This window comes from Strigops habroptila, chromosome 8 (assembly GCF_004027225.2).
Source record: "Strigops habroptila isolate Jane chromosome 8, bStrHab1.2.pri, whole genome shotgun sequence".
NCBI classification, from domain to species: Eukaryota; Metazoa; Chordata; class Aves; order Psittaciformes; family Psittacidae; genus Strigops; species Strigops habroptila.
Genome location: NC_044284.2, coordinates 5,944,718 through 6,233,075, shown reverse-complemented (window position 1 = coordinate 6,233,075; position 288,358 = coordinate 5,944,718). Strand labels below are relative to the sequence as shown.

Below are 288,358 nucleotides of genomic sequence, written 5' to 3'. Positions count from 1 at the left end.
TGTCACTGAATGTTTAAGAGCTGCTTACAGATGTGAATGTATTCAACAGAAGAATGGAGAATAGCATGTCCCAGGTGACTTTACTGCACAGTGGTTATGGTACTTGATACAATGGTTAGATTTATGTTTGGAGCAGATGTGGCAGCTGTGAGGGAAAGCTGAATGTGATTTTTGCATCTTGACTATCCTAAATGTAGGTTCAGCAAAACTGACTTCCAGTTCTGCAAATTTAGTGCTTTGTTACTGTACTTTATTGTGAGTTCCTTTAGGGTATCTCAAGAGATGTCACACCACTGTGTTTTGACTTTTCTGATATTCTCTATCACGCTTCTTATTGTTCAGCTACATAGAAAATTCATCTTGTAACATGTAAGTAGCTCCAACTGCTTCAAAACTTACTTTTTTCTAGTGAATTCACTAATTTTCAGAAATGTTTTTGCCCAGCTTAAGCCATAATGGCACATGTGGAAATCAGAAATGAAGACAACTTATCTTTTGCGTTACAGTTACCTTGTCATGCTTATGATAGCTAATGCTTAAAAGCACTTGTTGACATCCCTGTGGGAAGTCAGCGTATTTTGGATTAGAATCACTGGCACCTCCTGGTACCAGACTGTCTTGGAAGCAGGGGACAACTTGGTTGTAGTATCTAGCACGCCTCAACTGTGTTTATTTTTCTTGCCAATAAAGTCTGTTACATCTAAACAAAATCCTATTACTGAAATATCATCAAAGATCAAAAATAATAGGGAGGATTATGAGAAGGTTGTGCTTGTTTTGATGTCATGAGGAATCTTTCTTTCTGTTTGTTCTTTTTACCACCTTGGAGCTTTATCCTCTGCTCCTTACCTGCAGCATAAATCTTAACCATCAAATCCTTGAGGCTATTCAAACCTATAACTTGTTGAGTCTCATTTTAGTTATCTTCTCTCAATCCTGCTTAAAAAGGCAGTGAACAGAGCAGAACACTGGAGAAAGCAGTATGTTGACAAAGGCAGCTCTTCACAGTGTGCACTTGTCACATCATAGAAGTGGGTGATGCTAGGCATTTGTTCAGAGGACTCACTGACGCTTGTTGGATGGTTTAGCTACAAAGGAAAGCACATCTTGACAAATGTTCCATGTGAGCTATGGACAGTCATCTGTTTGTTACACTGATGGGTTCTGGAGCTTTATATTAGTGAAAAATGTAATCAAAACAACTTACCAAGGTTCATTTGGATTTGTACAAAGTTAAAAGATTGGAGAGCTGGAGCCACAGAACAGGTTCTTGTCTGTCTCTTTCTTGTATAGTTTATATTTAGTTAAGACTTGTAGGGAAAAACCAGATATGCTTCAGGATATGTATGTCTAGGTCTTCTGTTTTCTTACTCTTGATTGCAAGTTAGACTTTGTTTTCCCAGTGTCTTCTAAAATATTTTCTCAGGCTTTTACCTTTACTATACTCACAGTCAGTGTGAAACTCTTACTTCCTCGATGTTACTAGTGTTTGTAGCTTCTCATGATGTGTCTAGCTGATAGTGATTGTCCTTTTGATTGAATGGTCTGCTGGTTCAGCATTGTCCACAGCTTGCTAGTCTTGCTGTTGAGGCAGTGATAGGTAAAATTGATGGACTAGTTAGATGCTCTTATTTCATTTCTCTTGACATAACCAGGCCAGGTTGCCCTGTAGAACAGACTGTTTTAAACTGTTTCCTCATCCAGCGTGAGAGCTGAGGAGGTGTCAAAAATGATCTTAAAGGGACTTTCTACTTCCATCTGTAGAATCCAATAGATCGTACAGAATTTATTTTTTAGCTGGTAAAATGGTTGGTTCCATCTTGATGTCTTTTAGGAAACAGAAAGGTAAAATTATGTAGTATAGTGTATGATTCTTAGTACTATCACAGATAGTTATTAAAAATGTTGAAAGCTATGAAAAACTAAGTCCATTTTTGGAGCTGCTTGAGGAATTGATTCCTCATAAATTAAGCTGTCAGAAGAAGCAAAGCCTGATAACAGAATTTTAAGGTATGTAAGCTTTTAATCAAGAGTGAACTCCTTTTCCTTATTCTCCAATTGATGCTAGAATCTGTTAATATCCTCAGTGGAATCAGCTGAGAAAGGAGGAAGAGCCCTCATCTTAAAAACCAGAAGCAAAGTGTTAGCAATATGTGAGATGATGGTGATGACTTGGTGACTTTTCAGCCAATTATAATTTTTTATTTCTTATCTTAGCAAATGTTTTATAGAAGGGCAGTAGTGAACAGATCTGCTTTTTATTCCAGACAAGCCAGAAGTATAGTCTTGCTGTCCTCTTGTTCATGAAAGAACCTCCAATACTTCATTATGCTTCCTCGTAAATTTATCTAGAATGCCGTCTATTTGTAAGAATAAAAACTCTATCATGTGCTGTTATCTTGCTGCTTGGTCAGTCTCTGGAACATATTACATATTGTGTCTTCCTTGACTATCTTTGTTGCTATGAGAAGTTATTCTGCTGTCACTTCAGCCATGTGTATCATAAATGAAATGTGTAGATATTAAATGAAATCCTCTCCAACCTTTCTGCCTGTAACACTGTTTCCAGTTGTTTTTCTTATGTACCACCTTGTTTTTATAGATTGGATGCTGTGATTTTCGTAGGCCTCTTTCTCTGCCTTCTCACTTGTACTTTTCCCCCCATAAATGCAACAATCCTGATCCAGTTCTGTCTTAAGATTTTCCTCTGTTTTTTGCTAATGAGAAATTTAATGCAAGACTCTTGTGACTTCCTGCTACCATTGTTATTTTATTCTTTTATACAGCTTTTGTGGTCTGGTTTTACTAAGCTTATATCAACAGTTACTCAATTTAAGATGATTGTGATGCTAATCTGGCCAAGGTGGTTCTGCACTGAGACAAGTTCATAACATTAACAAAATGGAACTTTGGGTTCTGTGTCCTCATAGTAAGGCATGTGTATAGAATCACAGGATGGTTTGGGTTGGAAGGGACCTTAAAGCTCACCTAGTTCCAACCCCTGCCACAGGCAGGGACATCTTCTACTGCACCAGGTTGCTCCAAGCCCCGTCCAGCCTGGCCTTGAACACTGTCTTTGTAACTAGCATAACAGCATAATTTCAACCGTGCCATGTGCATGTGGAGCTAGGCATTCAAATTCTGTAGGCAGTTGATGCAAATGACCAGTGCACTTGTGGTGAAGAGAAGAATTCTCACAAAGGCATTGAAATAAATTTTCATCTTAAGGAAACCTGTAGAGGCTTTGCTGAAACTATTCCAGTATTTTTCCTCATAGTATTTCATGCACTTAACCAAAAGAATCCATGTTCAAAGAAAAACATAAGTTTAATTGGTTTTAAATTGTTACGCAGAGGGACTAAAGGCTTCCTCTTTATGCTGTTATTCCATGTTATCCATGAAAGGATCTCTCCAAGAAAGAGGGATCTTCAGTGTAGAGAGAATGTGTATGAAATCTTAGATACAGAAACATAACAGTCGGCAAAATGCAGACAGCATAAGAAGATAGAGACAAGAAAAGGGAAATTATTAACACTGAATTGTCTGTTCCCCTCCTATGATGCAAGGGCATATGCAAGTCAGACAGGAATCAGGTGAAGAAGATCCCATGATCTTAGTTATGCTAGCCTTGTCTTATCAAACTATCTTCATATGACTGTTCCCAGGCACCTCTTGAGTTATGTTTAAAATTCCCCCACTCTCATCGTCAGTTTAACCGTTGCTACATTCTGTTTCACCACTAAAATATATAGAAAAGACTTAGTTATACAGCTAGTCCCTTCTGAAAGGTCTCACCCTTCAAATGTGTATTAGGCAGTAAGTCCTACTGCATTAGTTCACAGAAGTACAGAACATAATACCGAGTGTACCTATTGCCTCTTCCTTCTTAGTGAGTTCCTGGTAGGCAGATGTCAAATACTGTTTCCACCTCTTCTGTTGTACAGACAGATCACAGTAGTTGCACCAAATGTAGACGATGAACAGCTCATAGTAAACCCAACCTAAATACTTGATATATTTAACAAGAATAATATATTATAATTCAAATGAAGAAGAATATCAGCTAAGGAAAACACTTGGTTTTATTGCCTACAGTCTCTTCTTGAAAGAAACAAAAATGCTGCATCCTTAATCAAACTGCTTATAACTGTATTTTGCTATTAGATTTATTTGTTTTTCTTCTCATGCACATAAAATTATTGTAGAATTTAACAAACCAACAGGTCATGTAACTGAGATTGCTTCGGTCACACATAAATTAGATTTTGTTAAAGAATATGAGATGGTAAATATGAGTATTTGATGTACATATGATTGTGCTCAATACAATTGTAAAGTCTTGCTTCATTTGGGAGATGACAGGATTGCAAGCAACTGCTGAGTACAACAGCAGTAGGCTTTCTCTTTGCTTTCTGTGCCTAGTTAAGTGCAGTGGAATGATGGTGTAGGTTGTGCCAGCCAGTTTGAGTTTTCACCCCCCCATCCCCTTCCCGCTTTGTCTCTTGTGGTTTTTGGTATTTTTTCAGTGACAACAGTTGCTGATTCCATTCAGATCACTTGGTCCTTGGCAGTAGCACGGTGAGCATCCTGAACAGCTTGCCTTTGGCTGTGCCAGGAGAAATATGCAGGCTCTGCAGTAGCTTCTGGAGTCAAGTGGGACAAGCAGCTCCATAGCTCACTCCCAGTGGAGAGAACAGGATGACATACTAAGAAATGAAATCTGTTACTCTTCAATTCCCCCTCCCCCCCGTGATTTTTCATCATTTGCTATGACTAGAATTTTAGAATTTTCCAGATTTTTTAGGGTTTCTAGAGCCTTGTTTCCTAATCATATCTCAAAAGTAGGTGCCTGTTAAGAACTAGGGTTAAGATCAGGCTTTATGCTGTACTAAGTCACTCAAAATCCAATTGATTTATTGCTGCCACCTTAATTTGCTCACCACAGTTATCCCCATCCTGCCCTATGGAAAGTGCCTAAGCATACGTTGCGAAATTTTGACACTGGGCAGCTTTTACTTGTCACAATCCATAGTGACGGGTAAGAAGGTATCATAAGAAACGATAAGCTGCTAAAACATGTTTTACAATGATGGTTTTGTTTATAGTTTTGGTTTCTTCGTGGAAGTTGGAATAAGAACCTTCTAGTTATGATCTTAGTGTAGGAAAAAAGGTCACATGAAACTTTCCCACCCAAATCTCCTTTTTTAAGAGCGTGTGGAGCTGTGATGGGGTTAGTTCTGAGAAGCACAGCCAGAGCTGGCAGCCTGTCTGCAGTGCGTTGGAAGAGCATGCTTAAGGCTGCTCTGATTTGGCAACAGCTTCTTTTCTATCTTCCTGGAAAAGCCATGTGTGGCCTCACATACATAGAGGAGATTGAGGCTTTGTCGCCTTTGTATTCTGACTACTTATCCAATATTATGAACACCCGTGGAATTGATAGCTTGGTCTAATTGCTCCCTGATCTTCTGTAATATATACACACACTTGGAACGTTTTCAAGGCTGAATCTCTTGGCATGTCTGCCTCCAGCTGCCTGCTCTTCAAGCCCTTTACTATGTCAAGATATCAGATGAATTTCTGCAGTTGTGACTAATGTGTGAGGGGGAGAAGGTTCCAGTAATATTTAGAGGAGTAATTCAGTCCGTGGATAGGATGTAATTTTTTTTGAACAAGCTCCAAGAAGTCACTTTGTCCTCTGAACCTAATGCTTCGTGTTGCGGTGGGCAATCGGCAGCCGCCTTCACTAGGGAGGGGCACACATGCTCGACTGCTTTTATGTATTTTGTGCTTGTGTCCCTGTTCCTACAGGAGGATTCTTTGCCTTGAAAGTACAGCAGATCTGCTCAAAGGCAGGAAACTACTCAGAGTGATGTTCTCTGCTGTAGATAAACCTAATTTTTAAGAGAAGCATGAAACAACATGTTAAAAAAATCAACAAAACCAGATGTCAAGTAATTTCCTAGTTGTATTATCGTAAGACTGAAATGTTTTGCACTATCTCTTCTCTCCTACTTCTCCCATGTCTTGGGGATATAGGTTTTATTGTTTCATAGTTTTGCCACTCAGCAGTGATGTTGGGAATGTTTGTGTTCACAGCTGGAGTTGTGCTGCGTGTCTAACCTAGTACTGTATGTATTCATGTAGCATGTTTCACATCTTCACCCTTCATCCAGCTGCTTCTGCCTGAAGCAGTTAAAACAGTTCACACAATCAATAAAAGGCACCTGCAAAAGAGGGCAAACAGTAAGAAAATATTTTGCCAGAAATACTGTTCAAATTATGCATTTTTTTTCTCTATTTCTATTGTGTCAGAAGCTATTTCAGTGTAGGTCGGTTTCAATGACAGATAAAGAAGTGATGAGGTAGTCTGTAATCTTGTCCTGGTCTCCAGAGAACTTTAATCAAAACTATTTTGATGACGCTATTTAAAGGACTCTAGAAATTATAGCAAACTTCAGGTGAATGTAGAAACAAGTCTGACATTCCCACTCTAAGGAGGCAGTATTCCAGCAACAGTTACCCAGACGAATATAGACATATAGATTAAGGTCATGTTTTTTTCCCAAACACTAGAATGAAAATTTAGTAACTCCAAAGAAACAGGATGTTAATTCCAGAGAATCTTGGTTCATTGCTGTCATTTGTTGACCATTTTGATTTTAAATCCCCAGGAGTAATTGCAGAAGGGGAGTTTATTTCTCAGAAGAAGAAAAAAATTGCACTTGGGATTTCTATACCTGCACCTTTCTCTGGTTGAAGTCTCAGTGCATCTATCAGCTGCTTAAGAAAAGACACATTACAGAGCCTTGACTTAGTCTCCTTTCCAATTTGTTTTTGTGGAAAGTGTTCATTCTCTCTTTTCTTTCTCACATACAAATGCTATTGGTCCTATCTCTTGTGTAGTGAGAGCGAAATGCTTTTCTTTACTGGAAGGGGCCTCGTGTTCTTCTGCTCCGGCTGAAGAGCTGGATAAATGATGCTGCTGCCTTCCATATCCAAGCTCACAGTAGAGACATCCCTGTACTAAAGTTGCACATTTCAGTGATACATTGTCTGCATAATATTTTCACATGTTAATGAGCACTTTACTCATATTTCGATTTCTGTTTTAATTGGACATTTGGAGGAAAAATTATTTTATAGTTCTTGTGTGTAACAGTTTTTACTTTCAGCTACTTACCAATGAGCATGGTCTTGGTCAGTACATGTTGAAAGTACCCTGTATTCTTAAATAAGCTGTGCAGGGATAATGAAGTACCTAATTATCATTGCAGTTACAAAGGAATTCTCAAATACAAAATATACCTCCCATGTAATTACTGTGATTAAACTATTTTTAAATCCTTAACCCTGTTTAACTGGAATGCCTTCTGAAAGTAACCTGTGTTTTGGCATTATAGGAGGCAACACGTGTTCTTCTTATATTGTTTTTTTGGCTTTACTATGCACTGAGAATACTATTTTTTTTTTTGTACTTGGTTCATGAGTATTGGTCTAACCTGAAAATCAGCGTTTAGCTAGGAGTTTGTGCAAACATTCTACTAAATTTGTCTTACATGGGAACACAGAGAGAAATAAAAAGACACAGTGAAGTAATTTCTTCAGGATCCATTAAAAATAGCTAGATAGTAATAGCTGTGTATTTTGACTCTTGTTAGATGAGGGTGGTGATTGCTCAAGATGTACTGATTTATCTTAAAAATGTGGACATCAGACCTGTCTTGGTTTTCCCTTATTCCTCCCTTCTTCCCCCCTTTCCCTGGTTGCATATTAGCTCTTTCTTCAAGTGCCTGAATATTTTTGAGCCACTATATTTATTTACATTTATGTATATTTATTTTTATATTTATTCTTACCTCCTGTTTGTAGGTATAATTTCTGCTGCAGTGATGGTTGAGGTCAGGGAGTAACGCTATCAGTAGCCAAAGTAATGGGCTCCAGACTCCTGCGGATACTTTAAAGTTGTTCTGCAGTGTAATAATGTTCCATTCCTTCTCCCTCATAATCTGTCTTGAGTCTGTCCTTGGCTTGCTTGCCATTTCTTTTTTGACATCTTGGAGGAAGCTATTTGACACAGAAAGGCTTCTGCATTATTATTCCTCTCCTCTATTTCTTGTCTTCTCCTTCAAGCAGTTAGTCTGTGAAATGTGGCAAGTAAACATAGCCAATAATATTCTTGCCAGCTAAGGTCAACCAGTTCCTCCTTCTCTTTGTACAGTATGTAAATAAATCATGACTTCAGAAGTAGTCTTTAAAATGAGTCAGGAATAGTTTGATACCAATGGCTCAACTCCATCTCCAAGATGAAGGGGAGAAATAGATATCTAACCTTGATATCATTATTTCTTTAAAATGAAGAATTATGCAAGTGTACTATGAAAGCGCTAGTGGTAAGAAAAGTGTTTGAAGTACTTAGCAGGTTCTGAATTACATGCTTAATATAGAATCACAGAATGGTTTGGGTTGGAAAGGACCTTAAGATCATCAACCTTAGTTCCAACCCCCTGCCGTGGGCAGGAATGCCTGTATGTGTGGGTTTTTTCTTTAGTTCTTCCTAGAATTTATGATTTTGTTCCTTGGGGATTATAACTCTGCCCATTTTGAGATTAAGTTCTATGTCTGAAAATCTCAATAGTTATTGTAATCTGTGCTCTACCTTCTGAAATTTGCAAATAGCAATCCTTTCAATAATTCATATGCCCAGAATATTCCATGTGAGAAAGAAATTTTCCATCAAGATGAAGAGGAGTTTCTCAACTATAAATGCAAATTTACTGTTATGAATTAAAAGTTTCATCACAGTAGGAAAGTTAATGCAAAAGATGAGTTGTGGGAGAGGTCATCCTCCAGGAGTAGAATCTACCAAATACTTGTGGAAGTTACTGTCACATAAAGAGATGACTTTGTGTTAAAGACAGTATAAACCTGAAATTACTTCTGGTGTTGTCAAGTTAAAAGCCATTTGGCTCTTTGATCTGAAGAGTGGGTTTGGCTCTTGGATTTACTAAGAAAGATAACAGCATCTGTGTTAGCAGTGAATTACTGATTCGTTCTGTGGAGGAGTAAGGTAGCTAGTTCAGTGTAGTTATTAACTTCCATTTTCTTTTGCTCCCAAGACTACTGGGACGAAGGACTTTGCTGTACCATGGGAAAGAAAAAAGATGTGATAGAGATGATGTACTTGTGGGATGTCGGGGAGAAAAACCTTTCTTCCTACCCCTGTCTTTAAGAAGAAGGTGTAGGGTTGCAGAAGAGCAGGCTGTCTTCAAGACTTTATCTTTCTCTTACTTTAACAAAATCACTTTCTAGAAAGTGAGAATGTACTAGTGTTGAGAATTGCCCTGAAAGACTTCAAACTCCTGTCTTCCTTTTTATGCCTTTTGTTAGTGCTGTGGTAACTGTGTCATTGTGCTTTAACAGGCAGCCACCCAGAAACTGCTCATCTTAAACTCTCCCTTTTCTTAAGATGCCAGTATCAGTCTGTGTGGGGGTATGTACTTATGTATAACTCAGTCCAGCTTTATCCAAGCCTGTTGGAGATCACACCTCGGGGTGTAATACAGGTGTGAAGCAGTTGTTGTAATAGGAACACAGGGATCACTGTCCATGGGTATGTTTGTCTTGTGCAAGGCACAGATGCACAAAATAGAGCTAAATTAGAGAGTTTGAATTTTATAAGCAGGATAGTCAGGTCAGTGAGACATACTTCATACAGCCTCATACCTCTTTTAATTGCCCGACACAGCTCAGGTCCTAGGCACATGCCACACCATATCTTGCACATACATGTGGTCAACTGTTCATATCAAGGATGAAGCTTCCTATTGTTTTTACTGGAAAAAAATGCCAGTTTTTAATAATACTGGACTGACAAATGCTCTTCACAGAGAGCTGTTTAGAACTGAGATCATCTTCTAGAGCAGTTAAGATGTAGGTGATGGGTAGATAGAACAAATAAGAGCATAAAGGGGATATAATGCACCAGTTATCTGACCACTTGAGCAGTTTTTATGCCTCCTAGAGTTGGAGACTATCACTGATTATATTTACATCTAATTTTTCTGGCTCTGCATCATCCATGTGTATTTTTAAACAGTAAAATACTTACCATAATTTTAAGCCACTTTCCAACTCCTCATACAGAGGAAGAATCTTTAGCTAATACCTGTGGTAAGTTAAATTTGTTTCCTCATAAGGGTCTTTCAGACTTTGCATCTTTTAAATTTCTAAAAGACACCACACAGGGCATTAGGCATGGATTAAAACAGCTAACACTTCCTCCACTCTTAATCTCACCCTTTTTCTTTACACTGCTAAAGTAATTCTTGGCTTTAAAAAGTCTAAAATGGGTGGTGAAGTGGCAGACTACTTTCTCCCCCTTAAGAATAACTGGATTTGTTTTTCAGTGATATCTCTAATATAAGAATAGTAGATACACAAGAAGCAGCCGTAACCTAGAGTTACAGGAATGGTAAAAACCAAATGATTTTATGACTTCTCACCATATGATTTTGTATTAAATGATTTTTTTCACACCCAGGAGGGGAAAAAAACCTGTGATTTCTCTTCTGTGGCAGGCCAGTATGCCAGCCCCAAACCAGAAATGGGATCACTTGGGTTATTGTGGAATAGAGTTGCAGATAGCCATGACAATGCTTATCTTCTTGCTGTATGCCAGGAATCCTCTCTGATGTTGGCTCTAAGTCTGTGCTACCTAAAACTTCCTCTCTTGCACATCTGGCTTGTGCTAAGCTGTTACAGAGACAAGACTGCACATATTGCTACCTTCTATGTGTGTATTTATCATCTTGACTGCAAAAAGCCCTCAGTTAGGTAATTTGCAGTTTGCAAGGGCAAGTAAACTGCATTTATTTTGTAGCTGAAAAGAATTCTAATAAGTTGTAATTGGTGTTCTGTGGTTTGCCTTTTCAAATGAAAGGGTAGAGGTAAATAAACTGACCTCGTAAGTTCTAATTCAACATTTCTCATCAGGGGAGCACTTGACAAATGAATATGACTTGTTCTTCTGAATCTTGCCTTTTACCAAGTAAACAACACTAATGTAATGATGAAAAACCCAACGAGTAATCAAGTGAATACCCATTATTTGAATATTTGGGAAGTTTGAAACAGTGCACGTTAGCTGGCTGATCCCAACATTGAGTGATTTCAGCACCAGTTTAAACAAAAGGGAAATTGATCTGCATTATAGCCATCACCCTTTGTACTCAGAGCATTGTGGTGTTTTTCATCTTGTTGGTTTTCAAAGGTTGGAGGAATGCTGATATTGCAAATCCTGATCATCAAATGTCCAAATGAAATATTTGAAGGAATGCTGTGTGCAGTATTTTCTTAGCAAACACAGTCATAGTCTTTGGAATTTGGGTGTCCTGAATGATGAGACTTGCCTTTGTGTCTTGTGGTCACAGGGGCAGGAATACTGTGTACTTTGTGCATGAAATTACATGAAAGGAAACACTGCTATCAATTTTCTTATATTTCTCTTAAATATTAATTTTTCTATTTTCAAACAGTTTATGTCAAAAGGGACTCCTCTGTTGGCCACTGTTGCCCTAGGTACAAAACTTAAATAATTTAGTATCACAGAGTGGTTTGGGTTGGAAGGGACCTTAAAGCTCATCCAGTTCCAACCCCCTGCCACGGGCAGGGACACCTTCCACTAGAGCAGGTTGCTCCAAGCCCCTGTGTCCAACCTGGCCTTGAACACTGCCAGGGATGGGGCAGCCACAGCTTCTCTGGGCACCCTGTGCCAGCGCCTCAGCACCCTCACAGGGAAGAACTTCGTCCTGATGTCTAATCTCAATCTCCTATCTGTCAGGTTAAAGCCATTCCCCCTTGTCCTGCTCCAGCCCTCGCAAGCATCTCTGTGGCCTCCTCTGGACTCGCTCCAACATGTCCACGTCCCTCTTGTGCTGTTGCCCCAGAGCTGGATCAGGACTGCAGGGGGGGGTCTCCCCAGAGCGCAGCAGAGGGGGAGAATCCCCTCCCTCGACCTGCTGCTCATGCTCTGGGGATGCAGCCCAGAGGGTTTTGGGGAACCCAAACCCAGGGGGGTTTTGGGCTCAAGCGCACACTGAAGCCGGGTGGTGGGGAGCGTCTTGTCACCCAGCACCCACAAGTCCTTCTCCTCAGGGCTGCTCTCAATATACCCAAACATAAGAAGATCCTGATGTGTATGAGGACATTTAGACAACAAATTTCAAGTATAATTTGGTTCACCTTTCTACTGAATCATTATGCTGTACTTGTCTTGACGCAGAAGAGGCTATTTTGAGAGCACATGTCCTGGAAAAGTATTGTTAAGCAGGTATAACAGAAATTCTTGTCATAATGGTTCCAAATAATTCAGACAAATATGTCATGGATGGTTGTTCCTGACATAAGGGAGTGTATAAGGTATGGGAATCATGACTTCTGGAAGAATGAAGAACCTCATTCTTTGCAATAACTGAGCTCCAAATGTATAAGATCTTAGTACAACTGCATAATGAAGGTGATTCACTTATATTTCAAGGTTTTCTCAAACTAGGGCTTGCTTCCGCTGAGACAGATTTTAGTCTTTTATTGTCATACCAGTCTACACCGAAATACTCTGCTGAGGGAGGATTTCAGTATTTTTAGATTTGGTGGTGGATTTTTTGTTTTGGTTGCTTGGTTCCCCCCCCCCCCATTATTTAGACTTTAAAAACTAACTCTCAGTGGAAAAAGAAAACAAGCTTTCCAGTGTAAGATTAATACCTGTCTGAAACATTCATCCTGGTTCTGGTGGTGACAAGGTAGAAGGAAATGGACTGTTGCCTTTTTAAAACTAAAATGATGCATGTGAAGAATTCAGGTAATTCTTTTTCATGCATTTCAATGGAATTATGATTTCATAAATTAATTTCAGGTGTTGTTGCTGTTTTACTGAGAAATATTTATAAAACTTGTTTGATTGCAAAAGAAGTGTACTAACTGAGGCTCCTGGTTTTGCATATAATTACTAAATGTTTCATTGTGGTGGAGTTGTGGTGCAGATCCTTGGGTTTTATACCTGGAGGAGGGGTTAAAAAAGCAGGAGTTTTGAGTGTTTATGGTTGAACGTAAAGCTCCAGCTGTGATCAATCCCTATGGTAGCCTGGTGCATGTCAATTGTTAATTCTGGATAAGCTGATCTAAATTAATTTGAAAAGTAAGAAGGGATAATGCTCAGTCAGAATGAAGAATCTCAAGGTTTCAGGTTGGTTTGCCATCTGTTCTTTAAAAATGTGCATTGGAATTGCCACCAAGTTTTAGTGCTTGTTGACAAACTACCAGGCTTAAAATAAACTTAGGAATCGGTTCCAACCTTTCTTAGTCCAACAAAACCTGATCCAATTATCCCATCCTTCACCTCGGAATCAGTGGTGGGATCTGAGTGAAACTGTAAATTCAATATGTGAGGCAGCATAAATTCAACTCAACCACACGATTCGGATTTTGTGACATCCTGTGTGTGAGAAGAGGCAGAACATGGAAAAACTAAAGACATTTGTGTAAGGACATTGCAGAGTTAGATGGTTACTTGGAGATTTGCCATAAAGGATATATCCTCTTTAACATATTACTGCTTGATAAAGGCCTATCTTCATCATCGTATAGACTTCTTAATTTATTTTAAGTTGCACTGGTGTTCTTTTTGGGGAAATAAGATTTCGTTTGATATTGTAGTGACAAAAAGAGAGGAATATTGTTCATATTTTTCTTTACAGAGTAATGAAAATGGTTGAAACTGCCTAAAACATCCTAAAATGTCAGGATGGTGTGAAAGACTTGATCATCAACATAGTGTAATTGCACCACTGCAGTTTGCTGAAGCATTTGCTAGAAAGAGCAATTACAGTAAAACATAATCAGCACTTCATGTCATAATTGTGCAGACTGTTCAAAGCTGTTGGAAATTCTACAGTGCCATGTGTGCACATTTGGCACACTGCAACTAGTGTTAATTTAACAATAAGAAAATGCTTGCAAATCATGATCGGAAGTAGCAGCAACTGTGGTACTGTGTACTAAGGACTAACTATTTTCTCACAGTTAAAACCTGAGATTGAAAATCTAGGTTCTGTTTCTTCCTCCTGCTTTAAACCAAGTTCATCAGTGTGTTTTCTAGGCTTGCTGAGCATCCCAGCCATCTTTTGAGAACTGTGAAGACTGAACTTGTGATAGAAGTGTTCAGCATGTCAGACTTTAACTTGTGTTACTATGATCCATTTTCTGTAAATCACTGTAGTTCTTCCTGCATTTGTCTGAGTATTAGCTAATTCAAATTACAGAGACAGGATTGGGACCAGAGTCCAGGCCGTAGGGTGTTCCCAATCTGAGCCATATGCCCTTATGGGAAGAAGAGCTATGATCCCATTTTATGTTTTCACTATGTCTCTGCACCTCCATGTGTGATCTCTAGTGTAGAAATATAAGAATCCTAACAGAAGTGGACTATTCCGTAACCCCAAAGTGGGGGTGTGAATTATCAAGGTAAAGGTAAGGTGACAGGGCATGAATCTCTTCAAGGCAGAGGAATTTCACTGTCATAGATTTTTCTTTACAGATTTGTAAAGATTTGCCTCTTTTCCTTGCTTTGTTTTTGGTGGTATCTCTTACAGAGAATAGAGTCTGGCAGATTTTAGAGTTATGCTCTCTTTTTGAAAGGGGAGATTCCTGGCTTCAGGAGCTGCTGTCCAAGTAAGTTCATTTGCAGCTGAAAGGCAGTAGTCAGCACACACATCAGCTCTGTGAGCCTTTGCTTCCTTTTGCCCATCGGCTAGATGCTTCTGCAGCAGCAACAAATTGCACCACAGTCCACGGAAGTCGAACATCAACTAGTTTATTGCCGTTTTTACTTTGGGAGGATCCATAACCTTATTTTTGTGGCAAGAATAAGGCTTGTGAAACACCATGAAGAACTCCTGCAGGCCTTTGAACTGCAGGGAAATCCACTGCACCCAGTTTTCATCACATGTATTTTTTTCTAACTGCAGTCAGTGCTAAGTTCTGTGTATGGGATACATCAAAATACAGCAGTAGTACTTACTAGAACCTAGCCAGACAACTGGGTTTGGGGGTGTTTTGTTAATGTTTATCCAGTGCTAGCTCAAAGGAAAGCATTTAACTATGGAACTGCTAGTATTCTCCAGTAGGCTGTAGGGCCTGATCCTAGAACATCATCTGTTTCTGGTGACCATGTATGCATGTGACGTTAGCTTTCAAAACCAAAATAAGAATATATGTGTGGCACTTGTTCCTGTAAACATCTGTTAGAAAGTATTCTACTTGCTATTCTGAGTAGGTTCAGTGAACTGGGAAAAACATGTATGAATTGCTGTCAAAGCTTGCATCGCAGCAAGTTCAGGTGCCCAAAATGAAACACCTAAATAACCCATCTGGATTTGAGAACTCCCAAAGTTCCCATCAAAGAAGTTAAGGCAAAAGGAGAGCAGGTTCCAGTAACACCTGGGAAGGGTGAAGTTATTTGAATTGGTGTTGTGAGTAATTTTGATTTTGGTCCTAAAGCTGAAGCTGATACTCTGCTGACCAGTAAATACTATTGATTGTGTCACCTGAATTAATGTCCAGTGACCTGTATCCTGCTTTCTCTTGATGCTTTCTTAGTACCAGCTGCAGGAGGCAGAAGCAACTTGTAATTATTTAGTCTTTCAAAATTTCAGTTTTGGCTGCATAAAACTAAAGAAAATGAATAGCCTGTGTGAACAGCAGTGGTAGTTAATACAGGGTGATTTCATTGCTGTTTGGTAGAGTGGGAATGTTGCATGGCTTGGGTTATGTCCAATTAGTACCTATTGCACCATGTTGTTCCTACCGATTGGGTTATTTTAGTAGCCCATTCAGAGACTTTTATTCTTTTTCCCTGAAGAAAGCCAGGCACAAGTAAAATTGCTTTGTTAAAGTAAGAAAGAGTTTTATTTCTGAAGAAATAGTGTTGTCATAAAAGTGTCTCCCCCCAAGGCAACATTTTCCATTAAGAGTGAAAGATTTAGTGGATGTCCATTAGAATGGGATATCTGCTCATAATAGGTAGATAGTTCAAGGCACGCTTAGACTCACAAGGTTTTTACAGAGCAAATAATTGAAGATTGTTTGGTTTGGGTTTTTTTTTAATACCTGTACACATTCTAGTATGTCTCTTGTGACATTTTTCTCAGAACCTTGCTTTTCTAATCTTTGTCCTAGTTGAGCTCACCCCGCTTTTTACTCAGAAAGTAAGATGGTTTAGAGGGGTTTTTCATTAGACTAAAACTTCCAAAAGGCAGCCTGTTTTCAGAAATAAACAGTAGAATACAAACACTGCTTCTTCCTGGCCTATGTTTTATCAAAGACTCTTGAAAGCGAAGAGAGAGATGTTGACTAACAGGGATTCTGTATTTTATGTAAGAATCAGCTTCACTTCTTTGGGGTTTTTTTGGTTTTGTTGTTTTGCTCCTTACCTACCTGCTGTAATGTATTCAAGGTGCTTGTTTCACTTAGTATAATTTCAGTTTGATGGAGAATTGATATCTAGATTACCTTTTCTATTTTATCCCATTTAAGTGACTAAATAGTGTTTGAGAGTTGCAGCCCAGGCGATCCCCCTTCTTTATCTTCACATTACCTTGGATATCTGTATTATGGTCCCATCTATTGTCCTTGGCAGAGAGAGAGATGATTTCATTTATTAAGTAATTTCCACTATTGAATGGCATAGATCATGATTGCCAGCTCTTGCTAAAGATTGCCTAAGAGACTCAACAGGTGGATTTAAGCTACCATATTTTAGATAATAGCATACAGTAGTGGCTGTAATAATGAATAAACCAACATTTTTTTGTTACACATTTATCGTAATGTTTCCACATGGCATGTTATGAGTATATTCTTGTTTTTCTAACTCTCTTCTACTCCCCCTGTCCCCTTATTTAGCCATTCAGCCTGTGTCCAGGGTAGATGAGGGCAAATTAATGTCATGGTTATATTTTTCTTATGAGAATTAAAAAAAATCCTTTCAAAATGTGCTCTTTGACGCTTTTTTTTTTTTGTTTTGTTTTGTTTTAAAGCCAATTTCTTGCTCTATTCAGGAAAAAAAAGAGATTAATTTATATAAAACTAAACTTAATCCTAGAATGTTTCCAGGATACTAAAATATTTCACATCAAATTTAAAGCAAAAAAATGTTTTTGTTTCTTTATCTTAATTGGGTTGTCTGAAATGTTAATTTTAAGTCCATGAGAGGAATTGAACATATCACTGGAACAAACTGAAAATGGTAAAAGAAATTTGTCTATTAGATATAAAAATGGCACCAAACTTCAAGTTTTGACTTTTTTGTTGAAACTGGAACAACTCTTTTCCCTCCATGATTAAATTTGAACATTTCACATTTTCAAGTATTTGGCTACTAACACAGCATTATTTTTAAGGAGATAACTCAAGGCTGATTTCTTGCCAGCTGTCACAGTTAACTTGCTTGGCATTAAAAACTATCAGAGACAGAAGCTGTAAAAGAACATCACTGGCTTAATAAAAGGTTTGCTAGGAAATATATAGCAATTACATGTTTGTAGTTTCAAAGACAGTTAATTGCAGCTGGACTATTTTTATCTTTTTAAATATTTTAAAATGCATCACAGTCACATGAAAAATGTGGGATTTCCTTTGACTTTTTAGGGCTCTGTTCCAAATTCTCTCTTCCTTCCTTTTGCAAGGCTCAAACTTTCTTGGCATTATTGACTAATACATAATTTAGGATGGTTAAACACGAAGAAATGCTGAGTCTCAAAACTTGTGTTTTAAGGTATCCATTTGAGGTGTACTCTCAGTTTTTAGAAATGCTATTTCCAGAGGGGCAAGTTCAACAAAAAATGCAGTTGAGCAGAATATTTACCAACTTTTCAGGATCTGAATTGTTCTTCCTCTTTCTGGAGATATTGAAAGAGCTTTTCTATTTTGGGGCTGCTTTTCCATTGGAGTCCTATTGCTAGAACGTGGTAGAAGAAGTCACTAGTTTGGCCTAAGTTTTTAGGAAGGATGGCTTACTGGGCATGTTCTGAGAGCAGGATACAGTATTAGGTATTGGTATTAGCTATTAGTTATTGGTTTAGCCAGATGGGCTGATGGGTGGTGCTCATTCTCTGTTGCGGGCTCCTGGTTTTCCCACTGCTTCACCTTTCTTGCCATTTGCTAGCTTTCTGAGAACTGACGTGCTTTGGTGGGAAGAGATATGTTGTGATTGGTGACTGCTTTTCCAGTAGGAAGCCATTACCATAGGCAGGCTGACCTAGGTTAAGTGGCCTTACATTTTGGAAGCATGCATGCATGGTATAGATGAAGTGTGTTTGGGGACAGGGTTAGATGGAGATGTGGAAGACTAGGACAAAACATTGTTCTGCAGGTTCAACTTCCTATGAAAGCTGTGCATATCTTTCAAACTCCAAGTCCCAACAGTCTCCTTGGTTAGTATTAAGCCTTTTCCTTGTTACAGAAGAAGATCCATTAATTAGGTACTTATGAATGCTTAAACTGTTAGGGTCAGTGTTGGTTAAAGATGGTTGGATAAGGTGCATTTTCATCAGTGCTTACTACTAAATACAAACTGTACTGAGGCCTTTTGTTTGAGGTGGGTGTATCACGCTTCACAAGGCATACGTTCTTTGCATATATTAAGCTGGTGTAATCTCTCCTGTATTTTATTACATAGAGAAATACACTGCAAAGCAGATTGATACTTTCCAGCATGACATAGTTATATTATACATGCAATTGTGGGTGCAATTCATTTTTCAGTATGCATGATGGAATAAAGTTCCCAAATGTGTGGTGAATGTGAAGTTAGGACATGGCTTTTGTCCATGTGTCATGTCTTGGAGCATGGTTTGCCCTCCACATTGACTCCTGTAGAAGGCTTTATTCGTCAAGGGTTTTGAGCCACTGTTCTGTGGTGCATAGCATTTCAGTCCTGCGCTGCTATTTCTGTGTAGGGGTAAATATCCTTTTCCTTCTTCTGAAAAAGCATTCTCGTTCCCAAATCCAAAGCAGAGCTTTATGGCCTTCTGTGGTGGGAGCCAGGGAAATGCTTCCAGACAGTTTTGAGCCATGCGTTCTGCACGGGGCAGCATGCTGCACTCAGGGCTGGTTAGAGCCTTCCCCTGGCATATTAAGGTATAAATTAAAGAAATGCACACACACAGTTCCCTGCAGACATCCTCCATCCCTGCTCCAGACTCCTTGCTTCCCAGTGGAGGGTGCACAATGTTTTCCCACCTGTCCAGGCACTTACTTGCACACACAGCACCGCAGACAGGTCAGTGTGGTGCTGCCTGTCACAGCTGGTGTCACTGCATCCCTTTTCCTGCCAGAGTGGATTTCTAGTTGGAAGAGAGCATCATCTTGGACAGGCAGTATTTTAGACCAGAAGTATTTTGTATAGTTTTTAGCAGTCTGGCTCCTGATGGCATCCCTGGGGCAGAATGAAATATTCATTCATTGCCCTGACAAATCATAAAACCTGCACCAGGGTCTTGTTATCCCGTGGCTGATCTGACCTCTGCTTAGCACTCTGCTGGAAATTCTTATTCTCTCCTGTCAGACTACTTCAACATGAGATGAGCCATCTTACAGTGCAGTCTTTTCGTTGGCAATTAATCCCTATGTCAAATGAAGATGTGCGTTCAAGCAGATGACAAGACATTAGTCTCATCTTCCCGAGGAATAACTGAGGCTTTAACCACAAAAATGTGCTGGATAGCAACATTTTAAAAGTGGGAGTTACAGGAGATACTATTCCTGTCAAAACTACAGGCAATAATAGTCCAGAAAAGGAACGGCTAAACCCAATGTAATAAGATTGAATGGGATATTGTTACACTATTGGTGGAATCGCTGCAGTTCGTCCTGAAAACTGGGCAACACTTCACCAGCAGCTCATTCTTCCACTAGAACCACCATGGTGTTAGTGCTCTTGCAATTGTGTTAGTGGATGTGATGATGGGGGATTCAGCTCCTGTGTTTTCTTTGATGCTAACAGCAGATCCCACTGATCTGAAGTGGGATATGAGCGTCATCTGAACTCAAGGCTTAGATAACTTCTAAACTAGGAGAGCAGGGACAAGGAAATTTATTCCTCTTAAAACTAATTCTCAGGAAGACCAGGATGTACTCTAAATCTTGTACGAAATATATAATCTCATTTGGACGGATTTGATTTTACTTTGGAATTTGCCAGGTTCTGCCAAAAGAAATCCTTAAAGCATATTTGCTATTTCTATTTTCTATCCCAGAACTCAACAGAGCTTTTCCAATACAAATTAGAAGAGAATTTTCGAATCTTGAATATTCATAATCTGAAGTAATTTCATTCAGAAAATTGAGTGGTATTGCCAGCTACCGATGATGAAGAAAGATGTTTCTGAATGTGAAAAGGCTTTAAAAGCTGAAGCTTTGTTTCAAGCTCCCTCCTGACTGATATTTCTATCTGCCTCTATACCAGTTGTGTGTTGCAGAGATTCCAGCACTCCTTTGAAATTTCCAATTATTTGAGACCTTCCAATTATGTCTCTTATTGATCAGGATGCTCAAGACTAGTCGAGGCACAATCAATGATCTGTGACCCTCTGGGAGGTCTCTAGTGTGCTGATGCAATGGATAATTCAGGAACAGGAGTATAAGCCTTTGGGTTTAGGATGTTTGCAGTGGAATTAACACGCTCACTAGTTCAAACCAAAGGCTTTGCAAGCCAAATGTCAGTTTAGTCCTGTGTTGAACAGTTTTCTTTACCATGTCACTAGAAACCTGTACAATTACAGTGGTAGTCCTCATCAAATTCCAAATACAACCTTTATTTGTTAATGTCAGAAAAACTTAAATAGAGAAGCATTTCTGTGCTTCAGTATTTCCTGTTTCATAAATGAATAAATATAGCCTAGTAATTTAATGACTACCTTAGTGGTCTCAAGGCCATAATTTACTGAAATGCAGTGAATTATTCCTCGTGAGGGAGCACGGCATGGCAGAATTTACACATGCACCACACACCACCCCCCTTCTTGGAGAATAAACTTGATTCTCATCTGCCTTCTGTTCTGCCAGCCTCGGTGTTGGTTTGCCTGAGAGTAAAGTGAGGGTGGAGGCACACCTAGTAACAGACAATTGGCTTGATTTTTCTAGTAGCTCCTATGGGTAAAATATATCAAGTTTAGAAAATTCTTAATTCTAGCTGTATGGTATAAGCAAGCTCAGCTTCCTGTGCATCTTTCTGGGCCTGTACTTAACAGATATTGTTGCAAGAGTCGATAAAAATGAGAATTTACACGATTTGTAGGATTCTGTTATACTGTGAGGTTCTGAAATGTTTTTAGGGGTTTTTTTATGGTCTTTCACAGACGGTGTGTCATTAGCCTTGAATCCAATAAAAGCATATAATTTTTGTCGACATATGAAATTATTGACATGCCCACATTGGTTTTTAAAGGTAACAAAAAATAATCTAAATATTTTTAATTTTTTAACTGATTTTTGCTGAAGTCAAAGTTCGGGTACCTGGATATTTTGGCACATCTGGAGCTAGTTGAAAGCAGTAAGATACGTCGCGGAAAATGTCTGTCAATGTTTTCAGATCTCTTTCATCACAAAATAAGAATTCTGTCCTTTCTGCCCAGAATTCTGTCTGTGCTGAACTGAATTCCAGCCAGCTCAAAATCTCACCCCGGTTTCTTCAGTTTTCTCTTAAAATAGATTCTGCTTTGCTAGAAAGTTAAACCATGAAAGTCAGTCACTGCAGTCAGTTCTCACTGGACTCTGTTAATGGATGTCTGCACAGTTTGCTGAAATCTTACATCATCAAAGACCCTCTGGCATGGCTGGTACCTCAGCTTGAAACCCATATTCCTTCCAAGCCATTCTCTTTGGGGGAAGAGAGATGTCTGACAGAGTAGCTAAGAGCAGGAGAGTGTCTTTAGGCTTGACTTTTTGATCCCGTTAGTCTCCAGGCGTAACTATAATAACACAAAAAGCTGAGTTAACTTATCTCCTTGTCCTAAGAGATGTGTTCTGCTTCACTTGCCATGCCAACACTTACACTTTTATTTACACGTTTCCCAGAAAAGGCTTCACTTCATAAGCAACTATAATTTAAACATGATACTGTGATAATAGTATACATATGCTGATGTTTAATGGGGATTGTTAAGTCTTGTGGGTAGGGATGTAGGTAATCACTTATTATCCATATATCATGTGTGATCAGAAAGCTCCAGGTTAAATTCAAGAGCATAACAAAAATTAAGCTAAGATGGTTAGGTAATTAGGCTGCATGTTCAGTTGTGGATACTGAAGTTCATCTTCCTAGTCAAGTAGTCTGCAGCACGCACACTAGGATTGATGATACATTGCAGAGAAACAGGGACTGCCTGGTTAAAAACATTAAAAAAGCTGTGTGAGAGCTTATTTCTCTTCTGTCTTCTCTCTTTGATTAGTATATAAATCAGTTTACTAGTTAATAAATAGGGAACTTTATGAGGAAAGTAGATTATCTGAGATGGCTGTTTGCTTTTGTACAGGTCTTAACTTTTGATTAAGGACAAGTGGAGATTATATTTATTTCTTCTGAATTGCCCCTATGTCATTTAAATGTTCTCTGCAATTGTAGGAGACACGCAGTCTCTTGAAGTACATAGAAATAGTTGCACAGAGTTAGTGTCAGATCATGCAGAACCATAGAAAAGAAACATCCTGTGAAAGTAAAGGAGGTGTGTTGCAACCATAGTTATGTTTTGTCTGACACCTCCTGTGTCTACCATCAAGAAATTATAATCCCGATTTAAAAAATCCTGTTCATTAGCTAATCATTTATCAGTCATATGAGATGCTTGAGCTATTAAAATTTGTTGTTTGAAATAATAGTAGCTGCTTGCTTTGTATTTCCTATAAATGAAAACATAGTCATTTTTCTTACTGAAAGCCTGAGGACTTGTCAATTAAATGGAAAAGAGTGTAAGTTTTGCATTTCCAGTAACTCTGTGTTTATTTCTGTGACCTTCCTGATGAATTATCCTGGAATAGTTAAGTAATAGGCCTTTACAAGGTCACCCTGACAGGTGAAGTCTGATTTCATGCATCGTCAACCAATTAGTTCAATAGGGATGGGTATTTAGCATACAGAGAAATCTAATCTGTCCCTCCTTCCGAAAAAAGGAGTTTATGGCTTTTTTTTGGAGGTAATATAACTTCTGCAATTAGACCCACTTTATCAGCTTTCATGACATACATGTTTCTCTTTGCAAATTAAGCTTTCCTTCCAATCAAGCTTTGACTTAATTGCTCTGCAGAAAAAATGCTGATGAACAGAGAATAGTATTAAAAGACTTCTGACAATAATGCTTGTTGATGGTTAGAACAGTTCCTTACCAGCAGCCTGGTTTTGCCAGCAACTGCTCTGTGGAAAGACCAGTTGTTGATTTTAGGTTTTTTCAAGATACATGCTAAAAGTTGCAGCCCTGTAGAAAACAACTTCCAGTTATTGTTGCATCTGAGTCCATGTACCTGGAGTTGTTCTTTCAATGTATAACGAATCAGTTTACATAATAAACTTGGATAAGGCCCAAAACATCCACGGCTGACGTAGTACACTTAGCTGGCTACAGAAGGTTAGTGAAGTTAAAAAGGATTGTTCCAAAACGTGTTTTGATGTCATCATTTCTTTTTTTGGGAGGAAGGAAGGAAGGAGAAGGGATTGATTTAATCTTGAAATGACCCAACAAGAAGGTAATACGTGTTCTTGCTGATCTGCATCCACGTCTTGTTCTGCTGTTTGGATGGCAGGCTGGGGGATTAATGGAACTGAACATGGAAATGTTGAGAGGTTGTAATAATTTATGTGAGGATAATTTATGTGAGTTGTGTTCTTAAATACCCCCTTTTCAGGCACCTTTGGTGAGCTGATGTGTTCTTGATGCGTGAGCAGTCTTTCCTTTGAGACACTTCAAAGGAGAAGTGTCACTTGGGTCACTAATCCGTCCTTTTTTTGGTACTGCAGCACATAGTAACTAAAAGTAGAAATATCCATCAGGATTATTTTCTTGAGGGTTAACAGCTGATTCAGTTAGCAATGTAAGGACTGCTGTCCACTCAGGATGTATAGTGTGAGCTTCTATTTTACTTTGTTACAGAAGACCTTCCAGCAATATGAGCTTTACAAAGGTTTGCCATAGATTTCTGACATCAGTCTGTGACTTTGTGCTTTAAGCTGGTGGCTAGATCCTGTAAGGAATCCTGCTGCAGGGATGGTGAAGGCTGAAGCCTGGGTGGGAGGTTTGCCTGAGGAGCACCTTGTGATGTGTTCTTAAGTGGCAGCTGCATTCACTAGGGATAAAGGACATTTCAGATACAGGTACAGAAACACTGTGTTCTGTCTTTTCCTCTTAAAAATTTATTTTATAAAGGAAAGTAGATGTAAAGCAGGGAAGAACAACAGTGCTATGTTCCAAATAGCTGCAGAAAAGAATCAGCTGAGCTATCCAAAAAAGCAATTCTCATGTAACACAGAACCTATGGTTCTTAAAGTTCTTTCCTGTAGGAGGAAGGTGTGGTAAAAGTCGTTTGTACTGAGATTTATGATCACCTCAATCTGTTCAGGCATTTTATAGTATGGAAAGCTAAGGGGGGTCACCTGATTAGCCAGGGGAGAGATGGAGAGATTCCTCACAGTAAGAGCTCTTTAATCTACCAAAGAAAACCCCAGAAGCAGTAATGAGATTCAGTTATTAGAATTTGAAGTTACAGAAATTCAAATGAGGGCATATTAGAACCAGTTAATAGAATTAAGTAGAATTTTTCTACTATAATACTTTTCAAAGGGAGATGCCAACCCAGCATTCTGTTGGGATCTATTCATGTAGCCATCTTCTGGAAACCTAATGAGTTTCCTCCTTGGCTGGCAGCACGCTGCAGACCCGGATAATGAGGGATTTTAGGTTCCTTCCTACTTCCAGTTTTGGCACTCCAAAAGCGAAATGCTTACAAATACAAGAGCAGATTTCTGTATTATCTTGAACAGTTTAAGCTGAACTTTTAAGGAATTCAGAGCTTTTTGTACTCCTTCTATAAAGGATATTTCAGTTGTACCTGTGATTGTTCCAGAATGGCAATTGTGACAACAGTGGTTCTTTTAACATGAAAAGAAGAATAATGAAATTTAGAGGAAGTAGTTAAGTCTTGTTTTCTTCTCACACAGTTCATTGTGTCACTGTATCAGAGGTCATAAGATTAAAAGGGTATATTAGAAAAAGACTAAAGGAAATAGTAATTCTTCAGCTGGTGAAGAAAGTATTGCAAAAGGTCACAGAGTCAAATGCTCATTTCTTGCAAATGATTGGAAGAATCTCTTCAGAAAACTCCTTCCTCCTGTTTGGGGTATCAGTTTCTAAGTGATTGGCTGTATTACGGGATTTTAGCATAAACCGACCAAAGGTAAATACCAAGACATAACATTTGCAATGACATTTGGCTGTTGACTAACAAACATGCCTGCTGTGTTGTATTTGATGTGAGATTTTTCCTAAATTATGTTTAAAAGTGATGGTTTCTGGCCTATGTGGGTTGGTTAATGCACAAAGAATTGAAGCTTTTATGCGCATAAATGTAAATGTGCTTTTAAGCACAATTTTTTCCAGACAAATCTGCCTTGTAAGACAGTAATACACTTTCCATAATCATGTAAATCCATGCAAGAAGCCAGTAGTTTATATGTGAAGATTTTAAATTCATAATGCTGATTTATAATTAGCAGAAGGTGGAGTTTAGCATACACACATGGTCTGTAAGATATGAAAGCAAAATGTGTATTTTATGATTAGCCATATTGTAAATCATCCTTAGTGTTATAAAACATTCCAATTCCCTCTGAAAGCTCTCTCCTCCTTTCGAGCATCCCCTCCCTGGTTTAACAGCAGCAAAAACCCCCCCAAGGAAACAAACAGACAAAACCCAAAACACCACAACCCCAAGCAATATTATATACTGTTAATGTCGCTTTATTGGATGAGTTAATGAACCTGTTAATGATTTGTAAGTAGAATCTCTGTGTTTCAGCAGAAAGGTCTGCCCATCTCCTGTTGCATCAGAACAGCTTTCTGTGTTCCCGGTGTTCAAAACTGCTGAACTGGTTTTAATCAATGCCTTGTTTCATGTAAGATGAAAGCTGTTGACTGTGTTGCTGTATTCCATACCTTAAACTACGTTTAGGAAGTAAAATGTATGCCGAAAACACTTAATTTTATTTTCCTATTTTAAGAGTAGGGAAATGGGGAATCTTACACTGTATGTCCAGTATAAAGCAGAAGTCACCGAACTGGAGAGGATCCAGCAGTGGGCGACCGGGTGGACATCGAGGTATTTATTGTTTCCTGTGTATGAACGTGGTTTGAGAGGGGCGACTAACGACCACCACGACCATGTAGGAAGGGGCAAGGTATACCCTGGCGGTGGCCGCTCTCTGCGGTCAGGGGGAGCCGCTGGGTGGCGGAAGGCGACAACGAGCGCACGCGAGAGCTGAGGCCGCCCCGGATGCCTCGCGAGCCTCATGCTCGTGCGCTTCCCGCCTTTCCAGCCCGGCTCGCGCGCGCAGCTCTCGCGAGGTGCGCCGCGCGCCGGGAGCCGCCCCCAGGCGTCGTGGTCGCCATCGGGGGCCTCGCGCTCCGCACGCGCGTCTCGCGCTCCCTTCGGGGGCCTCGCGCTCCCCTGAGGGAAGGCGCGTGCGTGTGCGGGCGGCGCCGCTGGTCCTCTGAGGTGAGCGGGGGCCGTGTGGCGTTCGGAGCTTTCCGAGCCGTCAAAAATCGGGTTTTTTTGGGTCCAGAGAAGGGCAACGGAGCTGGTGCAGGGCCTGGAGCACAAGTGCGATGAGGAACGGCTGAGGGACCTGGGGGGGTTTAGTCTGGAGAAGAAGGCGGCTCAGGGGGGACCTTATCGCTCTCTGCAACTGCCCGGAAGGAAGATGGAGTGAGGAGGAGGCTGGTTTCTTCTCTCAGGTAACAAACGATAGGATAAGAGGAAATGTTCTCAAACTTCGCCAGGGGGATTTAGACTGGATATTAGGAAAAATTTCTTCGCTGAAAGGATGATCAGGCACTGGAATAGGCTTGCTTAATTTGGCTGCTATTTCCTATCTTATCCTGTATTTCTAATTGAAGGGGCTTGAAGAAGGTAGTGTAGGTTTTTATTGATAATAGTGTGCATTCAAAAAACTAAAAGTTGGCTAATATAGGGTGTGCCTTTGACAAAGTGGCACCCACCCCTCCTCCTAATATTTTTTTTATAATAGTGTGTATGCAGGTACTATGCTTATAAAGGCTCCTTAGCCATTCACAGCTGTGTTCTCAGTTAATCGTAGAAGGAGGCGGCAATTGGATCCTCCTGTGCATTTGTTAGAGCTGATACTCACCCTCATAGCTTTAGGCTGAATTGTTTTTCTCTCTTGAAGTCGGCTAGCACTTCAAGCATATATCTCAGGAATCCTGTATGAAGGACGACAGCCTGTGCTTCTGTATTCTCAACATACTGAAGCTTCACCTTGTTCCTTAGAGGAAATTGCTTGCTCTGTTCTGAAATCAGAGCAGTGTCAGTCTAGAGGCTTGTCCTGTCCCTCATGATGTTGAGGAGAGAGATGCTTTGGGGAAGAAAAATCGACTGATCACTTCCTCTGTTATATTCTTCCAGTTTCCACTGTCCTGCAAACTTTGTGGTTTTATAACAAGGCATTAAAAAGTGAATGCAACGCAATGAGCAAGAGAAAACTCCCTCCAAATATTAGAAAAGATATAATTGCTGAAAGTACATAGTTATTTTTACCTAAATATATATAGTAAATATTGATTTTGATAGAAGAAAACTTACAGTAAAACCATCATATTTTGCTCATAAATATGTCTACTGCACAAGCATCTCTGTTCATGCCTAGATCTAACATCACAGGTGGTTTATAAGAACTTTCCTTCCTTAAGACAATTTTCATTTGTTATTGATCATCTGATTGTACATTGAAGAAGTGATGATAAATGTTGAAAACTTTCATAGACAATAATTATTCCACAGAAATGAAAATAATTTGCATGGTTTCTAATTGTTATGTTTTTTTGTTGAACTCAGCATAAATGTAATCATTATCTGCTTAGTGTGTGAAAAATAGCTTTTTAGGGCTCCGTATCATTACAGATTCTTTATCACACTAAAAACTTCGTAATTAGTATATGATTAAGGAATATTTGACTCCTTGCAAAGATGAACTAAGCAGCTTACCTTGGTGCTTAGAGAGGAGACTGCCACAGTCTAAATTGGAATTGAACAAAATTGACTTCTTTTGTGGTTGATACTTCTTTCAACTGATCTTAAATATAAAGTCTTTTTCAAAGAAAACAACTCCATGACATCTTTCTGACAACCTCTTAATCTCGCTGAGATTCTGGGAGAACTGCAGTAAACCGGTCTGTCAGTAACATGCCTTTCATCTTAATATCCTGGAGGTATGTTTTATGTTATCCCTTAAAGGAGTTGAAGTTTTCACATGTGTATCTTTTGCTGCTGTAGCCCAGGATGCCCCTGTAAACTGGAATCCTTCCCAGCTGTCTGCCTTTGCCACTTAGGTTTTTCAAACTGCCAACAGCAACAAAGGGATGAGTGCCTGCAAAATGTACATTGTTGACCTACAAACCCTGAAGACTGATTATTCCAAAATACAGTGTTCAAAACCAGAACCATATTAGGTTGCATACCGTATTTTCCATAAGAAAATAGCCTGAGGCAGCTGGTGAAGCCTGAAGACCTTTCTGTTGTTTGACAATCCAGTGTACTTTTCAGAAAGTGTACCAATGGGATGCTCAAACAATAAGTGCATATCACAGAATCACAGAATGGTTTGGATTATAAGGGACCTTAAAGCTCATCTAGTTCCAACCCCCTGCCACAGGCAGGGACACCTTCCACTAGAGCAGGTTGCTCCAAGCCCCCGTGTCCAACCTGGCCTTGAACACTGCCAGGGATGGGGCAGCCACAGCTTCTTTGGGCAACCTGTGCCAGGGCCTCACAGGGAAGAATATAAAATTATTTCTAGCTCCTAAATTTTGTCCTCCTGTGCAGGTAAGAACCAAAGATGCTGCTGGTCAAAGGACTTGACTGCGAGAGGCCTGTTTCTAATATGTGGTATTTTGGATTGTATGTAAATAACTGATAAAGCATTGCTTTTAAGGGAGGGAGGTGCATGGAGGAAACATAGGTTTCTTTTAAGTAGTACTTGCAGTTTTTATTTTATCCAAATTTGTTTTCTCTTTCCATAAAATGCTATACTACCACTATTAATACATCTTCCAGATCATACCTTGTCACTCTTGGTGGCTCTTAACTACTGAGGAAGTAGATGTTTATTGTTTTGGAATATATTTAATTAGGGTATTCACAGTGCAGACACACTGAATATTTTATTACCCACTGATTTATAACACTTGGTTTTTGTGTTTGTTTTGGTTTTGTGGGGTTTTTTGTGGGGTTTTTTTTTGTGTTTTTTTAAAAATGTTAAAAATAATAGATAACTTAGTATTTCACTCTGTAGTAATTCAGGTCAATCAATCCAGTTGTATAAGTGTGGAAATACAAGATGATACCAGAGAAGCCAAAACGAGAGGTTTGAAGATGCCGTAGTTTGACATTAATGTAAATGCTGGATCTGGTTATATGTCCTGCATGTCAGTTGTGTGGGAGACTACTTCAGTGTTTAAAATGAAAAGGTAAATTTGGAATTGGCTTTCTGAATCTGTAAATGATTAATAGCATTATTAGCTTTATACATCAGATCACTGAGACTGTTTGCTTTCCCTACTAAAAAGGCATATGCCTTTACAGACTCTGGTTGGAAGCTTTAAGAATAAGAGTAGGTCACATTGGTCACGAAACCTACTTTTTTTGTTCTGAAGCACAGTTTGGTTACTGTGTTATACAATTTCCAAGGTAGACTCTGATGAACTGAATCACAAGACCTTCATGGTAGTTGCTTGAACATCTGTTACAAAATGTAGCAGACGTGACTTCACTTAGAGAAATTACTGGGAGCAAAACATCTCTTACTCATCTGCTGATTCTACAGGTCCTTGTCCTTAAAGGGCAACCTACAAGAGCAGGTTTCAGAGCCATGCCCAGCTGAGAATACCCCACTGTGGGATTCTACTTCGTTGTATCATCAAGGGTAGTGGATATTAATATGCAAATACCTTCCTAGTCACTAGTGACTGCTTATGTGTCGGCAATAAATATGGGGTAGTCTGAGTTTGGGTCTTTCATTCAGGTGTTCTTAAGTTTGCTTTGCGTTAAGATCATTAATGTACTATGACACCTTGACTGCCACAGAGGAGTTTATGCCTGATAATCTTGATGCTCACAGGATGTGTGGCTTGGCTTAATGAATGCTTACTTTATAGGTTTAATTTACCCAGAGACTTCAATCAGTTTAATTTACAAGGAAATGGTTTTGCAGGACTTCTGAGGGCTGCTTTATGACATTTTTATTAATTATAGATCAGTTTTAATTTAAATGTTTCCTGGCTTAATGAGTATGAACACTCTGTTGCTGAACACAGAAGCGAGTTCCAACCAAAGGATTGAGGATAGGAAATGTAAAGCAGTGTCCTAGGTGTGACATCTGCCTTTCACACTTCCTGTCAACTGCTCTTGTTTTGCTTTAAGTAGGTGTGGAGAAACAGGCACACATCAATGCTTATGCTAGTTCTTTAATTTTTCTAACTAAAGCAAAGGTAAACTTAATCTATCAGAGAACTTTGCCCATCTATGAAGGTCACATCCACAGTTTGTCTCCAGTCAGAGGGGATGTAATAGGTCACAGTGTACTTTGACAGCTTTTACTGTATCATCACTTAGTCTTTAGAGGCTGACAGTTGTTTGCAATTACTCTAATTGCTGAACTAATTGAGAATGAGGCTTCTGTTTTATTAAAAGGATCAACTCTTGAGTGTGGAGGCGTATCAGCTTGTATGGTAAATAATCAAGCAATGATAGGCATTAGGGTTAAAAAAAGCTTTCAGGGTGAAAGGTTAATATAGGTTGGTAGATAGTTCTCTCTACTTCTGCTGGAGAAAAGCATGGTCTTCCAGCAGCTTGTAAGTATGTAAAGTTAATCCATGGAAGCAAGAGTAGCAATTTTACGCTGTAAAGTCCACTTAAAACTTCCTGTGTTTTCAAGACAAGTTTTTTTAATTCTCTCTTTTGAAATGTTCTTTTTTGCCTTTGGAAATACATTACCAATCTGTATACTTTTTTGGTGCAAGTTCATATTGATGAATTTGCCAGTATTAGCTTCTATGCTTGATTCTCTGCTCCTAGTCTCAGAAAGAATCTTTTTTTCTGCCTTTGGTCTCTGAGTCTTGCGAGGCTGCAGACATGTTCTCACCCTGTGCTGATCTAATACTTGGCAATTGCAGTTTGAGAAAACAAATATCAGAGGCACACACAGATTGAGGTGGTTTGGTTTCATGAAATGTCTAATGAGGTCCTAAGTGACATAATTTCTCACTTAACTTTATTAAGCATCTGGAAGAGGCAATGTGTGTCACAGTACAAATCTTCCAGTGAATGCAAAGCGTAATAGATGTAGTTGAGGTTAGATGTCTGCTCTCTGTGGAAGGTAAAGTCACTCCTCTATGTGCCAATGAGGCACTGAGCTTTTCTGCATCTGTTCAAAAGAGCCAATGTGCTGCACTTTTCTTTCACTCCTTTTTCAACATTTGGATTACATTGCCCAGTCTGTATGTTATAAATATTTAACGTATTATGTATTTAAAAGAGAGATACCATGGCTACAGTGAAAAGTAGCCAGATTATGGTGGAATTGTGTGGGAAGAAAAACAAGATCAGTACTGGTCTAATTGAAGTCAGTGAAGAGGTTTTAATTGAGCGAGGGCTTTGGTATGATTTTGGGAATGCTGAATTTCAAATTGAAAAACAAATGGGCAGAACATTCATATGCCAGGTCTGCCTTGGACCGTGAATTTAGGGAAGTTAAATAGTGCAGAATGACAATAGAAATACCTGCTTCTGCAAATTACATGAAAACAAGAATAGCATCTCAGACCCAAGACGTCACCTTTGGGGTGGGAGGGAGAACTTAGGGAAGAGTTGATGGATGGAGAGTAAATGGTAGCTTTTTGGGGTTTTGTTTTTGGGGAAGAGGGGGAAAGGAAGACATTAAGCCATAAGCTAATCTTTGAAGAAGGAAGAAAGGAGGGGGCTTGGAACTAGGTGATCTTCAAGGTCTCTTCCAACCCAAATCATTCTATGATTCTAAGGTGGGTGAGAAGGATTCGAGGGTAGAAAATTATCAGTTACAAGCATCCTCTATAGGAAGATTGATCTTTGTGGGAGCACAGGGCAGCCATCACCCTTGAAAGAGGATGCAGCAGAATCTGACCTTTCTTCCAGAGCAGCCCTTGGTGGTGGCTAAGTGATGAAGGAAGCAAAAGTGTTTTCAGGCTTCCTTGAAACCATGAGTCTTGTGGCCTCCCATGAATTGCATGAATGCAGCTGGAGGGTTTTGTACTGTGGGTCTTCAGTGTGTCGTGACTGTTTCCTTAAGACAAATGTAATAAATTGGTTAGGTTTTTAGACCTTGAAGGACCATTATTTGTGTAATTACAGATTTTAAGTTAAAGATGTGAAGATCTTTCCAAAACAGTTCACTAAAGGGTATTCTCTCTGAGAAAAATATACTGGTTTTATTTTTCTGTGGATGTCTGTGTTAAATATCCTTCATTAATGCTAATAAGCCAAATCTCAGTTAGAAAAACAGCAGAGGCCATCATCCTTTTCCTTCCCTAATTGAGTCTGTAATTTGAAAGCAAGTCATTTTTAAGGTTTCTCTTACATTCAGACATCTCTGAAAACTTCAAGCTTGTTTTACTCAAATCTGTGTAATTGCACCCACTCCTGAGATTTTGACTGGAGATTACTGATGTAAGTAGTAGAATATAAGTATTAGAAGTACTATGCAGCAACTGCCTGGATCAAGCTTTCAAAATTGTAGCTGTGAAGCTAGTTGGTAGGGTTTGTGTACAAGTCTCTAAAACTGAGGTGAGTGGGGGCAAATCCATAGCAAACCTGAGATTTAGATGGACCTGTCTGTAGAATGTAGGTACCTTAGATTGAGTAAAATCTCTTCAAGGAGAGAGATTCTCTGCAAATTCTGAAGGTGATTAATTCTCTGGTATACTCAACACTGTCTCTGTACGAGTGTGACCATGTCCTACACAACAAAGCTGGCATGATGCCCACAGCGATCGGCCCACATAAGAGCTTTGCATACCTTTAGTTGAATTGTGGGTTCTTATTCCCACAATAAGAAATAAAGCCAGGCTTAAACCAGGCTCTGAAGCATACCTGACAAGAAGAATAAGCCGTTCAGCTTACATGATACTTTTGTTGGAGCACTGACTCCTTTCCTCCTGCTTCCTAATTATTGCAAGAGTACTGGCAAGATAAGAAAACCTGTAAATATTTTAATTTTTGATCTGTGTACATGGCACAGTTTTCTGTAAGTGGTTTTTTTTTCCAGTAAACTATCCACAATTCCTGCTACAAATCAAAGAAAAAACCCAATGTGCTGAGGAAGCTGTGAAACTTCAAACTAGTGTAAGAGGTTCTGGAGAAAGTATAGCACCCATTATTGCTTTCTTATTCATAACTTAGATATTAACCTCTCCATGACCCTTATTAAACTAACTGAAGTTTAGAACTAATTTTGCAGCGCAATTTTAGGTACCCAAGTTGCTGGAAATTTGATGTAATACCTACTTATAAACTAGAAACCCTGTTTGTTTGACCTTAGTTTTAATTAACCCAAGTGTGTTTTGACATACGGGACTGCCCGCTCATCACACGATATTAAGGGCACTGCAGAAAACCTGCTTGTGTTGCATTGAAACTAAATGCAGATTTTGGAGCTGATCAGTTATTTTTACCTTAACGCAACATTAATCTGATTTGTTCAAACAGTAGTTGCAATTGCTTAGTGTGCTAAAGTTGCAATACATATGTAAAAGCTAATTAGTGATAGAACTTGCAAAGGCAGGTTGCAGTGGACAGTCTTGGGCGATATGGTCTAGTGTGGGGCATCCCTGCCCATGGCAGGGGGGTTGGAACTAGGTGATCTTAAGGTCCTTTCCAACCCTACCTGTTCTATGATTCTGCGTGCTTCAGTTTACTGGATTTCATTAGACTAACTGTTGTAAAATAATTTCAGAAATGTAAAATTAAAGAGGAAATAAAATGAAAATGGCTTAATTATTCTATAAAAAGGAATCTGGTATTGTGATGGGTAAACTGTCCCGTTCCTGTGAACATCCATATTCCATAAATTCCTACCTCCTTCCTTCTGTCCATGGAGTTATGTGCTTTAGATTGCTCAAGATGTTAGAATGTGTTTTCTAATGATTACTCATTAGTGGTGATTACCCTGTACTAATAACTGCTCACAGGATTCTTTATTCTTGTTATCCTTTCAAACTCTAATCGATATAAAAGGTTCTTTCACTTCAGCACACCTCCTCTTTAAATGAAGTAATCACTGCACCTGCTTCATCTTTCTGTTTTCAAGCTAGGCCTTTGAAAATCATAGACTAATTTTGTGACGGGCATGCTCTGCATCACTTGAATTACAAAGGATTAGACATTTGGAAGCATGTAATGTGGACTCTTCAGGAGTTCAAAACTAAAAAAGAGAACAGGAGAAAGCCCCCAAATAATCAAGACTTTGAAAAACTAAGATCTGTCTATTTTAAGAAAATACTAAACTCTGAAAATATGCTGATAACTTGTAAAGATCTACAAAAACTCCTAATGGATTTACAAGTCTCACCGTCACTTCTGATGATGACTCTTAAGCTTTTTAATTAGGTCAGCACTTTTGGAAGTTAATCTGAAGTCTTGCAAAAATGATAAATATAAAAATAGTCATTGCAGGATTGAGATTTCGAGTCATTGATAGAGTTTATGTAGAAGTCCTATATTAAGTTGGTATTTCTAGTCAGGATAAGGACTGTAGATGACAGCACTTACGTGTGTTTTCTGCATGGTTTTTTTCCCCTTCATCCTTCTCTTCTCAACCTGACCAAACCCAGCTCTCTCAGCTTCTCTTATGTCATCTTCTTCCCCTCCTCGAACACTTTGGCAGCATGACATTGAACTAAGTCCTGTATGTTAGTGTCTGAAATAGAAAGCAGGCAATTTCAAGTTAATAGGACCTAACTGTGACCCCTTCCCCAGAAGAGCAAAGGACTGAAACTCCCTTTTCTGCAACATGGTGTTCTGTGGGAGATCCTGGAAGGGACATTGTTAAAACCACCCTTTGCACTGGTTTTTGCATTTTTATTGTGGACACACCAGCTATTGGTGTTCTGTCCTGTTTTAAATTCTATGTGCTCCTACAGTGTGGCCATATGTTGTAGCTTGTCGGAAGTGTGCATTTGTGTAAAGTAAGAAAATGAGGAGGGTACAAAAGAGATACTTCAATTCAGTATGCGAGTAAATTGTTCCATATAAAGGTTCCATTTCGGTTTTCAGCCCCTTTCGTGCAGAGGAAGATTGGCCATTTAGACACATTGTGATTTTCATCAGAATAATATATGTATGCATATATAAATTGTGATAACTGTTCTGGAGAAGAAATCTGTTTCTTTTTCTGTAACAGGTATTATTTATTGGTGTCACCTGTTTAGCTTGGAGGCATTTGGGAACATGATCTGTTTTTATATAGATTTTTATATAGATTTGAGAGAAAGTAGTGTTATCATAGTATATTTTAAGCAATTTCTTTAGCTGCAACACATAAGTTTGTACTAGCCTTAGGAGAGCTAGAACAAATTGAAAGATACAAGCTTCCACACAAGAGATCAGATTTTCAGCAGGATGAATGAAATTTCATCTTTCTTATTCAAAGAGAAATTTTTCAGAAGTGTTTGGCTGTGAGGGCATTGTTTCTCAGCACTTTGAAACTTCATCCATTTCCACTGAGCAAATGCAAACAGAAGACTTTTGTTCTTTTGAAAATTCGTTTTCCAAACATCCCCTTCAAGATATGACTGATGAAGTAATTACAACTCTCACAACATCTGACTTTGGTTATTTTAAAACTTTTTTGCCTTTTTATCTACGTTTTCGAAAGAGTGTCATTATGTTTCTGTGCTGTGTTAAAACAGTGCAAAGGGTGGTGATGGTAGTAGATTACTTTCTTAAGGTCTGCACTAAAAGCCCTGTAATTGCTTGGTGACCCTGAGGTCTTCAGTGGGACCTCCTGTGATCGTTGACATGATATATAAATTATCAGTCACAAACGCAGAGAAGAATGATACTCTTGCATGGTTTTGCAGAGATAACTGTAGAAAACCTCAGGAAACAGATCTCATTTGAGAGGCTCTTTCATTTTCATGTGCTTTCCTGTGCAGTCTCTTTTTTCCTTTTCATTTGAGAGTGAGGGAATAGATTTCCAGTTTATTGTCCTAATTTGGCTCAGTTTGGTTGTATCCCATCTGGGACTGAGCTTTGAGAGTTAAGCTGGCACTTTGAAACTTCAGTCCCTTGAAATCAGAACCATCCCTTTTTGGTGGATTACCCCTACCTTGCTGCAAAAGGTGAGTGTGACCTTGTTTCTCTGAAGTAGGTTGGATTAACCGAAAAAGCACTCTTGAGAAACAGGAAGGTGCTTCTAAATGAGGACTGTGCTCAAAGAGGGTGCAGCTTCAGGGGAAGCTGATGAGATGCTGTGACATGCTTGAGAGTCAACTCACACCAATTGCTGAAGAAGTTGTAACAGCTCTGCAGAGTGTTTCTGAGCTGGCTGGCATCATCAGGCAGGATTTTAGAGGAGGCAGAACCTTACAGTGACTCATTCTTCTTGGGTAGTTGCAGGGTTCTGCAAAGGCCAACATCCTTCCTGTGATGAGGAATAGGATTCATCCCAACTGCCTGGTTGTCAGGGAGGGAGGATCCTGAAGTCAAATGTCTGGGTAGGGGGTCCATCCCCACCCCTCCCCCCCCAGCTTTTTTTTTTTTTTTTTTTTATCATTTGCCCTTCAGTGACCCTTTGGGAAGTTAGAGGGGATCGAGAGTAGGTTGTTGTGATTTATATATGCATTTTTTCTACCCATTTCCTCCTCTGCCACATTACTCAATTTTCTTTGCTTTTCTTACATACATTTACTATTTCAGGATTACAGTTGGGGGTGAGGTTAATTAATACAGAGAGGTGATGCTCTTGCAGAAAACAGAAGTATTTGACAGCCTTAATCTCTTAAGCTGAGGACACACAGTGTGATCAAATAGACCAGAGTAGATGGGCTGGGGGTAGTGCAGAAGAAAGGACTGGCAAATGCAAATCCACTGTTCTGCATGTGTATCTTTCTAATTGCTGGGGAGAAAAGAGTTTTACCCAAATGGTGTATGTGAGTGTAATACTGCATTATCACCTCATAAACAGGTAGTGCATTTTGGAAATTTAGAGAGTTACCATCTGTATCCTTGTCTGAATTTTTGCCTTGTTGCTGATCTTTGGATTAATATGATGTTCCTGCACTGATTAGTGGAGCGACAGCTCATGCATCTTCTGTTCTAAGTGCTGCTCTCCTAGCCCCTGCCTGTGAACAGTAGGATGTGAGCTGTACAACTTATTGCCAAGGGTAGCCTGTGCTGAGTTGGAGAAAATCAGTTGCAGTGGTGGTAAAGACTGTTGTCAGTAATAGAATCATAGAATGGTTTGGGTTGGAAGGGACCTTAAAGCTCATCTAGTTTCAACCCCCTGCCACAGGCAGGGACACCTTCCACTAGAGCAGGTTGCTCCAAGCCCCTGTGTCCAGCCTGGCCTTGAACACTGCCAGGGGTGGGGCAGCCACAGCTTCTTTGGGCAACCCGTGGCAGCGCCTCAGCACCCTCACAGGGAAGAATTTCTTTCTTATTCCAACCTAAATTTCCCTTGTTGAAGTTTGAACCCATTACTCCGTGTCGTATCACTATAGTCCCTGATGAAGAGTCTCTCTCCAGCATCCTTGTAGGCCCCCTTCAGATACTGGAAGGCTGCTGTGAGGTCTCCATGCAGCTTCTCTTCTCCAGGCTGAACAGCCCCAACTTTCTCAGCCTGTGTTTGTAAGGGAGGTGCTCCAGCACCCGTATCATCCTCGTGGCCTCCTCTGGACTTGTTGCAACAGCTCCATGTCCTTCTTATGCTGGGAACTGGTTAAAAGTGGGAGCTACTCCTGGTTTTGTACCAATCATGTTTTCATGGAAACCGTGTGGTTTTGAAATGTTTGAACTTGCCCGATGAATCAAAAGTCAAGCTTTTAGTATAAAAATATTATGGCTTTGGAGTAGTGTACCACAGTATAAAAAGCTACTAATGTAGCTCTGTGTTGTTCTATTTGAACTGTCTGCATGTATTAACTGTAGCAAAGGAAGAAATGATTTACAAATAATTGTGAGCATTATGACATTTTAAAAATGGTTTGAATGTACTATTTTATAGTAGTACTGTACAGCCTGCTCAGAAATGATGTTCAGTGAGATGATGAACACTTTCTCTTGGTATAACTTCTTCCAGCTGTGTATAACTTCATCTGTATAGTTCTGAAATGACAAGAGGTGCTCCTTGGTTCTTAGATACAGCACATCAATTTAATTTTCCCAGCAAAGTCAGGCTTATCCACTGCTAAAAATGATACAGAGGTGAAGGGTATTGTATTTTTTGCATTGCCAGAGGTGACTTACCCGTTGAAGCTAAATTAAATACTTAATTTCTTGTTAAACCAGTGATTATTTTTGTTAAAGTTTTTGTTTTGCTTAGCAGGAGCAAGCATTCTGAAGGAGAGTGAGGGATTTGTTCATGTGTCGTCGTGAAAATGGGAACGTGAGTGCTGGTCCGCAGGCTGTCGTTCTATATTGCATTTGCAGAAATACCAGACTAATACTTTTGCATTCCTCTGTGATATTACTTGTCACAACCAGAAATAAAACACTCTTTAGAAAGATGACTTAATATAGCAAATAATCTATGCATTTCTCTCCTTTTCAGTTATTAATCATTTATGTATCTTTAAAATGGCAGGTTTGCCCTTGGATTTTGGTCATTGGCCATTATAATTTGCGATCCACTATAGGTTCTGTTGTGGCTAGATACAGGACAGGAAAAGAGAGCCTGGGGTATTAATCATTCACAGTAGCACACAGTAGTTTGTATCACCATAGTGCTGAAAGGCTAGTATTCTGACTTTTCATGAGCAAAACGTTTGAAAGAACCTAGAATCAGGCTGTGCTGGCCTTGAAAATGTAAGTGATCATAGAATCACAGAATGGTTTGGGTTGGAAGGGACCTTAAAGCTCCTCTAGTTCCAACCTCCTGCCACGGGAAGGGACACCTTCTGCTAGGCTACATTGCTGCAAGCTCCATCCAGCCTGGCCTTGAACACTGCCAGGGATGGGGCATTCACAACTTCCTTGGGCAGCCTATTCCAGTGCCTCGCCACCCTTGCAGTAAGGAATTTCTCCCTTATATCTAACCTAAACCTCCCCTGTTTAAATTTGAACTCATTCCCCCTTGTCCTATCACTACAGTCCCTGACGAAGAGTCTCTCCGCAGCATCCTTGTAGGCCCCCTTCAGATACTGGAACACTGCTATGAGGTCTTCATGTAGCCTTCTTTTCTGAGGCTGATGATTAAATGTCTGATGGTTCTTTTTAAAGATAATAAAAGGTCTGAAGTTTGGGAAGCCTTTCAGTAGGCGCTCAGTATGTACAACAGCCTTTCAGATTGACAGTGAAACCGGCTAAGGTGCTGATCACCCCCAAAACTGCACACTTTCCTGATCATCTAGACAAAGGCTATACCTAAATTTCATGCTTGCTGTTTTTTATCTTTTAAAGAAACAAAGGCACGCTTAAAAAAGCCTCATTATTTAATATGTCAACCAATAAGGAGATTTCAGACAATTTTGAATGTGACATATCTTTTGTGGCATTTATAGCTCTGTGCTGTATGTTGATACTGCTGAAATTAAGGTGCTCAGTTGGACTTGCCCACTCAAATTCCTTTTGAAAAGTACCCTATGTTTTAAACTCCATTTATCACGTTTTCTAGTTTTCCTACGAAACTTGCATAATTTAATTCACTTAAATATTTAACAGTGAAACTGCTGTTACAGTATACCCTACCGGGAAATGCTGCTTCATATCTTGCAAGATTTTAGTCTCAAGTTGTCTTTTTCTTTAGTAGAGTGTAACCCCAGGATTATTTTTTCTAACTACCAAACCCTTTTGAAAATGCAATGTCAGAATCTACAGATTTTTTTGGTTTAGACCTTCTGACTTGCTTAAGAATGCTGATAATCGTCTCCTGACACTTTCCAAAGTGCAATGATCTCATTGATTTTATGTACCATTAAAAATCTGGCCTAGATCTCACAGAAAGTTACTGAGATGATGTCAAATTACTAAGTCATGATAAATCTCTTTGCACCGGTCACTAGAAGCTGGGGCAGAGAGTTGGGGCTGGTGCTGCTGGGGACTGACACAGCCAGGAATGAAAAGCCAGGCTTGGGAAGAGAGCCAGTAATACAGTGCAGGACTGCACAGGGCTAACAAGGCTCTGCCTTCCTCATTTGGATTACAAGTAATGATATTTACCAAGTGATTTCCACTCTCCTATAGCTACTCAGCTCACTTGCTTAGTCATAGTTCTGTGTTAATTAACTAAGCTATACAGTTTTTCAAAGCTCAGGCTGGTTTCTTTGTAGTGCAGCCAGCTGCATTATGTTGGTATATCAACTCTGGCATCACTGCTAGTGTTTGGGGTAGATGCACCCTTGGGCAAGTGCACAAGATAGCTATAAATGCCACCAAAGTGGAAACTTGGTGTTTCAGACTTGTGGATGTAGTTGTTTGTTGGTTGTTTGAAGCATCTTCTGTGGTATTTTTCCATTCTCTCCAATACGCTCCCCAATCTTATTATTCTGAAAAGTGTGTGGGAAATACGATTAGGTTTAGTTCAAATACAAAGAAGTAGGTCATGAGCAGACTGTGAAATGTGGGTAAAATACTTTAAATGAAAGTGCTTTGTTGAAGGAAATCATCTAAATGCCTCTAAGACAGAAGGATTGAATATGAAAGAGATGTTTATTGAGGAGATGTATTGATAGCAGCTTAGTATTGTGCTAATGAAAATTATTTCAAATTGCTTTGACCGTTAAAATGACAGTATTGCCTATATTTACAAAGACCGACATAAGACTAAGACCTGTATCCTGAAATCTTTGAAATTACATCTGCTTTAAAATTAGATAATTTTTTTTGTTACTCAGCATCCTATCATTTCTGTTCCAGTTAATCTCTTTTGTTCTACATGTTGTCCATAAAAATATTAAGGGGAAAACAAACTTTATAAGCAAAATTATCCATTTACTATAGCTCAGAGTGTTAATGGTACTGTAATGAAAACCAGTTTTATCTTCATAACATCAGAGTTGAACACTTTATCCTATTTGTGATCAAGTCTTTTAGAGTACGCTCACTTACTTGTTCAGTATGCTGTGGGGAAAGCTGATATCCACTGCACGTTAGGCAGTTTAGTTTAGCAGAAAAGGACATTTCTGCTGTTTGATAAATGAGAATCAAAATACATTTACATGAGGGACTGAAATGGTGGTTTTCAAAGTATGATAAAGGAAATGGCAATATATCACTGTGTACACCTAGTCTTGAATGATAGATTTTGTATCCTGTTGAGTAAGGCTGAAGAATTCTTGTCAGTGTGCATTCGTGGAGCCTTGGCTCATCTGTAACTTTTATGTAGGCCTAAAAGTACATGCAAAGTAAGAAAAGAAAATTCAGAATACCACTGGATCACAAAGTTGTGCCATCTCTGGAACAGATCATAAAATTAAAGAATCGTTTAGGTTCGAAGGGACCTTAAAGATCATCTATTTCCAACCCTCTGCCATGGGCAGGGACATTTTCCACTAGAGCAGGTTGGTACAAGGCCCTTCCAACCTGGTTTTGAACACTGCCAGGGATGGGACATATAGTATCTTGAAACTAGCTATGCTAATCTGCTTGCCTAGACCTGTTTGTCTTTGAGCGTCGTCTTGGACATGCAGTACTGGACTGAAAACCAGAAAGCCATTAACTTCACTCCCAGCTTAGTCCTTACACTCTAGCTCAAATAGTCATTTGTACTAGAACAAATTTGTGTCACCAGAGTCCAGTCCTAATTCACATGGCTCTTGATTCTGTAATTAACAGGGTTGACCTTTAGTGGGTAGGCTTGTCACATTTTTCCCATGTTTAAAATAGATCAGTAAAGCTTGCTTAATTCTGTAATATAATTTCAAGATTAAAGTGTCTGGCCTCATAATTGCTGTGATGCTGTGCAGAAACGGCTTTTTCAGGGCGCAATAGCGGGACTATGAGAGAGAATTCAATTTCAACAGTGACCTGATTACTGGGAAGCCCTCTGTTGAAGCTGCAGCACACTTGGAGGTATGTGACAGACTGAGAGTCGTATAGCTGTTTGTTAAAATATGGTTTTAGGATACTTTTCCCAGCAGTTTTTAGGGAGTTTTCACTTTTTAATAGCAAAATTGTAATCAGTTGAGTAGTTTTCATACTAGGTGGTGAAATTCTTGTGCAGTTGATTGAGAGAAACATGTATTACTAATGGTTAAGCTGTATTTTTTTTTTTTATTCTTCTGGATGATGAAAGCCATTACAGTGTCCTCCTTACTGTGCTGCTTTTAACAGATGGAAAAAGTCATGCTTGAAAACAAAAAGCTGGGAGAATGAAATGATTAGGTGTATCTTTATTGGGAGGCATAGTTGGACCTGAGTTTTTTTTGCCTGTGCTAACCTTGGAATTAAAATTACAAATTTGTCTGAGGTGTTGGTTGGCATGACAGCATCATGTCTGAGTGAACTGGCAAATCTGTGTGAACATCTCAGTGCTGTATTCTGCAACAACTGTGTGAACAGGCTATTTGAGAGCACTGTCATTTTCTTTGTGGAAATCTTTCTCATGCTGTGGGGCAATATCCTGATGTATCAGAATAGATGTTATTTGTACTAGGTTATGTGACCCTCATAATTGAAGCTATGCTTCAGAATCCTAAAAGATACTATATGGCTTTGGTGTGGAAATGATGAATTTAAAGTTGGATGCAGTAGAGTTTTTTCAGGTAGGAGGTCTTTTCCAATCTAGTTGATTCTGTGAGTGTGTGATGGCAGAAGGCTGTGCTACTATTGCTGAGAAGGATCTGTATGGACAGGGAGCTGCTGAATGTTTTTCTGGGCAGGAGTAAATGAGTCTGCAGGAATGTTTGAAATTGAGTTGGATGGTGAGGTGCCTAATTCGGAATGACAATCAGTGCATGTTTAATGTGATTGTTGTTTTCCCTTAGCCTTACAAAATAACTGCTTGATGCCGTATCTGTTCTCTCTATACAAGAAGGCAAGGTATAGCTGATTGGTTGATCTAAATAGCTTTGCTTTCCTTTTCCCCTCCCTTCTTCCTCTGCAAGGCATTGTGCTGTAGTATTTTGCAAGTACTTCAAAGGACTCAGTTAATATCTTCATGCTGTCCAGAATGGAGCAAAGTAGGAGGCCTAACCTGTGTTCTGTTTAACTCAACAGAAAGGCTAATTTTGACTGCAGTGAGCTTTAACCAAAACCAGGGAAACACTTCAAAATCTTACCCAGCAACCTTATTGAAAGTGGGGGGAAAGTGATTTGCTTGTTATTTTAAAATGATGGAGAAAGCGCAAGATCCACAGCAAGCTCTACTTTCTGCAGCAGAAAAGTGAAGCTGACATTACTTTGTAGGAATGTGGAATGGGAAGAAACTAGTTGCCTAGGCTGAATTCAATAAATCGCATGTTACCTGTGTAGAGTTGTGGGGGTTTTTTCCTCAGAGTAAAAATGGGAATTTACAGAAAAGTCTGTTTGCAGTCTCTCCTTGTCTCAGTATTAGCATTAGCTTGAATCTGCCCAGTGACTTCTGTAGTAGCACAGACTTCTCAAGTGTTGAATTCCTCTTTTCTTGCCGTGGTCTTGAGGGGTACTGTAGGTATGAAAGTGTGCTGACAAAATTGATGGTCAATGAATTTGTGATTACTCTAACTTTTCCTTATGATGATCTTTATTTTTTCTTTTCCCCAGACTGATGTGCCTGTTTAGAGGACATGGAAACAGCCATAACACAATTACATACTGTGGCGTTTCTACAAAAAATTATGCCTGTGGAATTCCTTGTCTTGTGAAAAATCCCTGATACAGTAGTCATTGCATAGACATGCGGTTTCTAAATAGTTAAGGGATTTTCATTATGAATGTTATTACTACTGTTCCTTTCTAAATTCAGCACTGCTGAGGGAACAAGTAATTACCCACCACTCTACATACTCCCTGTTGAGCTTTCATAAGTATATTTTGGAAGGTGATTCACCTCACTCTGTTGTGAATGTCTCCTGTCTTGCTCTTGTCATCAGTAGTCTCTTTTTATAATGCATGTGTAATATATGTGTAATCTGTTGAGACACCATATAGAGTTACATTTTTTAATTGACTACTATTTTTTTTTTTGAGTGTGGTAATTTACTATCCATAAACCTAAGATATTCCTAGCTAGGATTAGACCTACTGCAGATGAGTGCTATGCAAGCCTTTCTGCACTGTTCAACGAGTGCTTGAAGATATCGCCTGTATAATTTCTTGCTCTACCTATTTTTCATCTAGCTTCTCATGTTTATAAAAGTGATTTTCACTGTGCGTTAAAAGGTGCTTTGCATCTTCTTGTGGCTTAGCGATACGAAGTTGAAGTGCTGCCACTGAGTTCTTCCAATTCGTTGGAGTTAGCAGAACGATTGCTTGAGCTGTGATTGATCTTATGACATGAGAATATTACAGATGTTGGCTAGATTATACTCTAATATCTATCTGTATAAAAAGGTCTACACTTAAAATAGCTTTAAAATGCGAGAAGAGATGTCATTATTGTTAGCAATTCTTCTCATCAGTACAGAGCATTTGGAATGGCTTTTGTGAGATTGTTGTTCCATTGGGATAGTTCTTGCACATTTCATTGTGTACTCTTTGGGGTGCAACTTACTTATGGCCATGGATTTTCAGCAGGGTACAAATGCTGAACTTAAACTTGCATTATCCCACTCATGTGGATGGAAGGGACCTTAAAGCTCATCTGGTTCCAGTCCCCTGCCACGGGCAGGGACACCTTCCACTAGAGCAGGTTGCTCCAAGCCCCTGTGTCCGACCTGGCCTTGAACACTGCCAGGGATGGGGCAGCCACAGCTCCTCTGGGCAGCCTGTGCCAGGGCCTCACCACCCTCACAGGGAAGAACTTCTGCCTAATGTCTTGTCTAAATCTTCACTTTTAGTGAAGACAGTTTAAAGCCATTCCCCCTTGTCCTGTCACTACATGCCCTTGTCAGAAGCCCCTCTCCAGCTTTCTTGTAGGTTCTCTTTAGGTACTGGAACGTTGATACTAGTGTCCACTGATGACAGGCGGTATCAGTCTCCACTGATATTGATTGAACTCTCAGGAGAGTAGAGAAAATAAAGGAAAAAGAATAGGTCAATACTAGCTTCAAACATACTGAATTGCATCTGAAAGAGGATAACGCTGCAGGAGATGTGAGCATCAGGTGCCCCTTTATGAAAAGGTGGAGGTCTGTCCTCTGTAGCTGTGCACACCATCTGTATTATTCACCTTCTCTTACTGGAAATTGAACTTCTGTAGCTGACCGGATGTGCTTGAAATGAGAGTATTTTAGTAGATCCTGGTACTTGAAATATAAAATTGAACTGCTGTGCTGCCAAGTGTGGGGTGTATTCCATTCCTCCAGACTAATTACAGATGGCAGTAGTTTCAAACCAGCTTCTGTCTTGCAAGATCTTTCCCCCCCCCTCCTATTTTATGTTACTATTAACCAGCAAAATCTTTAATCATCTTGTTCTATCCTTATCTGCCCTCCCAAAGAACAGTCGTGAAAATGGCTGTATGCTTCTGAACTGATTTCTCATTCAAAGGGACCTAGTAATGGACAGATGGCCAAACACTGGAAAGTAAAAAATGACAGGAAGGGAAAAATTCCCTCTGCCAAATACCTCTGCAGCTCATGGGGTGAAGGGAGCGGGGGGGGATATTTTATTCCCATGTCTTAACTTGAACGAATATGCCAGATTTTCATTTGGTTTGGGTCAGATTCTCTGCTCAGTGTAAGATTTGGAGCATTATCTTCTTTACCTCTTTCATCTCTTGGATTGCTTAGCAAAGCATTTTGATGAAAATGTGCCCTGGGTGTTCCTGGAGTTCAAGCTGCAGCCATACGAATGAAACATGACAGATGGGGCCATTTGAGTGAAATCCATCTGCTATGATAAGGTTCCTAAGGGTGGGTTTTGCAGCCTTGTTGGAAGCACCCAAGCAGTGCAAAATTCTAGTGGGTTAATGTTTGCACCATTTTCCTGTTAATTCATTTAAGATTTAGAAAACTTCTGGAAATAAATACCCTCAGGTGGAACTGTTACAACTCCGTGCTGTCATGTTAACTGAACCAGCCAGAAACATTTCTCAAGAGAACTTTTTTCCAGTTTTCCAAGAAAGATATTTCAAACTGTACTGTATTAAAACTAACCCCCAAACTTAACATTTATGGGAGTGAACCAGAAATATTTGTTCACGTTTTCATTCATGAGCAACTTTGATATCACATGGGATTGTGGGATTAGTATGTAGGCACCTTGATTATTTCGTATATTCGTGAGAGATAAGGAAAGATAATTTTTATTTTTTCCTGTCTATAATTGAGAGAGGGACAGTTGGGAAAAGGACCCCAATTTGAATGGCTTTCATATTGTCGAAACTGACTATAGCTCCACACAGGTGATAGGTGAGGATGCACTACTATAGAGTTATTAAAGTGTTCCAGGTGCTTACATAGTATATTTTCCTCACTCAGAATTAAATTATAATATTAATATTTTGCGATCAGAAGGGAAATTTTCCCCCGAGTCTGATGAGCAAAGAATCTTGTGGGGATTTACTCCTGTAGCACTTAGGGTCTGGGATTCCTTTAGTATTTCCTCACAAAGTACAGTGCTGTAGCATGATGGGTACTCCAGAGCTGATCTGTTTTCCTCATGTGCTGTAGTGTGGCTGTCACTGGCCGTCTTCTACTTGTCAGGTCTACCAGCTGCTAGAGGCTGCTGGGCAGTATTGTTTGTCTTGAGCTAAGTATGGGTATGTGGAGTAAGCAGAAACTTTGCAGAGCTTTCTGTTCAGTGTGCGATTGTAATGCAAGCTGACCTCTGGCAGTGAGGTCTAGACTTGATGACTCAGTTGGTTCTTGTCATTCTCGTGCTGTGTTGTGTTCAAAAGTATCCTAAAGCCTGCCATCAACTAGATTGCCAGCTTGTGAAGAGACAGTGTTTTGGGTGGGAGTCAGTGCTGGTTCTCTGAAGGAAAAACATTGCTGTCATAGAGATCAAAAATGAAATGAATCTTTCTGTGCCAATAATGGGCATTTCCTCACTCTCAGGGGCCATACTGTATTGGCTTGTATCTTCATTTGGGTTTTTCAGGCCACCTCATTTAGTGCAGTTTCCTACATGGAACCTTTTGAGGACAGGTGCTAAGATGGTACTACTGTTCGCTGGTACTTCAGTGGTGGAACCTCAAGTGCCTTTATACCAGAGAAGACCTTAGCTCAAGAGAAGTGTGTAGTTGCTGCTTCTTCTGTATCGCTTTCTTGGTTTTGCTTGAAATTCAAATGGGAAGAAAAATCTCCAGAACTCAGTAATTTGAATATTGATGTGTTGTCATTATCCAGGTTCAAGAGATTCTGTCATCGTTTTGATCCCAGATGGTTCGTACCTACAAGTAGAACAACTAATTTCTTAATGTGATAATGAACACTGTCTTTGGGTCAAATGCATTTTCTTGTTCTTGTTTTCCTAATTTTTTGATAGTTTATATGTATGGCTGAAACTGGTAGGAAAGGGGTAACTGGGCTGTGAATGAGCAGAAGATAATAGCAAATCATTGTGAGAATGAAGATAAGAATTTATCTGGGACTTGTGTGTGGTCCACAGCATGGGTTTACCTGCACCTGCCTTATTAAACAACACCACCACAATTTTTGCATTAAGAAATCCTCTTCAAAGTCTTTAGCAATGAAATGAACATAAAGTGAGCTGGCGAAAGAGCTATAATTTTGTTTGCAGTTATTCATTACTCTGTGGTAAATCTTCATTTGGCTCTATAAGAAATGTTCTTCATTTTAGTGTATTCATTTAGGAAAATCAAGGAGTCACTTAATACACAGTTCCCACATACTGAAACATTCTTTGCATACTACTTTGTTCCTCCAGCACTTAGTGAAGTGTGTTTCAGCATAATCAGCCTTCCAGTGGATTCTAGCATGAAAACAAATCTTACTTTAACAAACTTAGGTCTACAAGGCAGTGCAAGGAAATGAAATTGCCTGTTTGCAAACACAGCCTCCTTTCTGAAGAAATGCCTTTAATATCACTTGCAATTTTCATGTAACTCTTTCTGTTGTCAGTTTTTAGCTGTTGTGGTTGAGCCATTAATCAAGAGTGCAGGCAGGTGGGCAGTAACTCAGACTTTGTCAGCAATAGGTTTTGCTGCTCTGGGATTTTTAGCAGAGAGTCCCATTTGTGGTGGCTGTTCTACATTGTGAGCTCGATGAAAGGTGGGGTTGATGTCAAACTGAAGCTTGCTCATTGGTAAGGTACATCTACTAGATTGCAGTGCTTACATTGGGAGAGTTATCAAGTCCATTTATATTTTGTTGTGGGTCTGGAAAACTGTATTATCTGTGTCTTTCACATGCCCAAATCATTCCATATGTATTTTGAATTTGAATTTTCCATGTTTTGAATGTGGTGTTTTGCAGTTCATAAAACCTCAGCTGCTTTTGTGTTATCACAGTGCTGGGCAGAACACCCTGTAGCTTTTAAGCATGTTCCAGCACCTATGAAAACCAAATTCTGCTTTAAAGAAACAGCCTATATTTGTGGAAACAAAACCTTCTTTTCTTAGAAGGAAGCAGAATAGTTGCATAAGAGCAGGTTATACTTTTTCCAGTATGGTGTGCTCTTTTAGAAATGCCAATTTATTGACCCTGAAAATCTACAGGGAAGTATGCCAGCCTTGGTCAGCCTTTTGTCAAGAACATTTCCTCAGGTCTGATGAAAGTGATAATATGAAAAGAGAGATCCTCATCAAAGCTGTCACTGAAATCCGGGAAATAAACTCTCGAACCAGAATGACAGGTTAGAAACTGACATGACTTTATTATGGTACTGGATACATGGGGGATTGCTCTGCTTATCGTGCACACTGAGAAGAGAGAGTTTACAGCTTATATATCTTCATTATGTACATACTCATTATAATTCTGTGAAATGCCCACCCAATTCTCATTACTCATGCATATGGTAATTTGGGCAGATCAGGCCATGATGCAGGCACTGTGAATTTAAAGGAGTGGTCTCTGGTGGTCGTGGTGGTCATTTGGGGAGAAATAACCCTACTCATTTTATCTTTTTATGGAAATCTGTTAGTTAGGGACACTGGAATGTGTTTAGTCTTTCCACTTAACTACATGTTCTTTATGACCCTGAGAGGGTCCTCTAGTTTCCTTTCACAACCCTTTACCTATTTCTCAGGCCTTGTCAACAGGAGGAAGGCCTATATTGATTTGAGAGAAGACATCTGGTTCGCTTTTTGCATGCCTTCCTTACCTCTATATCCTCTGTACACGGTCTCTATCTCTGTAGCCCCTATACACAGTAAAATTCCAGTTTAAGAATCCTTGTAGCCCTGCCTATGGCTAAGTCTCTATATTCATAGAATCATAGAAAAGTTAGGGTTGGAAAGGACTGTAATATCATCTAGTTCCAACCCTCCTACCATGGGCAGGGATGCCTCACTCTAGATCATGTCGCCCAAGACTGATGTCTAATTCAATTTGGTATCAAACCCATAACCTAGAGACTAATGCCTTATTTGTGGGATCTGGTGTCTCATCTGAATTGTTTGTATCTTAATTGATCATTTTTTTTAGCTGCTTTCATGCTTAAACTGTCTTCCTGATGCTGTCTGCAGTATTGTCTTGCTCTATTTATTTTAAATAAATAAACTTGCAATGTTTTGGTTTTATTGTGATGCAAAATAGAAAATATTTTCAAATGTTTTCCACAGTTGCAAAATGATTTCTATGCCAGTTTTATATGGCTCTCATTTCATACGCTGTTCCTGTGGTGCCTGGTTTCCTTTGTCCACCTACACCTGTGGAGGAGAACAAGGACTTCTCTTCCCCTGGTCAGTGCGCTCAGGGCTACTTGGATTCTTGTCATGCCACAAAAGGGAAGGTATTTGTCTGACACTCCCATCTCTACACAAGAAGCAATAAAACAAGGAAGCAAATGAGTCTTTTTGGTAAACGTGGCAAGCATGGTACCTCAAACATGAGGACAGTAAATCTTTATCTCCTTAGATTGCTTTTCTGAAAGACACTTCCTTAGAGATCTTTCATTGGGCTGATCTACGGCATCCTTATGTTGAAGGACTGCTCTTGGATACAGGTGATCCCAGAGCACTGAATGTTTGCACTTTCGTCATGAAGGCATTAAGTCATAGTAATATAAACACAAGAACATAATTTTGTGGACTGTAGAGGTTCCTGAGATGGCAAATTAGATCTCAACCAGCTTAGCAAGGAAAATTGTCATAGTTGATGTTCTAGAGAAAGTTACTCATTACAGTGGGGATTTAAAGGTGTGGTGGTGTCTTTCTCTCAAGACAGACCAACTAAAGGAGTTGTTAAAGGTAGTTCTTGTAGATAGGTGAATGTACAAGGAGTATCTCTTTGAGGAGCTAAGGTGGTTGTGACAGTCTGGTATTACAGGTCTCGTATCTCTTGTACCTCTGGCTCCTTGGAAAACAAAGGCATTAAACTGGTTATGAAACTGTAACCGATCAAATCCAGTATTTCCTCAAACTAATGCATGGGGTGTATGTTAAAATTACCTATTACTGTAACTTCTTTTGGTTCTCTCTCTTGGAGCTTATAGATATTCTTTATAGATGAAGTAAATATTTACTTTCTTTTTGAAGAAAGAAGGAAATCATGCTGGTGGATACACAGCAGCTCTCACTAGGGTGCTGAAATAGGAATGAAAGAATATGAAGATTTCTCTGCTTGTCTGTGCAGTAGCCACTGTCCAGGCTGGTGTGTGGGAAGGTTACCTGGGGGCTAAAGACCCTGTGGCATAGTCTCTGCAGTGTGAGTTTAATAAGCCTGCAGATGCAGGCGGTAGCAGTTTGTTCTTCTCAGACTGAATACAAATGGGGTTTCAGGGTGAGGGGAAAGAGCATAACATACACTCTCAAGAAATAATTCTGTAATATGTTTTTATCAATAGTAAAGCTTAAGACAGTTCCTGTTGTGGGAACTTAGAGGTACTTACTGCTTCTGCATTTCTTTATTCCACTGTCTCATTGTGCTGTGGGGTTATTGTAACAATGCTGGGCTGATTTTTGATTTTTTTCTGCCCAGCTTTGTTTAAGCTTATACCCATTTTTCTTGAACTATCTAAGCTGTGTTTTACAAATCCCACACATACAATGGCATTCTCTGTGATGCCAAAATACCGTGGGTAAAATATAACACTTTTTCTCCCAGTTGTCTTTTTTAGAATAATTATTTTGATTCTGAGGCAATTTAAATGGTCATACTACAGTGTGACCTCATAGCATGGTACAGTGATGTACCACTTTGGAGAGGTGAGCAAGCAGCAAGCACCGTGTGTGCTTCAATATGTCGCTGGGGAAAATGCATGTGAATGTGGGGTAGCTGTAGTCAAAGTTAACACTACCCTGCTTGAGGAACAATCATAATAAAGTGTGACTGTGACTAATTGAACAGTTGAATGAATAATTGAATTAATTTCTAAACGTGATTTCTATAAGAATGGTAGCTCAATACTGAGGAGAAAATAACTTCCTTTTTAAAATTAAATCTTTTCTGTAAACCTACTTAGGTAATCCCATTACCATCCTAGTATAAGGAGGTGGATTTTATTGTGGTTATGGTCATCTTTTATATTGGTACATTAGAAAAGTTGGCCCAGTGTACTCCATACAGCCTTTTGGGATAAAAACAAAACAACAAACAGTATAGCAGAAAGGGTAACCAATCTGAAGGATTACAAATGATCCTTCTGTATCTACTCTTGACGCAAGAAGAGCTGTTTCTGACAGGCTTATCTTCTGCATTTGGCAGTTTGGCACTTCACGTGGCAGATAATCTATGCAGAAACTGATCCAGCAAATTAATCTGTCTTTATATGTTGAAAATCTACAGATGTATGCCCATGAGTGAATTAACTCATATTAAATACTTCAGGCTGGAACATTCAGTGCTGAGTGTGTTCTACACTCATTGGACAATACCATTTATACATAAAATCATATAATGGTTTGGATTGGAAAGGACCTGAAGATCATCTAGCTCCAACCCCTCTGCCATGGTTAGGGATGCCTCCCACTAGACCAGGTTACTCAAGGCCCTGTCCAGCCTATCTTACTAAGTGTATCAACTGCATGTTGTATAAAACCCGAGTAAGATTTTTCTTCTCCTTATTACCCCTAAATATAACAGTTCTGTCAGTTCAGTTATGAATGTGTAGCAGAGATGGGAATTGTCCTGTTGTCTCACTATTATTCAACTTAGCAAAAATAAGAAATTTAGGTGTCATTGTTGTTAGTAATTTAAAGTTCAGTGGGACTGCTACATTAATTTCAGTAGGGAGTAAAGGCTGTGGTCAACTTTTCCTCCAGTTGAATTGATTTCTCCCTTATAAAAGGGACAGCGCATCTTTTTGTCAGTTCAACATTTAATTCTATTTCAATTACATGTCCTAAAGAAAGGTATCACTTAGAGGCTGATGAAACCTGACACTGACAGACAACTATTCTGCCTCTTAACTTTGATTAGAAAGTTCCTGCAAAGGCAAGATGTTGCTTGTATTTCTGTCATTCAGATGTTCAAAAATGCTATTATAAAGAGGTTGAGATAATAGTATTCGTATACTTGTGTGTGCATAATCTTCAAGTTAGTTTTGAGAGCAGAGACTCCTACTGTGAATACATCCATGTGACTGTCACCTTGCACATGAAAAACAGTTTAATTCTTCCACCTCCAGGCCAGATCTAGGGAAAGAAAGGGCTCATACTCCCAGCCAGAAGTAATTATACAGAAGTCTTCAAAATGCGATGCCAACTAGGAATGCTTTCTTCTTCCATGGGGGAAAGTGGCTGGACTTCTCCAGGAGCAAATGGAGGACTGTGTGGTTCCTCTGTGTTCCCCTGCTGCAGTGGGGGTGAAAATAATACCATCTTTAGCAATAAGTGGCCTGAGAATCATAGAATCATAGAATAGTAAGGGTTGGAAAGCACCTTAAGATCATCTAGTTCCAAACCCCCTGCCATGGGCAGGGACACCTTGCCCTAAACCACGTGGTCCAAGGCTCTGTCCAACCTGGCCTTGAACACCGCCAGGGATGGAGCATCCACAACCTCCCTGGGCAACCCATTCCAGTGCTTCACCACCCTCACTGTAAAGAACTTCTTCCTTATATCTAATCTAAACTTTCCCTGTTGAAGTTTGAACCCATTACCCCTTGTCCTACCACTACAGTCCCTAAGGAGGAGTCCCTCCCCAGCATCCTCGTAGACCCCCTTCAGATACTGGAAGGCTGCTCTGAGGTCTCCACGCGGCCTTCTCTTCTTCAGGCTGAACAGACCCAGCTCCCCAAGTCAAGTCTTTGTCCATGGCAAAAAATAAGTGGACAGGTTCTCTATCTAGTGGCAAAGCAATGGTTACAAAATCATCCAGATTTTGTAGATTTGTCTGTTACATTTGTGTATCTGTAGTATCTATACTGTATGTATACATAAGGGATTTTATCACTCTCCTCGTTTTCATCTCCAGGTTTTTATGCCAACTAATTACTGTTCTATCTTTCACTGCTGTGACACGTCCTTGCGTTATATGTCACTTTTTGAGATTGCAGTTGCTACACATTATTAAGGTAAATGATATAATAACTGACAACTTAATAGATATTTTCCTCACTAGTGGCATAGCTCTACCTCTTTCATGCTACTAAAAAGGAATACAAGTGGACAAGTCTATTTTCTGTACTTCTTAATGTTACGCATCTCAAAAAAAAAGAAAATCCATCCCATTTAGTGCATATAGCAATATAATTAGTTTTTCCTACTTATTAATTTACCAAACCTCCCTCCATTTATATAAACACCCTGTATTTTCATATACATATAATCAGGGTTACAGGTCTTCTGAACCTGACTGTTATTGTATTCCTAATTTTTAAAAGCCTTTTTTTTTTCTTGTCACGTGCATGGAAATTAAAAAAAAATATCCTCCTTAAAGGAACAGAATTATGGCTACAAATAAAAGCTGTAAAAAAAACCCCCTGTCTGAATAAAATATATGTTACGGAGTATTTGAAGACTACTGAATGCATAGGTAGGCTGTTCAGAATTCTGCATTCATTATTGTAAAAGGTGAAAAGAGGAGTATTTAAGTGTTAGACATTTGAGTGATAGACATTATACTTGACATAGCAAGAACTACAGACAGCTGCAAAGCTATTTGTACTGTCTTCACACAGAAGAGCAAGGACAATATGCTTGTCTTCAAATACAGTGGCTACACAGAGAAAGAATATTAAAAAATTGTTTCAATAGCTGCATTGCGCTCATTTCAAACTATCAGAATAACAGTTTAAAACAAGGTTACTGTGTACTCAGTTTTCTCCTCCTGTTCTTTGTGTAAACAAACACATGATGTGACTGCTTCTAACTAGGAGTGTTATTTACCAGTCTCTGTCCTGTGCCTGTTAAGGTCTGTTGTGTCTTCCTGGGGAAGCTTTTGCCACAGTTCCGTTTATGAAGGAAATGTAATAATGAATTGTGATGGATTAATTTAATTTTAACTTTTTCTTACTATACAAGTAGGTGCTGTTTTGGTGGGTATTTCTTTAGAGGTTAAACATCAGCTTGAGACATGAAAATGAGGCAAACAGAAAGGTTGGGAGGAACGGTGCTGGTTACTGAAAGTTTGCTTTATTAGTGGAATTTCCAAAGTTTAGGCTTCAATCAGTTTTCGTCCAAAGTATTTCTATCATGCCGCTTAAATATAAACCATCAATTTTTCATCCTGCTTTGGAATTTGCGAAGATGCAGTTAAGGGCTTTGAGAACCCCTGTAAGCCATTAAAGATCTTTAAAAACCAAACCAGAAAACCCAGGCAGTTAGTTACCTCTGTGAGTTGTGCCAGTCATCTTGGGGTGCCCTCATCTAAGGGCTGTGGGGCATTTGAGGTTTGCTTTTCTTACAGGTTTTTTTTTCTTGTCCAGGTTTTGCCCATTTGACAACACAGAAGTAGCTGAAGTCTGAGGCCACATGAAAACTTGTACTCCTGTTTCAGGGTTAGGGTTGGGCTGCCTAATTTTATTCTGTTGTCAAATCTACGTTAGATAGAAGCATTTTGCCTGGTGAGTTGTTTGCTTGTGTCTGCTGAACTGAGGATGTTCTGCAGTTTTGAGTCCATAGTAGTATTGTCAGCTGCCAGATCTGTGACTTCTGCCTCAGTTGTGGTTAGTGCTTCCCTGCTGAGGCAGAAGTGACCTCATGAGTACCCAGGATTCGATTGCAAAGTCAAACTGATGGTACAGTTTTGACTTTGTGCTGGAATGGCTTTGGGGTCATTTACAGCTTAATTGATCTTTCTTGAATGGTAGGAATTGTGTAATGTAGTCTGAAGATTGCCATATACTCTTAATTCTCATAATTTAGAAGCCTATTTATTCATAAAAATGGAACATATTGTTCACTTCAGCATTTGCCATCAGACTCTTAGTGTTTTAGCTCTCCAGTGCAAGTTTTATACAATACAATTATGCGTATATACCTGTTTTCTGAGAGAAGTCTAGAAGGAAATCATGAGAGAAAGACCTTAAAAAAGTCTGTAATGGCTGCATATGGGACTGGACTCCAAGTCTCTACCCTGGAGGAGCAGAGTTACCTGTCAAAAACATGAAGTAAAAGGCAGGGCACAAGAAATTCCAGCCATTCAGTTGTAATCTAAGCACTACAAGTATGGCACACCTTTGAGTTTATAGTGTCACCTTGAAATCCCAAGAGTTTAAGCAGCTGATTTAACTTATTCCTACTCCAGTGAGTATGTGATCTGCACAATGATTTTAGCATTTTCTTTTTTTTTCAGTTTTAATTTTAGCAAGGAACAGTGAAAGAAAGAATAATGTTTGCTGTCATGAGGTAGGAGAGAGCAGATGAGTATTATGTTAACATGGCTCTTATAGATGGTAGTATTTAACAAGGGCAGTAACTAACATGGTGTACTTTCAGATGGATCAGGCTAATTCAAATGTCTGTATTCCTCATCACAAGGATACAAGCACAAGGCCCATGTGTTTTTACCACTTTGTTATACAAGTGTGCTATGTAGTATCAGTGATAAGATTGATGAAAATACGTGCAGCATTTGTGAGGGCAGTTTGCTTGTCATAATTTCCCTCTGTCGTTTGCATCTTCTTAAAATGTATGAACACATTTGCTATATTTGAATAATCTTGTCTGATATGTATCTGTCAGAGGTAGCAGCTCCCAAAGCCTTGCTCTTGTAAAGCTCCTTTAAGATCCTGCATCCATGAGTCTTGCCATTTGCTCTCTGTTTTCCAGGCATGGATCAACACTAGGAACAGTGAGTGAGTGATTGCTGCTGTTCATAGGTTCAAGTGGGTATCCTTGAGTGAAGGCACTCCAAGTTTTGCTTTGAAAAAGAAGGTCCTTTTGCAAGGTTGACAAGCCCTGCTCCAGATTACATGTCACTTCTTGACAGCAAGTTTTTTTCTCCTTTGTGTTTGGGGACTACTGATATTTTGAGACTAGTCAGATACGAGTGGTCCCTTTTTGCCTGTTCTTGCTGAACCATAGCAGTCCTTTGACCTTTGCCAGGCAGGTGGCTTTAGTTGCTTTAAACATGAAGTGAATTGAATTTGTAAATTCTATTGCTGATTAAAATCCTGTAAAATAACTTTTTTTTTTTCCCCTAAAGCCAAGTTATTCTTTTTTCTCATTTAGCCTAAATTCCTAGGGGAAATATATAGGTGACATATTTCACTCTGTTTTAGGAAACATGGACTACCTTTTTTGCTTCTTGCTTTTCTATTTTTATTTTTAACCCATCTGTGCTATAACAGGAAAGGTTGATGAGCAGTGTTGAAGAGGTGCTGGTATAAACACAGCCAACTGCCAACTCCCCACATCAGCCTTGTTTAATACATGTTTGCATGATACTATCGTATCATTTCTGCTTTTATGTCGCTGCAGGCACTTTGCTGGGTTCCCAAGCTTGATACAAACGTTCAAGTAACTGCTGTTTCTTGTTATACTTGTATATGTAACAGTTTTAGTGGTTTGAAGTGTCATTGTCACTCTGTTGTTCCTGTCCCCCGTGCCCTTTTTCTTTCCTTGACCCTGGACAGTTACAGCTGTGTTCCTTTTCAGATAAAACTTGTCCATGTTGTGCACTTCAGTTGAGGACATGACATATTCACACTTTTCTGGCTTCGCACAGGGCGTAGCAGTACATTTAGGGTGTGGTCTTCAGGACTTTTATTTATTTGCAAAATACAGATAAATAAAATGCGTAACTGTGATTTGTTTCATTTCTTGCTTGTCCTTTCAAGCAATGGTCTCTCCACATTGGGCAATAAACAACCCATCAGTGTTGACCCCTGAAAAATACATATTTTGACACCTTACCACTTAGGATATGGTGGTGTTTCTGCGTTTATGTAGATGCAGGCGGTTTCTTCTGCATTCCAGCTTATCGTTCCATAGAGGTTTTGACTCCTATCAGGAAAGCCTGAGTAATCTCATGGATACCCACCGTTTTAGTTTTACCATAGCTTGCAGGTTCTGCACAAGCTAGTAGAGAAGGTTCTTACAAGGCTCATAAGTTAACAGATTGACTTAATTGTTTCCCTTTCATTGTTACCCAGCACATATGCTCAATCGTTGATACGATTCAGCTATAGTTATCACAAAGCTGCATTTTGTCCTCTGTTGGTTTGTTTTGAGGTGTATTTTCTGGTATGGGTTTTCATGTGTGCTTGCCTTTGAACTGTACTCACTCGTTCCATGTATTTTATATTTAATATGTCATATTTACTGTCCTGTTTTGGAGCTAGAACCTGTTTTGAGGGATGTTAAAAGCAGGAAGATCAGACCATTTTTCTGTTAGCAACACAAATTTTGTGAGGGCAGAGTGTCCTTTGAATATATCATTCAACATGCAGTCACTGGATGAGAAATCCCAATTATTAGCAATTGTTTTTGAGGAAAAGAGATTCAGAGGAAGAGTATCCAGTGAGCTCTTACTTAAAATTGATACATGGAAACTGTGTGGTGGTGTTGCTTTGGGAAGCACAGAAAAAAAGTCCTCCTTTGTTACGCAACTTTTCAAGTACTCATTGGCTATCACCAGGGTGACCTTTTGAAATACCAGAAATAATGATTTCTGTGTCGTGGAATCTCTAAGATTGGGAAAAATTGAAGTCAAAGTTAATATCTGGAAAATATGTCCAGGAGCTTTAACCTTTTCTTCAAATTTCATAGCAATGATTTAGAGTTGTGTATTTTTATGCCCAAACCTAGTTTTTGACCAGGTTGTAAGAAATATCAGAAATGTGATTGGAGTCAGCTGTTCCTTTTACAGCAGCCATTAAAGTTCATGTATTAAGATAAGCTGGTGGCTTATTTTTTTTTTTCCCCAAATGGACTTGGTTGAAGTCTTCTTTCAAAATTCTGTGGCTTGCTCAAATGCAGATGTTATATACATAATGAGAGGTAAAGCTTACAGGACGTGTCTGTCAGTGGAGTTATGAATATCAAATGATCAGTTTGAAGTGAACAAACTGTAAAATATGTAATTATCTTTCGTTGTTCCATGCTTTTTGCAATATAAAGTGTGAAATGAAATTTGCCATAAAATGCGTCCTGTCTGCAATATTGTAGGACAAAAGCTGCTATGTCATGGGTCAAAATCAGTTTTACTTACTAGCAATTCATAGAAGTAGTCCATGAGTAAGGACAAAGTGATGAAGCTGGGGAAAACAGTGTTTGGTGCTTAGGTGTGAGACTTAACCAATCAACTGAAAAACCCAGAATGTGTAGAAGATGCATTTTTATTCCTTCGTTCTGTCTTCCATTCACAAACAAGTTTCTCTCCACTGGCCGAAGCCCTGGAAACTCTCTTTACAGCAGGTAGCAGTAATTAAGAGATGATCTGCATAATCTTCAAGGAATATTAGTAAGTAATGAATTGAAGCTTAGCTGGTTTTTAAGATTAGGCAGGCAGAAATGAATGCTGAATGAATTTATGGCCATACAGAGAATTTCTTATGCAAGTACTCAGGTCAAGCTGCCCTGAGCAATTAATTATTCTAGTATTATATAATACCTGGGTGGCTGGGGTTTTTTTTGAGAACACGCATATTGATTTCATCCAGTGTTTCAGAGTTCCTCAAAACTCCCTTATTATCTTTATCCTTCTTGTGTGTTATTTACTCCATTCCTGCTTTGTGCTGTGATTGAGTTACATACCAGCACCAGTTACCATCTGCATGGTGCGTTCATGGTAGTAAAAGCTATGTAATCATTACTTTATTAATGTATTGGATCATGTAATAAATGTCAATATTTTAAGGCCTTCTGGAGAGAGGTTTGGTATGATGATGGATATTCAGTTAATATATTTGTTTAGACGTACATTTCAGTTTGAGACATCTGAACACAAAATACGGAAATACTTGTATACTTGTAAATGGACTTTATTCTCTGTTCCTCTGTAGTGCACTTCTGTCCATGCTGTTGATTAATCTGTGGATTTTAGTCCATGAATATTAGACAGGATGTCCTAACATGAACTCTGTTTTTCTGTGTAACAGATGTGTACCATCTTACATTTGTACGTCTTGCAGTGTAACAGTGATTCTGGCATGTGTAGTGCATTTGTGGTTTAACCATAATCCTAAAATAGTACAAGCCATCCACAGGATATGTACTGTAAAGTTTTCTTGTGCTCCCATCTTCTGTGTTTCTGTGCATGGTCACGTCTTTGCCATAACCTTTCAGCCTCACAAGCCTTTGCTCGCATAAACATTTCTAGAATTCATCTGCATCTGTTTCTTGCACTCTCCCTGTTTTTTCCTCATCTCTTAAAGTATTTGAGTGTCTTGGTTTAGATCAGGGAATAAAGCATCTCTTTTCCGTAATGCAATCATTATTTCCAAAACACCATGGCTAATTTGGAAAGAGTGGTGGCCATAATAAAGAGAAAGATCATTAGCCCCTTTCATGATAGCCTGGGGCCTCATCTCTCCAGATTAACTGAAAGACAGGTAATTTGAAGCAAGACCTGTCCTTCACATGATCAGTAAAACTGGAATATCCTTCAGAGACTGCTGTATGGAAATCTGTGAATTTGAACAGATAATAGAAAGGTGAACATCAATACTTTCTTCTGTTTTTTACAAAATAAGCTAGTCTTTTCAAATCATTAGTAGTATGATTTAGCTCATTTCTCAGGATTTCCAAATGCATAGGTTTATGTGTAGGAGCATGGGATTTCAGTGAGATTGAATTTGGGATTACCCATGAGTCTATGCTGTCAAATCAGTGTGTGTGGCACAAAGTTTTATATAGGTTTGTAGTAATTTATTTTAGCCTCATCATCTGATAGTGGTTTTAACTTTGAATTTTTCAAAATACCATTCTCAACTGCCGAGCATTGCTGAGGTTCTTGAGGCATAATTGCATAAAACCTAAGTTACTTTAATTTCCATTATTAAAACTTTACCTGAAGTTGCTATTTACGAAGACAAAATGCTGTATTATAAAGTTCTGAAGAAAATAGCACCTCCAAAAATCTGCTCAACAAACGTTAGGATGTCTGGTGTTCTGTAATAGCTACAGTGTTGATTTTAGAGATGTCATAATTGGGAGCATTCACAGGGAGAAGTGCCAGCAATTGGATTTCTCTGGTTTTAATATTTCAGGCAATCAAAGAGGCATTGATTATGCAAATTTCTTCTTTAGTTCAACAGGGCATCTTGCTGCAGATCTGTAACTCCTTAAGGAGGTCTATTTTGGCGTTGTTAGGGGATTAGTCTTGCTTTTCCGCATGATTGTTGAATAATTTTTTTTGTTTCATATGGTAACACATTGTCTAGATCAGAATGTTTACTGGTGATCTCTGTGTTCCTCGGCATTGCTTTACGTATCTGGATTATTTAAAAGATACTGATATCCAGTCCATGAAACTCTGCTGGAATCCCTGTTCAGATAGTATCATCTGACAAAACTCTTCAGAGGACACTTCTTTAAGGAGTGAAGAGTAGAGTCAGGTTTATTTAAAATCTGTGCTGTAAACTCGCAAACTGGAAAACCAGATCCATGTTCTAAACAGCTTTCAGTCTGAACAAAAAAAGATCAAAGCATGTAGGAATTGGGCAACTTTGTATAGTGAACAGGGAATTACTAGATATTGAAGAAAGTTAAAAGAAATTGCAGAGGGCTTAAATACTGTGAATCTTGATGTTTTATGTATTTTTCAATGAGAATGAGGCTGCTCATAAGAAATTTCTGTTGAATTAAAGGTCAGCATTGGTAAGCAAAATAAATGAGATGGGTTTTGTGTACAACTAAATACGTGAGAAAACAACCGCCTTGTTTGTTTATGACCTTTTACTGACCTTGCGAAGTGAATGAAAACATTTTTATGCTCTTAAATACTTTCCCAAAGATTTTTATCTGCGTAGACCTTCATGAATGAAGACTTCATCAAATGTGTGCTATTCAAGTCCCCTTGGATAGCTGTGGGACAGATTTGTTGCATAATTCCAGACAATTTCCTGGTGTGAACACTGAGGCATATAGACTGTGGTAGGTGAGAATTCAGTTCTCTGTAGTCCACGTGTTATGAAAAGTATCAATAGATAAATTTATAAGGAACTGGACATCTTAATCAAGGAGGTGAAATCTCTTTTCTGTTAATAAATTGTAAGCTGAGAGACAGTTTAAGGCCCAGAAAGCACAACTGTGTGGTCCATTACCCAAAAGATGACAATGAGGCACAGTGTGAAGGTTTATTTTTATGTGTATATGTAATTTCAAAATGGGCTTTTCCCATTTGCATCCAAAAAGGATGGAAATAAGGGTCAAAAGTAAAAATGCTGCTGAAAGTTTTGCAGATTAATATTCTGAGTAGAGTTTTATGAAATTTATAGCTAGATTGTGTTTCCTGAATAGTACAATACTTATTGAATTCCTGTTAAATGTTTGTCATGGTTTCAGCAATATTGATTTAGTCAGTGTTAAAAATATTCTCTCCTCCACTGAAAAGAAGCCCCATTTTTACAAGAGCATCCAGAGTATTTATAGCTACATAAACTTCTCAACACGTCCAGAATAAATAAAGTCCCTTAGACAAGGGACTTGATACTTTGGGTCAAATAAGAATGACCTGCCGACACAGGAGTCTTCCACCTCAATTTTTCCCCTTCCTTCAATGTAAGAACCAATTTTGCTAGTGGGAATCATCATTATTGAAAGGCCTCTTCTTGGGGGCCAGAAAACGTGCTTATGGCAGAAGACTCTTGCGCAAAACAGGTTTTTCTTGTTCAGTACGATCAAACCAATGGCAACGTACCTGTAGGATCTCCACTGAGTAATTTAATGTTGCTGAGATGCGCTGCTTATAATGTATTCCTAGTTAAAATATTCTCCAAAGAGTTCACATCTCATAATCACATATCATAAATTATACAAATTCTGCTTTAACTGAGCTTAGTGTCAAAACTCACATTGCCTTAATTGGGGCATGAGTTTCACATTATGATTTTATGTAAAAGCACATAAAGCAGTAGGATTTAAAGATACCCATCTAAATGTAAACCCAGAACACAACTACTGATGTTTGAGTAATTCAGGCCGGGACATCACATAGAGAACTAAGTGTGTGAGACAAGAATAAATTTCTTCTTTACAATTTGTCTTTGACAAAATGTAATAAGTGTGGTTTAAATGTGAAAGTTTTCAGTTTCTTTTGTATGTAGGGAAACACAGCATTCTGTTCTGTGCATATATACCCACTCAATGTTGTTTTTTTCCTAATGCTGAGAAAGATGTAATCCTGTAAAACACGAATCTTTATTTACTTCTCCTACTTCCCAGCCATTTTCAGTTTCTTCTTCTGACTTACTTTCTTTTCCCTCAAAATACATTTATTCATGCCCTTGTTTTCTCTGCCTTCCAGAGGAAGACTTACATTCTTTACGAAACTCTTAATCCTCATGTCTTTAGAGACCTAAGCCCCCGAATGTGCCTATCTTCTAAATTCTTTGTTCCTAGCTGCTACTCTATGAGATTTTTAGATTCCATCCCTATCTCTGGTTTGTAGCCCTGGCCTGTTCTGGAGCAGGCAATGCAGGAAATCGAGGTTTGCATGTCTGGGGTTGCATTTTGGAGGAATTAAAGTCTGCTATGTTGTAAAGTTACATGTGCACCATACAGTCATGTTTATGATCTATGCGAACAGGAGTTGTTTATTGAAAATACAGTCCTTGAAATATTCCAGTTATCAGTAACATATCAGAGTTGCGGAGACTCTAGCAGATCTCGGTAAAGGATGTGAGTTTTCAAAATTTCTAGCTTGATTGTGTAAGAATGAACATTGCACAAGTCACATTTGGGAATCAAAATCATCTACTGGCCTCACCTTCTTCCTCTTTAAAGTTTCTACTTCTTGATCCAAAGCCCAGGGCAGTTAAACTATCCAGAGAAAAAAGCCACTGGGTTTTAATAATGGGCAAATTCTACTTTTCAGTAGCCTGAGAGTAAGAACTGTGACCCTTGCTGACCCCACAAGTTTTACTGTGGCATTTACCCAGCAAAGTATCATCCCAGAGGAGGAATGGACGGCATCTGAATCTGGGGAGGACTTTTTCAGCCATAATGTTCGTGCGTTGCAGTTGGCAGTGTTTCATCTGCATCATTAGGATTTTTGTGATGCAGTATCCTCCTAATAGGACATTAGAAGCATTCTCTTTGCTGTACAACGTAAGGACGTGTCGCTCCTAGTGCAGCGTGCATAAGGCATGAGGGTCAGTCTCTTACAGTCTACAGAAGTTAATGGCATTTCATGCTTGTGTTTAAAAGGCTTCCACAGCATTCTCAATTTGGCTGTCTTTTAGAGGAAGGCCTTTGACACTTAGACAGGATTCCAATAGGCTGAGCTGAATGTTATTGAGGGTAGCAAATAAAAGGACTTAGAGCTGAACTAAGTGGTAAGAAAGCTGATTTAACTGGAATCAACAACCTCTTTAAGCTAGAGATGTAGAAGAGAGAACATGATCAATGCATTTAAATGGAAAAAAATACATTATGCTATTTTGGAAACAAGAAAGACGGAAAACATTTGCATTCGTAAAGGAATTCTTAACTCTTATTTGATACGTCAGGTTTTAACTTCCTAACGTTTAGAAATCTGCAGTTAAATCAGCTAGGCAATATTGACTCTGCCCTAGTGTCAGTAGTTAAAGCTTCCAAAATTCACTTATTTTCTTTCATAGCTCTTTTATAATGTGCTATTTTTGGATCAGTGACATTTTCTATGCATTTTGAGTCAGAAACCATCTGAATTTTGGAAATACCATCGTACTCTATTCCTTGTACACATGCTGCTTTCCACCCACTCCCACCGCCCCAAACAAGCGTCTATCTTGGGTTATAGAAAAGATATTGTCTCTCCTCATGAGATGATATCCTCATGTATTTTGCCTGTATACTGGTCCAGTTATAATAATTCTTCTGCATTGACATTACAGACACAGTTTTGTGTATCTAGAGCCATACTCATAGTAAAAGGCTTTTCAGTAGATTGCCAAGGAGCTTGGGATGGGTCAGGATTGCTATATTCTCTTCCTACTGCTGATGTATCAGTGTCTTGTCTGTGATTTTGTTCTTGTTTCTGCTGCAGAACTTCCCATGTGCCATTGGGTGCAGGTACAAAGTGCTCAGATGAAGTCAGAGTTTGTAGGGAAGTTTGGTGTGAAGGGTGGTGGTTGTTCTTAATGTCTATCAGATGGCAAAGAGCAGGGTGGGGTTTTGAGTTTGCCATCTGGAAGGGGTAAAACCCAGGCACAGTGCAAATGATGGGGATAAGGCACTGAAGTAGAATGTAGGAATTTGGCATGTTTTGGGGGTTCTGGCCTTCTGCTAGCTTTTGGGGCTTGTCTTTGAACCAGTTTTCAAGACAACATTTCTGGGGGCATGTGATTTCCTGCAGGCTCTACAGAACGAGTTTGTTTTAATTGTGCCTTTTTCTACTTCATTGTTTAATGTGCCGTGTGCATTTGCAGATGGAACACAGAGTGGCAGTTTTCTAGCGAGCTGACTTAATTACAGCCAAAGGCTTGTAGAATCATAGAATAGTTTGGGTTGGAAGGGACCTTCGAAGGTCATCTAGTCCACAAGCTTTGATGGGACAGTGTATCAAAGTGCAGTTTAAGTTGTGCATACAAATGACAATGAATTGACCTCTAACTGTGATAAAGGAAAAAGATTAATTGCCTTGTCCTAGATGCTGCACATTATTTACATTATGATTTTATGTAACTAATAAATTACTCAGGGAAATTTGAGAGGAAAGAATTAAAAAAACCCTACCTACAGCATAGGTATATTTCATGTGTACATCTTCACTAATATGTATTTGAGGTCATGAAAGCATTGTAGCTTTTACCCACCTAGACAAATGCAAGAAAAAAGTAAAATGATCCCCAAATCATCAATCATGTACATGTTAATCTTCAAGAGATTCTAAATCACACCTTACATAAAGACAGCATGGTAAAACTTGTTTTGTTCTTGTGCTTAAATAAATGCACTGTGGCATTACGTGTCTTTGGAAACCTGACCTAAAATTTGACTGGTTTTGATATAACTGAGAAAAGAATGCAACTTTAAAATAGTTTGGGGGCATTTTTAACTAAATGTGGATTGAAAGGGTAAGTTCAGCTGTATATATTCAAATTAAGATCCTCAGGTTCTAATCAATTACGGGCAAAAACAATTGCAGGTGATGTTTTTGCTTCAATACATTGACATAAAGGTTGAGTAGACAAGGGATGGGAAAAATCCACTCCTAAAGCAGGCACAACTAGAAGAATATGTAACTTGTATTTAAAATACACCCTTCTTGAATATCTTGAGCCAGTAGCTAGTATGAGACAGGACAAAACACTTCTGAATGTATTTTTTACGTTCTGTTTTTTTAAGATGCTGCATAGGGATAGGAAAATATCAGAGGTTTATGAGAGGTGTGATAACCTCGGGGTAAATACTGATTTGGACCAGTCTAACATTTTGTAGCTGTCGTTTTGTCTTGGAGGAAGAAATGTATTCATCAATCATATTATATTTGAAGGTGCTTTGCTTAGAATTCAGTATCTTACGAAAGCCTATATAGGGGTATGTGCGTTTAGGAAGAGTTAACATTTTAGCAACTTTTAGCAGATAAAATATAACCAATCCCCCCAACCAGAACAACAATTACTGTCATTATTATAGATTTCTTCTTTTAAAACAAGTATTCCAAACAGTGTAAAAGGATGAATAATTTTAATGGTATGAAAATGATAGAAGTGTTTTGCACTCCCCAAAAGTGTGGATGATTTCCATTCTTTTTAAAATCTCCACTCCACAGGTTACCTAAAGCTTTTATAGTCATAAGTGTTCCTTTGAAGATGTACCTCATAAGAGCTTGCAAAGAATTTGCCCTTTTTATTGTATTTTGCTTTTGGTTTATTGTTCCTTTCTTCTTTCTAATACTAGTTTTTAAGGTCTAGGGCTAAATTGTAGAACTCGTTACTAATTTACTTCCTTCTCTTCCCACCCCAATTATGTTGCTGTCAGTCATTTGACTTGTTACTGCTCATGGGGCACTAATGGAAGAAGAGACGAGACTAGTAGAATTGCAGTCACTGTATACCCAGTCCATTTCCTAAGCAAATGTGTTATCGAAACTGTTCTGTAGAATCTGTAGTGGGAAGAAAGGGCTTTTGGGGTTGTTGGGCTTTGGTCATTTCTTTTGTTTGTGTTTTTCTAGCTGTTGGTTTTGGTTTGTTTCTCTTAGGTTTTTTTGTGAATGCTCAGCCAATTAATAGGACCAGGAGGAAGGAAAAGATGAGTTTGGTGCTTTAACTTTTAGTTGCATAAGGAGTTCCCTTTTCAGGCAAATTCCTACTTAGTAGTTCATTACTGTTAGATTGTATCTGCCCTCAAACAAGAGATCACCTTTGGTTCTGTAGAGCATCTGTCAATCAAAGCCTTTGAGTTGTATCAGAGTGCCAGTGGAACATACTTATGTGTCTGGATGTTCTGGCAAGTCACGTATTCAAATAACAGATACAGAATACTTCAACTACCCTAGAAACTGGAATCCCAAATGCCAAACAAAGCTCTGAAATTGCATCCATCTCTTCTCATATTTCAACATCAACCAGACTTTTGGCCTTCATCCTATTACAAAAAGTCACCAATCTCTCCTCAGGCTGTACAGTCATTACAAGATGAGAAGACTTGAGTTCCCTATTTTCCATTTCACCTTTCCCTGACACATCCCGAGTTTAATCTTCCCGTTGCTTAGTTATTGCAAAAATGGGCCAAACCACTGTGAGGATAAGTATGCTTTCTTCTGAAAGAATATACGTTGTGACATATAAATGAACTCAAAGTTCTTATATTAGTGATTAGAGTATAAAATAATTAAGCTTTAAAAGGACCTCAGATCATTCTTTCTAAGTCCTGAATTTCCTCATGATTTAACAAAAAAACAAAAAGGAATGAACTTCGGTTTGCCATAAATATGTATGTTTGCTTTTTCCAAGTAGTCAGCGAACAAAATACCTTGCTCATTGCTCAGCTCTTCCCCTGTGGCCAGAGCCCTCTCTATTTACTTGGTATTTATTGTTATGTTCTTCACAAAGAAACTATGTGGGAGAAGCTTGAAACCTATTCTTGTCTGGGGGTTTTGCAGAAGACAAGGCAGGAAAAAGCTTAGGATTGGGTTTGTGTGTGGATTTTGTTTGGTTTTGTAGTGGAGTAATTTTAAATAATCCTATCTGGTTCCATTAGCTTTTGCTTTAACTGTAAGCCCTTCATCCTTGACATGATTTCTCTTAACATCACCAGATGTTCTCTTCGGCATCTGGTACACTGAACTAAATAATATGTACAAAAATTACCTTGCATCTGGCTCTAGTGGAAATATGGAAGATATTCCTTAGTGCAGTGTTCCCTCATGCCTGGGGTAGTGTGTTCTTCTTTGAATTGTAGTTTGTTTAGGGTAGCACCATTGTATTACTTATGTAGGAGTTCTAAAAACATAACATTCAGCTTGTGTTTGTGGGAACAAAATGCTGTTTATAAGCACAGCAAAGCTAAGCCTTTTAAAGAATAAGAAGGAAGGGGAAAATGCGTCTTTGATTTTCTAGTCAATGGGAGATGGTTGGTGAGAAGGATATATGTTGAAAGGGTTCAGGAGTAAGATAAGCTGATGACACGTGGTGTATCCCCTGCTTTAGAAGTTTCTTTTTCGGTGATCTTCCTGTGTACTTCAGGACCAGATATCCGGTTATTCGACACATGGAATTGAAGGGTGGATTTTTCAGAAAAACTCTAGATCCCAGAAAAGCATAACTAAAGCTGATTAAGTGGAAAAGAAGTGGCAGCTTTTATCAAAGTGATTAGAAAGTAGAAGTTTATTCTTTTGGCTACAATGTATGGAACACAAAAGCTATTTTAGATATTTTTCCAAAAATAGAAAATGAGACATTGACCAAGTGTCCACTGTTCTCATCAGCCCTTCTCCTTGTCTCTGTGTCTTAACAAGAGTTGTGTTTCTCTGGACATCCTTTCTCTTGTATCACAGTTTTTTTGGATCTTGTTAGTCGCTTTTGAGTAATAACATTTATATTGGACTTGCTTTAAATAATTTCTCTTTAAAGATAAAATGAGCTAAATGGATGTAAACCACAGATTAATTAGGCACACTGTTTCTTTTGTAGTGAACAAACACAAGCCCTGGATTGAGACGTCGTACCATGGAATCATAACTGAAAACAATGACACTGTAATCCTGGATCCTCCCCTTGTTGCTTTGGATAAGGATGCACCTGTTCCCTTTGCAGGTAGGAATGTCAACATTTTTAAAAATGAAAACTCATGAATTATGTAATAGAAGTTGAATTTTCTTTTATAGAAATGAATAATTAAAATTGCCTAAATTAATAATACGTAGTTAATTTTGTTTAGTAATAACAGCCTGTGCTGCTGCTTTTCCTGTTCCGCTCCCTGGCTATGGACAAAACTCTGTGACAAATACTGAATGTTGCTCAAATCTTACGTTACTGTGTTAGTCCTTTATAACTGTCAAGACTTAGACAGAAAATTTAATGGAGGTTTTGAAGATTGTTGCTCAGATTGCTATATGATAGATGTAAGTAATATGGAATTTTTTACTTGTACTAAGTCTGTTTTTCCTGTCACTTACGAGTTCCTTAAGCAGAAAATAGTACTTGTGTGTGTCAAGCAAATTTTCCCTTAAATTTCCTGTTTTGTTACAAATATTTTTTGAATTAATGGGTGACTATTAAGACTTGATAGCTGCTCTGAAGCTCCTAAAAAAACCGCATCTGTTAAAAAGATTATATTGTGTAAGGATGTTCGTCTTTTATAAGGAAAGGAACTAGTGAAGATAAATATCCTTGATCTTGTGAAATACAGTCATATTCAGTAACCACTGAGTACTTGGCCCAAACAGCATTTTAAAGCATCGTGTAAGAGTAACCATTTTCTCTAAAAGCATATACTGGCATAAACTCATCCCTTGTGAAACAGGGATTCACAAATGTTGTTATATCTTGAACCCCATTTTTTATCTTTTATCAAGATTGGTTTGTCATTCATAGTGCTCCGTGGTTCTTGGTTGCACAGAAGACGACTTTTTTTCCCTCAACCATATATGCACTGGGGATGTTCAGTGGAGGGGACTCAGCTCAATTTGGTCAAAGCTAAAAGCCTCAAAGAGGATAGATGCATGGGTACAGCAACCTCAGCATGAAACACTTCTGTCTGCTGATCAGGTCTTATAGCACTGAGTTATGTTCTAATAGAGGCATAATCAATATCCAGTGGGGGATAAGTAGCCAGCTGCTAACTGGGAGGTACCAATTATAATCAGAGCAGGTGTACTTCATGCACAGATATTTAGGATAAGGTATCCTTACCTCAGTTACTAGTTTTTGAAGTGAAGGAAAAAATACTTAATGCCAATTTTATGGGTTTTTTTTTATTGCATTCATCAAGAGGCAGCTATATATAAAAACAAACAAAAAGTGGGGAATGAGACTTTGAAGGCAAGGATTTCATCTGTCTGTGCAATCTTCAGCTGCAGTTGTTTCGCAGTGAAGATTGATTCCTAGTGAAAAGATGCCCTTTTCATTTGGGCGGGGGGAATTCTTCTGTCTTCTATTACTATGAATGTTTCATCTCCTATTTGTTTCCTCTGCTTGCATTCCCTTGGGACCCTTACCAGGGATGTTAACCACATGTGCTGTTTCTGCTGATACTTTTACAAACTCTTTGCTGACTGGGGATTTACTAGCCTGATTATTGTATTCAGTTTTTACACTGGGACAATCGACATGAATAACTGATTTATCCTTCTTGTAGAAAGTCATCCTTTGAAATACTGAACTTGCACAGACAGGCTGGCTTTTGTGAGAAAGGTTACGTTAGAGAGGAATTTTCCTTTAGCTTCTTCATTGATTGATTTGAATTATTTATGTTTTAAGAAGTATTATTGGGACTTGGAGAGAAAATACTTGCTGTGTATTCCCTGATATTAATAGTTCATTTCCACATAATAATAGACATTTGTCCTCATGGTCTGCAGTCCAAACATAATGTTATAGCCATGATTGAACATTAAATTCCCGTAAAAGGCCTGGATTCCCTACCTGTTTGGAAAAACATCTATGTGCTTTTTCTTTTAAGACTCTTGCCTTTTTAAATTGTTGGAGTAACTTCTTATTCCTCTTTTTAAATTTCTGCTTTAATATCATGTAGTTTTATTTGGCTTTATAATATCATTAATTTTATTATAGGTCTTTATGGAAAATTCAATCTGTGTAATGTATTTAGCAGGAGAAAACTGAAAAGATACAGCTACAACATTAACAATATTCAGTAGCTGTACATTTAAGAGTATTGTAAAGTTGATTTTTTTTCTGTTACCATAATTTAAGTGTGGAAAACTCATTCTACAGTATAATAGATCAGTCTTAATTTGTACTAGAGAATCAGAGCTCCAGCAGTTCCTTCCCCATCACTGTATTATCAGTATTTTGTCCAACTATTGTTAAAAAACAATATGCCTATTTGTTCCATATTTACTTCTGTATCTTGCTAGTGAGTGTATCGTCCTTTTGGCACCATGCTTAGCTTGTGGAAGTAAGGGTAGCTCTTCCTTATGTTTATGGTTATGGCAAGGAGAGCTTCAGAAAGGAGGTGCAGTAGTGTGAGGCCAGAAGGTATGCCATGTCACAAAGAGCGTGCTGGAGCTGTGCGCTTCAGACTGTAAACCTCAGTGAGGTGTTTTTTTTTTTCTCCAAGTTGTCTGCATTATGCTTTATAAAACAGAGTTGAGGTCTGGGATGTCTGTAGGTAGACTAGGACTCTGGTCTCTAGGATTATAATGATAGCAGGATGTGCACTATTAATAGGAGATACCAAGAGATAAAGAGATGGCACTGTTCTTCCCATGCAGAAAAGCACGGGTCTGTTGTATAGCCCTGGCTTGAAGGAACCAGAAAGGGCTGTTTGTGCCACTCACTGTGCAGGCTCTTTAAAAGCACTGTGAAAGTTCAGTTATTTGTGGCATAGACCTACTCTAAACTATTTCTGTTTTCTCTTCTGGAAACTTTAACATTGCCCTAATACCTGTTGCTTTTTTCCTCTCCATGGCTACTAAGGTCTTGTCAACCTATTCTAGTAGTACACACATTATGGTGCATGTCAAAGCCCTAATCATGGACTGGTCACAAGAGAAAATTACTATAATATGCACTCTTTTTTCTCTGTCTTAATGTTTAAAATCAAGGGTGATGACAGGAGGAGAGAGGAACCTTCTGTGCAGTTACCCTCTCAACAGGTCTGTGTTTCCAGGGAGGGGACTAACGAGACTAACAGGACTAAGTGTGCCTTTGAAAATGCTGGCTGTCAAATGTGATCAGCCCATTTCATAACTGGAGCATGAAGACTTTCACAAGATTGCAGTGAATGGTCTTTGGTATTTCTTCATCTTATGAAGTTACTGTGAATTGTGCAGTAATTGGAGTATATGTAAAATCATAGTTTTTAAAATTAGCACAGTATGATTATATTTAGTTGATCTTTTTCATTCTTCGGACCCCTAGTACATCTTTCTGACGCCTAGTTTAGAAGGAAAGCTTTAAAATACTATTGTAAATGGTTAGGTGCAAGAAGGAATAGGGGTAGTTTTCTAAACTTAGGTTTTTCAAGTCCAGACCCAAAAGGGATTTTCACACACTGATGTTGAGATACAACTGATCTGTAAGATAACTGGACTCACCACAGCCTTCTTCAGGGTGTCACAGAAAAAGCCCCAACAACCCCCCCCACTGCCAAACATGAACATACTGCAAGTCCTCTAGAAAGAGATTATGCCTTCCCTGCTTCTCTTCAAACAGTATTGTGTTGGTGCAGTATGGGCTTACTTATTATCTTATTACTAATTTGGGAAAATCCATTGGAGGAATCTCTATTTAAAATAATATAATAAAACTTACTCAAAAGAAAGAGTGTAACTTCAAGTAGACTTGTACTAACTTGCAGGATCAGCCATACAACAGGCAGCTATCTCATGCTGGTTATGAGACTGGAAATCACTTAAAGGATTTGATTTTTGGGCTTAGGAGTGGTTTAGCTAGAATCAAGATGAGATCATCTGAATCAGTCTGACAGTATTCTGTTTCTGTGATAGCAAGAAGCCCTCACAAAATGCTGTAGAATTTTTGAAGGCTTTTTGGAAAGGACATCTGTCTGCATTTTAGTAACAGCAACTCCATTTCATCAGCAATGTTGTGCACAAATAGATGTGAAAGGAGCTTCAGGATGCCTCCGGTCCATCCTCCTGCCCAAGGCAGAACCTATTATACCTGTGTCGTTCCTGATGAATAGTTGTCTGTCCTAATCTTAAAGATCTATAGTGACAAAGAGATGCAACAGCTTCCCTGGGCAATCTGTTCCTCACTTCACCATACTCACTTTTTTTCATGATGCTTAACCTGAACTTTCTGTACTGCAGATTTAGCCCATCAGTTTTTCTCTATCCACCATGGCTAGGCGGAGCAGATTATTCCTGTTCTTTTTTTGCAGCAGTGGCCTTTTATGTTACTCCCTAGAAGCACTGTGAGCATTCTAAACAGCACAAGGGTAGGGAATACCTTCGGCTAGTCATAGTGTTACTGATACAGGTGTGAAGCAGAGAAATAGGAGGTCACTTTCAGAACAATGAGATGATGAATGCCCTTTTCACCTTGAAAGTGAAGAACCCAACTCTTCGCTGTGTCACTGTTATTAGCCCGATACACTGGCATTTGAGTGCCATGTGTCCAGGGTTAAGCTGAATGGTTTTACCACTGTGAGTTGGGATCAAGAAGTCTTAAGCTGCTTTTATGCTCTGAATAGATTTACAGATATCCTTTTTTAAAAAGGGCAGATATGTCTGTATGTCAGAAGCAGTTGCAAAGCAGACTTCATTTGCAGATGGAGTCCCAGTCTCTCACTACATTTTGGCTGTGCTAAAACCACTGTAAAGGAGACAATCAAACCAGCCAAGATGGGTGTCTGAATATTCATTAAACTACAGGGGCTGCATCCAAAACTCTCCCAAATCATGTTGGTTATTTTAGCAGTTCAGAGGAACATGTGTTCTCAGCTGCACCACAATAAATCCAGTAGTTTTGTCAGTCCGCTTACACCCAGGGGCTGAACACACAATCCCATTTCTCTGCTTCAAACTGTGACGCTGTCTAGAGCTTTCTTGCTTGGTTGGTTTTATTGATAAGCAGTTGCATTAATAACAAAAACAATATTTTTGGTACAACATTAAAAATATGGGAATTATTTTTGGAGCAGCAGTGCTGAATATTACGGGTTTTAACTCACTGTCAGCCAGACTTGAAACACTCTGTCAGTTTGTGATGCCCAGAATTCATCAGTGTTAAATATTTCGCTGTGAAAATGATGCATGAAAAAAAGTGAACTATAAGCGAAGCCATGGGGTATTGCAGTTGTTTCTAACAAATCACCTGCTGATTTTTTTAAACTTCTATTTTTGAAGTTTACATTTATTAAAGTAGCTTAATTAGTTAAAACTGTAGCCTTTAAAGGCAAAAAAGAAATCTCTTCATGGTGATCATCACGTAAGGTAGAATAAAATATTGGCAATAGCACAATCAGTTACGGAGATACTGGGTCTGACCTAGGGGATGCTGTTCGTTGTCCAGTAAAATTAGAGTGATAGATGTTCAGGCTTCAGTTTAAGAGTGCTCCAAAGCCAAAAAATCACTCTGACAGTGGCCTGTGTTGGTTAGTCCCTGAAGTTGAGAGATGAGGGGTTTGATTTTTTGTTGCTGTTGTTGAAGTTTTTGCCAATTAAGTTTAATTGCCTTCCTTAGACATTTTGACAGTAGTGAAATAAAAGGAGGCAACATGAACGTCTCAAAAGAAGACTAAAGGTTCAAGAATTCAGACTGTTCTGCTAGAGCTTTTAGTAGCTGCTGAGTGGTCGATCATTGCAGGGGGAAGTGGTTAGGATGACAATTAGACTTTGATGCATGGGCAGTGAGTGTAAGTTGCTTCTGGTACATAAAACCAGTAATGAATGAGAATGTTGAGATAAACTTTATTACACCTAAATATGCTAAGTTACTCAAAGCCAGAAAGAAGCAAGCAAAGTGACCAACTAATTATAGTTAGATGATACTTGCTTGGGCTTTTAGACTACTTATGGAAAAAACGGATGTGAAATAAATTGGAACTGTTTTGAATAGTTTTCTTTATGAATAACACTTGATCTTTGGAAAATTAGGGCAGGATACTACTGTGGATGTGCAAACATACACATGAGGACAGGGACAGATTCAGGCATTTTGTTGTGTTGAAGTGTCATACTAAATGACTACTTAATTAAAAAGCTGTTTAGTTAAAACAGGTTATAAGTGAAGTTGTCAGGAAAATAGTGTCATTGTTAAACTTCTGGGCTGTTTGGAACACTAGAGATGAACCTGAATGGGAAGTACTGGAATTGCAATATGTGCTGATTTGCAGCACATACATAATTCAGGCAAATAAATAGTTGCCTCTGAATCCTCTGTTTAGAGATAAAAAGAATGATGAATATTTCTCTTAGGATGGTGCTGCCTTAAATTTGAACAGGTTCATATCATCTTAAAAGCATTACCAAATACGTGTAAGCAGGTGAAAAATGCAACAAGACCCTGCTGTTGTTAAACCTCTTTGTCATTATGTTTGCAGCGAGCATCATAATTGCTTTAATTCTTGCAGTTTCAGCTACAAATAAGCATTTTCAAGCATTTATTGATATAAATTGAATTATTTGAGTAATGATGACAGCAAGCATGACAAAGGCATGAAGCTGGATAGTGAAGAGGTGGAAACAAACAAGAATGATACGCCTGTTATGTTTCTTTTCTTGTTGCATAATTTGTTTCTCTTATTTGATATTCAAGAAGTAGTAAATTTGATGGGTCCATTTTTGCTTTCAAGGGTATGTCAGCCGGGGAATTCAAAATCTGTGGCCATCTTCTAGTGCTACAATAACATAAAGGATTTTCAGAGAGAGGGCTGAAAGAAGTAGTGCGAGGACCCAAGTGAAGGAATAAACATCTATTCTGAGTCAAATGGTGCAATTGCCACTATGATACCTCTCTTCACACTTTCAGTCCTTCTGTGGTCTGTCCATTAATTCAGTTACATCTATCTTCACATAAATATTTCCTTCTTTGTGTGTATTCATGTGTTGTCTTACTCATAGGTGAAGGATTAGGAATTCGTAAAAAATCGTTTGTAAAGACATGAAGTTTTGTCTATGCAGACTTAAAAAATAATACTGTGAAGTGTTAGTAACATAACAAGTAGAATTTTCACCACGTAGAAATTTACTGCAACAAAATTGGCACTACGGGATTCCAGTTGGCTTTAAATATATAATGAGTAGGCTAAGTTTGTTGGGAAAATGTCATGTTAAAATGTATTCCTTGGAATGGAGCTACTTGAATAAGTGTAAGCAGCAGCAACACATTGTTTGCTTGAAATGGTTTCTTAATATTAAAAACATTTAAAAAGAACAGCCTAAATAGGTAATGATTTAATCTTTAGAGTTCCTTTTCCTTATTGGTCAGCAATTCTCTGATGGGAAGATTAGTTGAGAGATCACATTCTCCTTTGAACCTGCTACTTTCTACTCGCAGCTGAAAAAAAGCTATTTTTCTGGAGTGGAATAAACTCTCTCAATAGCCAGTTAAGTGCTGATGCTCCTTTTGCTTGCAAGGGCATCCTGAAAAATGCATGTGATACTACTTTTATGAAGTAAGAGGGGAAAGGAGAATATAAAGAATTCAAACTCTGGACAGGTGGTTTAGGGCATTGATTTTCTACTCAATTCTCCTGCTTCTGGCTGTATAAAATGGATAAAACCAATTTATTCTCTTGGCCTAGGGTTTTCCTCCACTGTCCTTTTTTCTGTGTGTTTAGACTATAGAAAAAGCTTCTCGGTGCTTTATCTCAATGACTGTGCAGCACTGAACACAGTGTCCCTGTGCAATGCTGAGCCCAAAGAGGATTTGCTACTCTTGAGTTGTCACGGTTTTCCAGTCTGTTATCTTTTATGATATAGGTATGTAATATGTTTCTAGTAGATGCAGCAATTGGATTACTGCAGATGCTGAACCTGAGCTAACAATCCTGCAAGAGACACGCATCAATATGGTTACATGACTGTATCTCTATGGCTGTCACCAGCTCCCAAACAGTAAGGCAGATGCATTACTGAGGCATTGCAGAGTTAGAGATGAGACATGAAGAGAAAGTACTGGCAAATAGTGGAGTGGTGAAAAGAAGAGGGGAAAATGTGTTCTTACAGAAAGGTTGGAGACTCTCGATATAGGATGCATTGTGCAGACATGTTTAAGGGTGTTATTTCTCAAAATTAAAATTATCTTAGGGGTCTTTTTTGTGAAGAAGAAAGAAAACGTGTCTCGTTTTTTACTGAAAAATGTAGAGTAAGCTAGATATGCTTGTCATTAAATCTGTATTTTTTTCTTGGCCATTTTAGATTTAATACCAGGAGATAAAATACCCAATTATTTATGATGAAAACACAACACAGGATGTAAAGAACCAGGTATTTTTTGAATCATGTTACATGCATAAGGAAAGTCACTATGATGTTTCGAATGGTACTGATCCCACTGAGATACAGCGAGGCAGCAAGGAGAAGTTGAGAGAAATATTGTAAGAATTTGCTGGGTTTTCCAAGGAGACATATTGAAAACAATAGGACTAATATAACATCTAGGCTTTGTGGGATTTCATGCTGCTGGATTTTTGTTATAGCAGGCTTCAAGGGACTTAAAGAAATTAATTGCCTACACTTTCACATATCTGCTAATCCAGAGAGGCTGAATGGCTTTGATGTAGCTACAGCAAGTGGAAATACTAGACACAGTCAAGTACATCTGCTGTGTTCAGTTGTCATAATCCTTGTTTTAGTTATTACGCAGTCACCTTTACTCTTGGTGCGCTGGGCATGAGAAGGAGTCTGGCAGAAAGGAGGTGTAAGGTGCCTGTTTTCCCTAAGTGATTAGCCTCTATTTTTTGTGATGATGTATCTTGCATTTGTGGTCGGTATAAAAGACACTTCAAGTTGGTTTAAAAAAACCAAATTATTCTCTCATAAGGTATTCTTCACAAAGTATATATTCATTTCATTCAGGTAATTGGCTTTTACAGGTAAAATATAGTGGATAACTAGATTCTTGAGGCGAGATTTACTTGTTGCTATTAGCTTTTTTGTATTTTGAGGCTTTGTGTCTTTGTAGGCTGCTCTGTTTATTCCACCTTTCCTGAATGAAATAAATTCTGTGACTACACTGTGCAAATTTAGTGCTTGAAATTTAAGGAATTGAGACAAAATTGAAGTCAGCTCATTGGCATAGCAATCACAATTTAGCCATAATGTGCACAATAGGGCTTAAATATAAATCTACAGAAACAGTTGGGCCTGATTTTGTATGAAATTCATCATGCACAGACTGGTCAGGGCGCTGCAGCACTTGCCTCTGAGGAGAAGCTGAGGGAACTGGGCTTATTAGGCCTGGAGAATAGACAGTTTGGTGCGAACAAGGCAGTAGCGCCCTGACAGCTGTGAGGAGGGGATTGAGAAGATGGAGCCCGGCTTTTCGTGGTGCGAGGAGGAGAGACAGCAGACAGGAATTGAAACAACAAGGTTTCAGACTGTACATAAGGCAGAACTTTTTCGCTAGGACAGTCAAAGTTTGGACCGCGATGCTTGGAGAGGCTGAGCCACATCCATCCTTCCGGGTTTTCAAGATTCTACTGGATAAAGCCCTGAGTACCTGAGTTCATAGCTGCTCTTATTTTAAGAAGGACATTGGCCCAGAGAACCTTTGAGATCTCCCCTCCAGCCTGAATTATCCTGTGATTCTGTGATTTTATGGTGTTTGGATGTTTCCATTGAAAATTAAATTGCTAAAGAGGCAGTGGATAGGGGGACACATGAGCCTTTGTTCTAATGCTGTATCAGAAACATAGCGTGCTCGCTTCCTATGGATTAGAAGAGGATGCCTGTGTTGGCAATGACAAGGCCTCTTGATAAAAGAAAGGAAACAGCATCTCCATAGCTGTGACCTGGCTGAAGTCAGCTAGCAGTTTTCTCTGTCTGCATATTTATTCTCAGTTGGGTCAGAAGGGAGAGTAGGCTTCTCTGTTCAGAGTAAGCCTGGCTTTTTGTACTGGAGTGAGACTTATTTCAAAACAAACCACTTCCGAAAAGGATCCTTGGCTTTTTATACAAACTGTTCTTCTCCCTCTTAACTACTATGGCTGTGTAGAATACACGCAAAAATGGAGGCCAACAAAATATTAGTTATAAATAAAAATTCCTCACATCAGTTGTTTAACTTCATATGACTGATGAGCCATAAACGCTCTTTATATGTCTTGTGCTCATATAAAATTCAGAAGAAAATGCACTGAAGGTAGGAGACAGCAGAGTGACTCTTAGAGTTCACTCTTATGGCATGATGAACGGCACAATGACTAGATTGTATTGAGTGAACACCCTGGCAGTGGTTCATATCCAGATTGCATTATCTTGTATTGCACTTCTGTGTTAAATGTAATCACCTAATACTCATGAAAAGCCACATGTTCCTGGTGAACCTTGACAGCATGTATCCAGTAAGTACTTTTTTTTATTTCTCATCCTCTCAGTGGTTTGAGAGTGTATCAAAAAGAAGTAGACTAATGTCATACTTTGGTTAGTATTTGTAAATATGACAGTTCGTGATATATGCAACTAGTACAGTTAGACATGCTAAAATATTTAAAAAGCAGTCTTTAAATAGTTGAATACTACTTCAAGAAGAAGCTCTGTTGTCTGCCCTCAATTCATTTGGGGTCTTTGTCTCTCAGTGGAGCTTAATTTTCTGGCTAATTATTGTGGCGAGCGAATTTTTGGAGGAGAGGTGGTGGAAGAGACTGAATATCTGGGTATCCTTTTGGCCAGTTTGGGTCAGCTGTGTAGCTGTTTCTCCTGCCAGCTTCTTGTGTTCCACACCCTCCCCAACCCCCTCCATTTTCCCCCAAGTTATTTAGCTTTAGGGTATTTAAGTTATTTTTTGTGTCACTGCGTTTATAAATACATGGATGTTTAAAAGAAAAGAAGTTGCACAGATTTGGGTAGATTTCTTGGTTCATTGTGAGTGACATTCTTACACTGAGCTGTCACTATTACTCATTTTCATTATCTGTTTAATCTGAAGAATTAGGGAGAGGGGAGAATGAAGTTCAGTAGTAATGCCATTGAACTAATGGAGACAAAGGCAAGGCAATAACTGACTAATTATTGCTGTACAATTATTATAAAAAATGCATGAAAATAATTGCTTGGATTGGTATGAATAATGATGCACTACTATGAAGAAGATGAGATACTCCTTTGTTCTTGGTCCCATGTTAAACAGTATAAGCCTTTCTTTTGAAAGGTGTCATACTCGTGCCCAAATATCATCTGAGTGCCCATCAGTCTGGGTTACTGGTTAAAAATGCCATCTAAAATTGTCCAAGTACAAAGACGCTGTAACACTTAAGATACCTTCCCGAGTTAATTGTGTCAAAGTTCCAAAAGGGTATCAAACTGTACACTGGCTAGGGAATATTCATATAGTACCAAATCTAATAGAGTTGGGGGAGGGGAACAAAAAAAAAAAAACACCAAACCAAACCCAACAAACCAATCCCAAACCAGAAGAACGGAACAATTAGAAATCCCTAACCTTATTCCAGGTATCTGGAGAATCACCATTTTCACTGATGGGCTCTTTGCCAGCGACATTAGACATAGAAAATTTTGTTCAGTCATTTGGAAAAAATCACTCCATGTATAAGCAAAGCCTGGTGCTTCTGTATTTAATGGATCAAGTGCTTTTATTATGTGCAGTGTTCTCCAGTGTCGGGTTGACTCTTGTTTCTCAGACTGAAAGGCAATGTAGAAACGACAGGTCACGGGTTAGAACTTTAACCAGGCAGTGGGGGGCGCTGGAAGCAGCTCCATGGACCGGGAGGCAAAGGCAGGCTTTTTACAGCTTCTGTGACGAGCTGCCTAAAATGGAATGTTCTGAGTACTCACCGCTGTTTTCAGAAGCAAGTAGACTATATTGAGGGAAGAGACGCTTTGGTTATGCAGACATGGGGAATTGATTTGAGTGAAGATTACGCGTTTTCATGAACTAGCTACTGCTATCTAACTACATGGATTTAAGTTAATTTGCATGGAGAAGTGGGAAGATTGGGGCCAAAATTATTTGAATTATTTGTAAAATTAAAAAATGCCTTTAAAATTAAATTGCTTTCAGGTTATTTAAAGCTACAGGAGAAAAATTGGTTGTTGTTCACAGTTGACATTGATGTGGCAATTCTCTTGTAATTGACAGATTATTGCCATGCTACCGAGTCATCAAATATTCCTGGGACTTGCTATGTTCCTTGCTTAAATCTGTAGCTCTTAGGCACATTATTGCAAAATCAATTTATTCTGTTCTGTTTAGGACTAGTTCCCTGCTGATCATAATCCTCAGCTCGCTTCCATGGGGTGCTTGTTTGGCCTTCAAGGAAACTAGATGGAGATTTCTTTTTACAATTTATTTTGTTACAATAATTGGCTCACTGTAATGTGCAAATATCTCGATTTGCCCTGTAGTGGACAGGAATTTAGAATACATCTACTTACTCGGTTAGTCACTTGTATGTTTCTGTATTATGTATTGTATTTTATGTAGTTAATATGCATAGAACGTTTAATTAGTTTTAATGAAAATTAAAAGTCAAGCAGAGTTTTCAAAATGCCTTGGAAATGCTTAATTAAGCAGGGATAGACACAAATGTTAAGCACAAATACATGTTTTTCCTGCCTTGAGTCCGTAGCTGTTTGCATTGAAAGTATTGTTGATTTACCTGAAAGGCTTTTCTGCAAGACAAAAATGTTTAGTGTGAAGAGTGTAAAGTTAAAAAGAAACATCCCTGCAAGTTTTCTGTGCATCATGATTCCTATTACAAAGTAGTTTTATATTAAGAGTGAGGGATAATTATGCATGCGAAGTAAATATTGTAACCTTTCCTCTGTAGTATTAGTGCATGAGCAATAACATAACCTAACGCTTTGTTAAACTAGAAGAATTTGGAATTAGATGATCATTAAGGTCCGTTCCAACCCAAAGTATTCTGTGAATTTATTCTAAACTGGTAAAATAAGGAAGTAGGAGATTGGTTCAGGAATTGATACCCTGCATTGATGTCACAGACATCTTTTGGGCAGGAAATTTCTTACTGAATAGAAGCGAGGAGGTTCCTGTGACATGCTCAGTGCTCTATTACATGTCCTAATTCTGCTCCCAGAGGAGACGTTTTTGGCTTTTGAGGGTTTGGTTTCCACCTCCATCATGAGGAGATGGCCAAACACAAACACAGAAGGCTTCAAGATTTAATGAGAGAATGGAACGTATCGCTGGTGTCAGTCTTTTGCAGTATTACACACTCTGCCACCTCACAGGCACTAACAGACCCCTTATTACCATCCGCTCCTGCTGGGCTGTCAAACACTGGAGCTGCTCAACTACTTGGCTCAGTTGAGTTTAATTTAGTGCGTTCAAATGATGTGACCTCTCCAACCAATGCCATCTATGCAGCCATCTTTACATGCCTCCTTCCCTTTAGATAGTTGTGTGCTGGCTGTCTCTCTCAGATTCTCGCTTTCACTCCTCTTCCCTAGGTATCTTGATTCAGTCTAATGGATTGTAAATTGGTTTGGTTTTTCATGCCCTTCCATGACACTGCACTCATGACATTCTGTTCTTCCTGGAAACCCATGAAGGCGTGAATTGATAAAATATAGGTAGGTATATTACAGACATTTATGAAGCACAGTATTTAAAATTTCTGTTGTTTTATAATACCCTGTGCATACATTTTATATGCACAAACCCACTTGTAGTACACTGTTTTCATAATACAGTAATTCGCATCAGAGGTCAGTTTCCCTCAGTTTTAGCATTGTCTCATATGTTAAGATTGGAAAATAATACAAAGATTGAGAGGAAAAAAACCTAGTTCTGTGGGATGATTAGTTTTTAGTTACTTGATTGAATGTGACTCCAGTTTATTGCTGTGCAGTTAGCATGGTGATATCGCTGCTGCAAAACAGATTTATGTTGCCTTTGAATATGGGAGGGAGTTGAATTTTTAATTTTCTGATTTTTCACAATCATAATGGACTGTAATTTACTTGCCTTTTCATATTAGCTTGAAAACAACAGGAAAAATATTTTGGATTAATGAATGAGAGCAATTAGAAGCCTAATTTTAGAAAATCACCTCCATAAGAAAACCATACTTTAATTAAAATTTAATTCATTAAATTTAAATTTAATTTAAGCATTTAATTTATTCCTGTTATATTACCAAGAAACTTAAGTGACATATAACACTATAATTAATAAGCATGCTTGTTAATCCATGTCATCCTTGAAAGAATGATGGTAATTTAATACCAACTTCTAGATGCTTTTGGTCTAGGACCCTTCATGTAGGACAGCAAAGCTTCTGTATCCCAACTGGCAGCTTTAATGGAGCGGAGGAGCTGTGTTTCTGTATGGCCTCTTCTCCCAGCATTTCACTCCTGCAGTGTTTCACTAAAAGTATCAGTAGGACAAAGGGAAAAATGATGCAGCTCTGTTGACTTCCATAGATGTTTGCTAACCTGGTGCTGTCCTTACTTGCAGAAACCAGCTGGTGCATGGGAACTCGTACTAGGAACAGCATCATGGGAGGCAGTGGGGATCATATTTACTGTGAGGGTGGTGAGGCACTGCCACAGGCTGCCCAAGGAAGTTGTGAATGCTCCATCCCTGGCAGCGTTCAAGGCCAGGTTGGAGGCGGCCTTGAGCAACATGGTCTAGTGGGAGGTGTCCATGTCAGTGGGTTGGAACGAGATGATCTTAAGGTCTTTTCCAACCAACCCAAACCATTTCTGATTCTAAATGCAATGAAAAAGAGGTTATGTGCAATCAAAAGCTCTGTAAGCTTTGCATAAAATTTTTGATTAAAAAGTGTCTCTTTGAATTACATTTGGCCCTGCTGTTGCCATCTGTCAGCTTTTCTGTGCCCTTTACCAAACACATTTGTGATCTTGGTCCAGTCCCAATAGGGGTGTGCTTCTGTAGGAGCCACATGGGGCAGATGTCAGTGTCACTGGAGAAGCCAAAGGCTGCTTGGTATGGAGCTGAACACTCAACACTAAAGTGATATACTGAAAATGAAATAGTCTTATGCTTCAGTCTGTAAGATTTAAGTACAAGACACTGCCCACTATTTACTGGAAAATGTGCTATTATACTGCACATGAAAGAACAACAGAAAATTGTAACTTTCTCCTAGAGTCTCTGTGTAGTCTGCTTGCTGTGGTCCGACATGCAGGTAAAAGTGTTCTCAGCTAGAACTTTTCTTGCCTATGACTGTGGCTTTGCAGAGCAGAAATAGTTACAGAAATAAAACCCCTTCCTTTCAGGGAAGACATTTTTTCTTATATGCAGTCTAAACCTCTCTGGCACAGCTTGAGGCCATTTCTTCTTGTCTATCACTTGTTACTTGGGAGAAGAGACCAGCCACTTCCTGACTCCATCCTCCTTTCAGGTAGTTATAGACAGTGATAAGATCTCTTTAGAATACAAACATAAATCATGAATAATAAAAAGTGTTTGTTAAATAATTTGGGGATATTTGGATTATGAAAATGTGAGGTTTTGAACTCTGTTCCTCTGGTAAAGATGTAAAAGTCCAAACATCAGAAGAGAAATGAAAGCAGATTTAAGAATGAAGGTTCAGCTTTGAATAAACCAAAGTGAAAACTGAGTCATCGTTACTCCCAAAACTAATGGGAAATAATTTAAGATGCTGAAATAAGCTGTACTGATCTTAGGTTATAATTACTGTTTGAGATTGATAAATCAGTAAGTAAACTCTATGAAACAGAAGTTTGATATGCACAAGTTACAGAATACACAAAAGGAGGCTGCATGTTTCAGCTAGTTTTGTGAATGCTATAGTCACAACATTTATTCAGAGAGTTCTTGTTTGTCTCCTGTGAAATTTGCAGATTTAATACTCTTTTGCACTGAAAGAATGAACTGCTATCATGCAGTATAATTTATCGAAATCTTTCATTCGTGATATTGCACTGTGCTTTTCTGCTTATTGAATGTACCAAAGTTGCTTTGTTGAGCTGGCTTTTAAGTTTACACTTGAGTAAATCCAGGCTTTTTAAGAGGTTTGCACTGATCAGAATTGATCAATTTTTTATCAGGCAACCAAAAGAAGTAACTTATCACTCTTCAGGAAGATGCACAGAGCACAAAACTAGGGCATAGGAATTAATATTTCAGTATTCTGCACTTCAACTGTTACATGCTGTTTTGCTGATGACAGTGGGAACAGCTTAGAAGAGTGAGCCTTCCCTCTCTTGTATTAGTTGTCCACGAAAGCTTGAATTGATGAAGGCTGTGATCCGCTAGCTTGTATTTCCATCTCACATCTCACCTCTCAGCCAGTTTTCTCATAGACTCATTTTATCTTGTTCTTAACCAAGAATTCTAAACTCTTGTCGTTTCCTCTTTGGCCCAGGGTATGTATCTGTAATCATTCTTCAAAGGAAACAGAGCCTAGAGGACTTGGGAAATCAAAATGTAATTTTCTCTGACACAGATTGTGGGCAGTCGCTTCAGTGCCAGTTTGATTACCATTCGTTAGTAGGGTGACCATCAACACACACTTAAGTATCTATTGAAATAAATGACTGTCATTAATATAACTGCTAACTTTAATTTTCCATGTGCAATCTACTGACTTACATATGGAGTCCTTCCTCTTTCATATCCCAACATCCATTTGAAATTTTTTCTGTTTTGCATATTCTTTTTTGTTTTGTAAGATGGCTTCTACCATTTTCAGAGGCATGGTTGCTTCAGTTTCAGTACCCCATCTCTGCTGGTCAAAGTACAGGCATATACTGAACATTGAATCACAGAATGGTTTGGGTCGGAAGGGACCTTAAAGATCATCTGATTCCACCCCCTTGCCGCGGGCAGGGACACCTTCCACTAGACCAGGTTGCTCAACATCAATTTCCCATAAGTATGTACACAAAGAATGTTTGTGTATGTTTATCTCCTTAAACATAAAGAAAATATTTTTTAGCAGTTTAAAATCATCCAAGGTTTTTTTTTGGTGGTTTTTTTTTTGTTTTTTGGTCCCCCCCCCCCCCCCGTGGAAACTTAAAAGGGGTGGGATAATGTTGAAATGTTGGTGTTCACCTCTTATGTCTTATGGCAAATTATTCAATTGCATCAAATTTATAAGCATTTAATTTTAGCTTTCTTACCTTTTTTTATTGTAGTCTGCGCTTAAACATAAATCCACAATTCTCATGCTCTGTTGTCTGTCAGATAATTCCAGATATTATCAGTCTATTTAGTAGGAGAATGAATCACTTTTCCTGAGGGAGACAAGCCATTTCTGTCTGCGCTGTGTTGAGCAGCACAGGTTAGCAGAGCAAAGCAGGAAAATGTAAGCTGCAGCACTATGTATAATGGCATATGTACAAATGTACAAACAGAGGAGGCTGGCAACAAAACATTGACTGCAGAATGGCAATTTAGAGTGGGGCGTGTTGGTGAGGGAAAGCAGGATTGCTGCCTGTGGCTCTTAATACTGGTTCTTGAATTTCTTCTTTCTTCTTTCCAACCTCATTCCTCTGTTAGAATTTAAGATTAAGACAGAGAAATGAAGTTATTTTCAGTATTGTGATTACTGGATTTCCTCACACAGTCTGTAGCTCATGGTCCGTACTTAAAGAACAACCTTTAGTCAATACAACAATTCTGACTTGAGTGCTGTTAAATGATGGCAGAAGGACCAGTAGCTCAGAAAGATGATCCTGAATTCCCTTGCCCTGCTTTCTTGACACATAAGCTTTTTCACTTAGATTTAAAAGTTTTGGAGGTGAGCAAGCTTCTAAAATATCCAGAACCTTGTCCTATGTGTTATCCAGTTCCTATTCCTTGTGCCTGGAAATGCTTGTTTCTAGGTACAGTGATCTTCATCATAGATGATGGAACTTATTTTTCATTTAATTTGTTAGGCTGTTAAAATTAAATGGGGGTTGCTTTTTCTGTTATACCACAAATATATATGTGTGTGTGTGTGTGTGTGTGTGTGTATATGGTCTGTTTTCCTGTCCTTTTTCTTTCCTTGCCACACAATACAGTAATAGTCATAGGATTTCTGATGAAATACTGACCTCATCAGTAACATTAGAACTTTGTGCCAGTACAACCAGGACCGTTTGACTTGCACTGACATACATCTAAAGAGGATTACTCATATCAATGTTGCAGCTATTGACAGTTACTCACATTGGAATGCTTTCTGTTGCTTGCTTTGGAGATGTTTTTCAGAAGAGAAAAATAGAATGCTTTTTATGAAGACAGACTGACACTTGTTCAGATAAAATGGAAACGGGCTTTCTGTTAATTCTTAGCATTCTCTTTTGAATACTCTTGAAATCATTTGTGCATTTAATAGATCAGCTTGAATTTATCAAGAAAATGGACAAGATCAGTTTGAAACTATAACAAGTCAGGTTTTCATCTGGCATGAGTTAGCAGTGTGCTAGTGAAAAAATTGAAGACAATATGGGTATGGCCCAATAATTCTTCTAGTTTATTATCCCTTAGAATAAGGAAAACACCTTCGTTTCAAAAGCCCCTTTGCAGGAATTCCTAATTATCAGAAAATGGGTTTGTTTAATGTCGTCACATCTACTATGTAATTGACAAGAAGAATAAGGCACGCATTGTGACTTCAGTGAATTCTTTTTTTCAGAGATAAGGTTAGGAAATGTGTATGGAGTGTTTTGTTAATGGATCTGGTAGTTTGAAAGAGTGGCCAGCTGCAATAGCTGACTTCTGTGGCCCATTTAAATAAGGTGTCTGTTGGTTTCCAAGGTGAAGTAATTGCTTCACTGGTAAGTAAAGCAGCTTCAGTGTTTTAGAAGACTAATGAGTTAAAAATAGTAATGAATATGTCAGTGTTCACTTTTGGTCTATCTAAAATGTGTGACACAAAATAGTGCTGTTCAGGGAAAAACTGACCATCCAAACTGCTCCTGAGAAATAAAAGCAACTGAAAATACAGCCTGAGCCAATATTCCCAACCACCTTCCCTGCCTCCCCAGTTTTGCTGGAATAGCACTGCCCCTTTTGTTGTATGACTCTGGCCATGTTACTGCAGCAAATAAATGACGGTTAGATCTGCAAATATCCAAAGTGTAATGGCTTTAAAATTGTACAGACAAAATTAAATATTAAAGAGCTGTTTAAACCCACTGCCCTGGATTTAGTTGTCATTTCGTCTATGAAATGCAGACAGCAGTTCCTTAGCTTTTTTCCCCAGTCTCCCTTGTAAAAATGGTACATTTCTAATGCATAACCTGGCAGGAAATACGGGGCTAACTTTTCTGATGGACCTTATCTTCCTAATTTCTAGCGCTTGGAAGAATTGAAAAATTGAATATCAAGCAAAATCCAATTACATATGCAGCAAAATGAATCAACTGCTGCAGCCAAACAGCTTATCTTTATCACTGATATGAAAATAGTATCTCCAGTATGGCTGAGAATGAGCAAAAGTAGCAGTAAAAGAGAAATAAATATGTTCTTGGCCAACTCTGTGTTATTTTCTTCTCTGTTAACACCATGACTAATTTTTCTGAATATGTAACCATCTGCTGAAATCAGCAGTAATATCCAGGAAAACTTGGGCTGGACTTTGCATCAGGGCAAGTGGCCACTATGTGATATGGAAATCTTGGCCGCTGTTAATTCAAGTATGTATCTTGGTTTGGAAGGTCATTGTTCACTGTGTACCAGCAGAGTTTACCTTGGCACACTCATCTGCAGGCTAGTCTGGGTGAGACAGTGATCCAGCTCACAGATCTTCCCAAAGACACAGGGTGCAGAAATAGCCTGGACATCAGAGATCTCACAAAATACCTAGGCCATGAACCAAAGAAGAAAGGATAGATTTCTTTCCCTGCTGCTGAAGACACATCCTCTGTGTTGAGATGACAAGCCTAATAAATGTGTCTTGTAATGAGCTCTTTTTCTGCACTAGCATTGTGTTGCCATGCAGATGTTTTCACAGTATTTTGAAGGGGATGAGCTTCTCGTAGACGTACTGAGTGAAACTAAGCAGCAATCTATTGTGTGGGGTTACTCATGAATTGAATAGTCCTTGATACATCTCTTAGGATGGCCCTGTGGTAGTCTGGCTAATGTTACAGAATCAGAATAAGTAACTGTAGATTTAAGAAGGGCATCTTTACAGCTGTAAAGAAATGCCGTGTTTTCACAGTGCAAATGAAATGCCAGTTTTGGTTCTTTTTGCTGAATTCTTCTTGCTGCTGACACCCGTTGGAGTGGCTTTTGTTTGATTGCTTTTCTCTTGTTGTTGTTGGTCCTTCTACTAATCCTAAACGCAGTGTGTTTGGAAGTATTGTCCCTTACAGCTCCCAGACCGAGAATCTGCTTTGTCCTTGACTGTGAAAGAAAAACTGTATTTTCCTAGTGATTTACTAGCAATTTTTACTAGTGATTTGTGGAAAAGGAAGGCCTCTAAGAGGCAGTCATAACCAGGTGGCAGAGAGATAGTCATAAGGTAGTTCACTGGAAGAGCATAGCAGGAAAATGCAGTAACATCTACTGATGGGTGGATGCTCCTTTCAGCTCTTCCTCTTTTTAAAGGGGTCAGCTCTTCCCTTTTATGATGAAAAGTTTCCTGATTTCCTCATACCATATTTTTTTATTTCCTTGAACAATGCTGTAAACTTGGATTTGAACTTACAGCGTTCAGGGTGCTTCCTATTCCTATTGCTGATTCAAAGAACTGATTTCTATTAGCTATTGTATCATTTCTGACTGAATATAAAAGCAGTACTTTGGTTTGTAATGTTCTGTATCTCACTTAGTTTTCATAAGCGTAAAATATTTCCCCAAGCGTTATAGAAAGATTAAAATTCAATTTGAGTGCTGAATTATGCATGGCTTTCAATTTGGCAATATTCTAAGAATTTTGCGTTTCCAACCTTTTGAGTGTTAGGAGAAAATATCTACTATCAAATGTATTTTTAATAGCTATTTCCTTGTATTAGGTGACAATTCCATCTAATCCATTCTACTGAGATGTCTAAATATTTAATTTTACAATTTTTAGTGCCCAGTGTTTTTCGTAAATGGGATGCTTCCATTTAGGTTAGATATAAGGAAGAAGTTCTTTACTGTGAGGGTGGTGAGGTACTGGAACAGGCTGCCCAAAGAAGTGGTGAATGCTTCATCCCTGGCAATGTTCAAGGCCAGGTTGGACAGAGCCTTTTGGGTGACATGGTCTAGAGTGAGGTGTCCCTGCCCATGGCAGAGGGGTTGGAACCAGATGATTGTAAGGTCCTTTCCATCCTTAACTATTCTGTGATTCTATGATTTATGGCTAAGATTTGGGGGAGCAGGCATATAAACAAAATTACTTCCAAAGAGGGGAAAAATTAGTTTAGTTAATGATTTTCCTTAAATGTACACGGTAATATTTATCAAGCTGCCAAAATATGAAAATAACGATCAGCAGAGTAAAGCCTGAAAAACATCATAGTTCAGTATGGTTAAGCATTCTTAGTTTAAATAATGAGTGGGATGTGAATATCCTTAAGATATTCAGTGTTGCTAGAAATAAATGAATAATGAAAGCCTTAAAGCAGATTAGAAGCTTTAAATGTCCAGAGTTTTGCTCTAACATTTTTTTTCCATTAGTATCTAAGTTGAAATTACAGACATGTCGGATCTCAACTTTGTTGTAGGCTGATCGGTGTATTTTTATATTGATATGTATATAAATAAATGTTCAGAACAGAATGGAATCAGTTTGCTGGAATTAAAAAATACCAAAGCCTAAGATTTCTATTTCTCCATTTTTAGAGTTGGATCTTTGTAATTCCCTACTCAGAGACCTTTCAGGGGTTTTACAAGGTGAGGTTACTTACCTCTGGAAATGTACTGAAGAATCATTAAATATAAGCAGTAGTGGTTATATGCATGTCTGTGGTTTAGGATTTTCTCATTTTTGCAAAGTCACATGTTCCCAGAGCCAACAAACTTTGTACCTTTATATAATCTTTTCTGGACCTTCTCAGGCATACAGAGAATTAAATGAGTTCCTCTTATTTGAACTTGATTCTGTAAGTGCTCTCAGTGTTAGCTCTTCATGTATCTATTTGCTTAAAACATTTGCTGAAATTATTAGTGTTTAAATGTGTCTATTCGTTCTTGTTATAAATTTGACGTAGCAAGTTTTATGGGCTCTATTGGTTCATAATTTTAGCTTTACTTATTCAATATGCAAAACAGTGCAGATGGATTTACAAATAACACATTCATCCTCATGAAATGAAGTATAGTTGAGGTCCTTAATTCCTTAGGATATTTCTGAACATTCACATAAATGCTTTCATTAGGTAATCGATATCATTGAGTATTTGTTCATAAAGCATATGAAAAAGTAATAAGCATTATAAATCCATTTTGTCAGTACTGGGGGTATTAAGTGTCTCCTAGTATGAAATAAAGGTGTTTACTTGTGCATCCTTTTAAGAAGTTATAGCTGTAATATTAATACACTCTGGACATGCTTTAGTAAGGCAAAAATAATTTTCTGGTTACTGCATTTAGCTGGAAACCTGCAGGTTTTGACCTACTATTGATGAATTTGTATCATGCCTAGTAAAAATAGTTTAGTCAAGGAGCTTTTCTACATGATGCCAAAGTCATTTTTCCATTTCATGTTAAAGAAAGGGTTTGCTCTGGTAATTGTTTTGTTGTGTAAATGTCTAAACCATTTGAATTAAAATAAGTTTTAGGGTTGTAGTTGAATCAGAGATATGGTGATTGCAAAGGTTTGCGTAGCTGGTCACAAATGGGTAGATTAAGAAAATAATCAGTTACACTAATCTGTAAAAATGGTGCACTGTTATTGGAAAATAATATCCAATTCCTTTTATGTTTTTTTTACAGTTCTTTCAGAGTAAATGTTGTTTCAGCAACTACAAAAATTAGTAATTGCTCAGCTGCTTGAGTTCTGGGCAAACAGCAATGCATAAAAATCCTCTAAATTTGTGTCTGGAATGAATTTGCGGGAGTGGGGAAGTAATGGAGTCAAAACCAGGCAAGAGGATTGCTGCCACCGTAGGGGGTTTTCTCATCAATGAATGCATTTTCACACAAAAAATGTTTGAAGTGTAATGAATTGTTCACAGAATTAAAAAATGATTACTGGAAATGGCAAAGGTTCTACATAGTCTTGCATCTCTTCCTTAGCACTAGTCTGAAATACCAGCATGTCCAAAGAAAACAAATTAGATCCAACTGTCTTACCCGTAATCAGGGAAGTCTCGTATCTTTTAAAGACAAACCAATATGGCCAATCAAGTATACTTGGTTCCATCAATCTTCTTTACTTACCAGAAATCTCACTGGCAGGAGTGTACAGAACATGACCTGAAGGTGAGATTTACGGTTTGCCTGCCTGCCTGGGACTCAGATCCCTCTGAAGCCGGCAACATACCAAGCCACCATGTAGTTCTTACCGGGAAATAAAGGCTTAAATAGGTTTATGCTGCTTTCTCTTGAGATCCCCAAATTATATCTAATCAGAAGCTATATCTAATGAGAAATTTAGACTTAGAAGACAGTTGACAGTCACAGAAACCAGCACACAGACTTCTAGTTGCTGTTCAAATAACAAAACCAAAGGAGTTTCAAATTAGGTGTAATAAACTTGCATCAGCTCCATCAGTTTTTACTTTTTAATCCCAAGTGCAAGAATCCAGCCTGCAGCGTTCCCAGACTTTCCGGCAGTTACTACTACAAATCATGCCATACGACACCCCCCCCAAATTACAATCCCCTTTCATAGAAGCTGCTTTTAGGAGGGTTTTAGCCGTATGTCCTTAACAGCTTCCTAGGACGACGTCTGCCCAGTGTGTTTGGTCACACAGATATCACGAAGATGGAGTTCTTGCATGGGTGACGCAAATCAATAGTTTTGCTATACAGAAAGTGTTATAAAAAGATACCTTTCACTTGCTCCCCCTCCCCCCCCCCCCTGCAACAGAAATCTTACAGCTTTTGAAAGGGCTTTTAAAACTGCCTGTAGCCAGTATTCCTTCATAGTGTATCTTATTACGTGTCAGTATCAAAAATGTTCTTTTCTTCCTTCTGAATGTTCTGGATGCTCTCCATCACAGTAAGAGAGACATTTAAAAAATGCCAGTATTTCTCATAAGTGATCAGCTCTGAGCTGGAGCACTGATTCCAGTCAGAAACCTGAAGATACATTTGTATCCTGTTTTGCCATCCATAAAAGCTATTTGAGAGTTCCACGGCAGTGTTAGTACAGTCCAAAACAGTGATCAAAAAAGCCAATAAAATGTCAAGAATTCATAGGAAAATAATATAAACCAAGAAGAAAATACCAGCTTGCTACAGTCTAAATCCTTGCCAATGTTAATACATTTGGCCTGGGAGGACCTCTAAGCAGCAGATTGCAGCATACTAGGAAGATCTGCTGTGATTATTTTCACCTTTTCTGTTTGTTCCTTGTCCTTACTTGCTTCCCTTAAGCACCTGCTACAGATTACAAGTAGAGGAAGTCACTAGGTCGGAAGGGCCTTTCCTCTGATTGAATTGTGGCTGTTATTAGGGTGTCTCTTAGCATGGTAGATAGAAAAGAATGAGCACGTTCAATGAGTAACTGCAATAATGCCAAGTGCATATCACATCAAAACAAAAAGAATACAGGCTAAACCATAAAAACTAAACATAAAAGCAGTGCAGAAACTGCAGCTTGGGAATTACAATTTTTCATGCACTTGGGGTTGTTTCTGCATTTCTTCCATAGTATTTTAGGCGTGGTTACTAGGTCTTGGGTTGGTTTTATTTTGATGCACCAAGGAGCAAGCTGTAAATGTAAATGCAGAGCTAGGGGCATGGCTTAATGGTGGGCTTGGCAGTACCGGGTTAATGGTTGGACTCAGTCTCAAAGATCTTTTCCAACCTCGGTGATTCTGTGATTCTAACCAATGCTTGTCTGCTTGTAAATTGCAATGCAATCATTCTGGTGTAGAGTTTCTACCACATTTGAATGGAATTATGAGATATTTAGTATGACCTTCTTAATGTCACTGTATAAAACAGTGGTTTCGGGTTTCATCATAAATGTCCTGTTGAAGTGAAGAATCTAGAGACCTGGAAGCCTGGGAAGAGATCCCAAGAAATCTGATTTTAGCTAAAATGTGAGTTATTTAATCTCCTGGAGAGGGGACTGATGGAACAAAGGAGTTTTCATATACATTGAAGGGTTGATAACGGGAAGGTAAGAATATGCTTCTTAGCTTATCAGGCCTAGGGAAAAGAGTAGTATTTTGAAATTACAGCAAGGGAACTTCTGATCTATTACAACTTTTATTTTATATAATCCTCTGATGTATTAAAGATGATTAACTATTAGATTAGATGGGTTAGGGAATTGTGGCATTTCTATTATTGGAAGTTTTTAAGTATATGTTGAAAAAGGTTTATGTTAGAAATATCTATTTGCTAAGATTTGCAGATGGAGTAAATAACCTCTTAGTATACCTTCTAGCCTGCTTCAGGTGATTTTAAGAAGGATTTGAAATTCATCATATTAAAGGGTTAAAAGTGTATGGCAGGATGTCTCCTGTGTGGTGCAGAGCAGTTGAGGTTTCATGCAATTTCCATGGGAAGAACAGAACTAGCAATTTGAAGTCTCACTGTGTTAACAAGCTCATTTCCATGGAAAATTGTTGTCAGAACATCACACGAAATGAAAAAAACCTTTAGATACTTCAGCCTTTTCTCAGTTTTGTATCCAGTTTCCCAGACACCACGCAGCAGAAAATGTAAAGCATCAAGAAAAGGCTGTTTGGGTATTTCAGCATCTGATTGATTGTCCTCAAGATAGATACTGTTCTTCTGGTTTAAGAAATTTTCAAATGAGTTAAAAAGACATTTTTATATCATTTACTTTTTAAAGTATCTGTTTATAAAATGCCATGTATGTCTCCATCTGCACAGTTTTACTTTGTGTGATTTTGAGAGAATCATTTCCTATAACTGTATAATCTAATCCTAATGTAACTGTAGTTCGTTTGCTGTGTTTGTGCTGTTGTGTCATTCTCTAAGGTGAGCTCTTCATCTGTCTTTTTGAAGAACCTATGTTTTGAAGGTAAACTGCCTGGAATACTTTGATCAAATAGAGATGTAAGTAGGGACAAAAGCCATGTCAGACTTTTTTATTAATCAGCATTATATTCAGTAACACAGCATATACCTTGAACATTGTGTTGTCTAGGTTTTCAAAAAGTAAATATTGTACTTACAGGCATCTCACAATTAATTCCTTGATATAATAACTGTTCTGTCTGCAAGAGGAAAATCCAGGTAGACCCCATAGTTCCTGTCTGTTGACTTGAAACAGTTTTCTCTGGGTACTTTGCATCATTCTCAGGTACAGTAAGTTAAATCTATTGAGGACTTCAAAGAAGAGAAAGCTCTTGAATTTATCAGTATTCAGAGAGAGACTTCTGGTAGTGCAAAGCAGTGGTGTGTCATGCTCTTAGTGCCTTGTGTAACCAAGTGCATCAACTTCACTGGGCTGCTTTTTGAAGTGTCAGAATCTTTAAATATCTTTATTTTTAGGCCTTTCAGTTGTGGGAACACTTTGGCATCCTATTTGAAAAGTGTTGTACTTGCTGCTGGTCCACCGGGTCTCCACATCTTGTTTAGGATGCGAGTGCTTTTTCTCAGGAGTAGAATAACACTTCTTTACAGGTGACACTGGGTTATTGTATTGCTTGTAAGCACTTCAGGTTGACAAGGCAGTTCATGATTGACATTTATTCTGCACAGTGTAATTGCAAACAAAAAAGCACAGAAAACATCAGTGTTCGGGTTTTTTTCTTTTTGTGCAATTAAAATTGATGCTCCATGTAAATGCAAGGATTTCTGCCTATAGCAAAGAACTCTGCTTGACATTAGGGCATTTGTATGTATACCTGAATTGCAATTCATTCCTTTTTCTGTCTTAATCTGAGCCAGGACTGCAACATAGGTATCTATTGCCCTGGTCCTCAATGTGTCCATCATTTGTTGACAAGGTGGATCACATTTGCAACTTCTCATCTGAGAAGCTGTATTTTTCAGCAAATAAGCCAGTCAACAGGGAGATGCAAGAAATATCCAGTCACGTTCCTAGGACGTGAGAATTTTGATCTTTCTCACAGTATCAGTTTGCATTTCAACTAGCTTCTTTGAAAACTTATAATTATTGAAGGCAGTCATTTTGTTCAAAGCACAAGCTACATTACTGTGTGGTTTTGAAAGCTCCCTGCTGCAAAAAGAAAAGGCTCATGACTTCTGCATATGTCCCGAGACTTGATGAGTAGCAGAAAGGTTCAAACAGATCCTGCCAGACTCACAGGTAGCTGGATTTCATATTCAAAGATGGAGAGTTGTAGGAACATAGACTATAAGCTTTGTAACAAGAATGTTGTCCTTAAGATGGCAATTAATACCTGGCTATTCTCGAAATTCTTAGATGGACTTCACAGAATGGCGTTTGCATAACTGCATTTGATGAGAATAACTGAATTATACTGGGTGTTTCTTTAGTTACATATTGTCCTAAGAGCCAAAGCATTTGTAAGTGGTGATGGCTGACAGAAAGAGTATTACACTGAGAGACTGCTGAGTAAGTTCTGTCTGGCTGTTGAACTAAGCCATTTCTGGAAGGTAAACAATTACTGAGCAATTAAAGATCTAATGCAGTGTGGTAGAAAACATGTTAAAAGCAGAGCTAAGTGTAATCCATGAATATTAAAGACAGCCATAAACACTCCTCCCTTGGTGCAGTGAGAAAGCACCGTAAACCCACTCCCTGGGGCAGAAACTTTCAGATCCAGACCAGGATCAGGTTAGGTTCAGAATCCATTCAGGATATTACGGCTATTTTCTGACTTCTTCATCAGTTATAGCTAAATATCATGGCCTAAAGCTTTGTTAGCATGGTTTTTATAGGGGTGCTTTATTCAGGTATCTAGTTACCTTTAACTGTAACTATCGCAAGTAATTTCTTACTGAGCACTTCCTGAAATTAATTGATACTAGCTGGGGAGTTGATTCATTTTTCCTTATGATTACACAACTGTCTCATCTTTCTGGCAGCTGCAAGCCAACTCAGTTGCTTATAAATTACAACGCATTGTAAACCCCTGGCTCAGAAACCTTTGCATGTTTTATATGGGGAAGGGGGAATGAACAACATTTCTTCTGTATATAGTAAATAGCACGGGTAGGTTCCCGTGAGGGCTCCCACTTTGATGATAGTGGTTCACTGAATGTTCATATCTGATTTAGTAAATTGCTGGATGATAGCAATCAGGATGCTGACTGGTTGAGTAATGAGATTCTGATGACTACTAGCTCCCTGATGATAAGGGCTTCAAAGCCATTAAGTGCTGTAAGATTCATAACGTGTGAGGAATGTAGAGAGTCCTTAGTATTTAAAAATGGTAGTAATCGCTTTTTATAGATTTTTTTTTTCATTCCAATAAATGAAGCTTAGTTTGTCTTCTCGTTTGTAAACTCCTGAGAATAAGGATTGTCTTTTTATTTCTGTTCTTCTCATCACTGATTAACAAATGAATAATGGGGTTTCTGAATGAATGCAGGGGGATCATGGCAAAATGGTGGTTAGTCTTGACAAGCATTACAGCAGATGCACAAGCAACCCACAGATCACGAAAGTATCACAGCAGTTGCATGTATTCTCTCAGGCTTTTGTTTCTCTTAATGACTTTTTTGCAGAGAGTGGATACATTAATACAAATGTTTCCATTTGGATGTATTTCACAGTGTTACCACAATTAAATCTTTGATGCTATGCAGCCAGCCGCAGTGCTTGGTTTAGTGTTTAGTCAATGAATACACAGTTTAAAAAGATCTTTTTAAAGAACACAAATGGTAGAGATTGTGATTGTTACATGTTCTATTTATAATTTATTTTATCATTAGAATTTCGTGTCATAACAGCTATTGGGAGCTAATTCCCTGTAATCTATTTTTTACATTTGCAACTGAATTTTTTACTACTTTCTTCGTTTCTGCTAGGACATACATGTTAATATCCCATCTCTGGAATGTCAGGATCCTCCTAAATTTGCGAGACAGGCTGTAGGAACAGAAACAAGCTAGGTGAGAGCGTGACCACTGGTAGAGAAAATGCTGGCATTAGAGTTTTTGTTTAAATACTAACTTTTATCATTAAAATAGTTTCATGCTTTTTAATTGAGTGGAACAGAGATCTTAATGTGGTCTTACTAGGAACAGCTATTGTTTACAAGGACTGTCAGCTGCTTTTATGGACTCTGGAAGGTTTGATGTGGCAGCAGATGAGTTCAGTGGAGTTTAATTAATTTGAAAGAAAAAAATTCCCCTTTATGAGATTATTAAATGAATGTAAGTATTTAACTCAAATTCTGAAATTCATAAATACACAAGTGAGAAGATTGATAGGTTCTGCCATATTCCTGGACTTTATGACTTTACATTAAGCTTGGTAGTGAGCACTGAATGTCGAAATAACAGTATTTGAAATTAAAGCAGCAAAAAGGATGAAATACTGTGCTTTAGAAAAATGAGGCATATCAGCCTTTCCTTATTGAGCAGAGACATTTTACAGTCTCAGGAATAAGTTACATCACTTAGGTTTCTGGGTTATATGATATTCAATTTTATGGTAATTATTTTTAAGGTAGCTGAAAATTAAATCGCTTATCATATAACTGCCCCTATCTGTTCTGTTTTTGGAGCACCATTAACTACCAGTTCATTCCTTTCTGAGAAAATACTGCATAGGGTCTGTATATGTACCATTTTCATTAGCTCAGGAGTCCATTTATGCCATGATGTAGAGGTTGAAGCTGGAGTCTAGTCCTCTTATAGAACTGTTAATACCTTGGGATGCAATCTGGGTCTAGAGTGGAGTGAATCAACTGTCCAATAAATAAAAGGAGGGACTATTTTACACTCACTTTCGCCCCTAAAGGCAATAATGCCACAAGTGGCTCAAGCTATTTCACTCTGCAAACTGAAGGCTGAACATGAGCACAGCTATCGATAGTCTCTACTCCGTTTGATTGCCTTATTTTGCAGGCTGGCCCTTCTGGTTATGGCCCAGGGCCAGTCTGGTTTTCATGGCTTCATGAAAAAAATTGAAGTCAGATGTTCTATCAGCTATAGAACTGGTCCTATTCCAGGACCTATTACTGGACCTATGTTGAGGATGATGGTATTAAATTATACACTGCTGTCCTCTGGAAGCCATCTGTCTTGTGTGCCATGGAAAGAAATTTGAGTGCTAAGAGCTTTAGGGCTTCTGCATGGGCAGCTTGTCGTTTAGGTGAGAGATTTCTGTGTGACCTTAGCAAAATATTGTTCTATGCTGCAGAAGGAGGAAGATAAACACTTCCTCAGTTCTTTTCCTAGGATTCTGGTAAATATCACAGTGGGTAAAGCTGGTGGTAGTCTGGTGTTAGAGAGGTGAGCTAGACTTACTGACCTGATGCTTTCGATCCTATAAGATGTTCCTCTACACAGTCTTAACTTCTTTGTTAGAAATGGTAGCTTGTGCTTCAGAGAAATGAAGCAGCAGAAAGAAGTGGCGTCTTTCATGTAGGCAGCCATAACTCTGCCTAGATGCCCTATTCCTTCTTCTTGTGGAGAGTTTAATTATCTTCATGAAGTAAAGCTACTGAAAAAAAGATCCTCTCCAGCTGCTAACACGTTCAGTGTTCATTTAGCTTCATTTTACAAAATGGATAACCCTTTATTAAGAATTACCATAAAATCAAGGGATGAATGCCAGACAGACACCTGCAATGTGATGTTCAGGGATAAAACTTTCCCATTTCCCACTTAAAGTGCATTGCTGGAGGCAGGGAGACACTGGCTTGTTCAGCTCCATTGGAAGCATTGAAAGTGTTCTTCCCTCTCAGGAAAGTATTTCAGAAAGAGTGCTGCTAGCAGTTCTCTGTATGGTTTGTGAGAGTGAAAGGCTTTACACTTAAGTCTAAGCTGTATGTTTTTCCTGCACTATTTTGCATTGAATGCAGAGGATAGAGTTAAATTAATAACAAGACAACTTGAGCCTAGAAGACTTAAAAGGAGCAGCTGTATTTTTGGGATACTCAGGCTACATAGTCCTTCAGGCTGAAAGTCATAACCTGTTACTGACTGACATTTTACCAGCTTGGAGTTATTTCTGTTGTTCGTGCATGAACCAACTGCTTGTTCATAGGCATTGACTTTGTAAAAAAGACACTGTTTGTAGAAATTATAGATAGGAGTTTGGAGAGCATGCAGTCTTCGAGGAAAGTAGAGGCTTCTTACACTGGTGAACAGTTTTAGGATTCAAGAGAGAGCTGACCCCATTACCCAGTCAACCCCTTCCTTTCCCTCAAGCATGCATTGGGGGGCCAATAGGTCTTCACTTGCCCTGTTGCCATAATGCCAGATGTAGGACTCTCTGGTTTTTAGTGAAGCTTCCTGCAGTGTTTTTTGTCATGTTGACCTTGAGGTCTCAAATAGCTCAGATTATTGTCTCTGTGAATCCTGGCTTTATATTTTGTAACCTTCAAGAATCCTGTCATCCTATTTCCAGTTAACTTGGTCACCAAACTAATACTGTCAATTATTGCCTGTCATAATTTTTCTAATGTAACATTTGGAGCTCGCTAAAACATTAACATGGAGATTGTGTTATGCATTTTCTTACAGGTTTTGACTTGGCCTATCAGCCTATAATCTTCATGATAAATCATCTGCCTACTGTTGTCATTACACTCCTTCCCGTTTTCTTATGATTTCTGTTACTAGATCTGCCAGAAAAGAGTAGAGAAAGGCAAAGAAATTGTGCTTCTGGAATGAAAGATTGTAAATTATAGATGTAACAGAAAGATAAAACGGAAAATAAACTTAAATATGAGGAAAAATCAAGCAGAAAATAGACGCAATACAATGGTGAAATGAAAATTATAGAGGGAAAAGATAAAACATTGATACCGTTCTGAGTAGTGAACACCACTGTGTTCCTTTTTTCTCCTTTGGTATAGGTGAAGGATTTTTTTCTTTGTTTTTTATTGAGGTAGGAACTGGAACGGCTGACGTATTTCTAAGAGGACATTAGTTGAAAGCAAAGAATAACGGAAAATGTTGTAGAAACTCCATCAGTGAGGTCATTTCAGAGTTATTAATATGCTGGCAAGTTTTTAGGCTGCTAGAATGTCTTCAAGTAGACCATGAGTTAGTACTTAGTAATTCTCTTTTGGTTTTATGCATTCGCAGCTTTTGCTAATGGTACCAGTGGAGAAGCTGGAGTTTTTGCGAAGCAGCTTTAGACTGGCACTAACTAGTACTAGCTTAATCTTCCACATTCAACGGATTTTTAGGATAAGCTATTCACTGTTTTCCAGCAGGTCCCACATCCCAGTGACTGTGATTGAAACGTACCATGTGAAATGGCCTTAAGTACAAAGAGAAATGTAGGTTCTTAAATAGAGTAGCAAGGAGATGGAGTGAGAAAGGGCAGTATAACATCTGGTAAGACCAACTCTTTCCCTCTTCTTTTCAAGTATGATCAGCCTTCTAATATAATAAGGATACTTGGATTTCAGAGCACTGTCCGTATGATCATACATCCCTCTCACTGACAAATGGCAGTGCGTTTTAAGAATAGTGGATTTAAATATAAAGTTTTCTCCAGTTTTGGCTATACTACCTTTCTTCTAAGAAGAACCACAAGAACAAGTCATAATTTCCAAGCTGCATCCCTGTTTCCCAGGTAACAACACAGGAAATCACCACATCAGTGGAGCCCTCTGTGGAGCCTGTGACAAACAGCCAAATTGCCTTAAAACCCAGCTTTTTCAAAATGAACCGTAGTTGAGGCAAAGGTACATACCAAGCAGAAGCAACAGATAATAAACCCAAAGTTTACATATGCTTCTGACAGTAGTGCACTCAAACAGCATCTCCTGCTTCCTGTAGCATCTTCTTACAACTCTTAGAGAGATTAATTTCCAAGCATCTTCACCTCTGTACTTTATCTACAGAGGGATCTCTTTAACAGTTTTATATTTGCTTTTATCTGTGTACAGGCCCTTGAACAGAGCAGTTGGCTGCCCAAATAGGCAGTCAAAATATGGTTAATGTGCCTGTATTTAATGTACTACTTTGTCTCTGTTACTGTTCTGATTATTATTTGTATCTTCTAATAAACTTGTTTGAATTAATTGTGCTCTGACAGGCAGAACTAGAATGCACATTAGTGTCATAAAAAATAGAGATACCTGCTCTCATTTCCTGAAACTTTTAATATATAACTAATAATATGAAATATGTATTTCACTTAATAATGAAAAAGGTCAAATAACTGGCTCAGTACAAACAGAAGTACTGATGAGTTGCAGTGTTTGTGCCATGTAAGGTTATGTTTCTTGGCACGATTTGTAAACTGACCACAGCAAAATCGAGCAACTTTATGTCAGAAAAAAATAAATGCCATCGTAGTCATACCTTAGGCTGAAAATCACAAAGTCTTATGGGTTTAAATGAAATTTCACTCATTTTAATTTGAATGAGTAGTAAGTTAACCAGAGCTGTTTCAATGCATCACAACTCCTGTTGACTTCTTGAAAGAATTTTGACCCTGAGGGACAGCAGCTTTTAAAAAATTCAGTCCAGGTTCCTATATAGCTTTGAAAGTTTCAGCCTTTGTCTTTATAACAATGTTTCTACCAACACTGTGTTGGAAAGGCATCAAACAGAAAAGTTCCTTTATCAAGTCCTAAGAGTTAATCCAAATAAATGTAGCTAATGCTCTGAAAGATTAGCTGGACCTTTTGAAGTAACCTTGTAGCAGCTCTACTATCTCTTTTGGAAACAACTTTGAAGTGTGATTTTTCTTCCATCTCTTTTGCAGTTAAAAGGAGTGGGTTTGGTTGAATTTGACATCAAAATAATGACAGATGTTTATTTTGAGCTGCAGGGAAAGGCAGGATCTTTAGCTAGATAGGGCAGAATCCTGTTCAACATAGTATTGCTTAGTACCAGTGTTTTCTTTCCTCTACAAAGCATAGGAGAAGGGAGATAGTCCTTAAGCAAAGGTTAGTGGAAATTCCTAAATGAATGTTATGTGTTTGTGTGGTCTGATCTATACTTTGTAGCTGTCACAGTTCCCGTACAATAATGTAGACAGTAGAACCTACAAAGGCAAAGTTTGGGGCACGCGTTCAGCACCACATTATTCCTTGCTAATTGAGCTGGAGTAGCAGCGGTTGTTTATTCCAGCTCAGAATTGGAGCATTCTGGATCTTCTGGAACACAGGGAAATAACAACTGAAACATAGGACTGTCTGAATTTTAATGTAGATGGCAAGGTGAAACTCCAACCTTCAAGTTCTGCTTGAGCGCTCTTGCGTTTGGAATTGTGTGCCAGGGAGTTACTGTTGCCTGCAGTTAGTTACTACTGCCTGCAGGTTTTTGTGTTCCTTTTAAGAACCAGTCTCACTGATCTTTAACTCTGCTAGTTTGGGGTTTTGCGGGGGGGGGTGGGAGCTGGGGGGGTGGTTTGTTTGAGGTTTTTCTTTCGTTGGTTTTGTTTGTAGGGAGCTTTTTGGATATGAACAGATAAGTCATAGCATCATAGAGTAAGTCACCAAACATTTCTGGGAGGAAAGGTTTCATCTTGCCTAGAACTCCAAACTCCTAACAGCTTTGATCACTGGTGTGTTAAGTAATATTTTAAAGAGATGGCTGATGTAGTTTTATAAGCTCTTCCATCTTGTCAGCTATTTGATGTCTAAATTAAGGCCGTAGCAGAGGTGAAAAGGGGAGGGCTATCTAGTCTTTGCATAAGGAATTGTGAGGAAGAAATATCTGTAAATAATAACCTGTGTCTTAGCATACATCCAAAAGGCATGTTTTTCCCTCAGTAGAATATTTGAGCGTGGGATAAATCATTCCTGTGAAATCAGGTTAGCAGTAGGCAAAAGCAAATTATGTTCCATCAGGGGCTGAGGTATGTTCCTTCATACGTGCCAGAACTGTTTGCTCTATAGGGATTCACTGAAAACAGCTGCCTTTCTGTACTGCTTTACATTTCATCTGAAGAACACCGTGTGCATTTTGGGGGCCTTTTCTTCACTTTGCATTCAAGCTAAATTCATTTAGCCACTGTATGTAATGAATGCAAAGGTAAGAATTTACCCCCCTTAATTTAAAATAACGATAAAGGTAGAGCTGTGTTGAGATGTTTTATCTGTGTAAAATTACTCTGTATAAAACCACAAATTTGTATAGCAAGAGAAAGGATTTTCTAGGGATGGAGAAAAAAGAACGTTTAAGAGAGTATCCTTTTTCCTGGTTTTCTCTTGACTGTGTTCAAACTACCACAGTAGTGGTAGCTCTTTATAGAGTAAACCAAAGATATGTGATGTGGATGTTTGAGGAGTAAGGACTCCTTCTCCTCTTCTTTCAGTGGGGATACCTGGGCCCCAACGAGGCTGGGTGTGCTGGCTGGGATGCTCGGGGGCTCTCCTCATCCTCACAGTAGCAAAGCAGAAGCTACCCTCAATGTTACTTACTAGATTATTTCCCCATTAAAATGCAGGAGAAAATCGGACCCACTACATTATCTTAGTGCTAAGAATGTAAGAGAAAAACTTACCATTGTGTTTCAGGGAGCTTTAATTGAGTATAATTATGACATGGTAATTTTAAGGACAAGAGAAGGCTGTTCTCAGAAGGTGAGAAAGTAGTCAGTAATAATATGTTAAGTGCAAAGAGAATCAAAAGATAAAAGTGAGCAGAATGCGGAGTTTTCCTCATTAGTTTAATGTTTCAGTTTTGTATGTTGGGGTTTTGTGATGGATTGGTTTTTGTTGTTGTTTAGGGTTTTTCATTTTAATAATCTTTATTGTATTTATTTAGGTTGTCGAAAAGGAAGGGAAGGGAATGGTTCCTGGGCAAAAAACCTAACACAGTAATGTTTTACAAAACACTAATGTTTTGTAGGTTAAGAGAAAGTTTAATCTAAAAAATTTCACAGGGTTGTTTTTTTTACTTAATTTCCTAAAGCTCTTTTTAAAATAGCTGAAGTGCTACACCTGAGCCTTTGAACTGCTTCAAAGGGAAACGTGTGATAACTTTGTGCTTTCTGCAAGCTTTTCTTCATCTTGCCAGCCCTAGGTTACAGATGAATATACTTTAAGGAGAAGAGCTGTGTGGTGAATTTTAAATGCTTTCATCTTCGTTTGGAGGAGGAGGGATAATTGTGTAAAATGATCATACAATTTTTATTGTAATTTTCAACCCATTTAGTACCTTGATTTTAGGCAACAACAGAAGCATAGATCCAGCTATGGGAATGGCGTTTTCACAGTGGGATGTTAAACCAGCAGCCGGTTAGGAATGCTGGGATTTTTGGCTTTTACACCTTTGTGTAGTTATCTTTGTAGTTTCATGTGGCCTTAATTTTGGTGCTGTGGTGATACAACTAATAAGTAACAATATTAGTGTTGAAATAATTGCCTTGCACTAGATGAGAAGGTACCTTGAAGTGCGGTGCTCATTGGTAATTCTTGCGCTTATATTAAATATACGTATTGGGTTCATAGGATGAACCAATTGTTTGTGAAGGACTTGATCAAACACATTGTTAGACTGTGACCTGGTTTGTGTTTTCCTTCACCACCCAAATTCAAAACTGGTAAATATGTGTGTATAGAACAATAACCTTTAGCATTCTTTGATCAACATTTAACCAGAGTTCTGGCAAATATATTTCACAGTCTGAACACTTGAATGTGTTTTGGTTTTGTGTTGAGTTTTTTCCCTCAATACCCATAATCACCTGCAATGATAAGCATGAATAAATATCAGTGTTCAATGTCTATTAAAATGAAGCAAGAGGACAGAAATTCAGTATTTAAGTTTGCAGTCTAAGACTTTATTGCTGACTGCAGCATTTATTATTGTAGTTGACCATCTTACATTCCCAGGCTTGTGGTTCTTACTTTACATGACTACATTTGACATTTTGTCTTGTATTCCTCATCACTGTACTTCAGTAGTGAAAACTGGTAACTGCAGGAGAGCAAGCTGTTGCTGCTCTGCATTTTGACATTCCTTTTAATTATTTGTTTCAGTCTTTTGTTCTCCTTGTTTGTTTTCAGTTTTTACTGAGATATTTTTTACTGAAATGTGGTAGCCTGCTATTTGTGTTGAGATTTATGCAGGATAAATATAAGAGACATGCTCTGCTACATGCTCTGACTAATCTGACAACTGCTTACACATGTGTTGGGGTTTTTTGAATACTAGGAATTTTGTAGTCCATGGTGTTGAACAGAAAAATTTACATGGTAAATTGAGTGTATTCAGCACAGTGTTTCCCGTTAGAGTCTTCAAATGAGCAGCACTACAGCAGCTCATGGGGTTTCTTTCAAGATGAAGTGTGGCTCAAGTTAGAGCCGTCCCAAGATCCTTCCAGAATTTCAGAAAATTGAATTTTGCATCCTATCTGATGGAGAGTGGGATTCCGTCCTCCAAGAAAATAGGAGGGGTGAACAGTAACATGGGAGAGTTGGGCATGTTGTTTTGCTACTGCAGAGGAAAGGACAGTTAGTCTTTTGCCTGAGAGGTGCTGTGTCCCCAGGCACTCGCTATCCCCTTATGCAGACTCACCCCTTCTTTTACACCTGAGAATCTGATTGATATCCTTAAATTCTGGCATGGGCTAGGCAAGCTGCTGTAAGCTATGCTTTGATTTGCCTGTGGCATGTGTTTTCTGTGGTTAAAATCAACAAAGCGTGCCTTAGAAACTTCTGTCAGCATGAATGAACCTGACAGAAATCACCTTGGTTTCACCCTGCTGTTACCTGGAAAAATCCCATCTGTTTTGGAGCTTGTGAGACATGCTGGAGGAGGATGACTTGGGGAAGAACCCCAACCCCAATAGCAGGCTTACTTCTTCCCCAGTCATGGTAGCAACAAGGTTGGTGAAGGAAAATAGGAGGAAAAGATTTGCATTTTGTGAGTTAGCAGTTAGATTTAGCAAGCTCTACTTCTACTTAGAGGGATGCATATTAAAAATGAAGCGCAAAGGATTCCTCTAAGAAACCTTAGTATGTGCAAGCAGCACAGCATCTGGCTTACCAAGTAAATAATAGCCAAGAAAAGGACAGATGCTTTGCTTTGGATATCAGGGGATTTGCTTTGCTTCTCTGTGATTAGCTGGATGTCAACATGGACAAAATATGTGAATGAGAGAAGAATGGGAGGAACGGTTCAGAAGCAGTAAAAACAACAGTAAATTTTCTGTACTGAAGAAGTGACTGAGTGAAGCGTGAGGTAAAACTCGATAAATGGAAGTGAAAGGAGAACATATTTAGATTGGAATAGCAAATGCAAAATTTCAGCTGGGGAAGAATAAAAAGGAGACTCTTGGAGCAACAAAATGCAGCAAGTTGCCAACTTCTTAAAACATGCTTCTTGGCAATTTTATTTTTATAATGTGCAATAAACTGTAATTGTGATTGTAGTCTCTGGAGTTGGGGAGGATTTGAGGACCACATGTGTGGCAGAAAATGTTTCATTCATTTAGGTGGTGGGTAGCATTCTCTGAATCCTGTTCTGTAAATTAACCCTGGGGTTTAAGAAAAAAGTCAAAATAGGAAGGTTAACACAGAATGGAGTTTTAGGTTTAATTCAGCTGTACGTATTTTTTATGGACTCCTAATGGAATACGTAACTGAATGACTGAGATGATTAGTTTTAATAATTATATTTGTAACTTACCCCTTTTAATATACTTCTGCTAGAAGTACAGTATTAATATTAGGGTACAGTGTAAGAGATATTACTTATCTACAGATTTTTAATCCTAGTGATTTTAATGCTTTATTATTAATCTCACGGACAGCAAATGTAGGACATGAAAACTAACATGCTCCTATAGTGCTTCAGGAAATACTTCATTAAAAAGAAAATACGTGTGTATGAGCAAATTATATACCTTAGTCAAACACTTGAGGTTATTTTTGAAAGAATGAATAACCAGTGCTTAATTTTGTTCTTGTGAGAGCTCTTACAAATGTAAAATGTCATAAGGCAATTACAAGGATCCCAGAAATATAATGGTTTGTCTATTGTATGTTTAAATTGGGTGCAAAAAGCAGTTCCTTAATAGTGAAAATAGGTTCCCTGAAGGCTCTTTATGTCTTTCTAGGTTTAGTTAGTATTCAAGCCTTATTGATCTGAACAGAATTACATAAACATTTTGGCTATTCTCCTTGAGCTATAGTACAAAATTACCCATATAATTCATAGTACTGCTATGCAGTGTTTTGAAACTTGGAGGAAGCATTTACACATCATCTTTGGAACAATTTGCATTCATTGAATTACTAACGAAATTTTATGTAAGTACTTCACATGGGTGGTATGCTGTGAGTTGGGTGCTGGCAGCTTCCCGGTGCTGTGGACGGGAGTATGGCTACATGTGCCGCCTTTGGGATCTTTGCTTGATTTTAGAGTAAAGGCTAAGTGATCTGGGGAAACTTAAAGTCCCTATTTCTAATGCTCGTGTTCCTGCACATCCCTCTATGTTTATGTGTACCTTGTACAAGTATCTGATATAGGCATTTATAGATGCATTCTGTTTTGAAGTTCTGGGGTAATGTTTCACAAGGAAAACCATACATTCACTGGTATTATCATCCCCTTATTGGGTATAAATGAATCAGAACATAATGATAGTGGTATGTAATCAGTGGGTTTCAGTCATTTCTGCTTTCAGAAATGTCTTCTGATGAAACCACTATAGAACCTCATTACTTTGTGTTTTCACTATCATAAGAATGTATTACATGAATACTAATACAATTCAGACTTCTGCTGCACTTAACCAGTGCTGCAGTTTGCAAGATGTGCAATGTAGATACAGTTGTGGATGATAGGCCAGTTAAGCTCAGGATGCCTACCATGTCACTGCAGTTTTGGAAAGTTCTTTCAACTTCTTTGGAGAGTTTGTACTAGTAAATAGATGTTTGTGTTTATCCCAGAGGTGGCTGCATTTCAGGGAAGTGTGGCATGATGCTGACATAGTCCTTAATGATCTCTTAGAAATACTTTGCCACATAGGCTAATTTCTTTAAAATGATGTGAAAGATAAGATGAAAGCATCGTATTGTCCCAAGTAGTATTTTATTGTGTCCTCCTGCATCTTAGTTTTACTGTTTGAAATTCTAAAACTTAGTTACAGGTCAGAATTAAAACTGAAAAACCAAAGGTATGTAAGCTTGAATTTTTCCTTGTAAAAATGTGTTACCTAGTCCTTGAAATATGCATGACTGCATGCACTTCATGCTATGAATTTACAGTAGGTGGGGCTGTATATTGCCAAAACAGCTAAGTAAAGTATATGCTGTTAATACATGGGGTAAAATAGGGAAATGTTAGGACATACCTGACTTCTAAAGTACGAGAGAACCGAGTTTTTCCTGTCCTTATGGATAGAGAGACACCTGCAAACATAACATCAGTGGGGAGGTTTTTAAAATTCTTTATAGTATTTCTTTTAGATCTCTTATTTATGTGTCAAGTATTGGTAAACAATGTTGGAATGAATATTAGTAATGTAAGTTTGAGTTTATGTATAAATCCATTAGAAATCTTAGGGGGGGAATCAATAGTTTATAACTGTGTTCTAAAAAGCTTCTGAAAGGATGTTTGTGCAGAAGAGCCATTTTTAAAAAGTTGACATCTAATGATTTCTTAGTGGCACGGGTGCTGTGGATTGCAATCCATGGAGCAAAAGACGTGGCCTCTTCTGTCTAGCTTGCTTGTCTTGCAGCACTTGGAAAATCAGTTTGATGTTGGCATTTTATGCACCAGCACATCTCTTTGCTTTTAGGATTTTATTTTCCCCCCCTCTTTGACAACATCCAAACTTCGGGTAAAGCTTTCTTATTTTTGCCAAGCTGTATTTTTTGCATGCAGGGAGGAGCTTTCCTACATGCACATTTAGCATGTTCCACTGAACTGGCATCCCTAGAAATTATTCCAGGTTTTGTACTAACTTCAAACCAGGTTCTGTAGAAGTAAAGATATTTCCACATGCACATCAAATGGAATGCGTATGTTTGAAATCTTTTTAGGTCAAGTAGAAATCTTGATACTGTTTTCAATGGCAACATCTTTCCTGTTTTTTTTTTTCCTGTTTTTCCCGTTTCTTTCCCTTGCCTTATGCGAATATGAAGTTAATGTTACTACTATGTTTTTAATTGGAAATGAATTTTAGGTTGAGCATATTTCAAATTAATGAAATTAAATGGTTGAAAGCATCTTGAAGCTGAAACGCCAGTTATATACAAACTGCCTCTGAATATGAGTTAAACTTTAATGATAATATCATCACTGGGGATAGAATGCTTTAACATCCACCTTTTTCAACTAAGGAAGCTTCAACCATAAAGGAGGACCAGTCACGGAGAAAGGCTCAGAGAGGGTTTGAAAGGCTGTTTTCAGCTAATCCTAAAGAAAGAAGATTGCTGTTATACGTTTCTGTTACACTAGACATGGAAAAGTAGATTTTGTAATGCACAAAAGAACAGGAAAAAATGCTCGGAGGATCAATACATTAGGAAATACAGATGCTATTCATTGTATCCTGGCAGTATTTGATTTTCATGCCTCCAAATAGATGTAGACTGGTATGTCTTCATTTTACTAGTACCTCAGTTGTAATCCTAATTTGGGTTTACTATTTTCAAGGTTTTTGTGAATAAATAAATCTGCGTATCTGCTGAGGAAAAAAACATGCAAACAGTGCACACTTAGATTGTTCTGTAATTAGATATATGTTGCATCTCTTGAGTGATGAAAACCATTCACTTTTAACTATTTCTATCTTACAGTAAGCCTTATAATAGAATTGACACACTTGATTAAAGGAGATGTATCCTATCTGTCTTTCAGGTGGAATAAAGATTTTCCTTCTCTTTATCAGTTTGACCCTGAGCCTGAAGGCAGACTGAATAGATGGGGTTAGAAGAATGTTTAGGCCAAATTCCCTGAATCTGAAAGTGAAAGGTATTGAAGTCAGTGGCCTTTTTTGCAGATGAAGTAGGTGATGTTATTGTACACACTGAGCATATTTTCAACATCCTGCCTTCATTTTATTTTGTATCAGAGGAGACCATTCAGCTAAACGCTTGCTGCTGCAAAAGACTTGAATTCTGTCCCATTTCTCTGTAGATGGGAGCATCATTAGGAGTTCACAGAATGGTTTTCTGAATATAAATACCTGGGGCTTTTATAGAATCATAAAATAGTTGGGGTTCGAAAGGACCTTAAGACCATCTGGTTCCAAAGCCCCTGCCATAGGCAGGGAAGCCTCACCGTGTCACCCAAGGCTCTGTCCAACTGGCCTTGAACACTGCCGGGGATGGAGCATTTACCACTTCTTTGGGCAGCCCGTGCCAGTGCCTCACCACCCTCACAGTAAAAACTTCTTTATATCTAACCTGAACTTCTGTTTGGTATGTTCATGAACTTGAAGTAGGCATAATTACCGGCCTGTAAAAAGCAAATTTACCAAACTGAGCAAAAACTTGGTGTTGGCCCTTGTTTGAATTAAACATTAAAAACTGTGTGACCCATTTTTCCTTACACATGTGACACTGGGTAAGGACAGAAAGCTGTGCACAGCAAGGCATTTATTTTCTAGGTAATGTTCTCTAAAAAGCTTCATCTTGTGAGTGTTTTCTAGGATTCATCCCAGTGTACTTAGTGGCCATCTTGCAGGGTTAAGCTTTGCATTTCGTCATGTATTTTTTCCAAAACAACCATAGAATCATAGAATAGTTAGGGTTGGAAAGGACCTTAAGATCATCTAGTTCCAACCCCCCTGCCATGGGCAGGGACACCTCGCACTAAACCATGTCACACAAGACTCCATTAAATGCAGAAATCCAAACTTTTTTGATTTCTGATCTGCACTATTGTGTTACACCCCATGTGCTATTTAGAAGTTACAATCTTACATCTATGGAAGCATATCTTTAAGCTGTGGACATGCAAATTCTGGAAATTAGATCAGGAATGTTGGTAATGGGTTCTGGGTGATTTAAGAGAGAATGTCAGAATAGAATGTTGCGATGGGATCATGTCCTTCCATTTCTAGACGAATGTCTTGGCATCCTGTTGGCACTCATAGGAAATAAACGTTTAGGTGAAGCTGAGACATTTATTTCCAAACTGGGAGTCATTTATCCTGCTAAAGCATTATATTCCAAGGACGCTGTTTCCATTATACCAAACAGTTGATGATGAAAGATACTGTCTTTTGGTGGATATTGATATTGTAGAATGACAGTTGATCTTCATGTGACTTTTATGCAAAATATGCATATGTAGTTAGAATAAGAGAAATGTTGTTTCCTAATTGTCTTGGATGACAGATTTGCATTTTGCTTTTAGCCATTCAAAATGACTTTGTCAGAATACAGTAAATTTTAAATATTATATATTTGTCACAGTGATTGAAGTATAATTAGAAGCATTGAAGTTGTCATTTAATGGCGAACAAAAATATTTACTATAAGTGTAGCATGTAATAGAGACATCCTGTCACTTACTGCTTTCAGTAGCAGCTTTCAGTAGTTCACAAATAGCTTGAGCCCTTACTTTCAGCTGAAGAATTACAGCAAAGTCAGGGTTGCACTTCAGCCTGTGTGAGTTCTGATTTCAGAGCCAGACAGGCCATATTCAGCTATATAATAGTAAATCTTCTGCCAGTCAAGGTATGGTTTAAGTGCTTGTGTTGCTTATGTCTGAAGGCAGCAGAACGTAACTAGAGTAACTTCTGTCCCATTAAAAATCATAGGTTGAGTCCTCTTGGAACGACGCTGTACAGTTAGCTTTTGGGGGGTTGGTTTTGGTTTTTTTTTTCTCAAAAGAATATATTGCCAGATGGAAGGCCAGGCTTGCAAGTGCCACTCTGCTGTACCAGTCATTCAAGAAAACAAAGAAATCCTGTAGGATTCCTTCTCAGAAATACAATCTGATTAGATACATGTGAAACTACTTCATTTTTTAAAAGGCTTTAACTATTACATAGGGTTGATAATATACAAATTGCTTTAGAAAGGCTACGTTTCAACATTCAGTGTTGATATACTGAAGGCAAGACAATTACTCATTCGGAGCATATGGTACTGCTTACCTTATAATGTTCTCCTAATTAATGTAACTGTAAAAAGATGCCTATTGAAATGTAGATAGTAACTCTGCTTGTTAAAATCCTAATTACAGCAGTGTTAACAGCAGCAGTGCGGGTAATACTCTTTTATTATTCGTTCCACATCTGAGAATAAGTTAGTTCACTTTCAAAGCATTTACACACCAATTTCCATGCACTTTTTGTGGAAGTGAACGTGTGTATTGACTAATGAGCCAGCAAAAGCATTTCTGTAAGCTGACTGTTGATGTTAGTAGAAAATGGAGTATCCGTTTCCAGTTTAAGGCTGTGGAATATAGTGAGTTTAGGAAAATAAACTATGTTAGTTGGTTTAAATGTGTAGATACTGAAAATGAACTTACGCAGTGTTGCATTAGAGAAAGTGGGCAGTTTCAAGAATATAGGCTTTTGGCCAGTTTAATCCTAAGGCTAGTACATGACTGCAGATTTTGTAAATTAATTCTAAAGATACAGGGAAAGAAGGAATAACAGCATGTAACAACTGGCTTGATATACTTTCAGCTGATAACAACTGTTCCTTGTAGGGAAGGTTGGGGGAGGAAAAGTTAATAGAGTTAACATTTACTTGAGACAGACTTGGAGCTATTACTGGAGTCAAGCCTACTTCTCTTATGAGGAAATAAGAAAAAGGCAGGTGATGGGAAAAGAAATGAACAATAAACAAGAAGAAAAAATCCTTTTCATTCAGACTCGTACTGTAGTACTGCTGCTGGAGAAACACTGGTTCAGCTCACAGTCCTGTCAGAAATTTTGTGACCTGACAAACTTTAATTGACATCGAACTGTTCAGGTCAATGCTCTTGACGGCCTCATTGGTCACAGGCTCAGAGCAATGTCATGAAAGATGGTCTTGTCTGGATGAACCTGACACTTGATAAACAAAAGGCAAATAAAGGATAAAGGGCAGAGAAAGAGGTAGGAAAAGAAAATGGACAAAGAAGGGAAGTTAAACCAAGGTGGTATTTTTAGGTCTTTCTGACTTCAAATTGCGATGAATATGTGATCTGTTCACACAAGCTGTTTTGAATCAGGACAATAGTAATTCTAAGTGTGTTAGGAAGAATCCAAGGAGACTTGGGGAATGACAGCTATGCTGATCGTGCTTTCCAAAGGATTCCAAAAAGAATTAATGTACAATTTGCTGTATGCCGCCTTTGCAGATTGTGGTCCAATGTGGGACCTAAATCATAGATGCCCAGTTTAGATTCCGTGCTCTTCTGCTTAACATTGTTTTGTGGCTTTGTGTGTGTAGTACCTTCCTTGCTTCCGGTTGATATAGCTTATGTCAATTTTAATGATTTCAAATATGTTTCTGTGATAATTACTTTATAAAGATTCCACGGAAAGAGGTGCCAGTAGGAAACTGATGACTGAATTGGTTGAAAGAAAATTGTCAGGACAGCTGGCAGCAAAGATTGATTTTGGTCAAAAATTCCTTTATTCTTGAAGAATGAGCATCACTGGGGTAACACCTGGCTAGTCAGTGGGTATATTTGATAATGTGATTAACAAAGAGGTTGTACATTTTGTTAATATCTACGGTGCCCCCTTCCCAACACATACTCTTCCTTTCTCTTCATTTCTCTTCATTTTTGCAGTCTCCGTGATTGTCGCTTTGTAAGATCCTTTATTCTGGGCTTCATTGCCACTGAAGAGCAGACAGTATTTAATGACCTTCTGCATCAGCAGTTTCATCTCTTGAGAAATTAAAATTGATTTGTTTTGTCTTTGATATTGAAAATCTAAACTGGGCTTTTTCTTCCTAACTTGTTTAATAGTAGCAGGATAACAGTTTTCAAGTACATTGTAGAGTTAAGCCTACTTTAAAATAAACACTGTTAACTAACATGGACAAAAAAAGTGCCTGTCATTAGGTGGTTTAAAATATGTCCCTGAAAAGAATGAATGCTTTTTGTTGTCTCTGTAATATTGCAGGGGTTCTGTCTGTGTGAAGGGAAAAAAGAAAAGTTTTCAGCTGACTTTGTTTCCCTGTGTGTTTTATAGGACCTAATTCCTGTTTCTTCTTATCCATCCTATCTTGGAAAACTGCCGTGTTAACCTATAGCTATAAGAAGTGTTATGCTTGCCCTTAAAGGGTGAATTTTTGTTTGATCTCAAACACCCTTCGACTTTCTGTGGTAGACTGCAACTTTCAGTTTATTATTTTAACAGATCAATAGGTACATTAATTCTAAGAGGAAGCTCAGACTCTCCGCCTGAAGTTAAATTTGCCAGGTTTTTTAATTACTTTTATTCTCCCATAAGGTTGAAATTTCTTTAGGAGAATCCAAGACAGGAAAGTAATTCATTGGAGAAAAAGCAAATGATGCAGAAAATGCCAATATCAATTCCTAAATAAGTCATAACTTGAATGCCAAGAATCTTGTTTCCGGCACTAACTAATAACATGAGTAATCTAAGGCACTGATCGGAAAGCACATTTTACAGACTCATGGTTTAACTTAGATGACTGAGATAAATTAAGCCTTCCTGAGCTGTGTGAGATAATGTCCTGACCAAAAAAAAAACCCCAAACAAAACTAAAGAACTTCACCCTAGAGGAACTAATGTTTGTTATAGCATGAGTTATATATTAAAGGCAATATCAACAAGGCTGGATGGCCAAGTGCTGCACATCTGTTTAGGGACATTTCCAGTTGTATTTCTGTACTACATAGTATATTCGATGTTGGATGGAATCTCCAAACAGTCCTTTAAATTGAAGAAACTAGTTAACGCAAAATAAAAATTCTTTTGTGTCTTCCACCTCAAGCACTTCATACATTTTTCAGTTTAGAAGTGCAACCTTTTTTTAGCTCTGCTTTCCTTATTGGGTTTTGTTGTTTTCAGTTCCTGCTTGGTACTTTTCTCTTTAGCATATTCCATCACACAAACAGACCTCTAAAGTCTTCTGTATTTAGAAGAATACTTTTGTACTTGTGTGCAGACGATCTTTATCCTCTAATAAAGAAGGTGAAGTCCTTTTCAGGTTATGTTAATAATCCCTTACGAGGGAGAGAAGCAATTCTTTGCTAAAAGAATCTTTTGCTGATTTATTTTTCTGCTGCAAAACAATGCTTTTGATATGCTTCAGTGAATCCTATCTTTCTTAATACTCATTCCCTAAAAAGAGATCCCCTCCTCAGGACCTGTAACTGAAGCCAGCAAACACTAGCTAGATGCATAAAGCTTACATAAAATACTAGAAGGAAATAGGTCCAGTATATTTATATTGACAGGTAAAGATACTTTACATATTTTATGAATTATTTTGTATTTTTTGAGTCATTGCAAAATCTACAGCGAGTGAAAAAAGAGACCTGAGAAATCTAAAACTGAAAAGTGACTTTTCTCTTACCGGTTTATAAATGTTTACCTTCGTTATTCCAGACTTTTATTTGGATTACAGAAAAGTGAAACTGCTTTTACTTCTCTTTGCACTGTTTCAGGCTGTGCCTTGAAGTTTAATCATATTTCAGTTTTAAAAGAGGTTGTGGTCATATTTTATTTTTGAAGGGACTAGATGTTGGATCTTTACTCTGAAGAGAGGACATTTATAGGTAGTTTCATTATTTTACCATCCAAGCAAAATGCCTTTAGATACCTAATGACTTTTTTTAACCTTCTACTTAGTACAAATAAGTTTTATTATGAAACAGTATTCAAGTTACTAATGGCTTAGCATTATAAGAGCAACAAACCTAGCAGAAAATAGATGTGATTTTTAAAAGGAAAACACAACTAGGCATTTGGAAAATAATCCTGGTTCTATACATGCAGCAACAAATACAGTTCAGAACTTTACATATTCATCCCACAGGAATAAATCAGGACAAATGGCAGCTAATTGGAAGCATTTATAAGGTGTGCTTGTGGAAAACACTTTTCATTGCTTTATAGCTGAACTCCAGGTATTTTTGACAGAAACTTCAGTGATCGACTTGCAGCTGATGAGCACGGAGCAGAACAGAGAATTAGTTGGAATAAAATAGAATTTTATAAACAAAATTTAGAGGATTGTAGCACTCGTTATAAACAAGAGGTTGTGTTTTGGTTTCTAGAAATAGCCTAGCTTAATTGTCAGCACTCACTTCTAGTAGTACTGCTGTCGTGTCTTTACTGGTTCAATCAGTATTGAAATGGTGAGACACTTTGTAAAATACAGAACAGAAACACTAATATTTAATCCTGAGAAGTGTTTTTTTTTCCCCTCCTTCCAGTGATATGCTTCTAAATGGGGCAAGTTCTATTTCATGGGAGGCCAGAGTAAAATGTCTCATTTCTGGTTCTTCAATCAGTGTGAATGGATTTGTTAAGTTCTTTGGAGAATGTCTTCCCAGAACTTCTCATTTGTGCCTCATATGTTCATGTTGCTAGCTGGTAGTTAATTGTTTATTCCTTTCAATATCACTCTAGAGATCCTTGATGGATTAGGGCTTCAGTGCAAAATATTAACATAATAAGATGGCTCATAATGGTACAGAAGAAAGTGTCCTGAAGCGATGAAAGTAGTTTTCCCTTAATGTTATTTGCAGAGACAATTTGTGTTATAGCTTTTAAAAAACATATTCTGCTACCTGTGCTTCAGAATCACAGCTAATTTTAAAAGAGCAGCTATAGAACTACATGAATCTGCTGGGAGAGTGAACACTTTAGCCATAAGATGCAAAAGAGACAAGAAATCTTGGAGCCCTCCTGAACAGTAGTGCCAAAGCAATACAGCTGTGCCTTGGAAAACTTGGTGAGATATAAGAAACGTTGCAGGGACAAATGGAAGACTTCTCACTCTGATAGCTCACAAGGGAGAGAGGTGACTCGCACCTCTTAAACCAGACCAAATCCCTGGAAGTTACAGCATTTCAGTGAAATATAATTCCCATTTTTTGATCAGGCTACATAGGCAATTGCTGTAAAATATTATTGCTCTTGAGATATTCCTTGCTCTTTCAACTGGGACTACTGCCTCCACAGCTGAATTGATAGAACACTTTGGTTATTCTTAAACTCCTACACAGACCAATGGTCTTATTTTTTTACTTTCGAAACTGTTGTACTTAAAGAGTAGCAGTGTGCCAAAGAGTCTAATGTATATTTCAGTGATGGATATCAAACAATATCAAAGGTATCTGTACATGTATCAGCTCATAAAAATCCAAGCTTGAACAAGTTTAGGTTCCATGCTAAGCCAGAAACTGGCCCTTATGTGAACTGAAGTGTTAATCTGCTTTATTGTTATCTCTTCTATCTCTTTCTTAAAATCTAATTTTTTGGATTTGTTTTTCTACTCCTCTGACTTCCAGTTAGGTTCAGAAACAAAAGAACATTCTGGGGCATGTGCCATCATCAGTTTATACTATCTACTATAAATTACCTCTTTCTGAGATTTCAGTATTGAGTAATATAATGGAGATTATTTTTATGTGTGAAAGGATGATTAACTCTTTTTGCTTGCATTGTTTTCTTACATGGGCAGAAATAAAATACAAAAGCCATCACTCTAGACTAGTTGTCTGCTTTTGAATTCTGCATATTCGTAAGGAGGACGCATATTACTCTTTAAGATGAAAGATAAAATAACCTGAAACCGAGTGTGCAGCACTATAGCATTTGGTGTTTGTTGCAGGCTTCTGGGATACACTTGTTTAATTTACAAGTAAAGCACTTCAGGATTTCTTGTTATCATTGTTTTGTCAATGCCACAAGCTCAACTCGAGATATAAATCAAGCTGTGTTCATTCTGGTTTGTGCACCATTGCCAAGAAAACGTTTTTGGTACTGAAACTTAACTGGCATCTCTTGGTTATTTGGAGATGGTACCCAGCTTGCATTTCCATAATGGTCCTGATGCTTCCAAGATACTGTAATAAACAGTAAAAATGATTTTTGCTGTTTGTGCAAACAGAGCTTGAAAACACTGAGCTGAGGCGGTTATCCCCAGGAGTCCTCCCAAAGTCTGTGGAGGCTCCGTCCTCCCTCCCTGCTGTGCCAGCATTTGTCCCGAGGTTGTTTGGAGGGCTTGGGGTCGCCTTATAACCACGTTGGCTGCTGTTGTATCAGGTAGCCTAGGGAAGTTGTTTCATGGCTACATCGTCTGAGAGGAGGTAGAGTGTGGAGTTGTTTGTATGGCTGCTTTTGTTTTCTGATTTTTCACAAACTGCTGAGAATCATCGAATCATGGAAGGTTTGGGTTGGAAGGGTCCAAAAAGCTCATCCAGTTCCAACCCTCCTGCCACGGGCAGGGACACCTCCCACTAGACCAGGTTGATCGAAGCCGCATCCAACTTGGCCTTGAACACTGCCAGACATGTGTAGTCAGAAATCATAGGAGCTTGGCAAGGCTTGGAGCACACGGTGCTGCCAACAAGAAGGTCTCTGGTTCTATAGCCGCTATCAGTCAAGACACCAGATTTGCATTGTGTTCTTTGGAAAGAGATTGCTTTAGCTTGTAGGCTGCTCCTGGAGGAAGGGGCCTCCTAAAAATGTTTCAGTGTGGTTGCTATTGGGTGGCACAAAAAGGTCGTCAGTCCGGTGATGACCATTGTTCATTAGTCCTTTATGAAGGTCTATATTTAGATTTACCCTCTGTAGTTATTTTAGTAATATCCTTGTTACAAAGGGTTTGTGATGGGAGTTTGGGGCATCTCTCTAAGGCTTGTGACTTAAAATCATTGGTAGTGAACACTGCAAGAGGCTCTGAATTTTCATGGAATTTATACTGTCACAACTGTGGATTTTTTTACAGAAGACCTAATGTTTTCATAAAAGCATTTTATCAATAACTTATCAAGTATCTTTTCCATTCACTAAAATATACTAATTGCTCATTCCAATGCCTTTGTGAAGTTCTCATGAACACAGTGTGTAGGGGCTTCAGCATTAAAAAGCTTTTTGATTTCTGCCTTTCAGAACAGCCATAATTATATATTTTTCAGATAGTTCTTATATTGAAAACTGTATTTTTGAATCAGTTTGTTAAGTACTGGAATAAAACTAAAAGCAAGTTTCTTGTAAGCTTATATCTGTGTTGTGTAAATGATTGTGGTACTGTAACAATTTTCTATGCCTGGTACTAATTTTCTTCTATTTGACTTTTCTCCAGTGGCACCCTAGAATTTTCTTTGTTATATGAAATCAAAATGCCACTCAACCATCCTTTCAGACTAGTGTTTCATTTTGTGATGCTATGAATCAACATCATCAATGTTGTAGAATATCAGAAAAACTGAACCATAGTTATCTGTAGATAGTTAATTCTATGTAACACACAAGCATTGGATTGGAATACTCAGATGAAAACAGAATAAAGTTAGTAAGGGGGAAGGGAGCAGGGAACTTTTTCTCCTCTCAAATAGAGCTTGAAAAGAGCAATTGAAGCCTCGAATAATACTGTTCAACTTCCTACACCTTTTTCTTATACCCTCATCCTCAAAGGGCATAGGAAGGAAAAAAGACAGTCCCTCACATGGGACACATTTCTTATGTTCCCTACAAATAAGAATGAATTCTATTAACACTCAAGATGAAAAGTACTGGTGCAGTGGGACATGATCTTTTGCACGATAGTTGGATGTCAGTAGCATTTTGTTAGTTGGTATGCTTGCTTGAATTAACAGGGGTGACTGTAGTATTTTGGGATATTTGCATAGATGTTTCTTTCTTTATTGGTACACTGTTACCAGCAGCAAACCCAAATTGTCCTGACTTGAGCCTGTTGCACTCATGGAGTTTGATCCTGCAAGCACACAAATAGTTGCAGTCACTTGACTTTGCTGAACTTTAGTCGTTTGAAGTCCATGGAGTAAGTCAGGGTGATCACTTGAAGTGACTGGAACTTGGCCGGGATGTTTGATTAGTTGTCTTAAGCTGCTCATATGCCAGACATGCTCCTCAGTGCCCTCATCATTCAAACTGCAGCTGTATCCAGACTTGGTTCACTTGTCGTTGCAGAATCAAACTTCCAAATAATAGCTTGTCAAAAGAGGTTAATTTTCAGATCTGATACTCATGGCTAAACTGTATAGCATCAATTTAAATGTTCAAAACACAAAACAGTTTGCCCTAGAAATTAAAATTAGCATATAAACTGACAAAATCTGTATGACATCTAATTATGGTGCATAATAGGGTCTTGTTCCAGTGTACTAACACCTCTCTGTTTTTCTCAAATCTCATTAATCTGGACACGTAAGCTTTATTCTCTTCGGGACTCTCATTTACTAAGGTTTTAATTCTGCTTCAAAGTTATGTTACGGTTCATTAGCAATTTTTGCTGAAAACAGTTTTCCGGTAGGTTAAGTAAGAGTATTATCCAGATTGTGTCTTAGGGTCCAGTGTCTAAATGCATATAAGAACAATTTTGAAGGTGATTCTCTTTAACCGAAGTATCCTGTACTGTGCCTGTTTAGCTGCTACTTCCCTTTCTGTTAATGTGCTTTCAGTAATAAGAGCCTTAGGGTGTCATATTTTGGCTCTGTTCTTTTTGTATTTCTGATTGATAGGTATTGATTTCTTTTAGAAAGATCTTTGCCATGCTGCTGTACTTGTGGTGGTGTGGGAGTTTGATTTTCACTTACGCTTGGAGTCTCTGAGCTTCTGTGACAGAGGTTAAATGTCCAGAAGAGCCTGGGCTCTCTCATTTTCACATGTGGCAAAAGCAGGGATGTACTATGGAGTGCTTTTGATGAGAGAGGAGGGGTGGTGAGAACTAGGTGCTACTCTTAGGACTGTACCGATGCAGTTGTCTGCTTTTTACCATACTTGTCTGGTAAAAAACATTTTATTAGGCACAGGCAGACCACCAGACTTGTCATAATTCTATGGTGGCTTTATTCTTCTTGGTGGGGACAGAGCAGGGTCACATCAGAGTGTTGAAAGATGAACACTAATGCTTTCACTGAAGTCTTTCAGGATTTTTCTTAGTGACTTGAAAGGAACTAGAGTTTAATTCCTGGTGGGATATATCCATTTCTGGTGTTCATGGATTTGAAGAATGAAGGAGCATGAATAGAAAGACATGCAACACCAGACAGTTTGTGAAGAATATCTCAAGGAAACACTCTGGGCAGGAAGATACCTGATAATTGCACTTCAGGAATTAAAAAACAAAACAAAAAGTCCAAGTCAGTTATGAAGGATTAAACTGACGATTCAACAGTGACTCCAGAGGAGGTAAACAGAGTTGGGTAGGGTTGACCAACTGTGACAGGTTGTATTGGACTTGGACTTTAAAATAGTCTGCAAGTTTCAGGTGTGATTTGCTCTGTGTTTGAAGATTAGTAAGGTAGATGTTACCAAATGTAGCTTGAATTGTAATGGCTGTGATTACTGAAAGAAACAGTTTTACCAAACTGATTTCTGTGTAAATATTGATAAATATCAATATTTAGGCAGAGATCTACCTTTATGAATGACAACATTTACTTAGAGTTCACAGACATAATGTAGAATTATTGAGTTTACTGTGGTCCACTGTAGTGAATTGAATTTCCATGCTTTCTATTGATCTTAAATAACAGTGGGCACTGCTGAATTGTCATCCTGTAAACTGGAATACTTGCAGTAAAAATATGGCATACCATTATAGGGCAAAATAAGTTAAAAACTAGTAAAGAAAGAATCTCAAAACCTATTCAGTTACAATAAAGGAACTTCTTATTCTTCTACGTATTATCCATGAAAAAGCATATGTTGATATAAGGCAATATTTTTACATGTCTCCTAAAGCTTATGAACCTGCGTAGTCTTAAATGCCAGTATTAGAGACATTTCAAGAGTGCTGAGTGTTTCTAGTCTTCACTGTATATCATCACTCTAGCTGATACCTTGTTAATGCAATACAAGTACTTTGATGTTTGTGGTAGTTTCTAAGGAACTGCACTCAGTTACTGTCCTGGGTTCAGCTATAGCAGTCATTTTTCTCCTGCTTAGTAGCTGGTGCAGTGCTGTGTTTTTTAACTTTCAGCCTGGGAACAACGCTGATAACACCGATGTTTTTAGTTGTTGCTAAGTAATGTTTATTCCAACCAAGGACTTTCTCAGTCTCATGCTTTGCCAGGGAGGAGGGGAAGCCGGGAGGAAGCAGAGACAGGACACCTGACCCAAACTAGCCAAAGGGGTATTCCATACCACAGCACGTCATGCCCAGTATATAAACCGGGGGGAGTTACCCGGAAGGCCCAGATCACTGCTCGGGTCGGGCTGGGTATCGGTCGGCGGGTGGTGAGCAATTGTATCCTCTCCCCTTGTTATTTCACTAATCATTATTATCATTGGTGGTAGCAGTAGTGGTTTTGTGTTATACCTTAGTTGCGGGACTGCTCTTATCTCAACCCGTGGGAGTTACATTCTTCCCATTCTCCTCCCCATCCCTCCGGGAGTGGGGGGAGGAAGAAGTGGGGGGGGGGGGAGTGAGCGAGCGGCTGTGTGGTTCTGAGTTACCGGCTGGGCTCAAACCACGACAGTTACATTCTGTAATAACTGATGATGGTTATTTGATAGTTCAAGTGAATCCTCCTCAGACACTGTCTTCAAAATGACTATTTATGGTTTTCGTTTTTGTTGGGATATAATCCAGCAACACCATGAGCTGGAAAATCCACATATTCTTCAGCATGAGACTGTACCTTATTTATACTGTGTCTGTAAAATTACATTCATTAAACTGCAGGTTGTATTTTGACCTCAGAGCAATTCTGTTGTTATTTATAATTTTGCTCAGTTTATCCAAAGTAAATGTTAGTAATAGCTCATCCTTTTTTTGTAATTTTGCTGTTTCCCAGGATTGTGTCTTAGAATCCCACTTGGGGATCTCAGAATTGAGTTTCCTTTATGCTATTTTTTATGCTCTTAAGTAATTTAAAAAACACTTGTTTTTCTCCTAAGTTTGTAGACCACTGCTGATTTGATACAGAGCAAGGTCTGTCTTTGTAGGAAGACTGAGTTCCTAGATTTTACCATGGTTTTGTTATGCGGTTTCGTGCAAGAAAAGGTGATAGGGAAAGGCTAATTGTAGTCCAAATACTTTTTTGTTGATACAGAATTTTCTTATCTTTCTTAAAAATAAATATATAGACCAGGCCATTAATTGAAAATGAAAATACATAGCCATATATTCTCTCATATATCCATATTTTCTCTTATTTTCTTGATTTAATAGACTTAGGTATTTTTCTGTGTTTTATATGATGCATGCAATTTTCCCTCTGATTTGTTGGATTTACAAAGGACAGTGCAGATCTGTTTTGGAAGTGCATAAGAGAGAATGTAGAAATTGGCAAAATAAATGAAAGGAAATAAAAACAGGACTCGAATTGTTATCTTCTCTTTTTATGGATTCCTGTAAAGTTGGCTTAATACAAGTAACTGCTATGGGAAAGTTCTGCTATATTTATCCTTAATCTTCACTGTTTGGCCTTTTCCTATTGAGAACTGTTCCCGAACCAATCTGACTGTTTCATTCTAATTTTTACTATGGGGTTTTTTGTCCTCTTTGATTTAGGTAATTTATGTTCTCAAGGCATTTTACTAGTTGTTTACCAATGCTAGATGTTAATGAAATAATGAAATGGATGTAACCTTTTCAGTACTTATATATAAATTGAAAATAGATGAAGCTACACAGCCTGTATTTAGAGTTTTGACACATGGGAATAACAACAACAAAATCAGTAGAAAGAGAAGGCTTTTCCAGTACCTGTGAGACCAGAAGCATTGTACACTTTGTATAAGAGGGGAAAAAAGTAGCTTGTGGCTCCCCTATCAGTCAGATTTAGTTTGATACACCTGATATAGAATCGAATCGATACAGTTTATTGGAGTCCTCAGGCTTTTCCAGACTATGGGATGAGTTCAAAGTTTAATCTGTCTGTATCTAATTATTCTGTAGCTCTAGATTAGTTTTTCCATTGGAAAATTCAGATTCATTCTATGCAATCATAATGGAAGTTTCTACTTAAAAATGAGAAGTTTCTTCGATCTTGTGTTGTCCTTCCTGGTCACAAGAGGGCAAAGAGAGTCTTAACATGAAGGATAGCTCAGAGATGAGTACACGGTGCAGTCAGGCAGTACTCAGATGAGGTCTCCAATATCCAAACCAAGAACCCTACTCAACAGGGTAATTTTTCTTATCACTTTCTTCCCCTGTTATATTTTGTAAAAATAATGAAATATTTATTGGAGCAGGAAATTGAACCTTCCCTTCCTCCATCCCAAATAAGTACCCTCACCAGTGGACTGTAGAGAGTGTTTATCTTTCTCTTTCTCCTCAGAATTAACTAAATAAAAACATCTCCTTCAGGAGAATTTATGAGAAGAAGAAAATTACATTGAGCCCAGTGCTGAGAGGTTTCACTTGGAATGCAGGAGACTGAATTCAGAGTTTCTCATCTGAATCACAGAAGTGAAACTTGAGATTGAATTATTTATGTCCCCAATTAATAGGATGGTTCTTTTCTTCTTCCCTCATCTCTTTTTCTTTTTCCCCCCTCAGAGCATCTTCTTGACTTCCATTTTATCCCTTTACAGGACAACAAAAAGCTTGTAATGTCTAAGACTCCTTCATCCTACGGTGCTCTCTCACAGACTAATTCTTGTTATATTAGCCAGCACACAGTAATACAACAGATAGCTCAAGGCATATACAGATCTTCCAGATGAAAATTTGAAAGATAGCAGGTAGTTCACAGCATCACTCTACTAGAATGTATTTAATTGCACCTGCTGCAAATATGGTCATTTTTAGATTTAGTTGTGAGCAAATATGATGATTGTTTGTGTCTTGACGGCATCTTTTAATTCCTGAGGACCTCAGCAGCTGACGAGGTCGAAACTGGAGTACAGTTAATATTGCGTGTCCTTGGATACATTTGGAGATAGAGGTTTATGAGAAAGAAGATATTCTGGGTTTTTTGTTGTTTGCATCAGCCTGCTTTCTTGGAGGAGTTTATTGATTGAAAAATGGAACTGACATCTGGGAGTTGCTAATCTGATTTTATACTGTTAATGTGTATACATTATATACATATATACATATATATAATTGCAAATACAGGATCAACCAGAAGTTTCAATTGAGACATCTGAGAGATGGCCTTGCCAGGTTCATACAACAGTCAGGAGCTCCCCGTTAACTCATGTGACAGACACCTCCAGATTTTCTTAGACTTCCAGGCAGATGGGGGTGTTAGTGTGTGTATGATGCCATTATTCAGTAATAGTGTGAGAATATACTTCTCTCATTTCTAAAGGAAACACAACAGAGTCCCTAGGATCTTTATGCATATTTCTGAGTGTGATTTGAAGAATTAAATGCAAGAAGATAAGAAAGAAATTTAATGGTTAAAAAAGTAGTTGTTTCATAGTTGTTTTCATCTCTGTATTAACGTTAACAAGCTATTTCATAGAACTTCGCTTTAGGTCTCTAAATCCTAGGGAGTGCTGCTTTAATAGTTAAAGTGCTAATGAAGACCTGAACCTGTTAAAACATTTGAACTGAGGTCTCACTGGTGAACTAAATATTATGTTTTTTCAGGAATGAGGCTTATGTCATACTAGAATGCACTGGAATAGCCTCTGGAAATAACCATTTTCTCTGTCCTCAAGGAATCCCATAAAGAGATCATCCACAAGCAATTTACTGTAAGACTGTGTTCTCCATCTGTTACTAGTGAAGGTAGCCACCTTACTTTCTCTACCATGATATGAAAGCAGTGATATTAAATTGGCAGTGTCTTCTAGAACAGGCTTTTTTCTTGCAGTAGGCTTTGAATTAGTCGAGTGAAAAGATGCAAGATTTTTGTTGGAAATGGGTACTTGGCCTAACCAACTTTTTAACTGGATTTAATCACAGACATCCCAGGAAATTAATAATTTCAATAGTAAAGAGAGTCATTATAATATTAGGGAAAGTCCTTGTGCTGTGTAGTTGTTTCTTTTATTAAGCCATGTGTTCTTTCTTTGATGTGAGTGTATTTTGGATAGGGACTTTACTAGACATTCCAGCATCCCTCACTGGCTAGACTATCATACTAATTAAAGATCGACTTTATAAAATAAAAATATCTAACATACAGATCTGGAGCTCAGTTCTCCCTTTGGCATGAAGGACCAAATGGCAGGAAGTCTTTTCATGGATTTCAGCACAGATTTTCCTTCCCACTTGTTCTGTTTAATGTGAGGGTGATATAAGGAAACAGTGCATGCAGCATAGTTGGCAGTCTGTTCTCTGATTATTTAATCTGGGCCAGGGCACATGCACTTTCTGTGCACTAATGCCTTTTGTCTCAATCTGTGCTTCTCAGTGTGTGAGCTGGAGAGCTGCAGGCAGTTGGGAGTGTTGCCTTCCTACAGGGGGAATCCTCCTCTGCACACTGCAGCAGAGTTCTGCATCTCTCAGAGTCAAACCTTGAGGCCTCGCATATCATGGACCACAGCAAGTCATAACAGCAATTTAAAGATTTGATAAGTTTTAATCCAATTTTGGAGGTGTCCAGAATGCCGATACATTTGGGGAATTTGAGCTGGTACGTAGGATCTACATGGTTAAAAAAGAAGGGGAGACCCATTCTTAGTGGAGGTGGGGAAGAAACCTTCAGCACCACCTCTTCACATCCAACAAAGCATCTTCTCAGTAAGCTGCTGCTTTCTGCTTCAGGAGCTTCCAGCTCTCCTCACGGCTCTGCCATTCTGCTGTTTTCTTCCCTGGGACACTATTCACCAGGATGCAGACAGTGGTTCGTTCCTTTTGAGTGCCTTTGCTGTTCTGATCAGTGTTACTCTCCAGACAGGTCCCAATGGGTACCATTTCCTCTGCTACAGTGGTATGACTCTCATTCTGGCATGCTCTATTCAGATCATGTGGTCTTAAACAGAATGGGAGGAGGATGAGGAGAACTACAAATGGCTAAAATGACCTTCTTCAGTGTGACTCAGAAAACATGTACTGAGGCAGGTGCCTGTCAGCAAGTTCTATAAGGATAGTCTCTTCCCTGTATTGTAGAAGCGCATTGATTCCGATGGTATTATTTCTTGGAATACAGGAGGAACCTGCTTCAGGTTGGTAATTGAAAGGTTGAGCATCTCAAGTCTATGAAAGATAGCAGTGCTGTGAGATCATAGGGCTTGTAAAACTTATAAATTTTAGCAATTTTTAAATACAGAGAGATTACATGAAATTAATTCCTTTTGTCTCTTCACCCTTGCACTGTGGTTGAAGGATGTCTACCTCACTGTGGAGATGGAACCCCTGGTTCAGCATGACATGCATGCGCTTAAAGAAATGTATATGATTCAGTGCTTCCCTGAATTGGAACCTTACTGAAAAGCAGCATAAATTTTGCATTGCTGAAGGACAAATGATTTCCTATTATCTCTTTCCATACCCTTCAAGCCTTCCTGTAACTCTAAATCTTGCCATCTGCCTTGTATTTTTTTTGAATTATTATGGTCACATTGTCATCTTTAATTTGCTTTTTGGGGCTAAACAAAGCAAATCATATTGCTCCTGTGTGCTTTAAGTAATCTTTTCTTCACCACCCCCAGCCCATAAAGGACTGTGATGCCTGCAGATGGGCAGAGAAGAGACCATGTGCTGTGATACAGATTTTGTGTTCAAAATATGGGCCATCACACGGCCATCCCTATTATGTGCTGTGTAGGATGAGATCTTCAGCATAGATCTGCCTAGAAAATGCTAAGCCTTCCTCATCAGGCTATAGGGTTTAGGATTAGAGGGTGAGTGCTCTGACACTCAGATGAAAGCCAGCTTCTCTTTTGAAATAGTGGCTTTAAAAACCACCATGTTTTAATAGTAGACTGGTATTTGCAGTGGTTTTTTATTCTTTCTCATTCCCCACAGTACTCCTTCATTAACATACATTAGAAAAAGTAGATTGTAACAAAAGAAAAAAAAGAAGGCTTTAAAATGAAGATCATTCTTGAAATGACAGTTTAGTTTTATATCCTTTGAGATTATGCTAGTGAAAAATGGGTCACCTGAACTATTACTGTTCCGTAGCTTTCTGGGATTAGAAGTTGTTCTGGATCCCCTGCTGTGAATATTTGTAGGGCAGTCCTGAGTCTTGATCCCTGTAGTTCTTTTGCTGCCAGTAAAGGAAACAACCTAGAAAAGAAGTAATGTGAGACAAGGCACAGAGGGAGTGACAAAGTGATTTTGAGGGGTTGTAAGTGGCAGTGTGGAACAAACCTTGGCTTTAACACTGGTTTTGAAACCACTCTGTGATGTGGACCAAGGCATAGTAAGGTAGATCCGTTGGGAAATTGCCCTCTAAAGCAGGCTCCTATCCAAAAGAAAATGTTAATATGAAACTAAAATAGTAAATATTTTAAAAACTAATCCCTGTAATGTAATATATATTTCACTTCCTGAAGTGTTCCGGGACATGTATTTAAGGAATGCTTTTCTCGGCATATTTTCTTCTCTTAGGCTACATTTCCACCTGGTAAACTTCTCAGACAGAATAGACTAATTGGTACTAAATCTTGCAAATAGCCAGGATTTATCCTCATTTCCTGCTAATTTCATGGGAGGTGAGAACAGGCAAGTAAGTAGCTAAAGAAGACAAATACCTTTTTTTTTGCTAGTATTCTGTGAAAATTACGTGTGATAAACCCAAGCTATTTTTTGTCCTGGAACTCTTCATACAGAGTGTTTGATATATGCATTTCTTTTACAACTTCCCACAAAATGAATTAACTTCATACAGAGTCTTTGAAGGGGGGGGAAAAAAAACCATCCCATTTTGTTACCAGCAATATTATATGGAAGGAGAGTTAAATAATGTAAAAATGCTAAAACCAGGGTGTTCGCCGTATTGAAGTGATAAAATATAGTGTGAGTCACGTCCTTTGGCAGCTGTTATATTTTATTGGATCGATGGCTCTGAAGAATGTTCATTGCTTAAGTACTCTTTTGCTGCCCCTCTTGTTCCGTCCATTATTCTTCCACATTGCTGGGGGGAAAGAAACCCACAGAACTTGAAATGTTACGGTAGTGTTGCAGCAGAGGCAGTTTCATGGCAGTAATGAAATGAAGTCCATTCCTATTAATTAAATGGTGTTTAAACCGTTTTATGTACCAGTCGTTAGGACTTAAAATTGTATATCTTTCAAGTGTGGCAAAACTTGACAGGGAGTTGTCTTTAAAGGTCAACTGCAGTCAAAACAAGAAACAAAGGTTCTGAAACTCCACTTTAACTTTTGCAAATCCTTGCTTCTCTCGGTGGAGACACAGCCTTTTTGCACTGTGGAACAAGTATGTGCTGGAATAAGGTGGGTATAAATTGTATTATGAGCTTTTTTGACATGATGCCTTAAGCTGTGTAATACAGGCGGTCTCCTGGGGCCTGTTGTTCACTCCACAAGTGTGCAATGTACCGTATATAAAAATATATAAAGCCTTGTGCAGTGAAGTGATGGTGAGGTTGTATGGTTTCCTTGAATCTTGCCTGGCAAGATTTTAAAAACAATAGGGAGGTTTTAGGTGTGAAATTCAGGTATTCTGTATGTATGCTGCTTGGTATAGAATCACAGACTGGTTTGGGACTTCGAAGCTCATCTAGTTCCAGTGCCCTGCCATGGGCACCTTCCGCTAGACCAGATTGCCCAAAGCCCCATCCAGCCTGGCCTTGAACACTGCCACAAGTGCAGCTTTCACAGTAGTATAGTTCATTATTTATGATTCATTACTTCATTACTTATAAGTAATCAACACAATAGTATAGTTCATTACTTGTAAGACTTAGTGCTGGGAGTGAAGAATTTGCTATGAACAAAAGTATTCACTAGGAGCATTGTTCAAGTAGTGGTATTCCATATCCCCCTAGAAGCTGAAACAGAAGATCTCTGAAGACTTGCCCATACCGGGATGGGCAAGTTTGTGTCTAGTGACACAAACTTTGGTAGTACTTTTGTCACCTCTTGAACTCAGACACATTAGAAGCAGAGCACTGATTACAAAGGGGCTTGGTGCTCCCCGTACCCTGTTCTGGTTCCATCTGAGAATGCGGAGTGGTACAGAAAAGAGAGTCATCTTTTTTCTAAATACCATGGGAATACTGGATTGTCCCCTTTCTTCCTGGCCTGGAAGTAGTGCTCTTCCCTATAAGGATGGAGAATCCAGTGTTGCTTCAGTAAGTCTCTGAGAGTATATCAGTACAAATATAACGTAGTGTGATACGGTGTTCTGAATTTGTACTATGTAGCTTAGTATGATGGTGTGACACATTGCAGTGCTGGGCAGAAATCTGAAGCTCCCAAAGCAGTGCTAGTATATAACTTCTCCCTCCTGTCCAAAACAGTCTGTTCCTGCAGGATTGGTAAAATGATTTTGCTTCCAAGAAAAGAGATATGCACGTAATCAAACCATGATTTTAAATTCCAAATTGCTTTTGCAAGTGCTACTTATTTATAGGAAGCGTTTGTAAGGTCATAACCTTGGTTTAATACATGCATGAAATTTATCTTTTATTACATAGTATTTGTGCTGAAACAGTATAAATCACTTGAGATTTTCAATATTGTGACTGTGATGGATAGAGAAAGATGCTTTTCGTTTGTTGATAGTCTAACATTTACTTACAAAAAAATTAGAACAACTTGTCTATGATTTTTTTTAAGTATGCATTTCTATATTTATATTTAAACATTTTAACCTCAATACTTAGGTCTTAAGTACTTTTGGTTTTTAATCTTTGGAATGAGATTTTTATGGATGGTCTCTGCATATTTAGGGATAATACTTTACAGTGCACAAGTAGCCAGGCTTGAAATAACTGCGGTTTGGTTCTCTAGTTTTTGTGGAAATGAGATGATTGTAGTGACCCTAGTAGCAAGTTGAAAGGGGAAGATATAATAAGATATTATTGATGACTTCTGGAAGTGTACCGATTCCAAAGAATCTACTTGGAAAGTAACTTTTGTCAAAGATTTGTCTCTTGGTACTTTTGATTTAGAAATTGAGCTTTCAGAGTGCATTGTATATGTGTGTGTGTGTGTGTGCAATTGCATATATAGGTGCAATTTATAAATTTATGTGTATATTTCATAGATATTTTCTATATTTCTTATATAAATCATACATAAAGTTTTGTTCCAGAGATCTTGGGTGGGGTGAGGAGGGGGAGGGATAAGAATTTGATACTGAAGTAAAATAAAACACAATCTGTATTCTTAGACTGCCTTCATCTAATCCCATTTGTGAGAAGTATCCACATTCCTAGGGCTTGGATGTTAATCAGGTGTTGCTAATAAAATCTACACTGGCTTGTAGTATTCAATTCAGTATTCAGTATCTTTGGATAGCATGTATTTCTCAGCTTTAAAATGAAAATTTGTTCTTTTTCGTAGTTATGACTTGTGGGAGGCTTAGTGCAGTGCTGCTGTCACTGTGGTATCTCGTGCTGCCTTCACCCTTCCTAGTAGCTTTTTTCCATGGAAGTCAGCAGGATGTAATGTGATCAGGACTTGGCTTTTTTTTTTTCCATTTGTTGCTAATATTGGCAGAGATGAAAGCACAGATGTTCAGAGAGCTTTTACTGAACCCACGTGTTTGCAGGAGGTTGCAAGGTCTACTTCTCCTCTTGGTTTTCCACAGAAGATGAGAGGAAGACTGTAGTAATGCTAACAGTAATAATATGATAGTGCTGTTGGATACAGCCTCATACAGTCTTCTGTGGAGTACTCTCCTCTGCTCACCTCACATTACATAGGTTTTGGTCGCAGTTTTCAGAGGTTTGTTACAGTTGTGTGTGTTAGTGGGTTTGGGGTTATATTTTTGAGTTCTCTGTGATCTTCATTTTTTTCCCTCACATGCAGAGTATTTTGGAGGTGATGGGACAGAGAGGTGTGAAACAATCTAATGTGTACATCTGGAATGCTGACTTTTAAGGTTTGCTACCTGGCGTAAGAATGGAGCTAGTGGATGTGGTAACTTCTGTAATCATTAGTATTTGGAATGGTCTGACCTTGTACTTCACTTTGTGTTAAATGAGTTCCATACTATAAATATAGCGAATTTTAAAACGTAGTTTGGAGTGCTTAGGCAATGCAAGTGCCAGAAACTTTCCCTGTTGTTTTCCACTGGTACTTTCACCTCTTTCTTATTTTCTACTTTATTAGCTTTCACCATATCCATAGCAATGGCAGTATGGCCAAACCGTGTCTTTTATAAGCTGCTGCCTGTGGTTTACGAAGACTTTCTGGAGTCAAAATATGCACTTAGCCCATGTGTCTCTTCCTAACTGTGTATCTTTTAGAACAATAGAAGCACATGCACATATGTGTATTTTCTTTGCAAAGGGTGTTCTGTTGCTCATACAGGTTTTTGGAAAACAGATGCATAATCTTTCTAAATATATAAAGTAGTAAGCTAGAAACCAATACGTTTACACATATTCATGTATACCATGTACACATACGGTGCAGTTCAGAGAGCTGAACTTTCTTTGCTTAGTGTAATATATCTCCTGTCTGTTATAATTCACTGCACTGTGTAATATAATAGGGATTCCTCCATTATTTCCTTCCCTAGAAACCCATTTGCTGTTGTTCTCCTTTGCCTGTTTTCATGGACTTCTCCAGGGCTTTTCTGGGAAACCTTTGCCCTCTTTCTTGCTAGTGGCCATATTGAACAAATGCTTGATGAGGAATGGGAACTGCCATGTTGAATTATTTTTTCCACTCTCTGAACAACAGGGAAATGCGCTGTTCTTTGTATTGAGTAACCTTTCCAAATTTCCAGTGATAAACTTTAAATTATTGCAAGGTTTGTTCAGAAGTTTAAAATTAAATGTAGGGCTTGGCCTTTTTTTTTTTTAATCATTTTCTAAACAGTGGAGATAGGTATTAAGTACCTCATATGCATGGAGAAATCAGGGATATCCACAGTTTGTGTTCCAGTCTGTAGCATTTTAATCTTTAACTTGGAGTATTTCTCGATAGTTGGATATGAATTTTGCAATTAGTCAGATTTTAAATGCTTGAGTTTATGTTGAAGTTCACACTGAAATTTAAATTCTGAGACCTAATAAAGGTTATTTGATGTGATCTTTATTACCTTGAGAAGGTGGACCCCCTTGAGTTCAGTTGTGACACTGAGGTTGACAGAGGCATGTGTCTTTGTGATCAGAAAGGGTGTGTGAGAGGCAGCTCCCACAGAAGTTTTCATAATGCACCCCTTTATTCTTCTCTGGGTGGTTTGACCCTTTTAATTATGGGCATATTGCAAATAAAAGCTAATCCTTAGCATAACACAGCAGTGGGCAATTCCCTGCCAAAGCAGGCTGGCTTGTGATGACATCTGGGCAGAGGAAAGCAAAAAAAAGAGACAGCATCTGTGCATGTTTTATTAATTTGGACAGAAGACTGACCAGAAGTTAATATGGCCAGTATGGGCATATTGCCTTTGAACGGCGCTTTGGAGATTTCTATCCTTGAATATAAATGTAGCCTAGGAGAAAATAAAATGTAATATCTGTACTGATATTACATTTGTGCATGTACATGAGTAGGTGGTTACAAGACTATGCCTCCAAGTCCTGTGTGGTTGTGGCTACTAAGGTTATATGGACAACTACTTTTTAGTTGAAACTCAACATAAATTTAGGTTTTTCCAGATCTTTGTCAGATCCTAGAGGTTTTGCTAGGTATAAGCTCTGTGTTCTGTACGCTAATGATTCTAAAACTATGACTGTCACAAAGTATTTCTCAGTAGGGTTAAATTTACCAACATTATCTCCAGAATTAAAATGTGTGGGTTTATGTGAATGATGTGGGCTGTTGAATAAAACTTACCATAAACATACCAGAACTCTTAAGGATCAGCTTCCCTAGCCGTGTGAACGCTTCTGGTGTATTTAAAGAAAAAAGCTTTTTCAAACATTTAAGAAGTGTAGATTTCTGACGTGTCATCTTGTTTTTATTTTTCTCCTTGATTTCTTTTTCTAGACATCTAATAGACATTTGTATTTTTAAAAAAATCTTGTACAAAGGTAAAGCATGTAGAGTGGAGTGTAGTTTAGTAGCTTTATTTCATCAAAGCGAATTTGTACTAAATTGGAAAAGAAACTCTACAAAGTTTCTTTAATTTGATACGGAAAGTATCCTGGTGGGGATATAAAGCAATCATGGGGGGGAAAGTCCATCAATTAAGATAACCAGAGGGAATTTCAGTTTCCTTTGTTTTCAGCATTTTACATTTTTGAGCATTTTACATATAAAGAACATGCTATGTTCTTTATCTCAAAAGTGTAGGCTTTTTGCTTACATCTTGTGTAGTGTTAAATTGTGCTGGCAGACAGTTCATGTGTGTGTGTGAGCTATAATAAAATAGATGACATACCAGGTGTGATGCTTCACACAAAAGAGGGAAGGGCTGGCAAAAATAAGTCTTGTTTTTGGAACAGGTATCTAAAGTGATCATAGGTGTTGCCACCAACCAACAACTGAAAATGATAATCTGAAACATCATGTTTGTCCAGATATAATTAGTTAAATTGAGGGGCGTAGGGGTGTTTCCTAGTTGTTAGTCTCTAGTGTCCCTCTTGTTGATAAAGGCATTTCTGTTAACTACCTAGAGATAATGTGGTTCTGAAGAACCACAGAGAAATAATTCTTAGGATTACTATTTTGGGAGTCTTCAGTTTACCAGTTCTTTCTTTCATGAAGCTGGTTTGCTGAATGTCATCCTCCTCCATGTACGAAGAGCTCTGTTACAGTAAACATCTTAATTTCCTCAAAAAGTGTTAGTATGTGTCTAACTGCAAGTGTACAGCGTTTTTAGGCAAGAGCTTCCTAGTAAGTCAGTCAATGAAAAGGTCATTTCTATTTAAGGTTCCTAATCTCTCTAAGGCCTGAGAATATAGGATCACCAGACTGGGGAGAAGTGCATAAATTTTAAGTATACAAGTATACTTTGTTTATTCTAAGTGTAAAATAGTATAGTAGCAGAGCAAAACCAAATACAACCAACCACAGCACTGGATCAGTCTCAGATGTTTAGAGTTCTTTATGATGGTGTGTTACAGTTGGGATCTCCATTGGAAAGCACAAAATTCAGACCCCGTCAGGAGGTGAGCTACAAGAGGCAAACTGAACCCAGCTAAAACCTGTTTTTCTTAATCTTATCTTGCTTCAGCTGAACTATAACCCAGCCTGTAACTTTAACTCTCTTGAGCAGAGCCTTGAATTGAGAACTGGTTCAAAAAGGTTGTTACTTCCTCCTGAATTGCAACTGAACCTCACCTCTTAAATACGTTGTTGAACTTGAGCTGGTCACAGGTGATCCTGAAAGAGAATTCAGATGAAAGTGCATGCCTAAGCAAAAGCTTTGCCTCCACCAGGAATGTGTACAGTACATTCTGGTCAAGAAGCATGGTTCAGTGGGAGGCAGTCGTAACCTAAGTTGACTTCACTTCCCAAGTGATTTTAGGAAAAAGTCCTTTGTACACCATAAGCTGTCACCTAGCATCAGGTGAACTTGTGCATGGCTTACTGAAAGAAAACATTTAATCATCACAGAATGCACTTGGCTGCACTTGCTATTTGGAAATGTAGAATGACTCCAGAATTTAAAAAATAAAATAAAGAAAACATAGAAAGTAGCACTAGTATTTTGGGCAGGATTCTGCGTTATCACAGTAGTAGGAAGAACTGGAGAAGGATTCATGATGACAGAAACTTCAGGTAACTTCCACGTTCTTAATGAGAAAAGATTCCACGTGCCCATAAGCCTGAAAAGTCAGATAACATTTGAACTGGCCATCAGACACCACTAATTGGTATGTCCAGTTGAAGCATGTTTATAGAGTTTTGGTGAGTTGGCAGATGATAATAATCCAAATGCTGACATAGTCTCATAAATATAGTGCAGCAGTAGTGTTTCTACTTCACATTACTTTAAAGGTACTGAACTGAGTCCTGTAACACAAAACCATACAACAGTATTGTTCCTCAGTTCTCTTTTCTGGTCTGGATTAAAAACTGCGTTTTATTTTCTGTATCTTGGTATCCTTATCATGAATGAAAAGAAACATTTGGCAAAGTGCTCTACTGAGTGGTAATGTTTTCTCTAGCATCAAATAAAATAAAGTATCTAACTGATCTGTTTTGAATACTGTACTGCTGACTGTCACCTACTGTATTTGACACAAATGCTGATTAACTGTGCAGCAGTTTGATTCCTCTGTTTGAATATCTGCTTGAATTCATGCATATGATTTGGTGTAGCCAGTGGTACCCAGTACTCTGCGGTGTTGCTTACACAAAACTACTACACTCCTGTACTCAAAAGTGCATTCTCTTTGTAGATATCACTAGAAAAATTGTTTGGAAATAGCCTTTATCAGCAATTGTTGATGTCACATTCAAGCATCAGCATCACTGTTAACATCAGTTAATTCTAAACTGTTATTTTAAGAGGCAAGTCTTCAAACTGCACAAGCTGGGAAGCATTAAAGCTATCTTTCTACATTGAAGACAGACATAACAGACTCAGTCAAATAGAGTAAGTTGCACTTAGGTAAGCTCCAGTCAGTTTCTTGGTTCATGGTCTGTGCACTGCTATGGGAAGACGATCTGTCTTGTTAGTGAACACAGCAGACAGTAATCTCTGTCTCCAATGACTGTGCCTTGGAATTGTAAGCAATCTTTGTATTATAAGCCTGGTATCTAGAACCCATTATGAACATTTAAAATGTGTTCAAATGTCAGAATAACAAAAGCACCTTTGTAAGCTGAACTTCACTGAGAATAACATTCATGTGAGCACCTTAGTGTATTGCTCCATGGCAGTTGAAGGCATTATGTGGATGCACTGAAAGCAACAATACGAGTCATGCTGTAGTGATGCCAGTGTATCCACCGGTGCAGAACTTGATCATTAGCAGTCATGGAAACTAACCAATAACAAGGGCAGAGTAGCTAAGTATTCTGACGGTGCTGCTCAGCTGTCATTGCACTAGCTGAAAACCAGTTTAATTAATGGGGATAATACAGAAACTCCAAGGAAGAGGCAGAGCTAAGAAGAATACATAGCAGCTTTAAATCAATAGCAGCCAGGTTGCATTGTGAAGGAATTGAGATGCTGTTGTTCAAGGTCTGCCAAAGTTTCTTCTGTAAACTATTTTCAAGGATTTAAATCTAAGTGTAATATCAGCTTTGAAGGTTGAACATGGACGTTTAACATAACATAGTAAACATAACCTTAAATGTACCAAGAATTTAACTTTGCTGAAATGGAAATATGTAATCTTGAGTTTAGTTAAGTTAGTTAAGTGGCAAATAATTTAATATACTTCAGTACCAACTTCTAAATATCACGTTTTATAAGGGTTTCAAAATAGTCTCCTTACAGAATTCTACTCTTTTTTTATAATACTCAGGTTGGTTTGTAAATAATGAATGAATTTTTACTTTGTATCTCTTGACCCGAAAAAAATCACTTGGCGAAAATTATTTTGAAATAACAAAACAGTAAATCAGATCACTTAGTTTAAAAAATAATAATAATTAAAAAAACCAACAGCTGTTTTCAGTGGGTTGGGTTTGTTTTGTTTTGGAGGTTTGGGGTTTGTGTTAAAGAAAAAAAATAATAATTTTTCCGTTCAACTGCTTACATCTAGATTTGGACTCTATTACCTTAGTATAAAACATACAATAGCACTAGGTTTTCAGTGGTGCCTGTATTGCTTAGATGAAATGGAGTCAATGAGTTTTGAAAGTGAGCAATGTTTGGAACTGCTAGTCTAATGAAATAGGTAACACTATTTCAAGTAGTAATGTAATGGGTTTAGGATCACCTTACTATTGGTAGTTTAGATTCCTGATGATGTGATACAGAGTACAGGCCAAATGCTGATGTGTTCTGAATCCCCAACTTTTGCCTTTATGGTAAGGGAGAACACCTAGAAGAAATTAGTAAGCAAGAATATTAAATTCAAGTTTAAAGAATAGATTCTTTTATGCTTTCTCTCTGTTTTTTCTGCAGTAAACCCTGCTTTACTTGGTCGTCTATTTATCAAGGTATTTATTTCATGGCACTGTAAATAGAAAATGGCAAAGGCTTGTTTGCCCATTCTGTTTGCCTTCTAGGTGCTCCTAGAGCTTCAGAAGTATCTCTGTCCTGTTGAAGAGTATGTTACGAAAGCAATGGCCACATTGCTACTCACGTTAAATATTGGTGGACTTCATGAATAAAAGTCTTCAAGTAGGCCCCATGGTGCAAAGGATGAGAGGACAGATCTGTACTGTGTGTAGAAGCATTTCATATTAAAAACAAAGTGGGGTTTGTGACATGCTTGACCAGACCAGATGGCTCAGTCTTTTGATTCACAGAGGAAATTAAAAGTTCGTTCATGTTTGTCCATAGCAAAGGAAGGTAGTTGGGATATATCCCCTCTCCTCTGCTTTCTTTGAGAACTCTTCCCACTTCCTGGAAGCCAGTGTCATATGTTTCCCTTCGAAAGGGCACATTGGAATACACTGTCTTGGAAAGCTATTGCATAATGGAATGTGAAGTTCTGATCTCAGTGGAGAGCTCTGATCATTTATCTCTTTTTAAGCAGGCTCATACTAAAAAATGAGAAGGAGCAAATCTGTATTTATTTTCTATTTAGTTATTAGGGTTAGGCTGGGGAACAGCTACCTCCTCTGCATTATGTCTGTCTACCCATCGTCTCATCTAAGCCTGAAGGTCATTCATACATGTTTCCATAGCCGCCTGCTACCCAGTAGATCTGGCAAAAAAATAATTCAGAGGGGGATTTTTCAATTTCACTGCTTCAGGACATAGAGAAATGGTACAAATCTGTCAAAACATTTCTGCTTATATAATTGCTTCCCCATCCTGAACTTGTCCTGTTAGAGAGCACGTGGCTTGGTCCCCTCGGATTTTTCTTTTTACAGAAACAAATGCCATGAGGACACCATTTGCAGTTCCCCTTGGTGGCAGAGACGACTTCTGGGCATCCAAGTCATTTTCTTACACATGGATTAACATGTCATTGTGGTTTTGATGCATTTGCAATAGATTTTCATGTGTGGTGGTTCTTTGTGTGCAGGTGGTTGTCTCTTCACATTTGTATGTATAATTGTGACCTCAGTGACAGCTTCTGGGTCTCTTGCTGTGATAAATGCTAGATCACAGAATGGACACAGTGTCTAATTTCCTGTGTTCAGGATATTATCTGTGAAATTTCTAACAACTTTCGCATAAACAATGAAATCATTATCACACCAATCTCCCTCTCTGGTCTTGAAAAATATCCATTTGAATAATCCTATAAGCTTGAAAAGGAGCCAGCAATTGTGTTTTCTATCTCAGTTCATTAGTGACCTTGTTTGTTTCTAGTTGTAATTCAATTCCCACATCACTCATTTATGGTGCATCCTACTGTTAGTGCCCATACAGTAACTCAAGTTTGAAGTGCATGTGTGTTGGGGCATCTAAGATTTAACCCCATGATGTATAAGTACATGGAATAGATTTCCCTAAGGCAAATGATTGGAAGTCTTGCCCTTGCTACACTGACAACAACTGGAAAAATGCTGATTGACTTCTATTAGAGCAAAATTAAACAAAGCAAATAGTAAGTGGACACTACAGAACTTTCGGTGTTTGAGGTCTGTCAGAACAAGTGAGGATTACATGTTAAGCGTGCTTTGGAACCCTACAAATTTACAGGACCTAGATAACCTAGACAAGGTGCTCACCTTTTAATTTAGCTGAAATGCATGATTTAGTTTGCATTTCTAGCTCCAGATTTTAAATCTGTATCTCCTTGTTTAATACAGAAGATCAGACATATTTTTAATGGACTAAATCCATAAGCTGCTTACTGCTACATGCTACAGAGATAACCAAGCTGCAGTAAATAACTGCAAGATGATATTACATGAGAAAAATCAAAGAACGTGTTATTCTTCCAGGCTGAGATATATATCAGTGAAGCAACTACATGTCAGTTTGATTGTGTCAGGAATCTTGCCTGGATGCTAAGGTGCCTAGCATTTAGTAATGGCAAAAGTTTATTTTTATAAACTTACTAAATTAATGTAGACCTTGCTGTAAAATCAAAGTTGTCTCCAAGCAGCATCTGTAACCAGAGCAAGAAGACAGAAATATCATGGAAGCTGCTGAACAACCATTTTTCATCTTGTAGAAATGAGGAGTGCCCTCATGCACATCAGTATTATCTTTTCGTAGCACTGATGATTCACCGAACAAAATCTCTTTTTTCACACCATCTTCATTTTTGTAAATTTTTGCCTACTCACCACTGGTAATCTGAGGCGCAGATCAAGGGAGAAATGGTACCCATCAGTTGGGCTTTCTTGAAGTTTAACACCAAAGTGTACAATAGCAATTCCTCAGAAATACAAAGAAGAAAATTCCTTAATTTTGCCCTATCATAAATGTCAGGCTCTAAAAGTTACTTGAAGTGTAATAATATCCAATATTTTCTCTAATGGAGTTTGGTTTTCTCTTACCTTCAACTGTGTGAAGTTGTCTTACAGGTAGGGAAATAGAAATAATACCTTGAGGCCCAGCAGACTAGCTTATGGATGCTCCAGCTTCATATATGATAATAGAAAAAAAGAGTGATTGAGAAAAAGGTGAAAGCAAAATTTTTCCAGATACAACTAGTGCCATTTCTGTTTGTGAGTCTATAATCAGCACTGCTAAATGACGCAAAAGAAACCCCACATCAACACCAAATAGCACTTTTAACAGCTTTGTGATATTTTGTCTCTATGAAGTCTCAAAAAAGATGACAGGGTAAATGGATTTCAGATACCTAATGTAGCCTGCAGCATGGCAGGACAATGGGCTGATTGGTTCTTGTGGGAGAACCCAAAATGACTGGACAGAGATTGCTTTTTATAACTTTGTTATGTTTTACCTAATCTAGCTTAACATCACAGTATAGGTGAATTCCACTTCAACTTGGGAAAGATGTTTCAGCTTGTTTGTCCATTAACAGAGAAATCCCAAATTCAGAGGCTCTTCTTTAAATGTTTCAGAACTAGATGGCCTTTCAGTTGATTGTAGGAAGGGAATTGTAAGAGCTAGGATAGCAGAAAAAGTATATGGAGTGTCCAGTTGTGCAGCACTTAATGGCAGGATGCATAAACCACAGACAAGAAAGCTGTTGGAAGAGAAAAATTCCCCAGAGGAATCTGTTTATAATATCTTGCCTCATGTCCAGCTCTCTTAACTTTTAGCTTTCCAAATTACATGTGCAAAATGTATGAAGAATAGCTTCTGTTCTTGCTTTCATGGTCTTTAACATGCTATATACTACACAGATGACCTATCTGTGGTGAATAGCAACAGGATGCATTGCATGAGAAAATGGAGGCACATATCATTCTTCTGGGCTGAGGTATGAGAGTACCTTCTGCTCTGTCTTTCCATCATCACAGAAAGCTCAGATACATGGATGTAGTGCAGGACATTCAGAAAGCAGAATTGGAAGCATCATGATCATACTACTTATATTCTTTCACTTCTAACATTAGTCATTAAACTCAAGAATTTCACAAAGTGGGCCAGGGATACGAGGTTAATGGGGACTATTTCTGTTCCTCGGTTGCACTAGTATCTTACAAGATAAAAAGGAAAAATTCCCTCCCTTTTCAGATAGCTCAGCTGTTAATGTTGGGGGGGGATACCGGAAATTAATTAGGGTGTTCAGATGCCAATGAATTTATCAGTTTTTAAGCTATACTGTCAGTGGTAGCAAACTGTTAGTGTTTTATGGCTATATCAATATCTTCAATATTCATAATAGCGAATTAGTTTAGCCAGGAATAGTTTAGCTTCAGAAAATCCTGGAACTGAATTTTCTTGATTTTTATAAGGTACAGAAAGCACCTTATCTTCATTAAGGTGAATACATATTGGAATCTTGAGGTCTCTTCTACTAGCTTTGCATTTGTGTTATCTGGTCTATGTTTTTTCTGGTCTTTGGTATACTGCCTAGTGTTCGTGGGAAGGGTGAGGAGGGGAAACATTTCTAATAGAAAGGGATACCTCCTTCCACTTTCCGATCTCTTAAGATCTCTTACACTCAGTGCAGCTGATTGCTTTGGAAAATCCCTCTGTCAACTTTGCAGAACACCTTCTGAAAAATGTTCTCTCTTTCCTGCAGCTCATTAAATGCTTTGCTCTGTAATAAACACAGCCTTGTTCAGATAGGAAAAATCTAACCAAAGGGTGTTTGTAATCTAGATACATTCCTTGAATCTTGTCATTACTAATAAACAAAGACCCAAGTATAGAAAATCTGTATACAGAATTTGGTCTTAGACCTCTGTATCTATGGCATTAATCTAGCAGGGTTTTTCTTCATAAATTACAGGAGGACAGAAAAGCAACCCTCAAATACTTCATGAAGAACCTACAATTTGAAAACGAGAGAGCAAAGTAAATAGGCACTTAGCTAAGTGATCTGCTGTGCACCTGCTTGATACAAAGATCACATCTAGATGGGAGATCACATATGCTTGATTTCCCCAGTGAGGGGAAAATAGCAGACCTTATGTAAGAACACACATAAACTATTGTTGTTTCTGGTCTGCAGTAGTAGACTCTCTAGTAGCTAGTAATCTCTCTTTACAAGGTGCAGTGCCAGTAGTACTAGCTCCACATAAAGCCTGTGAATGTCCTATACACTGAATTCATATGCCTGAAAGAAAAGAAATATTGCCTTGCCATTTGCAAGCCTGTTGCTGCATTTCTTGTTGTTATTTGTTTTCTTTCATGGGTACATATGGCAGACTTGGTGCTGTAAATAGTAATGCATGTACTGCCTTACATGCCTGTTTATGCTTCTGAGTGGGTCTGTATGACCTTTGCTATGCCCAAAGGCTTGGATGGGTTGGATTCTTTTATTTTTATTTTTTTTTTTTAGGACTTTAGTCTCTGTTACAGTCTATACAGAGTAGCTGAGACAGTTAAACGTCTTTTTCACTGAGAAACTCTCATTTTCTTGAATAGTTTAAAGAAATAAATACTGTTGAATTTGGTGTCATTTACAGTATGTTTATTCAGGCTGTGAAATACGCCTTTGCATTCTCTTGATTGCTGATCCCTTTTTTTTCCCCCTAGGCTCCAGTCATACTAAAATGTAAAGGAAGAGATGATTTCTATTCCAAAGAGCTTTTCAGCAGACTGGTGCTTCTGAGTTGCATGATGCTAATAACTAAACAAAAATCTCCTTTGGAATAAAAGATCATCTGAGGGTTTTTTCCACACTGTTGCCAGAATTTCCAAATGGTCAAAAGATTACTAGGAGCCTCTAGCTGAATGTGGCTCTGTTGCAGTCCTTTCCATAAGTGATCTTAGGGTGAAAGAAACTAGCTGTACCTCCACAGTCTCCAAATGGTGCCACAATGTGTTTTGTGCTTTTGGGAGTGGGGGTGTGAAGGTTCTCAGTGTTAGAAATCAGGCAGAAAATTCCTCACTGTCCAAGAACATTACTCAAAAAGAAAAAGCCACATGAACACCAAATGAACCTAATTTTCTCCATTTGAATTCAATTCATTCAGCTTCACAGGATTAGACTAGAAGAACCTTTTACCATATGGACATTTCAAATGTTGAGTGTGTTTTTTTCTCTCTGCAGTATGTAATGAATTAAGGAGTTGCATTTTGACAGCTTTCTTCCAAAGCATACATCTGTGGTTTGAATTCAAAGCAAAAAATATCCCCAAAGTTAACAGAAAATACTGAAAGTTCTTGTCTTTGGTAGCCAGGGATGAATGAGCAACATCTAAAGTTCTGCCTTTGAGGGAATATGGATAGATGCTGTGAGGACCTTTTCAATCCTGATAATAGTGTGGTTTAGCATTTATTTGTTTATTGTCTTGCTACAAATTGTACCCTGTCCTGTACAGATTTGAGCTTTGTTCCATCTTCCTCCCTTAAAGCACCTTAAAGCCTTTTCAGTCCAGCCTCATGCTGTCTGTGCTTACTTTCTTTCATTTTTTTTCTTCCTTCTTAATCACATCTCCCTGGAGAAATAATGTTCTCTGCCTTATATCAAAAGTATTATTATGCAGCTGTATCCTTTGTGTTGCAGTTTATCTGATTATTTTTCTGGAATCCCTTTTCTGCTAAAATAGGGTTTTGTTTACTTTGTGTCAAATGAAGCGTTTTATCTGATCATGTTCAGAGAGGTTGTTTCTTACGGTCCTCCTTAGTTAGGAAGGATTCATTTAGGATATGGTGAGATTCCTGTGGCAGGAACCAGCAACAAACCAAAAATGAATCTTAGAAGATGCATCGTAGAAATGAATCAGATGAGGGGAAGTTGCTCTAGAGGTACTTTTCTATCAGTTAAAATCTGAATGTCTGAATTTCCTTTAGGAGAGTGAAAAGTAGAATTCTTTAGTGTATAGCATGGAATGGTAACGTGTACAGTTTTCACAGCTTTGTCTGTATTGCACATAAAGCTCGTGTGTTACTAATTCCTGCAGTAAGTATTGTGCTGGTGTGCTTGCAGTTACAAGTCAAATAAAATTGTATATTCTTGATTCCTATAACTGACAATCAAACTGATTTGTTGGATATATTTAAGAGGGTTTATGAACTTTCAAACTAATCTTTTAAATAATCAGGGGCTGTAGTGATAGGACAAGGGGCAATGGGTTCAAACTTAAACAGAGGAGATTTAGGTTAGGTATAAGGAGGAAGTTGTTCTCTGTGAGGGTGCTGAGGCGCTGGCACAGGGTGCCCAGAGAAGCTGTGGCTGCCCCATCCCTGGCAGTGTTCAAGGCCAGGTTGGACACAGGGGCTTGGAGCAACCTGCTCTAGTGGAAGGTGTCCCTGCCCGTGGCAGGGGCTTGGAACTGGATGAGTTTTAAGGTCCCTCCAACCCAAACCATTCTGTGATTCTATACCTGTGATCTCTGAGAATTTGATTTCTATTGATATAAGTATGTATTATAGTGGTACTGCTCAAAACAATTTTGTTAAGAGGCTTTTGAAAGTTTCACAGTAGACATAAATTAAAGGGGAAAGTTCTTGCTAAATTAGCTTTTATTACACAAGACTTATGGATTTTAATCTTCACAACAATTTAAATGTAATGTAACATTTTTCAATTCTGGGGAAAAAACCCTGAAAAACAACCAACCACCATCATTCTGCCAGCTGCAACCCTGTCTATTAAACATCACCTTTTCAGATGTGTGACTGAAAATCTGCAAATACAGGTCCCTGAGGCTGAGAGATAGGGAAATGTACTTGTTGTGATAACTGTTCCTTCCCTTATCCAGGTTTCAAAGCAAGTGAGAGAAAGCCTTGTCCAGTGTCGGTGTAAATACATGAGGTTTACTTCCCAGTGGATTTGATTAATAAAGCCTTATGTGATGGTTTGGTGGCTTATGTTACGTACTGGGACTAGGTTTAAATTGAGATGTAGATTGCTTCTTTTGGTGAACTATGGATGTTGTGTGTAGACGCACACAAATACATACAGGAAAACCACATGATTTGGTGAAGGGACAGAACTGGCGAGCTTTGACTGCAGCAAGCACAGGAGAACAGAAGAATAGAAATTGTTGGAACACAAACTCATAGACTCAGGACCCTTCTCTAATTCATCTTCATTCGGAAGCTTATGAGACATCACTCTCAGGCAGGCAAACAGGAGATGAAATACGTTCTCTTACTAACCTGAGGGCAAAGCCAGGGCACGTAGCTATGCATCTTCCCTTCTGTTTTGGTACACAGCTCCTGGTATGATACTAACTTGCTTTATTGCGAGTGCTTTTCAAAAGGGTATGTTGTCATCTCTTTATTTTTACCCTTTTCCTGACAATTTTGTCTTTCCCTTTAGGCAAGAGAAGGAAGTATTGCCTTTTAGTTTGAGCCAAACCTCTAGCCTTAGTTTTCTTGCCTTGAGTTACTAATTCTAACAAATGACTACAGTTGCTCTTCTGGTCAGTCTTGCCCTGGCCAATTCATACTAGACAGCAGAATAAATAAATTGTACCCATTCCTCTTGAGGTAGTAGGAAACCCAAATAAATTATACAGAGTGCTATCATATGGCTTTTTGGTCTCAGTTTTCAGCAGACTACTTAAAGAACTGGCTAACTTGGGGTTTATTAGACTTGTAGCAGTTTATGTCCTATTTTTCACGAATACGTAGGAATTAAAAGCCTCATGAAAGAGCAGTTTGTGTAAATTCATATTACCCACAGTATCATTACTAGATAAAGCCTAATTATTTGGCTTTTGAACAGTGTATGTTCACTGTGCAGTAGTCTGCACACTGAAATGTCATGCATTGTTCTGTCCTGATTATTTGCCTATAGGAAAGCTGGATGCTTTCAAAGACATGTGAGAGGGTGACACCAGATTTCCTCAAATGGGAGCTCTGCGTCTGTCCAACTCTGCACACCTAATCCCTATCCATTAAACTTTTTTAGAACCTACACAGTGTGTAAGGTTTCTCTGAGGTTACTCCTTATTGAAGAACCTTAAAAAGAAACAGCTGTATGGGGAAAAAAGACATGAAATGAATTTGCAGTCTTAATAAGTCAGTAATCCTTCTCTTTTTCTGATATCAGCATATAAGAGAAGGAGGGGGAGGTTTGTTCCAAGGATCCAAGACGTTTATAGCCTGTGTGTGCAATAAGCTGGAAGAGCATCAGTAGCAGCATGGCACATTGTGTTGAATGCTGTTATGGAGATTTTTTTTAATAAGATTGTGTGAAAAAAGCTCTGCTCTGATAAGTGATTTATTGAAACAGAATAGCTGGGAGTTTGTTCGGATTCACTTTTCAGGTCACATTTCTGAATTCCACACTACCTAAGAACTCCACATCTTTGGTAACTTCTGGCAGTGGGTAGTAATTGCCGTACATTAATACCTGAAAGGCTTCCTAACTCCAACTGTGACCTGAAGCACCAAAGAAGAAAAGTGAATCTAACATGTGAGTTTTATCTTGTCTGCACCAAAAAATATTCTACAAAAGAAAAAGCAGAGATGTTATTCAGTGAAGCAACGGAGTCAGTCTTTTCCAGGAATTTCCCTACACTGAGGATTTCAGTCTCAGTAATGTCATTAAAATAAATTAGGTTTGTTTTTTCTTTCTTTCATCTTGTTCCTTTTATGGATTTATCTTTTTGTTACCAGAGAAACTAGTAGATACGCATATATAGACTTTATAAAATACCCAAGTGTTTCACTGCGGGAGTACAGTTTAAGGTCATTTCTTTGGTAGTATAAATAATTGAAGAGTTTCAGGGTCTGTGAATTGGTCTGTAAAAATTCATTGTCTTGTACAAGTAGCTATAGTGAGGATGTGTAAGAACAATATGAAGGCAGTAGGGGTGGAAAAATACAGTCTGGCATTGTCCTGTTCTGCGTATATAATCATCTAGTAAGAAAGAAAAGAACTTTGAGGGGTTTTATCAAAGGCTGTACCAGCATGCAGTGAAAGAGTTACAGTGTTTAGATGTAGGATTATATTCAGAGTTTCTAAACTTGCATGCGTCCCTAGTTCTGATGATGATCATTGTCTGTTTGTCCTGAGTTGTGCACATCATGTTTATCCATCTTTGCTGTCATTCATGTATCATCACAGATCACAAACAGCTATGTGGTCAGCATATGTAATTTGTACGTGTTTGTGCGGGTCTGAGAGAGAGCTCATTGCTTACCTGAAAATACACAGTAGTAGTAGGGTTCTTGCATAAAACTTCCCTGTTAAAAGCAGAACTTCCATAATTTTGGGTTCAGAGATGTTTGTTGGCAGTGTTACTGACTCTGCTTGTATATGCAGAATGGTCTGGTGTTCTAACAAACAGCCATCAGATAGGGAATTGGATGCTATCGATTGGCGTGCCACAGAGTGTGTTTGCATTCACCTCCCCACATACTGTGTATAGATAGATTAATCATAAGTGTATCTTCAAAAGTTAATACAAAGTAATTAGCACCTTCCTGCAGCCATTAGCTGTGTATTCCTTAGCACAAAGGCATTGCAGTGGTTGGGGATAAACACCTAGGAGTTGGTTTCTGCTTCTTAACTACTGGCAGAGACATTTGGATGTTTTCTTTCAGTGGGATGCATGAGGGAGGTCAATTAAACTGTATAATAAATTGGTTGATTTGCTCCGTTAACACTGAAGGAAGAATTTGAGTACTAGAATCACCGAGGAACTGAAGTGTAAATGTTACATTTTCTTCTTCTTGAATATAAAACATAGCTTGGGTAAGGATATATTTTTTTAGGAGTACTTCAGTTTGTGTTTTTCTTAAACATTTAGGAGGAAGAAAGATTCAGAAGTAGCTGTAGAATAACTGTCATAGAAAGGAACATTCATTCTGTATATGTATGACTAATGAATCTTTGGTTTACAGCTTTGCTCAAAGATTCAATAATTATTACATAGTAATTATACCATTAGAGATTCACAGAATGCAAGTAAATAATTAGAGAAGATGAGTAAGAAAATACAGTTTCATTCAATACAAAGTGCTCTAAACAGTGCACTCATTTCTTGTTCTTTTGAGCCTTCTGCTTTATTTTAGGGGAAACAAATCAGAGTTTTAAGTATCTGATGAATTTCCCTTTAAGTATATTTGATTCTTTTAGTTTAGTTTGGAAACTTGCCTTATTTTCAGACCTAGTTTTAGCATTGTATAAAGTACAAGATCCAAGGTTTCAAACCTTAGCTTTTTTAACAGGATTATCTGTTGTACCGAGGGGATAAACGGTTTGACTTTAAATACCACATAAGAAGTAGCTGGAAATCATATTTATATATGCTTGGAAATTGTATCAGATTTAATTTGTATGGAAAAATAGAATTAGATTTTGCTATTTTGCTTCACTTAAAGGTTTAAAAGAATTTATTTTCAAGGGAAGAAAGTCTAGTACGATTTGTATTCTCTTTGCAAATAAATGGCAACTACAGGATTACTTACCTACATGAGCTAAAACTTGCGTAAAATAATTTGCTTGATCTGGGCCTGAACAGGTAGCCTTTAGGCAAGAATCTACACCCTTGCAGGATAAATTTTACAACATAATAGGTACAAAGCTTTGTACGTGTGTCTCCCCAGCAGTCAGTATTCACAACAAATTCCCTCTCCAGGAAATGTATTCATTTCAGCCTTCCTGGCCTTAAATGTAGCTGGCTCTGCACCTCTAGTGTAAAGAATTACTTTTATTATCTTTCTAACCTTAATTTGTCACCTGCAGAGTAACACTGATTACAGCTCGCGCCCTCGGATTTAGAAATAAATGCTGTATACAGGGAGCATGAGTTTTACTTTACTGGAGTTTTCAATGCCTTTAAAACTTTTGGAATACAAAAAGAATGTTGGGGGAGAGTATCCTAATAGCTTTTGATGTGCTTTTTGTCTGACTAGTCTTGTTTGGACTGTATTTTACGTATGATGGCTGTCTTTTAGCTTTCGAAGTACTAATCTAGAATCTTTCCACTCTCTTATTAACGAAGAGCTATGGATGCTGCCTCCCCCACTCAACTGATCATATAATTTACTGGAAATCTGTGTTTGTCAGTCTTTCTGTTGCATTCACTTACAAGAGTATAAGTTATGGTGGTTAAATACGCACCCCACAGTGACAAAGCCTGAATTTGTCATTGCTTCTTTCTTGCTTCCATTCTTTCCTCTCTTATTGGCCTAATGTCACCCCCATTTACTTCAGTGGCAGGAGGACTCTGTCCCGATAGAGCCATCACTTTAGGATGTCACTGAAAGACACCCAAAATATCCCTTCAGAATCCCCACTGTTTTGCTAACATTTTTTTCACTCAGTACCCTATTGAGATTATGGCATCTGAGCTCAGATATCAGTACGTGCCTTCCCCCCCCCCCCCTTCATTCATTCATCTATCCTGTAACATCCTTCTATTCTGCTGTGTTATCTTCCCACTCTCGTTTTGAGTAGGATTTGTTCAAGACTGTCAAGGCAAGATGCTGCTGTCTCTCGATCAGTTGCTGCATTCTACTGTCCCTTTGATGCTCCATTTATAAAGATTTCCTCATCACTTTTTGGATTTACATTTCATTCTTATTAAAGCTTTTACCATAGTTAGTAAAGAGACACAAAGGGGTTTCTTTGAGAATGAGCATTTGTAATAAGATGGATCCAAGCATTTGAAGGTGGTGTTTTACTCAAAGAATAGAGTAGTTCTTAGACCTGGAAAATGCAAGATGTAACTCTGAGACATTGACGGGAGAAAGTTATTTCTCCTTCTTTAATACTGTGTACTTGCAAAGTTAACAACATTTTTCCTCCACACTGTTATGAGTTGGACAAGGAAGTGGAATGTGACCGCATTAAACGTTATGGAGAAGGGACTTAACTTGAAACTCTGTACTGCTGATAGGAATCCTGAGGGCAAGAGAGAACATCCTGCCTCAATTCAGTGTTTCAGATACAGAATTTATAGTTCCCTGTGTTTTTTCGTAAATTAAATCAGGGAGTTGTTTGCTTTATTTACTCAGTAGTAAACTGGCTTACTCCCTTCTCTGTTTTTTATTGCTGTCATGTATTGTGGATGGTTCTCCAGTGCTAAATGAAGTGAAAGCATAGTTAGTTTTCTCAAAATCTAGTTTATTTTCTCTTACATCTACTGAGCAAGACTGTCTAGAGCTGCTTTTGCTGCTGCTGGATATACTTTCTTCTTTCTTCGTTAAATAATTATTTATGTTCAAGTAGGCTTTTGTTTTTCTTTTGCTGCAGTGTAATTTTCTTGTTCTGCATAGAGAGACCATTAAAAGGTAATTGAAATTAAATGATGGATGAACATGCGGAAAACAGTGGATTGACTGCAGGTGATAGTAAGCAGAGATGTACTTTAGGATATTTATGTTCTGAAGCAGGATCCAGAATGCCATATTCTCATGTAAGATTGTGCTGAAACAGAAGAGGGGGGAGAGATCCTGAGTTATAGCCTGTAATGAGCAGTAATTTGTAAGTTTAATCCTGTTGTCTGGAGAACATTTTTTTATTCTGTATGATTATTTACTACAGGATTGTCTTCTCTGCAGTATTTGCTCAAGTTAACTCTTGTTGAGTCAGCCTTGCTCGGTTGAAAACTGTTGTGTCTTATGAAATGACACTTGAATAACAGGCTGCTAGGGTATACAACACAAGATATTTTGCTGGGAGCAGATAGTGGAAGACCACTCTTCCTGACATTACTAAGTTTAGTCTGAATAGCACTTGATCCCCATTCCTGACAGGTCAGCTGACTGGTGTTTGAAGTACCACTTAAAGGAAGCTAGAGACTATTTCTGTGCACAAAACAGTCAGATACGCCTTGTATTTACTCTGCACTGAAAAGGAGATAGGAATAGGGCATAGTTTGCTCACCACACTGTGGGGCTTGCAATCCAGAAGGCAGACGAGAATGATTTATTTGTGTTTCTGTAGTTGATCTTTCCCTTCTCAAAAGCAATAGTGTGGAACAGAAAATTCTGGAAGAGACTGATGAATATTTAACAAGCTATCCATGAGTGTGAGGGAAAGCTGCCTTTTTACTGTGGCCTCACCATTTGCCCAAGGGTCGCTTTTGGAAGGGGTATAGGACTTTGCAGCTCTATGGCTTATAAGCATGCAGATTAAAGAGAAGTACAACCTGGAGGGGTTGTCTGCATGAGTGGAGTTTTTATCTCATGCAAGTTTCAATTTGCAGACTGTCATAGCCAGAGCTAGGCTGCAGCCATCAAAAGCAAGTCTTTCGCTAGAAAAGAAGGAATGGGGAGATGGCAAGTACAGTAGTGAAGGAAGAAGCTGATGGTTCTGGCCAGTTATACACAATAACGCCTTATCATTAGCACTGTGTTTCCCAGAGATCTCTACGTATAATACAGTCCAAGACAATATGTGCATATATAGATATATTTCATTAAGCCATATCTTGCTTTGTAGAGATGTTGACGTTTCTCACAAAAATACAGTGTGTACTGATAGAAATAGCTTCCCACACAAGCAGTCCAAGGGAAAGAGACTTGTCACCACTATTTTTCATTACAGTAGTCTTACAGATAAGCAAACTGTCTTCACAGTATGGTTGTAACCAGCAAAACTAAATTAGGTTGGCAGTTTCTGTAAGGTGAGCATGGAGGCTGAATCTGTTGTTCAGTGCATACCCAAGCACTGCTTCAGGCAATTTCTCCTTAGAGCCCCTGAGCCCAATTGTTCATCTGTAGAACTATTTGTCTATCCATCTGTACTTCTTATGAGGAGTAAGCTTGTTGTTCTTCCTTCTTAAGATAAGAAATCATACGATATTATTGTAATAAATTATTTCTGTCATAGGAGACAGAAAATCAAGCCAAGAGATACACTGAGATTTCAGTGCAGAGAGGAGCTGCATCTCTTTATGAGGTGCATTGATCATTTCACATACAATGAACTGTTGGATTACATTTGCAGAAGTGTTTAATACCCTGTGTACACTGATTGTCCATTTCAAACAGTAGCGAAGCATTCAAACTTGCAGTCTAACAAATATTTTCATGTTTAAGTAGTGAGAAACAAGGAGCTTCCATTAAGTATCTGTGGAAACAAATATTACTGTTGCTCTATAATTCAGACTTGAAGCTATATGTGCTAAGACCCTTTTAAATAAGAAAGTGACTTTTGTTATCTCAGTTCTGACACTTTCTAAGATCCTTAACCTTGCTATTCTTTCGGTTTGAGTATTGAAAATAGAGGTAGACTTACAGTGGGATAGTGAAGGAATGTTTATAAAGAGAAGGTGAGGGAAAATCGTTTATACATACTTACCTCTTTGATTGCTGAAAACATGAAGACTGTTTTTCCATGGTCAAGCTTAGTAAATAAGAGAAAAGCAAGCCCATGTGTATACCCTCATAGTAAGAGGTGCAGTCCGTTCCTGGCTCTGTGCCTTGTAGGGTAGAAGAATAAAAATGCACCAGCATCACTGTTTTACTGTTAATAGTTCGCAATAAAAGCACATGGAGAATAAAACTTCCAGCAGCCAGTTCATTTTCCTGTACATTATGGTATTTCCATACTATAACATAATAGATTAAGTGATGTAACTAACCAAAAAGGTGAAGAAATCTTTTAAATGTGCACACGATTAGAGTAGAAACCTATGAGGTTCTTTAGCAGTAGCTTGTATGGTATATGCTAATTACTTAGCAGAATGAGTTCCCTGAAATGTGTCTAGTAGAAATACTTGAATGAAGAGATGCCAAGGACAACAGAAGGAGGAAACAGTGGTACAGCTGAAGTAGCATTACATTTCAGCCAGTTTCAAATCTCACAGTAAGCATTTTTTAACAGTACTGTAGCTTCAACGACATAGGCTATACTTGTCAAGTGTTAGCCAGCAGTCCCTTCAAAATACACTCTTGCTAAATGATTTCTAAGCATATTTTCGATAGAAAGTAAGAGCAGGCCCTGTGTTTTTCTAAAGCGTGTTTGAAAAAACACATGACCCACAGAAAATGCAGAAATCCAGGAGAGACAATTGCAGAATTGATACAGACAATATCTTGTTCCATATGCACAGTTGTTCACTACTACTGAACCAGGCACTTCGAAATATGTCATTATACTGGTGCTCTTGTAGTTTCTCAGTCTGATATCTTACTTGTTTTTTGGAATTATTCTGAATGATTTCTGACTCCCACCAGCAGGATCTCTAATACCCCTCCTTCTAGTAAATGAATGCTCTACATCCTCAGAGAGCAGTAACAAAAAGACAATACATGCTTTCATCTGGATTTTTGATAACTCAAATCTGTAGTGCCTGGCTTCATTTTCTTTCATTATGGTATTTTTCAGAGCTGTGTGAAACTGCTCAAAATGTTTCTTTGAAGTTTTTTCCCCACAAAACTGTTCGTCTTTTCATGCAATTTAGCCTCCTCTCAGATCTGCTTTTCTATAATATTTGACAAAATTGCCTCCTAGGTTTTTTACATCAAAAACACAACAATGGCAAAATCAGATTCTTTATCTTGGTGTGGAACGCACAGATGGTGGTCTTATTCTATTGGAAAGAGACCATTCTACTAGTAACATACCAATTTAAATATAAAATTAACCAAAATTTTTTAATAACATGGAGTTCCTTTCTCTTCTTACACATCCTTTAAAGCAGTAAATATTTTTTGCCTCTTTAGGGAAATGTGATGTTTTAATATGTGTTGAGTCACTACATGGTCAAATTTTTTGCTCAGTTTCAGAATATCTAGTTCCACATATTTTATATAGGATACTAAATTGTAATGCAGGCTGGTCATATTTCAAGTCTAAGAAAGTGTATGGCTTATTTCCTACTCTGCTGTCTTTCCAAAAAAGTCATATTGTTAAATAATGAACATGCACACATCACACATTGTTGAGGAGCTCTGACTCCTTTGCTTTTAGATCTGTGTTATTTTCTTCCACTTTTCTGTTAATGACTTTCTATCCTCATAGTGAGCTGAGTCTTGTGAACACACCTGAAAAATTGTTTCTCTTCTTCCAGTTCTCACTGTCTGTAATGTGTCTTAATAGTCCTTAGCTAAGCTTAGGTATTTCCTCTCGGTGATGTAAAATGTTAGCCAAAGGTACATGTAGGATGAATCCCAGGTCTACAGTGACCGCCTCAAGTATTTTATTTATCACATGCTGCAGCCAGTTTTGAACTGAAACAGATGGGAGATGGAATTAGGTCCAAAGGAATGGACTGATCTATTGAGCTATCTAACTTGATAATAAAGCTGAACAAACTTGGAGTTAAAACATTAAAGCTAAGGTTATGAATAAACTTGCAGTGTGGAAGAGGGACAGAGGTGTCTGTAAATGGCTCTCTAAATCAGAACTATACGTTATCAGTAAGTCTTAGCAGGCATGTATCCTGTGATGATGATTTTTTGCATTGTGGTCTCAGCATTCTCTTATACATACTGGCTTTTAGAATATCCTTCTCTGTCAACTGTTTAATTAACACACTGCCAGTATTGGGATATGTTTGTTTCTTTTCAAATTAATTATATTAACAAAGGTAGCGTTAAATAGCTTCTGACGTCAGAGATTTTAACTGAAATCATGTAAATTCCTGTGGTTTCAAAGTCTACCACAGATGAATAGGATGTGTGTGTTGAATTTGCTTACAGAGGTTCACTGTGGAAAAGGATAAGGAGGATATGAACTTTCTTTAGCAGTAGACACTTCTGAAAAGACAACATTTGCTGCAGATATTTAGTTAATTTACAAATTATTTTCAGTCAGATCTCCTACCGAGATAGGTGGATACAGTTCTTTTGCATCAACAGATCCATCAGTCAGAAGCTGGGAAGATGGTCTGGCTTATGGCTCTCTCCGTCTATACAAGGTTTCTGAAAATGTGTGCTTTTTAAGAGGAACCATTTTATAGAAATTGGAAGGAAAACATAAGGGGAAAAATAATTGCAGTGAACAAGCACCAGATTCGACTTTTTCCCATTCTTTAACCATGTCAGAGTTTTCCAGCATCACTGTCTAGGTCCTCATTCACTTCCAATTTCTGCAGAGGGATCATGAGCTGCTGGTAAGTCACAGAATCTGCTCTAACAGTCAGCCTGCTTGTTATAGATGGAGTAAGTTTGAGAGATTTTTATCCATCCCTACTGCATGTTAACATGTTACCTTCTTTTAAAAAAGGGGGTTGGTGGGGAGCAGAGACTAAGGCTGCTTGCTTGCCATTTTTGTTTCCTGTGCAGTAGGTCAAGAACATCCTTGTGGGGATTAACTGAATATCTGTATGGGGTAGTTTTAGAGAGCAGGGTAGGGCATGCAGTGAGAATGAAGGCTTTGAGATACTGCTTTGATAAGAGCAGGGAGCAGACACACAAGTTAATAAGAAAAGATGCTTTACTAAAGAGTCTGGGGAATGTTTGTTTGCAATGGAGACAGTGAAAAGCTCCTAAATAAAGAGGAAGACTGAAAGAAAAGATCTACCCTCTTGTGATATTGAGAGAAAGGGGAGCTTTGTGTACAAGTCCTTATACCTTTCTTTTGCTTTCAAAATTTAAGTCAGAATAGAGCATCATTTTATGGTTGAGACTGTCAAAGGTCAGCTCTTGCTTTATTCCTGCTTTTCTGCTGTTCTTGCTCCGTTTCAAAGGTTTCGTGGAAGCAAATCATAGAATAATAGAATGCTTTGGGTTGGAAGGGACCTTCAAAGGTTGTCAAGTCCAGAAGCACACCCAGCCTGGCCTTGAATGACTGAATCACAGACTGGTTGAGTTTGGAAGAGAGCCCTTGAAGTCATCTAGTCAAAACCCTGCTCAGAGCAGGGTCAGCTTGAGCAGCTTGCCAGGGCCGCATCCAGTTTAGTTTTGAATATCTGCAAGAAATGGAGACTCCACAACCTTTCTGGACAAGATGTTTTAGGGTTTGACCACCACTCTAGTGAAAAGGGGATATTTTTTTTTTTTTTTTTTTTTTTTTTTTTTTTTTTTGTGTGTGTGTGTTTTTAAATGCAATTTCCTCTATTTCAATTTGTGCCTATTTTCTCTTGTCCCTCCACTCGATACCCCTAGGAAGAGCCTGGCTCTGTCTTCTCCCCTGAGCCTTCCCCAGGCTGACAGTCCCATTTCTCTCAACTTCTCCTTGTGTGTCAGGTGCTCCAATCTCATAATCATCATTGTGACCATTTGCTGGGCTCACTTCGTGTTTCTCTTGAACTGTGGAGGTAAGGGTGAACGCAGAGCTCCAGATGTGTTTCACCAGGGATGAATAGAGAGGAAGGATCATGTCTCTTAACCTGCTGGCAATCCTAATAGAGTCCAGAATACTATCAGACTTCCTTGTCTCAAGGGCACATTTCTGGCTCCTGTTCTATTTATCGTTTACCAGGACCCAGAGGTGGTTCTCTGCAAAACTCTTTTCCAACCAGTCAGCCTTCAGTGTTTACTGGTGCCTTGTATTCATTCCTCTCCAAGGGCAAGACTTTGCTGATGTTGAACATCATTGGATTCAGTATTGACTTCTTACATACTCCACTAGTGACTGGCATCTAGGGGGACTTTATTCTGCTTATCACAAGCCTTTGAGCTCAGCAGTTCAGCCAGCTCTTAATACACCTCACTGTCTGCTTATCTAGCCTGCACTTCATTAGTTTGTCAATGAGGATGTTATGGGAGATGGTGTTGAACACATTCCTGAAGTCAAGATGAATGATGTCTACTGCTCTCCCCTTGTCCCTTTGTACTTAGTAAATAGGCTGTATGATAAAGGTTACATTGCAGAGAAATCTCACGTGCGTTCTGTGACCTAGGAAATAACCGTCTCAAATCTGGAGCATCAAATTGGAGTTGTTCATCTATCATTCCTGTCTCCCATGAGTGAACTTCACCTTGCTAATGAATGGTGCTGTTAGTTTATTTGTTTATTAATATTAGTTCATTTTCTTACTCGGTGTTGCTCTTTAAAACCAAGAACTGACACTTCAATGTCTGGCTTAAGCCAGCCTTCAGTTTTTTTACAGTGGGACCACTGTATGTACAGCCTATGTGCAAACTTGAGGAATTCCAGTGAAAAATTGAAAACTGCATGCTGTTCATAACAGTTCAAATAGAAGTTTTATGTACTAAATAAAGATGAGAGGCCAGGTGAAAGTCAACTGTAAAAGCACTCTTATGACCATACTTGTGTCTGCACCTCTCTCAGATTTTTCTGGATTTCCCCATCTGTACTGAGTCCAGTGTGATTGTAGCAGTATTTATCTGTTTCATTTAACCCTGAATACTTGCATACTGCATGATCTGTACCAGAAAGTTTTCTGCTCCATAGTTACAGTATGTCCTAGCTTTAAATTTGGTATCTTGCTGGCGTTACCATTATTGGGTTTTCTGGTGTACAGACTGTACATGTGGCTCTTGGAAAAGGACACCTAACACTAAGGCTGTGTTTGAAATACTGAACCTACACACCATCAGCAGCCTTCTTTTTCTCTTCATAATTTTCATGATACTTGCTATAGGAAGGCAGAGTTTCATTTTCAGCTGAACCAGAAAGATTGTGCAGCCTTCAGCCATTTTCATTTGTATAATGCCACGTACATGCTTTTACATTAGGGAAAACAGGCGTCATAAGAAAGAAAGCAAAACTGAAAAGAACTATTACCAGGCGTTTTGCAAATGCCGTCTCTCTCAATTGTATCCCAGGCCCTGCTGCTCCACATCTAACAGTCTCCTTCAGTTGAACATTGGGTTTCTGATGCTTTAACCTGAGTCTCATAGAGCAATCGGCATGGTGCTATGAAATACACACCTTAAACTATGCTGAGTCCAAAAACCACATACTCAGTTTGTATTTAGCTTTTAGGTGTACAAAAACAGAACGAAAGTGTTCAGCGCTCTTTGTTACGTAAAATATAGTTGAGGTTATTAGTTACTATTTTGATATTGCCTAATGCATTATTAAAAGAAAAGTTTAAAATAACATTTTAGATCATATTTAGTGTTGTTTAATGCAGAGTCAGATACTAGTCTGAATTGTACTTACAGGTTTAATTTGATATGTGTGCTCACAAGCACATATGTTGTGCTATGTATTTCTTAACTCTTTATTTTCAATGCATTCTTTTAAGCTAAAAAGTAAAACAAATTAAAATAAAATCCTATCTTTAATCACTACTGAGGCAGTAGAAGATGCACGTTAGAATGAGTGGTTGTCTTGAACTTGTAGAACATCAGCATGTATTGAGAAGACATGGCACACTTACCTTTAAAATATACTGGTCAATTCTGTTAAACTGATTTAGCATTTTAGATAAACATAGTTTTATTGATAAATGTAACTTGAATTTTGGCAGAAAGCAGCAATTTTCTTTGATCTCATATGTTATGAAACATGAATGTTTGTTGTAAATTCCGGAGGTGTCCTTACTGTTGCAAGCTTGAAGAATCTCAAACATTCACAGCCTGAGAACTTGCAGGCCAGACCCTTACACATTTTAAATGAACGTTGCTGTACTATCTTTAGGAGATCTCGGTAAATGCTGGGGGTGGGAAGGGTGGAGTGGCATTTTTAAAAGACTTTCAGCTTTCAGAAACAGCGCAATGAATTGTCCGGGCTTGGTGGCTACAGGGCCACAAGGTAGCTAGGGAAAGGTATGGATAGGTGAATGATTGAAACTGTGTGGATTGGTTTTTGTTTGGTTGGGTTTTTTATGAGGCAAGGAAAAGTGATATGCCCTTCCACTGAAAGAGGAAAAATGGAGCCTTCACGGGTTGGGCAAGAAATATGCATCAAAAGACATAAGGGGATGTGTTACTGAGGCTGATAAAAGGAGTAGACAAGAAGCATGTCTCTTCTTTGTGATCTGTGATGGAAGAGGAAAAGGACAGAAGAATAAGAGGGTAAAAAGCCTGTGAGATTCTTCTGATATGTGAGATGGAAGGGAAAATGGTGTTAGGTATTGTGAGGGTATCAAAGGTGATTAATAGAATAGAGGCAGTTGGCATGGAATTAAACTGGTGTGAAAAATTAGAGTGGCACAATAGACTTACTGCAATAGAGTAGTACATGTCCCTTTTGCTTGTCGAGTTGAGAAGATTTGCCATTGATTCCTTCTATCACAAATTAGACAACAGATACTTAATACTAGGTTGCAAGAATTTAAGATTAGAATGACAATACAAACCCAAATAATTCTAATATGACTTCTGTTAGGAAGGCACAGTAGGAAAAAACTATTTTTGTAAAGAGCATAATGTCTCTGCTTCAGAATACTATTGAAGTCTTTCACTAATGCAATATTGGATTGACATTTAAAATCAGAACTATGTAAAGCTTTTAGACTACACTTGGCTTTAGGGCCTTGTTACTTATTTAATCCCAAAATTACCCATGACTGACACAAACTTGGCATGCTGTTGTTCTGTAGTTCAAAATTACAGCTGCTGGAAATAGGGCTGTTTACACAGAGGAAGTGAATTGCCTGTAATTTTGCAATTTCCTGCTTGGATATTGCGAGTTTTGTCACAGATTGTGTCCCATATCTGGGCCTTGGCAGGTAGGAGTGCAGGGTTGGAATAGCTCTGGTTGCTAGGAGCTGCTGTTACAAAAGTGGATGAAAGGACTCTTTATGCCATCATCACAACCTAATTAAGATTTTTAATACTTTCTTTCTATGAAATTATCCTTGGTTTCTTTCTAATCAAATAAATCTTTGGCCCTTATTCAAGCCCTACTTATGATTGCAGAATCACTGAGATTGTTGCTTTTACCTGTGAGAGACAAACACATATGCACACATATTTTTAAATCTATTTGCCGTAGCTTTTCTGTGCAGTCCCTTGCTCCTGTAAATCCCCTGTGTCTCTATGAACACTTGGAGTTTGCAGAGCTAAAGGGAAGTGCTGGAGGACTACACAATAAACGCTAAATTTACACACAGTTAACACTTAACACTAAATTTACATAGAACCTCTCAAGCCAAATAGCAAAGGATAAGCAAGCACCTGTTGGACTTAATACCAGTCCTGTTTAGCAACATACACAAGTTGGTTTGTAGCATTATTCTCCTCCCCAGTTGTTTTTCCTGATTTGCTACAAGGACTTGTAAGACCTGTGACTACATCAAGTGTTTGTATTCTTGGTATGCCTGTGCCACCTTTTTATGTACTTGCTGCCTTTTTGTGTCATACCTGAGTACTTGGCTTCCTATTTTGATTATTTGTAAAGTAACCCTGTTAAAAACTTTCAGAAAGTTCAGTAGAGCGAATTTTTCTGCTTTGTTTCCACAGTTGTTATGTTATTCAATGCCAGTGGAATTAATTCATGGGAATTTTCGTTCGTAGATAGTGTCTTGTTATACCATGTTGCACCAAAGCTTTCTGAGCAATTTCAACCTCTGTGTACTGACACACATCCAAAATGAGTGAGGTTTGTGAACAGCAATATTTTCGAAATTACATTTCATCTACCAGTCGAGTTTCATGTGGGTGTGTCCAAGTCGTCTTGAACTATACTGGCTACGTGCTCTAATTGGTATTTTACCTTCTTTGTGGATTATATTTCAGCATAGCCTTTCCCACTGTGATTGACTGTACAGCTTCTTGCTCTTCTTGACTCAGACATCTTGCTCACCTGACTCTCTTCCCTAAAGAAGGGCTGCATGTTTATAAGATCATCTCCCTTTGCCTTTTATCCACATTTACAGGAAAAGTAGGGGAAAACCAAATCTCATCACCCTTCACCATGAGAGAGAAAGGGAGAAGTTACATTTTCTGGCTCATAAAAGGATGTGACCCTTCAGCTGAAGTAGGCATTTTTTTCTCTTGTGGGAGATAGCACTTAAGCATGATTATTTCTGAAAAAGGAACCATGTTCTGTTGGTACCACCAGCAAATCTACTCAATTCATACCCAAAAAAATGAGCAAACTATGCCTCCCAAATCAAAACCCATAACACCACCACCCACTCACACCCAAACTTTTCTTTGTAAGCCTGGGAACTGAAGGTCAATCTAGCTTAGCTCCTGAGACGTGCCATTAATGATTTTCTGCCTTTAGTTCTACTTAGATGTAATCTCAGAGTCTTCAGTGAGATTACAAACCTAAATTACAGTTCTTCGTGAAACTGAAGCTTAGATGAACATAAGCATTAAAGGCAAAGCCCATCTGGTATTTGCTTTTGCATGGGTGGTTTGATTATGGATGTGAAAGTAGCATTAAAAAGGCTTTTCTAAGCCCCTCAGGGTTATGTCAAAATGTGAAGACTTGGGGTTGTTTTCTTAAGAGTTATTTTTAACCTGGGTCAGTTCACAGTCTGTTTCACAACACACTCCCGTGAGTATTTTTCTGTGAACAACTGAGGAAGAGGCATGTTCCAGCATGAGGTGAGAATGAGTAGTGAGAATAGGGGCCATGGCTGTGTGTTGGTGTCACTTGGCAAGCTCAGTCAGTAGGTATCACCTAAGAAGAGCCTTTCTACCTCACTAGGTCCCTCGGGAGGTAAATTCTGAGTCTTAAAAGTTTATTTGCAGCAAATAAGATAGTGAAATGAGAGAGCTGGCTTCAGTGACTTCACTCTGTTATCAAATGTGATTCTACATTCTGGAGCAACAAATACAGTCACGTTAAAGAAATACCACTATATTTGCATATCGATTTAAAAGCAGGAGAAGGAAAGGAAATCTATACAGGCAAAAAAACCCCGAATAAAGGTAATTCAGTCAGGTGATCCTGTATATAGGATCCTGTATATAGGAACACATTTATGGGTAAATAAATAATTTTATTGGTAATCTTATATTTATCTGTGGGGCTTCTTCACATATTAAACTGCTGTTTTGTGAGATTGTTGTACAGATGTTTTAGATTGGTTCAAAAGATTTCTCCTCTCCTTTAGCTAAGTAGCAGAAAGCCTGTTTTGGTTCTCTGCTGTAATAAAATAATGGAAAACCTTTAGGGGCAAGAGAAGATTGCTATTAGTGCAAGTTTTTGCTTACAGATTTAACTGACTTTGTATAATGAAAGAAGAGAATGCTTATTCTTTCTTGTGAAAGAGGTCTTATCTGTCCCTTTTTGTCAATCAGAAAGTAAGAACTAAAATATGAACTCCATCTCAGAATAATTTTATGATTTTCTGGTATCTGAACAGAGTGTAATTTGCAAGCTGCCTGTGTACTATGTGCTTTTGAGTAGCAAACAAATATTTAAGAAGTTGTTTGTGAAATCCATAAATCACAGATTTCAAAGAATTACTTCAGGTTCTATTTCTGCATTTTAAAAGGCATTTGCAGGCAAGCACTGCTGGACCAAAACGCTCAACTTAATGGCATTAAATAACTTTTCCTATTTACTTACCATGTTCAATTTCAGCTGGCAACACGAAAGCCAATTAAAGTATTCATGGTTTATTTCTGCAGCTTTTACTTTAAGTAGTTGGAGAGAGCTGTAAATTATTACACTAGTAGTGTGTGTCAGGAGCTAATGAATTCCAGATAAAAACTATTTCCCCATTATGTGGGATTGTATCTTGACATTTCTTTTCCAACAATCATACACTTGTTATTTCTGGGCATTGGATACTCTGGTTTTATTTATTGATTTTTATGAGATCCCAGCAGTATTAAAATAATCTTCATTTCCCACACAGTTTTATTCAGGACAAATGACCTCTTAATGATATATTTCAACATGGAGGAAATATATCAGATTTGTCATGGTTTAAAACCAGATTATATTTCAATATAATTCATTATGTAGACCTACTGGAAAGAAAACAGTTTTACCATTACTAGCAGGCTTATGTTTTCTGACATTACGTAGGGACCTAGCCATTCTCTCAATAAGGTTAACGTATGCATGTACTCTTTTTATTGGGTTAAAAACATAAGGCTGAATTGTGAGCTTAGCTCATACTGCCATCAGTGACTAGCTTGTTTTTAACAGTAGTTATACATTAGGGTCCTGTATGTTTCTATACTTGGGGAGTTTGGTGAAATGTTTGTGGACCTTGTGTCTTAGTGAAAGAGTCGTGCAAGATTTTGGCCTAGAATCACACTGCTGAGCTAAAGAAGTCCAGTCATCCAGAAGCTCATTTGCATTTTCTTCCAGCAGGAGTGCAGGGAATAAACTCTCATCTCCAGATCTCTTGCCATTCTTCCAGGCTTGCATTATTTCCAGCATTACAACACAAAGGTAGAATAAGTTCGTTTAAACTCTTGAGGGACAATCTCTTGAGACCCTTCTCAATTTACTCAGGTAAGAGAAGAGAAAATGTGCCTCTCATACCTTCCTTCCCCAACAGTTCCTCTTCCTGTATCAGACAAAAGCCTTCCAACCGCAGAGTCTACTTAGATCTTCTAGTGAAGTGTAGTTTGGTGCTGACTATTCCCATGTGTTTCTGTTGTCCTCACCTCTCCCCGTATTCCTTTTTCTACAACTGTTTATAAAAGGAGAAACATAGATGCTGGGTAATGGTAAATAATTTGGCTAAAACAATAAATTATTACTTACTTCCTAATGCATAAGCTCCTTGAGATCACATCACACAGAGCTTTTTTTAGCAGAATTAAGGAATTAATGAATGATGTCAGCTCAGTTTCTGTGTGGATGATGTCTTGGTTACACGTCAGTGTGATTTTTCTTTAGAACTACTTTGGTGTTGCAGTGAATTGCCTCTGTAATCTGAGTCAGAGAATACTAACACATTTTTGGAGTCAGGAGTGATTTAACCTGAGTTTATAAATGGTGAAGAGGTAAAATGCGGACTCTGATGGAGTGTAATGAAATTTCATGGATGAATCCTATACTTTGAAACTACTTTTTCAGTAGTACGGTTGCTAGGATTATATTCACAAATGAATATTCCATTTATGAGTACTTGATTCACAAATGAAATATCTTGGTTTCTAGTTTTTGAAGTTCATTTCCTCACACTGAAAAGAAGCTGCAGTTTCTTTTTTATATATATCTTTTGTTTATCTTTATCATATTTATATGGATTCATCTAAGTAAATATTATACTTCCTTCCTTCATGAAACAAAAGCATTGACATTGTGGTTGGGTAAGTCACATCAGGTTGAGTTTTTCATTCTGCTGTGTCTTTTTACCTGTGTTCGACTGCATCCCCTAGCAAATGACTTAGTTGTAGAAAATCATGACTGACTGTTGTCCTCTTCCCTGGCCAGGTCTCCAGGGTCCAGGACAGACTGCAGTATTTTGTGTACGTTCACAGATTCCTTGTGAACTGTGCAGTTTTGTACAAGTCCAGTTTACAGAGCTGTCATTCCATGTTTCTGGTTTACATATAGAAACTTGGTTTGAACTTAAGCCAGAGACTTACTGCGAAGTGAGAAAATGTTGCAAGGAATCCTTTTCAACTGAACACCAATGTACTTTGAATACCATGTGAACCCCTGAAAACCTGGAGGTGCCAAATCATACTTTCCTTCTAGAAATCTTCCTGGGTTTGCAGAGCAAACCTTATGAAGAGGATATTGCATTCAGGGCCCTCTAATGGCTAATTTCAAGTATTTAAACTGTGTTTGTCTTTACACTCTGCCCACAGATTGACATTTCATTTTAAATTGAGTGGGTTATTGGGCAGTATAAAGTCTTATGTAGTATGTTATACAAGAACTCTATTGAGAAGATTTTGCAACATGTTAGTACAACAGAAGATGCACAGAAAGCAATTTTCAACTATGATTCAACATCATTTAAGTATGATTTCCCATCCGTTCATCCTCCACATGAATATTCCTTTCACTATTTCTTTTAAAATATGTTAAACACCATGAATCAGGTTTTCAAGAAGATCAAGAAGATTTCATTCTGCCATCTGCAAAATGCAGTGGATTATTCCCAGATGCAATCCACCAAGACACAGTGCAGTAGAACTGTGGAGCAGGGTAACAAAACCAGTAGCTGGCAAATACTGACTTTCTGCAACATAATTTGGTTTTAAGTATCTGTAGACATCTGCTGCTTAACCTTTTCCTGGCTAATGGAAAACACTTATCAAATCGGTCTCTATATAATACAGAATAGCCTGTCATGTAAATGAATAAATTAATGGCAACTAAAGCAGAGCCTGTCAATTACTAGGAACATTAATTATTCCATTCATTATGACTTAGTGTAAATCTTGTTTTAGAAGCATACTGGACATTGCAATTCATTAATTTCGTTTGAGGTTTCAGCCATGTGTGCTAATTGAATTATATATATATTGGCATAGCAGAATTTCCATTATGTTTCCATTCCATCTAGCTCTCATCCTTCTTTCTTGCAAACACTGAAACTCTGCCATTAAGGAAATCCTTTAAAGCTGAATAGTGAGGCATATTAAGATATGTATTACTGTGCAGGCTGAATTGCATAGAGATGGAAAAAATCTAATTTTTGCACACTTTAATTTTAAGACTGTGCATAGTTTTCCCCTAGTGCACTGCATATTTCTTTCTCCCCCCTCGCCCCCCCCCATTATGGAGGAGCTAAATAAATGATAAATTAAAATTTATGGTTATATTGAAATACATTTCATTTCCTTCTTTCTTCCCTTTTTCTCTTCATACATTTCATATTCATATCTTCCTCTTTGGAACTTTTGCTTCCTTTTTTAAGTAATTTCTTTTAAACAGAACCCTTAAGTGTGTAATATACGGTTCATATGGAAGAAAATGGGCCACTAACATATTACAGAAATGTTGTGCTATGTATTAATCCTGTAAAATACCTTTTCCCCCAAGTTAATGAACTGGAGAATTGAGAAAGAGTTCTAGAGTGCATTTTAAGTTTCAATAAATGAAAACAATTCCTCATGTGAAAAAACACGCCTTGGAATGTTCTATTTGACAATGAATTCTTTACCATCCCTATTTCCTGTCATGGAAATATATCTTAAACAGCTAGAAATGTTTACAAGTTGAATCACTATGCAATTATACGTTCTGGAAAGTCTGAAGGCTGGGCCAACACTTCCTGGCTGTGTGCTTGTTTTAGGGATTGTAGATGTAGTCTGGGACCTCATCTTGGCAGGTCCAGCTTCTGTAAGTGCTGACCCACATTCAGAACTTCACAATTCCTACAGTTAAGCTGTAGTTTCTTCATTTCTTCAATCTTCAACAATCTTTGATTGCTTTCTGTCCTCACCCGTAAGTTGTCAGCATGGAGACCGTGTAAGTGCCCTTTAGGTGTCATTGCTACCTGTTCATTCAGTATTGATATTAAATTGGAAGGGGGGGCTGGCATTGATTTAATCCATGTGATGAGCACCCAGCATATGCAGGCATAAATTACGTGTGCTGTGTGACCATAACCATGCAAGATTTCTCTGGAAAATACTTTTCCATTTCTTTTAAGGATCGCAATCTGTGAAACTGTGTGTTAATCTTGTTCCAGGCTTAATTGCTCCTAATCTTGTGATTGCAAATGATCCTGGTGCTATGAAAGTATTTCTGATGTAAGTTTATGCCCAGTTTACATCTGCATGTTTTTATGTTTTAGTTTTGCTCGAATGTCTTAATTTTCTGTGGGATTTTGTTACTTACTGGTTTTTGAGTTGAAGTTGGGATTTCCACCCACCCCCCTCTTTTTCCTTTAAAAAAAGAAAACAGACTTCTTTTTTGAGCTCCCTTTCTTCCACAGCTATCTAATCTATTAGACATAAGTCTCAAAAGTACATGACCCATATTAACGACTCTTTGGGTCAAGCATCTCTTTGTCATAAAAATGTTTCTCTCTTTCCAATCAACATCCCATTAGGGGTCTCAGGAAGCCTGTTGATAAGGAAAGATTTTATCTTCCTCACAACCTTTCTGTGACCAGAGATTTCTGTAGCACAGCAGGTGAGACTAAAATTAAAGAATAGAAAAGCATCTGTTCTGAATCAGAAATAACCAATGGTTTTAAAACGCAGTTGTGATGGCAGTGATTTGGGTACAATTCACTGTTTCACTAGTGGCTTCATTTAATTTTAAGTCGTTGATACAGTATTTTACTTCTTATCCTGAAAAAAAATTAGAGTCTTCTATGAGGAATCAGTATGGTTAAATTGATTCAAAACTGCAAAATGTTCACTAGGAAAGCTTATAGAGAACCAGAAAATAAATACTACTGTAATCAGAAATCTATTCTGAAAAATGAATCTGGAGTAGCTGAACTGATAAGATGTATATACTGCTGGCTTACTTGTCTTTAGAGCCAAGTATTGAATCATTCTTTGAAGATGATGATTCTGTTCTATCTGAAGAAAAACTCTTGATGTATATCATTCTTCCTTCAGTAATATTGAAGAGGATGTTAAATCCACACTAGTTGGAAGCTGAAAGTTGGTTAAAAAGTGTTAAGAGGGCCGTTCTTTCCTAGGAATGTGATTTTTTTCCTGGAAGGCCTACACCTGTATATGGCCAAGACTCAGCTCTCTGTGTATTACACAGAAAAACTAGATTGAAATGACATTCCTACTTTGGGACCGATGCGGTAGCTATTTTGAGAGAGAAAGTTAGGCTGTCAGATTCCTATGAAACAGTTTTCTTCAGCTATTAAAATGCATCCTAGCAATAACCATATGAAAAATCTAAGAGGAAACATTTCTCTGGTGAACAAATGTGTAATGCCCAGAGACTGGAAGTTGGCTCAAAGCAGATGTATTAATGTCCATCCATCCTGTGCATTCAGTAGTGGGCTGTTGGATGTGAACAGTTTTTATTCTTTTCATAGCAAGTATTAAAAAAGGGGGTGGGGAGAGCAGAGTAGCAACAAAAATTGTCTCTAAGAGTCATATCTTTTATGATGATTGGCAGCTTCTTATCTCCATAGTACGTTTTGGCTATGAATGTTATGCAAGCTTTAATTTTTTTTTTACCTTCTACATTCACTTTTTCCTTTCCTCGTATCTTTTTAGGAGATAAAGCTCACCTGTCTTTTTCATTTTCAGAGCCATGAGGCGCTTGAGTTCTTATTCTGAGCAGGATAGACGTGTTGAAGGGGAAAATGAGTAATCAGAGTCTTTCAGCTGTGACTGCTTTCCATCCCATGTGCTTTTTCATCCATTTTTGCTTCTTTATTAGCACCTTTCAGTTTTGTCAGCATACTTTTCCATTTCTAGAGCAAATTGAAAACTAGTGGTGAGGTCCAGCTGCTAAGTTAATGCTGACAGAGAACAAAATCATTTTGCAGTACGCAACTAAATTCCTCTGTAATCTGGTTCGGTACTTCTGGAATGAAAGACGTTTCTATTCAATTCAGACAGAACTCTGTGATTTGCATATGAAATACTGTAAGGAGTCAGGCTCTTTGAAAAGTAAACTACATCCTCAGTTGTACTGCATCGCCCCATTATTTGTGAATAAAAATTGTTTGTCTAAAAAGAATTATTTACCAAAAAAAATCATTATTTGTGAATGAAATAACTGCTTTTACATTAGCTATCACAAAAACTTGTGGAAAGAAAGCTTCACGAGGTTATAAACAACAGAAGAGGGGCTTGCATAATTTAAGCAAGCGGCATGAAATAATTGGATGTCATGCACTGTGTATGATCAGCCTCTCCAATTCTTTTCCTTGTTGTCGGTCTTTTGATCCTTTGCCTGACACCAGACAAAAGAGTGGCAGATACAGAAAACTAGGTAGCTGGAGCAGAGAGGAATGAGCTGACATATCAAACACCGTATCGAAAGAACTACCAAACCACAACAAAATCAAGGTATGACTGCTTTATCTGTCGTACAAAGAATGTGAGACTGAACAGGTCTAGTGGGAGTGGTTAGGTTTCCCCTCCTGCTGTGTTTTTAAACTGTTTTTCTGATCCTTCTTCTCATTTTAGGAGTTTTCATTTGTTTGTTTTTGTTTCGCTTCCATATTAAAAATTCCCTTGCTAACAAGGAGTGAGGTTGCCAGGTCACTGTGATTGCTCTCTTAAATGTGTGAGCATGATTGTGACCAAGTGTTCTCAATATTGTAACACAACATAGGCTGCCTGGCTGCCATTGACTTCATGGACCTCTCTCTCTGGAGAACAAAGAATAAATGTAATAATGAATAATGGTTTTCCTTATTCCATCTGTCTGATATATATTCTGTCATCAGTTTTGTGGGAAGCTGGACTTTGTTCTTGTGATTTTTAATTAGTGCTTTCACTGTTCTCAATCCAGCATTACCTGAAGAATTTCTGATTATTTTTTATTGTCGTTTCTGCCTTATGAACCAATGCAAAATTATCTCTCATTGCTTGATAGCACAGTCTGTCAAAGATCTTTGCAAAGGTCCTGTCAAAGTAGGATAGGTGCTGTGGCTGTGTTTTAATACAGTCTTTTCCATGACCGTCTTTTACTTTCGCTTTCAGACTAAGAGAATAATGCAAGGAGAGACACTGTGGCTACTGTGTAAAAATACCTGTATATTCCTGTGATGTGGCCAGCAGAATCGTTCTTTGAGTGATGGTTGTATTCATGTGTGTTTGACTTACAGGTCAAAATACTAATGATTGATTAGTGGTAAAAATAACTCTTAAGTTATCCTTCTGAGGTTTTTACGTGTAAAACATGTATGCACTGTTAAACAAATAGTGCTCTGAAATTTCCACTCAAAGTGCCTCATTTGCGGCTCTTACTGGGGATCGTTGCTCTTATTTCATTCCCAGAATTCTGATGAGGAGAAGGAGATGGTACATCATCTGAAATGTGCCAAAAGGATTGCTTTCAGATATCATCACACAAACTTGCGTTAGTGCCGCAGCTTTTTTAGCCCCATTTCCAGAACATGGTTTGTAGATGTAAAAGTTGACATACCTGGTAATTCAAAAATCATGACTGGCAAAAAGTAAGTGCTTTAATAACTTTCCTTCCATTATGATCTCATTTATCAGACCTATAATGTTCAAAATTCTTCATGGGTTACTTGGCTGCATATCTCCGTGCAATTATGGCTGTTGAAGTAGTTAAATAGCTCACATCTGCTAAGTGAGCTATCGTAGTATCTGGATAAGTAATTTTGACAGTCACAACATACTAATTGTGTAACAACACTGGGAGAATGATGAGGGTTGTTGCTGGGGGGGGAGTTTGCCAGGTTTTTGTCAGTTGAGGCTGCCTATTTTTCATTAACCATGAAACAGAAGTTAGTGCTGTTTAGACTATTGGAAGGACCCAATATGTTGACCCAACCCAACTCACAGGGAAGTCGCTGTCTCCCTGGGGCCAGGGTGTAAGGCACATCGCCAGAAAACTCTCTCGTCTGGTACAGCCTAATGATTATTATCCTTTAGTATTCTTTCAGGTGGGTAGTGAGGAAATCTCATGAACAAGAAGCCTGAGGGGCCTCAAGAAGGACTTCAGGGCCTTGGGGTGACTGGTTCAGGTTTTGGGAGCCCAGGTAGCATCCTCGTCCCTCCCGCCAGTCACAAACAATGCATCAAGAAAATGGCATTCATTAATTCCTGGCTCTGGCACTGGTGTCAGTGTCAGAATTCTGGGGATTTTGACCATAGGTGAGTTTATACAGCACTAGGCTTGTCAGCAGCAGGTGAAGTGTGCCTGTCCCAAAGGGGGAAAAGGATTATAGCCCAGGAGCTAGCAGGGCTCAGAGAGAGAGAGCTTTAAACTAGGTTCGAAGGGGGAAAGGGATAACACCAGACTCGCTAGACATGAGCCACGGGACAGCATGCTGCTGTGGGAGTCCAGATCCACAGAGCAACATAAATGCATTTATGTCAATGCCTGCAGCATGGGCAGCAAACAGGGGGAGCTGGGAGCCATTGTGCAGCAGGGAAATCATGGCATAATTGCCATCGCAGAATCGTGGTGGGATGATTCGCATGACTGGAGTGCTGCAATAGATGGCTGCAGGCTCTTCAGAAGGGATAGACGAGCAAAAAGAGGTGCTGGGGTTGTGTCGTATGTCACGGAGTGCATTGACTGCCCTGAACTCAATGTTGTGAATGAGAAGGTTGAATGTTTGTGGGCCAAGATCAGGGGGAAGGCCAACTAAGCTGCCATCCTGCTAGAAGTCTGTTATAGACCACCCAGCCAGGATGAAGCTACAGATAAAGTGTTCTTCAGACAGCTGCGAGAAGTTTCAGTATCACTTGTGGGGGCCTTGCACACTGCCAGGGATGGGGCAGCCACAGCTTCTGTGGGCAACCTGTGCCAGTGCCTCACTACCCTCACAGGGAAGAACTTCTCCATAATATCTCATCTAAATCTCTCCTCTTTCAGCTTGAAGCTATTGCCCCTTCTCCTGTCACTACTTGCCCTTGTCAAAAGCCCTTCTCCAGATTTCTTGTCAGCCCCCTCAAGGTAGTGAAAGGCTGCAGTAAGTAAAAAAATGCCCAAGTTGAAAACAGAGCTGTGTGCTAAGGGAAGAGTAGCTGAGTTCTTACAGTAGTGCATTGTTTGTCTCTCTTTGTGTTTCATTGTTTTCCTGTTTTCCATATTCAGTTTGCAAACAAATCATAAGCTTTTTCTGACTGTTATATCTATAAACTCAGCCCAGTCTTACAGAGACAAAATGTTTTCTTGAAAGATTTACTGGGAGTAAAGATTTCTTGCACTCTCACTGACAGCAGTTTGATCACTCTGCCTTCAAAGTGTGCCCTTAAAAATACTTGTACAATCATGTTACTTTGCTCAGATATGACAAATGGACTGGTCTTTAGGCTTTGTGACCACTTGCAGTTTCCAGTGAAGTCCAGAGGATCAGCATTTACTCAATATATCTGGGTAGGAGGCTTTTAGTAAACAGCTTTGCTAATCATGTGCAGGAAGCAGCATGATCCAGTTCACTCAGGTTTAGTTGTATGCTGCAGCACTAACAGGAGAAGAAACTGTGAATAGTTATTTGCTCATGAGAGCAAGCAGGTATGACTTTTGAGTAAACAAACCAGTACAGTTAACACTGCCGTTAAGGGTCATTTCTAGAAGACACTATATTTGCAGAGGGAAAATACCAGTTTTTAAATAAGATCAGAATGATCCAAAACATAGAGGAATTTTCATGGCAAAGTGACAGAGAAGATGTTTTCAGCAAATGCCCCAACAAGCGGTTAGTCAGTGCCTCCTTCCAGAGAACCATTTGTCACCCAAAAATTCAGGTCTTTAAATGTCTGTTCTAAAAACTGCTGACACACCATTTGCTTCCCAGGGCTAGAACCAAGTATTCACAAAGTAGTACTGCCACTGCCAGTCAGGTTCTGTTTGTCCAGTTGGGATGGTGTAAATGCAAATACCACTAAAAAGTATCTAGTGTTAAGGAAAAAAAATGATTTGGAATTAACTTTACATCTTGATAAAATACTTTGTGTTTCCTCCTAGATATATTCAAATTAATATTATAATTTACTTCTGAAACTGCCAATATAATTTGTTTCTTTACATTGTTGAGAAGCAGTTAAATAGAAAATATCTAGATATTTATTTGCACTTTCTAAATTGCTGGAATGATTTATTATTGTGCAGTTTTCATGGTGTTACATTTTTATTGCTTTATATTGCACATGTTGGGTTTTAATAGTTGCATCCTTCATTTCATTAATTTCAAATTAAACATTAAATTGTAATGAAAGTTCCGTCATAGCTCCTAGAGCATAAAAAATAAGCTTTGGCCTTCAATTTCTAGAATGAAAGTGGGCATGGAATACAGACTAAGTAGAAAAATAATCTTTTCTTTCAGCAAGATCTGCGATATTACACATAACAGCATCTGGTAACTGTGAGATCTCTGTTCATTTCTGTAGTACAAGGTTTAGTTTTATTGTGCTTCAGTTAACCAAGGCTAATTTAGCCTTTAGCAATTCTGGATTTTACCAATACTCAGCAAGGGATTGCCTTTTGCTATTGAAATCAATGTAAATTTTGTACCTAATCACTAAGACCCAGGTTGTATTTTTTACTTCAACTCTATTTTCAAGTACTCTTGTTTTCATTTTCTTCCTTTTAAATGTGGTATCTCATTTGCTCAAAAAAAAATAGATACAGAAATATCCTTGGGAGTTCATATTATAGAACATTTAAATCTTTGGCTGTGCAAAGACTTATGTCTATAATTAAATTCATACGTCTCAAAACTCAAGTCTTAACTCTTAGAGATGCAAAATATACCAAAATAAAGATTTTAAGTAATTTAAAGGAATAAATAATAAATTCAGGAATATTTCAATGTACAGATGAAACTGAAATATGTGTCTACATCATGGCTTGCTCCGTATTGAAATCAGTTAGAATCTTTCCATCGATTTCAGTTTCTGTCATTCCCACATGCATGAGCCTCAGGACTTCAGTTTTCTGTGAACGCAAAGTAACTTAGGTGCTGATTTGAGGCAGAGGGTGAGGGAACGAGCCCTGTTCCATCCCCAGATACCGAAACGTTGACAAGGTCATGTGTGTTTTGAGGACAAGAAATCTAGTAATTTGAAATTCCTTGGAAGTCCAGAATCCTAGAAAGTAGGAGTTAAATCCAAGGATGAAATCACAGACCTGTTACAAGTGCTCCATGTTATCAGAAGGGCTAGCATTCCCAGTCTCTTACATGTATAAAGAGGCAAGGAAGTGTCATTTTTCTAAAAGGTTAAAAAACCCTAATAAATAAAGGCACAAAATGCAGCTGGGTATGGTGTCAGGAACAGCTCTCAGACTAACAGAGCCAGACATGGGCAGCAGAGAGGGAGCAAAGTCATTAAATATTTATAAAGGAGCTGGTAAAAATACGATTTATCAAAAATACACTTTCACCAAAGTAGAAGTATTTTGTGGATGTTGTGATAGTTCTGCCATTTCTGCAGTGCTGATGAGGTTTTTGAGAGGACCCAATTGAAAATCTTACCTTTCTTTGAAAACAGCTGTTCTGATGCAGCTTGGTTTCATGAAAAGTTTCAAATCATTTTTAATTTCACATTGGGAAAGAAGCTACATCCTCTTCAAAGCTGCAGAACAATACGATTGATGCCCTCTGTGTAACTCCTGCTGAAGAGGAAAGATGAGGCAACAAATAGGATAACATCTAAGAGATACAGCAAATAAGTAGGATTTTTCAGTATAGTAGGTGATAAAGAAGCACAAACCTCAGCATGTTGAGCTCATTGTGGCTTTGAATTTACTGTTCAAAAAACAAACCTCCTTGCATTACTAAATAATTTATATGCATAAGATATCCCATTGTCAAATCTTAGAAGGGACACAGCCCCTGTGTTTACTGAGAAGTTCCTAATGGTTGTTCTGTATCTCTAGGTTCAATGCAGATGCAGTTTGTATATCCAGTATAGTTATTTTCATATCAGTGAGAGTATAAAAACTTAACCTTAGGTTTCTATATAGAAAATAATATTTTATACTACTACTAATCATACCATTCTATGAAAGAGTAATGTTTGCAATCAGCCTGAGTTTTACTTGTGCACAATACCCCCTACCATTACAAATACTATGCCAATGGTCTGTGCTTCTGAGGTTGTTTTGGTGGCTGGAGTCCCATCTGAATCACTGAATATATCAGGACCTTTCGTGGCTGACTCTAAACTCTGAGGAGGTGTAAGTGATTGTCTCTGAAAAACCTAAGGTTTTGTACTGCCCAAGTGTTTCTGCTGCTATTAGCAGAGTCAAAAGCTGGAAATTAGAAAAATATTAAGTAGCAGTTGCTCAAGGGCAGCTCTGAACATAGTGAGGTAGTCAGCTCCCACAGATGAGGTTTTCACACCTCTAATGTGTAAAATGCTAAGCATGAGCAGGCTGAGGCAGTCATACACAAAGGTGTGATGGGGAGTTTCTCGGATTTCTGTGCCTAAAAACCAGGCTTTTTCATGAACTGCCTGTGAGTGACAATCACTACAAACCTTTATGGATGCATAAACATGCATCCATTTACTGGCTGAACTATGGTCAGTGACTGGAGCCATTTGACGTCTTATTGATGATAGTGGAGGGAGCACAGTATAAAATGGCACAGACACTTACCTTTGTAAAGGCATGGTAGGAAATAAACTATGCAGAAAAAAAGGAGGAGTAAGATAAACTGAATATATGTTTTAGAAATAATGATAGCAATTCTTAGTGTCCACACAAATTGGCATGCAAATGCTCTTCTAGTAAGAGATGTGCATTTACCTTTCCTTTTGGTGAATTTATTATCTTCACTATGTGATTTCTATTCTGATAAAAGGCCAGATGCTTTGATTTTGATTGTTGTTTTTCATTTGTGATGATGCTTTGTAGTAGAATCATTTGTGTCCAAAGTAACTCATCGTGTGTGGAGATCTAGTCCAAATTGTGACTGTACACTTGGAGCTGAATATTTCAGATTCTTCTAAAGACAAGACAAGTGGAAGTAGAAACAAATGAAAAAAAGTCACAATCAGGAGGAACCATATGGTACTCTTGTAACAATTAAACTCGGTGCTCTGCTCATGTCTGCAGGATGCACAGATGAGACACTTGTGCCCAGGCTCCATGCCAAGATTGAATTAATGTTCCTAAGCTTTTTATTTAATCTGCTTCTGTAGGAAGAGACCATAGCAGAGTAAATAGCTGAGTGAAAACTCGGGGATGTGCAACCACCTTACCCCTTTCCTGACCTCTCACTCACTGTGTTCTCCCACATGTGTTTTTATGGGCATGAAGTGAAACAGTCCTGAGATACCTAACGTGCCTCTGACAAATTTTATTGTGCATGTTAACATGAACAGTTTAGTGCATGTTTAGGAGCTGGTGGAAAGATACAAACTGCATAATTTCCCTTTTATCTCACTTCATAGGCTGCCAACGCTGTGAAAATTCCACGATTATCCAAAGGTATTTTGCATTGCACCCCTCCAGTGCTTATTTTTGCAACCCTGACATGTTTGCAAACACGGTTTGGAGAAAATTTTCATCAAAATTCACTTTCTTTGTCCTCACTTCATTTTTTTTAGAAAGTTTTTAAAATCAGAGGAGGATCTTGCAGTGCTTTCTTATGTCTGTTGCGCATATCCAGAGTGCTCTCACTCCAGGCTTTCTAGCCATGACACAGCCACAAATCAGCACAGCACCACACTAACGTGACTGCTTGGTTTCTAGCTTAGAGGTGCATCCAACTGTCTGCAGACTTCCATTTGCACATAGCCTCAAATGAGCGCCCGTCGCTCTTGGGTGATTCTGTAATACCTTCTAATGCTATTCGGTTACCATCAGCCTGATCCTTCAAATTACAAATCTGAGAAAAAAAGAGGGTGAGTGGCTATCTCAAAATACTGGAATGCTGGAAGAAGGACACAGGTCTATTGATTGTCCTTTATTTCTGCACCACTTTCCTGGTTATTCTGGTTTGGTTTACATGTGTGGAATTACTTTATGGCTATCGCTTTTGCAAGACAGCCCTAGCTCCTAGTACTTGCCACTCCTTTGATTTGTGTGGTCAAGTCCACTGCTTGTATTATGTCCTAGCCAGTCCAAAGTTCCTGGTATAGTTCTCAAGTTAAAGCTGACTGATGCTTTGAGTATCAAGAAGCAGAAAATGGGCTGATCATTCATTGTGTGCTTTGAATTAGCTAACTATACCCCAAAACAGTGCATTTTAAAATTATTCAGGGGAATAATTTTAATAAATGCAACATTTTCCAAGATGCTGTATCTCAGAAATTGTCTGCCTTGATATTGGGCCCCAGGGAAAGTGGTTTAATTAAAAAGTAAGTTTTTCTGTCAGTCTGCTGAGTCTTCAATAGACTAAACAGCTGCTGATTCTCTAATCTGAGTGTGACATGGTGCTGTTCATTTTCTTATTTCTCTCTGTGTATATCACAAGGGAGCCAAATCTAGTAGGTCATGTTGCTGCAGAAAATATTTGTGTTAGGTTTGCCTACCAGCCTGTAGGAATTCTGTAAGCAGAACATATCTGCTAGCCAAAGTTCTTAATCCTAGGTCTTTATTTGATTTGAAATTCTGGTCACATTGTACATCATTAGTTACTTTTATGTATTTTATTAGCATTTGTCCTTTAATACATAGTGGCTAGAAATTATTGCAAGCATTGTAATAACCTTTTTAATCTTACATGCAGGAGGCTCTAGATCTCTCATAAAAATAGGTTCACATTTTCATTAAAGGATATCACAGAATCACAAACTGGATATAGCAGTAAAATGGGTCAGTTCCTCACTAGGCAAATTATCTCCTATTTTTCATAGTATAGACCTCGCTCATCCAGAGGTGAAATAGCTTCATGATCCATCTTTCAGACACAGACATGGAATTAAGGCAGTGGTAGCATCTGGGCTTCTGTGTCTGAAGATGACTATCTGGAGCAAAGTCATGTTTCATCTGCTGTGGCAGCAGGAAATCTGCAATCACTGATTGCACCCTCAAGGGAACACTAATCAAATACTGCAGGTAGTGTGTGTGAGGGCAGCCCATACATGTGTTTATGATTGTTATTGACACACGTGAAAAAGTAGATCAGAAAATGACCTAACTGGATACTGAGTAATTATGCTCCACTTATCTCCTGGAGGATGAAGTTCCTTTTATTAATGTGCTTTTTTCAGCTTTAACTGCACAGTTGCAGGATTATTTTTCCAATGGTTCATTATAATGTGGTATTCTAAAAAATGACAAGGCAAACATTTCTCGGTAGTGATCGTGTAACTGTTAAAGACACTGTACTGTGCCTTACAACGTTTTAACAAATGAGGACAGCTGTTTCTATGTGTTGAGTGTGTGTTTTTATGATACTCATATGCACTGCTGAATCCACAGGATACTTGCTAACATGAAACATAATGTTAACAAAAGCCCTTCCATTGTTGCAGGTGGGCATGGAGCTCCATACATTGTAACAGTGTAGTCTTTTGGTACTGTTATTAAAATTGTATCTTCTTGCTTTCTGTGTTGAATCTTGCAGATTTCAGGTAGAGGAAAAGATTAAGAAATATACGAGGTTATTCACAATAGGATGTTAATTTGATATGCATTTGATTGATGGGAGGAACTATGGCCAATATTTAATATTTCTGTGCTTTTAGAATAGAGGTTGCTCAAAAACTGTGTAATCATTAGTTAATTAACCACATCTTTATGTGCACAAACCTTTCTCTCCTTGTTGCATATTTTTCTGATCCACCTCAGTGTTTATTGCAGTCTTCAAATAAAGGTGGATCAATTCTCTATCATGTAAGCTGGAGTGCAAGGATGTCTTGTGCAAGAGCCTTGAGCAACCCGGTCTAGTGGGAGGTGTCCCTGCCTGTGGCAGGGGCTTGGAACTGGGTGATCTTAAGATCCTTTCCAACCCAAACCATTCTGTGATTCTAAATCTGAGTGCACAATGTGACATGTTAGGTATCTAAGCAGTGGTGAACTGATTTCCAACAGAGCAACGTAGTCATGTATTGCACTATAATCGGAGCATATCCATAAAAATGACATTTTTTAAACAAGCTTGTTTAAATAAAATGGCAGAGTAGGTTTTTCAGCTGCTTTGTTGCTGACCACCTTCACGACCTAAGTGATTTCCATTGGGAAACTTACTGTGGAGCCAGAAAGAAACCTAGATTTGACTGCCGCTTATACACTACCCACAGAACTCTCTATCCTGAGCAACTGAAGAATGAAGTCGTGGTTCATTTGGTATGAGCTTATGATGACAGTGAATCACTTGAAGTGCAACTGCAGTTTACTCCACTTTCCAATTTCGAATCCATATAATAAGAAGGGTAGCAGTAGATTTATGCTCTTGCTTTCCAGAGCTTGTTGCCCATAAAATTAGATACAAGGAAATAATAATTTTTGTATTTCATTAAGATACGAATACTTTCCTCTGTTTATGATTTCAGTATTGCTTCCTGGATTTTAGTATTTCGGTATGAGTTTAATAGCATTGATTTCAGTGGGCTGGAAAAGCACACACAGTAGTTACTGCCTTACTGATTTTTTTTCTATCTTTAAAGATATTTTACATTCTAATGATTATTTTACCTTCTTTTCTCAAACCCTTTCCTCCCTCAAAACTTAACCTTCTATGTTCTCTAATTATTTGAACAGTAGCTATAGCTTATTGTAGAAAAAACTTGGCAAAGCAGCAGACCTTCCCAGTGGCACGGAGACATTCAAAAGTTCAGAAGGTTATTTGCAGGATTCCAGCAGAGAAACTTGTATACAGGTGTTGTCTGGGAAGGCTGGGTTAAAAAAAAAACCCAACCAAACAAAAATAATCCAGGCACAAAAAACCCAAAGAGAAACATCAACCCCTAAACAGACTTATTGAAAAACTCAACATTAACTGCACTGCCAGCAGAGATCTTTGATGATGGATGTTCAGAGAACAGCGAGCCTGTGTTTGGAGGTCTGTATGTAGAAAGAGCACAATTAAAGGGTTAAAGATTTAAATTTAATTCAGATTCAGACTGAGTACTTCAATTTTGTTGACAGGATTGGTTTAAAACCTTTAGTTCTAGCAAGGGCAAAGTCATATCCACAAGTCATATCCATTGTAAAACTATATGTTTAACAAAATTCTTGGAAGCCTAGGTGTGCCATGTAGTATATGAGGAAGATTAATGGTTGTCAAATACCTCTTACTTACGACATGATGCATCCATGTAGCTGAATCAGGTTCTTGAAGGACACACATAAGGAAAAAACAGTGTTACAGTCATTCATTCATATGCAAGTCTTCAGAGGTCATAGTGACACCTTGGTCATGGCATTCCTGTCTCTGTTCTTCAAATTGAAATTCAGTCTGCATCTCTCCTGAACAGAGCATGTGTCTCTTACAAGGAGTGAGTGGTTGTATGTGTGATCATGCAGCTTTGACTCTTAGGCACTTTAGGATCTTTCAGGGACACCGTGCTTACCTCAGGAAGTATAAAACTGCAACCTTTGTTCTAAATAAATGATCAACTATCTTGATTTGCACATATGAGAAAAACACACATGGAAATACAATAAAAGGCTAGAGAGTAATAAAATCGGAACAGGATATGAATATAAATCAGTATATTAGCAGTGAACTAATGAAGCCTGGTTTCCTTCAGGTTTGAGCTTCATGTTTGATTTACTGGTATCAAAAAGGTGCAAGAGAGAATTGAAGCTTTTTTTTGTTGTTCAGCTTTTACAAGGTCTTTGTGTGGACTGTTTGCTATCCAGTAAGATGGATTCCTGTAGTATCTCTGTGTTGTGCAGCTGCATAATTTCATAGCACTTGTGGGAAACAACTCATTTTTATAAAATGTAATTGAAATTAGCAAATGGTTTGGAAGTGAATGGCAGGAACAAATATATGTGTGTACACTCACACAGATAGACATGTTCTGAACACAGTTGGGTAAACTCTATACTCCATATGGAATTGTAAGGCCAATGGAGAGAATAGAACATTCAGGGAAATCTGGTTTGAGTTAATCATAGAATTTTTTAGGTTGGAAAAGACTTCTAAGAACATTGAGTCCAAATGTAAACCCAGCACTGCCAGGGCCCACCACTAAACCATGTCACTAAACAGTGGAAAGATTTGTTGGTTATATTTCAGAAATAATAAACTGTCAATATTTTTTTCAGGCTTTTACAGTTTTTACAGAGGAAATTATATTATTATTATCCCAGTAGTAACATACGGATCTGTAGCAGAGCTCTCAAAATAATGTAGGCTTCAAAATTAATAGGTGCTCATGGCTACTGGTAGACTGAGTGATTTGAAGAGAAAACATAATGCCCAGAATTTATTTAAGACGTATATTAAAATGAAGCAACTCTTAGTAAAATTCAACCCTGTAACTAGAAGGTTTTATAGGAAGCAGATTGAAACCCTCAGGATGTATGACTCTGGGAGAAGAGATATTTCCCCTCTGCTTTGGATGCAGCAGCTGTAAGACTTGATGAATGTGCTTCCACCTTTATGTGGTATTGCCAACTTGTTATCAACTGCCACCACCATTTTTATGATCTCTAAATCCTATAGGCACCTGTTCCCAAACCCATTGAAATGAAGAACAAAGCTCAGTCTTTTGCTGTGTTGTCTGTTGTGAGGAAAACAACGTCCCCATTTGCGCTCTTAATTATTTCAACCTTACAAGGAAGAAGGAAGGTGGGTGGTGCCAAGGGCCTGAATGTGCTGGTTCTGCAACTTAAATGGTGAGCCTGAGAGACACCCTGTCTCCTCTTCCTCCAGTGAGTTACTGGCTTCTTATATTTAGAAATACTATAAGCTTGGCACAATTTCTGTTGGCATCATGTAGGTCAGGGTTTAAATAAAGACCTGTAGCTCAATTTAATAACAAAAAATATTATATGTTAATGTCTTATAAAGACACTATTTGTAATGCCTAGTAGTAGTAGTTTTATATATCTGTAAATATGTGTCTTGCAGTGTAAAGGTGGACCTTGTTTAATTTTCTGCTATGTTACAACTGCTACAACACTCTTATTGTTTCCATTCCCAATACAGTCATTAAAATGCATTTTTGGAATCATGATCACTGTACGTTTTGTTTTTCAATAGTGTTAAATCATTTCTTTGGAAACAGTAGTAGAAACCTTCTGGGGGGAAAAAAAAGTCATACTTTTTAAAAACATATGAAGTTGTTTTCATAGAAGTAGTTTGCTGTCACCAGAGTCTGGAAGTGTATGTGTGGTTTTTGCAGTATACTTAAAAATACCTCCTCATATCCCTGCAGCTGTCATTATTTTATGTTTGGCAAATGGGAGATTTAAAAGTCAAAATTAGAGTTATATGAACTGTATGAGTTATAGAGTCTAGCATAGAAGCAGAATATAGAGACCTCTAAAATACTTGCTGAGAACTAATTAGAACATGTGCTGCTTCTGTGATTGCTTTGCATCAGGCCTCTGCGTTTGGAGAGGGAAAAGTGATACATGTTTACATTAAGGCTGAGAGAAATTCTTTTCTGCCTGGAGCTATTTCTCTTGGTTAAGAACAGTAGGGCTTGAATGTCTGCAAATGCTCTATCATTTACAACCAAACAGTGGATCAATATACAATAAACACAAAACACTGAAGTTACGGTTTCTGCTGGTAGATTGTGTGGCTGAGGCAAACTTTGTTACTCAGAAGCTGTGAACTCCACTGTTACAGAAGACAGCAGATAGTATTTTTCCATTAGACTCCCCACGTTTACACTGTTATTTTCATATTCAATTAAAATAAAACAGAAATCCACGATATCACTTTAGATTAGATATAAGGAAGAAGTTCTTTACTGTGAGGGTGGCGAGGCACTGGAATGGATTGCCCAAGGAAGTTGTGAATGCTCCATCCCTGGTAGTGTTCAAGGCCAGGTTGCACAGAGCCTTTGGTGACATGGTTTAGTGCAGGGTATCCCTGCTCATGGCAGGGGGGTTGGAACTAGTTGACCTTAAGGTCCTTTCCAACCATAACTGTTCTATGATTCTATGAATGTTTCATTTTGAAGTTGCAGGGAAATTAGGATGACTTTTTTTTTTCTTTCCAAAGGTATGGGTGACAACGTTGAGATACAAACTCAGTGATCAGTGCCCACTGTCAAAGCTGAACTAACTGCTTCACTTCAGCCTTCTCTTAATCGTTTGTTTCCTATGCAGCAGTCCATAAGCGTTGCGGAGCCTGCTTTAATGGCTATGCAAAGTATTAGTCTTTTTCTGATTCTCAGGATAAAATACATTTCTTCTTCTGAGGCCCAGATATTTGTGCTTATTGAGAGTGGAAAAGTGCACATCTTCTGTCTGTTTTGGAAACCACACCTGAGTGGGAGGCTGGAGCAAGCAAATGTCCAAGCAAGTACTCAGTGTGCTTTCGTAATTATTAAAACAACTCTTTGCTGATTCTGTAAAGGCATCCTTAGGATTGGTTATTATTGTTAAGTGTGGGATTCATCTACCTAAATGTTACTCCATATAGCTGATATCAGCTTCAGCTCCCATTATAGTAAAGGGAAACCTATGTGGTGGTAGTTGAGGGAATATCCAAAAAGCCTGTGTTTATATTTTAAGTGCACCTAATCCCCACGTGTCCACACAGACCCCCCCTTCCCATTTTTTTCTTTCTCACATGTGATTGGAATTACAAACTCCTTATAAAGTCAGTGTCCAGTCTCTTCTCTAAAAATAAGCAATATATTCTATTAGAAAAAAGAGGGAGAGGAGCCAGGCTTTAATTAGAGGTCATAGATGTAGAGTTATTTTGAAATTTGGCAGTTGACTCCAATATGATTGGCAATGAGATTTCCAAAAGGCTGCAACTGTAAATTGGAAATAAATGGAAAAGAATTATGGCAGTGGGAGACATCTTTGAATCTATAATGCATGTCCTGAGGCTGACTTACTCATAAAAGAGCATGTGTTAATGTGTCATAAAAATATTTAAGCCCCATTGGTCTTTGTATAAATATTTCATTTTTAAACTTGGATTCTGGAGTGGCTAAAAGCGAATTCAGCATGTGTATCTTTGCCATCACTATGAAGGATTAAAAAAAACAGTCACCAGAAACTGGGGTTTTTTCCCCCTTCCAGACAAATATTCTCACAAGACTTTATGTTGTCTTCTGTGTCCAAATTGATTTTTTTTAGTCCTTGCTATATCATCTGTTTTGTTATATAGTATTCCTCTGAGAGAAGCTGCGGAGGGGAGGCAGTTTGGAGGCAGAGTGAGTTGCTGCCAAGAAGGCATTCATGTATGAGTGTGAGAATGTGGGTGGGTGACTGAGATGTCCAAAAAAGACACTTGACTGTGTTCGTCCAACTACTTCTGTTCCAAAGATGATGTATGTCTGTAAATAAAGCAGGATATAATTGTGAATGTGCCCATGTTTTGCATCATTAGTTTTTTCACTGCTGGGAAACTAAACTGCAAGAATCTGAACATCTGCTACCACCTGGCAGCTCAAGTGGCTAAAGGAAGGAGTGACAACAGTTAGAAAAGACAACCTCTAAAATATTATCTATTTTTCTTTCTGCTATTTTCTTGAACTAAATAAGATCTTCTTAATTTAGCTCAAAACTAATTTAACTCAACATTCATGTTAGTACCATATCTAGGGAATAGTCGCTAGGGCTTTAAAAAAGCATTTATTAATGACAGAGGGAGAGGGAAGTACGTGACCAGAGCTGCACTTGCTGCAGCACACTGTACGAGCACGTGGCTAAGGGCACTTCTAGGATGTATGGTAACTGTATATGTAACTGAGGCCCACCTCTCTACTTCCCCCGCTTTCACATGCTGTTAGCATGTGAAATTCAAATTACTGCTGACTTCTCCAGTGTGGCACCAGTGCATAAGACTTAGACCTCCTTGGTTATGATTGTTTTGTACTGTTCCTCACAGGTGAAATCTGTGCTTTTAAAATCCATGGACAAGAAATGCCCTTCGAAGCTGTTGTGCTAAACAAGACATCTGGAGAAGGTCGCCTTCGGGCAAAAAGTCCTGTTGACTGTGAACTGCAGAAGGAATACACATTCATCATCCAGGCCTATGACTGTGGATCAGGACCAGGTGGAACAAACTGGAAGAAATCTCACAAGTGGGTGAAAATGAGGAGAAATTTTTTTTTTTTGCTTTGGCATGTATTTGCTCTAGAGTACAGATCATATTGAAGGGCTCCTTTTTTATACTGTAGATGGGTAGAAAGCAAATAAAACCAAATTACTATTGTTGCAATAGTCAATCCACTTTTTATTTCTTTTTCCTTTTAGAAGATACTTTTCCTTTTTGCCTCCTGCAGTTTGACCTGTTCTGCAGTGGTTCCAGTTGAAGCTCTTAATAGGATCCCTGTTCAAGTGGAGAAATGGATCTCAATTTTAGTTTAGTTTTCTATTCTTGCTTTCATGTTAAATACATTGACTAAACAGATCTTCCAGGGCATGGAAGCTAGCTTTTAACTGATGCTTTACATATTCAAAATAGGTTTTCTCTCTCTTCATCTCATTTCAAATGGTAAGAGAAGAGAAATCACCTTTTTTAGCAGGTGCGTGAATATATGCTGCAGCAGCATTGCCTTTGCACAGTGTGTTTCTGACCTCAGCTTTTGGACAGCAAGTCTAAAAGGAATTAAAATCCTCTGGAACAGACAGGTATTGAAGGTTAGTAAGTGGTACTTTTTACTGTGGAGGCAATTCCCTCAATAAGCTTAAGTGGCACAGTCCCTTTTTTCCCCTTAAATTAATGGAACTAAGCTCCAGACCATTTGTCATTAAAGATAAATGTAACTCACGTGTAGATGTGTAACTGCTGTACAAATTGTTCATTTTGCTGAGAGCCATTTAAATCAATGATGAATAGTAATCATTCTTCCTTTTGCTCATCCAGGACACAAGACAATTAAAAATTTAATTAGCTCTATAATGCATGCTGAACTTTTTCAGGATATTTAAAAAGAATACGCATTTAGAAGGAAGTCTGCAAGATCAAATAGCCATCAAGTCACAGAAACAGGTTTTGCTTCATATTATTAAATTTTATGATGTTTTTCTCTCCCATATCCATAACAAGCTAGTATGTTTTGCACTTCTGGACAATTTTGGTCTAATCCTGAAAAAATGAAATCTGGCCCATCAGGACCAGATTTTGTTATGCTTCTGATAGTGGTTTCTCTGGTAAATCATACGTTAAGCCTGACTGTCTGGGGTCCCAACCTTTACTACTGGCTCTGCCATTGGTCTAGAAAATCCCTCCACTTCTATGTCCCTCTGTTTCTTTGCCTATCAAATCAGATAGCAAAATCTTTCAAATGAAGGCCTTTAGAGTTTGCTTATTAAATACTCAAGGCCTCTTATTATTGACCCTTGGATGTACAATGTTGTAAGTAATTAAAGGATTAAATAATTATAATCAGTAGAAGGTGAGAGCCTTATTTCATGTTGGAGAATATTCATAAACTGACCATTTTTAGGTAGTGGATATGTAAGACTGCTGTAATTCTCTTCCTATTTTTTTGCTTAGTAACCCATTTTACACTGGAATGATATTGAATTTCTGCTGGGATCCATTTTAAGAGGCAGATTTTAATAGGGAGCACCATGAAGCCCTCTCCCTACAAGCTGTGGCAATAGGTTTTTAGCTGTTGCCCCATTAAGATATTAGATTGGGCAAATTAAACATAGAAATTCAATAATCTCTCATTTTAATAGATGTTTACATAGTTTTCTAGATATGTTCTGTTAGTCTTTTCAGGTATTTTGAAAACAAACTCTCAGTGATGTGTCATGATAAATTAATTTGTCTCTTTGATGTCTTTACGTATTTTAGGGCAGTGGTCCATATCCAGGTAAAGGATGTCAATGAGTTTCCACCAACTTTCAAGGAGAGTGTGTATAAGGCCACTGTGACAGAGGGGAAGATCTATGACAGCATACTGCAGGTAGAAGCCATAGATGAGGACTGTTCTCCACAGTATAGCCAGATCTGCAATTATGAAATTGTCACAACTGATGTACCTTTTGCCATTGACAGAAATGGTGAGTATGGGGAAGGAGCAATTCTAAGTCTGGGACAGATAGCAGTAATTTCTGTAGATAGTGTGATTGCCTGTTATTACTACCTGGTAACCTGGCTTGAGTTTTAACTCAAGAGAGTAGTCCTGTTCTCAGCTCCGAGCACGAAGGAGCTGTTACACTGAGAAATTCCATCCCTTTCACGTAAGTTTTGGTCAGAAAATGCCACATTAATTTACTGTGGAAATTAAAGTCCCAGTTTTAAATGAACAATGTGTTTCTCTGTCACTGAATCCTTTCTCTTTAATTGTCTCAGATGCAGTTTTCTATCCAGGTGATGACATTTCCTAATGCAGCATGTGGCCCTACCTCGTAGAGGTTGTTCACTGGTTTAGAGCTAGTTCCATTCTTCCAGACTTTGTGGAGCAGTGTAAATGTAGAATTGACAATATTCTGGATGTGTTTATTGATTGTTGAAACTTTCAGGGTGTGGGCCCACACATCTACCCATTCATGGTGTGCTTCCTGAAGCAGATCCATTATTCTGCAGCATGGGAGAAAATATGCTTTGGAGAAGTAGTATAATTTTTAATGGTTATTGATTTTAGTTGTTTCTTTTTACTGTATATAATATTATAGGAAAAATAATAAACTATAATAAAGTTTTCCATATGCAGCCATTTTTGACCTTGGTCGCCCTGTCTGTCAGCTTCCTGCTTTTCCCAGTCAAGTTCTCACCAGAGAAAAGCACAGAACTTGACACAGTGTTTGGGAGAGGTCACTGGACTGCATTAAAAATGCGTTGAAGATCTCCCTGCCATTCTCTTCTTGCTTCAGATAATACAAAACAGTAGCTCTGTCTTTCAGGTACTTCAGCAATCACATATTGGCATCACTTTGTAGATGAGATTCCTTGTTCTAAATACTCACATATGCACACTTGTGCAAGAGTTCAAAATGGAAATTGCTGTGCTTAGAGAACTTGTTTTCTCAGAACAAGCACCCTGTGTGCATGCCCAGCAATGCTCTGATTTATCTTTCCTAGCAAAAACATTTGATCCATGTTGGAGGAGAATACTCTTTTGAAGTTAAATCTGATTTTTGGCCAAATTAGAAATTGAGAGCACACATGGAGCTACTGTTTTTCTCTAAGCAGTCATTTTCATGTTGGGATGTGTTATAAAAACCCTTTTCCTTGTTCAAAAATTATTCGTCTTCATTTCTGCAGTTCTTGCACAATGCACAGCTGAGCATCAAAAGTTAATAACCTGTTAGCATCAGTAAATTGTAAATCATATTGGGGGGAAAAAACATCTTGTTTATCACACACTGGGAGGCAAGTACACTATATACCAAGGTATGAGATTACCTGTGTTGTCATAAAAGGAACTTCCCCATGTTTCTGTTTGAGACCACTATTTTTCCAGAGCTCCATGTGCCTTGCCAGTACGGGGCTGTTACTTACACAAGTTGCAGGTCACTTCATAATTTCATACCAAGTTTGCAACAGATATAATAGATAAATAATACACTGAGATTAGCATGATACAGAGTAGGCATTTCTATTGCTCATGCCTTTTCAGCTCCTTTCACACAGAGACACTGGCTCGTGACTGATCATGGGTTTCCTACAGTCAGAGACATGATCAAAAGCATGGGAAATGTCAGGAATCCTTGGTTACATCTTTGTTCTCATGTGCCTGGGAGCTGCTTTTCAGCAAAAGCAATGAGAAAATCATTGATTTAAACATGACTTTAAAGCCTGCAGTGAATAATTGGTATACGGTTGTAATACCTGCAAGGTCTTGGTCATGAATTCAATTAATATTTTTTGATCTATTTGTTCACTAAAAGGACAGTGCTGCCACAATCAACAGTAATTGCAGTCTAATTTGAGATTTTTTTAGATGATGGTAATTGCTTAAACCCACTGGGATTAGAGACAGAGTTAGAATAGATGGTTGCACTTTGATTTTGTGACAGAAATATGTTGCTTAGACATTCTCAGCAGTGAAATGTGTTGGAACTCTCTGACATAAACTTTCTCCAGTGCAAATACTCAGGCATTGTGCCCATTTTTGTTACCGGCAAGATGATTAAAGCAGGTGTGTGAGATGCCTGGGACTGTCTCTTAATACTGTTCTAATTAGGATTTTGTTGATAGGATTTTTTTTACCCATTGTGAGGCAAAAAACCACCAACCTATCTTCCTGTGTCTTCTGCAAGTTAGGATTTTTTCTGCTTTTCAGTAACCTAAGTGTGAAATTGCATTGCCCAGAAAGAGCATTTACCCAGATGCTTAGAATCAAATCTATATATTGCAGAGGATCCAAAAGTAGGGTGGGTGTGAGGAAAACATGCAATTATCACTCTCAGATGGTGGATTTTTTTCACCACCAACCTATGAAACTAACCACAAACACAGGCCTTTAGAAAGATGAATATGATATTACATCAGCTGATTTTCTTCTGGCAGATCGTTGCTTTTTTAGAAAAAAACCCAACTTATTTATTGTATGTAAATCAATCCAGGGAGCATTTTTTTGTCTTGAAAAATCATATTACACATTGGGAACCCTCCAGGCTGTAGCAGTGTATAGTCTACACACCACATCATGTGAGGCAAAAGAGGAGAGGCAGCCAGTGCTGGTGCAGGAAGCAGCATTCAGTTCTGGTGCATTTCCTGTAGATCTTAAGGCCAGGTTTGATGGGGCTTTAATCAAGCTGGTCTAGCGGGAGGTGTCCTTGCCAGTGGCAGGGGGTTGGAACTGGATGGGCTTTAAGGTCCCTTCCAACCCAAACCATCCTGTGTGATTCTAAGATCTTTGTAAGTTAGGCATCTAGAGGAGGTAATATAAAGCTTCCCATTTACATTTGGCAGCTTTGTCCCTTGATATGTAATTTTTTGTGAATAAGATCACATTGTGTTATGAAACCATAACACTACTAAATTGACTCTTGTATATGTTGAGCCTAACTTGGAAGGTAATGAACTCTTGGTCATAAAATACGATCATGTAAATGCAAAGGACGAATTTATGCTTTGCTATGCAAAGAACTAGGACTATAGGTGTAAGATATAATATGTTTTAAGAGACTCTTGCATGCAGTTTAATCAAGTTGTCTTCACAACAGAGAATCCCAACCATCAAGTCACTTACTGCATCAGTATTGTGTGGGCTTTTGTTCAGGTAACGGAAAAATAAAGCCACAATGCACGGATCCGCTGTAATGCCAGAAGAACAATATTTTTATGCATTTTCTGCCTTTATTTGTAAGGGATCATGGTCATACGATCAGAGAATTCAGATATAGGTACAAAATCTATCATGGTTCTAAACAACTCTCATCTCTAAAATGGGGGTAGCTATATCTGTCACCCACCACTGGGAAGCACTTCACAAATACATCTTCAGATTGTTCATTATGAAGATGAGTTATTGACTTCTCTGTCCAGTCAGTACCTCTTAAATTAAGTTATATATCTTAGAAAATACATGTGGACAGGATCTCACAAGGTCATCCTTTACAGCACTGAGATCTGTGTTAGGAGCTAAGCAAACTTCATAGTATCAAAAAAGTAGCGAAACTCTTATCGTTCAGTATTTGCATGTGATAGTTATTTTCAAAACCACAGTTTCTTTCCATTATGATTTAAAAGTGCAGCTTTTTGACAAGAAGCAATTCTTATCCTTCAGTTGACTTACGGTCAAATACAGTTCCTAGTGGTTCTTGGCAGCTGGGAATGTTGAGCTCATATAAGCAGACTGAAGTCAAAGACCTCATCTCTTATAAGGGTTAGGAGAGTCTCTTTTATTATACTCATACACACAGGAAGTATGGAATATAAGAGGGAATCGCCATGGTAAATTAGTCAAGTCTTTCCCCATTCTTGTGTCTGCTCCAAAATAAGACTAAAGACAGCCATAAAAGAACGAATTCTGTATCAAACTATCACCGCCACTGACCCTGAGGAAACAGAGGTGTAAATGTGTGTGTTTTCAGGCAAGAAATTTTATATTCCTGTTGATATTTATCTGTTTCTTCTGTTTTCTGTAGGTTTTGCTGGCTTGTTTTGGTTTTTAATTAGTTATAGCTCAATTTCCAGGAAATTGAGTTAGTAATTTTTGCCACTTACTAACTCAAAACTAATGTAGTTAATATCATCACTGCAGTTGCTTTTGTGATGGGAAGAGCTAGCTACGTGGCAGACCTGAAAATGCCTGGCAAGGTGAGGTGCCTGAGAGAGAACCAAGGAAGCTGTAGGACTGTTTCTGTACTAGCCTTTAGCAGATTATTCTGCTTCTCCATTTGAGACATAAAAATAGTGATAGGACTTGTTTTGCTCTGTGCCCTGCTCAGAAAGGGAAGGGTAAAGATTCAAAGTCAACAGAATATGGGGTATTGGGTCTGATTCATGGCTACAGATGTAAGGGTCTATTTAAATTATGAATTTTGAACCAGAAGATGGTGATAATTGCAAAAGCAGCCTTCCTTGAGGCCTGACCTGAAAAGTTTTGCATCAATTTCAATTAAAACTACTAAAGCTGGCTTTAATGTAGTATTAGTCAGGAAAGTAGTGGCCTCTGACAAAAATAAAGAGCGTGCATCAGAGAGAAGCACCTACTAAAAGTCTTAATTTGTCAAACTGATGGAGGTTTAGTGAAAAGAAGTTGCATTTATTTGCTTTCACCTTCATCTCATTCATTTAAATGAAAAAAAAAAAAAAAAAACAAACAAAACAAAACATGCCCAAAACCCTAAATAGTGCCATCATGCCTAACAACAGGTACTTCAACCACCACTTATGGGAGTCAGATCTCTTTATTTGACTAAATTCCAGGATTTGGGTGCCCCCCATTCCACATTTAGCCCAAACAACTTGATCTTGCAGATCCATGCCTGCAGGCAGTTACTACGTGTGGCACTGATCCACAGTAAGTTTGTTAAATTCTAGAACAAAGATTCCCATTCAGAGAGGTGGTGTAACAAACATTGAAACAGTCTCAAGTTTCAATGCGAGCAAGAAGTGTATTTCTGTGGAAACTGGCAGAATTAAAATGCTGGAGTCATTAATTACAAACCATATGTTGTGCGTGGAAATCTTTCAGTTCTGCAGGAAGTACTCTGAGAAGGATCTTTGATCTTTCCCTTTCCTTGTGAAAGTTCCTGAAACAGGTGATTTGTCGCCTTTATATATCGTCAGGTTCAGCAGATAATCTCTGCCGTGAGTTATTTTCCGTGTGATAACTCTGTGCTGTCATCAAATACTGCTAAGCACTCTAGTGCAGAAGGTGATTCAGGGGCTTTTCCTATTTTTAAAACCCAGGGAAAGGTGTTAAAGGGTTAAAAATCTTGTTCACCTGACTTGTAAAGATTCACTTTAGGGAAAAAGAAGATACTAAGGCTACGGAGATGTTAAGCAGTGGATATCAGGAATGTGGCTGCCATGTTAAAGTGGTGTATTCTGGGAAAATGTGGAACATGAACGTACTCATGGTTTACCTTTGAAGATGCAACTGCTGATTAGTCTTACTTCAGAATAAGATGTTGAGCAGATGTTTTCAAATATAGAAGTGCCCATATTATATCCGTAGCATCTTGTATTTGCCTAAGAACTTCTTTATTTCTCTGCTGGATTGAAAGAAAATATTTCCCATTCCCTATAACTTTCCTGCTGGCAGATGTCCTATGTGCTTCAAAGAGCTTTCTGGTCACAAAGGACTTGATTAACTGAGGTCCCAATGTTATAGTCTGTATATGCTTTGGCAAGAAGGAATATTTGAATGTTATCTTATATTGAATCTGCAGGTAACATCAGAAACACTGAGAAACTGAACTATGACAAACAGCACCAGTATGAGATAAAGGTAACAGCTTTTGACTGTGGGCAAAAACATGCAACAGAAGATGTCTTAGTACGAGTTAACGTCAAACCAGTGTGCAAACCGGGCTGGCAAGGTAAGGTGTAATAGTTTATATGTTTTCATTTTTTTGTTTAAATCTCTTTGGTGTTTTCCCTCCACCTCACCGTAAAGAAACAAGGGAGCTTATTGAAGTGGTGTCAAAAACTGTTGCTATTTCTTATTGCTTCATTCCAAGCACGTTAAAAAAGCAGATAATGATCCCATACTGGACACTTGCCGTCTTTCTTCTCTAGTCAGAACAAAGAGCAGATTAGAAAAAAAGAGAAGAAAAATCTATCCTAATAAGCTATTTTACAGTTCAGTCTGAATATACTAAAAGATTTAAAAAATGCTTTTGATATGCCTTTCTCCTACTACTCCTTTGAATAAAACTTTTGAAGCCACCATGACAAGGTACTTTTCCCATGTATGCCAGAGTTGTTCAGACTGTCTTGTTCCAGGTATGCAATTGGCATTCATGTGTATGCATGCATGAGTCAAAGCATGCTCGACTGGCAGTGGGAGTGAAAGGCATTTTTTATCCTGATTACTGTCTTCATATTGAGACATGTCAGTGAGAATTGATTTTCTAAAAAGGTTGCAAGGATCTGCGGTCTAATCTGTCTAAACTTGAGAAAAACCCAGCTGGCAATGTACTAGGAAATAAGATATGACACAGATTGTAAGGAATTAAGATGAAAATGAGGGCTGCATTAGTGGCAAACCAAGTGGATGTAGCCACATTACATGGATGTCATTCAGGACTAACCTGATTTTCATAATTGTAAGTTTTAAAGAGAATGATTGAGAAGATAAAAACCAGTTTGTACTTGAAGTCAAATTTGCAGACTGATTTTTAGAAGGAAAAAAATGTTTTCTTTGTAAAATGAGAAGCCCTGGTCTAGCGGATCTTGTAACGAACTGTGTGAAATATCATTATTCCATTTTCACAGTCCCCACTTAGAGCACAACCATGTTTGAACTTTTCAGGGATGTACAAGTTCCCCACGCACCAAGTATTTTGGAGAGTACTTTTATCAAAAAAAAAAAAGAGAAAACCCAACCAACCAAACCATCAATAGAACACTTATGAACTATTTTCACATTTTCTAGCTGATCTTTTCTAACCTGAAAAGATTTCATACACTTACCTTCAAGTCCAGTGAACCCATATACATATTTTACCTAATTACGTGAGGTAACAAAATAAAGAAGTTAGGAAAAGTTAATCTTTAAAAAAAAAAATGTTCCTTAAAAATTCAATTACCTTCCACTTAGTGTTTGCTTGAAAATAGTTTTGAAATAAATGCCTGTTATTTACCTAATAGATTATAAAAAATAAGATCAGTTTATGTATCAAAGATACTGCATGTTGTTTCTTTTTCAAGGCATGCACCGCTCACTAAGATGACCTAGGGCTTTGCTACCACCAAAAGGCACATTCTTATCTCTTTAATGTTGAATAGTCATTAAGAGACCACATACAGGTCAGATCAGCTTGCTTTTCCTGTTGAAATAGAGTCTTCCTTTTGTTCAGAGGAGGGCAGAACCTTCTCTTTTTAGAAGCAGTGATCTTAGATTACTTCTGAGTCAACATACTTAGTAGATGCTATTTGCAGTAGATACTGAGTAATTTTAGAATTGTATTGTGGTTTTCTAATAAAATCCAATTACAGAGGAAAACCAAACCTATTGGCTTTTGAGCTGTCAGTGCTTTTAGCAAGGAGCAGTGTGATTACTAAACCTGTTTATTTAGATGAAGGTGGTCAAGTGCAGAAACCTTTCTTATGAGAATTCTTAGTCTTCAGAACCATTTTAAAGGCAGATACATTTTCTGCAATAAATATAAATCAATTTCTTGTACACATACCTAGCAGTTTAAAATGCAATGCCTGTCTTGTCTTAGCTATGTTTACCCATATTTTTAAAAATGAAATTTACTGCAAAGCAGGGAGCCCTTGTGCCAGTTTAGTCTTGGAGCTGCTGTGCATGCATTAGCCATACATCCTTAAAACAAGATAATCATAACAAAATGCTTACATTCAGCTAATAACTTGAATGGCACCATTTTAGTAGAATACTCTTTAAATACCCATTTCAGACATTTGAAAATCAGTTGAACTTCTGAGTACATTGGATTTTTTGAGCTTAAAGTTTGCGTAAGTTTGTACTTGTTTCTGCGCATGTTTCAGCAGTATGTTTAATTTTGACTACCAGACATATTTCGAGAAAGCAGTCATATCTGTTTCAGTCTGATTTTTAAGATACGCTCTCATTTCCTCGACAAATCCTGAGTATGCATTAGAGCTATATACATGTTTCCTGAATACTCCGGGTGTTTCCACATGTTACTTTTACCATAGCCTCTTACTGGAAACACAGTGCTTTATATGTTCCAAACCTACCTTTCTTTTGCCTGGCTATATCAGACTGGTAGCTCGTGGACATGCTGTTACTAGACTTACTGGAATCAGCTCTTTTTCCATGTGTCATTTTTCAGTGATGACTGAGCAGTTTGCTAAAGTTCCTGAGCATGAACTGGCACTTTGTGTCATTACTATGAAGCAGTACTTCTGTAACACCCATTCCTAAGGTCATCTTATTCTGTGCTTGGGGTACCCTCATCCTCTTTCTATATTGACTTCCAATATAGAATCGCCTTCCAGTTTCATCACCAGCAGAAGTAATTAACACAGTTCTGGTTTTGTGCCAACACTGTTAATGGAACTATCAAGTAACAATCCCAAGGCATATTCATAGGGATCTTTACTAGTTATTTCCCCATGTACCATGAACTTACTTTTCAGAGTAACCCACTATGGCCCTTTCTTTAGGCAGATCTGTATGTATGTTATAATTTAAATACTACATTAATTTTACACCTGTTTAACTGGATTATTTCCATATACCTACCTGTGTGGATGTTCACTCTTTTGTCCACCTTTCTGCATTTACAACTATGAAGACGTCTTTCTGTTTTTCAATTTTCAATGCAAGATCTTCATGAGCTTCACTGGGGCAATTACCATTTCATTGAGGTACTTCTTATCTGTGAGTTGTAGCTGTCAGCTGGTGGTTCCTCTGCTCAAAAGTTAAAGCACTGTGGTATATCCAATTAGGTTTGAAGTTTTCCCTATGATTTTTTTTGTTCTCTGCATGTAAAAACTTCTGCATATTCTCACACCATGCGCTTAAAAGTTGCAGACTTGCCACACAGGTTTTGATATCCTCAGTTCAATTGATTTCAGGAACTAGTCCATGTAGTGTTTCAGAGCCTGTCTTTAGGAATTCGAGAAGCTCTTTGCATGCTCCTTTGCATACTCTTTGCATACTTTTTCTTCAGTGGAGAATTCCCTTGGAGTATCAGGATCCAAATGCTGTTCACAGCCCTTGTTCTCCGGGGTAACTAGGAAGCTGCCTCTTCCCATAATAACATCTTTCTGAGGCAGTTTGTCCTTCTGAAGGCATTAGAAGTCTCTAACCACATCTAAACCTGGTGTCAGGGAGTAGCAAGAGCAGGGCTACTCCCTAAAGGAAGGCAAGCCAGGAGCTGATTGTAGTGACAGAGCTGGCAGAGGTTTTATCAACAAGGTTAAACCCCTCACCTGGCTGATGTAGGCAGGGCAGACCCAGAGATGCGGGCCAGGTTTAGGCAAGAGCCCAGATCCTTAAGCATGTTCCTGGGGAGAACATGGAAGTCAATCCAGGGATAAGAATTAGGATCAGGTCACTGGGCAGGTCCATAGCGATGAGGCCAGGCTCTCAAGCCAGAGTGCTTCTCCATGGGTTGACTTCCGGATAAAAGCACCTTATGGCCAGTGCTGTGGCTGAGCAAGACCAACACCCCTACAGCATTATAGGTGAGGCCAGGACTGAAGTTCTGGGTCTGAGCTTAAATAGAGCTCCAGGATGCCCCAGATGAGGCTTATGGAGGCTCGCTAGGACTTATTGATGCACTTGGGGCTCTGACACCCAGTTTGCTGCAGGAAATACCTATTATAATTCATAAATATTATTAAAATAGCTATTGTTATTCAGATGCAATCTCATAACAAATAATAGCTTAACCTGTGCTGTTGTTGCCTATTTTCTAGATCCTTATATGATTATTTTGCATAATTAAACACCATTAGACCATGGGGTTTTATCATTCGATGGAATATTCAGTGTCACTAGTTTAGGCACAACTGCTCTTCCATTGTGGTTCACTAGCTCCTGCACAGCAGACTTTACCACTGTCATGCAGTAGCCAAAATTTCTCTCTTTTTGTTGTTTTTTAAACTCTCACCATGCTGCAGAAAGGAATGGTGTATGTGGGTGTTTCTTTATGCTTGTGAGATCTGCATTCAAATCTCTCTACAAACCATGGTGCCTTAGCAGGGCTTAGGAAGTTAGTTTGAGTCTTCTCAATCAGTCAGACTTTCTGATTATAATTTGCCTAACAAAACATCATATTCAACATGCTTAAATATGTTTGTGGCATCAGATTTAGCAGTCCTGTCATTGGTATGGTACTGACTTGTAGATTAGCTGTCAAACCTAGAAATGTTTGTGGTTTGTTTTTGTAATTTTGCTACAAGACTAGTGGTGCTGGATGCAAAACTGTCTTTTCCCCCTTAAAAAAATGAACTGAACTTTAAAGATTATTTTAAAGATTATTTTGCAGTGTTGTTTAAAAACATTCATATTTAATGTGTATGTATATATGTACGCATATATGTGTGTGCATATGTATATTATATGCTTATATATGTTAATTTAAAAATGGGGGGAAATATAATTTAATGAAATATGTCCTAAATTGTATTTGTGTGTTATGTCATTTTTGTCTGTTACTAAACACACACAAGAAGCATGATATGGCTGCTACTTAAATCTTTGCTTAATTTCTTCCCTAGCACAGTACGTGTTGGCTAGCAGTGGTAGGAGGTGTGGCAACCATTGTAAAGCTGCATGCTTGGTTCCCAAGAGAAAAAGCATTTTCTTTCTGTCAGTGGTGACCGCTTGACTCTTCAAAAGTTAGCAAATTGTTTATAGAACACAATATTCTGGGCAGCACACAGTGACATTGATGGATTCTGGAAGTAGCGTTCTGCTGATGCTTGCTGGCTGGTTTGTGGAGTTAACTAGGGGACATCCTACCAAATACACTGTTTTGTAAAATAGCCAATTTCACAAATGGGCAACTGTTTAGATAACCTGAACAGACCTGGTTGTTCTAAGTAGTTCAAGATCTTCACAGAACCAGAGGTATTTAAGAAAGAGCCAGGTATACATGCTCTACCAGTCTGTCTTCTAACTTTCCTTTCCAAGGCATAGCAGATGATCCATTTTAACATTAACGATATACTTTAAAATAACAGTGTTAACTCAGTTTTGTTTAGCTGCAATCTCCCTCAAGAAAGAACCTTCAGAATTTCTTGCAAGGTCTGTGGCAAGGCTGAGATTTCCTTTTTTACAAGTAAGAAATGTCCTTTTTCAGAAGTTTTGAGGAGGGTTAATCAGGAAATGGGGGAGCAGAACACAGAAGGTGATTGCATTGCATGTCTTGGGGGGTGGTTTCTTCCCAAATGGGAAATTAAAATAATTTTAAGCAGTTTTGGTTTGCGTTGGGTTTTAGATCAGCACAATTTGAGTCCATAAAAACAGAGAATGCTGCCCAAGAGAAAATATGCAGGAGCTGTTACCCTGTGCCTGTTTCACTAAGAAGTCCTTTATCTTTTGTTCAAAGTAGAAATTCAAATAGCAAAGAACCAAAGTGTGTACTTTTTGGAAATGTCTCACGGCCATTGATGTTTCATATGTGGAGAATGCCTCCTGTACAGCAGGTATTTATTGAGGTAACTGCAGCATCTGATAGTCAGGCAACACGTGCAGTTTTCAGTAAATTCATGGTATTGAAAGAAAACTGTAGTTTTGTGAAGACAGTGCACTGCTCTTCCACATATCATTGTACAGCATCTAGAGCTGCCTGGCTGCTGCTTTGAAGATACGGGGAGTTTCAGAAATCATGATAAGAAGTGTCTTTTTTGGCAAAACTACAGAGACATTTTTGATCTTGTTTGAAATGCTTTGTGTGTGCTGATAGTTTTATTCTAGATTGTTTCAATTTTCAAATTAATTAAGAGGAAAGTGTTTAATAACAAAACACTTCAGCAAAGCTGTCAAATGTGTAAGTTAAAACAAAAAAAAGGCAGAATAACCTTTAGCCAAGTATCCAGCTGGCATAGATAGGGCAAGGGGGAGTGGCTTTAATCTGGAAGAGGAGAGATTTAAATTAGACATTAGGCAGAAGCTCTTCCCTGTGAGGGTGCTGAGGCGCTGGCACAGGGTGCCCAGAGAAGCTGTGGCTGCCCCATCCCTGGCAGTGTTCAAGGCCAGGTTGGACACAGGGGCTTGGAGCAACCTGCTCTAGTGGAAGGTGTCCCTGCCCATGGCAGGGGGGTGGGACCAGGTGAGCTTTATGGTCCTTTCCAGCCCAAACCAGTCTGTGATGATATGAATCCTCATATATTGATTCTATGAAGATACAAACTGTGAAGATAGCTGAAATACATGTTTTTAAATAATGCTGCTTGTTTTGCTTTTCTCTGAAGCAGGTTTCAAACACCATCATTAATTGGATTTGAAAATGAAATGCTTCAGTTGAGAAGCATAGTGGTATGTATGGCATGTCCAGGTGGCTGCCTGAGGCAGGTGATTGGTGAAGTGTTGTGGGCTGTGAGACATCTGCATGTGCAAAACCACAGATTAGTCAGTTCTGGCTGAAAGTGTGAGTAGTCCTTTCAGCTGTAACTTTCTGTCATTAATACTTCACAACATTAGTAAGACATCTGAGCACAAGAAGTGGCACTGCAGATGCGTTATATTAGCTTTTGGTCACAGTCCAGTGAGACTGATGTATGTAGCCTGGTCCTTGGAGATACTTGTTCTGTATCACAGAACTATGAAATCTGACCAAATTCAGTGCAGCAGCCAGCCTCATCCCTTGTAGTATGTCACAGGGACTTGGACATTGGAGATCCAGACTGATGCCAATTAGCACTTCGTGTCAGGATATGTATGTACTCCATGCCTGTGTGACCCTAGCAGCAGTAGTATTAGTTTTAATTGAGCCTGACTCTCTTTTACAGAGGGGCAAATCCAGTTTTTTTACAACAGTAATTTATTGATGCCAGGTTCAGAACTTTCGTCTTAGTCACCTTTGAGAGCAGTATGTCATTTAAAATTACGTAACTCTCTTCCCTTTTTTCAACCACTCTTGGATCTTTTTGTTGTTTTCTTTCTAGACTGGAACAAACGGATTGAATACAAGCCTGGTTCTGGCAGCAAACCTTTGTTTCCCAGCATTCATCTAGAAACCTGTGATGGACCAGTGTCCTCAATACACACCACCATTGAATTACAGACTAACTACATTGGAAAGGGCTGTGATCGTGAGACGTACTCAGAAAAATCGCTGCAGAAACTATGTGGTACGGACATGGATTTCAGTTGCTATAATAATAATGATTTGGCAGATAAATAGATATGTCATAAATAAACTGCTTCCCTGTGACCTGTAAGCATATGCAGTATGTGGATTTAGCTCAGCTGTTCATTTTGGATTGTAGCAACGAAAATGGAGTGGTTGAAATTACAGCTGGTGCTCCATTCTTTCCCATTTGTTTTCACTGTTTTTCATATCTTTTCCCTGCTTTGCTTCAATTTTTTCCTCTCCTGTTCCTCTTCCCTTCTCTTCCCCCATTTTTCTCTTTCCTCATTCCACCTTTTTGTTACTCTTTTTTCCCTTTACTTGTAGTACTGGTGTGATGTGTAGAGAGATTTCAGGTATAGATTTGACATCATAGAAAGACCATGGGATTTAGTGAGAACTGAATCTCTGTCTGTGTTTCAGTCTCCCTGACTCAGCTTTCTGTTCCGCTGCTAAGTACTCTGACAGAGTAAAAATGAACAAGTAAAGGAACATTTGGGGCAATCATTTAGGCAAAAAATACTTAAGAAACGTGAATTTGAAAAAAGAGATACCCTAGTGGAGAAACATTTCCTAATTATTTTCTACCCTTTTCCTGCTTTTTGAAAACTTGGTCTAAAAGATACAAATTAATTTTGAAAGGTAGATTAAATACTTGAGGATGCTGATATGATTTTGTGACTTTAAGATCATGTGTACAGCAAAGCAGTGGCCACATGTTAAGCCATTCATCTTGTGCCTTTTGAGAGCTGCTGTCTGTCCTTTCCTAAAATCCTGTCATCTTAGAGTCTTCATCTGAAGCCCTCATGGTTTGGAACATTGATTCTCATCTCCTCCACAATGTCTCTTTACCTTGGTCATGTCTGAGCTACAGTAGCAAATGTACAATTCTTCTTTTCCCTTTAAATGCATGGAATTTTTTTGGGGGTGCTTTGGTATATGGTTTGCATTTGCTTTGATAACCACACTACCATGTTGCAGATACATTAAGATCAATGCACTAGCCTTTAAGACAGAATTTTGTAAATGAAGATTTTCAGCCAATGTTACTAAATTGTTAAAAACAGCCAATTCCCAGCAAAAAATAGTTTGCAGTTATTATTGCCAATTACCTGTTGAGATTGGGAAAGTGAGGTAAAGGTGATTATAAGTAGTAGTAGTATGATGGGAGTAGTAGCCTTCTAATAGAATTGGAATATTTTCAACTTCAAAATTACTTAGTTAAGATTACAGAGACAGTTGTCATTTTAATCCTGTGTCTTTATCCAACTGTCTGAGATCCTAGAAAAGCAGGAGAAAGCCCACCTTCCAACAGTATTCATCTTTATCATGTAAAGGCTGGGGATTGATTTCATAAAATATTAGCGTTTTAGTAGGTATGTTACAGCCAAAGTCAAGTTTTTTTGCCTCCTCTAAGAACCTGTATTGGCAGCAAAAAGAACATTGCGTTGTGCCTGGTACACACTTGAACTGCCGATGGCACAATCATTCAGAGCAGATCACTATGTGCAACATCTTAACCACCAAATGATTACATTGACATGAAACTCTAATAACTATATCTGACAATATTATCATTTTAAGTGTAGGTACCTTAGTTGAGGAAGATTGTGCAAAGCCTCAGGGCTTCAGTTTGCAGAGTGTGGCTTGACTACCTTACCTCCTGACACTTGAGCAATAAGAAAGACTATTTCAAGTCATTCTCTTTTTCTCCTGAATAAACTAGATTTTTCCCAATACTAGCCCAGTCTTAATTCATTGTCTGCACCATGTGTAGGCCTAAGCTGGTGAAAAGCAGAATGATCAAAAACATGTCAGCAGGTCTGTCAGTGCCATTGTGGAAGTTGCAGGTAGCCTTTAAGCAGGTGGACAGATGTACTGTCTAACATTACTGCTGAACTTCCAGTTTTCACTCAGCACTTGAGAGAATAAATAGAATGTAAAAAGAATATTTAAATGGGGGGGAATTATTGCTGCTGAAAGAATATTTTTTTTTATCCATGGTTTTCATTTCTTCATAGAGAAGAACAGGTAGAGTTAGAAGGTTGTAATAGGACTTTGATAAAAATGTTGTAAATGACAATGAACTTTACATCAGACTAGCATTTGGACTGGCTTACACTTTGGTATTTAGTATTTATTGCCATCCTTAATGTAGAGGGAGCTCTTAGGAAAGCAGGTTATTTCTGGAAATCAGTTTTCTCCCAGAAATTACCTTATTGTATTTAATAGTTGAATAAACAAATTTTTTGAAAAGGAAGAAAAAACTGGGGTTCTTTTTTTTCCTATCAGTAAAGCTGCAATTGCAGAGAGTGCAGAACTAAGAGATCACAGATGAATATTCATCTGTGCCATATAAAATGCAAGATTGTCTCTCTGTCAATAAGGACCCAGTTTATAAATCCTGTGCTTATTTCTTCATTTATCTGTTAGAGATGCAGATAATTCAGATGTCAAAGACAGTGCATTAAAATTCATTTTTATATGCTGATAGCAGACAAGAAACTGAAATATGGAAACACTGAGTATCAGATTAAGGGCCACGCTTCAGCTGAGAGGGTAGTTCTGGCCTCTCTCCTTTACCCAGGGTTGTGTAGCTTTGTAGGGTGCTCAGAGGAAATTCTTGATCTGATTGAAAAGTACTAATTTGGGCTTGGTTTTATTTGGATGGCTAGCTTACAGCTGAGCCAGCTGTCTGGTCCAGTTCAGCACGCAGCATCAGTATGTGCTTATCCTGGCACAGAGTTTGTAGCACAAACGCGACGGGTGGAGAGGAGAGCTTGGGATGATGTTTGGATTTATTAGGATTGAAACAGTGTGATTTCTTCCAGCTAAATCTCTCAAGCACATAATCCAGTGGTTGTTCTCAGGGCAGGATAAGTGCGTACTAACAGGATGAAGTTACAGAGTAACCCATAAATCTCAAAAAAAGTCTGGGCAGATAAAGTAGAACCTATTGAGCTTGGTACTCAATAGCCAAATGCTTTTACACAAGCCTGACATTAAGTTGGGAACATAAGGTTGTTGAGTCAGAGTTTAACAGGCAATATGAGACTTCCATTTTGGAGTTTTCCCACAGGCTTATTCTAGTGGGCAGATAGATCTTTCCAGATTTTTATGGCCAGAGTAGATAGAGTAAGGGAGGGATGAAGCTTCTTCATTGAGCCCATAATTTTCCTAATACAAGCATGTGCCCATTTAAAAGCATATATCCTTTGCTACACATCATGGTGCAAGCAGTTTCTGTTTCTTGTAAGTTTAAAAAATGGCTATTAAAATTAACACAAAATGAAGTCATTTTATTTTTTAGTGGCTTGAATTAAAAAAACAAAGAGGAAGTTTATCCTAAAGGGTGCCATCTGGATAAACTGAGTTTGATGTATTCCTGTTCATAACATCTGTGTATTAAGCAATGCAGTGTGGTGTATTATCCAGAATTACAACTTATATAATAATTATACTTTGTGCTCAATTCTAAACGTACAAGTGTTAGGCTTGCTATTACTATCCCTTCAAAATAACCTCATTTTACAGTAATAAATTTTGGAGAATTGTCTTAAGAAATTAAGTTACTGAATGATATGAATATTTTCATATCATTACTATAATACTTTGTAAAAAATCCATAGGATACAATTCCACACATTCTTCGCTTAAAATTCTACACACCTGCAGAGCGTTGGGATCTTGTTTCTGTCCTTGGATGCTGAAGGAGGGTGAGATATCTTACTAGTTGCAGTTCTCCATATTCTCAATTGACAAAGCATCAACAAGAATACAAGGGGGGTTTGGTGCTTTGGGAAGCATGCTTTCTGCTAAATGCTGTTTTTCACCAGCTAAGTAAAGGCACTGGGTAGCTCATTAAGTGTTTTTAAGTGTCTGACAATGGTTAAGCTGTAAGAAAACACCGAGCTGTAAAGAATTGTGCTGTTCTGTCAGAGCTTGGCACCACAGTGTTTTCCATTTCTGTTTGGGGTTTTTTTTTCCCCCAATTAATTCTGACAAAAAAATACTATGTAGCTGGAGACCACTTTGTTAATGGTTTACTTCTGGGATGCAGGGGGCCTAATCTGAATTTTGAGTACCACTTAAAAGTCTTACATCTATCAGTAGACAAGAACACATGAAGTTACAACCCTCATGTATTTGCCAGAAGCCAGCATTAAAGTGATATTGTTTAGGGTGAATACTCAGTATGTATTGATATTCTTACCGCCATTATTGTGAATATCCATGGCTGTCTACTGGACATTAGGTGACTTGTGCTACATTTATCCCCACTGTACTGTATTTTGCAACACATCATCCCCACAGACCACGCGTCTTCATCCTGTCAGGAAGGGAAGATGTAAAGCTTCTCAGCTGGATATAGAGAATTTAGCTTTAGTGTTAGCAGTTCTTGAAATAACTGAAGAAATATCTTTAATGAATTTTAGAAAGTAATGAGAAGTTTCAAGAAAGAAAATGTTAAACTGTCTTTTATAGTTTTCAGCGCAATACATTTAATCTCAAGAACTCTTCCTGGCTTACTGTGGTCGGTATTGTACTATGTATATGTGAGGGATTTAACAGTGAAGCTAGTAGGACCAATTGAGTAGTAAAAATAATCTGAAGAGTGTGAATCAGAACCGCAGCCAATACTAAATTAATTTTCGCTGCTTTTTCAGTAGTCTCTCATCATGTTATTCATTATATATAATTTGCAGGAGCTTCCTCAGGTGCCATTGACCTATTACCATCTCCCAGTGCAACAACTAACTGGACGGCTGGGCTTCTCGTGGATAACAATGACATGATTTTTAAATTTGATGGAAAGCAAGGAGCCAAAATCCCAGATGGAATAGTCCCAAAGAATTTAACTGATCAATTCACCATCACTCTGTGGATGAAACATGGACCTAGTCCAGGATTAAGAGCTGAGAAGGAGACTATTCTCTGCAACTCTGACAAGACCGGTGAGTTGGTGTACTGAAAAAGTGTTAGGCAGAGGGCATAATAAAGTTTGTAAAGTGTTACCAAATTAAATTTAATATAATTTGGTCTGAAAAAAAGTTACTGAAATCAGGTGGTGCCACTCTAAGCATTGCTGACTTGATAGCTTATTGAGGGGACTGATGTCTACCTAAGTTTCAAGCGCTGGTTCTCTTCTTGGGTAATCTCTGTGAACACATTTGTAGATTTGATAGAAATGGTGGATAAAATAATTTAATGAGTTTATTTTTTTTATTATTTAGATTGGGAACAGCAGTTCTAATTCTGCATTGAAACTTGTTAGATTAAATAATGATTTGGATTTTATTTGTTAGTTTGGACACAATGCTTCCATAATCAAGACTAATACAGTGTAATCAAGGAAGATGCTTACCATATGTGGCCTCCCTGAGAATGATCCATGATATTGAGAAAAGTCAATTCTTTGAGGTTTTTTTGTTTGGTTGGGGTTTCTCTTTCAGGAATATATTGCTTTCATACACATTCACCTAAACGAAAGTGTTGGTGGTAATTCAGATCACCAGCTCACCACCATCTTACGTTTCAGAGATGAACCGGCATCACTATGCCCTGTATGTGCACAACTGCCGATTGGTATTCCTGTTGCGCAAAGACTTCGATCAGGCTGACACCTTTCGTCCCGCAGAGTTCCACTGGAAACTGGATCAGGTACCTGTGGTTTTCTCTTATTTGTAACCCATCCTTCTTTTCACCCCCTTCAGAAATCAGAGAGAACAGCACAAATCCCAGTATAACTGCTTGGGGAAATCAGAAGTCTGTTGCAATTACATAGCAACTTGTAACTGTTGTGACTCTAATTGGGATCCACATAAAAAGAGATAAATGAGAAAACTTGGTTGAGTCATTTTATACAGTAGGTTTTTTAATGGAGTAATTTCAAAAAGTAAGTAGAAGTTTATATCCTTTGGCAATAGACAGAAACACGACATTGCATATAGTTCCCTAAAAGTTCCTCATTTATCATTTAAAAAAAATCTACTTTATCAGCACAATGGAAGAGATGGAAACCTTTTCAGTAAAGAGTATGCTGACACACACAAAGGCATTTGTAATATATTGTAAATCTAATCTGCAGACTTTTACTTTCATGTGCTGTGCTGTATGTAATTTCTTCCTATTATGAAGAGTATATCTCAAGGAAATTATTATTAAAGAGATAAGAGTTGCCTTTCATAGATTTATTAATTCTAAGCTGGATAAGGATCTTTTGGATGAAAGAAGACAGACTTCAGCAAAGCAGTATTTTCTCAAAGTAAGTTTCTTCATGTCTTTGAGTCCGCCCTATAATACTGAAGATGTAGCTATAGGAATGGTTACTTTCCTAATTCACCTCCAAAATGGATATAAAAAGATAATCTTTGTCATGATTATCAGATGAATGTGGTAAGAAATGGTGTTATAGCACTTGCTTTTAATTTCCACTAACCAGTTTGGAGTCAGTTTCTGCTGTACTTGATATGAAATCTTGTGGTGTCTAGAAAGGGGTTAATTTACATTAAATCCTATTGAAGATAATGTCACCTCAGTTAATGCTGTTCTGAGTGCTGAAGATGGGTTTGTATTTCTAACCTCTATAATAAGCATATAAGTTAATGATAATACAAATTTTATGTAAACTGTTTTGACTTTGAAAGTTGAATGCAATTAACTTGTTTTCTATATCCTTGCAATGAGAAAGGACCAATGTCCTCCCCATAAATGAAATTTGTGTGTAACTTAGCCCTGACAAAATACTGGAAAATACACAGTCAAAGATAATTTTCCATTGACAGGGGATGTATTTAATTGTGTGAAAGAACTTTTTCATCTCTGCCGCCATCTGCAGTTACTTTATTTTTACTCTAATTTCTTCACATCATTTTGATACTTAGAAATAAATTAGACAGGAAAAAATATTTTTCTTTCTTACTAAAACAAAAAAAACCAGCCAGTGCATCCTGAACTATTGTTTTCTCATATCGAGCAGATTTGTGATTAGCCTTGCACTGGGATTTGATTTGCATCCATGTTATTGGTCAGCAATGTATACTCTTTATATTTCTGCTTTGCCAGTATTATTTCCTTGCAGAAGTGCTGCTCATCTCAGAAATCTACTTCTGGGTGGTCTGTTGATTTGGGAAATGTGTACGTATTGTGTATGAAAGTGCACTGTTGCAAAACAACATGCTAAGAGTGTGTGTATCTAACTAGTTAGGTACAAGTGCTGTTTTTTTCTCTGACAAGGGGTAAAGAATGTCTTGTACAAGTCTACAGATTCTGTCTGAAATTAAAAAACCATGGGGAGTTTGACCAGCAGGCTTCTTCCCACATCTTCAGCTGACATTTAAGTATAATCCCAAATACCTGGTGACAGGAACTCATTGTTTGTGGTGTAAATCCTAGAGAAAGACAAAGATTTCAGCTAGGGATGGCTGAAAAAGTCCTTGGAGATATTTTAAGATTGAATTGATTGTACCCTGATTTATGTTTCTGGAGAGAAGTTATTTTGTCAAAGCCATCTCAGCAAGAGTGTATATTAAAGGCAGTCCAAAGTAGTGCTTGACACATTAACTGTTTTCATTTCTGTTGTTTGGGTCTAAACTGTATATTTCATTGTCTGCAATTAATCATTTGTGTAACCTAAAATGTGCTCCGAAATCATAGCACTTCAGAAAAGTTGAGCTGCAGCTGGGCACTGAAAGGAGAACCTTCCTAACTACTACTGAAAACTCCTACATGATGGAAACTAGAGATAGGAAAGATGTTTTAGGTCGTATCATTAATTTCCCTTCATTCAGACACTGTCAGCTGATTTTCACAGTATATTTTCTACTGCTCTTCCTAGATGAAAAAGAATGTAAGATTAAAATCTGATAAGTTTTGTTGTGTGTTGTGTGACCAAACTTTCGTGATGATTAATTTAATTGTCATGGTGGTACTGTTATAAGTTTTGTCATGAAGGGACCTGGTAAAGATGACTTCCTTACTTCTCCAATCCTCCATCTGGCCTATATGATAGGGTAAGTTAAAAGAAAGTAAAAACAAAACATATATGAAGAACGGGCTGGTAAGAAACTTGCAAAACTACAAACTCCTCTGGATCTCAGTATGACAAGAAGCTAGAGCTAGATTTTTAACACCAGATGAAGTGCTGTAGACGTGTGACTGGTTTTAAGAAAATGATCAGAATGTGCAGCCTCCTCTTGCACACAGGAAATAACTGCACATGGGGTGGGTCTGGTAGGGGCCTGAGCTTTCTGAGCTCCATACGGTGCAAAAGTACCCTTGGACACTTGGGAGCTGGTGAACTTCTTAACATACATCTGCGATAACTTCTCCCTTCAGCCCCTGGTGCTATATCCAGCCTTCCTAAATTCCTTGATGAAAAGTATACCAGGACTGCAGCTGAGGTCATTTTATTATGAGATTATGTATATTAGAAATGGAGTTCTGTTGAAATAAGTGGGAAAATGTTCAGTAATTTTAGCAAGGGCAGAACTTCACCCTAGAGATGTAAAATAAGCATTGTCATGCAGGAAAAACCTCTTTGGATCCTCATTTCTGCTGTAAGTTCTTGTGTGTTCCCCATTTCTGGTTAATATAGTGAGAACTGTCTCCTCAGTTTCTGTCCCTTTTAACTGTTGTTTTCTATAGCCTGCACAGAACCAAATCAGAATAATAGTTTCAATATGCATTAATGCATTCCAGCCTTTGGTGACAGTGGAAAACATAACATTTAATAGGACAATGCATAGTGTATTTCACACTCGGTTCACCATGGATATTACATTTCTCATACTGAGGATAGTCAAGCTAAGAGATATTTTTCTTTCCCCTAAATCAACAGAATAGGAACACCTTTGAGTAGGAGAGCAGATCTTAGCCAGGGATGAGCATTTGTTCTTTAACATACTTGTTTTTATTCACAGAGGGAAATGATTTTCTGTTATATACCCATGTTATCATCTGAAAATAGTCTTCCAGTCCACAGGCAAAATTGGTACCGATCCCATTAAAAAACAGGGAATGCACTGCATGATCTGGAGTCATTCTAAGTCAGCAAAAAATAGATAAGCATGCAGAAAGTTATTGTTTCTTTTCTAAGATGAGATAAATTGCTTTGAATAATCCAAAACAAGCCTGCAGTGCTTTTCATTGTGGAAAAGCCCCAAACAATTACTTTCATAATAGGAACTAGAGAAAGAGGTTTAGGTAAATCTGAGTATGATGCATCCTGTCTCTGAGTGTGCACATGGATGTAGAAGGATCAAGACAAGGCCGCCAGTTTGCATTTAACCACTTCATTGACCACACACAATAGCTGTGCCTGAAGAAAGCAGTCTTGTCCAGTCAATCCCTTCATTCCCATTTACCTTTTAAAATGAGCTAGTGTGCACGATAGATCAGGAATTGACTTTTGGAGAAATGTGTGTTATATGGTACGAGGACACAATGAAAGGGATTATTAGGTATCTGGAGCGTTTCTTAGTTAAGTTAGCCTTTTCTAGTAAATAACAGTGTCTATGAATGAAAGCTGTTCTTATGTGCTGGATTTTTAGACATTGGTTGGTTGTGTGAATCTAGTTTTGGCAAGACAAATATTCACATTATGAAAGCCTTAGGTGGCCTCCTCCTTGAGAGGCTCAGAAGGGAGTAAAATTAGTGAATATTTATGGAAAGTACATAGTATTCTCAGGATTAAGGGTGCATGGAGGGGACAGGGTGGTGCAAGCTTCCATCATCTCTGTGCACTGAATTTTACCTCTAGATAAAGACCTCAGGCTTGTCAGTCCCATACTTTGCAACGTGATGTGCTATTGAAAGTTAACGTTTTCTTTTTTTATGATGGAGTTCAGTTCATTTTCACTTGAAGCTCAGAGGAGTTTCTTATGCTCTTATTTTACAAATCACTTATTTTACAAATTGATACGCAGACCTCTACTGCTTTATGCACACATCTGTAATAACATTACAGAAAACAGTAAGTTAGGTGTTTTCCTACAGAGCCAGGAAGAGATTAATGATAAATGAATCATGCTAATCCTGCAACAGAGATGAAATAATTCCAGGATTTAAAAAGTGTTTGCAGCATCCACAGCACCCCATGTGTCTTACATTATGGCCCTGTCTATTCTGACACAGTTTATTTACCAGTTTCCATCCTTAAATGCTATTATGACAGATTTTTATTCAACACCTTGCTTCAAAACAACTTTTGCTAGAACAAGGGTAAGTCGGCAGTGCTGATAAATTCTTTGAGGTTCCATTGAAAGAAGCTTTTTTAATACTTATTTTTAATGCAACTGCAGTATTACTGCTAATTACAAAATCTTGACAAACAAATCACAGTGGCTTTATGATACAGAAAATTCCTTTAGGACAGCTCTGAAGTATTCCCTATAAATTGACCTTGGTCAATTTGGTTTTAAGCATTTCTGATTTCTGCAGTTCAGCCCAGCGTGACATGCAATGACTGCTCTGTGCTTCTGTAGAACTTCTGTGACCATGAAATAATGAGAAGTATTATGCTCTTAAAGCATACTGTGGGAAGACCCCCAAATCAATTTAATTTCATACATATATATAAATATATTTATATCTTGATATGGAGTTATTAATACACCTGGACAAGCTGGATTAAAGTTTCTGTTAACTTGCTTTGTTTCTGCTGTACTCTGGGAACTCTAGAAATACAAAGCCTGGAACAGAAATTCCCAATCAAACTATGCATTTTTGCATAGTGTATTGTCACATTTGTTTTCTTATTTATTGGCCAATTTTAATATTTGTATTTTACACTGTCCCTGATTTACCAGTTATGCCACCAGCGTCTGTACAAAACATGCACAGACTGTTCTGAAAATGTTGCTGAAGAGCAAGATCTGTTGCCTGGGTAAGGTTGCAGGTTAGGAGATAATGTGTGTTATCAATAAATATAAATTTATTTATCTATGCGCATGAGCTGTTTATTGCAGCCTTGGAGCCGTAGTTTCTGGATGCCCCCAGTTCAGAAAGTAAGTCTGATGTTGGTTTTCCATTGATTTACTTTCCACGTCTGGATAGTCTCTTGTCAACAGCAAAGCCTAGAAATGCATATGTATAAGCACATGATGAACAATTAGGTAAAGATGCAAAACTGAGCAGCTTTTTTGTTATACAGTTACAAAATAAACACGGGGTGCTGCCTAGCTGTAGTTACTGAACTTGCTTGCTTGCTTGATGCAATTTAGCAAGAAGAAAGGTGAATTATAATAGAATTATTTTGTCATGACCAAACTATGGATCTAATTTACGAAGACACACTGAAGTTACAGCATGACAGCACAAAGACATGCTGCAGCTACAGTACATAATTAGGGCGTTCAGATGCTTTATCTGTCACTATGATTAAGGAATTTCATTATTTAAAGCTGTAATTAAGCCATCCATGTTTTTGAAACCTATTGTGAAAAGTATTACATGTTACAAGTTTCAGGGCTACCAAAGCAGCTCACAAATCAGTTTGCAAACTCTCATGCTTCACTGCAGTGTTTTCACAGTGCAACAGTGAATATACTTTATAGGGAAAGGTTCTTATTTGAAAGCCAAATACCTCATTTTCTAATGCAGTTATTTTCTTGCATCCAGCAAGACAAGGCAAAAAAAAATCCTCATTCCAGGATTTTTTTGTTGTGCTCTGGGAGTGCTGGGTATGACACATACGAGTTTCATTAAGGTCATCACACACTGCAAGCGGGTGGTTATATTGCCAGGTTGGTGACTGTGTGCCTTTCTCTGAGGGTAATGGAGTCTCTTCTTATGGAACAGAGGTTGGGTAGACAGTAGGAAATAGCATGGCCTTACAGGGAAGACTTACCTAGCCCATATCCAGAGCAGAATTTATGGCAAGAGGGAGTAATTTGCACAAGTCAAGAACAGGGGCTGGTTTGAGAAGATGTATATTAGTAACTGGAAATTCCGGCAAGTAAAATGGTAGATCACATTTTGGTCAGATCCCAGTGAACTCGGTCTGCCACACTTAGCAAACTGAATGGAAATCTTCCTATTGTATTGTTGTCCATAAACCCAATTTGTTACTGGACTGTTAAACTGAAGCTTACAGAAATCAAATTCTTTGCTACTGAAATACGCATTAAACTTGAACTGCTCATCTTCCCAGTTTTAGCCATTAAACTTTATTTTCTTATGTTTATTACCCAGATTGTAGTGGATGTACTTGGTGCAACCTTGCAAGAGAGATATGGACTTTATATGTCCTCATAAAATTCCTTCAAGCCCTGTCATGTGTGACTCTCTAATTACTACCTAGTATTTTTAATTGTATTATTATGGGTGCTAATGGTTTAATGAAACTTATGTCAGTAATTTGTCATGTGCAAGTAGCCACATAAACAGCTCCACACCTAAAACTGTAGGAGACATTTAGCCTTAGTACGGATTTATCAGTTCTCACTGTACCACCTCCCTAGGTCATCAGAACCAATGTTCTTACATACAGAACTCTTGGGATGTATTAGGAATGACTCTGGTGGGAAAATTAAATGTATGAGTTACATGATTTTAAAGAAAGACCAATTGTATTTTTCACAAAGAGCTTTACTTTTTCAAGATTCTGACTGTCTTAACTGCTTTTGTATTCACCAGACTTTCAGGAGAATTGATATCTATTAGTCATATTGAACTATTATGATATTAGTGGGCTTACTTGCTGCAGAAAGTAAAAAATTCCTGAGGGGTGTATTAAGCATCTGCAAAGCTTATAAGCCAGTGCATCCGCTGGTATAAAATGGCCTTGTTCTCAATGCAACTGTTACTGCACTGGCTGAGAACCTAAACCTTTGCCTTTTTACCAAACAAATGTATGCTCTGTAAGAGCAGCTTTTCAGGAAGGTGAGGATAACTGTGCAGTTTTTTAATTCAATGCCTCTGATTAGAAATGAGTTCTTCAAGTTGTGCTTGGATCTGTGAACTTTGCCAGAGCATGACAGAGCCAGGATTGCTTCAAAATTTAACATTAACCAGCATTTCAGCTCTGATTATGTTACAAATAATTGTGAATCCGTTTATAGTTTAGTGCTGGCTAGAAAATGGAAATCCTTATGAATAATTTCATGGCTTGAAAGCATTTGTTACGTTAGAGTCACATATTCTTTGTAAGCTGGAAATGAACCCTCAGAAGCTTCCTAGGCAGGCAAAAGCAAGATCCTCGCTTGAATTTTCCATGAGCGGAAAGTGTTTTCCAATGAAACAGTAAGTTTCTAAGCACAACTTTAATGTTAAGAATTGCAACTTTATTGAATCATAATTTCAGGAAAATTCCTGAAATGCTTTATTAATATTATTGATAGCTGTAATATTTTTATTAGTCTTTTTTTGGTTTTTAGTATTTGCGTAAATACTAGTAATAAAAATCCTACATCAGCAAATAAATTTCCAGAAAGAAACATCGTATCTGTTGCACAAGGTTCTGCTTTCATATTGCAGCTTACCTTCCAAGTTTCAAAGTATCCTCACAGCAGCCAGGTAAATTTCTATTCCTAATTTACTCACAGCTGCTCAAAAAGAAATTATAAGCTGCAGGCTGGTAGCGCACAGATCATCCAGGCCCTGCACTTGTGTTCTTCCAAATGGACAATTAATGGTATTCAAGACACTGAAGAATTTCACTGTGTTTGTTTCAAGCAGTTAGTCAGGGTTCAGGCTCTTGCTAAGTTATTTTCCCATCTTTCAATGATTGTTTTATTACAAATTCAGCCTTTTCCCTTTCAGTTTGTTTACTCCAATTAACTTGTGGACTCAGTCTTGTTCAGAGCAATTTACTGTTGTTGTTGAAATTGGATACACAGCCTGCATGGCGTTTTTCCATTCTTTGTTTAAGTGGCCTCAAGCTTGCTGTCTGTCACTGAGGCATCTCTGCTGACATCAATGGATTTGGATGCACTCCCAAGTAAGAGTTTGCTGTAACGCTCCATAGCCAGCACAGAGACCCTGATTTCAGATTCAGTCTTAATTTTCTGTGTTCTGAATATTTAACTGAATGTGGCTGATGTAATGAAGATTATTGCAGTAACTTTCTGCCTAGTGCTCAGCTAAAGTAAACAGATTAAGAATTATGATTCTCTATATTACAATTCAAACATAAAATGATTTTATTTATCTAACTTCAATGTGTGTGCAATAGAATACCATACTACTTTGTATGCAGAGGTAACAGGAAATGCCCAGTTTCCTTCAGAAAGGAAGGAAATTCAGACCTTTCTGAATGTCATACTTGGATTTCTCGCAGTACTGTTTTTCCCTTCCTTGGCTGTCACTTTCTAGTTCAGGTGGACTAATTGTGGTTCGATATCAGAAACACAGCCCTGAGCTGGCATACTATTCACCTATGGCCTTATCTTTAAGTATTTAAGCAGTTTCAGTGGTCTTCATGAAACTATCCACATGCTTATATATAATAATATGTATTTTTACATATAAAAGCCATTCTAATTTGAAATTTCAGTGGTGATTTTCATACACGTTAAGCAGTTTGTTTTGGTTTGGAATTTAGGCATCAGGAATCAGTCAAGAAATAAATGCACCTACATTACTCACCAGCCAATTAAAACACAGCCCTGCCTTCCTCACCCACCTTTCAGTTTTATGTTACACATAGCAATGGCTTAGACTTATGGAAACATATTTAGCTTGGTAGAGTCTTACAAGTGAAGATTTTCTGCAAAGCCTTTAATTGCTTCCCTTGGAAGTTTTCAGGAAAAGAGTGAAGTCTCTTTAATTGTTCATCACAAAGCTTTTCATAAAGGTTTAGGAAAACAAGTAATCCTCCAATTTCATAGAATCACAGAATGGTTTGGGTTGGAAAGGACCTTTAAGGTGACTTATGTAGTTCTAACCCCCCTGCCAGAGGCACACCACTTCCACTAGACCAGGTTGCTCAGATTTCTTTTTCCTCATGCCCTGGACAGTTGGGTAACGAGCCGTCTTTTCAGCATTTGAAAGCCTTCTGCAATCCTTCAAGTCAATGAATCGGTTATTGATGTACATGGACTAAGGTATCTTAGACTCACCACCACAAAAAACTTTATCCTTTAAAACTGTGTAGACTCCAGGCTTAGTCCTCCTTTAATTCCTACATGAAGCAACATTTGCTTGAAAATTTGAAAGAAAATATCAACAATTCAGTATTTTCTAAAATTTGCACACTAAATATATCAGTTTCTGCTAGAAATGTCTGAGTTCCAAGTTGTGGAGTTGCTACTTTCAAGCTTTGATATGAAAAAAGTATGTGTGTGTGATTGCTATTGAGACAACAACTAACTGTGAAAAACATCTGCCTTGAATTCCGTGACTTCAGAAACCCTGTCAGTTTCCAATTTCATGATACTTCTGCTAACATTTTTGCTGTACTTATAGTTTAAGGGCATCTTACAATAATTATTTGTTAGAAATAGTCTAGTGGGACAGATACGTGCTGCATATCAGTTGCAGAGTGTGTCTGAGCTGAAGACACAAGGTATTTTTGACAGTTATATCTTGAAATAGAATAGTTGCATAGAAAATTTAATAAAATATTTTTAATAATTACCAAATTTCAGTGCAGCTGGTTACTTTGTCAGCTCAGAAAACTAAATTAAAACTTTACTACATTGAATTATCCAAGCAATCTGTTGATGTATGTATTTGTATGCATTGGGAGTTAAGATTATGTCTAGAGTAAAGAGTATTAAGCCTTTATGTATGAATGGTGTTTTAAACTCATACCCATAATTTGAAAATCAGAATACAAATAAGTCTTTTGTAGTAGGCAGAAGAAATGCAAGTATCGCTTTTCTGTAACGGTATTTCAGTGCGGTTAATTGAGAGTACATGATTAACTTGTACAGTCAGTAATGCATCCTGTTAACCTCATCAGGGATGGGAATGCTACATAGAAATTAACAACTCCTGTGCACCAAGACATAGGTGGGTGTATGCTTGTTGTGCGCTCGAGGGAGGCACGCAGCCCCACACTGTTTGATGCTCTCTTACGTTGACTCTGATAGTTGGCTGCCCCAGAGAATTGCCTTTTCTCTGATAGTAAATTAACTATGCGTTTAACTGTGATATTGGTATGACAGATACAGTGTAAATGTGATTTCTCACACTAAGTGCATCTTGTCTTCACACCCTTCAGACATGTTTAGTCATCATCAGGAAACATGTAATACACAAGCCCTTTCAGAAGCTTCAGAATCTTTTCTTGTAGAGCTGAAATGTGAAAGGATAAAAAGCATTAAATGAAAAAATAATACTTAAAGCTTATGATTCAGAAGATGCTTTGTCATACTTCGGAAGTAAGAGTAAATATTAGACAAAAAGGAAATCTCAAGAGGAGATACAGATCTCCTCCACACATCTCCAGGTACAGACAGACAAGAGATACAGGGTTACATATCAGAATATATATTTCACATATATGCTTGTGATATTTTATTTTTCCCATAAAAGGCAAAACCGATAATTTATTTTTTTTAAATCAAGGTTTTATTTTACAGTAATGGTTTCATCTGCCACCCATTAATATCTGTAAGTGTGCTACTTACCTGAGTAAAAGGGAGAGGGAGGCATTTTTATGTGAACTTAACTTCCATAAAGCTTTCTGTACAAAATTATCAAAAATCTCAGCCATCTGACATAACTTTTGTTCACAGCATGGTTAAGGTTCAGAAAGAACATGAGGCCACATATTTCCTGTGCAGTGGTCTACTGGAGCTCAGGCTCAGTGGTGCTACAGAGGATATTGATAACAAACTAAGCAGCGCAGTCATTAGCCTTGGGCAAGTGAAGTAAATTCTGAGAGAGTACTGTAATGATACATGGGTATCACTCATTAATATGTCAGATATGCTTCAGCTCCTGAGTGTGATCTGCCTGTGTGTCATGCTGTACGTACATAAACCCAATTCTGATCTCAGTTTCATTGTTTGTTTAGAAGGAAATGGTCATATAACTGTCTCATGCATACAAAGTTTCCAATTTTAATAGCTGTGGTGTTTAGGGAATGATGAAAGGTCTGTATCTAAGATTGAAATTGAAACTTGTGTCTTTCCATTTATCTTTTGGAATTATCTACATTTATAATGATTTATGGTCTTGACAGCGATGGATTGCCTAAATCAGAAGTGTTTGGGGCATTTTGGTCTATAAGATACATGTTGACAGGAAAGTTATTGGCCAAAGTTACTTTTAGGGTTGATTTGGCTTACCTCTATGGCCACAGTTAATTTTTAATACATAATCTGAAGAATGTTTATTGGTGCATGGTCACTTCATAGCTTTTTTTTTTTTCCTTATCCCTGTGCATGCTTAATCTGTTCTATAAATTATTCTTTGCATTCAGCACACACAATTTGAGTAGGGCACAAATGATTCCAGTCCTTGAACAAAATGTAGCTGCAAACACTAGAATGGTGTTGTTGATCATGAATTGATGAGTGCTTTACAAAAGAAGAAATACAAATTCAATCTAATCCTCTCCATGAGGAGTAATACCTCTGAAAAAGCATACAGCTGGCTCTTGAGTCTGACTGGGAGTATTGGAAGGGAGAAAAGTAGCAGTGAAGCAACAGGATATGTTGAATATGAGGATCTCTGAATTGTACAACAGAAAAATAGAGATGTAGTTCTGGCTATAAAAACATAGAAATGAAGGAACTACTGGAAGATGCAAGGCAATGAGGTGAAGAGACAAAGGAGGAAAAGATATCCGTAGATAGGAGAAAATGAGTACAGAAAGTTGAGAGGAGAGAGGTTGATACAGAAATCTGTGCTTTGTTTCCAAATAATTGTTTTGGAACAGCAAATTGTACTGCTGAGATACCTGAGGAAAATGGAATCGCTGAGTATCTGCATTCCTTCTCTTCATTGTGCAGTTGCTGTCAGCAGAATCTCAGCAAAATGAAAAGGAACAAACCTGCAGCTAAAATAAGCCCTTATTTGTTTCTGGTATCGAAGAACTCAAAAAGAAGTATCGAATGGGTAGTTTCATTTTGAAGGCATATTTTATTTTTAAAATCCTTCTGTGAGGGTTTTCATCCCAAATTTTCATCCCCAAATTTCATCCCAAGGAAGTATCTGCTCTTGTAGGAGTTCCATGTCAATTGGTTTGGGTCTATTCTAATATACTTTAGGGGAGCATGCTGGACTTTTTGTCCTCAATATTCAGATTTTCTTTTCCTCCTTTCTTTAAAAAAGTGCTACACAATTTTGAAAACACCTGAACCATTTTTGCCCCGTTCCGACAAACATAACAAGGTGTGGTTTTCAGTGTTGGTTTTGGTTTTTCCTGAAGAGTCTGTTGTCCCATTTCTACCAATAGTAATTTTATTTTAGGAAGATGTATGTAATCCAGGAGCCATTTTCCAATCAGCAGAACAGTGCTTCACAGGCGAAATTTCAGCCAGCTTGACTATGAATAAAGGTTTGAACTTTTAGATGATTATTTTAATGATATCCACAAAACTTTAAGGGTTTGTGCACCATTGATATTGCAAATTTCTTCCCAGAGTCTATTTGTTTCATGTCCCTAATGTCAACCCAGGATTATCCTGGGATGCAGTTCCTCAATGCTGACTTGTTTCCTCTCATAAAAGCACTAAGAACATGATTGTGATTAGTACTGAATGCAAGTTATATACTGACTAAATAACAGCATTCCCTGGCAAAGTCACAAATATGGCTGATAAGTAATTACCTCTGTGTGGTATGTAACATGTAATCAGCCTTTCTGCAAAATGCCAGCTATGTAATTAAAGGCCCAGCAGTTACCATTTCAGTAAAAGACTATGCATAATATTTGGGTTGTATAATTTCCTGACTTATCTGTGAGTATAAACACAGAAGCATGGTTATACTTTATATTCTTCACTTTACACAAATTACTCAGTAGCCAAATATGACTCATTGCCACCTTTTATCTGCAATAAAAGCAAAATAGCATTTTCTTTTAGCTGCATTATGTCCTAATTACCTGCTGGAACTGAAGTAAATAGAACAGTAATCTGTATGGGGAAGGAGTGTCTCCCTCTCATGTCTTTCTGCAGGTATAGCTAACTAAATCTCAGACTACAGCAATAATCAAAATTATCATAGTAGTGGGCTCCCATATGAATAACACTAAGTGATGCTCCAGAGATATCCTCTCAGTTTAATGTGAGAGTTGTGTAAGAGCAGGAATTCTTTTATCTCCGAGTTGCACTGTGAACCTTCAACACAGCACATATCTTTCAAGTAAATCACCTTTCCCAAAATGTGGAAATTGTGAAAGGGTGTTTAATGCCTGTGTCAGCTGTATCTTCCTTTGCTGAGTAGGTTTAAAGCAGCCCTTGCAAGTTTGCAAGCAGTGTTAACACTTCCTTCAGAGGCAGCAAGCCTTTGAAGAGAGATGTGTCAGGTGATGGAAGGCCTTCAAAGAGCCAGCAGTATCATTTTCAGCAATAGAGAGGTCATTAGCCCAGGAGAGTGTTCTGGTGGGCTCTATTCTGTGCACAGAGTGTCCAGCCCAGGAATCCTGCTATTTTCCAGGTGGTAGGTGAAAACTGAGGTATCAAGACTAGATATTTATTTCATGAATAAAGAATAGCACATAGCACTTCCTGTGGGATTTGAATAGATGAGCGCTTTGGTCTAACGAAGTAAGTGATGTGTGAAGGTGGGAATGTGTGAGAGGCAGGAGGAGGAGGAGGGAGAAGGTCACTTCAGAATCTAGTTTTCAGAGCTGACCTAAGTGTTTGCCCTCAAAAGCAAAGAACCTTCTGCACCGTCATAATTTCTAAGTAACTGGCTGAAACAAGCATTATATTTGTTCAGACACCAACAGCAAGGGAAGGATGTATCATCCCATTCTGAACAGTGACAATCTCCTTTTCTCTTAGTGCATCCTCCTTAAAAAATACTCAGTTATTGAATACCGCTTCAGGAGTGTGGCCAGACTTCTGAGCTGCCTGAAATCTCAGTCCTTGGAGCAGCAGCAGTTAAGATGCCTGACTTAAATGTAACCTTTAACATTCAAGTATTAGTATTTTAGTCAGGTTTTCAGAAACCAAAATAATAATAATAATAATTTTTAAAAAAGTATATTGATATTCGAAAAGTAATTTCAGAGGATGAGAGGGCTTGGTTTGTATTAACACTCATAGTCCTTTTTTTAATTACATATTATTATTGAAAAGTATTTCTTTGGTTTTTTGAGCAAATACTACTTGTTTCAGGAGGTTAGTTAAACCTGTATTTCATTTAGTTCATGAGCAGAACTCCATTTGCAGGCCATACGTACCACTGAGCCCTCAGAAGAGTGAGAAATAAGTTCATTGCAAATCTCTTAATAGAAATATCTAACAGGCAGAATCCCTGCACATATCATCTGAGCAGGAGGCAGATCCCGGAGATCAGAGAAAGTGGTTTAAATTCCAGGTAAGATTCAAAGATGAATGATGAGGCCTCGTGAGTGAAATAAAGGAGAATTCTATATATGCTGTCCTGAGGTGTGAATAAACTCACAGACCAAAAGGTCATTTCAGCTACCTTCGAAGGTAGTTTGATCAAAAGCCCACAGTTCTTTTCAATTTTGGTTATACATGAAAATTAGAAAGGATGTTAATAATGCAAGAATGTGAGACTAATACAGTTTGGGCCTCAGTGTACATGAAAATGTTATCCCTAATCTATCTGGTCACTTCTGATGGATGTATTTACGATAATGTGTACCTTCTGGAAATAAAAGTTACATGCTTGTTAAAATCATTAGCAGTCAAAAAATAAAATATCTAATTGAAAACTTCAATTAAAAAAATGTCAATTCGATTTCAGGTCTCAGAGTATGAAACAAATGAGGTATTTGGGCTATTTCAGTTAGGTAAGAGGTCAAAGGATTTAGCAGGTTTCTTTTCCCCTTAAAGTTATTCTTACTTGGTGAGTGGTAATAATGTGTTTGGTTGGTGAATAATTCTCAAAGACTATATCTCCCTAAGTCTTTGCATTTTTAAATCTCTGGTCATATAGACATTTGGATATATAACATTTATAGTAATTTCTGTAATTTAAAGAGATGTTTAACAGAAGATTTATACTGAAATAGCATGGATCAATATCTGGCATATAAATAAATCTAAAAATTATATGAGCCCTTTAAAGCTGGAGGCAGAAAATTAAGCTTGTACTGTTTATTCGGGCTGAGATTTTGGTTGTTATTTTTATTCCTGAGATTCAGTTAGATACGGGTTGATTCAACTTGATTTTAAAAGAATGTTACTGTGTTTCATTATTAGGAGGAAAGTGCATTCATCTCAGGCTATTGATCATTCTTTCCACTTAGAAAGAAGCAGTTTCCCACCCTGACAGGACCAAGGAAATATTTTATTGAGCCTGACAAGCTGCAGCATTTCATGGTGGGAGGTATAATGCCTCTTTCTTCCTTTTCTTTTCCTGCTTTTCACAGCAGTAGATTTCAGAGGGCAAATCCATGCTGACAGTGGCCATCCTGCATTTCTGAAGCAGTTTGTTGCATTATCCTTAGTGAATTTACTTATTCTTTTATATGTGCAGGTAACTCATTTGTGGAATGTTGGTATGGTCTGCAAATAAATAGCTGTAGCCATCAGATCGATCGCTAGACATGAGAGGACCTTGCAAAAACCATCAGCATAACTGTCCACTTTAAAATGGAAAACATTTGGGAAGCAGTGAGCGCGTCCAATGGATTGCACTGCTACATCATCTCCTGCCTTTGGTAATAGGAGGAGCTTCCACTGGTGAAACACTGGTTTAGAAAGAGTAAACTTTTCTTGTGCCAATACTGATCTTTCAAGCGTACTTAAAACTGCCAAATAATTTAAAAGGGGTAACAGGGAAGCTGATGTCTTATTTGAAAGTGACATGAGATTAGCATTCCTCATTCTTTTTTCCAGCATTATTTAAGCACTTGTTAAAACTGATTTTAGACCGTAGCTTGTATAACTCGCTGATGTAAAGAAGGTGCAGTTGTAGAGCATAGACATAGAGGCTTGTAGTAAGATTGGTGGTTCCTGTATATGTATTTTTATTACTGACACAGCAAGACAAATGAGCGAAGAGCAAATAACATGAATGAGACTTAAAATTTGGTAAGTATTCATTTTAGAAAATATTTGGACTTTTTTAATAATGATTTATGAGCCTTAGTAGTAACCTTTATAGTACATAGTATTTCAACTGGGTTCTAGTTCTCCTAAGTTTAGTGGAATCCATTAGTATATTTTTCTCTTAAAAGATGGTAAATACATTTTTTTCAGTCATACTATGTGCTTGTTTTCAAGAGGTGAGATCAGGTTGGAGTCACGTCAACCTAGCTCAGTTTGGACCTTCACTTTAACTGTCTAATGTTGTCACTGAATGAGCTTTTGAAGATTTTCTGTTGATGAAACATAAGACTGGAGGTATCTTTGAAAGTCTTCAAATTAATATGCATTATTATGTTATATATTATACACTATAGGGAATGTAGCTTCCTGTTTTATGAAAGAGATAGGAAAGCATGTCATTGGTCAGAATCGGTTATGGTTAGTTGAGTGTGAAAAGCTAAGAGAAATCGCCTACTTTAGGTGTGGGCAATAAAGAGTTTATTGACATCTGATAAACACTGCTATATATATATAGTTTACTCACCTTTTCATTTCCTGTTACTCTGTTGATGAGTGAATGTGCAATTAAAAATTGCACATTAAAAATAAAATATTTGAGTATTCTTAAAGAAAAATGTTTTGGTTTAGTAAGGATGTAGGGATGTAGGATTTCAAGAGATTCAGTGAACTCGTGATCTGTTGACAAATTCTGAGTAGTTCTTTTGAGATTTACAGTTCTATCTTATCAGGAATGTCCAGCATAAAACTAAGCCTCAAATGTATGCTGTGTAGCATTTAGAAAACTAGTTGGAAGGAAAAGCCAGCATGGATAATTATGCACAAAATTGAGTTTGAGCTCCCAGCTTGTTGTGACACTGACATGTGGAGTGAATCCTGAGTATTTACTGTGGGTTCTTCTGTTATAATTTTCTACCATTTATTTTTTTTAAAGCAAGGTTTTATTTTACAGTAATGGTTTCATCTGCCACCCTTAATATCTATAAGCGTGCTACTTACCTGAGTAAAAGGGAGAGGGAGGCATTTTTATGTGAACTTAAGAAAAACTTCCATAAAGTTTTCTGTACAAAATTATCAAAAATCTCTGGTTTATTTTTATTTGGGAACAACTTCTGTGTAGAATGCACATGGCAATGAATGAATTTATGGAAGAGTTGTATTCGACCTAATGAAGACTTTGAATTTTTTAGCCACTGCTAGAGGTATATGTTACAAAATGCTAAGAAGAAGGTCTGATGACTGTGGGCATCTTTTGTTTTGTACAACAAACATTTTCTGATACCTTGTAAACTTCTCTTCGTTAAGAGGAGCTGAAAACAAAAGAGTTATCTAATGCTCCCTTGAGGTCACTAATTCTGATGAACAGTTGGACTACTAAGTGCTGTTTGACTTTACATCAGGGTACTTTTTATGTGTTTTGTTAGTTAATGATCAAGTGGTGTTAATTAATGGGGGGGAGAGAGTAAAATACCAGTATGAGTTACTGTTCAGCAAAGGTTTCTGTTAAAAGTAATGAGTACTATGAGAACAAAGAGCAGCCAAAATGGAAACCTTTTGTATTATTATTATTATTATTATTATTATTATTTATTGAAGAACAGTAGAGAAAGTTGCTAACTGGTTATTTAAGTGATCTACTCACCTTCTGACTTTCTAACTTGCTGAAATCAGTGCTGCCTCCTTCACTGGGCATCAGTTTCTGACAGCATTATGAGAAGAGAGTATTTCTTCTGACATAGTGTGCCACTTCCGCTGCACCCATTATATCCTCTGATTTAAAGAGCATCCATCAGCCTGGAAAGAGGGTGGCGGAATTCGGAACACCATGTTCAAATGATGTTCACTAGGCTTATTTACTTGAGGGAGAGAGAGAGAGATGCAGAAAGATTTTAATGACCAGGAAAAATTTCCTTTCTGATGAAGAATAATCAACATGTTACTTCCTAATCCCATGAATATTTCTTTATGGGATCATTATAACAGTTTATACAAAATATTTTACGTTATATTATCTACTAAGACTTTGTTATTAGGTAGCTGAAGGAATATCAATAATAGCTTTGTGTAATAGTTGTCAGTTTTCTGTTTCACTTCAGTAGTTTAGCTTCAATTTCAGTCCAACTCAGCTATTAAATATATAGTATCTGAAAACTTTTTAGATACCTTTGGATGCTCTGATAATTTCTTTTTTTAGAAGTTTTTAAATTTATTTGTTCTGATACAAGCTGTGAAAGTACCCTGAAGTCTTTACAACTAGAATAAGAGACTCACAACTAATAGACTACTACAGATTGGTCTAAGAAAATATTAACACCGATATGAGCTCTTTGAGGTTTATTCATTTTAGATAATAACAGTGAAAACAATATTCCCTTTTTATTGTAAAACACTGGAATTCCAAAACTGTTCTGCAAACCTGCTTTCAAATTTATTTCACTCTAGGTTGTAATAAAAAACCGCCAAAGGTTGTGTGTGTGGGTATGCATATGTATATTTATATGTATTATGCATTCATACATAGATATACGTACAACTAAAAGCTAGAAAGTAAGGAACCATTGATTTCTTATTTTTTTTTAACACATCCTTCCCCACCAACTCACCTGTCCATCTTACAGTAATGTGAAAGCCTTTAGGTGCAGTAGAGAGTAGTGTAGTCTCTTCCAAGAGTGAGACAGAAGAATCTATCCTGGTCAACAGCCAAACATATTTCAAAATCAAATGGAAACGAGCCAGCACTACTACCATGCAAGATCTTATCAGGGGACTGCAAAATGAGAGGCTGGGAGACGTCTTTGATTATTATTTTTTCCCTCCTCCTTTCTGTTAATACAGTTAACAAATAGAAGTTTACCATTAGATCTTTTAATTCCTTTCAGGTTTTACACTCTGTCAAGAGCTGGTTTGCAGATGACTCAGACATCAATATGTGGCTGGAATAAAGTTGGCTTCATTAAATGTTAGAGTAATGGAGTGGATATTGTGATTACAAAAGAGGGCACACAACACTGCGATCAAAGACAGTGATATACTTTGCCTGGCAGAATGCCAGCAACAGAAGGGAGACTAAGAGAACATCCAGCAAAGAGGTCAACGCTACAATTAACATCCTCTTGCTAGCATATGGGGCAGATAGTTTAGACAAAAACAGGTAATAAATCTTAGAAAGCTCAGAGTCAGATCCATATATTTAGCTCTTTTAAACTTCAGGATGGTACACAAATCAGATGAAAACTAGCTCACAGTAATAAAACAGTTGCCCCAGTTGCTACAGGGTGACTGCAGTATCTTTGTTCACCTCCTTCTTTGAGATGAAAGACATTTGCTGTGTCAGTCAACCTCAAAATAAAATACACTACAGAGCTCTGCAAGATTCAGGATTTTATCTCAGGAAAATCGAAGATGAAAACATGTCTTACATCTGTAAGTCTTGGTATTAAATACAGACTCAGCTCTTTCAGGTGCTTGCTTTTCCTTCGACGTTCATTTGGATGTACATGGAGGGGAAAAGGTTGAGGAGAGGGAAAAAGAAGAGGAAAAAAAAGTTGTTGAAAGATGATACTTCCCCCACCAAATTTTCAGGATGATATAATGGACATCCACACTGCTGTTTGGCATGTTAAATAAGCCATACTGCATCGTTAATATCAGAACACAAGGTATTTTAGCAACATGGTCTACCTGTATTTTCTAAAGAACACCAGACACATCTTAGGGCTGTTTCCTAAAAGTGAAAGTAAATGTCTAAATTTTATAAACATAAAGCAGAAGAAAAAACCATGGACTGGACAGTGAGTAAGCAGTTGAAAATACCTGTTTGGAAGGACTGTGATTAGATATGTACTTACTTGTGTACAGCATTTACTTGAGCAAGGTACATGAGGAAATCCATCAGGTTTATAATCAATATGTTGTACTGAATAGTTTGTATTGAAATACTTGTTTTATAAGGTATACAAAATATAATTTTAAAATAATTAGCATTAAACTGTATCATCTTTTCAGTTAGTGAGATTATAAAGGTGATGAAGTGCCTCCTAATCCTTCCCCTCCAGTTCCTGTTTCAAAACATAATGTCATGGAAAATGTGTTCTGCTTTACTTTTAGCTTCCTACATAAGGTGCCGATATAGTGCCATCTGAAGAGTTTTAGGGCCATTATTGTCAGGGTTTCATATTATCTGTCTGTGGGCATGTAACTAGTACCTCATTTAGGAGCTCAGACTTGCTCCACTGTTAGTAGAGCCATGAGAATGAGATTCCTGTGGCTCTCATCCTCCTTAATATAATCCCAAGAGGTTTCTCCTCCTTTTATGCGTGCAGTCAGAGGTAGGGAATACAAACTGTGTTCCTAGTTTCCTCACCTCTGTGAGGAAGCAATAACTTGCTTAAGAGTTGCATAAGGAGCAGGTAAATCTCTCTTTTGCTTCCTTCTCTACTTAGTGTTATTCTCATACTTAGTCGAGGTTCCAGAAAGAAGGGATTAATTTGTACAATGTTCAGTCTCCTATATTCTACGACTGATCATACACATTCCTTTGCAACTGCAGATTTACATGACAATAAAATGGTCTTTGGAAGCTAGTTTTAAAAGAAATAAATTTAAAACACAAATGTAGAAGAATATTTAACAAATTCTTGCCCCATATATGAAGCTAAAATAATATCAGCATATGTACTAGAGACATCCAGGTTCCAATACAGACAGCAGTGATGGGAAAACCTTCCTCACAAAGAAGTACAAATGACTCCATCTAACAACCACTACTGCTAACAATTGGAAGAGTGGTGATGCTTTAGTCTCAAGCATAAAAGCAGTGGTCCACAGCAAAGCAATCTGGTGGTTTGTGGGTTTTTTTGCCTCCACTGCCTGCCACCAGCTGTCAGAATTCAGACACTTGCTCAGAGAGACTTTGTGATCAAATTCGAGCAGGGCTAACATTCAAACTGTAAGTCTTATGTGAAGGTTCGGTGTGCAACAGTATTCTTACGGAAAATACCCTGAATTTGTAGATTGTGATGATGCTTTTCAAGGTGCCACCTGTTAATTTAACTGGTGAGAGTATATTGATTCCTCCTTTTCCCATGTATAGTAGAATTTTCTTTCAGCCTGTCTTAATTACTACATACATACTGTATCTATTGCCACTTCAGAGGCAGGGCATACTGATTTTAAAGACAGGATAAAAAAGTGTCTTGTGAGGCAGCTGCTAAAGGGTAAATGTAGAGAGGTAAAGTCAAAGGGATTATATGATAATGTGAATATTTTAGAACTTTATTTCGAGTTTTCTGACGAGGTTGTGGAGATATTGGGGACAGGTTTGCAATATACACAGCTCCACTTAGTGGTGAAGAATACACAGACCCTTTGCTACAGATGTTTTATTCCTTTTGTTTCAGCAATGCTTAGATTAAGTAAAGCCAACATGTGTGGCAACTGTCTGGCCTAATGCAGAGAGCCTATTACTGGGGTAGAATAAATAATGCTACAAGACACAAAAATTTGTATTACTGGATGAATTTGATTAGTCTGAGTTTGCATTTGCTTTTGTTTATTTTCTATAGCTCAACCGCAAAATGAATAGGCTGGCAGATAATACTGTAGCACAATGCCAATTTCAAGTGGGTATTCTGTTGATTCTCACTAAAGCAAATTTTCACTATAAAACCTCCATATTCACAGTAGAAATGGATTTTTGTTCATTGTATTAGAAATCAGAAATGCACTAGTTTAACCCAGGAGGCCAGTGAAATAAGCACATCCTGAATACTAACTGTCTGCGTACTGAATTACAGACTTGCAGTCTCCACTAGGATGATGTTTTTTAGCAGTGTATCTGTGTTATCTTTTATTCTTGGTGGTGATGGGATAATTAAAAATAAAAAACGAAAGAAATCATAAGGTGCTTATAGACAATGAGAAAAAAAAAGATCAAAAGTCAACTGTTTAACTTACTTCCCTGTATCACCTAATGAGCTTTTGCAGGGAGCTCAGCTACTGAAATTTAAGGCAAAAATTTATTAGAAGAAATCAAAAGGAAGCAGCAGTTAGAGGAAAAGCAATGCCCTAAGGTACATTCTTTTCCTTTTTTAAACTCACATGCCTTAATTGTAGAAGCCTGTGGATGAGAACTGACAATAGGAAAACCATTAGGATACTAAATGAGTTTCTAAAGTAACAGATAAAAGCTCATTCAACAACATCTTTAAAGTTCCCATTCATCAGAGAGAAGTTACAAGCCCCAGAGCAGGAGAGGAGAAAGCCTTTTATATGCTCACCTTTGCACTGCCTTCATGCCAAAGTCATCAGTCTTGTGCATAATGAGTAGTTCGCCTCTTACGAAACCTTATTTTTAAATATTATTAAATTTATACATTAATAATTAAATATTAAACTTATTATTTTGTATATGTAAATATACAATTTTTTCTTCCAAAAAATTGCAAATATATGTAACTTTTCCACCTTTATCTGAAATCCACTGCCAGATGTTTCCAAACCAGTATGCTTTTTTACAGTGCAGCTATTCCTTAGGTCCCTATTAAAGGTGTAATGAAACTCTTTCAGAGGCTTTCATTCTGTTGCATTTGAGCTCTCTGTATGCAGTACTGTGCTTTCACTGCTATAAAAATATATCAAAACTATATATAATAAAAGTATTTTGATGTCTCAAAATCTAGAAAAGTTTTTCTATAAAAATATATTGGAAGCATTTAAGTGTCTGTTCAATGTCACCAACAGAAAATGACAGTGCCAAAATCTGTAAAGTTTTACAAAGCTCTTACAGAAAGGACTATTTTTGAGATGCAAAGAAGAACGTGATATTCTTAAAATAATCTTTCCTGTCCCCACCCAAACATTATCTGCACTCTGTGCTCTGAACAAGGTGCCATGCTTTGAAGCATATTTATAAAGCATGTGGCTGCTTTAAGAACAGGGTAGAGGGTTTGATCTGGGTGCTGTAACCAAGTGGGTAATGCCAGTGCCTTTAAATATAAGATTTTCAAAGAAGGATTCCCTATATTTGTTGTCGTCTTTAGTGAAGTGAGATAAAAATGCAGGGCCTGAGTTGTGTCTGCATGTTTACAAAATTCTTGCAATGCTGACCTCCATCATGCTTGCAAATAAGGAAACTATTCCATTGTTAAGGTTTTTGTATAAGCACTGTACCTATTCTATACAGGAGCATACAAAGGATTTGAGGTGTTTTGCTTGCTGAAGTACTTGCAGATTTATAAAAACAGTAAATGTTCAAATAGAAAGTGTCACTGTTACTAAAAGCATGACAATGATAATGAATATTAACTATCAATTAACAAGTGTGATAATAATTCAACCTCTTGATGAAGATATGATGCGCTGCAACTCTATTAGTAGAAACAGTGCCTTCATCACCTTCTGTAGACTTTGCATTTTTCCAGACATGCACAACCACTGGAGAGGGCATTTTTGTGCAGCAGCATTGACACACTAAGTGTGACTAACTTTCTATTATGCTACTTTATAAAAATACGCAATTTATAATCCCCAGTGTACTCCTGACCTCCTTGCAAGCAGAGGTAAGCATTAGTATTCTAGCTGCTTGGGTACCGTAATCCCTGTGTGAATGTGGTTCTTCTTTCCTTAATGATCCCGTTCTGCCGTAAGTGAATATAATAGTCTTCTCCACTATAGTCTTCATTATAGACTGGCCTAAATGTTTTAGTTCTTGAAATACTACCAAACTGCAAAAAACAGATCTCTTGAGAGGACACAGAGTTCAAGACAAGACTGCTGCATGGTCGTATAAAACAGTTACAGTTCTGTAAAGGCCAGTACATCTTGGAGTGACATTCCAGCGGATGCACATCAGTTCAGGGAGGATGATTTATATTCTGTAAAGTTAGGCTGAACAAACAGAAGTGCACGGGTTCTTTTCGGCTTAAGTCACCTCTGTTGAGAAGAATGCAGTTGCAGAAGTTGAATTAATTCATTCAGTGTTTAATGGAAATCATATTTAGAATTTTTTCTGTAAAAAAGAGAGGGGGAGATTTGAACACCTTTTCCATTTCTGTGTATATCTTTTTTTCACTTTCAGAAAATTAAGCTCTGTGTTTGCAGATTTAAGACACCTCTAGACTGTGACAAAAATATAAAGTACTGGCCAGGTTGGCCTCACCAGCCCAGCTTTTAATATTTTCAAGTTTTTAGCACATAATTTGCTGTCAGCAGTCTCTCCTTCAGCCCCAGTACCCTCCCTGAGGAGATGCAGTAGCCCCATTAGCATTCCCTTTGGGCATGAGCAACACCAAAACAGAGCTGACATTCTGACCTTGTTTAGGAACTTGTTTTGAAGAAGATACTGTATAATTTATTCTCGTGCAACTGTTTAAATTTGAATCAGTTAATAAGACTGGAATTAAGTCTGATTGGGATGAGAGTTAGTGAAAGAATGTGACCCAGGCAGCTGACCGGGTTCTTAGCAACATATTTTAACAAAAACAAAACAGAAAGGGGGGGATAGGACCAGAATTGGTCCTATATCAGTGGTCTATACCAATGGTATAGAATTTATTGATTTTATATCAATTAATATTATGGTGCTATAATAGTTTTAAATGCTATAGATAAAATGATAAAATGCTGTAACTCATAGCCGGGAGAAAGAGTAATACTGGAAAAAAAAAAATACTTGCAAGACAGATGGGAGGGCTGTTTTTCAGAGGGATGTAAGGATGAGGGAGTTACCTGGAGGATTCCTCTGTTGTTGCTTGCAAATACTTGAAATGGAAAATTCTTTCAGAAAAGAAAACTTAGCTTATCTCAAAATGTTTACCTCTCTGCTGATACTAGCCAAATCAGAAAGAAAGAAAAGACGGACAAGAGCACTCTGATTAGGTTGAAAGCATTTTAGCATTCTCACATGAAATTGTTACAGTTTGTACCTGCACCTTGTTGTTTGGTTTTGGTTTTATTTTATTTTCTCTTTTATGTCTGAAGTATGTTTACAGTGAAATACCATGACTGATGAAAACCAATGATTTGGGATTTTCTCCCAGAGATTTTAGGGTTTGGGGTGGTTTATTTCTAAAAGGGAATTTTAAAAGTCTGTTTTGCAAAGCAGTTCTGTTGTTATTCTGGTGAGCCTCCCAGTTCACATTAGCAGTCATCAGTTAACAGAAGAGAAGTACTAGGTAAGCAAGAGTGGAACCTGTCTTGTTTCAATTTATGTCCATTGTCTCCCTGTCACAGCATGCATCACTTTGAAAAGCCTGTCTCTGTCTTCCTGGTAACTTCTCCCTAGGCACTGGAAGGCTGCTATTACCATCCCCCTAATGGTGCTCCACTCCAGGCTAATTTCTAGCCTCTCCTCACATGGCAAGAGCTGGCCATTTTGTTGTCCCTGTATTTCTTGTATTCAGGTGTCCAAAACTAGGTAGAATATTTTAGATGTGGTCTAAAGAATGCTGGGGGGGCGTGGGGGGGTGGGAATGAGAGGTTCAGAGCATGTTAAGACACTACAACAGGCATAAAGAAGTGAATAGAGTGGCATGGCCTGTTTTTTTGGAGCTGGATTAAGGTGCTTTCTTCAAACAACCTGTAGAAAATAATGGTTCAGACTACTTAGGCAGAAAGAAGGAGTTTGTCTCTTACACCTGCCCTAAGTAGTGCTCTTTCTTCTAAGTAGAAAGCTTTCCTTGCTTTCCTTTTCTTCTTCCATTTACTGCTTTTTCGTGGATGTTTGAGTGTATTCTGAGACCACTTTGTCAGCAAAGTCACACAAACCAGAAAGATGGAAGTAATATCTGCTGTCTCAGCTCTAAAGGGATAGATTCAAAATGTGCTCTGAAGAGTACTGACAGGATGCACAGAGCTGTGTGCATGGTCACAGTCAGTGGTCTGCTGAACAATTACTTAAGGGGCTTTCAGGAAGCTAGTCAGAGGGCTGTGAGCATGCATGGCTCTTCAGTAATGAACTACTCAAACTGCAACTTATCTTTGTGTATCTAGCCAAACAGGTGAATGATATATTTTGCATGAGTATGCCCCAGCTGACTTAAGTGAGGCTAAAAAAGTTGTAAGCTGTAAAGTGCATGTTCTTGTGTGTGCATGCATAGCCCTTATGTACAAAGCTGGAAAAAGACGCTTTGCAAACAGCAAAGTCTGTTTCTAAGCACCATGTGGTTTTCAGACCGAAGTACTATAGTTTTGGTTCATTCCTAAGCATTCCAGTATTCAACTGAAAAATCTCTGACGTTCCTCATTAGTTTTAATGTCGTGGGAAACTTCATAAGACTTACATGTGAGTCTGCTTTCATCTGTTTCATAAAAGCACATTCCAGATCAGTGGTTTGTAATCAGCACTAAGACTTCAAGCTGGTTAATTCAGTGTGATTTGATGAATACATTTTAGAGGCAGTCTGACACAATAGGGTGATCAGACCAACCTAGCCATCCAGCAGTCTTTGAAAGCCAAGCTTACTCAGCTGTAATCTTGTCTCATTAGGATAGCTCTATAAATCAGATTTTAAAAAATAAAGTCCTTACTTGAGATTATTAAATGTCTTTATTTGCCAAACCAGTATATTTTATACTGTTATTTTCATGGCTTCACTGCAATCATGTTATATTCCATTGCCACTGTGGAGTGCATGCAGGCAAAAAACTGGCTCCCTGTGTTAACAAGGTGAAGAAGGTGTCTGAAATGAGAGCATAACAAATTACACTCCACATTTATTTATTTCATTATTTTGTTGCCTGTGAAATGGCCAGGCATGAAACACTACCTGCTGCTGAGTGACTGGGATGTATTCCAGTTTTTTAAATAATTGTATTGCTTCCTTGTGGAATATTTGTATTTACACTGGGACCCAGTACAGATACTTGAAAGTTCTTTTGGTGGCATATACGTGTATCTGTGTACCTAAGCTGGATTGAAATCGAACGACAATTAAGCGCCTGACCAACTTGGGTGCTTTTGAAATCTCAGGAAGCACCAAGCTGAGAATTGTGCCAGAATTCCCTTTAAAATAAAACTTAATGTGTTTGTGTGTAGAAATCTAAGAAAAAGCATGTAAGTGATTGATAGTGTGAGGACTTCACCAAGCTGTCTACACTTGCACTGCCTTATGTTCCAGGATGCATTAAAAAAATAGAGATTAGTAAGTACTTTGCCTAGTGTGGACACATGCAGTTGGGCATCTGCGTTTTCCTTGGAGGCACTGGAGACCCGCTGTTGGAGTCTTGAATTGTGGAATTTATGTAATCTTGTGCTTTCAAAAAGCATTTTCTTTGAAAAATATAACTGCCCTATTGGTTAGTCAATAGAGTAATCAGACCATCTACACATTATGATGCACTTCTTGTAAATGATGTCCCAGACTGTTTGGGTTTGCTGTATTAAAGTGCTCTTCTACTTTCTGAGGAGGATTACTCACTCATTTAATAGCACTTGGGGCATCCCAGGTGATGCAGTTTAGGTTTGCAACAGAGAAATGCTCTGGAAGAGTTCTCTGAAAGGTATCAAGTGTTAATGCCTGTAGTTTTTGTCATGCAAGGTCACTCCAACTTGAGCACGCCATTCGTTTGTTTAGATGCATCACATTCTAATGATCAGTCAGAAATCCTGGCAAACTTGTTTTCCGTTGAAAGGGAGGACCACATAATGCTATTTGTGATTGCTGTTTGTTCAATAAAGTTTTCAGTCTTTATTTACTTTCAGTTTTGGTTTCAGTTCATTTAACCTTCAGAAAACATTTGTGCTGTCTACTGCTTACAAAAGGAAGGCTCTAGCAGCCTCTTGCTGCATTTATCTCTTGCTATGGAGCTATGATGTCTGCAGTAATAAATGTATCTGTTGAAACAGAAGTGATTAAGTGCCTTTTGAAATGTCTTCTGGAACAAAACATTAGCTTTTGCCTTCAAGGGGCAGATATTGCAGCAGATAACACTTAACCCAGCCAAGGACAAAGTGTTATGTTTAAACATCCCTTTTCTGCTTGCCTTTATGAAACAGCAAGGATATCTGCATGCAAGCACTTCCATTTCTTAATACATCAAAATAAGTAGCTCTACAGAATTGAAAGGAGCATGACTGTAACTATTGCTTTATTTTTAAAAACAGCCCATCCTACCAATTTGCCATGGTTTATTCCTTTGAACTTTCACGTCTGAAAGATACAACCAAGGAAGAAAGGACTGGGCAGGCATTGATACTTAGACACTAGACTTCTGTCTTCAAAGGCACTGATTTATCTGGCTGTACATTTCTGAAATAAAACCTAATTTGACCATCTTGCAATGGTTCACCTCATTGTCCAGCTCAGAAATTCATCTGCGATTTGATATTAATATTGCCATCTTGAAAGTATGTTGTAACTATTGCTATTGGTTTTGAAAGCTGATGTGTATCATTGAAACCATATAGATCCTTACTTTGCTAACTATCTGGGAAAAAGATTAAGGCCAGAAGATGAACGATGGAGATGATCTGAGTTTCCTGCCCAAATCAGGTAGACACATAGACTACCTGTCCAACCATGTGTATACAGAGCACAACAAAGGTCCTTCTAGTACTATGAAAGTCCTGATGCGTTGCATAGAATTTTCTAAGTACTAATGCAGTAAGTTAGTAACAACAATTGAATCAAATCATTGACTATAACTCATCAATCTAGGGACTAAGTACTATCTATTATCTTCTGAAGCTAATAAGGATGCCCAGTAATTATGCTAATATGTCCCAAGTATGCATTTCTTACATACAGTTTTATATCTTCAAAATTGGATACAGACATTGAGAAACTAATATATTAACAAATGTGAAAAAGCAGAGCAAATACCAAATTGCCTGATATTTCTGTTACCCATTTTCAAAGAGTGTGTATTTAAGATGCTTCTCAGATATATTCTGCAAGTATGCCAAGAGTATTTATCGACCTTGTTTTAACTTTCAGCAAATTTAGTGATGCATAAATTGCAATAATGTTATTGTCTTCTATGAGTGGAATTTGGAAACCAGAGAATTTAAAAAACATATGGGAGATAAAGAATTAGTCACCTGGCAGTAAGTGCTAATTAATATTTTTTCTTGCATTCTGTCTTTCAGATTTGTGATAAAGAATGGCATTACTACGTTGTCAATGTTGAGTTTCCTGTTGTTACATTATACATGGATGGAACAACGTATGAACCTTACCTTGTGACCAATGACTGGCCTATCCACCCTTCCCACATAGCCATGCAGCTCACAGTTGGTGCTTGTTGGCAAGGTAATATGACAGCAAATAATAGACAGTAGAATTAGGAACGCAGACTAAAAAGAATCTTATTTGTCTTGCTGATTGCATAGTAAATAAATTACTAGAAGGTTGATGTTATAAAATCTGAAGTAAATCCGGAGTTACTAGTGAATCAAGTCCAAGGATAAAACAGATGAGACATTAACAGGCTTTGCATTCCCATCTTCTAAAGAAGTGTTTGATACAATTTGTGTATGCAGTGTGAAAGATTATCTTCTGTCTTTGCTTCTTTTAATGATTTCTTTTCTTACGCAGTTTGAAGCAAACTATCTAAATATTACTCTAAAGAACCTCAGCTATCTTCTTTCAGTCTCTGCCTCAAATTTCATTCCCAACTCATGGCCCAATCCTGTGCTCTTCACATTGGATGTATATGACCAGTCATTCCACTAATTTAATCAATTCACCGTCTTACAGACCAGAAGTAAAAGTGAGAGTAAAATAGAACTGAAAGTCAAAACCCCAGTGCCATACTTGTATGAGCCTTTGCTCAAATACTAGTGGTCCTTACGCCATTGTCTCTTTTCTGTTCTCTGCCTTACGCCTTAAGCTTTAACACAGCTTATGTTTCTTCCCCACTCTTTAATGTTGACTCACTTTCTCTGTTATTACCTTGTTTGCTAGTTTGATCTGTGCTCATTTACAACATGTTATCTACAAAATTTGGACATCCTATGCATGGCAGAGCTGTTCTGGGTAAATAGTATTAGAAGCAAATCCAGCTGTTGGATTATTATCCAGCTGTTATGTTGTCATCAAAGTAAAGATTGGATCTTTATCCCAAGGTGTAGGGATAAAGATCCAATCTTTACTTTGATGACAACATGCAGAGTAAAGCCATGCTAATCCTAAAAACAAGATTCGATAAGTTTTGAATATTGATCACCGAGATAGGTATTATGATAGTGAGCTAATCAGCATGATGCTAATCCCATAGATTTGTGAAAGTATAGGCTGGTTCTTGTCTAAGTGGTATTGCATGTGTAGGCTTCCATCTCTTTAGGATGATCTTTAGGCATATTGGGATTTTTCACTGATGTTAAATATGTGACAGAATACATTTAATTTTACTCTAAGGTGTTAATATTCTAAGGGAATGTTACTCCTTTTTTAGCTAAAAATAGGTAGTGAAATACCTATCAAATTCTTCAGAAACCAGAACTTTGGTTTAGCCAGTAGTTCACTGGGATGAAGAGTGACAGGTACCAATTTAATTTAGACAAATTTTCTCTTAGTTTGATCTGTTGAGGTTTCATGTTTGGTTTTTATTTCTTTTCCTGTGTAGTTTTGGTGCAGTACTTTTAAAGCAAAGTTCCAGACTTAACAAATGCAGATGTAATTAGTGAATGGAGTAAATTCAGTTCTTCCCAGATGTGGGATCTAATTGAAGATGTCCCTGCTCATCGTGGAGGGGTTGGACTAGATGAGCTTTCAGGGTCCTTTCCAACTCAAACTATTCTGTGAATGTATGAGCAAATGCCATAAGGACTGTGAATAATCACTGAGTATTGCTCTCTGAAGAATCAGCATTTCTCAGGAGCCATGCTAAAGAAATTTTATTTTAATCCCTTATTTAATCTATTTATTTACTTTGTTTATAATTATATTTATTATTTATTTATTTACAATTATATTTATTATTTAATTATTTAATCCTTTCATGTTTATTTCTCAGTTCTTCTGCATAGGTCTACATAAATATTTTTGTGCATTATTGGTATTACTTCTGCCCCTTAACATCTTGCATTCATGCATTGTGTTTTTATCATTCTCTAATGGCAATCTTTAGGTGTTGGGGGGGAGGGTTTCCCTAGAAGTCTCTGTATTGGTGGGAATCTTGTTTCCTTTGCATTTTTGTCTCTTTATTTCAAATGTCTTATTTATATTCAAGAGAAATAATTAAGGTAAAACTCCTCATATCGGCTCACAACAAATTTAGTCCACAGACTCTATTTAGTGTTTAAGCTGTTAAACAAATACAAAGGTGCAATTGTTTTCAGACATTTTTTGCATTGCCTTGAATAATTTGACAGATTATTGAATAACCATTCAGGATAAGAGTCTTCTTCCTTTTTGGTGAAACACCTGATTTAAGCTACTGAAATTTTACCTATTGCTGCTTTTAGAATTTATTGCAAAGTTACGTTAATGCTATTTTAATTGTGTAAGAATTGGAGCCCATCGTAAGTAGAAAGAAATTTTCCATCTCATGAAAATGTCAAGATTTAGCTAATGCAGTGCGCTAAAGATCCTCATAAACTATGATATCTCAGACAAAAAGGTGAACTTCTAATGCTTATATGAAACAAGATTTCAGTATATTGCTTTTAGCAATGCTTATCTTTTGATAAGTTTGTTTGGATCAGCTCAAACTGTTTTCAGTGAATGGTACGCAAAATCACTTTGTTAGTAAGATTCAGCACTGCATTTTAGTCTGTTGAATTGTAATTATTCAACATATAAAACCAAACTATTTTGTTCAAAATGCTAATTTTCAAAACCCATGTATTTCAAGAAAAAGTGGATCTATCAAATAATTTGACTATAAATAGTTTTAGTGACACTGTTACCTGCGTCTGCTTAGTTAGGATAATACATTTTGGCCAGTCAGAATAGTCTAAACTTTCACATTTTCAAAACTGCTTTGGATCCATCTATGATTTACTTTAGTAAAAATGTGCAGTGATTTTGGTGTCATAAGCCACTCGGGGGAGTCCTTGTTAAAGAGGATATGAGGAGTTTCCAGCTCTGGTTTGCTCAGACTATTTCCTTCTCTTCTCAACAAAGCACTGGCAGAATAGGAACACAAGCTCCAACATCTTCCTTCAGAAAAGACAAGTCTTTTTTTTTCTGTCTTTACTAAACCATTTTATAGTTCTGAGTCCACAGTATCCATTTATCAAAGTCAAATTATGTGAAAAACAGTCTCAACTCAGACAACTGAATTAACCAGTAGAAATAACGTTCCTTTTTCTTAACCACAACAAATCTCATTTGCTCACAGCAAAAAAAAATAAGTCATTATTTACCCTTTCATATATGACAGTTTTCAGTACTGGTCTGGAAACTGGGAATTGGACTGCTGTTTCTCTAGGAATCTTGAGAATCCTTCAGGTTATGACACAAGTGACTTTTTCAGCCCTGCCTGGCCTGTTCATCACTTACACTGGTACTCATCCTATGTTATGTAGGTTATGTAGGAAGTATCATGATTACACCTCCTTCTTGTCTTTCTCAGTTACATAGGAGTCTCAAGCACAGAAAGAAAATCCTTTTGAGATTAGTATTTCCTCTGATTAATATATTTTAATTACAGAGTGACTCCTTTCTGACTTTTATAGCCTTGTTTATAGTATCCATTATGAAAAGTTAGGTTAGTTTTTATTTCTGTCTTCAGCTGTTCAAGTGAAATGTGAGAGCAGTTTCAGTTCAGTGCTGTTCTCCCAAATCCAACAAGAGGACAAACGTGCACTCTCTCGGGCTTACATGATAAATTTAAATTTTAGCATACAAAGTCCCATTTGCATCAAACCATTTGCCTTTTTTTGCTTGGTTTGGTAGGGTTTTTTGACATCAGCATTCCAGTTTTAATGGGCAAGTCTATCCTACATCTTTGCCTTTCATGTGAAGAGCATGCCTGATTTGTTTGTTCCTGATGTTATGCAGTATTTCTTTGAATTATGTCAGTTGCTAGGAGTCTCAAAAGGAGGAAGATTTAGCCTCTTCCTGAAGAGCAGAGTTTTGTCTAGGAGGCAGGAGGGTATTGGAGGCAGAAGTTAGGGTCCCAGTGTGTGGATGGCAGCCTGGAGACAAGCAGAGAGTGAACATGGCTGAAAAAGCAGAGAGCCAGGCTTCAAAAGTGATAGAAGGGTCTGTCAGACACTGGGTGAAGTTTACTGCAACCCAGGAAGTCACTCGGTCACCTAAAACCAAGACTCTAATAACACATTGGACATGAGGAAAGTTGTTTAATTTTGATTATTTTTTTAATGTTTTGTTCTGACATAACCAATATGAATGTCCTTTACTTAAAATTAGGTGTGTTACTCTAGTACAATCTTTTTTTAATTTAAAAACCTTGGTTCTTTCCTCTGGGAACTCATTAAAGGGAAGATCTAGCCAGAGCTACCTTACTGATTTAGGATCCTATCCCAGTGCTTAGCATAGAGTTCATTGTTTATTTATTTTGTGTAGTTCATGTTTAATACTGCTGTACTTTTTGATAGTTTATTTGAGGGTGGGAATTAATGCCTTATCTTTAGGCTAAACTGGTTTCGTTGATTCAGTTGCATGCGACCCAAAAGCAGTGACAGCTGGAGACAGAAACTGCTTAACCTGTTGCAGCCTATCTCCAACAGAGTGGCAGTCCTCATGCATGGCAAATAGTAACTTACTTTTAGCTGTGATTTCAGTGACACTAGGCCTAGAACAAGGTAATACTGACTACAGAGCTGGGCAAATTGGAATCTTCGTGACTGAAGGCAGAAATGAAGAGTTCGGATGCTAGTACAGCTGTTCCTAAAATCAGGGCTTTGGGTACCCTGGTAAAGTTTGGCTCCTTTCTCTCCAAATACTTAGGGTTAAGAATATAACTTCATTAAAAGGCCTTTTTTATTCACATCAGTGGTCTTGCAGGTGATTGTCAGGGGCGTGGTTTTGGTGCAGGTGGGGTTGTTTAGGTCCAAAGTGCTGTTCTGTCTCTAATGGTGAAAGAAAATTTGAGGCAAAATTACCCTTTCTCAGTGGTATCCGAAGGATGAAATAGACTTGATTGTATGTGTGCTTCCCAGAACAAAAGAGACACCAAAGAGACCCACGTGGGAAGTGTGACCCTTGCACTGTCTCTGAACCTTTACCTCCCTGAATGGATGTTTGAAGCAGACCTGGTCCATCAGGATAGGAGAGAGGTCCTCAAGGCTCAACTTTGGCTTTCATTTCTCTCTCTTCTTTTCTAGCAGTAAAAATATTCTAGCTTTACCCTGCCAGCTCAAGATTCTCGAGAGCTTTCCAAACAATAAAGAGGTAACACAGTTCTGCTGCAAGAAAGTAGAATTACCCTTACTCTATGAAGATAAAGTGCAGTACTGAGAGAGTAGGCGATTTTTCCTCAGGTCACTTAAAAAGATCTGCATTACAGCAAGAATAGAATCAGACTTCATGATCAACCACAAAATTGTTCTTATTCTCCCTTTTAGTTTTTGCAGTCCTGTTTCATTCTCCTAAGCAATACAAATGAATTAAGCTTAGCTCATCCTGGAGGTGCACGTTCCAGGAGCTTACCTTAGTAAGTTCTCTGAGTTCATTATTCTTGATTCAGTTTATCTGAGGACATAGCAAATGGACCTTTTTACAGAGTGGGAAATTTCTTCCATTAAACCAAGGTTTATAGGTTCCCACTCTAATCCCTTTATGGCTAAATATTCTGTGGCAAAGGCAGCCAGAAGAAGGGAGCAAGTTACATGATTTCATAGTCTAATCTTTTGTACCACAGGCTGCAAACAGACTTCAGGCTTCTCTGAAAAGATAAGGTTCATACTCTGTCCCTCCCAGAATGGCTTGTTTCTTTATGTATCATTCCGAAAGTCCTGTCAGGAAAGCAGTGACACAAGTTAATGACTTGTCACAAGGTTTTACTGTAGCTTACCATGACTTTAAGTCATTACTTGTCATAATGCCACCCACTCTAGAGTGCTAGAGCTTCACAGTGTAATTACGCTGACCACATTGCACAGGGGAAGGTCTTTAGGAGAGGCCTGTCGACAAACTTTGTTATCATGAATATAGCTGAAAGCTATTGTAGTTCCTGTTTTCTGAGTAATTTCTGGTTTCTATTCTGTTTTTCTTTTGTATTCTCCTGTCATTTTCCTCTTTCCTTAACCTTGGTTGGAGACCAATTTTTGTATAGAATCCTTCTCACAGAATAACCTTGTTAACCTCATATGTCAACACCCTGCTAACATATCAATTACAAAGTTGCAGTCAGAGAACTGACTTTCTATTCAAGGCAAGGAGAATGGTTAAGAGTTAAAGAGAGACCAAGATCACTGAGGGGCAAATACACTGTGGGTAGTGTAGCAGCAACAGCAGTCTGTATCACTCAACCTTGGACTTCCCCCAGAAATTGAGATACTCATCAGATAAAGATAACTCTCTACCATGCGTTCTAACACCAGTGGATCATGCCTTGGAGACTGACATAACTTGAACCAACCTGAGGCCTCAGTAGATGCAAGCAAATTAATGCAAGAACACTTAGGTAGATTTCAGCATAACTTGACTATCTGTATACTCACGCTTGTGTTAGCACAACAGGGTTTACTCTCTCTTGCCCTTCTCATTAAGTACAAGATGGACCGGATTTCAATGCGCTAATTGGTACTACTGAAATCTGCATTAGCCCGTTTAACAGCCAGTCTACTTGTCAGGGAATTAAAACCAGATCTCTAAGCTGCCATAGTAAAAAGATGGGATAAATTTTGGGGTTTTGACCTGAGGAGTTCAGAGCTAGAGAATGTCTTGCAGCTGCTTCCAGATTCACTTCAATCTTTATGCTAGGACCCCGAATAATCGATCATTCCTTAATTATCTGGCTCAGTATAATCAGAGTCTATAATGTCTTAAAAGGATCACATCTCAGTTGGAAATCTTCTTGATTCATCGTTTCCTGTGAAAACCTCCTTGTGCTCAGACTGCCCTGATAATTACTTGCTCAATATTAGGGTAGGGCAAAAGGCCTAAAAAGATCTGTGAGCTCAGTGAAGACACTTGGTTTGACAAAAAGGCATGACTGTTCTTGGAGGTTGGTAAGTGAATGCAAACAGCATTTGGTATCTCTGAAGTCAAAACAATGCAATTGTAAAATCTAATGGTATTCAAATCAAAGATCAGTATTTAGAAGAATTCGGATAATAATTAAAATGTTACTATGAGCATTAGCTACAATTATGCACTGTGCTTTAATGTGCTACAGAACTACCGTTTTCATGCTGGATTAAACGTATTTGTACTCATCTAATCTTGGGAGCTAAGAATTTTAGAGAGACTAGGACTTGGAGGCTGGCCATCCTGGACTAAGTTTGCACCCACTGAGAAGCTGAGGTCAAATACTTGAAGAATATTAGATTGCAGAAGCAGAAGGAAAAAGAGCATTCAAACATACTAATAGACTAAAACCAAGCATCAGTAAAACACTGCTACAGATAGTAGTAAAACAGACAATTGCTGAGGATTTTCAATTTATTCTGACAGTTTTTAATTCTTATATTTGTTGAGATTGAAAAACTATATTTCCAGTAATCCCTTTGATCAATCCTAGAATACAGGGTTGTAGCAGATTGGCTTTAGGCCATTCCTTAAATTCTACTGAGACTTTTGAGGTTTGCTTTCCAATTTTATTGCACTGGCGTTTGTCCATTTGCAATCTAATAATTACTGGCAATTGAAGCACTTCAGCAAGCTAACATATCCCACTGAGCTGAGAAGATTCTGAAATGCTGAGGTAGAAGAATATCAAAATGTCAACATGCTGCAGTTAAAAGCAGCTGTGATAAGAGTCAGATATAATGACTTCTTTCACTTTCGAGGATAAAATTGGCAGGTGTATAATTTTGTCTTTAACTTTGGTAAAAGGTGCTTATGGAAGGGTTATTTAGCAAGCTGTTTTTTATGATAAAGTGTGAGACAGTATTCACTCTTTAAGTGCTCATGTTTTTTCATGTGGAAAAAGCTAGTATTCACACTGGATTAACAGGCACATCCATATAAACTCATACAATGTTGAGAAGAACCCTAGGTTATGGTTAGTACTTCAGATAATAGCAGGAGTTACAGGAAAAGCAAGAGAGATTATCATAGTTTGCAGTGTTAGGTAGAAGATGTAAAGATTAAAAGAAAAGGCCTTGTTTAGCTTGGCAAAGGGAAAGGGGATACATAGACGTATTCTGATAGGTCATGTTTCCTAATAGGAATAAAATTCTAACTCTGAGGATCAGTGGTCATTGGAGTGGATTACTTGGGGAACCTCTCTCTTCAAAGAGAATTGCTCAAGCAATTTTCAAGAATGGATTAAGTAAAGCTCTTCTTGTCTTGGGGCTGGGGGACAGACTCTGTCATCCCTCAGTGTCCCTTCAGAAAAAACTATTGGTTGTTGTAGTGCAGTTGTCCCAGCCTGAATCACCCTGTCATAACCATAGGCATAGTACTGCAGATTTTCTCTACTGACACAATATGAGACCAGCTAGTCCCAGCTATTTTTCACTCACATTTTTCTGAATTACTTGCCTTTTTCACATAGCAGTTGATAGCCCCTCCAGAGCAAAGATTACATCACCTCCTTCCCAGTCCAAAATCAATCTGCACAAACCCCAACCTTAGTGCTGTGAACAGGGTAAGTGTGTAAGCCTGTTCTTCAAATAATCACTGGGTTTGCAGTGCCTGTATTTGCACAGCGTTTTAAAAGCGTATTCCTGGAAACACTAATATACTCTTCCATGCTTTTATGTTAGTGGTTGGGCAGATGACTGACAGGACAGATGACTTTAAACAAGAATTGCACAACTTCAAGGTGGCAGTGCCTCCTCGTATACCAGCTTTTTTTTAAAGTAGTACTTGGGCACAGTGAATACTCTGTGTATTTAATACGGTTTATGGGCAATTTTATCATTGTAAATGACCTAGCAATATAATTGCAGGAAAACCAATACACAAATAATAAAAATCCCCCAAAATCAAAACCTGAAAATCCTATTCATGGATGGAAGCACCAGCCACGTTGCTCTATAGCTTTACTTCAATTACTTTATCCTGCTTGTTTCTGTCAGGCATAGCTACAGCACTGAATTATTTGTTCTAGCTTCTTGCCTAGTCCTTTATGCATTTTAGTGAGCTAATTTCATATTTAAATACATTAGCTTATCTGAGACTGCTTATTTTGTATCTCACCAGAACTACTAAGATCTATGGGCAGACTTAACATAGGTTTCTAAATATGAAAGTTCCATGATTCGTGTTAGTGTTTTAGCCTTGGAACTTGCTGTCTTCATAATTCTGTTAGGGATATGAGAATCTGAAGCTTCAAAGCACAATGTGATGCCCTTCTTCTTTTGTAAGTTGTTACCTGCTTTTTTTTCCCCTGTCTCCTTTTTAGGGAGAGGTTTGCTGCTTTTTTTTTCCATATTTTGAAAGGCAGTGTAACTAGATAAATGCTCCATCCCTGGCAGTGTTCAAGGCCAGATTGGACACAGGGGCTTGGAGCAACCTGCTCTAGTGGAAGGTGTCCCTGCCCCTGGCAGGGTTGAAACTGGATGAGCTTTAAGGTCCTTTCCAACCCAAACTATTCTATGATTTTATGATTCTGTGAAATACAGCAACATTTTTACTAAAAAGCCAATGTCCCTGTAATGCACTATTTACAAAATTATTGTCTTGGTAAGTAACATAGAGGCCAAATTTAAAGTACAAACTAATCCTGTACTTCAGCTGTTGCATACATGAAAGTTTTTATGAAACCTCAAAAAAAAAAAAAAAGTACCCAGAGGAAGTTTTCTGTGTAATGGACGAATGAAAGAGTGGAGAAGAATAATCTCTCCTTGTGGATCTTTCTTTGGGGTAAGCAGAAAGGCAGTTTGTGCTGCAATGTTACAAAAAGGAACAAAGCCTGTCTACTTACTTATATGAAGAAATAGCATGCTTAGACACTTTTTTTCTCTCTCTACACCAGTGTGCATTTTCCTCACTATACAAAATAACTTGAGTTTTCCTAACAGTGCTCATGCTGCACAGACTGGAAGTGATGTTTTTCAGGCTTTAAGGTAGCAACATCAGCCTCAAGAAAACTTGCCACTTCATTCCTATCCTAACCCCAGCCCACATACAGATCTCAAAGTTAAAGCTTGAGCTAGCTAGCCTGGCAGAAATAGGTTGTTTGACACTAAATCTGCAGACACTGTAGAGGTGAGTTATCTACGAATAACAACAGTTTATCAACAGCTTATCAACTGCTAATCCAATTAGTCTGCATGGCTTCGCTGTTGCGTGGCTCTCAGTCCTCTCAGGCTCAAGGTGGGCAGTAATTCATATGCACTGCTATAGCTAACACTTGCAGGAAAGACAAGCTCTAAAAATTCTCCTAAAGGAGGATGAGTAAATCACTAAATATCCCACGAGTAATTGAGATGCTGTGATCACCGGTGCAGGCAGGATGTAATCACATATTATTGACAACTTCTAAAGATCACTCTTCCTTTGAAGCTGCATAGAGTGAAGCTGAATAGAGCGTAGCTAGAGGCCTAATGCAACATACAGTGAGGAGACCTGATCTGGCACCATATTAGCTGCTTTGGGGTAAGGGAAGTGTTATAAGGCATTTAGCATAACACTGAGCACTAGCCTGCATTCACTGCTGTGAATTTACACCATATCCTTAGAGAACCATTTGTAGAGAGTGTGTTTCATCTCAGAGTATGTTTCATCTCAGAGTATATGTTTATATACGCCTTTATGCAATACTAGAAAAACAGTGACAATCTTAAAGACAAGCTGCTACTAGGTACCACCTAACAACCCCGAAAGTAATTCAACTTACCACAACAAATGGGATCTCAAATATACTTGGCTAAAATGGATATAAATTCTTTAGGTGTGTTGAAACGTAAAGTGAGCTTTTAGATGGATGGTTGTGTACTGGTATCAGTAAACATCTTTATTCTCTTTCTTGCAGGAGGTGAAGTCACCAAGCCGAGATTTGCTCAGTATTTCCACGGCAGCCTGGCCAGTCTCACTATCCGGCCAGGCAAAATTGAGAGTCAGAAAGTGATTTCCTGTTTGCAGGCCTGCAAGGAGGGTCTGGATATTAACTCTCTTGAGAGTCTCGGCCAAGGAATAAAGGTGAGGGATGAACTGACATCGTCTTTCATAAAAATTTAGGGCTGATGTATGAAGTAGAGAGCCCAAGGTAGGGTATACACAGTACAAATGTGCTCCCAGAAGCAATGTAATTTCCCATAAAGTCATGCAAAGAAAAAGCAGAATGGTAGAAGAGCTGTGATACTGCAAAGAAAAATGTTTCCATTATTGCAAAGCTAGATGCTCAGAAAGTAAGGCACTGCTGATATTTCAGAGTCTGCAAGAATTGCCAGGTCGTGTTCTCATGCTTATTGTGGTAGTTTTTCAGAAATAGATATGATTCCAAAGAATTATTGAATTTTTACATTAAGTAGCTTTAAAGCAATGGAAAACCTAAGTGGAGTATCTTTCATCTAGAGGCAACTCTGAAAGAAGTCCCAGTGCAATAGTATTGAGAAACACAAAGTGTGTTCCAAGAATTCTATCTTCATTATGCATGTAACTATTGGTATTGTAGCACTTTTTCTAAGATTGAACAACAGGCAGAGGGAAATCCTGTTTCAGTTGTCACAGTGGCCAGATTGCTTTGCATTCATTAAGACAAATTCTGTTTTTGGATACATATGTAGGATCTTGACTATAACTTCTGCAGTGCTCACCTGAGATGTATTGGCAGTTTCCCTTTACTGATACCATTATTAGATGACAGCTGTTCCTCTGCCTGATGTGTAAGCACACTGTTAAGCTCTTTCTGAGCAATACCACCTCCCAAAGGAGCTGAGCTTCAACTTCAAACTGGGAATATGCTTTGGCTGCAGACTAAGCATCCTGTGAAACAGCATAGGTGGTTCTTTGGCGCGTTGTTTTTTAGTGGGGAGGAGGGTGGTTGATCTAGAGCATGCAGCGGAAGTGCCAGGTACTACATTTTATTAGCTAAACCTTTTCATTGTACAAGACAGGAGACTGACCTGAAATACACTCCAGTGTCTGTCTAGGTGATAAGTTGCAGTGGTGTACTATAACCACTATGTTTTCTGAAAACAAGGGTAAAAATGAAAACTGAAAGTGCAAAGGTAAGGAGGAGCAAAACACCACAAAGAATTTTTCTCATATTTCATCCTCCCAAGGACATCATTACAAATTTCACATGGTTGTTGCCCCCAGGAAAATGGCACACTTATGAGTAAAAGCTCTTTTATAAGCCAATGAATACAAAGAGCAGGTAGACTTTTCTGGAATGCAAGTATATATGCCCACCAGTAAGTCCTTTGGTGGGATTTTACATGTACCCACAGCTCCAGTATGGCTGATAGGCTTCCCTCCTGCACTAGTGGAGCAGTGGGGAAAATGAAGGTGAGGGATTGTCTTCTGCCTTTTCTTTCACCTAACTTCAAATGATTTTCATTTTCCAAATTACAGATGAGGCATAGTGGGGTTTTTTTAAGTTACTGTTTTCATTTTTACTTTCTCAGCAAGCTCAACAGTCAGTGCAACAGCAGGAAGCAGAAATGAAAGCAGCAGCCAGAGATAGATTCTGGTGGGGTTTCTTGTTGGGCTTAATTGGCTCAGATGAAAGCAGAACTGTTGGCACCTGACCTTGAACAGAGGATTAATAGAGAAGGGGTTTCTGGTGTCAAAAATAAACATACCTGATCTCAGACGAGCACATGTGGCAGTTGCACGGGTGGTATGTTCTGTGTGGCTATGGTGCTTTGCAGATTCAGTGTTGGCAAACTGATGTCGGAAGGTGTTTCTGCTGGGCATTTTGGACTCATGAAGCTTCACCCTCGAGCACCTAAGAGCGAGCAATGCAGCTGTAATACAGTTTCTGTATTACACAGAATACACAAAGTATTGGACTTTTTTTGTTTGTAACCTAATTTTCAGATATCTGTAACAGCTCTCAGAAACACTGTCTAAACTGTCGCTATTTTTAGCCTTTTTTTTAATGAGAAAGACAAAAATGGCTCAGACTGGGGCTCTCTCCGGTCTCTTTGGCAGCATCCCAGATGTTGTGGCAGCTGAGCTATTAAGTTAACTAGCTAGCGAGAGTCTCCTTTCCCTGATTTTATTCTCTACTACTTCTAGCTTACAGAAGGGAAAGTGTATGCAGACCACGACTCATCTTGGTCCTCCTCTTTGTTAAAAAATACCCTTCTGTGTGTTATGACCTTCCAGCACAAGCTTTAAATCTAGTCCTCTGTGTTCTGTTTCACAGAGAGCCCTGCGCTTCATTCTGTTCTTCACAGTCTTTTTGCTCTTTTGCTTTTTAACCTTTCTCATTGTAAGAAGTGTAGACAGCCATTGCCTGTATATAATACAACATGTTCAGCTAATCAATATCCAGCTTTAGGAAGGGACTGCATATGAGAGAAAGGTGCATTTCTTTGTGTTTTGAGGTGACAACAGTGGGGTACAAAATCAAGGGGTTAATCTGGTTTCTTCTGCAATGCAGATGGTTTCCTGAACCAATTAACAGACAAAAAATGGAATCCGGATTAATTATATGAAGATAAAAATCAGTCTTTTGCTATGTTAATATAGTAGCAAAGATTCTTGGTCAGCAAGACTGTTTCATGCTCAGTGCAGCAGACTAGGGAAGGATCGGGGTGACAAGAATAACCATTGACTTTGCAAGGTTTGTTGGCTCAAATGAGCAGCTGGCTTTGTGCAAGCAGCAGCTCCATTTTAAATGATGACATCCTTATTGATCAGGAGACAGAGAAAGGAGAATCCCCTTTATTTTTTCTGACTTTAATGAAGATGTAGGAGGAAAATGTTATAATTGTTTTGTTAGTTCATGTTGAAATATATCTCTGAAAGATAGCCCAGGGTAAAACCACGCAAGAATATCCTTCTGCATGCTACTCTGGTTTAAACCAATGTTTTTATAGGGGAGATGTGTTTAACCTAAAAAAATTACATAGTAATAATAATAATGACAGTAAGTTAAGGTTTCGAGCTCCACAGCTGCAGAAATAATATCAGCGAAGTTGATAAGGCTGGGCAAAGCACAGTACACTGGGATTAGTTTACTATAAAATTAATTATAATAGTAGTTATTCAGATATGAAACAGATGACTGATATGAGTACATGTTTTAGGGAACAACATGTGGATTCAGTCAACAAAAGCAAGCTACTAAGAATTTTTTTTTCTCTTAAATCATTAGATTTAATGTGCAACATTACTTAAAAATATCTTATTTTATACTCAGTATGTGGTTCCTTACACTGATTATATGCATTTCCCCCTAGTATCACTTCAACCCTTCCCAGTCAGTCCTTGTCATGGAAGGAGATGACATTGAGAATATAAATCAAGCTCTCCGAAAGGTCTCATACATCAACTCGAGACAGTTTCCTACTGCAGGCGTACGACGTCTCAAAGTCTCATCTAAAGTCCAGTAAGTTATCTTCATCTGAACTGATAAGATTGGGAATATTTTTAATGAAATACTTGGGGGGGGGGACATGTGAAAAGATGAATTTTTGCTAAATTACATGGCTGAATCATACTTTTATGTTATCAAGCATAAAGGATTAATTTGATCTACTTTTATGCTGGTTAACACTGTGGTTTTATTTTGATATCATCCTTTTAAAAGACACTTTCTTTGTTCATGTCCTTTTCTTGCATTCTGTTTACAGTTTGGAGCATGCAGTGTGGACTGAACAGTGCTTGCAGTTATTGCATTCTTATTTTACTGTTCATTTTAAAAAGTTACAGTTTCTTCTGAGATAGCTAGAGCTTTGACTTTTTAAAGCAGGCCTATTATATATAACAACAGATGACATATCTGCAAGAACAGTATTTGTAGCTATGCTTGAAATAATTTTCGTCTGTCTGTGTCCTTGTATGGCTGTAGTACCAGGTGTTGAATCTGTGTCCTTTCATTTTCACGTAACAGTAGTGATACAACCTGCACAATAGTGTCTACAATTTCTACTTAATCAGAGCCATCTGCCACTCCAGAGCTCCCCTGGCTACATCTCTTACAGCAAGTTGCACAGTGCAGTGAAAGCAGAGCCTTAGAGTGAAAATAAACATCAGTTCTACAAGCCCTTATCTACTGCATGTACAGTTCTTACTAAGTACTAGGTTTAGTCTAGTTCTGTGGGCTGACCATGCTGTTTGGAGACCGTCTTCTGATGTAGCTTCACTGGAAGCAGTCGAGTTTCCAAGGCTGGCTCAAGCCTTGTGCCAAGATCAAAGGTAGAGTTTGTCAGGAGATTCAATTCCAAAGCACAGTGCTGATTCAGATTAATATAGGCCCTTTTTGTCCCCAGTAAATACTGGGGGGGGGTGTGCCAGAATGAGTTCATGTTAAATGGATAATTAGGCCCTTTTATTCACACATGACAAGATAACATTAGATAGCTCTTCGAGAATTTGATGTTAGCTTTACTGAAATTAGTTGTTACCATCTAATTTACTGTATCTGTTTTTTAACCATTCACTACTTTGTTAAATGTCAGTTAAACATCAAAATATTATTCTCGGTGACCTTACTAAAGACTGAGCTTGTCATGAATCTGTATGCTAAGCTGTCCCTATGTAATTTCAGTAGTTGTGAATGTGGGAGGGGATGAGCTGTTACAGCCGCTGCTGGCCTGTGTACACGGTGGTACAGATGCATGTGTCAAAGTATGGGCTAGGCTAATCTGAGTCAATACAAAATAACCTGAGTGAATGCAAAAGGAAGAGAGCCATCAGGTGAGTTTTGGGCTGTGCAAGTGCCACACACCTCTGATGTGCAATGTATTACATGCAGTTAATGAATAATGTATTTTTTCAGATGTTTTGGTGAAGATGTCTGCATTAGTATCCCAGATATAGATGCATATGTAATGGTGTTTCAGGCCAATGAGCCCAAGATTACGATAAGTGGGATGGACCACTTTGCTAGACCAGCTGCACAATTTGAAAGCGAAAGAGGTGTTATTTTGTTACCTGACATCAGAATTGTCAGCACAGTCACTAAAATGGAGCATCCAGTGGATGAACATGACAGAGGTTTGTGGATTTCTTTTAAATATTTGTTTGTTTGTTGTTAGGGTTGGAAAGGAAAGATCATCTAGTTCCAAAATATTATTACATACTCTGTTATTTAAAGGATAGTGCAGACAAGCAACATGAAGTCATCTCACCCAGATTGATTTAGGCAATGTTAGGCCACAGTAATGCTGAACTGAAGACATTCAATTAAACACAGTGTTAAATAGTGACAGAGCAATAAGTGCTTCAAAAAACCCTGCTTTTCCATTTAGTATCTTGTCAACTTCAGAATAATTCCTTTCCACTCTTCTTCACATATTCCTTTGAATAACATCTTTTCATTAGAATTCATTTGTAACAGAATTTTGTCAACTGTACTGATAAACTGGAAAGCAGTAATTGACTAATAGTTGGAAGTTTAGTCTGTTCTTATGTTCCCAGCTCTGCTATTGACTAGGTGGGTGATACTTGAGAAATCCTGTGCCTCAGTTTCCCACATATATAATGTAGTAATAATAATCTGCAAAGATTTTTTTCAGTGATGACAGTTTATTCTAATGCTGAGCAATGTGTATGTTATTATTTGACACTAGGTGACTGTTCAAAAATATAAATAAGTTTTAAAATCATAGATCATAGAATGATCTATAATTGTCTGTAAAGGAATCTTCCTTTTGGATGTTTGTGTGCAAGGTAAATGAAAAGCTTAGTAATCTGAGAAATCGTCCTAAACAGTATTTATGGGACTAGAATAAGCAGCAACTAGGTGTATCTGTTTTGAAAAGATAAATTCCCTAATGATGTGCAAGTATAGGGGCATGGATTCCCTGTGGAGCTGTGCTCTGTAATAATGCTGCACATCACTTGCCTGAAACTGCATCTGTCCTCTGAATGCTGAAAGTGTATCATATCGTTATACCAGCTGCATAGAATTGCAATATATAAAGAAAAATGAATTCTTGCCTAGAAAAGAGTGATTGTTACCAATCGCTTAAGCCACAATGCACGTATGATGCTCCATGTCCCTAAATGTTAGGACTTGTTCAGAACTGTTCAGTGAATTAGGAACTACTGCCCTCCAGTTAAGTAAGTTCATAAATTCCATCTTCCCCAATTTTTTCCAATACGATTATTGACATCGTTACTGTTTATAACATAAAAAGCCTCAGTCTCACCTTGAAAAGGAACATAACAGCATTTCTTAAACTACTGCTTAATTCTTGAAAGTCAGGCACCTACTAATGTGCCATCTCTTGTTTATTTCCACTGAGAGTGGTTAAAATGGATGGATAGATAATAATTGGCTTTGGGGATAAGTGAGTTTTGCAAAAGATTATTGAATTCTAAGTCTCAGTTCCTGCATTATAAGCTCGAATCATTGTTTCTCTCATCCCAGCTATTATCTGACAAATTAGAATTTGCTTTTTTGTATACATTAGAGCTGTGCCTAGAGTTCAGATACCCAAAATTCACTGTACCAGGAGTTGGGAATTTAGGGCATAAGTCTTTTTTGTCTGTGCCTGCCTTCCCCCTTATACCCTCTAAAATGAAATGCACAAAACAGGCACTGAATTCCAAGACCGCAGTCTCTGTGTCTACAGTACCCTCAGAGAGCTGGTAAAGCAGTCTTGCCAGACACTCTGTGCTAAGTCGATTAGAGAATTTAAATAGTAAATTGATATGCTACTCTTTTTCCAGCAACAGAGGTTTTTTTCTAATCATACCTACTGAAGTATAGTCAGTTAACAACTCAATTTCTCCAAGTCACACATTTATGATAATACCAAGTTCTTGGATAGATGGCCATGTTCTTTGTAACACAAAGTCTTTATGGGCCGTAGAGTAAGTGAGAGAATCATCCAAGCAGATATATATTTGACATTGTTTTTCCAGCTTGGTTTCCCTTGAGAGAAGAATGAATGAATGTGTGATACCAACCTGCTATCAGTACAGTACTGAAAATCAGACCTGTTTACATGGATTTATTTCAAGCATCAAATTTCAATTTTCTACTTCCAGTACCGTTCTTGAATGCCTTTTATTACAGAGCAGTATATTTTCTATAACTGTCTCGCTTAGTATTTGTAGGCCTTCATCACTGTAGCACCTGAACAGGCAAGACACCTCTTTTGATTTGCTTCAAGTGTGCTGTATTTAATGTTGGCAAAAAACAATTCAACCATTGATGCAAAGCTCTGATGCAAAGCACATAAAATGACTGAGCTGTTCTGTGAGCATTTATCTTAGTTTGTTTCTTCTTTTTTCATGGTATATGCCATTTGTTCACAGCCACTAGGCCAGTGCTATTAGAGGAAATGCTGCACAACTTGGATTTCTGTGATGTTTTGGTCATTGGCGCAGAACTAGATCCTGAACATGAGTGTTTAGAACTAGATCATATGGAGCTTCAAGGAAAACATCTAGATGCCACAAATTCCACAGCAGGATATTCAGTTTATGGTATGTTCATGGACTTTGCTTTCCCTTATTTCATCCCACCAATAATTATGTTACTGGAGTAGAAAGGACTAATGGGGAAGAAATTAGACAGAAATCTGTGATGTACTAGCCATAAAATCTTCCAGGAGAGACCATGTCTCAAAAACCTCGTCACTTTTTGGTCTCTGCATGTGCTATTTATCCTTTGGAATACAGCACAGCTCTGTCTTGATCTTGGCATCCCTCCTGCTACTCCCCAAATAGGGAAAATAGCAACACTGCCTTCTTTAAATGTGGTGGTTCTTATAGGCTGTCAGAGTTGAACTGGGAATGAGGGGATTCCTCACGCAGTGCTGGTAACTCATTGGCCATTTTTTTCAATTACTAAACCATTTAATCTAAATCTTTGCTGTTGTATTTATTCATCTCCATCATGGAGATTTCCAAAATTTCCAAAACTATTCTCACATAATTTAGTATCAGGCAGAGGCTCCATCAGGGAATATTTGAGGTACTATCATCTTCAGATCATTCTGCCAGATTTTGTACTTTCTGAGCATGTTTGATTTCTCCTGTCCTGCACAGAGCATTTGTTACATAGCATCTCCATGTGATTATTACTGCTTTACCTCCATTTCAGGTGTGGACAGCATGAACAACTATGAACAGGTTCTCCAGCAGATTCGCTATCGTAACTGGGACACTTCCGGCACCTTTGACAGAAAGTTCAGAGTCAAGTGCTCAGAGCTGAACGGACGTTACACTAGCAACGAATTTAACTTGGAGGTAAGCAATCATTTAGTTAAGTCTTCTTTTCTAGCATGGAGGCTGAGCTCTAGCCCTATTTTCAGCAACGTTGAGTTTTCTCTAAAGTCGGTGAAATTATAGACATGCTCTGTGTAACTACAGTCAAATAGAGGAAGAATTCTAAGTTCCATTCAAGAGCAAGTTGGCATCCCCTGAGGGCATTTCTCATGACGACCCTTCTCTGCATGAGTGGAGTTCTGCTCCTGCTCAAACGGAATGGAAACTAAGGTCATTATTGTTGTTTTTCCGTGACATAAAATCTCCTACAGTTCTTTCTGAAGATTCAAACACCTGCTCAAAAGTAAATCATTACAGCCTAATTGTTTTATTTAGATTAATTGTCTTTCACTTATCCTGACATAATTTTCTTTCCTGCAGCATTCACCTTTTTCAGTTTTACCAAGCACTACCCCCTTACACTAAGTTTTATAATATAGGAGATCTCCATCTCCTCATCAGATGGAGATCATTCCTGGTAATTAACATTATTTCAGTTTTCTTTGAGGAGGAAACTCAGTATATAGGTAATAAACGCATTAGATCCAGTACCTAGACATGGTCAGTTACCACACGAATATTTAGATAGCACTCTTGAGCATATATATGCTGCTCCTATGTCCAGCACAGCGGCTATATATATATTTGTAAAAAAAAAAGTACATATATATAATATATATTTTACATTGATATATATTTTACATTTATTACATATAATATATATTATTATAATTATTCATACAAATATTTGTGTATAATGTATATTCTATATAAATATTAAATGTCATATTGCATATCATAGAAATATATAGCCATAATATTGTATATTATATATTATATAACATATATAATATATACATTATATATACTATATATTAGCTATATCAATAGTAAATTTATATATTAATAGAAATTTAAAATATTTTAATATATTATGTAATGTATAAAATATATATAATATGTATTAGATATGTGCTCTATATTCCAAGCCTGCTGGAATATATATTATATATATTATACATAATTTGTATTATATATATAATTTGTATTTTTATATATTATATGTAATATATATGATATATAAATATAAATTATAAATACATGTAATTATATAAAATATATAAATGTATATTTATATATAATTTAATGTATTTTAAAACATTATACATAATACCTATATAGTTATATATACTTATATTTATATATAAATATAATTTGTTATAAATATAAATATATATTTATACATTTATATTTACATATAAATTTATATATTATTTCTATTATATATATTTTCGTATATTTAATCAATATTAAATGTTATTTATATTAGATATAAAATGTTTTCTCTATATTATATACTATACTATATATAATTATATGTATAATATGTAAATATATGTATATATTAAAATAAATATATTTTATTTAATCTATATTTTATATAGAATATATGATATGCATTATATATATTATTTGTACATAAATTATATATATAATGCAAGTTGTTTATGATCAGCAGTTTAAATAAACATTCAAGAGTCACATTTTGCCAGCTTGACTAACAAAGATATTGCTTATCAACATTCTATTCTTGTTAGTTATTTATTTATTTATATTTATATAAAATATATTCCAATAGGCTTGGAATATAGAGCACTTCTTAGTATCTGATCTGTTACATTTCTCTTGGGCCAGGTTAATATTCTACACAGCTCCAACTTCATGGACCATGTAAACCATATGATAGCGCAGCCACAATTTCTCCAATCTGTCCACCACCCAGAGGGAAGCACTACTGCTGTTCACAGCTCAGGTATGTGACAAGTTTACAGAGACTGCTTACAATGATTCAGGTATGTCATTGCTTCCCTTGCGATTCAGCCTGGTTTAACAAATAAAGCCCTGAAGTCCATAGTTACAGCTTGTGAAACCTCACAGGAATCATTGCACAGGTATGAAAGGACTACTGTTCAATTCTCTTCTTTGTTTCCAAGGAGGTACTTTGTCTTTAAAAACTGGTCTTCATTAAATGCTATATACCCTAGTCCACATCATTTAGAATGTCTCATTTCTAGTATTGAATGGTATGAAGGATAATATTTATGTTCATTTTCTCTTTGTACATCTCTACTTGTGTGGCATATTAATTTCTGCCCACCTTCTTCTAAGCAAAAGGAAGAAATGTTTGTATTAAATATGAATTTTTAAATTGACCGAGTTAAAATATATACCCATATCTGAAGCCTTTTCAATGAAGTTAAGGCCAGGGCAAAGATTATCTGTTTAAATGCTGGATTCTGAAATCCTTTTAGCTGAACGATACATATATAAAAAAGTAAACCTTAAATAAAGTGTAGGTAGTTATAAGTAGTTACATGAAGTTTTAGGCTTAGAAGATTACTGTATTTTTCTGTATACTTGTACAGAGATTTTACTAAAACTGAATTTTTACAAAACCAACTATTGCACACTAGTTCGTTCTTCTTTAATATTGTTCTGATTTCAGAGTTCCATTCTTACAGGCAGAGCAAGGTGACAAAATGGGGTACAGAACTACTATAGCTCCTGGTACTGCAGTACCTGGGTAGCAGAGGTTACATAGAAAGTGGCAGCACTTCTCCACTAGCCTTATTTTTGAGCTGATAATATTAGAATAGTTCCGAGAGATTTCTTCCCATGACTAGGTGGAGACAGAGGCTTCGGAGTGTGACAGAACAGTGAGGAAAAATGTCTTGAATCCTCATGAGTCTTACAAGAAAGTATTTCCCACAAGCAAATAGAGTGGCAATGTGTTGTTTTATTTCTTGGGCATTGAGATTTAAATCAAAGTACAAGTGTTTGAAACCTTTGAAAATACAAGCTTTGAGATAGACTTTTTGTCACAAGTGAGGTTAACATCTCAGCTTTCATCAGAAGGGGGCAACATGCAGGTGAAATAACTGACCCTTACTGCAGAAACACTTGTTCTGAAACTAAATCATTCTGCACTGATTAACTACTTGTCCTTCTGTAATAAAGTAGCTTGAAAAAACAAATGATAGGCATACTCACTTTTTAGTTATGATTTATAATCTGTAAACACCATTCGAGTATGTTCTGCCTTAGTAGATGGCACTTGTCAACACTTTCTGTAGTTCCAGGCACATGACAGGTGCTTATGCTGATTCTCAATCCAAAGGAAGAGGTACTGAGGGGAAAAAATAAATAGACAATGTATTTAGTGTTTTGTAGGCAATTTTTTCCACAAATATAAGCCCATTCCCTTTTCCATCTTTTGTTCCAGTTGTTCCAAGTGTGGCTACTATCGTTATAATAATCTGTGTGAGCATACTCATTTTCATCATAACCTTGGGCGTCTATCGAATTCGGACAGCTCATCAGCACAGCTCTGCAGACAATGAAGGAAGTAAAGAAAATGAAATGGATTGGGATGATTCTGCTCTGACTATTACTGTCAACCCCATGGAGGTACATAACTAAGACATATTATTACATCATGATACTACCATGATAACATATAACTGAAAAGTTCATGTGTGTTGTCATATATAATTAAGATGATAGTGAAGAATCCTTGGCTACAACACCACTACTTCCTCTCCATCCATACTTGCATCCTAGGTGCTCAAGATCATATCATTACTTACTTTTTAACTTTTTAATGTAAGCATTAATCACTAAAAGAGGGAGAATGATCAGCAGTTTAAAGAAACATTGAAGAGTTACATTTTGGCAGCTTGACCAACAAAGGTATTGCTTATCAACATTCCATTCCTGTTAGAGTAGTTTTTAAATATTTGCTACTGAATTCTATCATATTTGATGCCTAATAGTCACATAATGATGGAAGGCAGATGTTCCAAGCATGTTACCATTTCTAAATGTGGAATAAATGCTCACATTCTCACAGCCGCTGGCTAGCAAGAAGGCACTTTTCTTCTACTGCGTCTCTTTCATTTCTCTAACTGTACTGTAGAAATATGAAAAGCCTCACCAGACAGAAGAGGAAAGCGATGAAGAAGACATAGAAGATGAAGACGACGACACAAGCAGTGCTGAATCTGATGAAAGTGAAGAGGAGGAGGAAGATGAGGAGGAGGAAGAGGAAGTGATTGTCCAGAAGGGAGATAAACAGAAGGTCACCAGGCAAGAGCAGTTGGAGTGGGATGATTCAACACTCCCGTACTAACAGCCCTCCAGCCACCTTGCTCTTTTGTAACAACCAATACAATGATTTTTTCAGTCTGTTAATTGACAGGATTTTAACTTCTGCTTGCCTATAACTGTTTTGCCTAAAATGATCTTGTTGTAGTTAATTGGTAATTATAGAACTGACCCTTTTCTTACAAAGCCTGGAGAAAACATGGTACAAACATACTGGCATCACCAGTAATAAAGTAATCTAGATCTGTTAGCAAGCGTAGTTCTCAATTTCCTGTTTCTATATTGCAGATACGTGACGAAAGTCCTGTCACTCGATCCATAGAGGTTTTTATCTTTCCTATTTTTTTTCATACAGGAGAGATTTCAGCTTGTTTATGAAGAATTACTTGTGTGGGTCCAAATATTAGTTGCCACTTGACTTCACACTCTGTAAAATACAATCCACGTTCAGACAGGGGGGAGAGTCTTAGTGCTACAGGTGACAGAGACTGTATTCCATTTGTCATCTCATCCTGCTTGCTTGGATGTTAGCTGTCTTCTACACGGGAAGATCTAGGACTTGACAAGGGATGCACGTGCACCTGTGTAGAAGTGGACAGTGTATTTTTCAGGCATGCTGTCAGAACCCTCAGCACAGGGATTTCCTCAACCTACCCATATTACAGAGAGTTTAAAAAAAAAACAGCAACAAGAAGGGGCTGCTGAAGGTTACTGACAAAAATCATTGTGTCAACAGACTGAGTAATGTCATCTTATGCAAACTGTAAATTCTAATGGGATTGATTTATTGAAAACCTGTAGAGCTGCTCATTAGTTATGGATTGAGGAATTTGCAGCAAATCAATGCTTTAAACTGTCTGTCTTGTAAAATCATTAGCTTGCTGCAGCATCTTACTGAAGTAGTGGAAAATTAGTGACCCCATTATTCCATAGCTGTGTATGGCTGGGATTTAAACAATGATTTTACATGAGGAAAATGTTCCCTTTTGATTAGTGAATGCCAGCTGGAATTCATGTCTGACTGTATTCTATAACACATTATGTCCTATTTCTTCTCTACCCTTACCCATTTATGAGTGGCACAAGAGACAGTGTCAGCATATACAGCATACACAACTGTCAGCTCTCTTTTGCACTCATAATTCTCCCTTATTTCTTCTTCCTAAAGCCATTAATGTTGAGAAAAGGTTTTGTAAAGTAGAACAAGAACAAATAAAACCTACCTGGAACCAAAAGAAAGAAGTGAAAACAAAACCTGAAATCTTAAGAGGTCGAGAGAGTATTTTACTTTGTTATGGTAACACAGCATATTTTTCTTAAACACTGTTTAAAAAGGAATTAAAAAAAAAAATAGAAACAAAGCTAGTACAATGTGTTGTTAAGTCTGTGTGGTGTGGGTTTTGTCCCCTTAATTATCTTTGTATCTTCAAATGCTCTGCATATCAAACAATACAGCTAGGATAACTGCTCTGATGCATAAAAACCAAAATGGCATGGAAGTGAATGCTGTCGGGTGGCTTGTCTGGTTTGGTTTTTTTCTAGGTACTTCCTTTTCTTTATAATTTCATCACTGATTTTTGCTTTTACTTTTGTAATTTGCTGTTTAAAATTAGCTGCTTCCTCTCTCCTCGAGAAAGCAGCAGTCAGCCTTGCCACAACAGGACCTTCCCGAGCACCCATCATCAGTGGTAGTTAATATTGCAGAGAGTAACTTGAACAATCTTGAGGCTAGCCCCCTCCCTTAGTACTGAATTATTAGCAGCTTCTGTACGTCTTGGAATATAGAGAATATATTGTGGGTTTAGGCCTTTTAATTCCAGCTTCTGTGTCTGATAGTTGCAGGAAAGGATTGACAGCAACTAGACCTTGTTGTTCAATAAGTAGAAAGTAAATGAAAATAATTCTAAATTAATTTTTAAATTAAAGAGTTCTTATGTTCTTTTTGTTGTGCCAACATGATTGTAAATACTGGCACTATAGAAGTGTTGTTATGATGTGAGCAGTCCTGTTTTATTTTTATTCTGGTCTCACATATATTCAACTTACAAGACCATTTGCAGAATCATTCCCACATAAACAAACACAGTTTATCTGCAGGTGTGAAAATAGTAAATTTGGCCATGTTTCAGTTTAATAAAAAACTAATTTTAAAATTAAAGTGCTAAATAACTTGAACAGAAATTTTATGTTAGATCATTTCCTGGCATCTTAGTATCCGAAATAACTTCCTAGTGTTGATTTTTTGTTAGGGACATGAAGCAGGCTCTTCATGATGCTTGTTAGCTGCACATATCAGCAAAGCTTTCTGCTCAGAAAAAGAGAAATTTAAAATTAAAAGTAGCTACTTAAAAGTCAATTTCAGATTTAAAAATGGACTCTGATTATTTTTACAGTTTCTGTTATTCCTGATTATTTATTATTATCACAGCAAACATTAGGGCAACTTGAAAACAGCATTTTACAACCTTATTGACAGCCTTTAATTCTTTTATATGTTCATGTGTCCATCAGTGTGTTTCTCCATCTAACAGATTTTTATCCTTTTGCTTTGTTCAGGTCTTGCTGGTACATTACACAAGAAGCAAAGTATTTTCTCTACTGTAAATAAACCTACATTTTTAAACCTAAGCAAAGTAATAGAGGCATGTGTATTATCACTAAAATTTGGGTTGCAACAAGATACTGAGCAAACAAAAATGTATCACTGTGCTTATTTTAGATTACTCATTGGAGTGCATAATGCAGCATTTTTCATTTAAATAAACAGAAAAATCCTTTTCACAAAATGTTCTAGTGAGAATGAGAAAATTCTTCACAAAATGAACCTTAGAATTAAAATATTTGTATAGCGGTTGACAGCAGTGGCTTCCTGAGATAAAGCCTACTAGTGGAATAACATAGGAACACTGTTTTCTCCCCTCCATGAATTACTGGTTTTGATCCAAGCTACTTGCTTCAAGGGAAACTAGAAGACATACATAAATATATATATATGAACACATAGGCATGCACATCTTTCTTTTTTCCTCCCTAATCAGAAGCCACAGGTCTCTCCATTCCTCTCTGAAAAAGAAGTGCTTAGAATCATAGAATCATTTAGGTTGGAAAAGACATTTAAATTCCTCAAATCTAACTGTTAACACCCAGCACTGCCACACACACACCACTAACTGATGTCCCTAAGCACCACATCTACACCTCTTAAATACCTCCAGGAATGGTGACTCCACCACTTCCCTGGGTGTGCAGAGAAGGTGTCCATAATACATGGTATGAGCAGTCTGTGACACCTGAGGTCTAAAATGACATCACATCAGTGAATCTCTTTAATTTTTGAAATTCTAATCTAAGGCTGGAAAAAGCTGCGAAACCTACGAATAAAAATTCAAGGTGTGTTGTCTGAATTAATGTAACTGCCAAAGTTGCTTTTTCTGATCAGTTGCTTGCTTCTGTTTCAGTTCTGTCCCCTCCACAGGTATTTCATATTTGCAAGCAAACCTTAAAATGCATAGTTGTTGATATTAATCTCAATATTTACTGCTTTGGCTGACACCAGTTCAAATTAGTAACAGACATGTAGAGTTTCATGACATCTTTAATACTAATTAAAAATAAAATGTCATTATTTGCAGCTAAATTATTTAATACCTTAATACTAATTAAAAATAATTAGTACTAATTTAATACTAATTAAAATAACTTTAATACTAATTAAAAATAAAGCATCGTTATTTGCAGCCATAGGAGTGACAGCCATCCTTGTCCCTCAAAGATCCAGGTGTAGCCAAAAAACACCACCACTCCCATACTTATATTCAAACCATGCAACACTTTGCAATGTAACACAAATACCTTCTACAGCACCCAGAAGCAAACAGTGATCCTGGACAATCGATGTAGACTTATGTCAAATGGTTTTGGGTTTTGGTTGGTTGGTTTTTGTTTTAAAAAGAAAAAAAGCCTAACAGGCAGTGTGGGAAGCATTGTAAATTGAAATGTATTAGGTCCCTTAATGCTGCATGTTTCAGATTTCCAGTGAAGGAGATGAGAGTCTGAGATGAACCAACAAAAGAAAGTGCATCCAGTGATCAGAGTGTTTGCTTTTAGCACTAGGGTGTTTTGTTGCTTGCAGCTCGGGGTTTTTTTTTTTTGGTAGGCTCTCCTGAAATCCAGATTCTGTTTAATTAGGGTGGAAAATAAAGACAGGTTTGAAAGATGAGCACGAAAATTACAGCAGTGTAAAGCACATACCCTCTTAACACACCCAATCTCAAGAAGCATTTCTGTTAAATCTATTAAGAAAGTTACTCCAGTGGTATCTCACGAGGTAATTATATTTCATTACTTTTGTACAGATAACAAGGCACAACCCTGGTACAGGTTGTTTTGGGGGGGTGATTTCTTTGTTGTTGGGTTTTTCTTTTTTTTTTTTCCCTCCCTAAGGAAGACATCATAAAATAAAAACTCACAATGCTTGAACAGAACAAAACTGAAAGGGGAGCAAGGGCATTCATTTCACAAACCTCTATCTAACAAAGGGGTTTAAGATAACAAACACTTCTAACCCACATTATTGCAGCCTAACACACAGGAAATGAACCCAGTATGTTTTATACATTCATATTCCTGGTGACGAAAAGGCAGTTACCAGATCCGGAAGTCTATTTCCCTAGAGGAACTTTGCTGCTTTTTTGAGTAGATATTGACAGTAGCTTGCTAGTTCCAAGTCCCATTTCTCTGCTTGTAAATACGAATAATGACACCGACATCAAAGTACTATGAGACCTGTAGCTGAAAAGCACTGTCCAAGAGCTTGGTCATGTTCTGATTCAGTAATTCTCTCGCAGCTCTACTTACAGCCCTCCATTGTGGAGCACCCTATACACACCCAAAATGAATGACATAATGGTTACAGTCAAGAATTCTGGGCTCTTCTTTCATTAGTTATGGCATATGAAGAAATACAAGTTTGAAATATTACAAACATTTAAAGCAACATTCAGAAAAAGCCCTCATTTCTATTTTCAACTCTTACTCATGGGGAAATTGTGTATTCATCAGCTGTTCAAGCTATAGGGCCATGTACTGTCATTATTTATGCCTATGCTGAAAACAAGCTGAAGAATTACTTTTCCCAGCTAAATATATTGTACAATGAGAGTGCAGCTTTCAGTAGGGTAAGTGCATAAAGCCTGCTCAAAACAAAGAGAAGCTGGCTCCGAATGGGAGACTAAGGATTTACAATCATATTCTATTCGCATGTTTCAGAAACACGGAAGATTTCATGGGAGTAAAAGGCCTTTTTGCTGCCCTATTATTTTTGTATAGAATATGGACGGTTTTGGGTTTTCAGAGGGGTTTATCTTCCTACCTGGATATGAAGTTCTTCCAGGTTCCTTATGCATATTAACCCATGAAGTGATTTGGCTGAAGAGTTCAGGATAACCTAAGGATAAAAGAACAAAAACAAATTGTTAAAATTAGATTCTTTCTATTCCTGCCTCCCCTAAATATATAAACAGACGCAAAAAGACTCGATCAGATAACCCTGACCATGTCTGTGACTACAGTGACATTTCAAACCAGTACAGAAATTGGCAACACATTCTTGTCTACACTCTGCTTAGTGTGCACACACACAGGTGGGAAGGTGGATGGTGGTTTTAACTGGGCATGCGCTTTGGAATGTGGAATGGTTTGACTGCAGTCAGTTCGTTCAGAATATTGAACCATTTTTTAGGGAAGAGAATAAGGCATGAATAGAAAACAAAAAGTTAAGGTCTCCAGCTGATGGGCAAAAAAAAAAAAAACCTGGAATTTAATCTTCTAGAAACAAGAGACATTAGAATCTTGAGTGTCAAACAGTAAGAAAATGGAAATACGCTATCTTCATGTCCAGAACTGACAGCTATCGGAATCAGTGAGGAGGAAAACAAATATAGGATGTTGAAGGATTTGATCATGTAGCTCCTTGTTAGCTCCTCCACAAACTGATCCAAGTAATGTGAGCTACTTCTCAAAAGATGAGGGTTTTTATATTCTGTTGTAAATACTGCACCAACAGAAGCTTGAGTAAATACATAATTGTGGTTAACAGACAGTTCTGTTCAAAGGGTCATCACAACAGGAATGGAATTGTTGCTTTGCAGAGTAATACACACTACAGTTAGGATTCCTAGTAACTGTTTCATTTAAGTTTCAGTTATTTAGAAGTTGCTGCTTGACTCATTAAATCCTAGAACTAAAGATTAAAAGACACAAATAAAAAGTAGTACTGGTAAAATACTATGCTAACGGTGCTGAATTAATTGTTCCCTAGAATATATTTTCTAGTGTTAGGGGTGGGGGTGTTTCAACCTACTTAGATATTTTTAAGCTTCTACTTCTTCCCCTAGGAGGTAATTCTACAGTCTATTTGAAAGCTTTTCCTGATAATGAATTTAAATAATCCTTTTTGTAATTTTTATCTCATTAGTCCCAGTTACATCTTTTGCACCACCCTAAATGATTCCTCTAACGGTGATATATATCCTTTGAATATTTGCAGATAGTTACCAAGTTGGTCATTTATTAGAGCATTTATGAATCCCTCCTCCTTCCAGTTCATTCCTTCAGTCTCACATTTCTGTCTTCGGTCTCACTCTTTCTGTACAATGTCATTAATACACAAACTAAAAACCTGGTATTTCTGTAAGTTAGTAATGGTCACTTCACTCTGTTCACGTGCTCTGTGTTGGTGTGTGTGTGACTGCAGAGGTTGACAAAGGCTAAACAATAAATTCTTATTGAAACTTGATCTTAAAAAATTATTGCTGTAATCTATGGGTAAGTTCTCATATAATGTAAATGTGGCAGTGTCTTTCATGTCAGTATGATTTAACAAAGCCAGCCTATAAACCTTAATAGCCAACCAAACAATAATGCAAAGTAGTAATTTGTTAACATTTAGATTGTCATAATTAGGTTGAAAACAGACATTGTCATTCATGCTTTTAAGTGTCCCTATGCTAAACAGTAACTATTACCAGTACATTCCTTTAGGACAGATTAGTATATGTTGTGCCACCTCAAATCTCGTTGGTATAATGCACCTGCTTTCTAAACCAGTTACTCAAGATTTCTAGCCATATGGTAACTGCTGCAAAGAAATAGAATTGTGCCAACTTTTCCAAGTACTGCCATGCATAACATAATACTGCAAATCTGCAATGCATTTATGGTCTCTGAGTGACACCATGACTATATGGTTAGTTTTCAAGCATGTCTCAAGCAAACCCCAGTTTAAAACAGAGAAAGATGTACAAAGTCAACCCACGTCTTTTATTTGATGTATTTCCTTCTTCTAACCCTACTTTCTGTACCTGAAAGCCAGAACAGAACTAAAATCCTTGTGCTCAAAGTTCCACCGCATCACTAAGACCCAAGTGAAACAAAACCATCATCCTCATTTGCTCTATCTAAAAGGATTGTTGTAAAAGGGAGAGCAGGCACGCTAAGTGTTGACTTAAGGATGCTATATGCTTCCCTCAGCACTTCTCTACCCCTAATAGGTGTCAAACAGCATTGTATAAATAATATTGTAGGGAATGACAAATTGCCATCATTGGTTTTAGGTCACATGAACAGAAGATGACTGCTTTGGCATTGGCTAATACAATGGATAAGAAAAGCTAGCAGAAATAGCATTCTGTTTTCTACAAAACGGTGTCATTATAGCTTCCTGTCACTTCTCTTTTGCCCACCTTTCCAAAACCAGCCACTGCATGAAGACTAACTTAAATCTAGTAGACTATGTAGGGAGATGATGAAGCCATGCAAAGTGAGGTTGTAACACAAAGGGAGAGAAAAAAGAAGAGGAATTCCTGAGCAAGGAACTGTGAAGCATGACTTAAGCTGTGATGAGTAGCAGAGCAGGAATCAGACATTCACCCTGAATATTGTTGGCGTTTGGTGGAAGGGGTTGTTTCTGGTTAGAATTAGCCATATAGTTATGAAATCTGTTAGTGTAGGATTTTGAAGAGCTAAAAAATAATCTCAGCATGTTGAATCTGACAGCTGCACGCTCTAGTTGACTGGGACAGTTCTATTTCATATTTCATCATAGCTTAACAGTAAAAGTGATACTTCATCTATCTGCACAAATCTAGAACTTTTCATACACAGTTCATCATTTCCCTGATTTACTTCCATGTTGGTGCATTAGTTCTTGTTGAGGAGCAGTAACTGCAGTTGGTAGCGTATATTTTGTAGCTCAGGATTTTTTCCTAGCAGTCCAGTCTTGGTATAGTTGTGGCCACTTCTATTGATAATAAAAAAAATACATCAGATGGGATTCGAATAAACATATCATTAAGGAGTTGTGACCCCTTTAGTGTGTCTCAAAACAACAGACACATCAGGAGAGATGCTCATTGTTAAAAATACCTAACGTATATGTCAATCATAAACCACTTCTTGACATGTCATTGCAGATGCTAAATGCATTTATGAAAGTGCTAATCTATACAATTTATGCAGAATGAGAAATTAAATGACCATATGCAATTAAAAAGGTGAATATGAAATGAAAATAATTTATGAACACAGATACAAATCTGCTGGTTTGGTTTTTGTAAAAAAGGAAAACGACCTTTTCTTCAGGAAAATGCTCAGTAAATTTTGACACAGTAAAGTACATATAGTAGGAATAAGTTGTACAAAACCCCTTCCATGGCATAGTGGTGTATTTCGTAATAAGCCATGTCGATTTGCACAGTCATTTATGAACTCAAGATTGTTAATATCCATGTGTTTGCCACCTGATTAAATGCATAATGGAAATAGATCTGTTATTTTAAAATCTGGCCTGTACATCTGTACATGTATAAAACCAGGTTCATTTTTGTGGTCACTATGGCACTTTCTGTGAATTGGCCAATAAATATAATTTTAGAATTTCACATAAAAGGTCATGTTCTGTAATCTTTATTTCACCAGTTATTGGGATGTTCTCATTTCCTGAACAGCGACCCTTAAACATTAACACCTCTGGTGGCAAAGGTTAAATACCTGGTCTCTATCTGTCAGCTCTTACGCTAATTCCTAGGGAGGAACATACCATGTCTCAGTAACATACCAAAGACTCAGTACAGTTTTAAAGCATCTACATAATTTTTCATCCTTCTACTGAGAATATGGAAAGGTAAGCAAGGGAAAGGGAACTTTTGGTAGGCTTCAGACTCACTAGACTCATTAAGGTTGGAAAAGATCCTTAGGATCATCAAGTCCAACTGTTAACCCAGCACTGCCAAGTCCACCGCTAAACCATGCCTCCAAGCGCCACATCTACATGGTCTTTTGAGTTGCTGGCATTTATATTTAATAGCCATCTATTCTCACACTTCATTTTGGTCTGATAAAAGATTAAAAATTATTATACCATATATTACACACATAAATTGTGATATAGTACAAAGGGGAAAACATCATTTTGAGTCATCTGCCTCTGAATTACAGTTGCACATGTGATACATATGATCTTATCACATACAGGAATACACCAGATGCCTTTCTGCCTTCTGCTCTGTCTAGAGCTCCCCTCCTTGTTAGTCCTTAGACTCAACCTAGTTTTTTAACAAGATTTTACACTGATTACCATACATATAGTATCTTATAAGTCACAATACAATAAAACCTTGACGTATATAACTCATTAGCCACACTCAGGTGGTTAAGTACCCAACACCAGCTGTCTAAGATGCAATTCAGCTCTTTCAGATTTTTAGACAAGTCCAACTCCCACTTCAGAAGGCTCAGTGCAAAGCAAAAGCCTAATGTGAACCCCTAAATCACCATCTCCAGCCTTCGCTGGGTTGTGCTGAACAGAACAAGTGCTGTAGGCAACACTTCACTTTGCACTCCTGATTCCAGCAGCGTGGCATCCCACGGCTGGCTGGAGTTTCTGAAAATCTCTCAGGGATATTGTTGCCTGTATCCTACACACAAGGGACAATGAGCCTAGTCCTGTTTTGTCATGGTTACAGAGCAGTGTTACAGGTTTACAGATTTCAAACAGAAGTCCATTCCCTGCATCTCACATGCAGACAGTGGAGCCAATCACTGCAGCCTTAGCAATCTCTTTGAATTCATGAGCCAGCCCTGGTATGCCTCAGGAGCAACACTGGGAAGGCTGAGCACCATACAATTCAGATATGTAGAACTGGGAGAGACCTTATGAAGTGTCTCCTATTCTGGCTGCTTAAGATGAACCTCACCTATCACACACCTGGAACACAGCTTTCTCACCAATTCTAGAAGATCTAGATTAGAAACTATTATTTTTGTTAACAAATTAAAACTGGAAGAGTTTGACATTCTGCAAGACTAAATTACACAATACCTGAACAACAAATGACAAAGATTTTCCTGTTCTGGGTAGTAAGGGCCCTAAAAAGCTGTTAAAAGAAAACTGAAAAAAATTTATTCCCCAACACCACAAAGAACTGGTAAATGCTTTTCTACAAATGTTATTTAAACATAATATGTACAGTATATACTTGGAAAATAGCTTTGCCTATACAATTAAGATAGACATCAAAAATGTCTGAGAGTATGAAGATCAAGTATGTGTAAAATATCATAAAACATTAACATACTTATGTATAAACATGTGCAGTAGCCTAAAGGACCTCTTATTAAACATGACCTTCTCCCAAGTCAAAATATGTAATGACTCATTCAGAGCAAATGAAATATGTATAAACAAATGATACTCACTCTTAGCATCTTATTGAGCTATTCATGCTGCATAACAAAATTAATTTTATATATAAGAGGAGAAATACACATCTGAGTGATTGTTTCCACTTTCGAATTGGCCTTAAATAGCCTATAAAATAACTTACACTTTGTCTTCATGTGCTTGTGTTCAATTTTTGAGTTTACAAAAAGAATATAGCTGTACTATTACAGCATTTAAGCTAAATGCAGTCGCCACATTAGTCTCGGGGGGGTTGCCAGACAGTTTTTCTGGCTTAGGAAAAAAAAACCAACAAAAATCTAACCTATAAACCTCATTTATACTCCATCCTGCCTGAAATGCCTGTTAGCAGTCTGCCTTTGACTACTCGCAGGAACCTTGCAAAGAGCGGTGTGTGGTCAGTCTGCCTCACACTGCAGACATATCATAGAGGAATGACACCAAAGGGATGGGGGGAGCAGCTGATACACGGCAGGCCTGATCTACCATTCAGGGGGACCTCACCAGGCTGGAGAAATGTGCTGACAAAACTTAAGCAATGGCCAAATGTGAAGCCCTACACCTGGGAAAGAAAAACCCCGTGCAACAGTGATGGTTAGGGGCCAAAGGGGTAGAAAGCAGCTTTGTGGACTAAGACTTCGAGGAGGGAAGGTCAGATGGGCAAGGTGCACACAAGTCAGCAGCTGGTGAACACTTCGTACTGGCTGCATCAGTAAGAGCACACTAATGGATCAAGGGAAGTGATTATTCCCTGTATGTGGCATTAGCAAGGCTGTATCCAAGATTTTGTATCCTATTTTGGGTTCCCCAGTACAAGACACTGTGAAACTAGACAATACAGTGGAGGGCCACCAAGATTGTAAGGTGTCACTCCCAGCCTATTTCGCTCCAATTCTGTGATTTATTAGTTTGCAAGTAGCTTGTGATTAGGCTAACCGAGTAAATGGCTCATTCTTTCACTTTAAGGAGTATTGCCCCATGTTTTTTGACATGTACTGTTCCACAATATCATTTTCATTGCTAAGAGCCTACAGGAGGAGTGAGTTTTACAGTAGCCAGAGCTCCATAAATCCCTCATACTCTAATTCATATAAGCTTGACTTCAGTGCAAAGTTCCACTTTACCTAAGGATAGCCAAGAAGATGTATTTAAATAATCCTTCCTGCTCTCCCAAAAGGTTATTCCCTTTAGCATAACGTGATTAAATACAGTCCTTTTCACTTCTTAATAATGAAAGTTCCTGAGGATCCAAAATACTACCTAGGAGTAGCTGTGCTGACCGCACCACCCGAGCAAGGCTGGGCCCACCATCAGTTTCCATAGCTCCAAGGCCTGTTTCGTCAATAGAAAAAATAGTTTTTAAATCTAATTATCCTTCCTTCCTTAGAGAGCAATTCCTCCTGGCACTCTCTCTCAATACAAAATATAGGCCTACTATGCAATGACCTGAAACGACATGCAAGTCACTGCAGGTTTTGACCATGCATTTTGTTTCTAGCAATTTAAAGGGCTGTAGTACCTATCAATAATTCAGGATGGGCTTTTTGGAAGTCCTGACTCTAGACCTAATGGATCACGATAAAACTGCAGTGATTCAAGGAAACAAAACAAGTTATGGGTGCTCTAGAAAAACAGCCTAAAATTTTCCAACTATAATTTTCCTCCCTTCATGACTACTCATGAATAAATATTAGAAAACATTGTCTGATAATAACTAAGACATAATATTGCGTCCTGGTTTGGGCTGGGATAGAGTTAGTTTGCTTCATAATAGCTATTTATGATTTCATTCTAATCATAATTCCAAGCCTTTGTTGCCTTTGCAGTTTCTCTAACAACCACCATAACCTTCCTTCCTTCCTGGACTTAGGCAATCTTCAACAAATCACAGTGGTTTAGTTTGTCTAAAAAGATCTCTCAAGTGACCAAATACCATGATGAATCTTCCCCCATTTACAAAGCTGAAAACCTCCCAACACAGATACACAGAACTTTGAGCAATTTTTTTTTCCTGATTCCACACAGAAGATATAACTAAGGAGCAAAACTGGAAATTAGAAGTTAAATAATACTAACAGCCTTTTCATTTATTTGCAAGTTATTGCTCGTACTATGGCAATGTTTAAACACCAGTTCTCTACCACACTGAAAACATGAAACTAGAAGCTGGTCCTAGTCCCAAGATCAAGTGCAAGTTAAGATAGCAGCAAGTATTAAGATAGTAGCAAGCAACTAACAGAAACCAGCATTTAGCTTTTATGTGACATATATTGATGGACTACATCTAGACAAGGAGTCGTTGGTTTCAGTGTTTTTTAAAAGTTGTAGTTGATGAAAACAGTTGATAGACTATTACATACATGTGATGCAAAAATGTAAGCAGGAACAGATTTAGGACCAACAGATTTATATCTGCCTTCCTGTCATCATGCAGATGATGCAAAATACAGCAGCCAACAAAAGGCTCAGTGGTCTGGAGGCTGTGATTTCCAGTTACTCCAGCTTGAATACAACAAATTCACTGAATGTAGACTAGCAGCAGAACCTACAGCCTTTGAGGTCTGGCGTCTCCCACCACCTACGCTCACTGTCATAGTCTTACTAAGGCAATGGCCAAATATTTTCTCCTAGCTTCAATGTTACCTGACCAGATCAGCACTCCTCAGTCTTCCTGCCTCTTCTCTCACTCTCTCCAAGCAAGAAGTTACAGTCTGATGTTCTTCATCAAAATGGGACAGGCTAGCAAATATGGCCACGGAGAGGTTTTAAATTCCCCTGGCTCCTTCTGCATGAAACATCTTAGGGAAAAGCTCCCCAAGGGAATCAAAGAGTGAATTCCTGCAGAAAATTTCCTAGAGATAGCAAATTTTTCAGTGAGACTTGAGCAAATCCCACTAACTCCTCAATCAGAAATACATGCTAAAAAAACCCCAAATAAACTAACACCACAAAAGGATTTATAAGCATATACAAGTGAGAAAAGTTGCTGCAGAAGTTCAGAGAGAAAAATCAATCTGCGTAACGAGATTTTGGTAAAACAAAATTAACACTCAGCTACCTCCAAATTTCCCAAGACCTTGTAAAATCCATGTGCAGTAAAGTTAATGGCATTACAAAGGAACATCGACAGAGATGTCCAGTACAGGACAGAAAAATCACTAGAGACCTTGGAGTGAGGAAAACCTGATATTTTTTCTGGTTTTTTATTTAGAGGGTTTGAAATGTCTTCCTATCCTATCCCTATCCTGAGCTTTCAAAACATCATTGCAAACATCATCTGTAAAACAGTTCACATAGAAATATAAGTAAAACCCTTAGAATTTTAGCATTTAGTGAAAGAGACCAACTATGTTTCTAAGATTACTAAAGCTTGTAAGCCTCAGATGTAATGTTCAAGTAAAGAGGTTTTGCTCATGTGCACAGTCAAGGAATAAAACTGTGTGTTCAATGATACAGTGAGTATTTGAGTATTTGCACTTGCAGTACAAATCTATAACATGGAGCAAGAGAGGTGTTGGTACATGTTATTACAGCAGCGTTAAAGAAGAGTGTGTGGCAATTGAAACCAGCTTGCATTTATACATAGAAAATTATGTTCATTACAGTTTGGGGCTTTTTTACATCAGTTATTTTTTCTTAAAAAAAAAAAAAATTAAAAAATCAGTTTGCTTTAGAAAAAACAGATTGAGATTTGTAAAAGGTGACATTTTAACTGCAATAACATTAATGTCATATGTTACCACAATGTCGTAAGGGCATCAGTGGAGATCGGGAATCATCTTGGTCACTGCCATAAAATAGCTTACAACCCAAGGAAGCCTAAAAAACCCTGATCAGACTACACCAGGAGATTCATGGCATAGCTAGAGATTTGTATGAGATATATAGATTCCTCAAGAACCAAAATTACTGTTACCTACTCCCTCTGTTAAGACACTGCAATTCAAAAACTAAACCATTCTACTACTGACCTGCTACTGCATAGACAATGGAGATGTTAATAATGCATCACAGAATTACAAAGGGTCGAGTCTGGAAGAGACCACTGGAGATCACTCTGACCAACCCCCGGTCAAGCAGGGTCACCTACGCCATGATCAGGCTGCTCAGGAGCATATTCAGATAGCTTTTGAATATCTCCACGGACATAGACTCCACAACCTCTCTGGGCTGCATGTGCCAGTGTTCAACGACTCTCACAGTAAAAAAGTGTTTCCTGATGTTCAGAGAGAACCTTCTGTGTTTCAGTTTGTGCTCTTTGCCTCTTGTCCTGCCACTGGGCACTACTGCAAAAATCGAGGCTCCCTCTTCTTTATACCCTCCCCTCAGATATCTACACACATTGATGAGATCCCTCATCAACGTCCGAATGACAGAATTCACTCTGTTTCCCTAGTATCTCAGGTTTCACCCAGTAATAAACTTACCCAAGCTGTAAAAAAAGCAGGAGCAAATAAGATACTAGACTTCTGTACTTGAAAAACGTGAAGAATCCAAACTCAACACTGTATCAGGTGAGATTATCAGATTCTGCTTACCTACATTAGTAGAATTTTTGTCTCTTTACATACTATTCTTCCCTTCTTCTCCCATAGTTCTCAGTTAATATCTAGTCTTAAACTAAGGTTCTCATTTAGTCAACAAGATCAATAACTAGATGAAACAATACATGTGTTGCTTCTGTAATGTGCTTATTAAATATTGATTAGTTAACTTTGTAAAGTATTTTGGATCTTTTGGTACAGAGGATAAGATGGGAATGTAAACCAGTCATTACCCTCTCTGACTTCACAAGTACAATCAGATTATCTATTAGCAGTTTATCTGTGAATAAACAGTATCCACAGGTGAAGCAGCTCCCAAAATAGCTTGATGCAAAGGCAGCTGGATTGGAAAGGGCTCAGCATCTTAGGTGCGCTGCCAAATAAATGCAGGTGCACCAACTCTCTGGTCTGCCAACACGCAGATGTGTTTGCAGAGCTCAGAATTCAGGCTAGTCAAGGCTGCAGTGCCTGAGCTGGTTCAGGTATAAAGCCGGGCTGGGTAGCTCCATCCACTGCTCCACACACTCATGTTTTGCACAGCTCAGACTCAGTGCTGCCTAATGTAAATGAGGTTCTGCTGCACTGAGAGTCCTTGGATTGCTTTTCATTACCCCTCTCTGTATGCTTTTGCATTGCTCTCCCCAATTAATAAATACTAAAGCCTCCTGGAGTATCCAAGGTAACAAAGCTCCTCAATTATCCTTAAAAACGGAGAGCTGACTATTAAAAATGCTCTCATAGCTTTTCAAAGCTGGCACGCTTGCCTCTAACACTCACTGGAATTTTTTCTTCCATATTCTATAGCATGTGTATTGTGCCTCACCAATACTGTTGTACTGGCCAAGCAATACATCCTTTGGCTCTTCTAAAGGGGTTTTCTTATCCAGAAACAGGTTTCTGCTTCTGTGGGCAGTGATTCATGGGCAGTGTCATTAGGAACTGAATTGAAATCTCTGGAGTGCATCACAACTGGGCTTTGCCAGCCTTTGCTGCTTGAGCCATTGTCAGAATCTGTGTGTCGGGCTGAAATTTCTATGATACTATCTAGATTTAATAGCTGCTATTAATACAACTTATGCTTCATTAAGCATGAATTCAAAGTGAACCAGGCTCTGAAGCTCTGGTTCAATAAAGTGCTGAAGGACAAACAGAACAACTATTTTCACTCCTGAAGTGTCAGCAAGATAGAGAAGAACATTTGTTTCCACTGTACATACACCTCAGAACCAAGTGGCTCTTGTAGAACAAGAATTCCCTCACTGACTGGTTTGTCTGGTTGTTTTTCCTTTAAATAATCTAAATAAATAAATAATGAATAAGGCTACAAATTGACACAGAATCAGATTACAGATAGGGAGCAGCTCTGGTTCATCAGGTTCTCCATAGTGGTTGCTTTTCTACACTAGAAAGGAAGTTTAGCTGTAAGTGAAAGCAGTAGAGTGTGCTTATCTCCCAGAGAAGGTTCACAGGAAGACCCCCTAAAATGTGTGAGCCTTGGTTTTGGCTTCATGTAATTCCCCTTATTCCAAAGGATGTTCAAAACAGGGTCAGATTTACATCTCTATCAAAGCAGTACTCTAACAAGCTGCCAGCCCTTGGAAGTTATCATGGGATAGCTAATAACCTTGAAGTAATTCATTTCAGAGCTCACATGTCCAGTGGGATAAGTGGAACCTCTGTATCGCCATGCTTAGAGCTCATAAGAGCATACAAAGAAAGAGGTATTGGTGTGAAAAGGTGGCAGTTTACAGAAAGACAGAGGTCCTAGTATAAAGAAGGTAAGATACTGGGGGAGTGGAGAGAGGGAGAAGCTGGTTAAAAGGATATGAAAATGAAGGCAGGGTCTGTGAGACTAGTGACACGTGGGCTAGGTGTGTGTGGTAATCAGTGCTGTGCTGCGTGAGAGCCTGATCCATGTTTCCTGATCAGGGTTGGCAGGCACCAGACACTTTGTGTTCGTTTTGTCCAACTCTAGTTTACAGGAGTTGTGATTGACTTTTAAGGAGTTACATGAAGAGGCTGTTCAGATGCCAGTTACTCAGCTTCACAAATGTGAAAAAAAACTGTGAGTCGTCTTTAGCTGTATCTAACTTGCTTTTTCTGCAAGCCAAGGAAAAGTTTATGTTCTACTTTAATGGAATGCTTAACTCAAAACATTCCTACTTTTTTAATTTTTGTAGAGAGATCATTTACCTTTTAATGGCTCAAAGACTGACTTCCTCAGTAGGTACCTATCTTCTGTATTGCAGTCCAAATCCTAACATCTGAGACTAATTTTGTCTTCCTTCTGTCACACATTTGTTATGATCACGCCTGCTTGAATTCGTCATTTCTCATTAGACAAATGTCACCTCTATCTCCAGTCATGCTCCTTGGCTACATAAATATTTTTAGAAGACACAGCCTATTCTGCCCATTATACAGCTCAAGTCTCAATTGTCTGAGTCTAGTAATGATAGTAGGTTACTCATTCCACAAGTCCCTCATTCTACTAAATCTTCCATCCAGCTTGTCCTTTCTAAGACCTCCAAATTTAACTCCACAGTTAGCTAAGCTTTCCAAATAAGTAATCTGAAACAGAACGTAATTATATAGAGGGCTCAAGGTCCCACTTACTCTGTGGCAAAGCTTGACAGAAGTCCCCTAATAGTGTTTTTTATCCACATTAGGCTCTATCAAGAACAGGTTTTACAAGAAACTTGGAAATTATCCTTAACATTCAGCAAGAGAAGAAATAAGCTGCAAATATTAAAACTTCTACAGAATGGAAAGGAATAGAACCAGTTGGGGAAAACATGGAGGAGATGATGGTAGGAGAAAAACTAATCCTTCAGGATAGACTGCCTCAGGAAAGCTCTCTTTCTCTTCCCCAAGGAGCTACACTATTTAAACATCTCCTTCCTACTACTGAATTTGTAGATAAAAACTATAAACCACCAAAAAAAAAAAAAAAAAAAATCTAATTCTTCTGCCCCATCAAACTTCTGTATCATGAAGTACATAGAATATGAAATTATTAGACACAGCACAGGGACATCTGACGTTCTGTTTAGTTTAAAACCAAAATATTCTTTTCACCATAGTTATTCATCCTACTGGGCCCTGTGCTCCACTCTACCCACCGAAATTATTTTAGAACAAGTTGCTGCCATTAACTACCACTCAAGTTCTTCTTTGCCGGTCAACACGGTTTTGCTGCCCACATGTAATGGCCTGTGGAAGTCAATTCAGGACTCAGATCTCTGTTTATGTGGTACAACATGGTGCTACTTGAACTAACCTGAAAACACAGCTTGCCCACACAATGCTTCCATCACAGGGCTAATCAACAGACCTCTGTTACTTGTGCACAGAGCGGAATTGTACTGAGCAAAATTCTGAGAACAGGCTGGAAACACAAGAGTTGTATCATACAACTAAGTGTGATGAGTACAAACATTTTTCAGTTATAGAAATTACACATTTTTCACATACAGACACAAAGAGGATTTTTGAAGGAACAAGATTTTGAAAGTATGCAACTCTTTTACATCAAGGTTTTGTTTGCCTATGTGAAAAAACTCAATTCTCAAGCGCATCAGAAAAGGAATGAGTAACTGTCCTAAAGATTATGGTAATTGAACAAGCCTACAGAAATTAATTCCTCTGGGAAACTTTGGCACAGATTTTTAAAACCAGCCTCTGAGATTTGCTGGCAGAGACATAATTATTCATGATCTTCTGAAGGATGATTAAAAAAAAACCTTATGAAAAAGAGCAATTGCTTTTTATTATCAACAGTAGCTGTTTGGAACAGACTCAATAGAATCCTCTTGGTTTTGTTCTTAATTGGTTCCATAGGACGTTCCCATCAGGGAAACAGTTTTGAGAAAAATTCCACTGAGAATTTTCCATCATGTTGGCCTAAGCCCTGTCATACAACATTACTGAAAGCCTGTTATATTTCTAGCCCTAAGTCTACAGTAAAGCATTTTTTCTTTTGACATTTATGTTAAGACTCAGATGCAGAAAAGACCACAAGCAGCTCATAAGCACATTATGTATGGTATTTGATGAGCTACTTGTGCTTGAAGGAAGAGGCTATGTAACACGCATCCTGTGATTTATAAGTGAAAGAATGAAATCACGAGAGAAACAAATTTACAAGCAAAGAGTATTCTTATTAATACAACAGTGCTCCCATCACTTTCACAGTTCACACTTCTTATTGCATTGCTTGCAACTGCTTATTTTGAGAGGGAAAACTGCATCTTGCAGACACCTCCACCTTATTTCTAAATACCAAGATAACTGTTTTTCCTTCCTACTTACCTCTTGTCTGAAAATTAAGTAATTGTTTGTTTTTGCAAGTTTCTCACAACAACCAAATACTAAGATTGGTCAGTAGCTGCCTGAAAAAACTGCAGCTAATCCATACTGCTTAATTCACACAGCAGACACTCTCACATTTATCTGCTGCCTGAAGCTTGCTACGGGTCCATAAAAGAACAGGACTTGCCTATAGGATTCTGAAGTTCTAAGTCTAAACAAAATATCCAGGAAGCCCAGATGCCAGCTGTATTATTTCCTTGTAAATCCTGGTATAGAGGCATGCCAAGAAAGAAATAAGAGGTAGGAAGCTACATTTCATAGGTCAGTAATACAGTTTGTTGGTAAAGATCTAGACAAATCCGCAATTAATCCCCAAGGTACCCAATTCCTCCTCCTTTCTTCAGGGTTCTAAAGCTTCTGTAAATCTGGTGTTACTCAGCTGTAAAAGTCCTTTCTTGGGGTTAAGCCACATGATGCAAAGTGACAGAACAACCAGCAAATAGCCACTTATAGTCTGCAGATTAAATAATCAGACTGTTTAGGGCTAAAAAACATACACATCACATGTTAGTATGCCTTAGCTGACAGATAACTTGTTGAGACATGGTAATTAGGTGGCCTGTTCAGACCCTAATGCTGAGATAAATACCTGTTTCAAATTGTGTGGAAAAGGAGTCCACAAACAAACAAACAAAAACTAAGAACACCCCTAAAGAGACGTTCTCATGGAGAGCTGGCATTTATTCTGTCCACAGACTGAGCAACAATGGAAATGCAAAATGGAACAACTTGAACCAACTGACAAACTGGCTTGATCAGGACTAGTCTTCCAATTCCAATGACACTATTTAACATGATGATGCCATCAGCAGAACCAAGAAACTTAAATAATATATACTAAAGTTTTTCCTCAATAATGGGAGGTCAACAGGGGTTCAAGCGTGTTTACTTGAAGGGACACCAACAACATGAGAGCATGACTCTCTAGTTGCAATGCAGAGTTGCCAATCCAACCCCCCAATCCTTCCCACCCACCCCCAAAATAGAATTTATGTAGCATTAAGTAAAAAGTGAGGAGGAAGAGCATAAGAAAAAAAACTGCTTGCAACTCTTTCCATTTTGTTTAATGCATTATTAAAAAGTAAAATTATGAAGAGTTAATGTATCAGAGTATCACACAGTATAAAGCTTCAATAAAATAGTGCAAATGGCCATATAATCATCTTTATTCTGTATTTGAACTTGGTTTTTCTAATCTCTAAAGCTTTACTAAAAGATTTTCTAATAGGAAAAGTTTTGTTCTCTTGGGTAAGAATTTTCAATTGCTATGATTTTTCTCTCACTACCTCAAGGATAATTATCTTCTCTAGCCACTGATACAATATCTACTTTGAATCTGCCACTTCTTTGGCCAAGGAGTTTAAAAGAAAAAAAGTTTAATCTTCCCTTCCAGTGAGTTTCAATAATGTTTTAAATTTGTTTGTCTGGAGGTGATCGAGTCAGCACTTCTACAGAATACCTCTTTTTCAGTAGCTGTCATGAAGATCAGCCTGCTGGAGATTCTATTCTGACCTCTCTTTATCTATACTGTGGGATTGAGGGCTGTGCAGACTGCAATCAAGTAATGGAAACCTGTAGGCCAGAGGAATCTGTGGGGAGCACAGTGTTGCTATGAGGGCACAGAACATGGATGCCTCATGGGATGCAAATGTAGCCCCTTCCTATTTTCCCTGGTCACTCTCATGATGGCTCTAGCATCATGCTTCTTTTTCCTACCACCACAGGAAAAGCTAGTGCCAGTGGTGATTCCATGGATGAGGTTTCCGCAGATTCAGGAAAGCTCAGGATTCAAAAAGAAACTGAACAAATCATGAATGGAAAACCATCCATCCAGAGCCATTAAGCAGAAAGCTGCTGTCTCCAGTTGCAGAATTCTTAGGTTTGCAAATTTCTGCAGCCTGGAAGATTATTTAGATGAAACCATACATTTACATTGTTCCTATATTCTTACCTAGGACTATGGTGTTGTCTAATGTTTGAGACAGAATACACACATAACTGGACTATGTGTTGACCACACGATTCATCATCTCGGGTGAGAATACCAATTTCTCACTAACATCTCACTAATAATGCCATTAAGAGTGTTGGTCGGGAAGGAAAGATGTTACCTGGAATCATCACCCCAACCACAGAGCTCGAAGAGAATTCAGCCTCCCTTCATTGCCCACCCACTGCTTTGCCTACAAGTTCCTGCTCTGGACTGAAGCCTACCTGGCACCCACAGTTGGTGCTGGATTTTTATGGATCAGGTTAATTTAAAAACAGTTCTTCACTGCTGTAGTTAAACAAACTTGAATACTTTTAGAAATTAAAAGATTTTGATGTTATCATCCAGTCAAACACCAGAGTTGAACTTATGAACCAGGACACCTTGGGGCTTTGGAGTCTCCAGGATGCTTGCATTACTGTTACTTGGATTTTTCTTCTCTCCTTTTCACTCTCACTGCATTTTCCTAATGTCTCAATTCCCTAAGTTCTGTGCTTTATTAAAATACTCCAAACTTTTCTTCCCCTCAGCTTGCATGATGAAGATCTGATCACAGACTTAATGAAAGCAATTATGTGGTGAATTTTAAAACTGCTTAGGGATTTAGATTGGCACCTAGTGAGGCTTTCTATAGCATCTAGGAGCCTAGCAGCAACAGGGATCTGTCAAAACAACTTTACAAATTTGGCCCATAAAAGCTTGTTCATTGACTTTAGTGAACACAGACTGATATCTTTAAAGAGGGTGAAGAAAGAAAATTCACTATATAGTAAGAAGGTTAATAAAATATCACAATTATAGCCACATCTTAGTACCTGAACCGCTTGAAAATCCATTTTCCTTTTGTACTCGTTCATTTCTCCTGAGCTCCATTCTTTTTCTTTTGCTTCACTCTCCCTAAGTGGCTTTGAAAACTTCCAGCCTAAGGCAGTCAGGCAATCTCTGCAGGGACTCCCTTTTAAAATAGGCTCGATGTCTCCTGATGACATGTCATCTAATTAGCGAATCAGGTAAGGGTGGGCAAGGCAGCAGGGGTGAAACCCATTAAAAGCAGCCAGTACTTGATTCATTTTACTGTGAAAAGAAAACTTACTTTTTTTCCTCCCACCACGAGTCTGCTTTATCAGAAATCATGCCCTGAACCATTAATTCACTGTGGTGGGTTGACCCTGGCTGGACACCAGCTGCCCACCAAAGCTGCTCTATCACTTCCCCCCCTCAACCACGCAGGGGAGAGAAAAATACAACAAAAGGATTGTGGGTCAAGATAAGGACAGGGTGAGATCATCCACCAGTTACTGGCATGGGCAAAACAGCCTCGACTTGAGGAAATCTGTTTAATTTATTAGCCATCAAATCAGAGTAGGGTAATGAGAAATAAAAACAAACCTTAAAAACATCTCCCCCCCCACTCCTTCCTTCTTTTGGCACTGGCTCTATCAGACATCTGGGAAGCTTCTAGCAGCTTCTCACAGCAGCCACCCCTATAACCCCCCCCGCTACTAAAGCCTTGCCATGCAAACCCAATGCATTTATTAAACTTATGGTTTCAACCAGCTCTCAACCTGCTTAATTTCATCCTGGCTGAAGGAAAACTCCAACAATTTTGTTCCTTCTTGACTTACACTGATTAACTGTCTCAAAATCAGGCACTCTGGAATCCAATTGTGTAATAACATAATTTTTAGGATTATTGTTACTAGCAATATTAATGTATTATGCAGTAAGACAGGGTATTATGTTTTATTTTAGAAATTCATTTAGGATTTAAGCTATTTGTACTGAAAAATCTTTTCCACTGCACACCGTTGTTCTAGTCTATAGGCTGTTCTGTAGTGTTGTCACTATAACAAACTATTCCTGACAAACTATTTTACCACTGCAATCTCCAAAGTGGATGGAGTCAAACAGTCTTAATACCATCTCCTTTGGTTCATTTCTGTGCTGTAAAGCAACCTTTCAGGTGGCTGGTTTTAGGAAGCACATGGGAGCTTCTATTGGCTCAGAGGATCCAAGGACATTACTTTTCCTAAAAATCCTAGCTAGGAGAATATCTCAATAGAGATAGTAGCAGCATCTAAGGCTTCGAACTGCTTTGCAAGGACTAGAGAAATGGAAGATAGAGGACAATATAAAGAGTACATAAAGCTATTTTTACCTTGCCTTTAAGGTACTGCAGCAGTGGAAAAGGTCTGAGTTCAAAGACCTGGCCCATATTTAGTTTCCTGAAATCCTTTTATTCCAAACTTCTATGATGACAGAAAAATAATAGCAACCAGCAGACCCATATAACTGTAAACTCATAACTAGCAAGTAGAACTCAGTATTTTAAATGTATTTATTAGAAATAGAACTGCCAGTTTCTCTTTTATCAATGCAAAAGTGTAAACCCTACTACCTAAAGCTGATGCTGTACAAGTGCAAGTGGGTAAGGACTTTACCATGAATATTCATGTCAGCTTTTAAATGCATTCTCTTCTGGTCTTTCCTCACCCCTGCTTTTGTATTCAAAAGAGGATTTCCCTGAAGTTGAACAGAATGAAATGTCACTGGTATGCATGATCACAGAACCCAAAATGTAAGCTTGCATATGGTTAGATTTGCCCTAGAAATCCCTGAAACATGTTAATCCAATCAAGCAAAAGTACCATATGTGTTCTCCAAGAGGAAAAAGTAGCTTTAGTGAAGAGATTGCTTATAACAAGTCTACAGTAAAGAAGAAGGGCAGAACTCTAAGACTAAAAGTGTTTAACGAAAATCATGAAGTGAACAGATTCAGAGGATTTGAGGTTACTGAAAGGTTTCCCTTATGCACTGCAGAAGAGGCTATGTATACTTTGTAGATTACTTTAGCACATTATTCCCCAAAGCATAGTCACAATATGCTTACATGTTTCCTTGCATGGCTTCTTCGGATGACCAATGACCTCTCAGGAAGATTTTAGCAAGGGTTGACACCGGTGGTTAACTAATAACTCCTGACATTCTGTATCATGCTGTCAGCTGTCATGCTGTTTGCTACTAGAGAATGAGAACCCCCCGTACAATTAGTTCTGTGTAACTGTATTAAAAAAACGCTGTCAAAGCAAGTGCATTCACTAGTGATTCTATCTCCAGGCATCGTGTTCTTAATTTTAGTATACACTCAAGAACAAAAATTCAACAAAATAAAGTAAGTATATATTTCTTACCCAAGAAATTACTGCATGAACACACACAAAAGCTGTGTTGCAATGGATGGCTGAGCAAGATTCATCTTTAAACATAAAGGAAATGCTTATGTTGCTTATGTCCAAGAGCAGAAAACTGTAAACCTTCTGTAGAACATGACCAGATTCTATGGAGTATGTGGACCAGATAAGAAGAGAAACAGAAAAGTCCTCATCTGCAGAGCACACAAAGCTATTCCAAAGCCATTAGAGTTGTTAGCTTTGAGTCTCATTAATCAGGCTCTTGAGTAAGTATGAGGGATGCCTGTTACATGCTCCTTTGAGCAAGGACTTGGCTCATATCCTTCTAGCTTAGAGCACAGGCAGAGCTAGATCATCTCATGCATCTGACTACACAGACACGGCTTGTCAGAGTACTGAAGAGATCCAGGTTATGGTCCTTAATGGCAGAGTTATTGATAGTTGTTATCTGAAGAAAGAGGATGGGAACTTACGTAGGCAGAAAGTATTTAATATCAAATGGGCAGCAGCTGTCATAGATCAAAAGGAAATTTAGGAGTACTGTGTCCAACAGAGTAAGCTGCAGCCACCTTTGGCTGTCTTAACTGCTTGAGTGTCCTTGGAACAAGAAAGATAATGCTCCTCACTGACACGGAACGGGGTTCTGGAACAAGCCGCATGCTGTCTGCTCTCTGACCATTACACCCTCTTTTCTCACTGTGAAGGAACAGACATGGAGTGGGCCCCTCTATACTGCAAAGCTGTGTTGTGTGTATGTTCCGTGGCAGAAAGACAAAGGAACAGCAGGCCAATAGAGATCTTTAAAGAATCAGAAAAAAAAATGAGGGCAGGAAGAGGTTTTGCACCTAAGCCAGCAGAAGTAATACTGCATTTCCTTTTTTCCCCTCCACATACTTGAGCTAAAAATCAAAGGCAATGTTCTACTGACTTATTTCCCCAGAGATGGGGAGCTGAAATTGTCGGAGAGAAAAGCAAATGAAAGTTGTCTGCATATGACAACTATTGCTGAAAATAGCAATAATAAAAAATGAATGTTTCTTGTATATTTTTGTTCAATTCCATTAGAACACAAGATGTTTGTTTGCTATAGAATTACATTCTGCTCCATGTAATAGAAGCATAAAGCTAGAATAACCCTGTTTGCATTCGACCAAAACCAATAATAATGTCCCATAAAATTAATTTCAAGCTTCTTACGAAAACAAATCACTCTTTAATATGTATGTCATGGCATGGAATTAGTTATTTGTTTTCATTTTCATAAAAAATGAGTTTTGAACAGGCTCATTTTTTGAATGCATTTGAAAGAATAACTTCATGCAGCTCTTTAAGGGACATGCTTTGCAGTTATTATGCAGATTTTTTTACCTTTTACTGCCATAACATCTTAGTATTACTTTTAACTACAACAGCAACTGATATTTTCCAGTCAGTTTGCTCTGACTTACTACGTGTAGATTTGATTTAGTCTTCATCTGAATGAAAAAAAATAAACTGAAAGATGCTTGGAGTATACTCCAAGCATACAGAGTGCATAGAGCACATAGAGTAATAGTGTGAACAAAATAATAACAGAAAAATATCTTCTGGTGAAGCTATAACATCCCTTATTTATACAAATTAAAATCTTCTCTGCCCAAACAAATAGCATTTTGCCTGCCAACGAGACATAAAAATAGAAAAAACAACCCCACAAGTGATGATGAATCATGGGAGAGAAAGCCTTCCCCCTGCCAAAGTGAAAAGGAACTTGGAAATTTTTTAAAACATTTGCCTTGTGTGTATTACTGTTACTCATTACATCTACCAGGTGGCAGCTCACCATTTTCACTGACACTAGAACCCTATTAAAGACAGTCCCTGCCATAAAGACTAAATATGAAATCAAGCTTTAAAAAAAAAAAGTTGGGATTAACTCTGTTTTACAGCAGTAAAGCCCAAAGGATTGTAGGGCCAAACTTTGAGGAGTTCTGCACACACAGAGCAGCTCTAAATTTAGGGGTCCTAAATTTTTTACTCAGAAGCATGTCTACAGAGCAGACTCAAGACGGATTGTAACACATGCCTGTTTGAGCTATGCTTGTCTGTACACACAATGATAACAATGAAGATGTACCAACAGAAGCTGGAATGCATTAACAATCACAGCCTGCAAGGTACAGGGCTTTCAACATACTTGCTAACACACAGTAGAATAATTAATGTCCTTACATCTATATTGAGATTGCTACCCATTTTGGCTAAGTTTCATTATCTAGTCATGACTTCATTTCACTTTGCAGTCCCATCCTCTGCAAACTCCAGGTTTTCAGAAGCCCATAGCAGCTCTCAGTTGCAAAACCAGATACATCAAAACAAAGAAATGGTTAAACCACAGGAACAAACAGCTCATTTTATTCTGCAGTAGAAGACTTAGAATTACTGCATATATAATACTATAATACAACTCAGTAAAGTTTGAGGAGTTTCTGAAGAACTAACCTTGCTTTTTTATCCCAAATTCACAGGCTAGACAGATACACAAGTGATTTAATAACACAGCTTCGCCAACATTTTTCTAGACAGCTCAATGAGAAAAGGAGTCAAACCTTATTTCTAAGATTCATTTTAATATGCTACTTCTGGCTCAAAGGCATGTAGGCAGAGTGTATATGCAAGCTTAACAAGAGACAGAAGACAGTCAGCATCGTTTTCTTCACTGCCAGAGAGTAAATAGGTGGAAACACTACCTCTGCAACTCTGGATTCTAGGTGAGAAATTGAGTCCCCTTATGTGATACTGAAATTACTGTTGACCCCAGTGACTGTAAGCAAACATACCTCAGCAGCTCTCCCCTCATCAGCC

The 288,358-nt window shown here is 38.0% G+C and overlaps 1 protein-coding gene and 2 long non-coding RNA genes across 4 annotated transcripts; 1 reads left to right on the top strand and 2 right to left on the bottom strand.

The window, feature by feature from the left end:
• The first annotated feature begins 69,394 nt into the window (after positions 1-69,394).
• CLSTN2 (calsyntenin 2) lies at positions 69,395-269,626 on the top strand. 2 transcript variants are annotated; one of them, XM_030494868.1, is made up of 17 exons: positions 69,395-69,513; positions 186,524-186,719; positions 188,444-188,652; positions 194,440-194,589; positions 201,824-202,009; positions 206,715-206,963; positions 207,548-207,669; positions 237,241-237,403; positions 248,151-248,317; positions 251,533-251,681; positions 253,074-253,291; positions 255,563-255,733; positions 256,353-256,498; positions 258,212-258,329; positions 259,800-259,984; positions 260,493-260,662; positions 263,237-269,626. In XM_030494868.1, exons 2-17 carry the CDS (start codon positions 186,559-186,561, stop codon positions 263,286-263,288), a joined length of 2,616 nt encoding a protein of 871 aa, XP_030350728.1. In that variant the 5' UTR covers positions 69,395-69,513; positions 186,524-186,558; the 3' UTR covers positions 263,289-269,626. The 2 variants fall into 2 exon arrangements, with proteins under 2 accessions (XP_030350728.1, XP_030350729.1); XM_030494869.1 differs by having other exon boundaries at positions 260,493-269,626.
• LOC115611634 lies at positions 212,276-214,620 on the bottom strand. Its single transcript, XR_003992654.1, has 2 exons — positions 213,857-214,620; positions 212,276-213,083 (listed from the first exon to the last, which is right to left on the bottom strand). It is a non-coding gene; the product is annotated as an uncharacterized LOC115611634 (long non-coding RNA).
• On the bottom strand, positions 225,802-266,128 carry LOC115611633. Its single transcript, XR_003992653.1, has 6 exons — positions 266,052-266,128; positions 259,568-259,703; positions 249,925-250,070; positions 227,573-227,627; positions 226,757-226,842; positions 225,802-226,009 (listed from the first exon to the last, which is right to left on the bottom strand). It is a non-coding gene; the product is annotated as an uncharacterized LOC115611633 (long non-coding RNA).
• Positions 269,627-288,358: the final 18,732 nt, after the last annotated feature.

Excerpts from the sequence above, each read along its gene's own strand:
- CLSTN2 (XM_030494868.1), top strand. The coding sequence starts at position 186,559 with ATGCCCTTCGAAGCTGTTGTGCTAAACAAGACATCTGGAGAAGGTCGC. Across the intron at positions 202,010-206,714 it reads ATCGCTGCAGAAACTATGTG|GAGCTTCCTCAGGTGCCATT; the intron begins GTACGGACATGG and ends TATAATTTGCAG. Across the intron at positions 206,964-207,547 it reads CTGCAACTCTGACAAGACCG|AGATGAACCGGCATCACTAT; the intron begins GTGAGTTGGTGT and ends CTTACGTTTCAG.